At 34.5% G+C, this 288,358-nt stretch overlaps 1 long non-coding RNA gene and 1 pseudogene across 4 annotated transcripts; both read left to right on the forward strand.

Annotated features, from left to right (window-relative positions):
- Nucleotides 1-28,755: 28,755 nt before the first annotated feature.
- Nucleotides 28,756-192,861, forward strand: LOC140609551 (uncharacterized). 4 transcript variants are annotated; one of them, XR_012011358.1, is made up of 7 exons: nucleotides 28,756-29,034; nucleotides 165,506-165,566; nucleotides 171,835-171,944; nucleotides 186,640-186,688; nucleotides 187,664-187,745; nucleotides 192,301-192,354; nucleotides 192,468-192,861. It is a non-coding gene; the product is annotated as an uncharacterized lncRNA (long non-coding RNA). The 4 variants fall into 4 exon arrangements; XR_012011356.1 differs by lacking the exon at nucleotides 186,640-186,688; XR_012011357.1 differs by lacking the exons at nucleotides 165,506-165,566; nucleotides 186,640-186,688.
- Nucleotides 192,862-231,705: 38,844 nt separating this feature from the next.
- LOC140609377 (microtubule-associated protein RP/EB family member 1 pseudogene) lies at nucleotides 231,706-236,008 on the forward strand (annotated as a pseudogene).
- Nucleotides 236,009-288,358: the final 52,350 nt, after the last annotated feature.

A 288,358-nucleotide genomic window follows, 5' to 3' on the forward strand; every position in this document is an offset into this window, starting at 1 on the left:
CTTTTTTTAAGGTTTTATTTACTTATTCATGAGAGACACAGAGAGAGAGGCAAAGACACAGGCAGAGGGAGAAGAAGGCTCCCAGTGAGGAGCCCTATGCGGGACAGGATCCCAGGACCCCAGGATCATGACCTGAACCAAAGGCAGACACTCAACCACTGAGCCACCCAGGTGCCCCTGAGCAACATATTTTATAAAAACTATATAAGCTACTAATAAACACACTGAGTAAGCAAAAATGCCTTCATTTCAATTAGATATCTTTTTAGGGGGAGGCTTGGAATATGAGATACCTATGCCATGATGATGCCATGATGTTTTATACATTGGTATTGTTAGTGCTGCCTGTTTTTGTCAACTTTGCCTGCCTCAAGGTACATATTGAATATATATATGAATTTATGCATGAATTTCAGGTGCAGTAAAGTAAAAGTTAAGAAAATAAATTTTACTGAAGTAAATTTTATTTCTTAGTTTATGACATGTCACTCTTATTTTATCAATTTATTTGGTTATGTTTCTCCTTAATTTTGTAAAATTTTTGAGATTATGTAGTATCTTCTCACTGAGAGAAAATCTACAACAAAAGGAAGGATTTTCACTGTCACTGAACTTCACAAAGGCCCCTTATATACAGTGTTTTCCTCAAAACTAAAACCAATAATGCAACAAATTACAAATATCACTACTTTCAAATGTTTTGCATTTACTACTTTAAGGCAAAAGAAAAAGCTAACATGTAAATTCTGTTTTCCAGAAATAACTATTCAAAAAGGATTTTTCCCACAAGGTTGGCATTACTGGTTGACATTTCTTCCCAGTCTGCATTACAGTCTATAAACTCTTATTTGTTTAAATGACAATATAGATGTGTGGAACTTTACTATGAGCGATGGAGATCTGAGTCAGAATTACAAGATTTTAAGAGGCACAGGAAAACATGACCATTAGTGATTTACTACAACTGTCTCCATAAACCTTGAATATGAATACAGTAGAGATTACACAGAAGATGGAGAGGGACACAGAGTGAGAAATAAAGATACTCTTCTATATTGATTATAAATTGATGGTTCAAAAATAATGGAGGCCCTCTTTTCCATTTTTTGACAGAATGTGAAAGTGTGGTTTTTCTTGAGATAGCAGAAGATGGGTGGGATACGGGGGCTGGAGCTCCTACATACAAGAGCATTCACTACAAATCATGACCTTATAATCAAATGACAAATGGGATTTCTGAAACATGGGATCAGTTCTCTCTATGTAATAAACACAGCATATTGACTAGTTGGATTTATAAAAATTGAATCCTGTTTTTGCTTTTAAAACTTTTTTAAAAAATATTTTATTTATTTATTCATGAGAAACACAGAGAGAGAGAGAGGCAGAGACACAGGAAGAGCCCTAAGCGGGACTTGATTCCACGACTCCAGGATCATGCCCTGGGCCAAAGGCAGGCACCCAGCTGCTGAGCCAGGTATCCCATGATTTTAAAACTTTTTCCACATTTTTTTTAAAAGAAAATATTCTAGTGTTTTCATTAATGGTGATGGCAGTAGTGAAGGAACACTGTAACTCTGGTAAGGTAAAAGAACTGAACTAGTTAATCCAATTTCTTGATAGCAAGCATCATGCCTTGAACTTGTTTTATATTAATGATGGCTCCTTGCAAGACAGCAGGCAAACTGGAGAATAATAAGTCTCTATTATGCAATTGTTGATAACAAGATCAATTTGTTTGCTTTAGATTAGTACAACCTTCTCTTTTATATGCATAAACTCATGAGTATAACTCACAGTTATAAGATTACTTGATGAGAACTGAAGGATGGACTTAGCAAAAGTCAATTTTCACCAGGGAACAATAAAGAGACCATGCATTAAAGCTGTACTGTACTGAAATATAGGACACTAAAATGAGAAATAAAAGTAAGAAAGCTTAGGGAGTAAAGGTACAATGTAAAGGTACAATATAAATTTATAAGTATTTGCAGCCAGAGTTGTCCAAGTCCTAATGAGAGAGGCAGTAGCTGGACATTTGTCTAGTATCATAAGCAGTCCACAAGTCAGCAAAATACATGTAGTAATGGAACAGAGAAAGCAAAAAAAAAAAAAAACAAACAGTGTAACAGCTGAAGAAGAAAAAAAATCAGTGAATATTTTACAAGCCCATTAAAATATGACATTTCAAAATGGGAAAAAGGGTATATTGAAATCAAATAGACAAGATAATTTGTTATTAAATACCTATGATACTGGGGCTCTGGTGTTAAGCATCTGCCTTCTATTCAGGTCAGGATCTCAGGATCCTGAGATTGAGCCCAGAATCGGGTTCTCTGTTCAGCGAGGAGTCTGGTTCTCCCCCTCTCTCTGTGTTCTCTCTAAATAAATAATAAAGTCTCAAAAAAAAAAAAAAAAGATACCTATGATGCTAATCACCATCATCAACAACATCATCATAGCTAAAAATCATTGAGTACTTGATATGAAAGACACTATACTCATGTCTATCAACTCCTCCAGGTTTATTCTCTATAATTTACAGAATAGTAAATTAGGGCTAGAAGAGTTCCCACAACTTTACTATGAGATCAAATAATTTGCCTTAAGTCACACGGAACTAGTCTCAAATCTTAGTTTTTCCATTTCATTCATCAGCAGAATAACCTTAGGTAAATATTTTAACCTTTTTAGTCCTTAATTGTAACATATTATGTCAGTATTGTTGTTTTAAAAAATTGTACTTTATTCATTGTAGATCACTTGCATCATTGATGCAGTATAGTACTTTACTCTTAAATACTGGAACAGTTTGCTTACAAATTCTTAAATTTTACTGAATTACTCCCTTTTATTCAATTAATTCTACTTTGATATTTTATTTAGGGTTTACATGCAACAGTCATTTTTTCCTCTTTCCTAGACACTAAATATTTAACTTCAAATTTGAACTAGCACATCAGTTCTACAAAGAGATGCCTACAAACCAATCTATTGGCTTAGGTATAGGATATGGTTGTTGGGTTCCTTATAGGATGATTTCTAAAAAAATATTTTGGTGGTATATCACTAATTTGATCAGCCATCAAATTATAAAACTCTGGCAAAATCAAAGCACTATATGGTCTTATTTGTCCATATTGAAGTCCAGCACATCTACAGCAATTAAAGAAACATAGAAAATATTCATTAGGCATCTACATAGACTTACATCTCACTCCTAAAATTGAGTATATAAAATACTCTCCAATTTTACACACTTTCCAACAAAGTGTATACTCATATAGCAATTTTAAATCACAATTTAAATCTTTTATTTGAGCTGTAGAATAAATAATTTAATTTTAAAGCAGACTTACCTTCCTGAGTACACTCATCTCAGGCTAAAATTGTCTTCAAATCTTCGAAAATATAATCAATTGAATAATCAGTTCATGAAAAGATTTAAGAGTACATAGAAACAGAAAAATAATCTTACTTCACTATTCTATGAGGTAGATTTGGAGCAGAAGTCCTTAAAAATGGATATAATGTCATATATATAAAAAATGGATATATATAAAATGTCATATATGGACATTTAATGGATATATGTAAATGTCATATATATAAAAATGGATATAATTGTCATATATATACACACACATATATATATACACACACACATATATATATGTGTGTATATATGTATAAAACTTATAGGGTAGAATATAAAAAACTTGTAGAACATAGGGTTTAGATTCAGCTATTCATTCTAATAACTATTATGTAGTTCAGTTAACTTTTATTAATATTGATATTCCTTCCATTCATTTCAGACTTTTGAATATCAAAGAAATGATACATGGATGCAAACAGATTCCTCTAGCCCATTTGTTATGTACAGTTTGTTTTTCTCTTTTGCAGCTTTTACAATGAGGGGAAGACAAATTAGATCTCACATTCAATGAAATTTCTGTTTAGTAATAATTCTACTTTTTTAGCTAATTTCCCTTCCATCTAGCTTCAAAATACGTTTATCCCCAGTTTTGGATTTTGGTTCTTTGTTATTCTAATTAATAGAAGGGTGCATATTTTAGGGCTGTCATCTGGAAATGAGTCTATCTATATTCTATATATCATTGGCGAGTAGGCCAAAGAGTTTTTCTACCAAATTATATTCCAGCAGGAGTAGATGTAGACACTCTAACAAACTCTGGGCACAGTGACATCTGTATCTGTAAGGGACAAATCTGCATGCCATCTGGCACCAGAGACTTGAGCTACTTGAAGTCATATTGGAGACATTTTGGCTCTGGCAATCAGGGTTATAGCTATGTGGGGAGTTAAATGCTCCCCACAGAGCTCCTGACAGGAGTATTACAGCCCTAAAAAAGACAAACTGGGTGGTATCACTGGGCTGGATAGAATTATTGTAAAAAAAACCTGAAGCCATCTAAGTTGGCTTTTGTGAAAAATCTAGAAGGGTCTATATGTCCTAATAATTTGCAATATTTAAGTTCATCCTTCAAAAATAAGTTAGTGTTTAAAGTAAAGATATTAATCTCAGACTTACTAAAAAGAGATAAGAATGTTCTTTCCAAGGTGCAGCATACTGTGTCTGTAAGTAACAGCTTGAGAGAAAATTACAGTCATTAGGGTGCAATAGTAAAGAGTTTTTATTTCTATTTAATTCAAATTAAATCTGATTCAAAATACACAGAGAACAGGAGTGGTTACTGCCAGGGATGCTATTAAAGCTTCTGTTCAACACTTCTCTAGTCTCTTTTTTAAAATGAGACTGACAGTATCATCCCCTCTGTTATCCTTCTGTTTGCACCTTCACCATTGCCCTAAATACAATTGCTGTGGGTTGGAAGTAGAATCAGGGAGAGGAGATGAAGGGCAAAGGAAGGGAATGAGTGGAAACAATTAAAAATTATCACCTATGAGAGAATAAGCTTTAAAAATTTTACTCACCATTTTCAAGACGGGGTTTACAAAAAGAAACTCTGCATTTGGTTTGTGATGACTTCATTTTTAAAAGAATTTAGGTATGTATAGAATGTCTGTTTTTATTACCATAACTGGTTCATGATAATGTAATTTTCATATAAATGTCCACCAACTTCCAATAAAATAATTAACATATTTGTTTGAAATTATGTCCTCAACAACTCAACCTAGTTTCTGCCCATGATTATTTGCTTAATTCTATTTAGTTTTTGGCCCTACCAGCCCCAGAGAGCTTATCTGTAGTAAAGCAATCCTTCTCCTTCCTTCCTTTCTTCCTTCTTCCCTGTATTAATCTTTTTTCATTATCTTTCATTGCTGGAAGTAGATTTTATTAGCTTGCAATGGCTGTGGTAACCACAAACTTAGTGATTTAAAATAATACAAGCTTAAAATAACAAAAGTTGACCAACAGTTCTGGAGGTCAGAGGCCTTGAGAGCAACCTGTCAGCAGCACTGCGATCCTTTTGGAGGCCCTAAGGGAGAATCCATTCCACTCCTGTTCCAGCCTCTAAAAGCTATCCCACATCTCTTGGTTCATGTCCCCCATTTCCAACAGTGGCACCAGCCACCTGGGTGATTATACTGGACATACTTGGAAAATCCAGAATAATCTCTCCATCTAAAAATTCTTAATTTAATCACATCTGCAGAGTTCTCTTTCCCCAGTCAGGTAACATATCCATAGATTCTGGGGATTAGGACACAGACAACTTCATAGGAACATTGTTTTTACTTACCACATACATAAAGGGCGCCAAATGATCATATCAGAATCTGATCATATCAGAACATCAGAACAATTTCTACCAGTGTTAACTGCCATCTCAGTGTGACCGAATCGTATAATGGTATTATAATTATCAGTGTGAAAATAAAAGAAACCTCATTTAAAATGGATTTGAGAAGCCCTGAAGGGAAGTTCTCATGCAGGTACCATTGCTGCAGCCTGCATAACCAGCAGGAAGAAAGAAGATAAAAATTATCTTGACAGAGGAGAACATTTTTCACATGGAAATTTCACCTCCTGCTTTTAGGAAAAAGTAGAAAGATTATCTCAGTGCCAGCAACAACTCACTAACTACAGCTCACAGCCAGTAAGAAATTGTCACACCTCACACTCTTTTTCTTCTCTAATGAACTTTTATCCAAAACAAGTCTCCCCAATTTCCTCCTCCCTTTGTCTATCTGGATTTGCCTATGGTTCCCCATAGCTTTCATGTCCTGAACTGCGATTTTTCTGCTGTTTCCAAATAAACTCATTTTGCTAGTAAAATAACTGGCTATTTTATTTTTAAGGTTGACATCAGCAATGTTCTCTCAGATGGAAGGAAATGGAAGGAAATCACTCACCTGCCTCTAGAGAGTCATTGATTTACTTATGTATGAGTCTTATTGAACAATATCCTGAGGCAATGGAAGAAATAGTCTTTCTTCTTAAGAAGCTTAAAATCTACTGTAAGTGAAAAGGTATGCAAATAAATAATTATAAGAGAAGGCAAAGTGGTTAGTGCCTTAAGATTTGAATCAAATATATCAGCAAACAGGAGAGAACACTTCCAATTAGGGTTATTGGTGAAAGCTTTATTTATTTTTATTTAATTTTTTCAAGGATTTTACTTGAGGGACAGCATGGATACACACATGAACAGGGGGTGGGAAAGAGGGAGAGGGAAAAGTAGATACCTTGATGAGTACAAGCCCAACGGAGGGCTGATCCCAGGACCCAAAAATCATGATCTGAGCAGAAGTGAGCCACTCAACAGACAGAGCCACCCAGGTGGCCGTTTTTATTTATTTATTTATTTATTTATTTATTTATTTATTTATTTATTCAATACTCATATAATTCTTACTTTGTTCCAGACATCATTCTACATATTTTTCAAATATTACTCATTTAATTCTTATAACCACTTCCTGTGAAACATATTATTGTTCCAATATTACAGATGATAAAGCTGAGGTATAAATAGGTTAAAATGTCAAATAAAATCACATACTTAGAAACAAGTCTGAACTCAATCTTGCTCCAGATTTCCTTTCTTAACCATTACACAAAGCTACCTCCTAGAGTGAGCCATTAGAGCCAGACCCATTTATTTATTTATTTATTTATTTATTTATTTATTTATTTATTCATTTATTTATTTATTGCCAGACCCTTTTTAAATACTCTATTAAAAAGCTTGTGCTTGGAGAAGACAAGGAACATTCTGGGGATAAAAGCAGCTTAACTAAAAACAGGAAAGCAAAGAAGGACATACTGTTCAGGTGAATATCATAGCTCAGTTATCTAGACAGTATGAGATACATAGCTGTATATAATTTTGTACTCACATATTTATAGATGAGCAAAATTTCAAACTATTGGACCATGCTAGCTATCTAAGAGTATCTTAAAACTTTCATATTTCATTAGTCTGAACCTTGAGTTGAAAACAAATATGAAGCCCATAAAATCTTGGTTTGAGAAATTTTAATTTATTAGCAATTACGTCAGGTTATTTATGTTATTTCAAGTCTGAAAATTTTTCTCAGTTCTTGTAATATGTTTTTCCCATCATAAGAATTATTAAATTATATATAACTTCATGATACCAAGAGGCAAATACTATAGTGATAAATAGCTTTAGAATGGCATATACTTGAATTTGAATTCCATTTGCTATTGCTATTTGCCAGGTGTGTGTAACATATTTGCTTCCTTTGGCTTACTGGGTGTGCATTTGGTTGAGAGTTGGACTCTTGGTTTCAGCTTAGGTCATGATCTCAGGATCCTGGGATGGAGCCCCAGGTCAGGCTCCATCTGCTTGGGAGACTCTCTCCCTCTCCCACTCCTTCCCCATCAAATAAATAAATAAACATTTTTTAAAAAGCAAAATATATTTGCCTCCTTAAGACATATTTTTTTTATCTGCAAGATGTGGACAAAAACAATTACTTCTTCAAATGGTAATTATAAATATTAAATCAAATAGTGCATATCAAAACACATAGCATAGAACCTGGCACCTATTAATTGCTCTGTAAATTTTAGCTACTATTACTACTATAGCCAATAACTTAATTTTTATATTGACATTATATGGCAAGGATTGAATTTTGATGTATTAACAACAAAGCAAACTGAAAATTTCATAAGTTTAAGAAAGTTTATTTTTGAATAAAGTAAAGGAGGTAGCAGAGTTCTGCATTGGGCTTCTTGAGGGAAGCCTGCTTCTCCTTGTGCCTGTGTCTCTGTCTTTCTCTCTCTCTCTGTCTCTCGTGAATAAATAAATAAAATCTTAAAAAAAAACAAGATCTAGGAATTCTAGCTTCATGATTTACCATACTTACAGCTATGTGACTTTGAATACGTCAATTAGCTTTCTGAATCTATTCTTTGCATTCAAATAAAATAATATGAATAATATCATACAATCAATAAAGTATACATATGAAAAATTAATACATTCCAGAAACATAGTAGATAATAAATACAAATTTCATATTTAACAATTCTAATTGGACTCCTATTATTTCTTTCTAAATGTCTTTTGTGATTAAACCTTCAAAACTGGGCAGCCCCTGTGGCTTAGTGGTTTAGCACCGCCTTTGGCCGGGGCATGATCCTGGAGACCCGGGATCGAGTCCCACATCAGGCGTGGAGACTGCTTCTCCCTCTGCTTGTATCTCTCTCTCTCTCTCTCTCTCTGTGTCTCTAATAAATAAATTTTAAAAAATCTAAAAAAGGTACTTTAAAAAAATCTTCAAAACTAATAAACAGAAAGGTAGAAGAATAACAAATTATTGGTACATCAATGTTTGATTAAGAATTTGCTAATGATTTCAAGATAACATATTATTTAGTTATTTTACATTGGGCCACAACAGTTTTTGACAAAGATAAATTATATCGTATGATCCTTTTTTTTTTTCACTATATAGGCTTATGCCTAGATTAACTTATTTGGTTTTGATAAAAGCAGTCAAATAGATCATTGTTTGAGGACAGTTGTGTTTCCAAAAAATACAAACTAGAACTAGTATAGTATCCAATTTTGTTGAAATTAGAATTTAGAGTTTATTTACATAGTCTAATTAATAGTAGCTGATTGAATCAAAGAAATCAGTTTAGAAAATTTAGTACATTCCCTGACATCTGTTCCTGGGTCATTATTTACTGAATCTGCACTTTTACAGCAGGAAGGGCAATTATTATAATGTTAATTGATAAACTAAGCATTTCCATCAGCAGGAAAGAGCTGATTTTAGAATGCAAATGGGTCTGAAAAATTTAAAGAACATATTCAAACAGTCTCACATTCATACAGAGAACTCCCTCAACTTATGATGGGGTTACATCTCAATAACCCAATATTTTCAACTGAAAATATTGTAAATCAAAAATGCATTTAAGACACCTAACCTAGCAGCCTAGTATATCTTTTTTTTTTTTAAGATTTTATTTATTTATTCATGAGAGACACAGAAAGAGAGAGAGACAGAGGCACAGGCAAAAGGAGAAGCAGGCTTCCCTCAAGAAGCCCGATGCAGGACTTGATCCCAGATCCCAGGATCACACCCTGAGCCAAAGACAGATGCTTAACCACCAAGCCACCCAGGTGTCCCTAGCCTAGCCTAGCTTAAACTCAGAACACTTACATTAACCTACTAATTGGCAAAATCATCTAACACCTATTTTATAATGAAGTGTTGAATATTTTACGTAATTTATTGAATACTGTGCTGAAAGTGAAAAACAAAATGGTTCTAAGAGTACAGAATGGTTTTAAGTGTAACTGCTATTTACCCTCTTGATCATGCAGCTGACTGGGACCTGTGGTTGCTGCTGTTTAGTATCAAAGGAGAGGACCATCCCACATATCACTAGCACAGGAAAAGTTCAAAACTCAAAGTACAGTTTACAATGAATGTTATTGCTTTTGAACCATCACAAAGACAAAACAAGTTATAAGTTGAACTATCATAAGTTCAACATACAGCCTCCCTAATATCAATAATTTCAGCTTGCAAAAAAAAATTGCTTAGCACTGAGAATTTTTAGTGCCAAGCACTTTACAATACCACATTTAACTGACAAATTAAAACTTATGTGCAGATAGTTAACTCCTATTTTCCAGATGAGTAAACTGAGGTTAATCTGAGTTAAAATTTTTTGCTCAAGTCTTTTCATTAATAAGTGGCAGATTTGGGACTTGAATTCAGGTATGGCCACCTATAAATCTCATATTTCTAACTATTCTATTTTAATATCTTTACAGATAATCACAGAAAATGGTAACTCTAAAGATAATCACAGGAAATATCTGCTTTGGTATGCTGTCAATAGATGTTACTTTTCTCTTCCAAAGCATATCATACAATGTTCTTTACTTCTATCCTTGCCACCTTCTTCATCATTAGGATTCCCTCTTCATTGTTGTAGGCTGGGTTCCTGTACTCCTCTCAATTCCCCAGACACTCAATCATGACAGACTCATTCAATTATCCACTTGCCTGACTCTGTTCACTTTGACTGCTTCTCTGCTATCCAGAATGTCTGGAGAAAGGTGTCCTGGAGAGAAAATTAGAGTAGGTAATTCCCACTTTCTCCTTTTCAGGTCCCAAAACACTAAACTTTCTCAATTTATTTCATATGTTTACATGAAGTTTAATTCCAAGAGGTAACTATAGTAGAATCAAAGGAGGAAGATTTTAAAATTCTATTCAGAGTCTCAAATATTGAATAAAATATATTTTAACATATGGATGGAGAGGCTTCAGTGTCCAGCTAGCATCAACAAATGAATTAATCTTTTTGGATTTCTATATCCTTATCAATAGAGTGAGGTATTTTTGCAAGAGAAAAATTTTGTAGTCTTCCATTTCCTACATTTGGTATATTTAGAAAAATTCAATTTCAAGATGGAGCAGAAAAAATCTCTCAGGGGGGAAAAAATCAAAACTACAGCAAGATAGAACAAAGAAAACATTTGCATATAAAAATCAGAAAGACAAAATAAAAATGCTTAGATTCAGGTCATGGCTGTACCACAAATAATCTCCAAAGTTTATGAAAGATAAAACTTACCAGATTCAGACAAATATTCAAAACTCATTGAATATGGTGACTGGGCAATTAGGCATGCAGAACAATTGATTAGACCAGCGGTTCTCAACTGGGGGCTATTTAAGCCTCTAGCGACATTTGATAATGTCTTAAGGCATTTTTGGGGTGTCATTACTGAAAGTGAGAGTACTAACAGACTCTAGTGTATAGAGGCCAGGGTGTTGTTAACATTTGACAATACACAGGACCGTCCTTCCCCACTAAAGAGGAATTATATAGCCCCAAATAACAATAGTGCCAAGGTTGACAAATCTTGAACTACTTCAAGGTAAAACACACAAACCAATAAACAGTTTACAAAAAACAGTTGAACTTCCGCCAGCCAATGCAATGTAATAAAACCAAGCAAAGGCTACAAAAAGGTAAAACAGCTATTATTATTTTTAAATTACTTTCCCCTTAGATTTATATATTTAGGCTCCCTATATATTTTTTATTTTTTTTAATTTTTATTTATTTATGATAGTCACAGAGAGAGAGAGAGAGAGAGGCAGAGACACAGGCAGAGGGAGAAGCAGGCTCCATGCACCGGGAGCCCGACGTGGGATTCGATCCCCAGTCTCCAGGATCACGCCCTGGGCCAAAGGCAGGCGCTAAACCCCTGCGCCACCCAGAGATCCCTACCTATATATTTTTAAATAAAACTGGATTTATAAAACACTCCCATCTCTCCATCTACGTCTCCATCAACTATTTATTTATTTATTTATTTAAAAGGTTTTATTTATTTATTCATGAGAGACACGGGGCGGGGAGGCAGCAGAGATACAGGCAGAAGGAGAAGCAGGTTCCATGCAGGGAGCCCGACATGGGACTCAATCCCAGGTCTCCAGGATCAGGCCCTGGGCTTAAGGCAGTGCTAAACTGCTGAGCCACCTGGGCTGCCCTCCATCAACTATTTATAAGGAGGTTTTCAATCTATATTTTGTCATGAGAGATCAGAGATTAAATGGTGCTGGCAGGATGAGTGATCAACTGAGGTAAGTGATATGAGAAGCACTGAGATTTCAAACCAAAAGAACATAGAATCTCCTACTTTGGTTCTTATATAAGTTTGTTATTATTACGTTGCTACTACTTATCTAAATAAATATTTAGATGTATCTCTAGGCCAAGAGTAAGTTATTTTTATTATGACTATAAACTTTAAGGAATGATAGCATGAGCTTCAAGTAGAACTAGTTTTAATACTGCAAGCACTATTCATTATTATTAGGTCTTATGTTTTTGTGTCAAATTCTTAATTTTCTTACCTGTAACATGGTGCTAATATTATGTACTTCATAGGGTTTTGAGGATTTAAATTACATAATATTCAAAAGGCATTTATTATAATACTTATTCTTTTTCTTCACTAAATATTATGCATTTTAAGTTTAGACAATGATGATAATGTCCTATGTGTTTGTGGTGGAAATGACACTAAAGTAAATAGAAATGGTCACAAGAAAGAATGAGTCAAATCTGGCCTGGAAAAGCATGATACATGAAGCAGAAAGTGGACTAGTCTAGAGAATGGATGGTTATGACAAGATCGATATGATATCAAAATCACAGCAAGTCCAGGAATCTTCCAAGAAAGATTATTAGTTGCTTACCAAAGGACTAAGACCTCAGAAATTACACAACTACAAATTTCACGAGAAAGAAACTCAAAGTCAAGTGTAAAGAAAAAAAGAAAGTTTCCTTTATCTTTCCATTGCAACCTCTGCAAACCTATGTATGAGGGGATTAAAACACAACTGGTTTACCTTGTTCCTGATTAAAGAATCATTAAGGGAGCCAATGCATACCCACAGTGTGATGATCCTTGGAGCCAGAAGAAACATTATTGGATCCTACCTGCAGGCTAAAGATGCTCACCCTCATCTAGAATTACTAGTGGCAAAGTAATATTGAGTCTTGGGGTGCTAGAGAAAGAACAGGGCCCTAGGTTATAAAAGAAAGCTAAACTAAATTTTCTATAATTATTTCAATATTTTTCTATTATGTGATTTAGAAAAGGAATTCATGTATGTATTGGCAAGGGGTATGTGGGAACTGTGTACTTTCTGTTCAATTTTATTTATTTATTTATTTATTTATTTATTTATTTATTTATAATTTTATTTTTTAAAGTAATCTGTACACCCAACAAGAGGCTTCAGTCCACAACTTTGAGATTGCATGTTTCACCAACTGAGCCAGTCAGGTGCTCCAGAAATTATTTTTTTTTAATCTAGAAGAAAAATTATCTGTCTCATTCATGACTGAAAATTATCATTGTATTGTAAGTCTACTATGTGACATAAATCCTACATATCTTATCTTTAACTTTCACAAAAAACTTGAAATATTGCTGGAATTTTCATTTTACAGATGAAAAACTGGGTTAAATAGGTTATGTTGTCAAAGTTCACATTACTAATATTTGTCAGAGCTATAATTAGAACCCAGGGCTCCAAATGCTTTTCTTTAATACTTTCTGCTAGACTGTGTTACCTTAATTGGATCCAATCAATACATCATTTTCTTCATAAAATGGCAGCAACAGATTCATATAGAAATGGAAGACTTGTTTTCATCTTTTTTCAATATCCAAAGAACAGACAATAGCAAAAGCTCTCTAAGTTTAATAGGGTTGAAATCATATTAGTATTTTTAATGGAATTTTATATTCTTTATTTTTCATCCATTTAAAAATGTAAAAGCCTTTCTTAGCTCAAAGGCTGTGCAAAAACAGGTGGTGAGCTTGATTTGGCACAAGTGATGTAGTTTTCCCACTCCTGAATTAAAATATGATGCCAGTACTGGCAGTTATTTAATCATTCTTATTTGTTTTCAAATAATTTACTGAGTTGAAATTATACAACATAAAATTATCACTTTAAAGTGGACAATTCAGTGGCACTTAGTATATACATGATGCTGTGTAACTACCACCTCTATCTAATTCCCAAAAATTTCCATTATTCCAAAGTGAAACCCCTAACTCATCAAGTAATTTCTCCCAATTTCCCCTTGTCCCCAGTTCTTGCCAACCACCAATCTGTGTTTTATCTCTATGAATTATTCTATTCTGGATAGTGCATTATAAGTAGAATCATATAATATGTGATATTTGTGTCTGGCTTCTTTCGCTTTGCAAAATGTTTTCAAGGTTCATTCATGTTGTAGAATGTATCTGAATTTCAGGTTTTTATGGCTGATGAATATTCATTTGTATATGTATACCCTATATTATTTATCCATTCATCAGTTGATGAACACTGGCTATTTTTACCTTTTGGCTATTGTGAATATTACTGCTATGAACATGCATTTGCATTTACTTGTTTGAGTACCTGTTTTCAACTATCTAGGAATGGAATTGCAGGGTGAAGTGGTAGTTCTAAGTTTCACTTTTGGGGAAATTGTTAAACTTTTTCAAAACAGCTGAGCCATTTTCAATTCTGACCAGTAACATACAAAGGCTCTAATTTCTTCACATGCTCATCAACAGTTATTATTTTCCATTTTTATAATTATTGTATACTAGAGAGTGTGAAGTCATACCTCTTTGTGGTTTTGATTTGCATTTCTCTAATAAACAATTACATTGACCATGTTTTCATGTACTTGTTGGTCACTTAAATAATTTAAATGGAAAAATGTCTATTCAAGTCTTTTGCCTGTTTTTTAATTGGGCAGTTTGTCTCTGTTGTTCTAAGTGTTCTTTATATATTTGGAATACTTGTCCTTTTACAGATATGTGAATTGATAGTATTTTCTCTTATTCTGCAGACTATCTTTTCACTTGCTTGATAATGTTACTTGATGTACAAAGGTTTTAATGTTGATAAAGTCTAAAGTATCTATTTTATCTTCCATTGTTCATACCTTTGGTGTTCTAGCTAAGAATCCATTGTCAAGTCTAAGATCATGAAAATGTACTCCTATATTTTCTTTAAAGAGTTTTATGGATTTGGCTTTTATATTTAGGTCTCTGATCAACTTGAATTAATTTTTGTGTATGGTATGAAGTAGGAATTTAACTTCATTCTTATGCGTGTGAATATCCAGCTGTCCCAGAAGCACGGTTGAAGAGACTATCTTTCCCCATCAAGTAGTCTTCTCATCCCTGTCAAAAAAATTGGCCACGGATGTATTGGTTTATACCTGTAATCTAATTCTATTCCATTGGTCTACATGTCTATAATTAGCCAGTATCACATTGTTTTGATTACTGTAAATTTGTAGTGAGTTTTGAAACTGAAAAGAGTAACATGTTTATTGTTCTTGGTCAAGTTTGTTTTGGCTATTAAGGGCTCCAAGAAAATCAAAAGAATTTGAAGACTAGTTTTTCTGTATCTGGAAAAAAGGGCTATTGTAACTTTGATAAATACTGCACTGAATCTGTAGATAACTTTAGGAAGTATTGACATCTTAAAAATATTGTCTTGCAATTCACGAATAGAGAATGGATTCCCATTTATTTAAGTCTTTAATTTCTTGCAATAATATTTTCTGGCTTTCATTGAATAAATCTTTCACCTACTTAGTAAATTTTTTCCTAAATATTTTATTCTTTGGATGTATCATAAATTAAATTTTCTTAATTTCCTTTTGGATTATTCATTGCTGGTCTTTAAAAACAATTGATTTTGCATGTTGATCTTGCATGCTTCAATTTTTCTGTATTTATTATTAGCTCTAGTTGCTTTCTTTGTGAATTTCTTAGGATTTTCTACATAGAGAATCATGGAATCTGTGGATAGAGGTAATTTTATTAATTCAAGTATGGATGCATTATACTTCTTTTTATTGCCTAACCATTCTAAATGGGATTTCCACTGCTAATATTGAATAGCAGTGCTGAAAGTGGGCATCTTTGTCTTCTTTCTAGTATTAGGAGAAGAGCTACTTTGCTCCTACACAGTTCTGTACCCTCCTTATGTTGTTGTCACAAATTTTATCTGTATAGATTGGGTGCACAATAACAGATTATTTTTATAAATTTATTTTTTAATCATGTAGAAAATATAAAGTGGATTCAACAAACAAAAATATTGTCAGTAGTAATGGGTTTTATATATGCCCATATAGTTGCCTTTAGTAGAGATTTTTATAACCTCGTTTAGCTTCCAGTTATTGTCTGGTGTCCTTTTCTTATCAACCTAAAGTACTCCCTTTGGCATTTCAGGTAGGAATGTACTGCTGGTAATGAATTATACCAGATATTATCTGGAAATACCTTATTTTTTCTTGATTTTTAAAAATTTATCTTTGGGGCACCTGAGTAGCTCAGTCAGTTGAGTGTCCCAACTCTGGATTTTGGCTCAGGTCATGGTCTCAGAGTCGCTAGATTGAGTGCTGCATCAGGCTCTGCATTCAGCAAGAAGTCTGACTCTTTTTCTCTCCCTCTCTCTTTGCCCTTCTTCCTGCTCGTGCACTTCTTCTCTCTCTCTCTCTCAAATTAATTAATTAAAACATTTATCCTTGAGTTTTGAAGGACATTCTTTCTAGACATAGAATTTTTGGTTGAGAGTTATTTTTTTTTTCAGCACTTTAAATATGTCATCCCAGTGCCTTTTGTTCTCCATCATTTCTAATAAGAAATCAGCTGTTTACCTTACTGAGGATCCTTCTGCACAATAAATTTTTACTTGTTTTCAGGATTATTTTCCTTGGCTTTCTACATTTTATAAGTATCTTGGTGTGAATCTCTGAATCTATTCAGAGTTTACTGAGCTTCTTAGATGTGTATACTCATGCCTTTCATCAAATTGGAAAGTTTTCAGCCATTGTTTCTTCATATATTCTTTCATTTTCTTTCTTCTGAGACACCACAATGCATATGTGGATTGGTTTAATAGTGTTCCACAGTTCTCTTAGGCTCTGTTCATTTTTTTTCACTGTTTTTCTCCCTAGACCTAATAATTCCAATTGTTGTTTTTCTAAAAAAATTATTTTAGAGAGAGAGAGAAACAATGTGTATTGATGAAAGGAGCAGAGGGAAAGGAAGAGATAAACCCAAGCTGACTGCTGAGCCTGACAACGGGCTGGATCCCATGACCCATGAGATCACAACCTCAGTTGAAACCAAGAGTAGGATGTCTAGCCAACTAACTGTGCCACCCAGGTGCCCCAATTGTCTTCTTTTCTTTTTTCTTTTTTCTCGTTTCTTTTCTTTTCTTTTTTTCTTTTCTTTCTTTCTTTCTTTCATTCCTTTTCTTTTCTTTTTTCTTTTTTTTAAAGATTTTGTCTATTCATAAGAGACAGAGAGAGAAGCAGAGACATAGGCAGAGGGAGAAGCAGACTCCATGCAGGGAGCCAGATGTGGGACTCGATCCTAGGACCATGGGATCACATCTGGAGCCAAAGGCAGATGCTCAACCACTGAGCCACCCAGGCATCCCCAATTATCTTTTTTTCAAAATGACTAATTCTTTCTTTTTCTGTTCAAATCTGCTGTTGAATACCATTAGTGACTTTTTCTTTTCAGTTATATTTTCATCTTTAGAATTTTTATTTAGTTCTTTTATATTTTTTATCCCCTTATGACATTTTAATTTTTTTCTTTATGATATTTTCACATCACTTTTCCCTGGTTACCTTTTTTTTTTATGCATGGTTTCCTCTAGATTTTTTAGTATATTTAAGCCAGTTGATAAATCTTTGTCCAGTAATTTCAATAGTGGGCTTCCTCAGGGGTGGTTTTTTTGTTAATTTTTTTTTTTCGTGAGTGGGTCATACTTTCCTGTTTGTATGCCATACGATTTTGTTGTTGAAAATTAGATATTTAAATATTATAATATTATAACTCTGAAAATAAGATTTACCTTTCCAGGATTTGCTTTTTGTTAATGTTGTTTAAGCTAAAATCATGTAGAATAGTTACTAAATATATTCCAAATTGTTGCAAAGAATTTATTTGTTACCATGCGTGGTCTCTTTTTTGTTGTTGTTGTTTGTTTGTTTGCTTGCTTTGTTTTGTTTTGTTTTAGCTTGTGCCGGCTATTATTTTTACAGACAATTCCTTGAATGTTGAGAGATATAAACAAACACACACACAAAAACAAAATGACCTCTACCAGTCTGCAGAACAGCTTTATGTTGGGGCAGTCCTTTAACACACAGGCAGACTGTTTATAACTCTGCTTAGCTTTCACTTCTTACCTGCACTGGAACTATAGATAAGCCAGAGGTGAAAGTTTAGGGTATTCTCAGGCCTTTTATAAAAATGTACCCTGGGCATGCACAGATATTTCTAAATTCTTTAGTATATATACATGGGTGATTTTTGAATGATGTAATTTTCCAAAGAATCTAATTTTTCCTTCTAGGCTTGAGATATCTTTTGCCCCAGAGGGTGTAGGATTTTTGTGAACCTGAAATTTTTTTCAAGCAATGTCTGCTGCTTTTATACCTGAGTAAATTCCATATCAGGTTGAACAGAGATGAGTGTCTTACATTAGTCTTTCAGATACCCTAGCTGGTAGATTAAAATGGAAAAATACAATAGTTTGTGAATCTCTTTTCTGCTTATTCCAAAACCAGGTACCAGGGTCCAAAACTGGGAATGTAGGCCATGGTTTTTAAGATCACTGATGAGCCATTCAGAGGATGGAATATTGGCAAGTAAAAATACCACAAACTTCCATGCCATTTTCAAAGTTATCTTTTCTTGTCCACTATTAGCTTGGATGATATAAATCTTTGACGGCTCTCCAGAGTTCTGAAAAACTTGATTTTGACAATTTCTGCTTAGTTTTCTGTGTTTCTGTGGAAGGCAGTAGTTTTAAGGAGCTGCTTATTCTGCCATTTTTCTGGCACAATTCTCCTAGACTTAGTGTTTTGAAAATAACTTCTCATATATTTTAAGCAGGGCAAGATCACATCATTTCTTTTTTTTATTATTGTCTTCAACTTTGTAAAGAAAGTTGGAAGCATTGTAATATATAATTATCAATATTGATTCTTTATCATATTTACTGATATACATGAACATTAACATAATTATGTTTTAATCAACAATAATAAAATAATATTACCATGACCCAATTTCAGTATAATTCTGTTTATGAAATAACTTTTTGGTTCTAAACTTTGAATAAATTCCTATCATTTTAGTGCTCAGCCTGTCTTTTCTATGTTCTTCAATTATAGTGCAAAGAACATACCAGAAAATAATATTATTTAATTATTTTTCCAAGCATGATCATCTCTGACCTTTGTTTATAAATTTTTACAAATTTTACAAATTTACAAATCTGACATTTGTTTACAAAGATTAGTAAGAAGCCTTTCTTAACTATTTCTCCTAAGAATAGAAGCTGCTTTAAGTGAAACAAACAAAAAGATACATTGAAAAATATATGATGATGGGGATCCCTGGGTGGCTCAGTGGTTTAGCACCTGCCTTTGGCCCAGGGAGTGATGCTGGAGTCCCAGGATGGAGTCCCACATCAGGCTCCCTGCATGGAGACTGCTTCTGCCTCTGCCTGTGTCTCTGCTTCTCTCTCTCTCTCTGCATCTCTCATGAATAAATAAATAAATAAAATCTAAAAAATATCTATATGATGTTTAAGTGTTAATCCAGATATGATGTAATGCATTTGAATGTTTATAAGTTACATGATCTTTCCTAAACATCTACATGTCCCTATAGCAAAAGTTCTAATCAGATATTTGAATGACTGATCTGCTACAGCTCACATCAATTCTTCTAAAAAGTACGGGGGAGGGGAGGAGCAAGATGGCAGAGGAGTAGGGTCCCCAAGTCACCTGTCTCCACCGAGTTACCCATATAACTTTCAAATCATCCTGAAAACCTATGAATTCGACTTGAGATTTAAAGAGAGAACAGCCGGAGCACTACAGAGAGGAGTTTGCGCTTCTAACAAGGTAGGAAGGGGGGGAAAAAAATAAAAAAGAATCCAGTGGGGGAGGGGCCCTGAGGAGCTGGGCTAAAGCCCGGCGGTGAAAGCCTCCAGGGTAGGAAAACCCAGCCCCGGAGGAGCGGAATATTAAAAATCGCGCCGGATTCTTCCCGGATGGAAAGGTGCTCAGCAGGGAACTCGGGCAGAACCACAGGAGGGGCAGTGGGGCCTCCAGGTTCCCAGAGTCACTAACAGAGGGAGCGCACCCGGGGAGAGGCCCCACAGACCACAGGCTTATCTCAGTGAAGGTGCCCCCGGCGGGGCTCCAGGCAGAGGGGCTGCACCTGCTGCCTTCAGAGCCGCGGCCCGGAGCGCTCCGGGGGACACAGCTGGGATCCTACATTCCCCGGGTACAAGCGGAGGCGGGGAAGGCCCAGGGCAGCGAGGATGCTCCTGCCACCAGGTGGCCCCAAGCTGTTCAGGTCAGCACCCTTACCCCTGGAGCATCCAAGCCAGTGCGGACTCGGAGACTGCGGTAATTACTGGGGGAGCTGACTCTAGCGCTGGGGACCTGGACACTGCCAGTGCTGTCGTTCCTCCTTGTGTCACCCTGTGTGTGGGACGGAGCAGGGCCGCCAGGGAACAAGGGCCTCACAGGATAAAGAGCTCCCACAGAGCCATGCAATTGGCAGGGGGTGGGGAAGCTCCCCCAGGTGCACACACCAGAAAATCAGCACAGCAGGCCCCTCCCCCAGAAGACCAGCTTGAAGGACGGGGGAAGAGCAAGTTCTGGGCAGAGCAGCACTGGAAAGTTCCAGGGGAAGTCAAGGGATTTACAGTATATAGAACTAGAGGAACTCCTCCTTTATTTTTCTTCCTTTTTCCAGTACAACTTGTTTTTAGCCTCTCTACACTGAGCAAAATGACTAGAAAGAATCAGAAACAGTAGTCTCTGCCACAGAGTTACAGAATTTGGATTACAATTCAATATCAGAAAGCCAATTCAGAAGCACAATTATAAAGCTACTGGTGGCTCTGTAAAAAAGCATAGAGGAATGAAGAGATTTCATGACTGCAGAACTTAGATCTAATCAGGCCAAAATTAAAAATCAATTAAATGAGATGCAATCCAAACTGGAGGCCCCAACGACGACGGTTAATGAGGTAGAAGAAAAAGTGAGTGACATAGAAGATAAGTTGAAGGCAAGGAAGGAAGCTGAGGAAAAAAGAGAAAACCAATTAAAAGACCATGAGGAAAGGTTAAAAGAAATAAATGACAGCCTCAGAAGGAAAAAAAAATCTATGTTTAATTGGGGTTCCAGAGGGCACCGAAAGGGACAGAGGACCAGAAAGTGTATTTGAACAAATCATAGCTGAACTTCCCTAACTTGGGGAGGGAAACAGGCATTCAGATCCGGGAGATAGAGAGATTCCCCCCTAAAATCAATAAAAAACATTCAACACTTTGACAATTAATAGTGAAACTTGCAAATTCCAAAGATAAAGAGAAAATCCTTAAAGCAGCAAGAGATAAGAGATTCTTAACTTATATGGGGAGAAATATGAGATTAACAGCAGACCTCTCCACAGACACCTGGCAGGTCAGGAAGGGCTGGCAAGATATATTCAGGGTACAAGGAGAAGAACATGCAGCCAAGAATACTCTATCCAGCAACACTCTCATTCAGAATAGAAGGAGAGATAAAGAGCTTCCAAGATAGGCAGAAACTGAAAGAATATGTGACCACCAAACCAGCTCTGCAAGAACCAAAGAAATAATCCACAAAACAGGGACTGAATAGGTATTATATGACACTAAATTCATATCTTTCAATAGTTACTCTGAATGTGAATGAGCTTAACGATCCCACCAAAAGACACAGGGTTTCAGACTGGATAAAAAAAGCAAGACCCATCTATATGCTGTCTACAAGAGACTCATTTTAGACCTAAGGACACCCACAGCCTGAAAATGAAAGTTGGAGAACCATTTACCATTCAAATGGTCCTCAAAAGAAAGTAGGGGTAGCAATCCTCATATCAGATAAATTAAAGTTTATCCCAAAGACTGTAGTAAGAGATGAAGAGGGACACTCTATCATACTTAAAGTATCTATCCAACAAGAGGACCTGACAATCATGAATATTTATGGCCCTATATGGGAGCTGCCAAGTATATCAATTGATTAATAACCAAAGTAAAGATATACTTGGACAATAATACACTAATACTGGGAGACTTCAACATGGCACTTTCTGCAAATGACAGATCTTCTAAGCACAATATCAAGAGCTTTAAATGATACACTGGACCAGATGGATTTTACAGATATTTATAGAACTTTACATCCAAACGCAAGTGAATACACATTCTACTCAATGCACATGGAACTTTCTCCAGAATAGACCACATACTGGGCCACAAATCAGGTCTCAACCGATATCAAAAGATTGGGATTGTCCCCCGCATATTTTCAGACCATAATGCTTTGAAACTTGAACTCAATCACAAGAAGACATCTGGAAGAAATTCAAACATATGGAGGTTAAGGAGCATCCTGCTAAGAGATGAAAGGGTCAACCAGGAAATTAGAGAAGAATTAAAAAGTTTCATGGAAACTAATGAGAATGAAGATAAAACTGTTCAAAATCTTTGGGATACAGCAAAAGCAGTCCTAAGAGGGAAATACATCGCAATACAAGCATCCCTCAAAAAACTGGAAAAAAACTCAATACACAAACTAACCTTGCACCTAAGGGAACTGGAGAAAGAATAGCACATAAAACCTACACCAAGCAGAAGAAGAGAGTTAATAAAGATTTGAGCAGAACTCAATGAAATAGAGACAAGAACTGTAGAACAGATCAATAAAACCACAAGTTGGTTCTTTGAATTGATATTGGGAAAATTTCAATACTACCCAGGGCAATTTACACATTTAATGCAATCGCTATCAAAATACCATGGACTTTCTTCAGAGAGTTAGAACAAATTATTTTAAGATTTGTGTGGAATCAGAAAAGACCCCGAGTAGCCAGTGAAATATTGAAGAAGAACACCATAGCTGGGGGCATCACAATGCCAGATTTCAAGTTGTACTACAAAGCTGTGGTCATCAAGACAGTGTATTGGCACAAAACCAGACACATAGATCAGTGGAACAGAATAGAGAACCCAGAAATTGACCCTCAACTCTGTGGTCTACTAATATTCTACAAAGCAGGAAGGACTATCCACTAGAAAAAGGATAGTCTCTTCAATAAATGGTGCTGGGAAAATTAGACAGCCACGTGCATAAGAAGGAAACTAGACCATTCTCTTACACCATACACAAAGATAAACTCAAAATGGATGAAAGATCTAAATGTGAGACAAGAATCCATCAAAATCCTAGAGGAGAACACAGGCAACACCCTTTTTGAACTTGGCCACAGCAACTTCTTCCAAGATACATCTATGAAGGCAAGAGAAACAAAAGCAAAAATGAATTATTGGGACTTAATCAACATAAAAAGCTTCTGCACAGCAAAAGAAACAGTCAACAAAACTAAAAGACAACCTACAGAATGGGAGAAGATATTTGCAAATGACATATCAGATAACGGGCTATTATCCAAGATCTATAAAGAACTTATTAAACTCAACAGCAAAGAAACAAACAATCCAATCATGAAATTGGCAAAAGACATGAACAGAAAGTTCACTAAAGAAGACATAGACATGGCCAAAAAGCACATGAGAAAATGCTGCGCATCCCTTACCATCAGGGAAATACAAATCAAAACCACAATAAGATACCACCTCACACCAGTGAGAATGGGGAAATTAACAGGACAGGAAACAAAAAATGTTGGAGAGGATGTGGAGAAAGGGGAACCCTCTTACGCTGTTGGTGGGAATGTGAGCTGGTACAGCCACTCTGGAAAACTGTGTGGGGGTTCCTCAAAGAGTTAAAAATAGATCTGCCCTATGACCCAGCAATTGCACTGTTGGGGATTTACCCCACAGATACAGGTGTAATGAAATACTGGGACACCTGTACCCCGATGTTTATAGCAGCAATGTCCACAATAGCCAAACTGTGGAAGGAGTCTCGGTGTCCATCGAAAGATGAATGGATAAAGAAGATGTGGTCTATGTATACAATGGAATATTACTCAGCCATTAGAAACAACAAATACCCACCATTTGTTCAACGTGGATGGAACTGGAGGTTATTATGCTGAGTGAAGTAAGTCAATCAGAGAAGGCAAACATTATATGGTCTCATTCATTTGGGGAATATAAAAAATAGTGAAAGGGAATAAAAGAGAAAGGAGGGAAAATGAGTGAAAAAATCAGTGAGGGTGACAGAACATGAGAGACTCCTAACTCTGGGAAACAAACAAGGGGTGGTGGAAAGGGAGGTGGTCGGGGGGTTGGGGGACTGGGTGACATCACTGAGGGGGGCACTTGATGGGATGAGCACTGGGTGTTATGCTATATGTTGGCAAATCGAACTCTAATAAAAATATATATATAATAAATATAAAATAAAAAGTACTGGTGCAGTGCCTATGGCCATGTTAAGTCAGCACATCTTGGGACAAGTGGTTGAGAGGTGGACTAATAAACTCCTTTCTCATAGAGTTAAATTTATCAGCATGAACAAAGAATAGCAAAGTCATTTGTTTCTCTAAGCAATTAGGAGAATAAAATGTTGTGAGATTTCAAGTTTACTAAGTTAGAATATTCAATATTGAGTTTGGTAGAATTACAGCTTCAAAATTTTATTTTTAGTTTTGGGTCAAAATTAGAATAAAGTTCTAAGAGCTCATTTGTATGCAGATGAATGGCCCTTAAAAAGTGTATTACACTTACAAATATTTTATCCTTATATTTTGATATTGCGTTTTTGATTTCACATTTTCAAGAAATTTTCTGAGAAATTTTGCAATAGTAAAAAGCCACTGATTGTTAGAGGGGTTATTAACACTTTCTTTTGCCTTGTGTTTTTGATCTTCCTAATTGTTTAAACAAGAAATATATTTTCATATATCTGTATATATTTATACATATATGTTGAAATTATCTATGGTTAATAGTTTGAATAAAATTTTTAAAAAATTTTATAAAGTTTAAAAAAAAATTTTATAAAGTTTGAGAAGATCTCAAGGCTATTATTTCAGTTCTCATTTACAACAGTGTGAATTTTCTCTAAGACCTTACAAAATATGCATACTGTGAATACACGTGTGACCCATGTTAAGAGGGAGGCAAGTGATAGAATATCTGTCAAAGGCTGCTGTTGTGCTTCATGATGGGAAATATCATGTTCTGTAATATTGGAGGAAACTTTTTAACAGACTGATAATTAAACTATTTTGAAAAGTCCAAAGTGGTCTCTTTGGCCTTTCATTCTTAAATATGTGAGACTCTCAGAGATGGATGCAGGTATATGTTATTTGATCATAACTGGTAGTTACATATCCAGTGTAGAAAGTAAACTGTCCTTAGGATTTAGTAGCTTCAAAAGTGTGAATCAAGGATAACAGAATCTCATTAAATCCTTGTCCCTACAGCTGTTTTTTCTGTTTTAAAAGAAATAACTCCATTGTCTGTACAAAGGTTTTGAGATACCCTGAAGTACAATATGAATTATATTTACATTTAATATAAAGATATAAGTATTTATATATAAAATATTTATGGTATCTATCTATATAACTTATTTATATGTAAAATACAAAAAATTCCTCAAAAAAGCACAACCCAAGCTTTGGATAAGTTTAGTAAATTGCTCTGGCAAAGAGTTGGAAAAGAAAATGATAGTACATAAGGCTTCCTTTTATCTTGGATGACAAGTTTAACATAAATAGTATTTTTAAAAAGTAGAACTTAGAAACAAGAAAAGTAGTGAGCAAAGGTATGAAGAGAAAGAGCATACTGCAGAAAAATAACTGTAGCATAAAAACAAAACATGAGAACTTAAAAAGTTTTAAAATTCAAAATCCATAGACAAACAAACACTCTCCCCTTCCCCAATTCTCTGAATTTTCCTCCTTCCACTAACTGCTCCTCTAATTGTTGGGTATTAAAAAATATTGACTTCTGCATTCACTTTCAAATTCCAACACAGTTTATGATGCAAACACAAGCAAACACAAACAAAACTTTTGTTTGCAGCTGATTTTAATTTGTATAGGCAGCACACTGCTATTTTAAGTAATAGGGATGGAATATGGAGACAATGAAATAGAATTAATACATTCATAAGAATGAATCAAATTGCTCCCTAAATAAAGTCCAACAATATAAATCTTCATTTATCGTTTCATGATTGGTAGTTTCATGAGCATCAAGTGGATTCACATAAAATATCAATTTAATCTTACTCTTCTTTCTTGCTAATCATAAAATAATACATTGTAGTCTATATTTCTCATGTAACATATAGTTAAGTCTTAGCTGTGATGATACTTCATGTCCATTGTAAGAACCAAAAGCTATAATTTTAAAAAAAATACAGGACTCTAGAAACAATGAAATTCTAATACTCACTCCTTTACTAAATAGCTCTGATGCTTTGTTCAATTAATTTAATCCACTAAAAAAAAAAAAATTTAATCCACTAATTCCAAAATACTTTTTTTGTAGTCCCTGTCCTTTCATAGATTTCATGGGCCCACAGTGAACTGAATAACATGAGGGCAATACAGTAATATATTCATGAACTGCTATCAAATATTGATTTTTATCTTTCTGATATTTGTTTTGAGTCAGCCTCTATCTTCTGAAATATTAGTGATAATAATAGTTGGTAGGATTGTTTTTGCTCTTATTCTACTTTCTTGATACAATTTTTTAAATGCCAGTATTATGTTAGTTTCTCTTTTACATTCACAAATATAAATATCTGTTCATCTTTATATATATACAAGCATTTTGTATAAATATATGCACATACATACATCTATATGTTTAAGTATATATATTTTGTTACATATGTTTTTTGTTATATATATATATTTTAAAATTATTTATTTATTTGTTTATTTTGTCAACATCAAGTTCTTCCCACAAATATCTTGGGATGTCTTTTCACTCTCATTTTGCAAATAAGGAAATTTCTGCTTGGCTTATTAACTCATTTTGGATTTCACTACTTCTACTTTAAATTCAAGTTCCTTATATCAGACTACATCTATCCCTGACTTAAAGCAAAAAGCTTTAGTGAAACTATGATGATTTCTATGTTTTTAAGCATAATGCGTTTAAAACTTTGAAAAATCTACGGAAATATTTATGAGAATAATAGATTGTATTCTCAACCACCAATTATCATGGTGGTTTATTTTCATGGACAATAACATGATGGTTCTAGAAATAACTTAATGATTGATCCCTTCTAGCATATCAATTCCCCTACTAACAACATGAATGTTAAAAGGTCAACACCATTCTTGTGAAACAACAGAAGTGCCAGGTGCAGCATATAAATATAGTGGATCATAACAAAAGTTTTCAGTCTCAAGTTCCCAAGGTTTTTCCATTATTTGGTTTAATTCTGCTCATATATTTGCATCTCCTTAAAGTTTTAGTTGGTAGAATAAATTCTGTAAACCCAACAGGAGAATGACCAGGTCAACTGCATCCAGAGATGTCTGTCCCTTATTTCTTCTGTGTCCAAACTCAGGCAATGAATAATCACAATATAAGTTGGAGGACCATATTGTGCAAAACTGCAGCCCTAGTATGGTGTCGGTATATCCAGGAATTTCTGCAGTTACTTCAGGAACACCAATAACCATGAAATATAAATATTTGAGCAAACCCAAATGACCAGAAAATACCTATGGCATGTATTGCATTGTGTTATGTCATCAAGTAAGAGATGCACAAAAAACAAAACAAAACAAAACAAAACAAAACACCACAATTCGTAGAAAATTCAGCTATATCTTTGAAGGTTAAGCAGTGACCACAGAGGATATTATTATTTGAAGAATATTCTTCTTGATATTTGATATGCTTCTCTTCTCATATATTTCAAAACACAGCTATTTACAATCCTTCTAATCTGATGGAGTGCAATAAAGTGTAACGTTGAAATATTGTCTGTTTCAACAAATGCATAAACAGATAAGTTAATATTTAGTGATACTGAGAGCATCAGTAGCTTGCTGTGGGTGTGCACATATTTCCACGTTATAAAAGAGAGCAAAAAGGTCATATATATAATCAAAAACATTCCATACACATTACTCACTCGTATTATTGTTGAACATCTCTATGTCATGCTACTTCACTACTTTTTTTTTTTTTGTTTTAACTGTTTTGCATGGCACTCTTTTTTTTTTAAGATTTTTTTATTTATTCATGAGAGAGAGAGAGAGAGAAAGATTGAGAGAGAGAGAGAGAGAGAGAGAGAGAGGCAGAGACACAGGCAGAGCAAGAAGCAGGCTCCATGCAGGGAGCCTGATGTGGGACTTGATCCCGGGTCTCCAGGATCACACCCTGGGCCGAAGGCGGTGCTAAACCACTTAGCCACCCAGGCTGCCCTGCCTGGCACTCTTAAGAATAAAATAAATGATTTCAACTCAGGACTTCCAGACTCCTGAGAAATAAAATAACTGAAAAATATAACAGAGATAGAAAAAACAATGGCACTGTTGGAATTCGCCTTGTTGGTAGATTAATAATGACCATAAATTCTTTGTTATTCTTCCATATGAGAGGTGTAGTTTAATTCCAAACTGGTCTCGATAGCTTGCTCGGCCAATACAGTCAGACAATGTGATGATGTAATAATATGATGTTCTCAGACTTGATTAGGTTACAAAAAGCCTTGTATCTGAATCTCTTGGAGCACTTGTTCTGGAGAAAACTAACAACCATGTAGGAAGACTGAAAACTTTACTTTTGAGAAGCCAAAGCACATGAAAAGAGGCCATGAATAGTGTGATGCCAGAGTAAGAGAAAAAGAAGATGAGAAGGGGTCAGATCTTTAAAGTGCTGGGTATATGAGTGAAGAAGTCCTCTTTGAAGTGAAAACTCCAGCCCTATCTACTTCATATGGTCCTATAGATCAGTGATCAAACCACCAGGTGAGTTCTGAATCAAATTCAAATTCTGAATCCATAAATTTGTTAGCAAGACAAAAAGATTATTTTAAGACACTAGCAGTTTGTTTTGCAGCAATAGGTAACTGGGACAGGCTTCATAATTCCAAATCCCTACTTGGGTTTCACCTTGGTCTTGCAAATCTGCCAACCCTATGGGAATCATATAAAGTTAGAGCAAAATAGTTTTAATGTTCATGTTGTTCAACACTTTATTGATAATAAGAATGAGGTAAACACAAGTGAAATGACTTGAACACGTCCACATAAATATTTGGTGACTACCAGAGCTGGAACTAAAAACCACAGATTCCTGGGTCTGGCAGACCTATTTCCATTCACTTTACAGAATATCAAATTATTTCTTTTAAAAAATCCAGAATTTTAATGTCTTTTTCCTCCTAAGGAATTCCTGAGAAAGTATATGCAGATCTGAAAAATTACTTTTATTTAATGATGGGAATTGAACTGGTAAAATTATATCAACCAGGATAAAAGTATAAAGTTTTCATAGTACTTTATTTTTATTTTAGAGTCACTAGATCTATATTGAAATATTTGGTTATTTTGAAGGAAATTATATGCAGGATAATTTTGATAATCAGTGATTAATAATGCATCAGGTGATATTTAAGATGTCAATGTAGAATAAAGAGGGAAACAGCAAATTATCTGTATGGAGGCACAGATGACTTTTTGGAGTAAGAAATATAACTAGGTTTAGTAAAGTATCACCAGAAGATAGATGAGAATGGGCTTGGGGCATTCCTGGTTGACAGAATGGCATAAAGAAGGCAGTCACAAGTCAACTAGACTGGCGTATTCAGAAAATCATAAGGGATTTAATATAATTATCTCATATGGTTTAAATGAAGAGAATGACAAGATGGGAAGAAGATGGACAGTAGTAGTTGAGCAGCCTGAAATGTTTTTAAGAAGAGGACATATATGGTTGGGCTACACTGAGAGACCACCTTGGTGTTTAGGTGGAGAAACTGGTAGGAAAAAGGAAAGGCTGGAGAAAGGTCTTCAACTAGGTAGCTCTCAACAGACTACATTCAAGAGATAATGAAGACCTGAAATCAGTGGTAGTGGTAGTGGGCTAGAGAAAGAGAATATCTGAAAAAATAAAAGGGAGAAATTACAAGGTAATGGTGATCAGCCAAATGGATAACTGGGATCAGGGAAAAGAGTAAGTTTAAGATGATGCCCAGACTTCTGGTTTAGAAGCTTTACTGGATGACTGGTTCCATGAATATACCTAGGGATTATAGGAAAGAAGGAAGTAAGCCAGGAAGGAAGGAATACATAAATAAATATTTAGAATTAAAAATAATTCAGTTTGAGATCCAATTTTAATCTATGGAATAATCATATAGCTATGTTTATCACTCCACTATGAAGCCTTTTCTCAACTCTCATTCCCGAAATGGAGCCAAATGCTTCCTCCCTTATACCAGCTCTATTTCTCTGCACATTTCTGCTTGTATCCATTAACAATTTCCATGATATATTTTAATTACATTCATACATCAATATTTCCTTCTATATTACCAGTTATTGAAGATTACAGATTATATGTCTCATAACAGGTAATTTTTCAAATCTCTCAGCCTGGGACTAAAGTCATGTCACAAAATAATAGCAAAGTAATTTTTTTCCTGATTTATCCTCCTACCACTTATGTAGCTCCAATTAGAGACCTTTAGCTTCAAAAATGGGTTTCTGAAACATCTCATAAAAGGCACCTTTTTCCCATATCCATATGGCCCAGTATGCTCCCGGCATATTTCCATATGCTCCAGTATTTTGCCAGTCACTCTGTTTTCTGCCAAGTATACCATTCATCTTTACAGCTGCTACATAGCAACATTATCTGGGGGTACTGGGAAAGATCCACAAGAGTAGCTCATCTGATTTTCTCTCCACATAAATCTCCTGCATTCCTACTCTGCTATGTCAGAGTTAAGCCTTCTCCTGGGATTGAAATTCCTTGAATGTGGAGAGCATTATTAGGCTATAGTATATTACACTTTTGGAATATCTTGGTTTTTTAGTTTGATCCTATCACCACAGTGCAAATAAAGTCCTACAGACAAGCTGTAGAATGTGTAAAATGTGTAAAAGTATCACACATTCTTGCCCCTCAGGGTCAAGTTATTGAAGACTTTTTATTTTTATTATTTTGAGAAGAGAGAGACGCAGAGAGAGACAGAGAATGAATAGGGAGGAGGAGAAGGAGAGAGAGAATATTAAGCAGATTCCACACCCAGCTCAGAGCCCAATGCAGGGCTTGAGCTCATGGCCCTGAGATCATGACCCAAGCTAAAATCAAGAGTCAGACACTTACCAACTGAGCCACCCAAGTGCTTCAGGCTTTTAAAATATCTTATCTCAAGAGAAAGTCATTTCAATTCCTATCTAATTAGGTCTATACCTTTAACAGCTATTTCCCATTTCCTGAGCCTGTGTGGATATAGGCAAAATCAGCAGAAGCTGCTTATTACAGAGCAGCAAGGATATAAGGAGGCTTTGCCCATGTAGTATCTACAAACTCAGAGAATTTCTCCAGGGTCTATTACTTCACATATGCATTAAACTCTTTTCAGTCCTATTATACACCCTCGTTTATATCTCACTTGGTTTCTCTCTGCTTATTCCATTTACACTTATGACTTGGCCTACCACAATTAGTTCCTATTTCATTGCATGATGCTGCCTTTCATACCAATGCCCGCAATTTCACATTTGATGACAACTCACAGACCAGCTCCATCACAATGATTATTTCTAATTTACTTTAAAAAGGGGTTAATCATTTTACCAACCATTCCAAACCATTGGCCATCCCTCCCTTACTTCCTTGCACTCGCTCATTTCCCACCTTCAGAAGGTTGCAGGCATCTTTCTGACTTTCATCACCCATCAGTAACAAAAGAGAATATACAGGTATATTTTACAGTTTTCCTATTATTCATTGTTGCAGACTTAGTGCTATTGTGTCCTCACAAAGCCCGATTAAATGGTTCATCATCAAGTCAGCCCAACTGGTGGGCGGGTCTGGCTGGACTAGATTCTAAAACTGAGCCATTTTCCTTGCCATGTGCCTGAAGGGCTCCTGTTAAAACCTTTGTTTTAAATGCTTTCTCTATTTTTTCTGTATCTCTGGATATAGGTATTCAAATACTAAGTTCTCTTCTATAAAGCAGGAAATCTGTTGCGGAATTTACCTATCTTGACTGGGTTTCTTCTGTGTGACCCAATCTGAATATCTGTTTCTATTTCTTCCGACTGTAAACAACCAGAAGTCATAATTCGTCACACTTGCAAAACCTGTTATTCGTCAGTGAATTTTCCTTTAAATGCATTAAATATGGGTTCATCTTTCTGCCTACTGTATGATGCCAGAATCTGGTGATTATGTTTCACTTGCCACTCAAAGCCTTCCTATTACCAGGTAGTTGAATGCTTTCTATGTGGGTATCCCACCACAGGAAAGCTGTCATTGTTTTGGACTTTTGTTATTTCTTCCCCATACCGTGTCCTGCCTCAATTTATACCATTTTTTTTAAAGATTTTATTTATTTATTCATGAGAGACACACAGAGAAAGGCAGAGACATAGGCAGAGGGAGAAGTAGGCTCCCTGTGGGGAGCCTGATGCAGGACTTGATCCCAGGGCCCAGGGATCATAACCTGAGCTGAAGGCAGAGGCTCCACCACTGAGCCACCCAGGTGCCCCTATACCAAGCTATCTAACAACGCAGACTCTTACACTCTAATTTTGAAAATCATATTTTTATACAAAAGTCTTATAATTAAGCAACAATAATTTCAGAATAAAATTATGGACAATATTTTGGGAGATATTGTTCAATTTCCTTTGGATACAATGGCTTAGAGTTCAACTTTCTTTTAACTTTTCTATCTCCCAGCTTTTGTAAGGTTAATTCATGGATACACACACAAACTCACACACACTGACATCATACATACATACTTTACTTCAAAGTGGTGACAACAAATCAGTCCGATTAAGTCAATGGATCCTGACTTTGAAAAACACTGTCAATTTTCAGGGTCAAAGGGATGATCTGGCTTCCTTGGGCAGTGCTGACTCAAGATAAAAGATAGATATGAACTTATACGAGCTCTGAAATTTGAACAAAACAAATTTATCAGTGGTAAACCTTATGAAATGTTCCTCAACGAACATTGGGAGCACACAGCAGGTGGATTTAGAGACTTCAGTCTATATTGCATTCGATTTCGACTGTTTCCTTTGTGTTGTTCCCCATTTAGATATTCTTTTCCACAAACTGAAATTAAACAGAATTATTTGGTTATCACATAAGGAATCAATTTTTAATGAAGTGTGAATTTGGGTAAATCACGTAGTAAATGAAGACTTTATTTCCTCGCCCGTAGAATTAGGGAGTGATTAAAAAAAAAAAGAAGAATTAGGGAGTGATACCGCCCAAGGTGCAGAGGAGGAGGAAAGACACTGAGCGGCTCTACTACTGGAAGTTGGGCAGAGAACCCGAGTTGTCGGAGGAAGTGCCCGAGGGTGCATCGCACCTGGTAAACAGCTTAGTCACTTAGGCTAATGCTTTCTTCTATATTGTCATTTTTAAAAAATTTGTGTTGGGTTCATAACTTCAAAAATTGTAGGGAGAGGTAAGATTGAGGTGTAGCAGGCCCCCCGAGGACCGCCTCAGGAAAATCAGTTCTTGTTTGCTGTCTGTGCCCCGCGACCACCCACAGCCACGTTGCTGCCAGAGCGGAGGGCGGGACAGGTGGGCGGCGCCGAGCTCTGGGCCCCGCGACGGTGAGCGCAGCTGGGGGGGGCGGGGGGGGGCGCAGGGCCGCGATCCCCGATCCTCCGCGGACAGCCCCGCAGACGCGCACCGCGCGGAGCCCCAGGCCCCGTTGGGTGCAGGAGGGACCTGACTGGAAGCGGAGACACAGGCCAGAAGAGACTGCAACGAAACAAGGCCAGAGTCCGGATAAAGCCCCACATTGGCAAATCTGAGACAATCTGAGACCAAGGGCCTACCTTCCCAGACCAGCGCGGGAGGGGGAGGGGGTGTCGCGGGGGGGCGGGGACCCCGGGGCCGAGGGGGGGGCCCGCTGGGGGCGCCGTAGGGGGTGTACCGCGGGGCCCCGCCCTGCCTCCGCCACGTGACTGGCACGTGAGCCGCGCTTCTGGACGAGCAGAGCGCTGGGGGGGTGGGGAGTGTCGGATCCCGCGCCCGCACGGCTGAGCTTCGGGTGGAGGCAGAGCGACGGCAGCGGGCGCCTGCGGCTGGGGCTGCGGCTGGGGCTGGGGCTGGGGCTGGGGCTGGGCAGGAGGACGGAGCTCCGCTGCTGAGCTGCCCTGCTGAGCTCTGACCTTCAGTTGCCTCGGGGCACCTCTCATGGCCATTTGGTTGAGCCCCCATTCCAGGTCTCCCGGGTTGCAATTCAGGCTGTGAAGAAAATGATTTGTTTTCTGGCGAACGGGTCTTTTCTCAAATTTTGGCGTCCGCATTTTTGAACATCATGATGTAAGCCCCATGTCCCCTATCCTGCCAGCGCAGTGTCATGCATGAAGAGGTTTTGAATGTGACCATGGATTAAAATTAAATTTGTGAAATTGCAGCCCACCCTTGAGGTAACCGGAGATAGCTGGGATTTTCCTGAACTGCGATTAGGAGCTTTTGTTCCATTTTGGCAGAATGCTCCTTCAGAGAATCAGGGAGTTTCTGAGGCCCTCAAGCCTGAGATCCCTTTTTAGCCTTAATGGAACTATTCTGTGCCTGGCACTGCCCTGGGCACTGCCACGGAATCCAGACACTCGGATGTTTATTACAGTCTCTTTTTCCAATAAAGTAAAGGGGCCTAGGGAAAAAAAAAATGACCTACAGGTCTTCTCTTTGCATATAAAGAACACAAAAATTATTGTAATTTGATAGCATTCACATAGTGACTCCATATGCTTGTGGAGAAAGAAAAATGTTTTGTTTTGAATTTTAGTATAAGTTATTTTTGTGCAAAGTTCACAAGGAAGTATACTTCTTTTGGATGGTTGCATATTTTTAAATGAATTATATCGCTTATTGAAAATGGAGGACAGTGTTATATTTTTAGATGTCAAACTTTCTTTTGAGTATATTTATGACGGTAAAAGAAGTATAATTTGATGTGGAATAGTGTTCTAGATCCGATTTTAACTAAATGTGAAGTTTCTGGAAGTATTACCAAGAAACAAGTACCCAACATTCAGTAGTAAACAACATATGGAACTTTAGCCAAATTAAAAACAAAAAAAAACTTTGGTTATGTGTTAATCTATTTTTGTTTTAACTCTAATATTAGTTAACAGTCATATTCTGAGTATGACAAACCATATGAATCAGCATGAGGCAGTCTGATCAATAGCTTGGTTACTGATCTTAATTAATCTGAGAAGAAATGTGTTTTATACCAAAAGGGTGCTTTAGGTATGCCAATGAAACTATAAGCTGGTAGGTAAATGTTTATTCCAGCTGCAGTTCCTTGATGGATACATGATCTACTCAAGAACCATTCTAGAAAATAAACTGAAAAACATTATTATAAAAAATTAAATTTTTTACTTCTCAATATATGATCTGGTTACTATGGAAACTCACAATCTGGCCTGGAAGCAATTAATTTTTCAGAAACACATTCCCCAGTCTGGTGGTACAGTATCTTCAACAATCATAAAACTAAGCGCCCTAATATTTAGTCACTCATTTAAAATGATGTTTTAAAAATTACTATTTCATAGTATACCTTTTCTAATGTAGTATTGATATGCTGGGTATATAATATAATTCAGAATCCAGATGAGCTAGATAGTTAAGTGAGAAAACAAACCTTTCCTCAACATAATTAGGGGTAAGCAAAACTTAGGTAAATTAAGGAAAAATTAAGCTTTACGGTTACAAAGAGATGCCCTTCAGCATTATATATTACCTCAAAATTAGACTTGGAATGGGATATTGGAAAACTGGCCATTCCCTTCTGGTAAATTATTTTTTAATATTACTAATCAATAACAGCAATATAAAAATGCACACATTATGTCTGTAATTTCATATGAGCTACATAACAACCTTGTCACAGAGTTGTGAAATATGATGATGATGAGCTTCATTTTAAAAGTAATAAAACACATTAAAATAATTTAAGGCATTTTGCTCCAAAGGGCACCAGTGTTCAACAACTTCTAAGTAGCAGAGTAGGTATAGTACCATTTCCAAGGCTATGCTGTGTCAGCTGTGAACTCAGTGGTAGAAGTGCATATAAAGAAGCCTCTTCTATTTGCGGACATGGAGCTATGTTATGTGACACACAATTAAAACCAGGGTATGGGATGAAGCCTAATTATAACAGTGCCACTAAGATAAATTCAATATGCTTTCTCCTTCCTCATTTACAACTTCAGTGTATTTATTCAAGAGTGAAGGAAACACATTTACTGAACACATTCTATGTGCCTGGCATGGTTTCTGACATTTTTATCTATTGGACTTCATCTTGGGCAAAAAAAACTTTTAAGATAGATTTAATTTTAATTAAATTTGAAATATAAAAGATGTGCAGGTAGTTTTCACTATTTTCAGATAATTGGTACTAGAAAGGGGCAAAATAAAAAGGGATGAAATGCCATAGTAATTAGCAACAATAAGCTTGAATTGGGACTTTACATTAAATATTTGAAAAATTAAAAGTAACACTTAACCTTACATACAATGAAATATAGGTTATAACTTTAGTTTTTGCCTTATATTTATTAAACTGTGTATAATAAGATATATTTAATAAAATAGGTATATTTATGTGTTTAACTTGGGGCATAATTGTTATGAAGAAATATTTCATGCTATGATATATTTGATGTCATGTTTGATTTGTAAAATAACATAAAGAGAACCTGTTCGCAAAAATACACTTTGGGAAGTTTTCACTTTTCTCGAAGTCCTTTCTTAATCCTGTGATTTTAAAATAATTTTGTTTTGAAGCACTTTTACTATTTTTAGATGTTTCTTTTTCAGACTTTATCATATCTAATACTGAAATATCCTTTGTTTAACACCTTTGGGTTTAATTTGAGTGGTTTTTAGCTTAATTTTAATCAAGTTTATCATATTGTATAATTTTTGGATCATTAGAAGATTTTCTTTGCAGATAATTTGAATTGATTTTTTTTTATTTCAAGTCACCCAATGATTAGTTATTGAGTCCTGACTGTAAACTATGTGTCTGGCACTGTTTTAGGTTCAGGGATGAAAATTAGTGTCCTTTAACCAGGTGGAGCATATATTTCATTTGGGGAAAGCAAATACGCAATATATGAATTAATCAGCTTATAAGACAAACTCAGGTAATGATAATTGCTATGCAAATGTATTATGGTAATATGATAGAAATTGACTAGGGGTTAGTGGGGTTGCTGGTGTGGCTGACGTATTCAGGAAAGATTTATTGAGCTTACACTAAAATGATGTGAAGGGATCATTTGAGGCTATTAAGAAGAGTATTCTAAATATAGAAACTAGCAGGTAGAAAACTGTTGGATGGGAACAGAGCCACTGTATTCTATGAGCAGGGTAAGGATGTGTGTAGATAGAGTGTGCAGAAGGGAAGTTAGAGAGGTTAGAGTTAGGCACTCTGTTAGGTAGAATATGATTGGCCATAATAATGAGTTAGATTTTATGCTGATTGAAATAAATGTTTTGGGGGGTTTTATAGGGAAAGAATACAGTCTATTTTTTAAACAATTAAAAGGATTTTAAAAGGATTACTTTGGCTGATATATGGGAGAAAATAATGGTAGCAGAAATAGTAATTAGAAGACTGTTGTATTAAATTAGGAGTGAAATTATAATAAAATGGGTAAGTATGGTAGCAAGATACACATGATTTGTTTGTAATCAGAACATAGTTGGAAACTAAAGCAAATAGGATATAATAATAGATAGATTAGTGACGCCTGGGTGGCACAGCGGTTGAGTGTCTGCTTTCTACGCTCAGGGTGTGATCCTCAGTCCTGGGATCGAATCCCACATGGGGCTCCCTGCATGGAGCCTGCTTCTCCTCCCTCTGCCTGTGTCTCTGCCTCTCTCTGTCTCTCATGAATAAATAAATAAAATCCTTTAAAAAATAATAGATTATATAAAAGATAGATTATGTGAGAAGCAGAAGAATCAAAGAGTATTCCTAAGTTTATGGGAAAAGGAACTCACTGCCTGATATTTGCATTTACTGAAGTGAGAAGACTTGGTTAAATCCAAGACCTAATGTTTCTCTTTGACAAAGTTATACCTCCAAGCAGAGAAGGTTTGTAGATAGTTGGGTATAAATGAAGATGGCTAAAGCTATAAATATGAAATCAGTCATCAGCATGCAGATAACCTTTAGAAACATGTAGATATTGGGAACAAATGATAAGAAATTATCTTCAATGACTGCTAAAATGACTGGGTGAAAAAGTTGAAAGAAAACCTTATAATGTTTGGATATGATCTGAAATTGATCAACTTTAACTGTCTAAAAAGATAGACATGATATTCTCTTTATTTGAAATGCATAGCAACTAAAAATAAATAGCACCACATATGAAATGTTCCTTTCTAAAAATTTAACATGAATCTCATTATATCTCTTGGTCTAGTTGAGTTTACAGAAAGAATTGGGGATGCAATTAGCCAAATAGAAGATGTTAGAAATTCTATAGGACTAAAAACTAGTTTCCTTAAGAAGAGAATTGGGGAAAAAAGGAGAAAGAGCTATTCTAGATTAAAAATCTAAAAGACATGTAAATAAAGCTCAATCCATAGGATTTATTATGATCTTGATTTTTTAAAAAAGCAAATATAAAAAAATAGTTATTGAAATTGGATAATCAGAGATTTTAACACTGACAAGATATAAGAAAAATAACTTTTATGGCAATACTTCAAACAAAAACCTCTGAATTATTGAAGGGAGAAATGACATATGCCTGGTTTAAAATGGTCCAGCTTTGTGTGGGTAGATAATAGGCATGATAAATGAACCAAGATTCATCCTTTATTGGCCATTATGAATCTGGATTATAAAAAAAGATTTATGAATCTTTTATCTATGCTTGAAAATTGCCATGATAATCATATTTATGCATAAACAAAAGAGTAAATACATAAAATATTAAAATATAAAGCTATGGAAAACCTAAGAAGAACATAGAGGAAAGGGTTGAAGAGAAAACCTTGGAGGAGCTCAAGCATTTAAGAATTGAAGAGTCACGAAGTAGCTGAGAAGGACTGTTAGGTATGTTGGAGGGAAGCCAGATAAATGTCATGTCATTGCATCGAGAGGGATGTGTGCGTGCATGTGTGTGTTTTAAAGATAATGAAGGGAGTAGTCAGGAGTGCAAAATGCTTCTGAGATGAGGACTGAAAATTCACCATTAGACAAAACACGATATTGGTAAAGTGTCATTTTTAAGACCAGTTTCATTGTGTTGCAGAAAAAAGAATATGAATGGAGTGGTTTAGAAGAGAATAGGAGATGGAAAAGGGCAGACAGCAATATGGACAACTTTTTAAGGGAATTGAACTGAGACATGAGGAGGCAACCGAATTCTGCTATGTGATAAATAATGTGTGTTTTTAAAAAATTGGATGATATCTAAGCAAGTCTGTATACCCACAAAGTACTGCAGTAGAATAAAAGGAAAGTGCTAATATACTAAAGATGGAGAGAATTACACGGAATAGTTTCTTTTGATGGAAAGGATAGGATTCTGCATATAAATAATGATACGAACATAAATACTTTTTGTGATCACAGAACAGAAAGGAAGACCAGCACAGGTAGATACAGATTTGGTGGTAGAAATAATAAAATCACTTGTATCTAATAACATCTTTTTGTCCATAAAGTATGATTGAGCTATAGATTGGACCTTTCAGGAGAAAGATTGGGAAATTGCTATATCAAAAAATGAAAAAAAGCAATTTCCGTGTAGCAGTGTGATTGTCAGTCTTTAATGCTTATTTGAGATTGGTGGCTACAAATTTGAAGCAAGCTAGTATGGTCAGTGTAGTTTGATATTCTCCAGAAGTACTCAGTTGCTTGATTATAAACATGGGGTAAGCCTACAGTTTGGATCAAAGAGGTTTGACATTTTTTTGCTGGTCAACACAATAGTAGAAGAAAGACCAAGGAAGTTAGGGATGTTTGCAAGGATGTATAACCATGTGGTAATGGTTTGACAGTGTGAGAGAGGTTGGTTAGCTGTTGGCATGAGCGTACTGGAGTAAGTGAACTGGAAAGATGAGAGTGGTGGTCAGAAAATGGGGTGTTGAAAAGTGCAATTTGAGGGGTAGCAGGGTGGCTCCATTGGTTAAGCATCTGACACTTGTTTTTTGCTCATGTCATGATCTCATGATCGTGGGATTGAGCCCCGCACCAGGCTCTGTGTTCAGTAGGGGAGTCTACTTGAAATTCTGTCTCCATCTTTCTCTGTCTCCCCGCCCCATACTCTCTCTCCCAAAATAAATAAATCTTTTAAAAAAGTATTGTTTGAGGGATAGTGCTGCTATTAATATTAACAATTTATATTAATATAACTATACAGCATTTAAATGTAATTTATAATGTATTAATAATATATTGATTATTGATATATTGAAGATAAACTCAACCTAATAAAGATATGAATGGGTGATTGAAATTAGATTAAGGAAAATTTGCTTGAGGAATAGGAAACCAAGAAACTAAGAAACTGAAAAACAAGTTTTCAATTTATCATTTACATGGTTACTGATATAACCAAAAAAAGATACCAAAAGTGGTGGTCAAAGAGAAGACGTTTTAGTTGAAGACAGCAACATATTTTCAAAGATCTGACCTTTATGAAGGAGGAAGAAGATAAAAAAGAAAAAGTCACAGTAGGAAAAAGTAGGGGAACAAGAGTATCATGTAACATATAAAAAACTTCTGTAGATTCTGATGTATGTGAAGGGGAAAAAGTGGTTTCCTTTAGCCTAAATTTGAGTGGACTACAAGGGAACATTATGTCCTTGTTATATGGCTAGATATTACTTGTAATGACAAGATATAAAGAAAACAAAAGTAGAGAACATTATGTCCTTGTTATATGGCTAGATATTACTTGTAATGACAAGATATAAAGAAAACAAAAGTAGAGATTTTTGAGAATATCGTGTGGGGGGTTTGATGAAGACAGATTTTGAATCCTAGAAGCATGTTGCAAGAGACCGAGATTGATAAAATGTTAAGTGTGACAACTGGGATCAGATAGAGATATATGTAGTGAACAATATGGGGATGGCCATCCTAGAAATTGAATCACCAGGATGAATATTCTTTTTATGGTTAATGAATGGAGACCAACAGAACAGTAAGATGGAATGGGGGCAACAGTTTTTTAAGGAGAAAGAGAAATAGCCAAATATGGTTGATATGGGTTTTGATAATTTTAAGGAAGAAATGAGAAAATAGTTCTCAGGCAGCTGGTAAGTTTTGCATAGTTGTTTTTTCATTTCAGATCAGAAATGAAAGTAAATCTTGATTTCTATATTCTTTTTGACATACTACTGATCTCAGCATAGCATTTTATTTGTTTGAAACCAATAAATATCTTGTTGTCTGTTACTTAATTTCCTCCCTTTTTAAATTCACTTCTATTTATTGTATTTCGTAGCACTGAACCTTGCTTACCTATTGCTTTACCTTATTTGTCCTATTATTGCCAGCAAAGTTTTATCACAACAGACACAGTGATAAACACTGATGTCTGTTAAAAAATAGGATCAAATAAAGCATCATTCCTATGCTGTTACCTCAGGAGAGCTGTGAGATATTCAGTATAAAGGACAAAAGTGTCAAGATGGTGGACCGGGGAGTGTGGTAGGCAGATGTTTTCTTTTTTCTTTTTTTAAGATTTTATTTATTTATTCATGAGAGACACAAAAAGAGAGGCAGAGACACAGGCAGAGGGAGGAGAAGCAGGCTCCATGCAGGGAGCCAGATGTGGGACTCCATCCCACACTCTGAGCCAAAGGCAGACGCTCAACCACTGAGCCACCCAGGCATCCCAGCAGATGTTTTCTAACTTCTGATTTGGTACTAATTCTGGAAGGGGCCGGATAAGTTTGTGCTTTTGATATAAAAAACAATAGTAGAATATCTATATGTTTGCTTATTCGCCACATAATTCCAAAAAAAGAAAAATCTTTAGGTGACTTCCAACAGCATTTACTATATAATAAGATAAAAACGAAATTTGGATTCAATAATGCATGGCTATTAAATACGGATAAATGAAAAAAAATAAAAAATAAATACAGATAAATGTTTAGATCTACACTTTAAAACATTATAAAATAGATGTATTTATCCATAGTAAGCACTATAATAAATTTTTACCCTAATGGCTCTTTCTTCTGAAGAGAACATAAAATAAAATAATAATTAAATGAAAGCAAAAATATCTTAAGTCCCAATAGTTCATTTGTGCTTTGGTTTCCCTTGCCTTCATAGACGTATCTTGCAAGAAGTTGCTGTGGCCAAGTTCAAAAAGGGTGTTGCCTGTGTTCTCCTCTAGGATTTTGATGGATTCTTGTCTCACATTTAGATCTTTCATCCATGTTGAGTTTATCTTTGTGTATGGTGTAAAAAAATGGTCCAGTTTCATTCTTCTGCATGTGGCTGTCTAATTTTCCCAGCACCATTTATTGAAGAGACTATCCTTTTTCTAGTGGATAGTCTTTCCTGCTTTGTCGAATATTAGTTGACCATAGAGTTGAGAGCCCATTTCTGGGTTCTCTATTCTGTTCCACTGATCTATGTGTCTGTTTTTGTGCCAGTATCACATTGTCTTGATGACCACAGCTTTGTAGTACAACTTGAAATCCAGCATTGTGATGCCTTCGGCTGTGATTTTCTTTTTCAATATTCCTCTGGCTATTTGGTTTTTTTTCTGAATCCACACAAATCTTAAGACTATTTGTTCCAACTCTCTGAAAAAAGTCCATGGTATTTTGATAGGGATTACATTGAACATGTAAATTGCCCAGGATAAAAAGCTGCTCAGCAAAAGAAACAACAAAACTAAAAGACAACCAACAGAATGGGAGAAGATATTTGCAAATGACATATGAGATAAAGGGCTAGTATCTAAGATCTATAAAGAACTTACTAAACTCAACAGCAAAGAAACAAATAATCCAATAACGAAATGGGCAAAAGACATGAACAGAAATTTCACCAAAGAAGACTTACACATGGCCAACAAGCACGTGAGAAAATGCTCTGCATCACTTGCCAAAAGGGAAATACAAATCAAAACCACAATGAGATACGACCTCACACCAGTGAGAATGGTGAAATTAACAAGACAGGAAACAACAAAGGTTGGAGAGGATGTGGAGAAAGGGGAACCCTCTTGCACTGTTGGTGGGAATGTGAGCTGGTACAGCCACTCTGGAAAACTGTGTGGAGATTCCTCAAAGAGTTAAAAATACAGCTACCCTATGACCCTGAAATTGCACTGCTGGGGATTTACCCCAAAGATACAGGTGCAATGAAAAGCCGAGACACCTGCACCCCAATGTTTATAGCAGCAATGTCCACAATAGCCAAACAGTGGATGGAGCCTTGGTGTCCATCGAAAGATGAATGAGTGAAGAAGATGTGGTCTATACATACAATGGAATATTACTCAGCCATTAGAAATAACAAATACCCACCATTTGCTTCGACGTGGATGGAACTGGAGGGTATAATGCTGAGTGAAGTAAGTCGATCGGAGAAGGACAATTATTATATGGGTTCACTCATATGGGGAATATAAAAAATAGTGAAAGGGATTATAGAGGAAAGGAGAGAAAATGAGTGGGAAAAATCAGAAAGGATGACAAAACATGAGAGACTCCTAATTCTGGAAAATGAAGAAGGCATTGTGAAAAGGGAAGTTGGCAGGGGGATGGGGTGACTGGGTGACAGACACTGAGGGGGGCACTTGATGGAATGAGCACTGGTGTTATACTATATATTGGCAAATCGAACTCCAGTAAAAAAATATACATTAAAAAAAAGAAAGAAAGCAAAAATAATGAGGTTCAAATATACGTATTTTTGATGGCTTCATATAATTTATCAGTAAATCCTAGATTGTATGAACACACGTGTTTTGTATATTACTTCTTTTTAAAAAAATATTTATTTATTTATTCATTAGAAGAGAGAGGCAGAGACATAGGCAGAGAGAGAAGCAGACTTCTTGCAGGAACCCTGATGTGGGACTCAATCCCCAGACCTGGGATCATGCTCTGAGCCAAAGTCAGATGCTCAATCGCTGAGCTACCCAGGCATCCCTGTATATTACTTCTATATGAAATATAGGTCTTTATATCAATTTGTAATATATCTATTTTAACCCTTGATAAGATTAAACTTGTCAAGATGATTTCTTGACTAAAATACACATAAAACTATAATTTTGTGTAGTTGGTTCTTTATATCAAAATAACTCTTTGTAGTAACAAGCAATTATCTTACTTTGTATATCACTAAATTCATTAAAATACACTATTGTCAAACATACATTTTGAGTTGTTTTTCTCTCCATATTCTTATATTCAACTCACTATGGTATAAATAATTTGTGTTGTAAAATGAATAAAGGTCGGAAGTTTATTTAAGTTATAAAAAGGGATTATGTCATCTATTCAAAAATAAAGTTTATATTTGATTAAAACTATAATCCAGACTTCTTGCTTCATTTTATCCCCAATGCAGCTGCTATAATCAGACAAGTTTAATGTCACATCAGTAAGGAAAAGTTGCTTAATATATATTATGAATTAGGTAAATAAAATATTTTACATAAATCCATTATGTTTAGAACTCAAATAAAGTATCTTTTATTGCATTCTAGGTGAAAATAATTGTATCAGTCCAAACTAAAAAATTGATATGTTTTTTAGTCTCTATAAATTGAGAGAAATGTATTTTATGTGAGCTATAAATATCTGTAGTCATAGCATGATAATAAAAATTATTTCTTTCTTTGAATTTTAGGGATGTTTGCTACAGTACAGAAACAATGTAAAATACCAAAATTTATTCATATGTTATCATAGTATTTCAATTGCTTTTTGAATATTCCTTATAAGAAAATTAATGCCTCTAACATTTTACTTTACAGAAATATTTTATTAAATATGACTCATTTTCAAATGTAGCGATTTGATAGATGTTTTAAAATAATCCCTAATATCTCTTAACTACATACGAAAATTCTATTGCAAGTAATTTTAAATATTTAAAAATACAGTGAGAATATATTAAAAGTTCAGATTTTCTTAAAATCAATAGCATTAAGATTTTGCTTTAAGATTGTAAGCAGACTTTAGAAATCTAAATGGCCCCTAAATTTCATTTCCCCAGAATCGTATGAGCATTACAAATAATTACAAATTATTTTTTTCTGGGATGCCTGGGTGGCTCAGCAGTTGAGCATCTGACTTTGGCTCAGGGTGTGATCCCGGAGTCCTGGGATTGAGTCCCACATCGGGCTCCCTGCATGGAGCCTGCTCTTCCCTCTGCCTGTGTCTCTGCTTCTCTCCCTCTCTGTGTGTCTCATGAATAAATAAGTAAAAATTAAAAAAAAAGATTATATTTTTCTTTCTAATATTTTTATCTGTAACCTTTTTTCTGAATGCTATTTTTCCTTTGTATACCAAAGTGTTTATTCATATTGCAGTTCAGATAAACGTAGGTCAGAGAGTTCACATATGTATTCATAAAATGCCTTTGAATTCTTGACAGCAGAAAATATGAATGAATACATGAAGTCACAGAGTGCCTAACTTTTCTACTAGGTTATTTAAATTAATTGTTTGGGTTATTCCTTATTTCTTAATAGTTCCTGTAGCAACTTCTATTCAGAAGATTTACACAAATATATCCTGCATGAATTATGTAATTCATTACACCAATTTTTTCTAGATCACCTTCAGGAACACATTTTAGCTTTGGAATAGAAATCATATAGAAGTCAGATGGTCTCTTAACATACTACCTGGAGCTACTTGCTAGTGAAAAAAAAAAAAAAAAGATCAGTTAAAATGTGTAAATACTGCTTATTTCAACCACTGAATTCCACTATTTGAGATAGGGTTTCTGGACAAGGTATGACCTGTGTTGAATCAACATGTTCTAGATAGCCTGAAAATTTGATCTTAGGGTTCAACCAAAATTAAAATGTTTTGAGTTTATACAAACTAGTTGGATTTGCTAACCATTCTTGTTAGAAAATAGAAGCCAAAAGCTTACCTTTAAGCCAGCAAAACTGTGGCTGGTTTTATTCCTTACTAACTTACATGAATTTGACTCTTGACATATAATAATTCTGAGCTTATTTTACTAAAGCTACCTACACGTTTTTCTTTACTTGTCATTATGAAGGAATTGTACATTAATGATTTAGCTAGCACCTTTACTAAATCAAAAGTGAAAGGGCACATCACATCTAACAGTTTCTCTCTAAAATCAAGTCTTTGTTTCTCTCTCTCTCCCTCTCTCTCTCTCTAATTTTAGTAGAAGCAATGAATTCAGTTTATCCCATAATAGAGCTCTTTTCACCCTTAAAGGCTGACTTCAAATGCTTTTTTTCTCATTGAATCCTTCCTTAGCATCTTATTAACACTTTAATCAATTTGTGTTTGTGCTTTTTAAATAGATTGGTTATATCCTTTTAAGTACTCTTTTTTTATACTCTATTAATGCAAGTTAAATTTTCTGAAGCTAGGGTTCACGTCATAATCATATTTTATTGTGTGTATATTTGGAATTAAAATATTTTCATTAATATTCTCACTTTCAATCCCATTAAATCACACACTCATAAAAGCTTATGTTATAACCCTCCATTTAAGAAGTAATTATTGAAGGAAAAAATATTTGAGAGTCAGTGGTGAAATTCAGAAACTTAGACAAATAGTTAGAGAGTTATTTTAGGATAATGATTAGGGAGACATTTCCATGCGATCATGCAATAGTTTTACATAAGTGGTCTCCTTTGGTTCTTCACTCACAAATATAGGTACTATTAATATATCTTATTAGGCTCTGTTTCAGAGTGTCCTTTAAGTTAGCTTTCTTATCAACTTCCTTAGGGCTTTCCCACAATATTTTCTCCCCAACACCCCCCCGCCCCCCCCACTACCTATTTTACTGTTGTCCTCTATTAATATTTTTGTAACATGACATTTAGGCATGAAAGTCGTTCAAACTTTCCATATCTCAATTGGAAAAAGGAAGAAGGGGAATAGGAGCATGTGGCAAATGAAAAAAGGATTATTAGTGACTTAAATGTGAAGTCAGAATGGGCAACACATGACCATCTTATGAAAGGCCTTCTAAACATAGTATAACTTACTTTGAGTGGTGAAAGAAACTACATGATAAGCATGAGACTATATTAACTAAAAGAATACTCAAATTTCCAGCGATTTGAAGGACCATCAGTAAAATTAAACTGGAGTGTTAAGGAATCAATGATAAAAGAAGTAGTAGCAAGAAAGGGGAAGTAAGCATGAGAGAATTAGCATGACTATTGCTGCATTATAATATTCTGGAAACTTATGTACTCTAAATTCTCTCTCCATGACTATGTAAATCTTAATGAGTAAGTGGCTTTTGGCTTTTCTAATTCCTAATTGAAAAGAGCAAAAGCAAAATCAGAATATGAATTTATGGTATCACTTTCCCCTTCCTTGGTAAGACTCCTCTGATTACCTAACTGAACTATATGTATATTGCATAACTAAACATAATCATACATTTGGAGTACCTCAACAAATCCATTAATTTATGGTCATGGCTTATAGTCTAAACTAATATTTTGTGGGAGATATAGGTGCAATACTTTGATAAAACCCACCACCTAATTAAAGAAATAACTATGTCAGAAGTAAACACCTTTAGAATTTTACTCAGGCTTTTCAGAAACCCCCAAATGTATGTGTGTGGGTATTTGTATGTGGGATAGTGGTTACCAAAATATTTCTTAGAATCAATGATTAGCATATCCCTCTCATACTTTCTTTCAGAGAAGATTATCTGAACCTTAATACCAACTCTAAATTTCCAATTTAATAGTCTTCTGAAATTTCTCAATTCTTGGCTCACAAGTCCTGCCCCCTCCTATATTATACATCATCTTTCTTTTCTATTTGAAAAATGCTTTCTCCTACTCCAGTTACCATTGGTTTAGCATTTTGTGTTTTTGCTAAGCCACCAGATTGATTAGGTGAATAAAATGCTCAGCAAAGGGGCTGATTTCTTTCTGAAGGATGGCACAGGAAGAGGGCACATGCCTGGAAATAATTATCTTTTTCTTTTACACACATCAGTTTAGAAGTGTAAATTGCTATTCTGTGCTCAAGTTCTAAGTCATTTTAATTATTAAGAATTTTATACCAAGAAATCTTGAAAATGTAAGCTAAATAAACTTCAGTTTAACAGCATTGTGACTTAAAAAATACGAATTTAAAATGTTAAAGTAATATCAAAACTGTCAAAATCATAATTTGTGGGTTACATTTTTCCTTTGTAGATGTTAACCAACTTCTGCCTTTTTTTTTTTACTTTGATAAAATACCTTGAAACCAAAATACTTGAGTATAAAGTTAGAAGTTTTCTTTAATTTTTTTACATGAAAACATAAACTATGAACTCCCTTCTGTCACTGCAACATATCCCAAGCTTGTAGTGTATTTGCCCTACCAAAGCTCTGTAATTAACCACTTCTTCAATGAACTCTGGCTCCTTTCTCTAGTAAATGAAATATAGAAACCAAGATCTGAGTATTAGAAGTGCCACAGGAGTGCTTGCAGGCCCCCCTAATGGAGAGAACTAAGAAACCTATGTATATTAAACCATGCATGCACTCACATTTATGTTTATTTCAGTGTCTGTATATGTATCAACACTTTCTAGTAACACCATATGGGTTCATGTTGATGCCTGTGACTCAAATCTAGAACCAGAAGACCGACTTTAATGTATAATGTTAATTTTACTGCCTATAATATATATAGATACAGACATACATATTTAAGAATAATTACTGAAGCAACACAAGTAAAAGTTATAGTTTAAAAAATGAATGGGGGAAAAAAGTACAGTGAAAGAGAGTAAAAGGTATAAAACTTTACCAGTTCAAATGAAGGGGAGATTATGGAAAATTGAGGGACAAATACATTTTTTAAATACCCAATTTATTTTCCATTTTTAATGAAGGTTAGATATAATACCTGAATAAAACAATATCCACTGATAGAATTGAAATTTTACTTTGTCAATTCTTCCTTTCTTCACAAAAAAGGAATGTATAAGAAGCTCAGATATTCATGAGAGTGATTTTATTAAAATTTGAAGAGCAGATGGAACTACAGGACTTCAAAATGTATCTTTTGTAAATAGGAAAAATTCAGTCATTTCATTAGAATAATATAATTGACAACTAATCAACATAAACAATGTAAATTAAATAAATAGCTGCATAAATCAACCTTACGTGGAAGATTTACCACTTCCAAGTGTAAAAGAAAAAAATAAAATAGTATTAAAAAAGTGAATCCTTACTTAAAATTCAACATTCTTTTTATGGTGGAGTAATATTCCATTGTGTATATGTAACACATCTTCTTTATCCATTCATCAGTTATTGGATATTTGGGCTCTTTCCATAATTTGATTATTGTTGATAATGCTACTATAAACATCAGGGTGGTTGCTGCAGGGGAGCCTGGTGTAGGAGGGGCTGTTAAGGAGGGCAATTGTGATGAATGCTGGGTGTTATCTGTATGTGATGAATCACTAAATTCTCTTGAAACCAATGTTACAGTGTATGTTAATGAGAATTTATTTTTGTTAATGATTATTTTATTTTTTTTTAAGATTTTATTTATTTATTCATAGAGACACAGAGAGAGAGAGAGAGAGGCAGAGACACAGGCAGAGGGAGAAGCAGTCTCCATGCAGAGGGCCCAAGGTGGGACTCGATCCCGGGTCTCCAGGATCACGCCCTGGGCTGCAGGCAGCGCTAAACCGCTGCGCCACGGGGGCTGCCCTGTTAATGAGAATTTAAATAAAAACTGGAAACAGGGATCCCTGGGTGGCGCAGCGGTTTAGCGCCTGCCTTTGGCCCAGGGCGCGATCCTGGAGACCCGGGATCGAATCCCACGTCAGGCTCCCGGTGCATGGAGCCTGCTTCTCCCTCTGCCTGTGTCTCTGCGCCTCTCTCTCTCTCTGTGTGTGTAACTATCATAAATAAATAAAAATTAAAAAAAAAAACTGGAAACAAAGATAAAATTCAATACTTTTCATTAAAACAAAGAAGCACTCAGTAAACAAATAAGAAATTAGAATTTGCCCAAAGTTGTACAAAGTATTTAAACTAAATCTACAGCTCTAGTCAGAGAACTGTCATGTGAAGCAAGAATGGGATAGAGAAAATGTGTTCAAATTATATGAGAGCAGAAAACAGTATACAAAATAAAAACATTTTACAAATGTCAGATTAATTTTTTTGAAAAAATATTTGGAAGAAGAGATGAAATATATAAATAGAGCTCAATGATAATACCATTCTGTCAGACATAAAAGATATATGAAAACCTTAGTGATCCTATTGATCCTATTGATCCTAGCAATAACCAATTGGAAGATATAATTTGAAAAATATTCTGCCTGAAAGCAAAACAGATCTATAAGATAGATGTATAGAAACAAATCTATGAAAGAATGTGCATTATTTCTAGGTAAGAAATTACAAAATATTGTTAAATATCATAAAAGAAGATCTGAATAAATAATGAAATAAAGTCTGTAGATGTGAGTGTACAGTATCACAAAGATATCATTTATGAAATCTATAAATACAAAGAAATTACATTTATAACCATATCACAATTTTTGTGAGTGCAAATTGAGAAGCTGACTCCAAATTCATATTGGGCATGTTATGATGTGTGTTTGTGCAAAAAGCAAAACAAATAGACACATTATCAATATTTCTTTCTTAATTCGAGCAATTAAAACAGTGGTGTATAACTATTTTATATTTGCCCCACCAAATCTACTCTTGACATTCTTCTGCATTTCTTAAATTTATGAACTGCATCAATACCTTCCTTGACTCAGTTTCCAATTGAGTTTAATCTACTCAAGGGATGAGAGAGAAGTGACAGGGTGAGGTAGGGGTAGAGATATTTATTTCTCTTTACTTTCTTGCTAGATCGCCAAAGATTGGCTATGTCCCTCTACCAAAAGGTGACTGCTCCTATAACAATTATTATTTTCTGTAGCCACAAAAGCCCCAGCATGCAAATGACTGCATGGTACAAGTCCTCACTGTTTCTGCCCTCTGCTAGTGCACATTGACTTTCTGCATGTATGAGAAGTAAACTTTTGTGTTACCCCACTGAGATGGAGTTGTATGTTATCTCAGTTAATCTGTGAAAATTCACATCTTGTTTAATTGAACTTTCAGAACAATTGACACTGCTGATCACTCTCTTATTCTTAAAAGAGTTTTGTGTCTTGGATTCACTGCTAGGGATCAATGCTGCCTTTGATTCTTTTTTTTCTCTTTCTGTTTTAGAAATTCTGTAATGTTCCAGGAATCCATGTGCCCTTCTTAATACCCTTCACCCATTCAGCCCATCCCCCACTTACTGCCACTGCCTCAACCCTCAGTTTGTCTGTTGTGGTTTACCTCCCTTTTTTTCCTCCTTTCCCCTATGTTCAACTGTTTTGTTTCTTAAATTCCATGAGTGAAATTGCATGGTATTTGTCTTTCTCTGACTGACTTGTTTCACTTAGCATAGTATACTCTAGTTACATCCACGTCATTGCAAAAGACAAGATTTCATTCTTTTTGATGACTAATATTTCAGTGTGTGTGTGTGTGTGTGTGTGTGTGTACACACAACATTTTCTTTATCCATTCATCAATTGATGGACATTTAGGCTCTTTCCATAATTTAGCTATTGTTGATAATGCTGCTATAAATGTCAGGGTGCCTGTAGCACTTTTAATCAGTATTTTTGTATCCTTTGGATAGATACCTAGTAGTGTAATTGCTGTCATAGGTTAGTTCCATTTTATAACTTTGAGAAACCTCCATACTGTTTTCCAGAGTAGCTGCACCAGTTTGTGTTCTCACCAACAGTGTAAGAGTGTTCCCCTTTCTTCACATCCTCAGCAACATCTTCTGTTTCCCAGAATTGTTAATTTTAGCCATTCTGACATATGTTGAGGTAATATCTCATTGTAGTCTTGATTTGTATTTGCCTGATGATGAGTGATGCTGAGCATCTTTTCACAGCTATTAGCCAGCAGTATGTCTTTGGAGAAATATCTGTTCATGTCTTTTGCCCATTTCTTGACTGGATTTTTTATTTTTTGAGTGTTAAATTTGACAAATTCTTTATAGTATTTGGATACTGGCCCTTTATTTGATAAGTCATTTGCAAATTATCTTCTCCCATTCCATAGGTTACCTTTTAGTTTTGTTGGGACCTAACATATCCAAGTCCAAACTCATGATTCTCATGTCCTCTCCAGGATTTTTTTTTTTAATTACACGGTCTTTTCTAAGTGTATGGGACTACCCATCCATGGATTGCTCAGATGGAAGATATTGTAATCACTTTTGACTCTTCTCAAATACTATATCTAACACATAAATTCTTTATAATTTATTTTGAATTATTCACCAGATTGGATATACTTATTTCAGCTGTATTCACTAACATTCTAAGCTGAGCCAGCCATTTTATCTTTTATTTGAACTAATCCAGGACTCTCTCACCTAGTCTCTATAATTCTTTTCTTTGCAACTCTTCTCTACAGCTAGACTATTTCTTTAAGAAATAGCTATCATTCTTCTGCTCAGAATCTCTGCATGGCTTTCCAATCATGTTTAGAACAACACTAAGGTCCCTATAAAGCCCTAGTTGACCCTGGTCCCTGGATAACTCAGACTTCATGTCTGACTGTTCATACTTTTGTTCAAAAATTCTGAACATTTTTTTTTTTTTTTGCCTATCACATTTTTCTGAGATTTTACAACTGAGTTCCCCTCAGGTTACAAAGCTCATGTCTAGTCATGTCCAGAAATTCATATGGCTATACTTTCACTTCATTTATTTCTCTGCTCAGGTATCATCTTCATACAGGCCTTCCCTGACAACCATATCCAGAAAAGGTATCCTTACTTTTCTAATACTCTCTCCTTACATTGTTAGTGTTTTACTACTAAACATCATATAGTGCAATTAGCTTTTTACTTTTTTTTTTTTTTTTTTTGTCACTTTCACTTAGATACAAAGTTCTGTAGTCAGGTGCTTTTTCTGTTTCATTCACTATTCAATACTGAGTTCCCTAACAGAACAATGCCTAGGGACATAAAGCACTAAAAGTAAAACAAATAAAAAAAATTCAACTTTAACAAAATAAGGAAAAGGAAAAGTTTCCTCAATTTAATATGTGATGCACAATAGTAACTTGGGCCACTCTAATTGAAGAGCTGCATCAACTATCTAGGTAGTAATTAAATAATGAAATCTTCTGCATCCATTCTGCTTTACTTGACAGTGCTATATTTTTTAAGTTCCTCCAAGTTGAAAGTTTTACAGATTTAGAAACCATTTTAGTTCATGAGGAGATTCAGGTTATTTGTGGTGACAGCCAGCCTCTCTAATTCCATTCCCTCTATTACCAGGCCATGAGTTGAGCATACATTGTCTTTCACCAGAATCAATATCTTATCTATTCAGCTCCCTGAAATGAGCTTTCATTATCCAGGTAGTTTTAGATAGATGACTTGCAACTTTTATTACCTTTAGTATTGCCTGCTAGGATATATTGGCAACTTTGTATAACAGGTATAGGCATACATCAGACTGGGTCACCTTGAGATTAAAAAATCGATGAGGAAGAAAATAACAGTTGAGTACTTCTGAGTTTAGCACTCATTATCAAAGCAACATACTATATAACTGGTGACAAAAGCAAACACATGGTGAACTCTTTAAAGCACAGTCCTGAGGTGTTGAGCAATTAAACTATGCTGTGAGAACCCTAACTGGGTTAAATTCATTTATGACACCCTTTATTGTATTTCTGCATCCTTGAAGCTAGTTGGAGTCTTGATGCTCACTTCCACAGTTGGGTGTAAAACTACAGAAACATATGAATTCTTAAAATCTTGAGTCTAAATTTAGATTCATTAACATAAGAAATCCTTAGTATAAAATTATGTGAATATTTATATTAGTTACCCAGAAAAGGCAAATTAGAAAGGTAGAAAGTAGATTAGTGTTTGTGTGGGCCTGGAGATAAAAACACTAATTGAATGGAAATCTCTGTAAATTTACAAACAATAATCATTGAATTAAAATGGGTAAATTTTATTGCATCTAAATTGTACTTAAGTAAAATTGTTTAAAAATTATATAAATAAATAAAGGATTTTTTGATAAAGGATCATGTGTAAAGTAAAAGAAATAATAAAATATTTTATCGAGATTATAAAATATTCTTCAAAAAATGGGACACTAAACTGGATATATTTAGAATCCTGTTAGTTTCTGATCTGTTGAGGGAAAGCTGTTATAGAAGGAAAGACCAAAGAATTTCCCTGCATCCTCCTAGTCACTCTCCAGTCCAAGATAGTGAAGTATCAAGGCTACCATATACCAGGAAGAATTACAGAAGTTAGTGATACCCTAAAATTCAGAGTTGTTTTGTTTTTTTTTCTGTGATACCTTCATTCAGTCCATCTGTATGGCCCTTTCAAAACACAGGTAAACTATGGTGGATAATAGTGGATTACTATAAACCTAAATAGTGATACTGCATTTGAAACTCTTTTTGCCAGATATGTTTCTAGAAAAGAAGAACATAAATTCTGGTACTTGGATGTTAGCATTAATGCAAAAGATGCATTCTTTTCAGTAGCTATCAAAAAAGTAGCAAAGCAACATCTTTTATTAAGGGAAAAGAACCAGTATTCATTCATAGTTTTGTACTAGGGCTACTGTAACTCTCTTGCTCCTAAAACACGAAATTCTTTTGATATTCTGGACGTCTCTTATAATTTTATGGAGCATCACAACAGTTCACCATATAGATTTTATTATGCTAATTGTACCTAGTGTTCAGCAAGTATTCTAGATACCCTCTAAGTCTTATGCATCCCAGGAATGGTGAATGAAATCCTGGAAAGTTAAATAGGCTTGACACTTCAATGAGGATTCACTTTCTGAAGTAAAAGACAAGTTATTATTCCTCATACATCTTACCACTAAGATAGAGTCACAGGACTTGGTGGGTTTCTCACACTTGGAACCATCGTAAAAGAGTGCCAACTGATTGACTTGCTTGGATCACATGAGTCTTAAATTGAGTGGTGTCATAGGTATCCAGGTTGGCTAAACTTCTTGCATGTATCTCAGGGTCATGTCATTTGCAGCAGAGGACTACATGCTCTCTCAAAACAGATCCTTATCTGCTGCAGAACCCAGTAGAAATTGAATGCCTACATGCAGAACATCTGTTGACTATGCAACCAGAGCAGGTCTCTACAATGAGGTTAAGTGTGCGCAGTATAATTTAGTGTATGCTTGAAGTGGTGCATTTACATTTGGACCTTAGTATGTCCAGAAGGAAGAGTATTTTATATGAAGATATATTATTGCTTTACATAGGCCCTGGAAGAAGTGATTCTCCCTTAGTCCATATGTATGGCTTTGTGGGAGTTTCCATAAATGAGGAAACTAACCTGATGTGTTGCTGCAAATCGAACTAAACTTGTGCTTTCCTAGCTCAAAGATGGCCCTAAAGACATTGGTTAGAAGAAATTCTTCCAGTCTAAATAGCTGTGAACAACACGTAGGTAGGTGGGATCTACTTTAATATACACAGATGCTTGAGCAGTCACAAATGGCTGGACCGTTGGTCAGGAGTCTGCAAAGAACCAGATTGAGATGCAGTGAAGAAATAATAAGAACTGTATAGAAGAGGCACCTGGATGGATCATTGGTGTAGGAAAAAAGCATGAGAATTTGGGTCTTACATTAACTATGTCAGCACATCGAACCTAGAGGAACCTCTTAATGACAGGAGAGTAAGAGGACTTTTCTTAAGGATATTAGCCAGAATTTCTTCTTACTCCTTCCCTCTTCTCACACCTGTGCTTGAATATTGGACCCATGAAGAGGATGGTCCAACAGCAGGGTTACCCTTTCTCTGTGTCAGGTCTATTTATTGCTACTGCTGCATGCTCAATCTGGCAATATTGGAGATGAACATGGAGCACTCCGTAGAGCAAAGTCACTAATGGGACCAGTTAACCACTTGGTCCTATGATTACAACAATTTTGTCCAAACTTTTTGGGGATAGTAGTAGTCTATCCTTATTGGAATTATCTTCTAGTCCATAAATGGGTTTACCTTTCCTGATTCAATGCTTTTGCCAGTACTACCACCATACCAGGGCTTATATAATATCAGATTTATACCATGGAATGCTGTATAACATTTCCTTAAACCAAAGTATCCATATTCTGATGACAACTACATGAATATCCTTATTATTTTAATTGTACATATTCAGATAATATACTCATTTTATGTATAATACATATTTGATGATATATGAGTGAACAATACATTTCAATATAAAAAATCAAAATGGATAAAATTATGTGTCTTTATATGAGTATGTGTAATTCATTTCATTCATTCATTCATTCATTCATTCATTCACTTTAAAATGTGTATTAACTCCTTGTAAACTATTCTGTGTTAAGCCCTTGGAAATACAAAGATGAATAAACACAGTCTGTGCATTTGAGGGATCTCTAGTAAAATACAGAGCTACATATTCTAAAATGAAAATACAACATAACATTGTTATTGCATGAGTATTTAGTATATTTTTGTGATTATACAATATTGAATAATGATATCAAGGGAGGTAAATAAAGGAAAGTTTGAGAGGAAATTATAGTTTTGTTAGTATTGATTCTTCAAGTGGAAATGGTATTCCAGAGAAATGAATAACATGAAGAGGCAAGGAGTTAGAAGTCATAGTAGGTTCAAACAATGATGTTTTGTTGCTAATTAGAGTGGGATTTGTAGGAGATAAAGTATGTAAGGTAATTTAGAGTTGGATTTTAATAGGCCATGAAGGCAATGTCACCTAGTTTGGATTTTATCCCATAGACGACATGGTGCCACTAAAAGCTTTTAAGCTGGAAAGTTATAGAACCCAATCTATATTTTAGAAACATCAGTCGGCCAGCAGTGTTGATAACACATTAAAGGGATATGAGATTAAGTTTTGGTGGTCACTTAAGAGGATATTGACACAGACTTGCTGAGAGAAAGGTTGCTTTTAAGAGATTTAGAAGTTAGGTTTTATAAAAATTGGTACAAAAAGCACTCTTAATGAAAATTACTATGTATCTTTACATATGCACTATTTGTTCAGATATCTTAACATTTTCCTCAAATGAATACAAGGTCCTTGGGATTAGGAATTGTATTTTACTAGTCTTTTTATTCTACATGTAGTAGGGGCATTGGGAATTGAAAGACATTTATAACAAGTTGAATTAAAAAATTTTACAAGATGCTGCAGGAATACTTATTCCAGTCAAGAGATGTTATCATGGAACACCTTTTTCCTTATATTCAAGGAGCCAACTAAGTGAAAAGGGAATAAGATGATTCTACATAAGGAAAGTCACAGAGATGTTAAAAAATATGATGAATTCAGGAAAATTTAATAAATTTAGCATGTCTGAAACATGAGGCACATTTGATGTTGAAAGAAAGAAAGGCACATTTTGAGTGGGTTTTGAATGCCATGATAAGGAGTTTGAATTTTATCCTAAGAGCAGTAAAGAATTATTTAAAAGGAATGAAATAATCCATTTGATATTTTAAAAAAGATTATTCTGGTGGAAGTGTGATACATATATTGATGGGGCTACAACCTAGAGCAAGACATAATGAAAATCTAAATGAAATGAAATGAAGTGGAGTCAGTGCAAATGGAGAGACATATTTATATGTATATATATTCAGGAATTCAATATATATATTGAATATATATATATATAATACTAAACTGGGAAGTCCAGATACCTACAATAACTGTTTGGTAGTCCTGACACTGTTTTTCCCAAACATTCTGTGTTCCTTAACGCCCGCTCCCCAAGACAGCGAATGACACTACTTATTGAGTTCTATGCATCAACATTTTTATCTAATATATCTATCTATATATACATAGTTTTCAAAATTGACATGTGAACTGTACATCCAAGCTCCAAAACAATTTTTAAACCTCCTTATAACATTTCCCATAAGTGCTACATTGCAAAATAGTTTTCTTGGTGTTTTGATAGAAATATAGAAAATGAAGGATTTTATCTATAGATCCCCAGTTGATAGAGGTGGACTGTGCTAGCCAGCAACCTGTTTCTAGAGCAGGAGGAGGGGTTTCTATGGTTCAGTGGAATGAATTTTTGGTTTCTTACCTACAAGTTGTAGCAATACCAGATTTGAGGACTTTGGTCTATTTCATTCTTCTGTTGTTCACTGTGGAGTACCAGTAATCTTTCTACTGCTGAAACCCAGGGACCTTTCTCAGGTCTATTAAGACCTTAACAAAATTACAATTATATGCAGTTACATCTTCTCATGGATACTGGATTCATGGTTGATTTTGGAGGCTTTTATGAAATTTGATCTGGAGCAACAATTTTATTAGCGTTGCAGAGAAATTTATGGAACGTATTTTGTTATGGGCCTAATTACATTTTGGAATACTCAACTGGCATCATAAGTACAAATTTTGTGTACATTTCTGGACATAATGACTATTATTATAATAATAGAATTCAAATATTGAGTGTTATTGATGCATGTTTCATTGAGTGATATTTTAGAGACATCATTAATAACATTATTAAAATATTATTATTAAAAGATTATTTAAAATAGTTTGCTTTGTGTATGCCTATTAAATACTTTCTGGAGGGAGGCAGGCAGCAGAAAGGTAGGCAGGGGAACAGGAAGGAAGGAAGAAAGGAATGAAGGAAGGAAAGAAGATGGCTGGCATCTTCTCCCTCCCTTGCTCTTCCTTTCTCAATCCCCTTTCCCCCCTTCCTACCTTACTTCCTTGACAAGGAATCTGGCCAATATCATAGCTTCACTGGTAATATAACAGATTAGTGTTTGGAGCACATGGAGACCCCTGTGCTTTCAGAGAGGTTAACATAATGGTATCAGCTTAGAATCTGAAATTAAAACCTGTGTAATATGCTACACATTAAGGCTGGCTACTAATTAACTGTTACAGCTTGAAACCGGAGTGTTTAAGAACACCAGCAAATATGCAGTGAAGAACAGTAAGAAATGAAATCTAAACACACTACAAGTGCTCAATCAGACAACCCTTCACTGCTCATCCCAATCAGCAGAGAAGGCACAAGTGGAGAAGGAGCAGTGGGAAACGTAGATGAGACATTAGGTTGCCCAGCTTTCCACCACCTGTGACTCCTGTTTCAAGCAAGCAAGTCTAGGCTTGAGATTTGTTCCATTGTTTTTGTCTCCATTAGCAAGCCGTCAGCGTGTTTAGGGTGACACAATAACTCAGCTCTACACACTTGTACTCAGAAGTGGCTCAAGACTTCACACACAAATTTAAGAGCTCTCTTTTTCTATTTCCCTTCTCTTCTCAGGATTCCTCAGATTCTTTGGTACCTAAGACCCTTCTCCTGGTTCTCTGGCTAAAAGTATGGTGTTTTCACCTCCCCTTGTTGTGAAACATTCCTTTAAAGGGATCTGCTTTGGTTGTCAAGCAAAAAGAGAAAGGTAACAGGAATTCCCTACACCAACTTTACATCATAAGGGCATCCATTTTCTAGTTCCTTTGGCCAAATAGAAGTATTTTCTCTTATAATTTTAGGTACCTTTTTTGGCCTGTTTGTCCCATATTTCATGGATATTCTGTTCTGGTGTGTGCATGTGAGACAGGGTGTTTATTTCTTTTTTTTTTTTTGCTTTTCAGTTTGAGAAGTTTCAGGCTCATAGATTTTTTTTTTTTTTTTTTTTTTTACTTCCATGTCCAGTCTGCTGAGGCAGACTCTTTTCATTTCTGTCACAGGGTTTATTATGTCTAACTTTTAATTCTTAGTTTCTATCTCTCTGCTTACATTGCCTGCCTATTTTTATGTGGCAATTGATTCTTTTCCCATTGTAGTCTACAACATATTAATCACAGTTACTTTAAATCTCCAATATCTGTGTTATATCTGAGTCAAATTTTAATACTTGCTTTGCGTCTTTAGACTTTGGCATGCCTTATAACTTTTTAAAAAAAATATTTTATTTATTTATTAGAGACACAGAGAGAGAGAGAGAGAGAGACAGAGACACAGGCAGAGGGAGAAGCAGGCTCCATGCAGGGAACCTGATGTGGGACTTGATCCTGAAACTCCGGGATCACACCCTGAGCCAAAGGCAAATGCTCAATCCCTGAGCCACCCAGGCATCTCAGAAAAAATAATTTTTAATTATTTGTAATTCTCATACGATTCTGGGGAAATGAAATTTGGGGGCCATTTAGATTTCTACAGGCTGCTTATAATCTTAAAGCAAAATCTTAATGCTTTGATTTTAAGAAAATCTGAACTTTTAATATATTTTCACTATATTTTTAAATATTTAAAAATGTGGTATTGGATAACGTTAATCTGACTAGAAGTTGACCGTGTTTACTGTGTATTCTAGGTGTAGATACCAGAGGCTACAAATGCATCTAATGTCTTTGTTTATGTCTCCTCTCTTAAATTTGGGCCTTTCTAAGTAAGTGTGAGGGGAGGGAAACATTCTATAATATCTTATGATTTAATTTCAGTCATTTAGTGAGTAAAAGACTTAGGGCAATGGCCTTCACAATATTTCCCCGTGGTTTAGCATCCTCCCTACACACAGCTTAGCTGAGACAAGAATGCTAGAAGGCGCTGGAGTGTGGTAAATGCCCTGGCTGGATAAAGCTCTGCTAAAATCTCTTTTTCCCTGGAGAGCAGCCTTTGTTTTGAGGTGTATTTCACATATTTGAAATAAATATTTCGTGTATTTCATGTATTTGAGTGATCACTGTCCTCTTCCCTCTGCTGGAGCCATGTGGGGATCTTGCTTGAATTTTCACCTTCAAAACCTAATAGGAACCTGGGAGGTAAAACCCATGAACATTTTTCTCAAGTTTACCCCTAATACTGTGCCCCCAGAAGTTTCACATTCTCACACTAGTGCACACTCAGCCTCCCACAATGTATCAGTATTACCTTTGAGATATTTTTACCGGTTTGTGGCTGCAGTAGTTTCTTTTTCAGGTAAGTAAATCTCAGATGTGACTCTCTGGATTTGTCCGTCTTTCCAGGTGTCAGGGTGCCAATTTGCTCCACAATCTTAGTTCTCTGCTGTATCTAAGAAAAGTTATTGATTTTTAGTTCTTTGAGCATTCTCTTGCTCTAAGAATGGGAGTGACAACTTCTAAGCTCTCCAGATGTCAAAGCTGAAATTGCAAGTCCCAAATGTTATTTTATTGGTATTTATTCTTTATGTTTTCTGAGCTTTTTGGACATGTGTTTGCTGTTTCTAATTTAAAAGATTTTAAGCTACTATTTCTTAAAATACTTCTTTCACTACATTCTTTCAGTCTTCTGGGATTTCAATTACACTTATAGTAGACTCTCTGATATTGTACAATAGCTCTTAGATACTCTGCTCTGTTTTATTAGCATTTTTCTCTCTTCATGTTTTAGTCTGAGTAATTTCTATTAACCTATATGAAATTTGCTGATTCTACTCACAGATGTATTAAAATTGCTGGTGAGCCTTTCAAAGGCATTCTTCATTTATGTTATTTTGCTTTGTGTTTCTAGCAGTTGATTGTACTTGATAGTTTTATATTTCTGCTAAAATTGCTCATCTAATGTTGCATGTTTTCAACCTATTCCAATAGTCTTTTGCATACTAATCATCGTTACTTTCAATCCCTTGTGGGGTAGATCTAGCCTTCATGTCATATTTCATCCTGGCTCTGTTATGTATTTGTTCCTTGGCAGTGTGTTGTTTTTTTTTTTTTTTCCTTGCTTCTAAGATAACTCATACTTTCTTTGGTTGAAAGCCATACGTGTTATGTAAAACAAAGGAGAATGGTAGAATTGATGCCTAGAAATGGGCCTATCTCTTCTGCTGGGCCTTTGGTGTGGGGTTTAAATTAATGTTATCAGAAGTTAGGCTGAGCTTAAATTTATAGTTGCAGTGGTTGCGTTAAGTGCACCAGAGATTTCAAATTCCTTTACAGTACTTTGTTTTTGTGGCCTGAGTGGTGTGATAGGGGGTTTGTATCTGTGTCGGCTCTCCTGTCAGTGTAGGCCTTCCCTTCATGCTTTGCCTCAGTTGGGGTCAGTCTCTACACTCTTGCAACTCTCTCAGCAATTTTTTGCTGTTGAGTTGTCACAGACACTTGCCAGTCTGGTGGTGGCTGAACAGAGGAGCATTCTCCATTGTGTCTGTGAAGCTTCAGTCTTAGATAGGCACTGTCTCTCTGTGTCCCGGAGGAGCAGCCTTCTTGCTGGCCCTGCATCTTTTCACTTCTGGTTGCACACCCAGAATATATTCCTGCCTCTCCTGCAGGGATTTTTCTTCTCTGATACCTCATCTGCAGTGAGTTTTCTCTAATATCCTAAGGGTGGCAGTATTTGTTGCCCTTCCTTTTATAGAATAAGGCTTTAGTTTTCTAATGGAGATAAGGAGGTTTCAGGTCAAGTCTCCTGCCTCTCATACACAGATTGTTCTCCTCCCCAAGTCACATATCACGAGAGATACTTTCTCAGAGCTCTCACCAGTGACCTTGTCTTCATCTTTGTCTTCTTCTTTTCCTCTTCATCCTTTCCCTCCCTTTCTCCTTCCTCCTCCCCCTCCTTCTTCCTCATTTTCTTCTTCCTTTATGGTTGTATAGTGTGAATAATGGAGAAGAGCCTACACAAGGATGTAAAGTCTTCCTATCTCTGTGACCTCCAGAGACTCCACACACTCACGCCAGTCCTCACTCAGTGTCCACTCAGTTATTAACTTTTATAGCTAATTTAGTTTATTTCAGGTTAGCAAATGCTTCTGTTCCATCTTTCCATCTTTCCCTGCAGGAGTCCGTCTCATTAGATTTATAGGTAGTTGCTTGCCCTGTGACTTCAGCTCTCTGATGCACTCAAGAGGAGTCAAAAACTTTGGTTTAAGTTTTGGTGTTAAAAAAATAATAAATTAAAAAAAAGTTTTGGTGTTACTGTAAGTTGAGAAGGAATGTTTTTTCTAGTTCTCTACATCCTGGGCAGAATCCAAAAGCTGATCTCTTTATTTTTGATTACATTATCTCATTTATTGAGTCTGAGTTCTCTTACATAAGAGCCTACTGTTTATTTACTTTAATGGCATTTTTATTTTTAAAAATCCACAAAGCCTTTGTGGAATTCAACATTTTATTTTTGTTGTGAAGCTGAGCTAAAACATTTTTAAAAGCAAAGCAAGAGCAAAGAAGAATGAAAAGATAAGAGAAGAGAGTTTTGTGTTCACATGAGATTTACAAACAGTTGGAAACTAGATGAGGCTGAAAGATAGAGAAAGAATTACCTTTAATCAAAGGGTTTCCCTTTTGGTTGTATTCTAAGTCCCATGATGAATGTTATGGCAGTTTCTCTATTACCAAAATCTAGTTTACAGGTTCACATATCACAGTTTGCCGTGTTTTCACTAGACACTACTTAAATAACTCTCATATTTGTTCTCAGATTTCCACATAGATCATTTTCCTTTGTCTTTCAAGATACTTTAGCTACTAAAATTACTTTCTATGTGAGTTAAAAGCTCAATTCATAACCGCCTTTACTTTCAATGCTGATTAAACTGAATATACTATCTTCCCTTTTCAATAATTGGATATTTTTTTGCCCCATAGTGCTTCTCTTTAGAAAATCTAGTCTCTTTTGCTTCATCACAGCAAATTATTTTAATTCAAGCTGATCCAGTGTCTTTCTTCTGTATTCATTTTAACCTATATGATGTTTGCATTATAGCTAGCTTTTCCATGCACATGTTTTAAAAGATTTTATTTATTTACTTAAGAGGCATAATGAGTAAGAGAGAGAGCATATGAGCAGGGACAGAGGGAAGACAATAAGCAGGTTCCATGCTGAGCAGGGAGCCCGATGCAGGGCTTGATTCCAGGACCCTGAGATCATGATCTGAACTGAAGGCAGAAGCTTAACCAACTGAGCCACCTAGGCAACCCCTATGTACATTTTTATTAAATAAAAATCTAGTTAATCTATTGAATGCTTGGTACATATTGGTTGGTTGAGTAACCCAGGCTGGGTCCTCAACTTTTATAAATTCCCTTGAATACTTTACCCCTTGTTTTATAGCTCTCCTTACTTTGGACTGACTGATCAATCTAAATATACAGTTATAATTGTATATCTTAACAAAGAAAATATCAACTGGTTTGGTGATTTGCTCACGACTCAATTTATATATGTTTAATTTATTTTGTTTTTATAAATGTGACCAGAAACTCCCTGTTCCATTCTTTTGTAAGAGGAAAATTGACTCATCCTGAAAGAACTAGTAATACTTTGCTCCTTCCATTCCAGAGTATGCTTTGTGTTTTTAATTTCAAGGGCATTATTAATATTAGTGAAGGAAGGTAAACTGTAATATGAACAGCACTTTCCTGATGGGACAAACATTCCTATTTTATATAAGCAAACAAAATGAGCTTTACTTTATTAATTGAAGGAATAAAAGAAGGGGTCATAACTCAGAAGAAATTATGAGAAAAAAAATTACTTGGAATTACGAATTCCAATGCTTTAGATGGTCCTCTTGATTTGAGGCAACTTGCTTTTACATTCTGATGTTTGTGGCCCCAGAAGCACTGAAGCTAGTACTTAGGGCAAGGGACTATTTTGCATAGACTTGAAGGCTTATCCCATACTTCAGGTCAACAATGACCTTTCAGGGAAGGCCAGCCCCTTGTTCTACCATCCAAGAACTCCCAAATAACTCTTAGATTCAAGGACTTTTGGACATCTAATGGATGGAGGACCTCAGGTGCCTATGTTCCAGGGAATAGAGAAGATGTCTCTGTACACATTGAATATATATATATATATATATATATATATATATATATGTATATATATATATATTTAGTAGAATGCATGACAGCTGTCAATCTAGTCAAGCATATTTTAGATATATGATAAAATTATGTAACTACATATAGATATTTATGTATATACATGCTCACAAAAATTAACTAATTAAAAACAAATATATAAATCTTTTCAAAATGTTGAAAGGGTTTTAATATTGTTTTTAAAATGTGACGTAAACTACCCTAAAATTGTATATATAGCCCAGTTCTTAAACAGAGGCAGTTATGAATAAATAAAAAGATTTCAAAATAGCATTATTAGTCTAGGATTAGAACATCATGGAGCTCTTTCCTTAATTTTATTTTTTACTACTGAGGAACAGTTGGATTACAATGACCTATGCAAAATAGTTTAGACTTATCATGCATTCTCTTACAAATTCTAGTGTTACCACATATAACTCAGCTGTCTTCTTTTTGCCACTTGTTTTCTTATGATTAGTTATTTTTTTGCCTTAATTTTAGGAAGACTTTATGTTGATGGGGATTTGAATTTATGGTGTAAAATAATTGTCCCTTTATTTAGAAAGTTATGAGGTCCTGAATCTACCATATTCTTAATTTACACATGCATTACAAATATCTGAACAGAATCCTTTCATTAATTAGGTAAAGTGAAGTGGGTAGATGGCATGCTGAAGATGTGTATGTTCAATTTTGGATTTAATAAGAATTAATTGCACCCTTCTGGCTGAACATGAAGTAGTGTATGTGACAGATTTATTTTCTATACCAAACCTTTGATAGGTTAGCCTGTTTTATTTTGTTTTGTTTTTTCCTTGGTATCTTGCCTGTGGCCTATGTCTCTGGAATATTTATAAAATCCTTCAATTCGTGATCAGGGAATGACCTTCACGAAGAGAGATTTGCTGATGTTTTGGAGAAGAGTATCATGTGAATATAAATCTTTGTAAATATGTCTTTAATAGATTTTAAAACCAGAGGCCAGAATAAACAAAACAAACTTAGTGTCTTCCAAGAAAAAACAAAAAAGTAGATCAAGCCTTGCCCAGGTACTATAGTAATTATCTGTCTACGGGAGTTCTTATTGTACCTTCTTTGGGAAGCAAGTAAGTTTAACTTAGACCAAAGAATGACAACATTAATTGGTTTTTTAAAGGAAGAGAATTCCTAGGGAAAGTAATGAAACTGCCAATCTACATTTTTTGCAGCTGAACAATGGGACATGTTGCCTTTTAAGAGATGAATCATTCTGACTCTATTAACCCTGATGTTTTGCATTGTAAGCCTAGCACTTTCACATCAGCACCCATTTAAAAAGCATCCAAATTATCATATTACATGTAGATTTAGAATGCATGAATCAGAGGGAAAAAATAGCCAGCATTTTGATTCTAGTGGAATAGATGGAGGGATTTTGGGATTGATCTCACTTCTATGAGCTCAAAGGGATCCTTCAGTAAGGCTTTACGGGAAAGGCAATAAGATAGGCCATGATCAGTATGAGACTTGCACACATCTTGCACCCCACAATTTAATTCAGATTAGTCTGTTAATGTTATTTCATTATCTCATTCTAATTCCAGTACCACAGATGTTATAGTACAATATATGAATCTTTTTTTTGAGTACTTTCCATATAATAACATTATGAGCCTTTATGTGTGTGTTATGTGTTTCTCCATTCTCACAATGAAGTAAAGGAATCTCGATTTCTCTGTGACAGAATTATACATAGATTCCTAAAACTGCTGTCAACAGAATATATTTCACTGTCAGTTTAAATGATAAAGTAAGGGACCAGAGTATGAACTCTTCCTGTGTTTGCCACTATCTGATTTAATGTCTTTATGACTTTCCTTCGCTTTGCTGTATACCCATGCTGTGTTCTCAATGTGCATCTTCCAAATTTATATGTGAAAATCCCAACTCTCAAAGGTGATCATATTAGGATGTGGGGCTTTGGGGAGGTGCTATATTATAAGTGTAGAACCTCATAAATAGGATTAGTGCCTTATAAAAGAAGCTTTAGAGAGATCTGTAGTTCCTTGTGCCACATGAGGGTACAATGAAAAGTCTGTAAAACCCAAAAAATTCCTCACACAACCATGCTGGCACCCTGATATCAGACTTCAATCTTTCGAAACTCTGAACAATAAGTTTCTCTTCTTTATAATAAGTTACCCAGTGGTATTTAGTTATAGCAATCCAAATAGATTAAGAAAACCCATTTATGAAAGTGCAGGTAGTCAATCTGACATCCTATGAAATTCACAAGATGTGTCAATTAGAATGTGCTTAATTTTGCGTCTAATAAAAAATGAATTCCATATAACAAAATGTAATAAAATTGAATTCCATTAATTCTATCTCTGTTATAAAGCCTGTATAACAGATTCTGCGGTAGGCCTCTCTTAGTCTTATGGAGAAGAAATTACTTTTGAATCATCAGGTAAATTGTTTTATTATTTGGAGTAAAAAACTAGGTTTAGGGACAGACTCTTAAGAGGTTTTGGAGAGTGACTATAATCCTGTTCAGCTTCTACATTGGTACATAGATTTGGGTAACCAACCTCAAAGGAGAGACAAAAACAAATGGTTGTATTTAATAGCGCATTACAATTACAGGGCTTTTCCTATTTATTTGATGTAGTGTTTAATTCCTGATAACAAACATTTTATGAATCTTAGAGAGAATGGCTGTTTGGCAATAGGTCAGTTAATTTAGAGACTAGATAGGGCCATGACTAGAGGAAAGTCATGTACTTCCACAGTGGAGGTCTTCTGCTACACTATCGTATTTTCTGTTGTATGCAGGAGTAGATATAATCCCATAAGACTTTACTGAAAGAAACCAGACTTATTATTGATAATCAGGTAATAACCAGATTTCCTTTGCTAGACTTAAAACTGTTTGCAGTGCACAACACATTTTCAGAATATTTGAATAACTAAAATCACTAAATTTACATAAATTCACACACCAAGGATGGCATTTCCATGCATCTGTCCATTTATCTATTTTGGGGGTTTTAACATAACTATCATTTAACAACATTTGATCGGAAAAAAATAATCCAAAGAGACTTGAGTGGTTTTAATGAAGAGTCCATAATCTATCTTTTTCAATTGACATAGAGAGAATACCCTCAACTTTGCCATATAAAATAATAGATAATCCAGATATTATATAATATGAAAGTTTTAGGTTTTTAAAATATTCTATTAATATAGTTCTTACATGAAGTGATCCATAGGGGTGTGTCTTTTAATACTGAATAATTGAAAATAATGATTCATCTTTTTATTATTTCTTTCAGTTGTTTCAGCGATACCATATATGGTGTTTGATATAAAATGAATCTATTATTATTTAATTATTTTAGCTTATATTTTTCTGTAGTAAATAAGAGATTTATAGCTTTTCCCCCTCCCAGAGAAGACTTCGAGGTTAAGAAGAAGAGCTCTGCCCCAAAACAATTTTATCAATGTTATCTATGTTGCAACAGCGACTTGGAATTGAAAGATATTGCCTCTTTAGATATTGAATCTCTTTCTCGCTCTCTCTTTCTTTCCATGAAGTGAAAAGTGTTGATCCAGGTTACTGTGACAACATCCAAAGAGAAAAAGGAAAAGGAAAGAAAACCATGTCATCCGTGACAAATCCTGCAGGTTTACAGAATAATCTCAAACAAGAAAGGATAGTCTAGAGAAAATTGGTTCTATTTCAAAAGGGCCCCTTAGTTAGAAGCATAATAGATCTATTATCATTAGAAAACAGACAAGCAGGCTGTCTATATGGTGTTACCTAAGAAAAATCTAAAGACCTCCATGTTCTCAAGTAACTTGAAGAATAGTTTAATGAGCCTAATTCATCTTTGGGATAGGGCAATAAATTCCACTATTCAAATTCCAATAGTCTTCTAGGAAAGTTAATTAATTCACTCTCCAATATATACAAATATATATTTTTAATTTGCTTTGTTGTAAAATATTTCCACTTCATAGGAAATACAGGTTTAAAAATTTATATATGTTATATGGACAAATACTAATATTTAGCAACTGATTATCTGGTACATGTTATGTACCAGGCAGTTTGTTAGCAATTGAACTTTAGGATTTAAAGAGGTACAGAAGAGTTTTTGCCTTCATTGGCCATATGCTAAGGGATAATTATACACACAATACTATAGGAAAATGAAAATATGTAATAATGTGAGAAGAAGGGGAAGAAGACTTTAAGTCCAAATCTGCTGAGATGATTGTGTAACACTAGTGAGTAGAAGAGGGTTGAATAGAGGTTATGAGAGGGGTGACTGAGTGCATTTACAGTTTTGCCCTTACATGTGTCAGGTATTGTCTATTGGGGAAAGTATGAGGAAAGACGAGTGCTATCAACTACAAATAAATTAGATGGAAGAAATTCTAGCAGTAAAGGAGAAGGTGCTATTTATATAGAGTGGTCAGATAAAACCTGTCTGATAATATTACATATGAGGAGAAAGCTAATGGAAGGAAAAGAGTGAGCTCTGTGAATAGCTGTATGGAGATGGAGGGTGGGTTTTGAATCTTCCTGTCAAAGAGGAAAGCAGTACAAAGGTTCAGTCTGGGGCATAACTGCTGAATTACAGGAATGGGGAAGTGATTGGGATGGCTGGAGCAGGGAGAGTAAAGCTATGGAGTGTGGGTAGTAAGACAGGTGAGCTCAGAGGTAGATGATTTGTGCTGAAAATTAAGGATCGCTCCACAGACTTTCTAGAGTACTCAGAAGAGGACAACACTGGCAAATGGTTTTGATTTATTTACCTAATAAATCTTTAAATGATTAAGATTAGAAAGATGGCTTTTTTTTTCTATACACTTTAACCCCTGATTAATTATTTCTCTTTTCCTCCCTTAAATTGACTTCCCCATAACTACATTTGAAGCATGGATCATTTGATAAATAATAGAAGACTTTAGTTCTTTAATTCTGAGACTTGAAAATTATTTTACAAAATGGACTAAGGTTTGTATCTTATAATATTCTGACTTAGGTGGTATTACCAATTAACTGCTGAGTGGAAATAACCCCCAGAAATTCCATTAAGAAAAAGATGATACTTTTCTGTCTTTTTCCTTTTTCTACCTTTGGACATTGTATCAGGACCCTTGTCCAACACTTTTCTCTCTATAGAAAGAAAGAGAGGGAGACCATAAAAGGTTCAGTATCTGAAGAGGTAATATCTTTTTTTTCAGTTACAAGGCAGTGTTACAATATAGATAATACTAATAAAATTTCTTTTGGGGCAGAAGGTTTTTTCTTAACCCTGAAGTTTTCTCCAGGAAGTGAGGAGAAATCTATAAATCACTGTTTACTCCAGGAAACAAAAGCTAAAAGAATAAAATAGATAACAAAAGATATGTTTTATCATAAACTTATTTTATCATAAACTTATTTTATCATAAACTTCAAAGAAACTGTATCTTTAATTTCAGTGGACTTGCTGGATATTTGGATGTCTACAGCTTACCCTGAGAAAGGTAAAAAGAGCAATGAAGATAATTAGAAAACTGTGATCTTATTATTTTATAGTAAGACAGGGAGGAGAGTCTAAGGGCAAATATACATTAAAAATAAGAAGCTTAATTCTCCCTGTTAAAAATAAGAGAAAATATTTTCTCCCTTCACTTTTCTTAAAGCATTTACTTTAGAAAACTTGTAATGTTAAGTTCAATCTCTTTGAAATGTATATACATTTGTGAAAAAGCAAAATAGTTTCTTGGCCAGCTTTAAAGGTCCAGGAATGTCTGTTTCAAGGTGTTGGGAACAGTGTCTGGTGTGGAATCAAGGAAGATAGCCAGCCATTCTATCTCCCAGTTTCTGTAGAACTAATGAATGGTAGGAGCCTAACTTAGATGAGCACTTCCTTCCAAGTTGCAAAATTACCTCTTGTTCTAAAGATATGAGTTTATTTTTCTTTTGGATAAAGCCAATTATCAAACTCAGGTGATCACTCTAAGTGCTGAGAATGAAGGATATATGACAAATGGTGCTGTCAAATCCTCTTACTTGAGATCCAGTTATTGTTTTTTTCTTGAAAACATGTGTGTAATGGGTTGTATTTGTATCCCCAGTATCTAGAATACTACCTGGCATGTAGAGATAACTTATAATTATCACAAATAAATAAATGTATCAATCAATATAATAAACTAGAACTAGAATTCATCATGTGCTTTTTGTCACCAAATATTTCCTTGATATAATGTCATTTCTACCTTCTGGTGAAACCAAAGCCTAATTCCATGTTATAAACTAGTGTCTAAAGCATATAAACTTTAAATTGGGAGTAATGGAATCACCAGTTACTCAGATATCTTTAGATCTCATTGAGGACAGTAAGGATGTGGGGATAAAACAGTTGTCTTAGTCACCGTTCTTGTCTGGTGCTCTTTTCTTTACATAAGGAAGGTAACCAGTCATTAAATCCTGATATTAGAACTTCTTTTGTTCTGGTATCAAAATTGTAATGCATATGGATATTTAGCCACAATGTCCTTTTGCAAGTCATAAAAGACTTTTTCTCTGACTTACATATCATTAAGAATGTCAGGTAGGAGTGTTCTCTTGGAATAGTAACATAAATATTGTTCCCTTATACAAGAAGACACTTCAAAGCTTTTCTAAAAGATGCATATATGGCTATGTTCAGAAGAACCTGAGACTTGAAATATACCAAGATTCCAGTTTGTCTGAAGGAAAAAGGATTTGTAACAGATGCTATCCACAGGTCTCTGCATCAGTGATACTGAAAAAATAGAGGAAGGTTGCAGAATTTAAATTAGACATAATAGATACATTTTAGAGGATGTTATACAGGGCAATCCAGCATTAGTTAAGATAATATACATGAATCCTTAATGGTTTATCCTGCAGAATGATTTTTGTGTATTTTGTGCCAAGGAAAACAATGCTTGGGTACTCAAAAATAAGCTCCCACAAGATTTCCCCATAAACTCCATGGCTCTAAGAATTATTTATTATTGCTTCTCTATTGCAGATTAAGAATATGGGAAGAAAAGTAGGAGAATGTGATAATTTTAATACGCTGATGATAGCTTTAGTTTCAGGATATTCTTCTGAAAATGAAAATACTTAAAGCCTTCACTGAGCCTTCAGGCAATTCAGCAGCTCTTTTCTCCTGCTGCTTCAAATCCATTTATACCACGAAGCCTATTGGACTTCTTAACACTCCCCCTTCCAGAAATCCACATTCAAATTTGATTGTACCTTAGAGGTGATGGATGCCTCAGGCCTAAATTCCACTTGGGCAAACATTCAAAAGACCCACTGAAGCCATGAAATGTCATTTGCATAGTTATGTCTGCATAGCCAAAGCTTCTACCAATTCCAAAAATAAAAGGAAGAATTATGATAGGAGAAGGACTCCAAGTATTACAAGAAGTTTTCCCTACTGTATTTGTTCTCATGAATTATTATGCCAACATATTAAACATATGGTTTCTTGTAGTAATCAAGTAGACATTTTTACAAAAGAATTATCAGCTTGCATGTAAGAAAGGAAAGTTATTCCATTAGAATTAACTTATGTCTGAAATTATGCTTAGATTTCTCAGATCATTTGGTGATGGCACTTCTTGCAGCTGGAGTATAATTTCATTTGGTAAGGATGTAATTTTTTTAGCATAATGTTTCTCATAGAAGCAGGTTTGCTTAACAATCCACTGACTTACAGGAAGACTTTAGAAGAAATGAATCCATTTGCTGGGGGAGAAAATCTGTTGCTAATACTGAGTGCCAGAAAGAGGCTGAATTTACTCTTAATCTAAAGAGCTTTATTATCACAACTAAACAGACATGTGCCATTAACATAAATAACTCCGTATATTTTATGTCATTTATGTTGGTATGGACTGAAATGTGCCCTCTGCCCCCCCCCCCCCATTAATATGTTTAAACCCTAGAACCCATCAAGGCTATCTCTGGAGATTAGGAATTTAAGGAGATAGTTGAGGTTAAATGAAGTCAAAAGGGTGGGGCCCTGATCCAGCAGGCCTGGTGGCCACGTGCAAACAGGAAGAGACACAAGGAGTGCATGTACTCAGAGGGAAGGTTATGTGAGGATATAGTAAGAAGGTGCTACCTGCAAGCCACAAAGAGAGTTCTCATCAGAAACCAATCCAGTTGGCAACTTGATCTTGGACATCCAGAATCCAGAACTGTAAGAAAATGAATTTATTTTTTTGAGCCACTCAGTCTGTGCTTCTGTTATGACAGCCCAAGCATACTAATACACATGCTAATGCCAGTTTCTTTTAAATATGTAATTCCAGAGATGGGAAAATTAATTCAATTAAAGTTGTTGCTGTGCCTTTTCTTGAGGTGATAAATATGGTTATATATTATGAGTTTGGGACATATCAAAACCAGCCTCTAACTATAGGAACAGATAGGGTTGGCCTGAATAAAATGATTGAATGTTACTAGTAAGTCTTTATTATTGTTAAGCATAGGGCATTTAATTCAGTAATTGTCAATTGCAATGATGGACTGAATGATTGCTGATATACTTTATTTTCATTTCAATATAAAACTATACTCCTGGATTAATGTGTCTCTGTAGGCTTTGATCCAATAACAAATCTCTGTCAGACAAACTTTCAGAAGCAGACTTAACAATTTTTTCATACCCTAAGTTTATAACTGGCTGATTTTGACAGGGCAGATCATAGAAATGGCCAATTTGGTCATACAAATCTCCTTGGGGGCTTCAGCTCAAAACACTTTATATTGATTTCTAGGTAAATAATATAGTGACTTGAAGGGTCTTTTCTCAACTGATTCTTTCAGCTCACTTATTTTGTATTTTTCTCCTCCAATTTTCCATTAATTTCTTATTGTTCCTTCCCAGCCAATTCACTCTCCCCCAAATTTAGCAACTACTTTTTCTGGTCACCTTCTATCTATATGCTGAATTTGCTGTTTTAGATTGCTGCTTCTTTTCTGTCTAGCATTTTTTGGTGCATTTCTCTCAATTGGTTCTCCTCTTAAATAATCTCATCTTCCCAATATATCACTTCCACAGTAGTCTCACTGAAACTTACTGCAAAATTCACCTTCTGTCCAGTTTCTTTTCTGCTTTTGTGTTTAGATTTATTGATTATGTACCATTTATTTACTTTTTGTATATCTATATTTTCTATTCTGTCTACTTAACATATACTATCAAAATACCTTATCAAAGAAAGTCACAAGTTCTAATAAGTATTCTCAAGAATATTATCTCTAGGGCACCTGAATGGCTCAGTTTGTTTAAGAGTCTGACTCTTGGTTTTGGCTCTGGTCATGATCTCATGGGTCAATTAGATCAATCCCCACATGGGGCTCCATGCTCAGTGGGGAATCTGCTTGAGGTTCTCTCCCTCTACCCTTCCCCTCACTCATATGCATTCACATTCTCTAGCTAAAAAATAAATATTCTTTAAAGAAAAGAGTATTACCTCTATTAATTTGAAATCAGAAGCTTTTTTTGATAATGGCTTATTTTGTGATTAAAATCTATTCCAAATAGTGGCTACCACTTATTAATTTATTATTTATATAAATAGATAGATAATAGCAAATGTCAGTCTGGTCAGATCATGGTTACTTTGACAACCATGACATATTGGCAACACAAAGAGTACAGTAGAGATGGGATAAAATAAATAGGTATTTTATTTTATGGCATGGTCATTAGGATGATTAATTTTATGTGTTGACTTGGCTAGACTATATATAGTACCCAGTTATTTAATCAAACACTAATCTAGTCATTGCTGTGAAGGCATTTTGTAGATGTACTTACCATGTATAGTCAGCTGGCCTCATATATGCGGCTTTGGAATTGAGTAATGAGTAGAATCTTGAAGATATTTTATGCACATGATAGAAGAAGCTTATATTATCTTAAAGAGAAATATGAATGTTAGAGATGATTCCTTTGAAGAGTTAGAAGGAAGTGAAAAGGGTGATAGACAAAGCTTCTGTTGTCCTGGATAAAACACATATTGTCATGAACAGAATGTTGGGAGAAATGTAAAATTAAAGGAAATAAGAAGTGATTGTTTATCATGCTATTGGACAATGGAGGGAAGGTGATTCTTGTTATAAGGTGACAAAAATCCTGGCTGAATTGTGTTCAGTTGTATGTAATGTAGAACTTGCCAGCATTGAACTTGGATATTTAGCTGAAGAGATTTCAAGCAAAATATGGAAGGTGCAGTCTAGGTTCTCTTTGATGCTTATAGTAAAAGGTGAGAGGAAAGAAGTGAATGGAAGAAGGAATTGTAATGCATAAAGGAACCAGCACTTGATGATTTGGGAAATTCTCAGGCTTTCCAGATAGTGTGTACACTGGAATCAGGGCCAAGGTTTTGATTGGAAAATCATATGCTAAAGAGATTAGTTCTCTGTTTCATGGAGTCAATCAACCATCTCTGGATAAGCAAGGATAGAGATGGGGTTACCTAGGAAGGATCTGTGGAACATTTTCTTGTGTAATAGCATCTATCCCCTTGAAATCCACAGAAGACTAATGTGATTTTTTGAGAATGTTGTATCAGCAGACACATTTGTACTTTGGACTGAAGGGGGCCCAGAGAGGGCAAAATGAAAGAAAAGTGTGAGACTTCTGGGATTCCATACACAGGAAATTGACTTACAGAATTCCTCAGCTACAAACATGCACTAGTCAAGAAAAGAAAATAATGATTTCTGTGTCACAGTGCCAGATAAAGATTCAGAGGGCACAGTCGGGGTCAACACAGCTAGGAGGTTGGGCCTGTAGGACTATTGGTGCAGACTATGCCACAGAGAATTATACTCAGATCTTGAAACCCATTGGAAATTGTCCTGCTTCATTGTAAACTTGTTTTATACTAGGGAACTATTTATTTCTCTGCAGAGCCTTCAGAGAGAGCATGGCCTTGCCCTCACCTCCTTTGCAAACTTCTGGCCTCTAGAAGCATGAGAGAATCTATTTCTGTTATTTAAGCATTTGTGATACTTTGTTATGATATCACTACAAGACCAGTAGAACTTGTGGAACAGTTAACAACTAGAGACATTTAATTATATTATTTATAACATATCCTTCCTCTACTGCTTATGTAAGTCAAGGTGTATGTAGACTTCAAACACTGGCTTGCTCAGTATACCAGGTTCTAAACAAAGTGAGCCATGCCTGGAAGTTGTAATCTCTTTTTTCCTCACCTCACTTCCCCCCTCCTCTTCCTCCTCTTGTTTCTTCTCCTTTCATTACTCCCAATTTGATACTTCTAATATATCAGTAAGTTATCAAAAATTTTCTTAAAAGTAGGTGAAATGTATTTAAAGTCTCTTTAATGAATGAAATGAAAAAAAAAATTCTAGTTCTGGACCAAAGAGAGCTTGATTTCAGTTGGTTAGGGTTTACAATTCCATATTATTATATATGTATGGAATTGTTATTTATATATTTGGGGAAATTTATAATGTGAGCATATAGAATAGAAAAATTCTAATCTCATTTAGATTTTTAACAGCCCATTGGTAAAAATAATTATAGTTGTTTGAAAAAATTCACAGGATTTACTTAGGATATTGTAATAGTTTTAATGAGGTGTTTACATGACATTTGAAAATGTATTATAAGTTTAGTCAACCAGAACAATTGTCTTAATCTATAAGTTACAAACATATTCACTGTTTAAATGAAAAAAAAAATCATCCATTAATTACTTACCATGCACTTTTTATCCTTATGAAAAATTCATAGGATAAAAGCTCCACTGCAGGTAATTAGAGCACATTATGTATAATCACTTGCCAAATTCCATGTTTTAAATCAATCATTTTTTGTGTTCATGTGTTTGAAGTAATTTCAGAAGTAAATAATCACAGAGCCCAACAAATGAGATAAAATGGTAAAACAAATATAGCAAAGTATATTAACAAAGCAATGGAATGAAGTAGAATCTCCTCTGTGAGCATCCAGGCATCTTTATAGTAGCTGGAGATATTGGGAAAACAGCACTTTAACAATGAGGATCCTGGAAAATAATAATTTTTTTAAATAATTTTATTAAGATTATTTATTTATTTATTCCTGAGAAACATAGAGAGAGAGAGAGAGAGAGAGAGGCAGAGACATAGGCAGAGGGAGAAAAGCAGGCTCCATGCAGGGAGCCCTTTGTGGGACTCGATCCTGGGTCTCCAGGATCACACCCTGGGCTGAAGGTGGCGCTAAACCGCTGAGCCACCTGGGCTGCCCAAAAAATAATAATTTTTAAAAAAAATCTTACATTCATTGCCTTTCTTAAAAACAAGTTTGATCTTTTGTTTCACTGGATCGTTGTCCCTAGTTAATTGCATTGCAGTTTGATTATACCTTCACTTTTTCCTGTTGTATTTGCATAAACTATTAGATAACATTTATATCAATATTCATCTGTTCATGTATGACTTTATGATATTTCTTCAGACATGAGTAGTGCATTCCACTGAGTAGATTATAAGCTACAGAACAACCAGTTTCTCCAGTTCACCTAGTATATTCTACACGTAGTCAGAGTATAATAAACATGTATTTTTAAAGTAGATGCCAGGAGAACGTCAATCATAAGTCAATCAGAGAGCATAGAGACATTCTTTTTAAAGCTTAATTGAAGGGTAGAGTATAGCAATAAGAGCTTCTTCAATGTAAATGCTAAATCACCCTCTACAAGAATAATAACCACTGGGAGTTCGAATATCAGGCTTTATACAAACTAAGCAGATCTGGGCTGTAAAGAAACACTTTCCTATAGATGACTGCACCTCATTGGGAGGGTATGTGTGGAAAATCAGCCTTTCTGCAAAGATCTCAATAAGTAAATATGTTTCTTCTTTTGTTCATAGAAAAGAATAATAGAATCCTCTGAGAATGTGTAATCAGTGAACTGTTCTTGCTGATTTTGCTGGTTTATTTTCTTTAAAGAAAAAACCCAGGCCGAAACATTAATGTGATTCAAGGCTGGTGTTGCCCTTTGGTGCTTAGAAGTTGCAAATAAAAATTTTCTCTGGATATATCATCCTAAGTCCATTTTCCTCAGAATTCCAGAGTTTTAATTTAGCCAAATATGAGCCAGCCCTCAGATGATCAAAACCACACAGAAATAAGGCAGGTCTTTTGCAGGACCCCTAATAATGTCTTCAACTTTCCTCAATAGTGTTCTTGCACATCTTTTGTTAGATTTTTTTTCCTTAAAGTCCATCTGTGGGTTTATCACAAATTTGACCTTAATTCTTCATTTTATCCTGTAGTCATGATATTTGTGTAATACCAGAAATCAGGAGGGTTGGGCGCCTGGGTGGCTCAGTCTGTTAAGCCTCTGACTTCAGCTCAGGTCATGATTTCAGGGTCCTGGGATTGAGTCCTGCTTTGGGACTCCTGCTTAGCAGGGAGCCTGCTTCTCTCTCTCCTGCTTCCCCTGCTTGTGTGCTCTTTCTCTATGTCAAATAAATAAATAAAATCTTTTAAAAAAATGCCAGAAGTCAGGAGAAAAATCAAATTATCAAATACTTTAATTATTGGAACTTTTATGATCAAGAACAAGGTAAATATGCCATTATTAATTCTGATCAATAATCATAAAATGTATTTTATATGCTGTCTTATAAAATAAGACAAAAAATAAGAGTTAAAGGGATTAGAAAAGTTATAGTACAATCATTTTCACCAGTGAAATGCTCAAATACATAGGAAAGCACAATAATTTTTAAGTAATTTAGCAATTTGGCTGGATATAGAATCAGTATACAAGAAACAATTTCATTGGTAGAACATCAGTTTAAAAATGATTATTTACTCTGCTGTACTATTTATAGTAAAGTCTAGGTCAAAACCTAAGTCCAGGTAAAAAACTTAACCAGAAATATGTGGGAAGCTTTGATTAGAAAAAAAACAAAACAAAAAAAACCAAAATAACTTTTTATCGTCACATGTCTGGAGTGAGGCATGGGAATCTGTATTTTATAACACTTTTAAGCAGTTGTAAGAATACACACCCCCAAGGATAATGTGTAAATTATTCAACTTGACATTTAAGTCCTTTCACACTGCACCTTACCCACATTTCTCCCATTTCCTGTCATTTATAGCCTTGCTTGCTAGGTGTTAGTTAGACTAGATTTCTCACCATTCCCTGAGCACAATACTTCCTTTTTTAAATTTAAGATTTATTTTATAGTGGAGCAGGGAGGGCAAGGGGGGAGAATCTCAAGAAGACTCCCCACTGACTGGGAGCCCAGCATGGGGCTAGATTCCATGACCTGAGATCATGACCTGAGCCAAAATGAAGAGTCAGACACTTTACTGACTGAGCCAACCAGGTGCCCTGCACACAGACTTTCTTAACAAATTTTAGCTCTTTCTGCCATGGGAAATTCTCTCCTGACTGAAAAGACATGGCTTAATGGCTAGAATTCAGATGAAGTCAAACGTATACATTGTGACTAGTTTATAGAGAAGTTTATTTCAGGTTATTTAAGTGGCTTACAGGATTATTTGAAAACCTAAATAAACCTAACGGAGCTTTTCAGAATTCTCAAAGATGAACCTCAAATGTGGCCACCAGAGAGTTATTCCCTCTTTTGAAACTGGAAAGTCATCTTCTACAGTGGAAAGCTTTGATAAATTCTGTTTCCACACTGCTGTTGTTGCAGTAACAAGAAGCCACACCTTCAGGAAATTGTGCAACAGAACCCTACTTGTACTGCTCCAAGTTCCAAAACCTTGCCATGTCAGCTCTGATCACATGAATGATCACATAAATGCAATGGAGTCCCTCAAAACTGAGGCTCTTGGTAGTCAAAATGGTCAAGATCAAGTATTACGTTTTTTAATAAATTTCTCCAGATTTCAGAAGAATTAGTCCCACTTAGTATCTTCATTGAATTCTATATATAACACCAAATTAGCATGCATTATAATCCCCTGCAATTACTTGTTTGTGCATCTGTTTCCACTGCTAATTTCCAATTTCCTTTAGAACAGTAGTTTTAAACTTTTTGCTCTAAAGTTGCCTTTCCAGTCTTAAAATTATCAAGTCCTTCAAAGAAGTTTTGTTCATATAGTAATACCTGTTTGTATTTATCATATTAGAAATTAAAACTGAAAGAGAATTTAAGGCATGAGAATTCACAAGCATGTATTACATTAGCCATCAAAACAATAATGTTATTAAATGTTATGTAGCCTCTGTCGATACTCATGTGAGAATAAGAGTAAAAAAGGCAAAACTATCTTAATAATATGAAAATAGTTTTGACCACACTGATCTCATGAATGTCCCCAGAACTCCCAGGGGTCCCAAAATTATTCTGAGTACCACTGTTTCAGGAAGTAGTAGTTTGGAGGAATTTGAACTCTCCTTGCACTGTCATAGTCTCAGACCATGAAATGTTATGTGAGTGAGAAACATAGTCATTAGTGTTTGGGGAACCAAGCTGGGGATCAATGTGGAAGCTTTGTATTTAAGACTTTATTTTCAAGAGAATATAAACTGTTTACATATTTCAATACATATATAAAAAAGAACATTATGAAGCTATTACTTTCAGATCTGAAATATTGAACACTAGAAATTGGTCCTAACTAAATAGACTACACTTTAATAAAAATGAAAAAGTGAGGATTTAATAATAGACACAATTTTACTTATAGTACATTTAAATTTTACATAAGTTGGATACACCATGGATTACGTGTTGCATTCAAATCTATTTCTACCATGATGAAAATCTATGTATCATGCTTATTTCTAAGTAAGATGTTTGTCTTATTTCCACACTAATATTATAAATAAATTTACGTTTGTTTTGGAGTTTTCAAAGCTAACAAATACCTCTAGTCAAATATGGGAAAAGTTTTGCCAACATTCTGTCTTGGAACTCATGGACAGTGAGTTCTAATCCCGATTTTGCCAGTGACTAATTCTGTGGCATTGAACGCGTCATTTTACTTTTCTGTCTCAGTTCTGTCATCTGTGAAGCAGAGATAATATTGTTTAGTTGAACACATTGTTCTAGCTTATATCCTCTGAATGACTTCACAAAAGAAATTCTGCATATGAATTTGAATATATGCCAAGAAAATTAGAACAAGTTATCTACTTCAAAAACATGCTAGAAACAGCCAATGGAAATAATTTTAGAAATGCACCATATACATTTTAAAATTGGAATAGATAATCATCCTAGGAAATCCACCACATTTGTAAAAAATCAAGAGATAATTGTTTTCTTCTCTTATTCTAGAAGAAAGATATCAAAGTACAACTTGTCTCTTTAGAAAGGTTATAATCTCATCACAATCGTTTAATTGTATCTTTTAATCATAGTTGGTGCTAGCTGATTTACTGGAAAAACTGTTCAATGACAGAAAGTGGAGAAGAGTAAATCTTTATTAATACATGTCTTTACATATGTAACAGTGAATTATTTCTAGTTTACTTTTAGCCATCCCTGACATTTTACATTGTTTGTAAAATGCGGCATATTGTTTGCTGTTATTCCAAGAATCATGCATAGTATCTACCAGGTACTCTTTAATTAAAGTATAACATTAATGATTATGATCACAGGATCTGGAATCAAAGAGATAAAGAGATTTGGGTTTCAATCCATTTTTCCATTTATAAGGTATAGAGCTTTTTAAATTTATAATTTCAAAAGTTACTTATTATAATGAATATATAATTGTACTGAACATTAAACTATGTGCTTGGTTACAAATGGATAAACATTTGCTTTAGAAAATTAAAAATTAAAAAAATCCATTATATAAGAAATATTCTTTGAATAGCATGAATTCTGATTTATATTATAAATGTTAAGAGTTATGTTATCTTACAGATACATAAATTCAGTAGAACTACATTTTAAAAAGTTTGGAGGAAAACAATAGTGACCATATTTACTCCTGGGCACAGAACTGATATGTTAAATATTATCTTTTTAGAACATTCTGTATTTTCTAAATGTTCTGTGATTAAAATATCTAACTTCTATAGTGTTTTCCACTTATCTTGTTGGCAAGTTTTGTTCCATTCTTGGGTTTGGTTTCCTTATCATTGAAATGAAATTAATAATATTACTTTTCTGGACTCATAAAACAATGAAATATAAACACAGAATTGTGGGAAAAATACCACTTTTGAGATCCATTGAGACCACTGTATCTCCAATACATCTTATTCCATTTTTCAGATTTGTATCTTTAATTCGTAACTATGAGAACAGAATCCACCAACTTTAAAACAAATCTAGATATTTTAGTGATACAGGACTGAAGCTGATTAGATTACTTGGGTGGAACACAGTAATAGAGCATAAAGGCTATGGGTTCAGTTCACCTGTTGTCGATTCCCATTGTTTCAGATGAGAAGTCATTATTATTTTTCTTTTTTCAAGATTTTATCTATTTATTCATGAGAGACATAGAAAGAAAGGCAGAGACATAGGCAGAGGAGGAAGCAGGCTCCCCAGGGGGAATCTGATGCAGAACTCCATCCCAAGACCCAGGGATCACGTACTGAACCAAAGGCAGATGCTCAACCACTGAGCCACCCAGGTGCCCTGAGAAGACATTAGTCTTGTCTTTGTTACTCTGTTTGTAATGAAATTTTCTTACCAAGCTGCTTTTAATTTTTTCTTTATTATTAGGTTTTCAGCAATTTGATTGTAATGTGCCTTGGTATGGTTTGCGTTTTCTCTTTGGGCTTCACTGAGCTTGAATATTTCATTATTTAATGATTTTGTGATACACCATTCAGGAATATGGATATAAAACTCAGGATCATGATGCCTGAGTGGCTCAGCTTAAAAATCTGACTTGTGGGAGAGAACAAAACCTTATTGGGACAGAGAGAAATACACTCTTAGGAAGAGCAAATCCTACCTATTGAAAAAAAGGCTAAGCCCTGAGATCAAAAAAGAACTTTGGGTGGGATGATAATGTTAGAAATTCATGGCTTATGGAGCAAAAGGAATTTTGGAAGTGTTCCACAGATGGCTGGTGGTGAATGTAAAGGAGGGAAGCAAGAGGAAAATAAGTCTTTTAGAGAAGAATAAGGTGGAAGAAAGAGAAGAAAAAGAAGCACAGAAGTAAAAGACACAGTGATTTTACCCCCAAAATAAAACTGCTATTATGGAAACTACACTTCTCTGTAACAACAGAAGAAGGGAACTTAAAGTAAATAATCTAATTGGCAACCCAAACTAATCCTTATTTGATATTTTGCTAATTTTGTAAAATAAGAGATCTTGCCCAATGGACAGAAAACTGCTTGCAAAACACATAAGCCACCAGAAGAAGAAAACATAAAATGATAATGACAAGATTTTAGCTAATGACTTACTCTTAAACACACACACACACACACACACACACACACACTGAAAAACCTGGGGAACATATTAGTCTGAATTAAACATCCTTAAACAATCATGTGGATGAATATATTAAAAGAAACTTCTTCAAGTAAGACATTCAAAAACTCAGACCAGAAATGGATAACAAAGTAAAATAGGAAATAAGAGTTGACAGACGCATGAAAGACATTGGAAAAATACAAAATCATTTCACAAATGAAGAATAAATTATAGGGTACACACACAAATAGTCTTTATTCAACTGAAATCATAAAGTTATTTAGTAAAGGCAAGAACATAAATAAGAGAAGAAATAAAAAGAAGCAAATACCATTAGAAGAAAGGGAGTAGTAAATATAGCAGATAGACACAGAATGTCCAAACATACATGCATTGGTCCCTACAAAGAAAAAGACAAAATAATGAAATAAATAATATTGAGAAGTATACATCAAGAGACCATTTCAGAAATAAAAGACCTACTACATTTTCATTTTGAAAAAGCTGGTCATATAAGTTAGGAGATTGACCTACAGTGGCCACCTTGGAGATTTATCCTGATAAAATTAGTAGACTTTAAAGAGAGATTAAAAAAAATACTCCAAGTCTCCAGGGGAAAAAATGTTACTAAGGAATAAAACAGAAAACAATCATAAATATTTTCTACTTCTTGCTGTCACCAGTTCCTTCAGTCTCAAACAATTTCCTTTTTTTTTTTTAAGATTTTATTTAGGGGATCCCTGGGTGGCTCAACAGTTTAGCGCCTGCCTTCAGCCCAGGGCGTGATCCTGGGTCCTGGGATCGAGTCCCGGGTCGGGCTCCTTGCGTGGAGCCTGCTTCTCCCTCTGCCTGTCTCTCTGCCTCTCTCTCTATGTCTCTCACGAATAAATTAATAAAATCTTAAAAAAAATAAAATAAAATAAATTGAAGGTAGAATATGTAAGGAAAGATAAACATATTACTTCATAATAATAAAATTGCAAGTTTATAAAGAAGACATAACAGTAGTAAATTTATAAAGCCCTTAAATGTCATATGAATTAATTTGATATAGTTTGTGAGATTGACAAAAGCCTTGAAAAATACACCTGAAACTGAAAAAAGAACAAAAGTACTGAATTTCCTATATCTATAAAATAAGTTAATCTGAAAGAAAATTCTTATGAATACTCTAGTTCTAAATAGCTCTGTTGTTCAAATTTTCCATGTATAAGAAAATACAACTCATACGAAAATAATGTAGGGAATAGAAAAAAATGGAACATTACCAAACTAGTTTTATGAATGCAGCATAATTTTAATAGCAAATCCTGAAAAGAAAAACAAGCAAAAAAAAAAAAGCAAGATTGTATTTATGTATTTATCTTTCATAAATATAGATGCAAAAGTAAATTGAAGTCATCAGTATATAAAAACAATTTTACATTATGACAAAGTGAGGTTTCTTTTAGGAAAGCCTGTTTCATTTAACATTAGAAATTAATAAATACATTTTATTCACAGCCCAGGATAATAAAAAGAAAAATATATTTTCAATAGGGGACGATTTTTTGACAAAATTCAACACATACTCTTTCTTAAAAACTACATAAGCTAAAAAAAATTGTAAAAACTATAAACAAATGAGGAACAGTACAAAACTTATTTTTCAGTTGATAAAGTGTATCTGGGAAAAACCTACATATAATGATAAATGTTAAGCTTGTCCCACTGAATTAAGGAAAAAGTAAAAAAAAATAAAAATTAAAAAAATAAAAGGAAAAAGTCAACATTTTCTACTATTCTATTCAATATTTTATTGGAAATCCTAGCTAGTGAATCAAGGCAAGTTAAAAAGGACAACTATTATAAAGATTACAGAAAAAATGAAGCTACCATTATACACAAATTTCAGAACACTCAACAGATATTAAAAATCATCAGGGAGTATAATAGCATAGTTGTTGGATAAGTAATTGATCTAAAAATAACAGATGTTTTATATATGAGGAAAAACCAAATTTAAATACATCTTATTTATAATTGCAAAATGTACATAATACCTAGATAGAAATTTAGGCAGAATCTTTCTTGTGGACACCTTTATTGCAGCATTATTGGCAAATAAATTTCACCTTTGAAAGTATGGAAATTGATTACTTTTGACATACCTATATACTATAAAACCCTCACAAAAATAAAAAGTCTTTCCCTATTAAAAATGCCTTTAAAATGTTTATAGTAAAATTAATGTCTAAAAAATCACTTTGAAAACCTTAAAAAATAGCATGATATGTACTGTAAATAAAAGAATGATAGACTGTTGATAATTGTTGTTACTCTTGATAGATACACAAAAATTTATTATGTCACTTTTCTCTATTCCTGTGTGTCATTGAACATTTTTTAAGGGAAGAAAGGCAGAGGAAGGAGGTTGACAATGATCAAACCAAATAATCAGTAAAACATTCAAACATAGAGAGTGTATAATAAGTAAGATTTTAATAATAAGTGCCTAGATAGAAACTGACAGTTTTCAAAATTTATTATTTCAACTAACCATTCTAGCTCTCACAAATTTCAACTCGCAAATTTGAGAATATCATGTTTTAAAATTCAAAATTTTTAAAATTCAAAACTGCATCTCAGAGCTAGATTTCCTTCTTCAGCATATCCAGATTCTGAAGCCTTGGGCATCTTTGTGATCAAAAGACATTCAAATGACCTGACTAATCACTGGTAATCTTTTAATTTCTATTGGCTTTCTTATTGCAGCCTGACTTTTCTTTATATTATATGGCTCTGTGTTACCATGCTGGCTGTCTTCTGAATGTCATAAAGAAAAACTGCCAAGATGAAGCTAAAGATCTATTTCCTCTATTTTCTAGCTATATCTTCTCCCTCTTCCTATGTTGTCTTACACCAATTTCTATGTGTAAGAAGTACAAAGCTATACAACTGTTTTCCAATTAAAACAAATAATTCTTTTCTTTGAAAAACTAAGCATATTTCCTGTAATATATATTTCCAGATACTGGCTCTCCACTTGTTATCAAATTGTTAATGCACTGATTACTATGGTCTTGGTATTTAAAATTGCCTCTAGTGGGATCCCTGGGTGGCGCAGCGGTTTGGCGCCTGCCTTTGGCCCAGGGCGCGATCCTGGAGACCCGGGATCGAATCCCACGTCGGGCTCCCAGTGCATGGAGCCTGCTTATCCCTCTGTCTGTGTCTCTGCCTCTCTCTCTCTTTCTCTGTGACTATCATAAATAAATAAAAAAAAATTGCCTCTAGCAATAATTTTTTGAAATATATATTTGTGCTACAAAATATTAAATTTTCAATATATTAAAGCAAGACTGAATGTTTAAACTATTCTAGCACTCGGTAATTAATATATTACCGAGTTTTGTTTATTAACAAAAGAAGTAAATAAAATTGATACTTATGTAGACATGAGTATGATAAGAGTGATAAAGCAATATAAAATATTAATTAAATATATTTTTGTTGGATATATTTACTTGACAGTTGTACAAAATATATAATATTGATGATAAAAAACAAACAGAAGAAAACAGGAAAATAGCAGAGAACAGAAGGAAAGGAAAAACAAAATAGAGCCCAAGAATGCATGAAACTCCTGGAAGCTAGGAGTGAGGCCTGGAACAGATTTTTCACTAGAGTCTTTAGAGCGAGTATGTCTCCCAACATTTTTAGGATTCTGTTCTCCAGAACTGTGAAACAATAAATACATAGTTTTAAGCCATGTAGGTTGTGGTATTTCATTACTGCCGCTCTACCTAGGAAACTGATAAAGGTAGGGAAAAATTGGATATTTGTTTTCAGTAATTTCTAGCTCAAATTTAAAATTTTCTTTCATAAAGAATATAGGTAACGCCCAATCATGTTATTTGCAATGTCTGAGATTTGCCAATAGAAAACATCAGTGTGTTTATATCGTTAGTGCTGTTGGAGATGTCTCTAGATAATATTGATGCTCATCGTTATTTTATTTAGTTACTAGAACCACAGCTAGATTTTGTTAAATTGTATAATAAAGAACATTATTTATACAGAATATATGGGGATCCCTGGGTGGCGCAGCGGTTTGGTGCCTGCCTTTGGCCCAGGGCGCGATCCTGGAGACCCGGGATCGAATCCCACATCGGGCTCCCGGTGCATGGAGCCTGCTTCTCCCTCTGCCTGTGTCTCTGCCTCTCTCTCTCTCTCTCTCTGTGACTATCATAAATAAATAAAAATTAAAAAAAAAAAATTTTATACAGAATATATGAGTATATCATAATTTTGATAATATGTTGATAATTATTTCAGTGTAATTAATACCCTCTATAATGATGTAATTTGTAATGTACATTTTAAAAGATTAATCTGAGAAAAGCTTTAGAGATTCCTAAGAGTGTCAAGGGTGTCTCTGTCACAAAAAGTATTAAGAGTCTTGTTCCAGAGGAAATTCAAAATGATAAGAGCTGAGATTTTCTGAATCCAACGAATGACATCAAACTGCAGATTTAAGAATTACAAGAACACAAGGAATCTGATCTGCAAAAGCACACCTAGACAATTCTTGATTTAACTTCTGATTAAGACAAAGGAGTATCTTAAAAGTACAAAGAACAAAGGCAGATTATCTTCAAAAGAACAACCAACTTCTCAGCAGTATCAGTGGAAGTATAAAAACCAAGGATCTACCAGAAAGAATAGGGAAAATACATGCTGTTCTCAGAGGGGTAAGGATAGTTACATTTTCTACCAGCCAGGATGGAAATCCACATATTCATAAGCATCAGGCGGAGTACTCAGAAAAGTTTTGCCTAAGTTGAACTTGGCAACTTAGGCAACTTGATTCAATGATATACTGCTCCATAAAGTAAAGTCTGAAAGAAACAAACCTGAAGAAATAAAACTGTTCATAACTAACTAAACTATTTCTCAGAACAAATCTCAAAAATATTTATAAGAAAACAAAAATAACTAGCACCAAACTAAGTAAAGCCTTAATGTGTAGGATTCATTCAATAATTGTCATTCATTCAATAATTGTCATGCATGCAAAGAAACAAAATAATTTGAACCATAATAAGAATAATTAATCAAAACCAGAAATTTCACAGATAGTAGAATTGGTAGGAGAAAATTGAAACAGTTGTTACAACAATATTTCGCATGTTCAAGGATCTAAAGCAGGGATCAGCAAACTTTTTCCTGTCAAGAGCCTGATAAAATAATTAACCTTTGTAGGCCATAGTGTTTCTGTCACAGCCATTCACATTTGCTGTTGTAGCATGAAAGCAACTATTGGTAATATATAAACAAATAAATATGGCTGTGTTCCAACACAACTTTCTTTGAAAAAGAGGCTACAGACTGTGTTCATTCTATGAACTGTAGTTTCCTGAACGCTGATCTAGGAAAAGGATTTGGTAGTTGAAGATTAATGGAAGATAAAAAAAAGCCACGCCCTCTGGAGATCAGATACAGTGCTTAAAATACAAAATATACTGTATGAAATTAATACCAGATTAGACATTGCAGAAGAAAATATTAGTGAATTGAAAACACGTCTAGAGCAATTATGAAAATGAATCACACAAATGAAAACATACTGGAAAAAACCCCCAGTAAAGTGTGCGACAATTTTAGGCAATTTGGTATACATGTAATTGGAGTGCCCAGATTTTTTTGAGGAGGCAAACAAATATTATTTGAAGTAATAGCCATTACAAATTATCCAAATTTGATGAAAACTGTAAATATACAGTTTCCAAGAAATTCTAAGAACTTTAAGCAAAAGAAACAAGTTTAGTAAGAGATGAAACTTAAAAGCTCTTGAGAGAAAAGATAAAAGAATGTGTTTGTGACTGAGGGTGGGGCAAAGATTTGTAGACTGAAAGAAAGTAGATTACTTAAGACATAAAATAAAATAAATGATGACCTAGGCTTCATAAAATTTAGAAGTTTCTGTTCCTCAAAAGATAGTGCTTAAAATGAGAAATCAAGTCATAGACTGGGAGATAATGTTCACAATATATTTGAAAAAATATTCAAATTCAGAGTATAAAAATATACCTACAAATCAATATAAAAATAAAAATGGTTCAGTTAAAATGGAAAAAAGACTTGAACGTGCAGTGTCTACAAGGACCTATGGATATACAACAATGTGAGATGATATTCAATATTATTAGCCATCAGAAAAAATGCAGATTAAAATGGAAATGAAATACTACCATGGACTGCCTTAGAGTGGCTAAAATTAGAAAGCCCAATAACTCTAAATATTAGGGTGCAAAGTAAATATTTGTGTCATATGCTGCAACTGAAAGTATAAAATATACTTTATTATTTACTATTATGTTGCGTAGATTCACAGTTTTGTTTTTAATAATGGTAGACCTACTACTTCCTTTAGATAAGAAATTCCACTGATAGTTGCTGACCCACGCTCAGAATAGATCTTCACAAAAGACCTACATAGTAGTGTCCACTCATATTTTATTTGTGATGCAATAGACAGTAGATAGGCACATAGATAAATAATCCACCTTATTGGAAAATGAATAAATATATTTTGTTACATTCATACAATGGGATGCTATTTAGCGATAGAATAGAGTGAACAATTAATGTGTACAACATGTGACACCATTTAAAAATTATGCTAGATAAAAGTCAGCAGATACGAGTATATATATTATTATTTTATTTATATAATGATAAAGAATAGAGAAGATGGATCAATGGAATAAAAATCAAAATAGTGAATACTTCTGTTTGGTGTATGGAATATTGTCATGAAAAATCACAAAGAAACTCTCTCTAAAATCTCTGCACTTTACTGAATATATATTCACTCAATAAAAATTAAATTAATATAAAACCAACTAAAAGACCAATCTCATTTTAAAATTTAGATTAAAAAACCTTAAATTACTTTTTGGTAAATTGTACCTTCCTCTATGTGGGATGAATAATTACTATCAAGTTGGTTTTTATTCCAGGAGTAGAAGGTTCATTTAATATTTGGAAGGTTCATTTAATATTTGGAAGGTTCATTTAATATTTGGAAATAAATCAAATTAATTCACTTTATTAAATGATAAAAGGGATGGCCATTTTAGGAAAACAATAAAACTGTTGTATCAAATTAAGGACTATTTGAGATAAAAGTCTTTAGTAAATCTGGAGTAGAAGAAATTTGTTAATCTGATAAAAGATGCAATTATAAGAAATCATAGTGAATTTTAAAATGTTGAAATGTTGAGATAGGGAACAAAATATAGGGTATCTTCTGTCACTAGAATATTTAACGCTGTACACTTCCTAGCCAGTGCAATAAAGCAAGAAAAATATGTAATGACAATTACTAAATAGAAAGGAGATAGACTTGCCATCATCCCAAGATGATATGGCTATGGATTTGGAAAAGTACAAAATAGTCTTCAGATAAACTATTAAGTTGATTAAACAGATTGCCACATTAAGTTTTATTTCTATATACAAAAAAAATCTAATTTTCTAATTATAAAAAATTATAATTAAAATATCTAAGAATAAATCTAACATAAGATACACATATACACACACAAAATTAAATAAGTTGAGTGAAATCAAAGATAAGTAAAGGCTGGAATATCATGTTCATTAATTAGAAAGTTCAAGTTTGTAAACATGTCAGTTCTCTCCAAACTGATCGCTATTTTTAGAGTTCTTAATTAAAATTCAAAAGTTTGATAAAATATGAACACTTGCTATTGGATTTTAAAAGCTATATGAAAATGGCAAAAGTCCAGATATACCCAAAACAAGGTTCAATAGGTTTGGAGGAATTATTCTATTAGCTATCAAAGTTGTGTTCATTTTCCATTTATTGTCTCTCAGCACCAAATCCACCCATCTTTTCCCTAATTTGCGATACTGGAGCTGGAGCTTGTAAATGTTTCTCCTTTGCCAGCTGACTCCATATTAGAATTCGATAATATTGGGTGCTGAAGGGACACTGCAGGTCAGCACAGGAGAAGGTGTTTCCCTGACTGGCGGTGGTAGTGAGTTCTTGTGTTTTGTTCTTTTTCCCTACAGGCCAGTTAACTAACCAGAGTGCAGCAGAATCATTGGCACACACTCCAGCAGCCCCCCAGGACCAGCAATGATCAATTCATATCCTACCACTTTTTCCCACTGCCTTCTTTTTTTCTCTCTTCTTAATTACAAACTGCTTTTGGCAGTTGATATTTTCTGGACCCCTTGGAATCCTGTTCACCCCTTAATTTGTTAACAATGCTTCATAATAAATTTTTCTGTTTTTTGAATGGATCTATATAGAAACAAATTCAATCATAAATGTACAGTAATTAAGAGTATTCGTAGTTCGAATATAAGCAGATAAAATCATTGAAAATCCTCTATGCTTTTACCTAGATATAGGGACACCAGTTTAAAGCAGATGTGACATTTCTGAGTAGTGGAAAACACAGTCTTTTAAATAATTTGTGTGGAGGTTGTTTGGAAAGAAACATTAAATTTGACCCTTACCTAAAACTGTTCTCAAAAATCAACTTGAAGAGGATTGTTGATCAAAATGTGAAAGCAAATCAATAGATCCTCTAAAGGATAATACAGGACAATATTCCTGTGAGCTCAGGAAAAGATTTCTTAAACAGGACCCAAAATACACATTCTAAAATTAACTACAAAAGGAACTAATGAAATTAGCTAAAAATCAAATTGATGACATAACTAAATAATAGCAAGACAAAAATAATTTCTTCAAATAAACTTTTGAACATAGTACCCTAACTACACATAATCATAGGATTTTTTTTAAACATAGATGTGAATATAAATGGTCTTTAATAATTTAAGCAGAACACATAAAAAATTAACACTTAATATTTTTCTAATGTATACTGCTAGATCATAATTAGAAATTTGCTTCTAAAGGAGTATATACACTAATACTAATATTCTGGAATTTTTGTGTAATATTTTAGTTCATTCATGTATTTAACAATACCTAAAAGTGCAAGCTAGGTATTAAGATATTAGCTACTCAGGTAATAAACAGAAATATTGGGAAGGCAGTATATTGGGTACACATTGCTACATTAATGCCCCACTGTGAACTCAGTCACATTAATTCATTCGGTTTACGAGTTTGTGGATCAGCAAAGGCCAGTTGGATATGACTACATTCCTGTGATTCAAGGGATGGATCTGGGTGGACTTTTTCTGAGTCTGGGGCACACATGTCCTCTGCATGTGTTGTATGTGTATTCATTCTCTGGCCCTAGCTGAAGAGCAGAAACTATCCAGAAAAAGTCTTATCATAAAGATGTCAGAATTGCAAGGGTCTAGCCCAATTGCATGCTTTTGCTACCCAATAACGTTCCTTTGGACACCCAAGTCACATTGTTGAACCCAAGGTCAAGGTGTGGGGCATCAAATACCACTCACTTAGTGGGAAGGACTAAAATCACATGAGAAAATATATAGATAAATATATAGATAAAGGGATGATTAAAGTTTTGAGGCCATCTAGGCAATCTACTACAGGCAGTTTGACCACATATTATGTACATTTGCATAATTGTAACACTAACCACTGTATGGCAGCATGACTTCAGTGTATGTGTAGTCAAACATATGTTTAACTGTTTATAGTAATCAGGATTTATTAGGCAATGAATTAGGACACTAGTACCTTTTTTATTTTAAAGATTATAATATAGTTTGACAGAATTTTATCTATCCTTTGAAAACTCATGGATAAATTGTATGTGTAGTACTTCTCACAATTCTATTTAAAACTGTTTAATATTTGACATTGGTGACTCCAATTTATCCTTTTCTTTCCTGCTATTTTTGATGACTTACAATATCTTTTTTAAGCTGTTACATGATTTTACTTCAAAACCAGATAGTAACCTGATTGTATTCAGAATTGTGTTCTTTGTTTAAGTGTATTTATCCTTTTCATCCTACCTATTTCTAGCACCAGTGACTAAAAACCAATACAAGTAATATTTACCAAGATCATAAAATAATCAAAACAATCAAATTGGCATATGGCATTTACAGGAATGCCAAGATCTCAGTAGTCTTTCCTTAGGGCTTTTGAAACAGATTAAATATCCAACAGATCTTGGTGTGCCTCTTTTTTTTTTTTTTTTTTTTTTTAATATAATCCTGCCTGAAGGCTGGAGAATGGATTAGATGAAGTCCATGGCTAGAGTGGTTCATGATAATACAGTGATGGATGAGAACTGATAGTTTACAACTTTTTTTTTTCAGTTATCATAAAAATATAACTGGAAGTCAGTGTCTAGCATGGCTGCCAAGCCAGTAAAAGCAGCAGGCAAAACAGTAACAAAAACAGATGACAAATTCTCTGTGGAAATGTGCTTGCTTGGCAGCCACGGTAGGTAATGTCAATGAACAGGCAAAGTGGGAATAGGAGCCTGCAGGAAGGGGGATATATGGGAGTGGTTTCCCTCACGTAATCTGATATGTCTATTCAATCATAATATAGATAGTTTAGTCATATATTATATCATAAATCAATAATAAATTAGTAGCAAACTACTGTAATTTAGATAAAATGTCTCAAAATAAAATGTTTAGTTGTTTATTTTTACTTAGAAAGAAGCAGGTTTAAATACTTCCTTTGCCTCCCCTTCCCCTAGGCTATGTCAATTCCATCTTTACCACATTCTGTTAAATGTCATTTACTGACAATAAAAGAACATGATATGTTATATTAAATTGAAAACAAGCTTTGTCATTAGGAATGAAGGAGATAGTTAAAATACACAATTACTGTATAAACAAATTATATACTTCTGACCCTATTGCTTTAAAAGTAAGAATTTTAAATTAACACCTTTTAGTTTGGGCTAAGGGTTAGATATATTAATAGCTTTTCAGAAATAAAATGAGCAGCTCTACAAACATATTGTAATAATTAAATTGTCATCGATATCCAAGGACATTCAAAATTTAAGTGAATTTGACTTTAGGCAAGTTATTGTGCTTCAGTTCCTTCTTTTGTAAAGGTCACTAATAGTACCTACCTCAAACATTTGTGAAGAGAAGTAAATGAGATAACATATGAACACCACTGTCATGAAGTATGTGCTCAGAATTTTTTTTAAATGCTATTATTAGTACTATTATTATTGTATATATTATCACATACTATAATAAATATAATGTCCCTTTTTTAGATTCAAAACTTTAGTATTGTTGTAATCAAATTTCACAGTGCATTAATCAACACTGGGTACTAGCTGCTTCTGTGAACATATCTAAAAATCAGAAAATATGACTAATGATTATACCTTTTAAGAAAATGCTGTCACATGTGCCTCCTGCCTTGTCAAATTTCTTTTTTTTTTTTTCAAATTTCAATTAAAGCTATGTATGGGTTGTACAGATATGCTTTTGCTATTTTATATATTCTTAAAATTTATTTCAGTCTTAATTTGTTAGTAATCTTTAGTATTCTTTTGGTGTTTCTCACCTCTCTACCATTTATAAGTAAATAAAGGAATTCATGGAGTTGGAGGAGCTTCATGGTCCCAGAAAAATATGATTCTTTGAGATGTCAGAGACTGGGGAGATAGGGAAGTAGGAAGATATTAAATGTTATGAAGTATGCATGTGATTACAATAGGGAAAAAGGAGAAGAAAGCTTAGAAAGTAATCACCAAGTGCTCAATGCTCCTATACGTCTGTAATCATGACTTGCTGTAACACATTACTACAAACTTGTGGCATAAAACAATGTAAATTTATTATGGTTATGGAGGTCAGAAGTCTAAAATGGGTCATGACTGTATTCTTTCTGGAAGCTCTAGGGGAGAATCTGTTTCCTGATCTTTCCCAGCTTCTAGAAGGCCATCATACATTTCTTGGCTTGTGATCCCTTCCTCCATCTTCAAAGCCGGTACTATAGCATTTTCCCACGTCACTGACATTTCCTTCTATCCCTACATCTTCTTTCTCTGATTTTTATTCTCCTGCCTTACTCTTAAAATAACAGTTGTGATTACATAGGACCTATGCATATCATCCAGGATTATCTTCCCATCTCAAGATCCTTAAGTTAACCACATCTACAAAGTCCCTTTACCATGTAAGGTAACATATTCACAGGTTTGGGAATTTAAGATGTGCACAACTTTGGGGGGGTATCATTCCTGTTATCACAGTATTACATGCTTTATGGGCTACAGTGAAAAGCAAAAACTTAACAACATTCTGTTTATTCAAGCTCAGACTTAGTGAGGATGGTCTGGAAAATAAACTGAGTAAAGCCAGTTTCTTTCAAGAAAGAAAGAAAAGAAGGGATGAAGGAAAGGGAAGAAATATTAAAAATCTCTGCTGTTCAGAAATAGCAAGACAAATTGAGAAAAATTGTAGTATGTGATGAATGTTGGAGAATTTGAGCAATTTTCTGAGAACTTGCTATAGATATTCAGTTTAGAGAATGTAGGCAATGTTAGAGAATTTGTTATGGAATATCTACTTGTAGTGTTAACTGTGTTTTTCCTTGTATAATATACATACAAATATGACAATATAAGGGCCTAGTACCTTTCTTTTATAGAAAGTTTGCCACTCCCAAAATGAGCAGTTTGCAGACCTGGAGTGAATTAGTTAATGCTGTAATTCTCTTGTGTTATACCATCACCCCAAAGCAATATGTCAAGGTAGAATGTGAAAATGATGTACTAGGAGTATGGATGCACATGTGTGCACACATGTAGCCACAACTTTGATGTTCAAAATGAAATGTAGATAGCTAACATGAAGTTTTATGAAGGAGCCATTATTGAACATAATGGCTTATATTGCCAATCTAAAAGTAAATGTCCAATGTAAATATGGCAATGCAATTCAGTTTTCTGAAATTGATATATTTAAGTGAATGGTATTTACTAAGAGGTTTTAAATAAATCCGGTGCCATATGGAGGTTAAAGGGAGCCAAATACTGTTCTTTGACAGAATATTATGACAAGAGAAATGACTTTATTAATGAGGATAAGTTAGCTTATTTTCTAAAAAAATAATTGAAATCCAATATGGGTTATGTTTGCTAAATTGTATTAGAGCAAATTAAACACAACTCAGGAAATTCTAATCATGTAAAAACAAAATACTGTACCCCCATCTTAGGAGATGCTCCACATGTTTGAGAAAAAGTGACCACATATCATGATTTACTCATGTTTAATCTTTTCAAGAAACTGCTGAATTTTATGCTATTGTGCATGTTCCTGAATAAAATAGAGTTTTAAAACTGTTTTTATCACTATATCACTATGCCCATACCCTGCCCCTAAAACCAAACAAATGTAGTTCAGTAATCATTGGATATACTTAGGACCATGGATTTCATGAAAAGTTAGAACACCCTAGTTTTTCCCTAGATCTAATTTGTCATCTGAAATAAAGTTGGGTCTCATGAATCAGAGAAGATTCATTATGAAACAAATCATTTCACTAGAAAACCCTGAAAAGTCACTACATAAACACCTTGTCTATGTAACATTTCTCTTTACAGGGCATCCTGATGGATTCATGATCTAAGGTACTGCTTTCTTTTGATCAATAGAAGCAAACCTCATTCATGTAGTTTCCCAGGGATTCAGGAAGAGAAAGTAGTAATGTTTGTACACTCAGTGTTCCTTTTACATTCTAGTCATTTCTTAAGGGCTTCATGTATATTAACTCATGTAATCTCCATGACAAACCTATTAGGTAAGCCTATCACTATCTTCATTTTGCATTTGAGAAAAATAAAGTCAATAGAAAATAAGTAACTTACTCAAAGTCATCTGAGTAGTTGAACTTAGTCTGCCACTAGAAGCCATGCAATTAACTATCATTGTACAGAGCCTGTCCAGTATAGTACACAGCTGCATGTATGAAAAATGTTTTTAGTCTACCTGTTATTATTATTATAGTAATTCAATAGCAGTAACCAGTGGAAAATGTTTTTAGTCTACCTGTTATTATTATTATAGTAATTCAATAGCAGTTACTTTTGGATAAAAGGTAAGAATATGTGAAGATGTAAGAATTACCTAATGTCAATGCTGCCTGTACCAATGTTATCTGAATAGGGAAGCTGTAGAGAATTTTCTAGTCAGACATTCAGCATATCGTCTTATGTATCACACATTTCTCTTTTCCATTTCTGCTTTTCCGATCTTGGAATCTGTCAGGTCAGTTGTGGCATTTAAGCAATTTCAAGGTGTAGTGAACCATGAACTAAATTTCCATAAATATTCTAGATGGAAGACAGGTAAAATAAAGATGTCTACAAAAGTGAATGCATGTGAACATATTCATTTTAAAACCTCTCTCTGTAACTGTGATTCCTTTTGGGTATAAACTGTATCTTAGTTATCAGGCTATCATAGCATAGTATTTTCATCAGCTTTTGCTAACAATATACCACATAGTAATAAGTACTGTGGTAGGAATAAAATATTATAGTTCTGATGTATACCTAGATTTGGGCTTCTAATTTGTTTTTCACCATAAACCATATTCTATTTTCCTCCATTTTCTTCAGTGGTGAAAGGAAATAATCATTCGCTATTCTAATATTTTTAGCAGAAACCTTCCTCTCTATAGACATCTGAGATGTATGTACTGAAGCAATTTAACATTCTGGGATTACCCATGATGAAAAAAACACTTTTTATGAAAAAAAAATCTTTTATTTAAGATTTATTTATTTATTTATTTATTTATTTATTTATTTATTTAGGGAGAGGGGAGAGAAAAGAGGAATGGGCAGAGGAAGAGATAGAGAGAATATTAAGCAGGCTCCACAACCAACATAGAGCCTGATGTAGAGTTTGACCTCATAACCCTTAGATCATGACCTGAGCCGAAATCAAGAGTCAAGAACTTTAACCAACTGAGCCACCCAGGTGTCCCCCAATAAAATTCTTAATATTGATTTTTTAATATTCTTGATTGGAAAGAGTATTTCAAGTTGTGACACGTGCTTTACAGTCAGTTTACATTTGGAAAAAATATGTTGTATTTGCAGGTACTATTAAGACAGAACCACTAGGGGTGCCTAGATGGCTCAGTCCATTAAGCATCTACCTTCAGCTCAGGTCATCATCTCAGGGTCCTGGGTTTGAGTCCCATAGTGGGCTCCCCCTTCAGAGAGGAGCATGCTTCTCCCTCTTCCACTGCTTATGCATGCTGTGTCAAATAAATAAGTAAAATCTCTTTTTTTAAAGCTATTTTAAAAAATATTTTATTTATTTATTCATGAAAGAGAGAGAGAGAGAGGCAGAGACATGGCTGAGGGAGAAAAAGGCTCCATGCAGGGAGCCTGATGTGGGACTCGATCCCGGGTCTCCAGGATCACGCCCTGGGCTGAAGATGTTGCTAAACCACTGAGTGACTCGGGCTGCCCAAAATCTTTTTTTTTTTTTTTTTAAAGAAGGAACCATCAATTTTAAAAGTCGAAATGGCTTCTTTAAGTATCCAGCACACATTGTGATACTTTATGAATGATGCCTCATATAATACATAAGATTTTCTGTATAAGGGTAGATAGATATAAAATGCTTCTCATTTTCCCCTAAAACCTTGAATTTATTTACAGAGCTCTATCACATCCTGTTGACTTGAGGAAGTGAATTAAAGTGTTTTCTAATGCCATTAATGAAAATGAGGTCATGATAAATGGAGATGCTTGTGACATGGATCATTGTGCTAATGATCAATATCCGTAGGTTTGTAGAAGTTACAGCTCTTACAAAAGAAAATTAGCTAATGCCGATTACAATTTATCAAGGTGCCATTGCTAGCTAGTGTGCTGTAAATGCATTAATAATAGCTTACAACACGTTTGAATGTAAAAAGGTCCAAATAGCCAATTTTGCAAATGGTATGCTAAATTGGAATTTAAAGTAGTATGCAAATAACTGAGACATGGAAAATAGGAGTTTGAGATGAATAGTTTATTTTTTTCCTTTCCATTAGTTAGCTAACACCAGTTTTCTTCAGAATGATTTTGTCAGAGAGTCAATTTTGTAAGTTATTTTTTAGAGTTAAACTCCCAATTCTGGGAGTTTTTTTTTTTTTTTTTTTTTTTAGAGTTAAACATAAACTGATAATTGGGATTAGACATTTATAAAGAAGAAACCTATCTGAAAAGTAAATATGTTTTCCAATGGAATTCCACAGAAAAAAAATTTTGAGTCATTGCTTTATGAGACACATAAAAATCTATAAAATCTTGAAATATTATCAGGAAGCCCACTTCAAAAAGTTTTTCTAATAAATAAGCCTGTGTAATATTCCGACAAATAGATTTAAAAAAAATCTAAGCTCAGTGACAGTTCAGATAATTGGGATTATTGATGGATAGACTTCTATGTCCCTTGCTTGGCTTCTCAATGTTTCCATAATATATACAACCAATTCCCTATGTTAAAGTGAGTTTATTTTAATACTCAAGTAGTTTATGTTCTCCAGTTATACCCTGAATTCCTATCAAGTTCTTCGTTTCAAAAATAATCCCAAAGAACAGTACTCATGCTGAGATTTTTAAAAACATTTTTGAAGATTTATTTATTTATTTGTTTGTTTATTTATTTATTAATTATTGTGAGTGTAGTCTTTAATCTCCATTAGATAATGGAGAAATAGATATTTCACCCGCCCCTTACCTGCTTTCCTTCTGGTAACCATCAATTTATTCTCTATAGTTAAGAGTCTGTTTCTTGGTTTGTCTCTCTTTTTTTCCTTTACTTGTTTTGTTTCTTAAGTTTCATATCTGAATGAGATCAAACGGTATTTTTCCTTTTCTGATTAACTTATGTTGCTCAGTATTATACTTTAGTTCTATGTTATTGCAAATGACAAGATTTCATTCTTCTTTACCGCTGAATAATACTCTCTTTTATATATGTATATGTATACACAGACACCCCACACACACACGCACACACCCCACATCTTCTTTATCCATTTATCTATCAATGGACACTTAGGCTGCTTCCATAGTTTGGCTATTGTAAATAATGCTGCAAAAAACAGGAGTGCATGAATACCTTCGAATTAGTATTTTTGGACTTTTGGGGTAAATACCCAGTAGTCTTATTCTTGGATCATCAATTAGTTCTATTTTTAATTTTTTGAGGAACCTCCATGCTTTCTTCCACAGTGGCGGCACCAGCTAATTCTACTAACAGTGCATGAGTTTCTCTTTTTCTCCACATCTCACCAACGCTTGTTTCTGGTGTTGTTGATTTTAGCCATTCTGACAGGTGTGAGGTGATATCTCATTATAGTTTTAATTTGCATTTCCCTGATGATGACTGATGTTGAATATCTTTTCATGTCTGTTGGCCATGTATGTCTTCTTTGAAGAAATGTCTGTTCATGTCTTCTGACTATTTTAAATTGGGTTTTTTGGTTTTGGGGTCTTGAATTGCATCATTTCTTCATATATTTCGGGCACTAACTCTTTATCATATATGTCTTATGTAAATATCTTCTCCCATTCTGTAGGTTGTCTTTTAGTTTTGTTTATTGTTTCTTTTGCTATGCAGAAACTTTTTATTTTGATATAGTTTCAATAGTTCATTTTTGCTTTTATTTCCCTTGTATCAGGAGATGTATCTAGAAAAATATTACTATGACTGATGTCAGAAAAATTACCTTTTCTAGGTTTTTAGTTTCAGGCATCACATTTAAGTCTTCAATCCATTTTGAGTTTATTTTTGTATATAGTTAAAGAAAGTCATACAATTTCATTCTTTTTCATGTAGCTGTTCAGTTTTCCCAACATCATTTGTTAAAGAGACTATCTTTTTTCCCATTATATATTCATTCCTCCTTTGATGAATATTAATTGTCCATATAATTATGGGTTTATTTCTGAGTTTTATATTCTATTCCATCAGTGTTATCTGTTTTTATTCCAGTACTGTGCTGTTTTAATTACTACTACTTTGTAATATAACTTGAAGTTGAATTGTGATACCTCCACTTTTGTTTTTCTTTTTCGAGATTACTTGGGCTAGTTGAGGTCTCATGCTGGGGTTCTTATGTTGGATTGCTATAATAGGTAAAAAACACGATGACGGCCTCCTGATAAGTGAAAAAAAGACATGGACCTTTGTTACCATCTTCCATAATACTTACTCCTGCTGTATTTTTCTCCATTCTTCAGTCTATATGTTATTGTAAGATTGACAGAGAAAGATAGGTTAAACCTGATTTATAGTAGGTATGCATGATATGTTAGCATCAGGCAAAAGAGAAATACTGCCATAATTTAGATCCATTCAGAATGTGGCTCTGAAGGAGCAAGAATCTTCTAATGCCCAGGACTTCAGGCAGTATACCTAACTGGGGAGGAGAGATAGCCAGACAGACCTACACTGATTAATTGGCAGAAGTTTGACATGTGGCATCAGGACTTGAGGAATGACTGGTAGAAAACTAGTGAGAGGGGCTCATGTAAGCATCACTTAAAGTATTCCCTGCTAGCTTTTCTTCATAATCCAGGGCTGGTGGTAGCAGAGGCCATGACCTAACTGGGCTCACTGAAAGTAATGAGAATAGTAGAACTTGAAATCTTCAGAGTCCAGGAGTCCATGTTTAATTAACTAAAGTCCATGTTTAATTAACTAAAGCTTTATGGACAAATTATATAGAGAAAGAAAGGTTCAAAGTGCTAGCCGAGAGGGCAGGCTCATAGAAAGTTATGAAGATTATTGATAGAACACAGTAGTCAAGGGAAAAAAGAGATGGCCAATCAACAGGGGTATACCTAATCTTATACTATAGGGCAATATCAATGACAGGATATCAGGAGCCTGAGGGTAGTTACTCCAATAAAGTATTACTATCTCTTTCCAGTTTCCTTTCCTGAGATAGTTTTCACACTTGGAACTCAATGAATGAGGAAGAAGCCTCATCTCCAAGAAAAAGGAACCTGTAATACCACATTAATTGTAAATGGTAATGATTCCCTGTTTTTTTTTTTTTTTTTCCTGAAGGTATTAACAGACATTAAGTTGGACAACTGTATACTGGAAAAAGAGAAATACTCATACATTTCAGGGACATTTTAGACACAGATGTGTCTAAATTGAAACCCAGAGAATCAGGGAGCCTGGCTGGATCAGTTGGTTAAGCGTCTGCCTTCAGTTCAGGTTATGATCCCAGGGTCCTGGGATTGAGCCCTGCATTGGGCAGCCTGCTTCTCCCTCCCCACCTATTGTGCACGCTCCTCTCTGTCTTCTGTCTCTCTCAAAAAAATAAAATCTTAAAAAAACCCACCCCAAAACAAAATCAAAAACAGAGAACCAGATGTCATAATGACTACCTAATACAATGAAAGCTTGTGAGTTTCAGTTAATAGATTGAATCCTGGCCTATGTTAAGCTTATGGAGCATCCAAAAGGTATATATACCCACATGGTAGTATTTATGCAGTCCCAGAATGTATACTTGTGATTGATACACTTGGTACCTAGAATAACGCTAAGTTGTGGAGATGGGCTATCATGATTGGGAAGGCCATGCAGGAACCTCTAAAACTATCCCTCTTCCCTGGCCAAGATAATAAATAAAAAAATAATATTGTAGAGAGGAACATAGAGGAGATTAGTGACATACTTAAGGATCTAAAAGATATAGGGTGGTAGTCCCCATCAAACCTCCAATTATATCTCCATTTAATACATAAGTCTGGTCCCTGTAGAAATAAGATAGCTCTGGGAGGACAAAGTAGCTACTATGTACTCTATCAAGTAGTAGCCTCAATTGCACTGCCATGCCAGATATGATATCTTTGTTAGAGCAACTTGACATATTTGGCAAATGGTATGTAGTTACTGATTGGGGAATGCTGATCAGAAAAGAGAATCAGAAACAGTTCATATTCAGGAAAAAAAATTATAGGTTTATTATTTTGCACCAGGACTGTATTGACTTTTTTGCCTGTTGTCATAGTATATTTGAAAGAGATCTAGTTCAGAGGACAGCCAACTATCGCCTGACACCTTTTTTTGTAGCATATGTGTGTGAAGAGTAATCTTTACATTTTTATTTTTTTATTTTTTTATTGGAGTTCAATTTTCCAACATCTAGCATAACACACAGTACTCATCCCATCAAGTGCTCCCCTCAGTGCCTGTCACCCAGTCACCCCCACCCCCCACCCACCTCCCTTTCCATCACCCCTTGTTAATTTCCCAGAGTTAGGTGTCTCTCATGTTCTGTCTCCCTCTCTGATATTTTCCACTCATTTTCTCTCCTTTCCCCTTTATTCCCTTTCACTATTTTTTATATTCCCCAAATGAATGAAACCATATAATGTTTGCCTTCTCTGATTGACTTATTTCACTCAGCATAATACCCTCCAGGTCCATCCACGTCGAAGCAAATGGTGGGTATTTGTCATTTCTAATGGCTGAGTAATACTCTATTATATACATAAACACATCTTTTTTAAAATTTTTATTTATTTATGATAGTCACGCACAGAGAGAGAGAGGCAGAGACATAGGCAGAGGGAGAAGCAGGCTCCATGCACCGGGAGCCCGACGTGGGATTCGATCCCGGGTCTCCAGGATCGCGCCCTGGGCCAAAGGCAGGCGCTAAACTGCAGCGCCACCCAGGAATCCCTAAACACATCTTCTTTATCCATTCATCTTATGATGGACACCGAGGCTCCTTCCACAGTTTGGCTATTGTGGACATTGCTGCTGTAAACGTCGGGGTGCAGGTGTCCCGGCATTTCACTGCATCTGTGTCTTAGGGGTAAATCCCCAGCCGTGCAATTTCTGGGTCATAGGGCAGATCTATTTTTAACTCTTTGAGGAACCTCCACACAGTTTTCCAGAGTGGCTGCACCAGTTCACATTCCCACCAACAGTGCAAGAGGGTTCCCCTTTCTCCACATGCTCTCCAACATTTGTTGTTTCCTGCCTTGTTAATTTTCCCCATTCTCACTGGTGTGAGGTGGTATCTCATTGTCATTTTGATTTGTATTTCTCTGATGGCAAGTGATGCGGAGCATTTTCTCATGTGCTTGTTGGCCTCTGTGAGATCTCTGTTCATTCTTTTGCCCATTTCATGATTGGATTATTTCTTTCTGTTGAGTTTAATAAGTTAAAGATCATGGATACTAGGCCTTTATCTGATATGTCATTTGCAAATATCTTCTCCCATTCTGTAGATTGTCTTTTAGGTTTGTTGACTGTTTCTTTTGCTGTGCAAAAGCTTCTTATCTTGATGAAGTCCCAATAGTTCATTTTTGCTTTTGTTTCCCTTGCCTTCATAGATGTATCTTGCAAGAAGTGGCTGTGGCCAAGTTCAAAAAGGGTGTTGCCTGTGTTCTCCTCCAGGATTTTGATGGAATCTTGTCTCACATTTAGATCTTTCATCCATTTTGAGTTTATCTTTGTGTATGGTGTAAGAGAATGGTACCGTTTCATTTGTCTGCATGTGGAAGTCCAAGTTTTCCAGCACCATTTATTGAAGACACTGTTTCCCCCCCCCCCCCCCCAGTGGATAGTCTTTCCTGCTTTGTCGAATATTAGTTGACCATAAAGTTGAGGGTCAATTTCTGGGTTCTCTATTCTGTTCCACTGATCTATGTGTCTAGTTCTGTGATAGTACCACAATGTCTTGATGATCACAGCTTTGTAGTACAACCTGAAATCTGGCATTTTGATGCCCCCAGCTCCGGTTTTCTTTTTTAATATTCCCCTGGCCTTTCGGGGTCTTTTCTGATTCCACGCAAATCTTAAGATCATCTGTTCCAACTCTCTGAAGAAAGTCTATGGTATTTTGATATAGATTGCATTAAATGTGTAAATTGCCCTGGGTAGCATTGACATTTTCACAATATTAATTCTGCCAATCCATGAGCATGGAATATTTTTCCTTCTCTTTGTGTTTTCCTCAATTTCTTTCAGAAGTGTTCTGTAGTTTTTAGGGTATAGATCCTTTACCTCTTTGGTTAGATTTGTTCCTAGGTATCTTATACTTTTGGGGGCAATTATAAATGGGATTGGCTCCTTAATTTCTCTTTCTTCAGTCTCATTGTTAGTGTATATATATGCCACTGATTTCTCGGCATTGATTTTGTATCCTGCCACACTGCCAAATTGCTGTATGAGTTCTAGCTATCTTGGGGTGGAGTCTTTTGGGTTTTCTATGTAAGGTATCATGTCATGGGCGAAGAGGGAGAGTTTGACTTCTTCTTTGCCAATTTGAATGCCTTTTATTTCTTTTTCTTCCCTGATTGCTGAGGCTAGGACTTCTAGTACTATGTTGAATAGCAGTGGTGAGAGTGGACATCCCTGTCTTGTTCCTGATCTTAGGGGAAAGGCTCCCAGTGTTTCCCTATTGAGAATGATATTTGCTGTGGGCTTTTCGTAGATGGCTTTTAAGATGCTGAGGAATGTTCCCTGTATCCCTACACTCTGAAGAGTTTGGATCAGGAATGGATGCTGTATTTTGTCAAGTACTTTATCTGCACCTATTGAGAGGATTATATGGTTCTTGTTTTTTCTCTTGTGGATAGAATCTGTCATGTTGATTAACACTTTAAGTTCAACACTTTACGAGTGTTGAACCAGCCTTGCACCCCAGGGATAAATCCCACTTGGTCATGGTGAATAATCTTTAATGCATTGTTGGATCCTATTGGCTAGTATCTTGTTGAGAAGTTTTGCATCCATGTTCATCAGGTATATTGATCTATAATTCTCCTTTTTGTTGGGGACTTTGTCTGGTTTTGGAATTAAGGTGATGCTGGCCTCATAGAATGACTTTGGAACTATTCCATCTCTTTCTATCTTTCTGAACAGCTTTAGTAGAATAGGTATGGTTTCTTCTTTAAACGTTTGATGGAATTCCACTGGGAAATCATCTGGCCCTGGACTTTGGTGTCTTGGGAGGTTTTTGATGACTGCTTCAATTTCCTCCCTGGTTATTGACCTATTCAGGTTTTCTATTCCTTCCTGTTCCAGTTTTGGTAATTTGTGGTTTTCCAGAAATGCATCCATTTCTTCTAGATTGCCTAATTTATTGACGAATAGCTGCTCATAATAAGTATGAAGATATTTCCTTGGTATTGGTGGGGATCTCTCCTTTCTCATTCATGATTTTATAAATTTGAGTCTTTTCTTTCTTCTCTTTAATAAGGCTGGCTAATGGTTTATCTATCTTATTAATTCTTTCAAACAACCAACTCTTGGTTTTGTTAATCTGTTCCCCAGTTCTTCTGGTCTCTATTTCATTGAGTTCTGCTCGAATCTTTATTAACTCTCTTCTTCTGCTGGGTGTAGGATATGTTTGCTGTTTTTTCTCCAGCTCCTTTAGGTGCTAGATTAGCTTTTGTATTTGAGTTCTTTCCAGTTTTTTGATGGCGGCTTTTATTGCGATGCATTTCCCCCTCAGGACTGCTTTTGCTGTATCCCAAAAATTTTGAACGGTTGTATCTTCATTCACATTAGTTTCCGTGAATCTTTTTCATTCTTCCCTAATTTCCTGGTTGACCTTTTCATCTTTTAGCAGGATTGTCCTTAACCTCCATGTGTTTGAAATCCTTCCAAACTTCTTGTGATTTGGTTCTAATTTCAAAGCCTTATGGTCTGAAAATATGCAGGGGATGATCCCAATCTTTTGGCATCGGTTAAGACCTGATTTGTGATCCAGTATGTGGTCTATTCTTGAGAAAGTTCCATGTGCATTTGAGAAGAAAGTGTAGTCAGTTGCATTTGGATGTAAAGTTCTGTAAATATCTGTGAAATCCATCTGGTCCAGTGTATCATTTAAAGCTCTTGTTTCTTTGGAGTTGTTGTGCTTATAAGACCTGTCGATTGTAGAAAGCTTACATTCAAGTCTCCCAGTATTAGTGTATTATTATCCAAGTATGTCTTAACTTTGGTTATTTGATTGATATACTTGGCAGCTCCCACATTCGGGGCATAAATATTCATGATTGTTAGGTCCTCTTGTTGGATAGATCCTTTAAGTATGATAGAGTGTCCCTCTTCATCTCTTACTACAGTCTTTGGATAAACTTTAATTTATCTGATATAAGGATGGCTATCCCTGCTTTCTTTTGAGGACCATCTGAATGGTAAATGGTTCTCCAACCTTTTATTTTTAGGCTGTAGGTGTCCTTATGTCTAGAATGAGTCTCTTGTAGATAGCAAATAGATGGGTCTTGCTTTTTTATCCAGTCTGTAACCCTGTGCCTTTTGATGGGGTCTTTAAACCCGTTCACGTTCAGAGTTAACTATTGAGAGATATGAATTTAGTGCCATCATGATACCTATTCAGTCCCTGTTTTTTTGGATTGTTCCCTTGGACCTCCTCTTTATATTACAGATTCCCCTTAGTATTTCTTGCAGAGCTGGCTTGGTGGTTACATATTCTTTCAGTTTCTGCCTATCTTGGAAGCTCTTTATCTCTCCTTCTATTCTGAATGAGAGCCTTGCTGGATAAAGTATTCTTGGCTGCATGTTCTTCTCCTTTAGGACCCTGAATATATCTTGCCAGCCCTTCCTGACCTGCCAGTTCTCTGTGGAGAGGTCTGCTGTTAATCTAATATTTCTCCCTATAAAAGTCAGTGATTTCTTGTCTTTTGCTGCGTTAAGGATCTTCTCTTTATCTTTGGAATTTGCAAGTTTCATTATTAAATGTCGAGGTGTTGAGCATTTTTTTAAATTGATTTTAGGGGGGGAGTCTCTCTATTTCCTGGATCTGGATGCCTGTTTCCCTTCCCAGGTTAGGAAAGTTCTCAGCTATGATTTGTTCAGATACATATTCTGGACCTCTGTCCTTTTCAGTGCCCTTGGGAACCCCAATTAACTGTAGATTTTTCCTTCTGAGGCTGTCATTTATTTCCCTTAACCTATCCTCATGATCTTTTAATTCTTTTTCTTTTTTCCACAGTTTCCCTCCTTGCCATCAACTTGTCTTCTATGTCACTCACTCATTCTTCTACCTCGTTAACCCTCGTTGTTAGGACCTCTAGCTTGGATTGCATCTTCATTTAATTGATTTTTAATTTCTGCCTGATTAGATCTAAATTCTGCAGTCATGAAGTCTCTTGAATCCTTTATGCTTTTTCTAGAGCCACCTGTAGCTTTATATTTGTGCTTCTGAATTGGCTTTCTGAAATTGAATTGTAATCCAAATTTTGTAACTCTGTGGGAGAGAGGACTATTTCTGATTCTTTCTTTTGAGGTGAGGTTTTCCTTCTAGTCATTTTGCTCAGTGCAGAGTGGCCAAAACCAAGTTGTACTTGATAGAAGCGTGAACTCTTCTCACTGTAACATTCCAGCTGTTCTCTCTTTAAATCTCAGGCCGAATTCGTAGGTATTCGGTATGATTTGAAAGTTATAATTTGGTGGGGACAGGTGACTTGGGGACCCTACTATTCCGCCATCTTGCCCCCTCCCCCAATCTTTACATTTTTAAAAACACTGTCAGCTTTTGATAGAGAATAGTTACTCATTTTTCTGTTTTTGCCTACAAAGCCTAAAATATTTACTGTTTGGCTTTTATCAGAAAATGCCAACCAACCCCTGATCTAAACAATCTTAGCAACCTGCAAAGTAGTACATGGATCAACTACATCAAAGATATGCTAATTGAGTCAGATGGATAAGATGTTATACTTTATACAAAAATAACATTAAAAAGTGTGCAAAAATTAACCGTTATGAAAATCTATGGGGGGCAAAGTTAACTAGCCATAATATTTCATCTTGGTTTGAAAGTTTTATTTACTCAAGAGGTAGATAGTAACTTTCTGACAATACTAGTTCTGGTTCAAAAAGACTGTAAAAACTTGTATGTTTGAAAGCCCAATATATAATATTGGGCAAAATAATTGAATAATAATATAAAATTGGGCAAAATAATTGAAAACAGCTTTACTGTGTTCTCTGGAAATGATCAATCAAACGAATTGAGTGGCATGCATTTATAGAAACTGTCAGCAGTTTTGGAAAAGCACCAAAGTCTGTGCTATTCTTTCCTGTTACTGCTGCAATCAACTCCACCCATCTGAGGCAATAATTATGTGAATAAGTCATGAAAATCAGCAATCATGTTGGTAAAGAGAGTATTCTATTTAGAACAATAAGTGGAACTTCTATTGGTGACATTATCAGTAAAATTTACCGGCTTATGGGAAACAGAGTAGAAACATTATGTTAGCCATAGGTGCAATCACAGTTGGAGCAAGTGGCAGGCCTCCCAGAAGTTTAATGGGAACATTGTTGAATTGCGTGGTCCATACATAAGCCATCCAAACCTACCTGGGATAGAAAACTGGCTGACCACTAAAATATAAAATAGAATAATGTAAAATAAGTGGCCAGTACTAAGAAAAAAAGGCAATAGACAATTACCTTGAGTAAGCTGAATTTTGGATTAGGCAGACAATGATACCAAAGCAATCGTAAATATACTTAAAGTACTGAGTGACACTGTGTTTGAAAATTTAAAGAAAAAAATGTTTAGTGTGGCTTAGCAAATAGGGAAGCTCAAGGGAGATTTAGAAATGAAAAATGGAAATCCCAGAGTTGAAAAGTACTGAATTGGAGTTGAAATGAGGGGCACCTGAGTGGCTCAGCAGTTGGGCATCTGCCTTTGGCTCAGGGCATGATCCTGGGGGTCCTGGGATGGAGTCCCACATCAGGTTCCCTGCAGGGAGCCTGCTTCTCCCTCTGCTTATGTCTCTGCCTCTCTTTCTGTGTCTTTCATGAATGAATGAATGAATGAATAAATAAGTCTTTAAGAAAAAGAAAAGAAATGAAAATCTGCTAAATGGATTCAGTGATAGACTTGAAATAACAGAAAAAATAACAAATGACCAAAAACATATAGATTAGTAGAAATTCTTCAACATAAAGAAGAGTAAAACATTTGAAGAAAAATATGCAGAAATGGGTAGAAACACTAGCTATTTCATGTTTAGAACAAATCTGAGGGCCATTCTAGACATTCTCCCAGAGTTCCCAAGGATTGAGCTTCTTGATGATTATTTATTGCCTACCTTTTCTTCCCTAACTCAATTCCCCAATCACATACTGATGTTCCTGGGCTCATTCCCCAGATAAACTAACTGTCCTCAAATACTTTTATTAATAAGTTTTTAAAGGATCCTGAGCCTATATAATAGTATATAAGGTGATCTATAATTATACTTAAGTTATTTGACTACATATGTATTGCCTTGTTTTTCCAGTAGAATATAAAGTAGATGAGAGAAGAGATCTATTTCTCTAAGTTCTTTGCTTTCTTCCAAGCAATTAGAGAAATTCTTGCCATTATATAATAAATGCTTCACTAAATTCTTGTTGTATCAGTGAATGAACACACAGTGTTCTGTATTTTTAGTGTGCTTTCTCTTATTTTTTACTTCCTCTAGTCCTTTTTCTTCTTTAAAATAAGGAAAGGTGGAATTCATAGTAAGCTGGTAAAGGGCCTATAAGGCATGAACAGCTCACTGGCCTTTGTTTCCTTTAGGTTTTAATGGTTTCTTTCAGTAGCCCTCCACCCCCCACCAATCTTCTATTGCAGAGTTAGAGGATTCTTTTACCTTAAAGAATAATTAATACTTGATAAAGTTTTTTCAACTTTAACCTAAGAAAAAAAATCACAGCTACAAAGGAAAGATTTTCCTCCAAAGGCAACTCAGCACTTGTGAAAAATATTATTTTATCTCATTAAATACTGATCATCTCTATGTAATAAAAGCTGTGTAATTAAAACTCATCATGTCTTCTGTAAAAGGCAAAACTATAGGGATGACAAACAGAAGAATATTTTCTGGACTGAGAGTAAGGGGGCAGGTGTAGTACAAAGGAACAACATGAGGGAATTTTATATCTTGATGGTAGCAGTAGAAAATACGACTGCACTTGTCAAAATTCATACAACCGTACATCAAAAAAAAGTGAATTTTATTCAATTTACATAAAAAAATCATGGCCTATATTATTTTTGTCTTCCTAACTGTTGAAGTCTCCTGACCAGTTTGAAAAAAACTGTGGAACTTATTAACTAAGGTTAGCTCAATGACATTTCTCAGATTCGGACAATAGCCAAAAGCCTTGTTACACAGTGAAAGGAATTTTGAATATCTTCAAAATGTATTTATATCTTCTGTATTTAGTGCCATCATTTATAGGAATATTTTAAAGTCGACTAAATATATTCTCCCTTCACTTACTTGGGTGTTCTGTCCTTCACCATGGCTATCATGGAGAATCATAGAGTTGGGGCGGCAAAAAGGAATAGGTACCTTCCCTCAGTTCTACAGCTGCATTCACTTTTATCTCAGCCTCATTCCTCTTTTAGGAATAACTGTTTTTCCCCAATTATATTCCAGGAAGATTTTGAAACCAGTCTTTAGTGATTTATGTCTGTCTCTGTCTCTATTGCATCTCTTTCAGTCTCTGTTTCTCTTTGTGTTTTCTTGGGTTTATAAAGACCAAACAATCACTAAATTCATAAATTATAACTTCAAGCAAAACTCAGAGGAAGTCACTTAAAAAAAAACATGCTGTTAAACTAAGATCTGCTTATAAGCACCTTACAAGTTTTAAATGGAATTATAATAGATCCCAAAGGGACACATTGGTATTTAGCTGTCAAGGCCAATAAGGATTGCAATTTTGGTGACACTGTTACACATGCAATGACTTATAATAAGAGGTATCATAAAGGCATAAATCTTTAGATATAAAGCTTTTTTTTAACTTTTTAGTCCTATGATAATCTTTTTTTATTTCATAGTTACAAGATTTTCATAAGGTAGGGTTTTCTAACCATGGATATAAAATGCTTGGGCAACTACTGCTGAAAAATGATTCAGCCAAAGATGCTGCACATTCTGATTTACTTAGATCCTCTCATGAGAAAACGTTCTCAATTTTATTTTTTAATTTATTATTTTTTTTTTTAAGATTTTATTTATTAGAGAGAGAGAGAGAGTGCATGAGAGGAGGGAGGGATGGGGAGAGGGAGAAGCAGACTCCCCGATGAGCAGGGAGCCCAATGCTGGCTCAGCCCCAGGCCCCTAGGATCATGATCTGAGTCCAAGGCAAACACTTACCCACTGAGCCATCCAGGCATCCCTTAATTTTCTTAGATTAATCAATAGTGATTCGATTACTTAATAAAAACTTAATAAACTTGCTTAATAAAAATTGTCTCACATTTTAGTGGTTCACAATGTCTTTCAATGTATTCGTTTGATTAAATCAACAGATGTGTTTTAGGCATTATTACTTTTAAATGTATTAAAATGTATTTCTAAATGTAGTTTCTCTGTGCTGAGATTACTAATACTCTTTGCTAATCTGACTTAAATGCTATTTTGTGTCAGATACTAAGCATGGAGAACACACTAATGGCCCTGAGAGATAACACAATTACTCCTGTTTCACAGATTAAGAAACTGAGGATTAGAGGTGTTAACATCTCCACATGGGCGTAGAGGTCATTCTGTTTTTCAGGTCCATGCATTACAAAATAATACAATAATATACTTCCACTTCATTAATGAGAATATTGTTTTCACAAATTGATTTATCATCAGTCTCCAACTTCATAGTCAAGATCACTATTATTACAAAACTTATCTTAATGTTGAAACATCTCTTTATTATGCATGCTACATGTTACTACTCAAAATTAAGTAGTAACCCATTAAAATGAATGGTGGTACGGGAAAAGCTAATTCCATATGAACATGAATTTTTCCAATATGGTGGTTAAGAAGAACACTTCTTGTGAAGGATCCCTGAAAACCAGACAAAGCATTAGCAGAGACAGAGTCAAAAGACTTCTCCAATTTAGAAGCCACGGAGAAGATAGAAGAACATAGTTGAAAGGAAGAGAACCAAAAGAGAAGCCAACTCAAGCCAAAGGCCTTGGAAGACTGGAACAAAGGGAAACATATTTTCTTTGAAGAAGAGCTAGGTATTAAGGTAGTTTGTGGAATTCCTAAAAAAAAAAAAAAAAAAGGTATTTAAGACAGAGACTGAGTCACAGCAAGGAAACAAGATGGGGGACGCCTGGCTGGCTCAGTGGTTGAGTGTCTGCCTTTGGCTCAGGGTGTGATCCTGGAGTTCCAGGATCGAGTCCCACCCACATCAGGTTCCCTGTGAGGAGCCTGCTTCTCCCTCTGCCTGTGTCTCTGCCTCTCTCTATGTGTCTCATGAACAAATAAATAAATAAAATCTTAAAAAAAAGAAAAAGGAAACAAGATGGGCTAGTGGCTTCTATAAAAGTTGAAGTCTCTTTGGGGATATAAGTACTCTTCAATATTACCATTCTTAAATAGGACACTCCCTTCTATACAAGAAGACAGAGACATTATTACAACTAAAATTTAGTTGCATACTTTGTTTTATTTGTGTGTTTTGTGTGAAGAATCATGCATTGCTTCAAGAATAGGTACTGACAAAAAAAAAAAAAAAAGAGAGAGAATAGGTACTGACAAAGAAAATTAAAGAATTCTAGAAGGACTCAACAACTGTATGGTTGACCCAGCTTAGAAAGGCTCTTAGGAGAAGCTTGGTTGATCTGAAGCCTTATGATACTTTTCAAGAAAGGACAGCATTGGTTGCTCATTGAGGGTCTTTTGAAGCTGATTTTGGCAGTAAATACTGTTTTTTATGGATCATGAATCTAACTCAGTAATGGTGTTCCTTTACCAAGTATAGAGTCTGCCGGCCAACTAATTGATGAGCTCTTGATAGAAAATAAATGACCCAGAAAAGATATTCTTACCATTGAAAATCAAATAAGAGACATATGTTGATAATGGGTGGCTACATAGACTGGAAAATAAGTAATATGCTCAGTGGATATTGGTCACTATGATTTGGTCATAGAAATCTTATGCAGGTGGGCCAGGATGTGTGTCATACTTTCCTAACAATTCAGGTAGAACTAATTTGAGACTTTACTTTCCTACATTTAATGTAGTGGGAAATGAAGGAAAGTGTATGACTTGGAGTTATTCATATTCCTTTTTTCAGACTGTAGTGTTGTTTTATTTTCTTTAGATTGTATATTTGAGTTTTGTTAAACCATCCTTTAACATATATGTAAAAAATGTGTTAGAAAATTGGATTTTGTTATGTTTTAAGTTCCCACACTTGGCTGGAAGGGCAATGTGAGGGTGCACATATTTTGGTGTCTGCTTCTTTGGGAAGTGAAGGAAGTACAAGACCATTTTCTCATCTTTAGTCAGATGTTTGTGATTTCAGAAGCATAGTACTGAAGCATATGTAACCTGAGGTTGTGACATTCTCATATACTTGGCATATACCAATATATTACATGTATCAATATATTGCATATATTGCATATGTCTGTAATGGATCTATATAACTGTATGTCCCCTATGTTTATCAGCAACTGAAAGCAAAGCCCTCAACCTTTTTGAACTTGGCCACAGTAACTTCTTGCAAGATATATCTATGAAAGCAAGGGAAACAAAAGCAAAAATGAACTATTGGGACTTAAGATAAAAAGTTTCTGTACAGCTAAAGAAACAGTCAACAAAACTAAAAGACAACCCACAGAATGGGAGAAGATATTTGCAAATGACATATCAGATAAAGGGCTAGTATCTAAGATCTATAAAAAACTTATCAAATTCAACACCCAAGAAACAAAAAATCCAATCATGAAATGGGCAGAAAATTTCTCCAAAGTAGACGTACACATGGCCAACAAGCACATGAGAAAATGCTCTGAATCACTTGCCAAAAGGGAAATACAAATCAAAACCACAATGAGATACCACTTCACATGAGTGAGAATGGTGAACATTAACAAGACAGGAAACAACAAATGTTGGAGAGGATGTGGAGAAAGGGGAACCCTCTTGCACTGTTGGTGGGAATGTGAGCTGGTACAGCCACTCTGGAAAACTGTGTGGAGGTTCCTAAAAGAGTTAAAAATAGAGCTACCCTATGACCCAGCAATTGCACTACGAGGGATTTACCCCAAAGATACTGATGTAATGAAACACCGGGACTCCTGCACCCCAAAGTTCATAGCAGCAATGTCTACAATAGCCAAACTGTGGAAGGAGCCTCGATGTCCTTCAACAGATGACTGGGGAAAGAAGATGTAGTCTGTATATACAATGGAATATTACTCAGCCATCAGAAGAGACGAATACCCACCATTTATTTCAACATGGATGGAACTGGAGGATATTATGCTGAATGAAGTAAATCAGAGGACAATCATCATATGGTTTCACTCATATGGGGAATATAAGAAATAGTGAAAGGGATTATAAGGGAAAGGAGGGGAACTTAGTGGGAAAATTAGAGAGGGAAACAAATCATGAGAGACTCCTAATTCTGGGAAACAAACAAAGGGTTGCGGAAGTGGAAATGGGTGCAGGGATGAGGTAACTGGGTGACAGGCAATGAGGAGGGCTCTTGATGGGATAAGCACTAGGTGTTATACTATATGTTGGCAAATTGAATTTAAATTTTAGAAAATGTAAAAAAAAAATTAAAAAAAGAAACCAAAGCCCCAATGTGACTTCGGGAAAAAAAAAATCATGAGGAATGTGGGAAAACTAATTTCTCCTGGTTTTCTGATGATTGCATCCTCAGCAGTGCTTCCTTGGGATAGGAGATTGAAATCTAGGAAAGATCATTGGAAGCATCAATGGGTATCAATGCAACCTGAATCTCAGGAAAGCAGTCAGGGCTCCCACTTCACTAAGCAAAGGTTAACCCCTTTCAACTTGCTCTGGGTGGTTTCTGAATGAGACTTCAGGTCACAAGAATTCTAAGGTATTCTGAATTTACTTCCTATCACCTGGGCTAATAATTCTTTCTCAGAAGACAGAGCCCCCTAGGCTAGCTAAGAACAAGCTGAGTTGTGTGTCAAAACAAAGTGACACTGTTCTTCACACAACCCTGCCTTCTTCTTCCTTCATCAAATCAGACCAGCACTTTTATGTTAGAGTAAAAATGTCTTTTTAACCCATGGGAGTATTTAAACACTAGGCAGGTGCATAAATTAATATATAAAACTGCTAGGTGTAAATTTTTAGGAGTGGTAACCAACTCCTGTTGCAAACTGAAGTATATGTAACTCTTAAGTCCTGTGGTGTCTTTTTTTTTTTTTTTTAGCTCATATGCAGGTTTTGTTATGTTCCTGTTTTGTTATTTATTAAGAAAGTAAAAAAAAAATAACTTACAGCAGGCTGTTACTGCATGTGGGTCATTTAGAAACCCATCTCTAATTGATTGTAAAAGAGTGTCAAAAATAAAATTTATTCAAATAAGTGATTCATGAAAGTATCAACAAATGATATTCTGTGGGATACTGTAATACCTATGATTCTAAGCTAAATTTTAAGACTAAATCTTGAAACAATTCTTCATCCATAAATGTATTATTTCATCAGATATCTATGTTATGAGAGAAGGCTGTAGGAAAATAATGATTCTTTGTGTTTATCTTCCACTGTGAAATAATCCTTTTATTTCCTATTCAGGTTTATTTTAGGGAGAATTTGTAAGCATTTCCCTTAAGTTCTCATTCTACTTTTTCATTTCTCTCATGGCTCCAGACCCTGTTCACACTGTTTATATATACAATGTTTTCAGCTTCCAGTCTTTTCAATGGAACAAGAGGGATCATTTTACTCTTTCATTTTAGAAGGCATTATACCTCTACTTTCTACTGTAGAAAGGAAATACTAATAGCATTTACCTTTCAGGATTAGGTTATATATTTAAAGAGAGCCTGCATAACATACTTAAAGTATCTGACATATACATAGTTTGAGTTCAAAATTGTTGGTTATCATTGCTATCATCTCAGAATCTATTCACATACAAAAAACCATCTAGACAGTTTTGGAGGGATGTCGTTTCCTCACTTTGGAATACTGACTGCCTGGTTGTTAATTCTGTAAGAACTTTGCTCACTTTTGTCAGGCTTACTAGCTTACATTTATCAACCCTGAGACAGAAATTCTGAGATAGGGCCATTAGTTATACTTCTGTCAATGGTGTGTGATGCCTTCCATTTCTCTAGTACCTCCAACTGGATCTAAAAGGCAGTACCATCCCTAATGAAATCTAAACTGAGAAAATGTATTCATACAGTCAACCTTGCAAAGGATATAAAGAAACACAAGCAGTTCTATTTAAAGAAAACCCATAAAAGTGCCTGGTCCTTTTAGAATTAGGTAAATATCTTAAAACCCAAAGAGTCATCTAATATTAACCCCATGAAGGGAGTGTGTGTGTATATAAGAGTAAAGGTGGGGTGGAACTCAGAGGTAAGCCTAAGCACATGGGGCTTTTACTGATGAGTTCAGACCATCCTAGAGGAGACAGTCCATCTTGCCATGCCTCCTGCCATGCTTCCTTTTATGCTTAAAGCATAGCATAATGGGCAGCTAGTGATTTTCTTGCTACATTCTGTTCCCAGGAACCATTCAATCTCGGGGGATAAATTCACTCATATGCTTTCTATTTTTGTTAAATCTGTTAAGATTTTTTTTTTTCTTGAAAAAAAAAATTGCCTGCAGCAGAGCTGTATTTCACAGCTGGCATATTGATTTTAGTGTGAAGTTCCTAAGGATACCTACTCTATAAACGGTTATTGTGTTCTATTATAAAATAGTGCCCCTGGCTACAGATACCTCTCTTCCAAACTCTCTCATTCTTCCTTGCTGAGTTCTCTCTGTCTTTTTTTCAACTCATGATCAATTCTGTTAGCCCAGTTAGATACTGTCATCTCCCAGACCCCAATGTCACATGTGCAAAGATACAATAGCGTGGGTAGGACAGACCAGGCAAAAGTGCAGAACTCTGTTGCTTCTAGGTGCTTCTAGGTGGGCAGGGAAGGGAAATAGAAACATGTTAGAGAAGATATCTTATCAGTAAAGACATAAGAAGAATTTTTAATTTATGTTCATTAATTTTTCCTTTCATCATTTTTCTAGCTATAGCTTCAATATCATTCAACCTTAAGCAATGGAAACAAAAGCCAATTTATTTGCTCACCATATCCCGGACTACAAATGGTCTTTAAAACCAACGTCATTGCAACACAATTAAGTAGCATAATTCTTTTGTTGTGTATTATTTTTTCTGTTGTTCTCAGGTCATATATATTTTTTCAAGACAACAGTCTTACTTCTGCTTAGTTTATTGTATGTCATGTTTTATATCTTGAGGGCTGGTCATAAAATTAATTGATTATATGGGTATTGTCAATCTGTTGTCAGAGCATAAGTAATTTTTTCTAACAAATGGATACTGCCTTCCTGTGAAGTGTGGAGCATATCAAACAGTGTTTGTAAAACATGGCTAAGCAATTGTGTTTATTTATTAATAGTAAGTGCAATGTATTAAATATATGTATATATATGTATACATATATATTTATAAATATATATAACCTTTTGATAGTTTAATAGTATTTCTTAATATTGTTTCAATAGAAAGTGAGACTATCGACCAGGTAAATAGAAAAAGCTATTTTTAAAGATTTTATTTATTCATGAGAAACTTGGCAGAGAGAGAGAGAGAGGCAGAGACACAGGCAGAGGGAGAAGCAGGCTCCATGCAGGAAGCCCGAAGTGGGACTCGATCCCAGGAGTCCAGGATCTTGCCCTGGGCTGAAGGTGGCCCTAAACTGCTGAGCCACCCGGACTGCCTGAAAAAGCTATTTTTAATGTGCCTAGACATTGTAGGAGATAGACAACCAGATAAAAAAGGAACATATCACCTAAGCATTTTTCATGTGATAGTCACCACGTTAGATATCTTACATTCAGTATCTACATTTCATTATTTATGATCTTGTCTTCAATATATCATTTCCTTGTATTACAGATAAATTAACTGTGACACAGAAAAATTAAATGCAGCCCAGAAACTCCGGCGCTAATTAGATATGTAATACGATGGCATTGGTGGGCAAATAGAGCAAGGCTCTAGGCTCTAGGACTAATCAAAGGCCACATGGTAACAAAGTAATGGATCTACAACCAGATCTCAGGCGTTCTGTCCCACAGTCCAATTATTTCTTTATGTTAACATACTGTATCTTAATTTGCACTATTTTTTAGCATTTCTGCCAACAAGAGATTTATAATAAATTTGGTATTGAGATAGAGATGTATGAAATAATTGAGTAAAATTTACAGTATAATAAAATCTGTCAGTGTAATGTTAGACTGTTAAAAGTTTCAGTACTAGGTACAAAGGCATTTGGTTTAGTTTTATTAGTGGGAAGAATAGTTTAAGTAAATAAGAGCAGTTTATCTAATGGCTAGTCATAACTGGGCATTTGCTGTAACATATTTGTTGGATATTAAATGATAGAGTTCACATGCATAAATGATAGAGTACATGGTCATGCCTTGATAAATGTGCAGTGATGTGTTATGTTCATATTCTAATGAAGCACACTGAGGAAGTACATGAAGAGTGGTGTAATACAGCAGTGGCATAGAAACTGTAGAAATGCCTCATGGGATTGTATAAAGGATTAAATAACATGATAACTGAGAATACATATAAAGACATTTTGTAAACTACGATATGTAACACAAACCACAGGTACTATTTCATTGCTTCTATAAACTTATACCTTAATTGCTGAGGCTCAAAGAAGTAAAATAAATTTTCAGAAATCAAATAATATAGAAGCCAGGACAGAGAGATGTAGATATATAGATCTCTGTCTCATTCCAAGCTGTACTCATTCTAATTGAAATAACCTATTTTAAAACCGTTGGGATAGGCTCCTCCTCTCAACCTTTCTAATGATCAATAGATTCAGGGGCTTGGGGATAAGTACATGGACTAAGTAATGTCTGGACTAACTTTAAGCCCCAAAATTACATAATTCAGAGTTTACTTTTGGAGAAAATATAAGCCTGTGTTATTTGCCTTGAATGCTTTTTCTCTATTTTTTTATTGAGTTGTAATTGACAGATAACTTTATATTGTATGCTTTTAATAGAAATTAGACACTGAATATCCATAATTAATATTATAAACAAATAAAAAGAATGGATTCTATAAGCTAAAAATATTCATATTCAGTTTCCATGAACATTAAGTATTTACTGTGTACTTATCTATTCAATAAGGATTTTTTTTCCTGTTAATTTGGGACTTTCCTATTGTCTTCACCTTGAATTCTATGGCTCAAAGCTAAGTATGAAGAAAACTGTTAACCAATATGTACAGACTCCTTATCTCAGAGATAAAAGAGATGTATCTCAGAGATAGAAGAATTAGTGATAGCAAAATCTATAATTGTGCCTTCCAGTTTCCTCCCTGTCGGTGTAAGCAAATGACTGGTAGAGGAGTAGGAAGGGATTTATGGGTATCTTTAGCTATGGGAGGAGTTGCATTCTTGTGGTGAGAGATCACACCTGTTTTTCTTCCTTTATATAAAAAAAAAAAAAAGGAAAGGGGTTCTTTCCATACTTTTAACCCTTGATCTAGTGAACAGAGGAGTTATAAAGTATTTTAAAATTGTGAGTATCTTCACCAAAGGGAGTTTTTGAGATCCCAAGTGAGATTCCAGGTGAACCTATTAAGTAAAAATTTGAGAGGAATAAACAAAGAAAGAAGTTTCATCATTGCTTAGTTTGCACTCCACTGTTTGCAGTGGCAAGGGGATGTGAATATCCCAGGGATCAAGTGGACAAAGCGAAAAAAAGTGAATTTGAATTCTTTTGCTGTTTTTCCCATTTTAGAGGACTGAGTGAGAAGACCTCAGTAGTCAAAGGTTGGAATGTGTACTTCAAGGGTAAGAAGCCAAGCAAGGTGTGCAAAAGGTAGAGTTAAAGCAGGTTTCCCAGATCAAGAAAGAAAATGTGAGGAAGTCCCACTGAGGCTTCACTGGTAGTTCATAAGAGGACTTTGTAACTAGAGAAGGCACCCCTCTGAGTAGGTACAGCCCAAACACTTGTTGACCAGAACACAGACTGGATATCAATCTCCCTCTACTCCCATGAAATACTGAGTGTATTTTCTGCATATCATAGCCTGCACAACTTTATGTAGCCTCTTGGTGGATGAACTCCTAAAAGTGTTGACATCAGTGACCTGAAATTTTTGGCTCTAACACAGACATCCAACAGAGAAAGGTCAACATTTATATCAGTCAACTTAACCCTCTTCTTCTTCCCTTACCCTGCACATCACATTGGAGAAGATATTCCTGGGGGGAGGGAATAGAGGATGTTTTAAGGGTAGTTCATGCTATGATATCCTAACTCTGTATTCTAAAGATTTGGGGGCCGAGTACACGTGAACTGAATAAGAGGAGAATGAAAAGCAAATAGAAGTCACAATATAAATCAAAATTATGGAATCTACCTGAGATGTTAAGGTGAAAGGGACATATACCACACTATGCTTTTATACTTTCCTTTTGGGAATTTTCAATAAACTTCTTTTTCTAGGGCGCCTGGGTGGCATAGTCAGTTAAGCATCTGACTCTTGTTTATGTTCAGGTCATGATCTCAGGGAGAATCAGTCTAACCACTGAGCAGGGAGCCCAATGTGGGGCTCAATCCCAGGGTCCTGGGATCATGACCTGAACCAAAGGCAGATCCTTAACTGATTGAGCCACCCAGGCACCCTTTGAAGTCCATTTATAAAAACAATCCTTCAAGTAGTCCTCTCATTCTCTCCCAGAGTTTGACAATGAGCACCAAGCCTTGTCAGAAAAGTCCATGTCTTTTTTACTGTTTTGAGATATTAACCTGAAGGTTTTATGGAAATATGTACTTGAAATTCCTGTCTAATTTTTGCCTTTGACTGATCATACTGAAGCTTTTACATTGTAATGAACATCCATCTGCCACACTAGTAAGATTTAGACCCTCACAATTTTTAAGTAATGTAGTCCTAAATCATGAAGGGCTGACTCATAATTAAAGAGTGCCAAGTGGGTTATAACCCATGAGCATTAATTAATGCCTATGTATTATACCAGAAACTCTTTGAACAAACAGAAGTAATTGTCAGTGCATAGAGAGAATATAGTCTTTGCTTATGGACTACTAATGTCTAGAGTCATTTTCTTTTTTTCAATTGGCACATCGACATCTGAAATACTTTCCCATATTAGAGGAATCTTCCATCTTTTATTGCCAGTCTCCTTCCTCACTGTAGAAGCTGAAATATCTACATTCATTTTTTTTCCCAGTTTCCCTAGAAGTTTTAGCCTGAGCATTACATATATGCTTCAGTGGTCAGACAGATCTGCTCTGGATGATGAATCTGGATCTAAAGACACAAGGAAGGCTGGATCACACAGCATTTGATTTTGCTATTGAGTCATAATAGCTCTACCAGTTTCTAGCACCATTGGCAGCATTTCTCAAGAAGTAGAATTTAGTGCCCAGTGTAGGGTACAGGTGAAAGTATCTGATTTCTATGGCTCAAGGCTCTGGTATTTTCACTTGGTTAGATTTTTGTATGATATTGATAATATTGCCTCTGAAACTTGATTTTCTGGCTCTTGTGGATAGGCTGTGGGCCAATGATACCCCTAAAATAAATACTTAAATTACATAATCAGAAGCCTAGCTAATGAAAGTTTAATTATGGAATGGATAGGAAAATATAGGTTTTTCAGCATCCATCATGCTTCGTATGTACCTCAGTTTCTTCATTGATACAGGATTGAGATGAAGAAAACATCTTTCTAAAATTGATTGCCAAAATGAATATTATATTCAGAAAGAATTTATTTTTATATACAATTTTTTATTTAGAGAGAAATGATGCATTTTCAAATGAAATACGTAAAATATTCCAAACTAATTTTAAATGTTTTGATGTAGATACTTAAATTCTGGATATATTAAAGACTTAAAAGCACCTATGGATTTGAAGTGTATTTGTACACTAAACTGTTTTAGGTATTTAGGTATCTCTATGGTTTGTGTCAAGTTTTTATTTAAATTCTAGTTAGTTAACATGTGGTGTAATATTGGTTTCAGGAATAGAATTTAGTATTCATTGCTTACATATAACATCCAGGGCTCATCAAACAAGTGCCCTCCTCAATACCCAACACCTATTTAGCCCAAATCCTGAACAACCCCCACTCCATCAACCCTCAATTTGTTTCATATGGTTTTCCCTCCTCCCTTTTTTCACCCCTTTCTCCTATGATCTCTGTTTTATTTCTTAAATTCCTCATTTCAGGGAAATAATATGGTATTTGTCTTTCTCTAACTTGTTTCACTTAGCGTAATACTTGCTAGCTCCATCCATGTTGTTGCAAATGACAAGATTGCATTCTTTTTGATGGCTGAGTAATATTTCATGATATATCTACACATATATATGTATTATGGAATTATATATATGAATATATACATATATATACGTATATAAAACATCTTCCTTATCCAGTCATCAGCCAGTATACATTTGGGCTCTTTCCATAATTTGGCTATTGTTGATAATGCTACTATAGACATCAGAGTGCATGTACCCCTTTGAATCAGTAGTTTTGTATCCTTTGGGTAAATACCTAGTAGAGCAATTGCTGGGTTGTAGGTTAGTTCCATTTTTAACCTTTAGGAACCTCCATAATGTTTTCTAGAGAGGCTGCATCAGTTTATGTTCTTACCAAAGTATAAGAGTGTTCCCCTTTCATTTCCATCCTCACCAACATCTGTTGTTTCCTGTGTTGTTAATTTTATCCATTCTGACAGGTGTGAGGTGATATCTCATTGTAGTTTTGTTTTGTATTTCTCTGATGATGAGTGATGTTGACCATCTTTTCATGTGTCTGTTAGCCTCTGTATGTCTTCTTTGGAAAAATGTCTATTCATGTCTTCTGCCCACTTCTTAACTGGATTATTTGGTTTTTGAGTATTGAGTTTGATAAATTCTTTATGGATTTTGAATACTAATCCTTAATCAGATAAGTCATTTACAAATATCTTTTTCTATCCATAGGTTGTCTCTTAGTTTTGCTGATTGTTTACTTGGTTGTGCAGAAGCTTTTTATCTTGATAAAGTTCCAATAGTTCATTTTTGCTTTTGTTTCCTTTGCCTTCAGAGACTTGTCTAGAAAGAAGCTACTGTGGCGGAGGCAAAGAGGTTGCTATCTGTGTTCTCCTCTAGAAGTTTGATGATTTCATTTTTAATATGTAGGTCTTTAATCCATTTTGAATTTATTTTTGTGTATAGTGTAAGAAAGTTGCCAAGTTTCATTCTTCTGCATGTTGCTATACAGTTTTCCCAATACCATTTGTTGAAGAGACTGTCTTTTTTCCATTAGATGGTCTTTCCTGCTTTGTCAAATTAGTTGACCATCGAGTTGTGGGTCCATTTCAGGAGTTTTCTATTATTTTCCACTGATCAGTGAGTCTGTTTTTGTGCCAGTACTACTCTGTCTTGATGACTACAGCTTTGTAATTTAGCTTGAAATCCAGAATTGTGATGCCTCCAGCTTTGCTTTCCTTTTTTCAAGATTGCTTTGGTTATTAGGGGTCTTTTGCGATTCCATACACATTCTATGATTATTTATTCTAGCTCTGTGAAAATTTTTGGTGGTATTTTAATAGAGATTGTGTTAAATGTGTAGATTGCTTTGGATAGTATAGACATTTTAACAATGTTCCTCCAATTTGTGAGCATGACCTGTTTTTTCCATTTCTTTGTGTTGTCTTCAATTTCTTTCATAACTGTTCTGTGGTTTTCAGAGTTATAGACCTTTTATCTCTTTGGGTAGGTTTATTTCTATGTTATCTTATGGGTTTGGTGCACTTGTAAATGGAATCAATTCTTGATTTCTCTTTTGGCTGCTTAATTATTAGTGTAAGGAAATGCAGCAGATTTCTGTACATTGATTTTGTAAGCTGCAACTTTACTGAATTTGGATATCAGTTCTAGAAATGTTTTGGTGGAGTCTTTTGGGTTTTCTACACAGAGCATCTTAGTGTCTGTGAATAGTGAAATTTTGACTTCTTCATTGCTGATTTGGATGCCTATTTCTTTTTGTTGTCTGATTGCAGAGACTAGGACTTCCAGTACTATGTTAACTAACAATGGTGAGAGTGTACATCACTGTCATGTTCCTGACTATACAGGGAAAGCTTTCTGTTTTTTTGTTTTTGGTTTTGTTTTGTTTTTTTTACATTGAGGACAATATTGACTGTGGGTCTTTCATATGTGGACTTTGTAATGTTGAAGTATGTTCCCTCTATCCCTACTTTATTGAGAGTTTTTATCATATGGTTAAAAACTGTTTTATCAATATATATTGTATTTTGTCAAATGCTTTTTCTGCATCTATTGAGAGGATCATGTGGTTCTTATCCTTTCTTTTATTAACGTTGTGTATCATATTTATTGATTTGTGAATATTGAATCACCCCTACAGCCCTGGAATAAATCCCACTTGATCAGGGTGAATAATTCTTTTAATGTATTGTTGGATTCAATTTATTAGTATCATGTTGAGAATTTTTGCAATCATGTTCATCAGGGAAATTGGCCTGTAATTCTCCCTTGCAGTGGCATCTTTGTCTGGTTTTGGAATCAGGGTTATGTTGGCCTCATATAGTGAGTTTGGAAGTTTTCCTTCCATTTCTATTTTATGGAACAGTTGGAGAAGAGTAAGTATTAAGTCTTCTTTAAATATTTGGTAGAATTCTTCTGAGAAGCCATCTGGCCCTGGACTTTTATTTGTTAGGAGATTTTTGATTACTGATTCAATTTCTCTGCTGGTTATGGGTCTGTTTAAATCTTTTATTTCTTCCTGTTTCACTTTTGGTAATTTATGTGTTTCTAGGAATGTATCCATTTCTTCCAGATTGCCCAATTTGTTGGCACATAATTTTTCTTTTTTTTAAAAATTTTTTTGGCACATAATTTTTCATGACATTCTCTTATAAATGTTTGTATTTCTGTGGTATTGGTTGTGAATCTCCTCTCTCACTCATGAATTTATTTATTTGAGATCTTTCTCTCTCTCTCTCTCTTTCGATAAGTTTAACTAGGAGTCTAGCAATCTTATTAATTCTTTCAAAGAACCAGCTGCTATTTTCATTGATCTGGTTGTTTGTTTGTTTCTATATCATTTATTTCTGCTCTAATCTTTATTCTTCTTCTTCTGGCTTTAGGCTTTATTTGCTGTTCCTTTTCTACCTCGTTTTGGTGTAAGGTTAGGTTGAATATTTAAGACTTTTCTTGCTTCTTTAGGTAGGCCTATATTGCTATATACTTCCCCCTTAATGACAGATTTTTATATATCTCAAATATTTTGGACTTTCATATTTTCTTTTTTTGTTGTTGTTTCCATGGTTTTTTTTTTTTAATTTCTTCTTTAATTTCCTGGTTTAAACCATTCATTCTTTTGTAGGATATTCTTTAACCTCCATGTATTTGTGCTCTTTCCAAATTTTTTTCTTGTGGTTCCCTTCATGTTTCATAGGATTGTGGTCTGAAAATATGTATGGTATAATCTCAATCTTTTTGTACTTGTTGAGGCCTGATTTGTGACCTAGTATGTGATCTATTCTGGAGAATGCTCCATGTGAACTCAAAACAAATGTGTATTCTGTTTAGGATGAAAAGTTCTGAATATATGTGCTAAGTCCATCTGGTCAATGTGTCATTCAAAAACCATTGCTTTCTTGTTGATTGCATGCTTAGATGATGTGTTTATTGATGTAAATGGAGTGTTAAAGTCCTGCCCTATTTTATTGTATTATCATCAATGAGTTTCTTTATGTTGTTATTAATTGATTTATATATTTGGGTGCTCCCAGTTGGAACCATAAATATATATAATTGTTAGATCTTCTTTTTGAATAGACCCCTTTATTATGATATAGTGCCCTTCTTCATCTTTTGTTATAATCTTTGGTTTAAAATCTACTTTGGCAGATATAAGTACAGCTGCTCCAGCTTTCTTTTGATGCCCATTAGCATGATAAATGGTTCTCCATCCTCTCATTTTCAATTCTCAGGTATCTTTAGGTAAAATGAGTCTCTTATAGGCAGTATATAGATGGGTCTCATTTTTTTAAATCTATTCTGATACCTTGTGTCTTTTGATGGGATTAGGTGTTTGATTATAACTATCAGTTAAATTAAAATTTTCAAAGTACCTAAGGATATCTATGTAAAATTGTTGCTCTAGTATTATTAAGGTTATTCTTCCTCTTAAAGTGATAACCCTAGCAAACAGTTCGAGTTGTTTCATAACACATGTTGTTAGATATGAGCTTACCTAATTCATAGTCAGACTGCTAATCGCCCTAGACTGTCTATAAATTCCAACCAATACCAAGAATAGGAAAAAGCTAAAACACATCCATGGCACATGGATGCAGTTGCCAAAGCACTAATTTCCCACTTCTAATTTTAAAGTAGTGGATTGTGACCGTTTCCATGTCCATCTTTAGTCATCAGTGTGAATATGGGTGATGGAAACAAAACAAAGCAAAGCAAAAGAAAATGAAACAACAACAAAAGGCTCTAGGGCCAGAGCCCTAATGTTATCTAGCATTCATTTTTTATGTGCATTGCTTCCTATTATGGGGGATGTATTGAGACATGATGTCCTAAATCACTTCAGTCTTAGAAGAAGCACAGCTGGGGATCCCTGGGTGGCGCAGCGGTTTGGCGCCTGCCTTTGGCCCAGGGCCCGATCCTGGAGACCCGGGATCGAATCCCACGTCGGGCTCCCGGTGCATGGAGCCTGCTTCTCCTTCTGCCTATGTCTCTGCCTCTCTCTCTCTCTCTCTCTGTGTGACTATCATAAATAAATAAAAAAAAAAAAAAAAAAGAAGAAGCACAGCTGTGCACAGTGACTGCCTCACTTCTTCATGTTGTGCACATGGTTCTTGTCAGTCAGAATAAGGCTAGAATTTCATTGGTTCCTCTCCACTTAAGGCTTTTCTAGCATAAGTGAGATTATTACTATTTACTGCATTAAAATAAGAAAACTTGCCAATAAAATAAACTCAAATATTTTATCCTGGTTTGTCTAATATGATATTATATATGATCAATGATATGTGTACCACATAGTTTTATACTGTAATTTTGGCATAGGCTCTGTGCTTTTCTTTTTTCCTCTTGGTATATGTATGAGGATGGTGGTGTGAAAGTGTGCTTTGTCCATGTCCTAATGTATAAACTGACATTTGTAACTTCTCATGGCAAATACAAATACACATACTATGCAATGACAAATATTTAAAGTACCCTTAACAGTCTTTTCCCTTACAGTTAATTTTAACTTTTAGAAAAATAGATAGTTTTCAAGTTAGAAAATAGCTTAGTTACTGCAAATTATATTTTATAGGACAAAATACTGAGTATAATAATGATACTTAACTGTGCTTTGGAAATGTTAACATATATGATTGCATTCATGTAATCACAAGTTAAATGTTTGTTTCTTTGAAATAGGTTTTTATAGTCATCACAACAAAAGGTGTTTATTTGGGAATTGACTAAGGATGAAGAGATAAATCTTTGAATTAGGTCAATTGTCTTAAGTTTTAGAAAAGTTACTAATTTTGTTTCTTTAGTCGATTACTTCAGTCATTACAGATAATCACTCTGATTTAACTTTTAGCACATTTTTTTAAGATTTTATTTATTTATTCATGAGACACAGAGAGAGAGAGAGAGAGAGGCAGAGACACAGGCAGAGGAAGAAGCAGGCTCCCTGCAGGGAGCCCGATGTGGGACTACATCTCGCCACTCTGGGATCACACCCTGAGCCGAAGGCAGGCGCTCAACCGCTAAGCCACCCAGGCATCCCTAGTACAATCTTTCAATTCAGATTAAAACTACCTCTATAGTGTTTAACTGAAAGATTTTTCAGTTTCCATTATAACTTGCATATCTATAGCATTTGATTTTCTTGACTCACAACTTCCTTGGTTGTCTAATGGTATCAAGGTGTAGCTTACCTAATATAAATTCACCATGTAATCTCCACTGTAATCAAGATATGGAATATTTCCATAATTCTAAAAAGATTCCTTCTGACCCTTTGCAGTCAGTTTTCCTTTTTTTTCTCCTCCTGCTTAGAGCTCCAGAGAAGCATTAATATTCTTTATTTCATTATCATTTTCTCTTTTTCTGGAGTTTAGTATTTTGTCACTGCCTTCTTTTATTTAGCAACCATACCTTTCATTTTTATCCATATTATTGCATACATATATCATTAGTTTCTTACTTTTTATTGCTAAGTGGTATTTCATGATGTGTTTAACCTTTCACTAATTGATGGTCATTAGGGTGGGTTCTAGTTTTTGACTATGATGTTGCCATGAACATTTGTATACTAGTTTTTATTTATTCATGAGGGGCACAGAGAGAGGCGGAGACATGTGCAGAGGAGAAGCAGGCTTTCTGTGGGGAGCCTGACGTGGGACTTGATCCCAGAATTCCAGGATTATGACCTGAGTCAAAGGCAGATGCGCAACTACTGAGCCACCCAAGTGTCCCTAGTTTTTGTTTAGATACATGCTTTCGTTTCTCTTGGTCAGCTTGTCTCTTTTGAAATACTCTTTCTTTTGTCTATTATGATATGATTCTCTGATTTTGTTTCTATTTATTTCTGGCTTTGTTTTCTTTCTTTTTTTAAGATTTTATTTATTCTTGAGAGAGAGAGAGAGAGAGAGAGAGAGAGGAGAGAAAGTCAGAGACACAGGCAGAAGGAGAAGCAGGCTCCATGCTGGGAGCCCGATGTGAGACTCGATCCCGGGTCTCTAGGATCACACCCTGGGCTGAAGGTGGTGCTAAACTGTTGAGCCACCCAGGTTGCCCAGTTTTGTTTTCTAATTTCATTGTTCTCTTCCCAGACATTGTGTGCTAAAGGTTATCGCATCCCAAAATTAGGTCTCCTTTCATACTTGAGCAAATTAATCTGCATCTTGGTTTTAATTATCTCTTGTTTACAGTTAACTCATATTTATATCTCCAGCCCAGAATTTTTAAGCACAGAACTATATATATGACTATTTGACATCAGCTGTTGGCCTTCTCTGAGGCCTCTTAAAATCAATATGTCTAGAAGTTTTATGACTGTTCACCCTATTAAACCTTGTCCTTTCCCATTTTTCCCCAAGCTATACAATTAGATCTTTATTTATATTTAACACCATTTTTGTGTGTTTGTGTCAGAGAGATCATCTCTTCTCAGTAACATCTGAAATGGCTACTCCTTTCTAGTCTTTACACAGCTAAGTGATTACCTTTCAGGTCACAAACCTGATCGTATTAGTTCCTTATTTTCCATTTTCTGCTTAAAGCAAATTATTGGTTTTAAATATCTTATGCTAAAATCGGATTTCTTAATATGTCTTACAAAGTTTGACATAGAAAAGTCCCTACTAAACTTTTTAAGATTCATTTTGAAAGTTTCTGATCTCAAGGCGCCTGGGTGGCTGAGTTGGTTGAACTTGTGTCTTCGACTCAGTTCGTGATCCCAGGGTCCTGGGGTTGAGCCCTGCATCAGGCTCCCTGCTCAGTGAGGATTCTACTTTCCCTCCTTCTCCTTCTGTCCCTCCCTCTGCTTGTGTTCTGCCTCCCTCTCATTCATTCTCTCTCTCTCAAATAAGCAAATAAAATATTTCTTTAAAAAGTTGGCAATCTCAGTTTTCATACCAGTTTGCCAGCCAAAACTCTGCCTTCTCATGCTATCTCAAACCTAAAGCATCCCTTTGACCACTAAACCTTTTGCATATGTTCTTCCCTCTCCTGATATACTCCAAACCTTCTTCATCTGCTCATGCATTATTATCCCTTAAGTTTGGGGAACAATGAAACACTTCCTAAGTGGAGTTTTATTAAGTGCACTTAGAACATTAAGGACCTCTCCTTCATATACTTGTCATATAACTTCAATTATTTTTTGAGATTACTTTTTAAAAAAGATTTATTTATTTATTCATTGAGAGAGAGAGAGAGAGAGAGAGAGAGAGAGGGAGAAGCGGGCTCCATGCAGGAAGCCCGACGCGGGACTCGATCCCGGTCTCCAGGATCACGCCCTGGGCTGCAGGCGGCGCTAAACCGCTGAGCCACCGGGGCTGCCCGGGATTACTTGATTAATGTCTGCCTGTCTCTCAAACTAGACCATATGATCCAGATGTCAGGGATTATGCATATTTATCTTATTCTTCCACCTCATCATATATCAAAGTCTAGTATGTGTCAGGTACTTAAAAATTGTCCAAATGAGTAAATACAACAGATTTAATAGGTTAGATGAATGTGTGAACTTGAGAAGGTGATCTTGAGGACCATGTCAAGTTATTCTTGTTTAGGATAGGAAGAATAAGGAATAGCCAATGGAGACAAGTAATAGAGGAGAAATAATAGGTTTAGACAAATAGAAAATGAGTTACTATTACCTTGTCTCACATCTTAAATGGTACAATATTATTTGGAATATATTTTCCATAAAATAATGAAATGCATACAGTATATGAAGAAACTATATTATATGGCAAAGGTTTGGAGTATGCTTCCCAGAAATACTTTAAACTGTTTTCATATATTTTTTCATCACTCTCTTCTACCTCTACTATTCATTTTTTTTGTACATCAAAAAAACTGTACATCAAGCACATGAAACCTCTCAGAAGCAGGTCACGATTACATAAAGAAATAATTAATGCATATTACAAATAACTGACAAGTAAGGCATTAAAGCTAAGTGAAACGTCAATGATACGACAGAATTTAGAGGCCTTTGAGAAGTCAGTAAGCATTATCAATCATATTACTGTCACCATAGGTGAAAAATAAGAAGGGGGCATTCAACAGAGAACAATTTTGCAGGAATACGGAGACCTGATGTTGAAAAGTGTAAGTGTCCTATGTATGCTTTGAAACATTTAAGGCAGTAGTTCCCAGTGGAGATTTCCTTACTCAGGTGCAATATAGTTTGAAGAGACTGTGCTGCTTGTCGAAGCATCACAAATGGCATGCTTTGACAGCTGGGGTACCTGTTGAATAATTTCTCTGTCAAACATTCAAAACAAAATGGCACAGATGTTAAGGTGCATGCATATGAAGTGAAAATATCCTACTGAAAGGCAACAAAAATCTCTTAATGTTCAAAAGTTTGAACAATTTGAATGCTTTGTTCTGAAATATAACAGTTGTTCTATTTAAAAATCTTGCTTATCTGCAGTTCTGTTAACTCTTCTAGAGCAAATATCTTGTAAACTTGAAAGGCCTGATGACGTTAAATAAATAATGAAATGAAACTAGAAGCTTTGCTACATCTCTATTTTTAACTAAAATTTAACAAAAAATTAACTTATTTATTTATTAATTAAAAATTAATACAAAATATATTAAGTATATTAAATGTTCTATCTTAAAAATGGGGAGGATGGTGAATCAGACATAACACCTTCTTTAAGCATCTTTTAAAGTGTTTTCTATCAGAAAGAGAAAGAGAAGAACAGGAAATTTTAATTCAGGTTCATAATAACTCTGGTAGGGATAAACACTCACTTGGTGGTACACAGGAGGAACACTCAGCACAACTTTGATCGATCAAGAAAGGATTGATTCTTAAATGAAGTAATGTTTAAACTATACCCTAAAGGGGAATTAGGCGTTAAAAAATCTTGGATAAAGAAGAAAGGCTGAGAGAATATCATTTAAAGACCCAAATGTTAAAAAACACAAAACACTAGAAGGCTTTAAGCAATGAAATATTGTTGTATTTAAAAATAAAGGGAGAATTGCCTCCAAAAATGGTGCCAGATGACAGATCAGTTTCCAGATTAAAAAATGTTCTCTATATCATTAGATGTTTGGATTCTAATCTAATGGTAATTAGAAGCCTTTTAGAGATTCTAATAGGAAGAGTGGCATGGTGAGATTATTCTAGTCTATCATATGGCATATAGAGTTTAATGGATATAGTGATTAATATTTAGTACAGCATATGTAACAGGGACCAGACCACAGTGGCCTATATCACATGTATTGTTTTATTTATTGTATTTAATTTTTTTAAATTATTTATTTGAGAGAGAGCGCACAAGCAGTGTGAAGGGCAGAGGGAGAAGCAGGCTTCCTGCTGATCATGGAGCCCAATGCGGGGCCCGATCACAGGACTTCAGAATCATGACCTGAGTCAACGGTAGACAGACACTTAACTGACTGAGCTAGCCAGGCAACCCTGAAGATTGTTTTATTTTAAAACATTTTATAACAGAGGTTTTATGGGAATTTTATTAAAACAGCAGATACCCAGTCTACAACTTCCTGGTCTGGCATGCTGCAGTATGGTTCTTTTTTTTTTTTTTAATAATGAAGACTTTTTAAAAAGATATATTTATTTATTTGAGAGAGAGAGAGGAGTGGTGGAGGGACAGAGGGAAATGGAGAGAGAGAATTTCAAGCAGACTTCCTGCTGAGCATAGAGCCGAGACGGGACCCTGAGATCACAACCTGAGCTGAAATTGAGAGTTAGATGCTTAACTGACTGAGCCACCCAGGTTCTTGATGTCCTAATCCAAGATGGTTATTGAAATTCTTGCCATTATAACCTCCTTTGAAGCATCATGGAAGAAGAAGAGTGAACTCATCAGCAAGACTTCCTAGAAGCTTTCCTACAACTTTTTCTTACCTCACTTTGGCCAGAAATTTGTCACATGACATCTCAAGCTGAATGGAAGAGCAGACAAATTGCCAAACTGAGATAAAGTGAGGATATGTCATAAAATAGGAAGTGGGGAATATATTTTTGAGTAGGCACCTAGACTCTTTTTCCAGAGATATCTTGGAAGAAAGAAGACTAGTTAAGTTACTTTTTAAAAAATGTAATATGAACTAGAGAACATAGTATAAAGTAAAATAATTATAAGGAAATTGGAAGATATTTCTGAGGTATGATTATGATGCTTAACTGATTTTTTCTTAACATGGGGAAGGAATGATTAGGAAAAGAGATGCTACGATAATTTGGGTTTCAATTTTGAATACTTGAGTTAGGGTGTGGCTGTGGGAACTAGTTTGGATAAAAATGATTAATTCAATTTAAACAAGATTATGGCTGAAGTACCTTGGAACTAATTGTATGTTTAGTAAATAATTACAAATACAGGTCAGGAGGGGTAAGCAGAGGTAAGAGAGTAATATTGATGTCATTTTGAAGAAATCTGAATGCTATTGGCAAGAAAATATAGCAAATATCTGAAGGGAAACAAATTGAAATAGTTCCCTTATTCTTGTTTATGAAATATTGAGGAAGAGATAATTGAAGATTTTTAGATGTTAGAAGATCACCAGAAACCAGAAGAAAGAAAACCATTGAAGTAGAATGAATAACCAAAAGAGTCAGTCTTGAGAAAAGGAAGGGTATGCGAATTTGGACTGTATAAGGGAAACCCCTCATTGTAGTGGAAAGTAGGAGTAAAGGCAGTAAAAAACAAAACAAAACATGTATTTGTAGTCATGGAGAATAGAGTACACTAATTCATTGTTCTTGGCTTCTATTTTCTCAGTGAAGTAGAATATGTGATTACTTGATGATAGAGATATATGGATCAGAAAGAATTTTAGAATAATAGATTTAAGAGTTGGTCATTCTAAATGGTATGAAATTGAATGCTCTACTCTTGATGTCAGCAACAAGGCAAAGATAGTTATCTTATCACCTCTATTCTACATTGTATTGGGGGTTCTAGCCATTGTAGTAAGGCAAGAAAAATAAAGGTCATAAAGATTAGAAAGAAAGAACTAAAGCATTTCTAATTAAAGCATAATTGTTGGGATGCCTGGGTGGCTCAGCAGTTGAGCACCTGCCTTCAACCCAGGGCGTGATCCTGGAGTCCCAGGATCGAATCCCACATTGGGCTCCCTAAATGGACCGACGCTGTTTCTCTGCCTGTCTTTCTGTGTCTCTCATGAATAAATAAATAAAATCTTTAAAAAAATAGATAAAGCATAATTGTCTAATAGAAAATTTTAAGTGCTATGGATTAAATTATATATATATCCTAAAATTTATGCATTGAAGCCTTAATCCTCAACATGATGTATTTGATGATGGGACCTTTGGGAAGTAATAAGGTTTAGATGAAGTTATGAGGGTGAGATTAGTGTTCTTGTAAGAGATATCAGAGAATTTGCTTTCTTTGTCTCTTTTATAGCCTCAAAACCCATGAGAAATAAATTCCTTTTTTTTAAGCCACAGGAATTTTGTTTATTTGGTGTGGCATCCCATGCAAACTAACAAACTAAACTACTTGAAAATAAATATCCAGGACTAATTAGGTAAAAAATATTTTATTTTTACATTTTAGCAGCAAATATAAAAACAAAATTTAAATAAATATAAATAAAATTTAAGTAGTGTAGTATCAAAAAAGCCCACTTAGCAATAAATCTTATAGAATGCAAGAACTCTACACGGAAATTATAACACCTTGCTCAGAGAACTTATAAATCTCTAATGCAGAGCTTTATAATTTTTATCAATTGGGAGATTTGATATTTCTAAGGCTATCAGTTGCCCCCACATTTTCCTATGGATTCAACATAATGCAAATTATGATCACATAAGGCTTCTTTTTTGGAAGAAATTGACAAAATAATTCTGAATTTATATGGATGTGCAGAGGACTAAGAAGTGTCTAAATAATTTTGGAAAAGAAGACCAAAAGTTGGAGGACTTATGTTACTTGATTTCAAGAACTACTACAAATAAACAATAATAAAGCCATTCCCATTCTAACTTTGAGGTTCCCATTCTTTCCCAGTTAACACCCTGTGAGTCTGGGAATTCAGTTTTTATTGCAGTTCAGACACTCACAGGATGATATTCTGAGTTTGAATTCATCCATCTCAGCTCTTTGGCCATAGGAGATAAAATATCTCTTTGAACGCAGATATAGACACTGTAAGGTCATTTGTGTAGTGCTTGTGCTGGGAGTTTGGAGTGTTTTTGTTCCCCACTTTGTCCAGTGACATTAGGGAAAACTAGCCAACCTTATGCTATCCATTGGTTTACCAAAAAATACTCCTGAAGTATCACATGGATGATCACTCAGATCCTTGCCTCTTTTAAGTGTTTGATTAGGAATATATAGTGGATATATTTTGTATATTTTTATTGCCAGATCATGCCACAGACTCTCATTGTTCTGTTAGAAATAGAGTCAGTTGTTGTCTTTACGTGTAGTCAGATTAGAAAGCCAGTTAAACATATGCTTATTTTTTGACCAAGCCATTGCACTTGTACATATTTACCCACCCGCTGAAAATGAATGCACATGTCCAAAAGATTTGTACAAGAATGCTCATAGCAGCTTTATTTATAATAGCTGTGCATTGGAAACAACTTAAATGCCATCAACTGAGGAATGTATATACAAATTATAGTATATTTATTAAATGAAACATATATAATAAGAGGGAATGAACATAAAGACAATAATATGGATGACTCTAACAGTTATAATGCTAATTGAAAGATACTAGTCTTTCATTAGAAAACTAGTGCTGATCTGATCTAATCTATGTAAAACTAATGGTGGGAGAAAAAAATTCAGAATAGTTACCTCTGTAGAGAGGGGATTGAGTGGAAGGGACATGAGAGAACATTCTGTTTTGAAAGAAATATTTTATATCTTGATAGGGGTGTGGATTACAGGGGTATCCATTTATCAAAATTGAATTGTTAAGATTCGTGTTTTTTAATATAAGGAAATTTCATTTACAGAACTGGGTGGCTAAGCGGTTTAGTGCAGCCTGGGTGGCTAAGCGGTTTAGTGCAGCCTTCGGCCCAGGGAATGATCCTGGAGATCCAGGATCGAATCCCACATCAGGCTCCCTGCATGGAGTCTGCTTCTCCCTCTACCTGTGTCTCTGCCTCTCTCTCTCTCTCTCTCTCTCTGTGTTTGTGTGTCTCTCATGAATAAATAAAATCTTAAAAAAAAAAAAAAGAACTGAGAAATGGGGGCCTGCTGAGTGCAAAGTTTAGAAGAAACAGCGTGGCAGATCATTGATGTTTGTTAATGGGGATAATAGGTGTATTGGGGTTCATCATGATATTTGGTTTACTTTGAATATATTTGGAATTTTCCATGATATGAATTTAAAACAATTCTTAGAGCACTGTGAGAGTGAAATGCCAATGGGGCCTTGAAAGTGCCATTGGGGTTCAAAGGAGTTGGTTCCAGGGTTGCAGAATATTTCTGATCTGCTTAAATGGAGGTTTGGTTGAAAGTAACAGTGGAATTCAACCAAGGCTCAAGTTTTTGCCTGGTGATTGACTAAAGAATAATAGATCATGGAATACAGACTGGGGAGGAAGAAAATTAGCTTCAATGGGGCTGATAGGTGGAGAAAAAATATTAAGGTGTTTGTGAGACTAAAAAACTCATTTATGGGGAGAAGCTGAGTGAGAGGGATGGAATTAAATGATACTGTAGTTAGAAAGTGAGATAACTGATTTTATTATTTCAGGTAAATGAGGTGCGATAAATTAAGGTATATATTTGACTATAAATACAAAATTGCATTCCAAATTTATATATGGATTTTTTTTTTAAAAAATACCCTGTTTCAACCACTCCCTCCTTAAATATAAAAAGGGAATCACTAAATAGGTTTATGAAGAAAATCTAAGAGGAAGTTCTTGTCTGACAACTACTATTAGGAATTCTTAGAATATAGTTGTAAAGAAACAGTTTTATGGAAGATGGAGTATTGGCAGATCATGAATCATGTAAAAATGCTGCTGTCAGTTTGTGGAAAGTTTAACTTATTCTCCTTTTCAGAGCTAAGCTTCAGTGCATATCAGATGGCAGAATTTGGCCCCTAGTACTATTCAGTCCTTTTCTGTGTGGTCAGTAATTCAGATTGTCACACAGAAAGTGCCCTTGGCAGAGATGGTAAATCACATGGGTATGGAAAAAAGAAATGAGGCACAGGAGTTCTATTTGACTTTCATTTTTTAGGTACCATATGAGATGAGATGGCAACAGTTAAACCAGCTCTAATTAATTCCAACTTGCAGAAGAAAAACTACCAATCCTTGTGAAATGGCTATATACAGAAATCCCAAGTATATTATCTCATTTAACCCTTAAAATGACTTTGTGAGATTATCTTTATCATTCTTATTCTAAGATGAGTATTTAATAATTCAGAAATGTTAAGTGATTTTATAAAGGTCAAACTATTAGTAAGAGGGCTGGGATATAAATCTAAGTTTTTCATATTCCAAAATCCTTATATATTCCTTTATGGGATGATTAAAATGGATGTCCTAAATATTATTGATAAAAGCAAATCTGAGTAATTTTCATCTGGAAAATTTCAAAAGTTCTTTTGACTTAGAATGATTTTTACAGGTCTCTTTTGGTGTGAGGCTAATAATTAGGAATTTAAAACTGGGAAGATTTACCTTTACCCAGTTTGTTCCACGGGATGCCAAGCAAATGGCAGGCCATGATTTGGGGATATATATTTTTTTTAAAGTGATTTAGCAAATAACATGCAAAAGTTAGAGAGCATAGGCTAGAACTGTGAAAGCAGAAGTTCTGCAGCAGCTGGAAGCATGTGTTCACTAGGTGTTTCAGCATCTTCTAGTAACATGTACTTGGCTTGGAGTGAGGCTAAGACTTCATGGTTTGAGATCTCACTCTCTGCCATTCTTCACATATATGGATTTTCCATAAAAGTAGTCTTCAAAGTAGAGGAGAAGTCTGAGTAAGAATGTTGCGTAGGAAAGTTGAGAAGTATTTGGTTCTGACTTGTTCATTGGCAATCGACCAGAGAGCTCCTGGAGTAATTCAGTGGACAATTCTATTTGTCTTTCCAAAAATGTATTTATGTAATTTTGGCACCTGACTTATGTATGAGGCTTGGATACCGGGTGTTGGGAAGAATGCCTATTAATATAAGCAATATATCATTGGTGTCAAAAATTGGAGAGCAAATTTTCACAATTAATGTGTGAATGGAGGTGGTCTACCAGAAGAATAAAAGGGCAATAGGTGATATAAAGAGAAACATCAAAATATTCCTTTTTAAAATCGTCTCATTATAAAGAAATATATTGCTTTTAACAGGATGTAATTGAAAAGTGGATAATCTACAATTTGATAGGGAAATATGTTTCTATGTAGAGAGTGGTTTTGCTTAGCTTAACATTTTATAAATGATTACTTCTTTAAATGATTTGTTGTGTTATGATATTATGATACATTTATTATGATACTGGCTGAAATGTATCATGAGGTTAATTAAGTTTCTTATTTTAGTTACCAGCAAGTATGGCAATAATTTTTTTTGGGAGACAAGATGAAATATCCATGTAGTCCCACTGTAGGTAAGGATGGTTCTAATCAAGCAGACTCTGACTTTATTTTGCTAATTGATCTTACAATTGATGTGTAATTTATGTGTACAGTGTGAAATCTGAGTGCTAACCAGGTATTTGACTATAGAGGTCAAAATTACATGGCATATACGAAAGAATATTAGTGATAGTGATGATCATTTGGGACACTTTGAAATAGATGAGGTTCAGATAGGAACATTACACTAAAAGGAAATGAATCAGAGAATGAGAAGGAGAGATACATGGAGTTTATTTATGATATACTTACTTTAATTTAATGACTTAGATTTCATTACTTATGTTACTTTAGTCCTAGCTTACAAATCATTTTGTAAGGCAAATAAAAAGGTACAGGAAAAAAAGCCAGAGTTCTATTAGTCACTTGCTCTTTCTCCATTGAAATTTGATCAATAGCACTGAAATCTGTTTGATCAGTAGACTGTTGATGTTCTCTTTTTGGGCTAATTTGGCACTACTGTGGTTCTGAATGATTCATTTTCTATACCAGTGGAATTAGAATAAGAAACCATTGTCTCTTTATAGTTAATCTGTCTGAAACAATAGTAAATTAAGAACATACAAACTGTAGTTTTAATTGTATTACTGATTTACAAAGGATAGGTTTTGATTGCTTCACTGAAAAACAAGGAAAATTTTATTGTCCTAAAAAATGCAAAGATCGGGGAGGCCCAGGTGGCTCAGTGGTTTAGTGCCGCCTTCGGCCCTGGGCGTGATTCTGGAGACTAGGGATCGAGTCCCACATCGGGCTTCCTGCCTGGAGCCTGCTTCTCCCTCTGCCTATGTCTCTGCTTCTCTCTTTTTCTGCGTCTCTCATGAATAAATAAATAAAATGTTTTAAAAATGCAAATATAGGTTTTATATTTATTATATTTTCCATCTCTAATACTGGTTAATAGGACTAATCAAAGATGGATAATGGCTCCAAAAGTAGTGATGGGTGAAGATAGTTACTTCCAATACATACCTCTAAAACACATACACACACAAACACACACACACTCAAATCGTATCTCAAAATATACAGTTTAGTGTATTGTATTGACATGACAAAGATTATACCTTTTCAATAAAAAAGGATAGATAAAATAAAATGATTTTAAAATCATTGAATATTAACCTCACTTGTTACTTATAGAGTCTTAGATCTTTATTCCTAAAATATAAAATTCTTGTACCTAAGAATAATATATTGCATCTATATTGTGATATGGTGGTAAGAATATAACATGTGATAAGCATATTAACATTTGGAGTTTTAGACTTAAAAAATAATTTAAAATGTCTCCTAATCCAGTTAGCCAGAATAAATACAGTCAAAGATACTTTTGACCAACACAGGAGAAACTGTCATAAATATATTGTATACCTTTATAATACGATACAATACAATACATTGTATACCTTTATACTTTTACCTACATTCACATATATGGATTCTTGAGCATAGTAAACATTATTTCTGTTTTAAAATTTCATAATTAGTTTAAGTTTTTACATATTTTGGCAAATGTTTTACCCAATATTGTATTTCTATGTTTTGTTAAAATAGATATGCATGTATCTAACATATTAATTTTAACCATAACCATTCCATACATGAGCCTTTTGTTTCCAAAGAGGACTATAAAAAGAATTTTTATAAAATATCTCCCTTTTAAAACATAGAATATATTCCAGCAGCATGTATATACATTGCAGAATTGCTTAGTCTAGATTTTGGGTACAGATATGAATTTTGCTAGCTGCTAATGTACACTTGTGCTAACATTTTATATGACCAATGGTAGTATGTGAGTTATCACTTCTCGGGACACTTGTCAATACTTGATATCATAAGACTATAGTTTTCTTGCAAATTTGATGTTTATGAAATAAGGTTTTATTATCAATTTAATATAACTATCTTTAATTATTAGTAAAGTTAATATTTATTTCATGTTTGTTACATTTATGAAAAATTGGAATCCAGAGCAGTGTATCAGTAACATAATTTTATTCTTTTCTTTCAAAACACTCTCACATCAGTACTTAAGCTTCATAATAGAGGAAGGAAAATAAGAAATACAGTTCATGCAAATACAACTTCATGGATTTGGTGGTTGTTTAAATCTGTCTCGTGATGTGCCTTCTGGTTTCCTGAGAGACATATTGCTGCTGCTAAGCATCTCTCATCTTCAGTTATCCTTGATAATATTTCCTTTGATGGGCAGCTTATGACTTGACTCAGCTCTTAATTCTGGGTGGCACATCTAATGTAGTCTCTTTGTTGGTGTACAGTGTTCCTCTCAGTGACCATCTCAGTTCCAACACTTAAATTCATGTTTTCACCCTAACAAAATTTGGAATTTCAGGCTCTCCCTGAAGCAATTCCCATTTTGGCAACAGCTGTCAAAACAGCTAGCCAGACACTCTTTCTCCTTCCTAGGGATTGGTTTTCCTCAATTATGAAAGTGCTCTGTAGGCTTAAATCCCACGGCACCACTTTCAGCAAATCAGTGCTAATTTCCCCTTTCCCTTTTTTCAAGGTCTTTCTAACCTTGTTGTGAGTGATAGTGTAAAGGGCACGAGTGCCTGTTTTCCTTCACACTTATTTTCAAGACATCATTTTCATAACTTCACACTTATTTAGTATGTATGTATGTATGTATTTATTTTTACAATGTAGTTTCTTTTTTTAAGAGGTTATTTAAATTCTGGTTAACGTACAGTGTAATATTAGTTTCAGGAGTGCAATTTATGGATTCAGCACTTCCACACAATACCCAGTGCTCATCACAAGTGCACTCCTCAATCCGTTTCACCTGTTAAAATGCTTTAGATGGTGAATTTGGCATCTATGGCCTGGGAGCCTTGTTTAAAACCATGGGTGCTTTGGGGTGCCTGGGTGGTGCAGTTGGTTGAACAACTGACTCTTGGTTTAGGCTCAGGTTGTGATATCAAGGTCATGAAATGGAGTCCCATGTTGGGCTCTGTGCCCACCACAGGTTCTGCTTGAGATTCTCTCTCCCTCTGCCCCTCTTACTCATTCTTTTTCTCTCACAAATAAATAAATCTTTAAACACACTCACACAAACACACACACACACACACAAACAGTAACAACTAAAAAAAAAAACAGTAACAACTATGGGTGGGTAAAAGAGTTTATTAAAAACTGTTAGAAGATTCAGATTTCTTCTATGAACTATCTATTCATTGGGTTGCTTGTACTTTTTATTGGATTTGTAAGAGTCATTGTTTATTCTTCAAGAAATTCTCACATTTATTGCAAATAGGTTTCTCAGAGTTTGCAGCTTAAATGTTGTCTTTTGTATTACAGAGTTGTCTTATTTAGATATCATCAAATCTATCAAATTTTTCATTTATGAGTTTTCCTAAGATTTCAAATCCTTTCTTATTTTGTTATGTGAAAGAACCTCTACTTTGGAAGAAATCAAGGAATTTTAATTCATTTTTTTCAGTACTAATTATAACCATATCATTGTGAGAAAAATATTTATACCTTCATATTTTCTGAGTTTCTTCCAAATGATTAATTTTAAAGACTGCTACATTCCTATCAGGAAATAAAAAACAATTATAAGAAATTAAGGATTCACTAAACACAGAGATTGATCAGATTGAGATATTTTACCCCTGGAAACTATGTTAATTAATTTATATATTTTTTGTCTATCAGGTCATAAACATTGCGAGACCTATTCTCAGTGGTGCCAAAGTTTTAAAATACATAGAGTGGTTCATTTTTTTAATTGTTTAAATAAAGTTTATTGAAAACTTCCAACCATAAACTTTAAAAAGTTTAATCACTATTTAAATATTGACTTCACTAAATTAGGGACTTGATATGGGATGGAAACCCACATAAGTATGTCTTTATTATTTACATTAGGAGAAATGTTAGGATATAATATCTTAAAGGTTGTCTTGACTGATTATTAGGCTGTCATTCAATTTTTTCATCCAGCTTTTAGTCATTTCATAACAGCCCATTTAAGTCTTCAGTTTGTCTATGTGGCATCTCAAAGTGAAGGCTGTGCTCTAGTAGAGGGGCAAACTGAAGAGAGAAGCAATTTCATGTATTTTTCTTAAGATTTTTGGCTTCATTCACAACTGAGTAATAGTCTTCTCGGTATTTTTGGTGTTATCTTAACTGCATTGATAATAATCTACATGATTTTTTTCAGAGGTCAATCTCTGCTCAGTTGCCAGGACTTTTTATTTGTTAATTGTATAAAAATCTTTGACTTGTGTGTGTGTGTGTGTGTGTGTGTGTGTGTGTGATGGGGGCAAGTTGGATGGAATATTTGTGTAATATCCATTTGGAGTCAGAGAGGCAGTTTTCAAAATTAGAGTGTATTTCCTGAAAATATAGAGATTGGTATCCTTTTCAAGTATTAGAATGTTTAGTTGTCATATTTTCTATTATTTTTCCTGTCAGTACCACTTCTGTGTTAATGTGACATCGTGGGTTCCAAATAGCAGTGTAGACATCATTAGCCATTCTCTGCTCAGCTGCCTAGCAAGATACCTAGGACTGCATGATCTTTTGGTTGAAATGAATTATTCTACCTTAAAAAGATAAATGATAACAACTTGTAACAGAGATGGCTGTAGTCTTTTTTTTAAGATTTTATTTGAGAGAGACAGAGTGAGAAAAAGAATAGGAGCAGGATTGTGGGTGAGAGAGGAAGAGCAGAGGGAGAAGCAGACTTCCTGCTGAGCCGGGAGCCTGATGGGTTGAGATACAGGGCTTGATCTCAGGACCCTGAGATCATGACCTGAGCTGAAGCAGACCCTTAAGCAACTGAGCCACCCAGGCACCTTAGAAATGCCTGTGGTCTTAAATATAAAAGATCTGTGTGGGCATTAAAAGGAGAAAGAGGAGTGAGAATAAAAAAGTTAGATGTTGAACTACAACTTTTTAAGTATAGAATTTTGTGTACCAAGTACTATTGTGAAATGCCATTTGTCAGAATCACCTAGGTCTGCTGTTTTAAAACATAGCTTATTTTGCATTAAAAAATCAAATATTATAAAAATAAATAACTCTCAAAGCACACTTGACATTGATAGTAAAGTATAAAAGTGTAAGTAGAGATGGGTGAAGAATACATGTTTGGGTGAAAAAAGAAGACAGAATTGAAACAGAGGAACAGGGGAGCTCTCTCTGATACTTGTTGCACCTGTAATATCATCTTTTCAGATGACCATTACTTAAAATTTCAGAGTCTGCTCCTTCAGAATGAAGCTGTATAATGTACTCTGTGTTGCATATTTATTTATTTATTTATTTATTTATTTTTAATATTTTATTTATTTATGACAGATAGAGAGGCAGAGACACAGGCAGAGGGAGAAGCAGGCTCCATGCACCGGGAGCCCGATGTGGGATTCGATCCCGGGTCTCCAGGATCACGCCCTGGGCTAAAGGCAGGCGCCAAACCGCTGCACCACCCAGGGATCCCCTGTGTTGCATATTTATTAATGAATAAATGATTGTAGAATCATCATATATTTCCTGGGTGTGAAATTAGAAGAAAAGCTCTGGAGAAAATGAGAGAGTAGAACACTGGATAATAAGCAAAAGCAAAAGTGTAAGAGGGATTGGTTGTTAGATAGGGTGGAAAGAATTAAAAGGCCACAGACACATTTGCCTAAGGTAAAGTTATATCCCAAGGTAGTGACATTAATACTGGAAAACTATTCCTTTCTCTGTCTCTCCACTCCCTCCTTCCTTTTTCCCTCTTTACCTGAAATATTGTATCATTGAAGTGAAAATTGGCCAACGTCCTAGGTGAAATATCCAACCAGGGAGACCCCAAGGAGATTTAAGAGAAAGAATGGGAGAGACAGTGAGACTCATTTTTGTTCTATTTTTTACTAGTGATAAATAATGAAGAAGACACAGAAATTGTGGTGTCATTCTTTTATCAGGTGGTTCCTTGGGGAGAACATGGCTATAGGCAGGATAACTCTAGCTTTTGAAGACTAATATGTATTGCATAAAACAAATGCCCATTTTGCAAATGGCATTTTGTGTGGATTTATTTTTTGGTAAATCAAGCATATTTATTTATTTGGTTAATTTCATGTTTTTCCCATTGTTGTTAGAAATAATATACAAGTAAATTATTTTTTAATTTTTTATTCAAGTGTTTGTGCTTGTGTTCATAATTGACCCAGGACACACAAGTAGAATTTAAACTCAACTAACTGAATGCTCTGAGATGTGATTTCCAAAATTCTACTAGTATTAATTAAAACACTACAGCTAATGTATCATACATCAAAGTTAAATTAGACTCCATGTTGTATAATTTTGGCAAAGAATAAACATAAGATATTTCTTAAAGATTTGAAATTATGTTTACTGGTGATTATACTTGAGAGGAAAACAATAGATAGATGATAGATAGATAGATAGATAGATAATGATAATAAACTTATTTAATGACTGAATGCTTGAAATCTGGATGCCAGGGAAATACCTCTGGGTATTACAAACCATGAGAATAGCATGTGAAAAAAAATATTCAACTCAAGGCTGAATATAATCAGTAATTAGTTTTCACATGCAAACACAGCACTTTAAAATCACAAAACTAATTATCCACTTTATGATCCAATAATATTTTGTGTGTTTATTAAGCCCATAGGATTCTTTTTTATTAGAAATGAATAGCTATAAAACAGAACCTATTCAATGGCTCCCATTTTTCGGAATATATTTTATGTACAGATTCTGTTTTATTGCATGTATTAAATCCTGAACTGAAGTTAATATATTCAGAATAATTTTTTACATGAAAAATCCAAGTACTTTTTATCACCTCATTATCTAAAATTTCTAGAATTTATAATATAAAAACAATTCTTAAACATCTTATGGGTAGATTAACTTGATATTGAATCAACTGTGCACTCAGGTTTGGGCTTCCTCTGGTCAAGATGAAAGTAGAATTGAGTAAAGACTGTATGTGTGCACATCACATACATGGTTAATGTGTGTATGTGGGGGGTTGTGTGAGAAAGAGATAAAGAATGAAGAGATGATAGAGGAAGGGGAGAATAGGGAAAGGAGAAGAAAAGTGGTAGAAGAGAGGTGAAAGAAGACCTGAGTGGTTTGTAACAAGTAACTTAATATTTTTAGCTTTGTGTATGTAGGCTAGGCTAGTTAATCTCTAAGGTCCTAAATAAATTAGAATACTTTCAGCTTAATTAACAGAAAACCCAACAAAAACAGTTAAATCAGTAAGTAATTTATTTTTCTTATGACTAGAAACATAGGGAAAGGATGATTTTATGGCTGGTTAATTTGATGACTCAGTGATATTACCAAAGACAACCTAGGTTTTTCCATCTGTTTTATTTGCATCTTGAGGTGTTTCTTGTTGTTTGCTTGTTTTTCTTTTAAGATAGATTTCCTCATAATTCAGTATAATGTCATATTTCTGGGCACCACTTCCTTACTCTGAAGAGTTAGAAAGGGGAGATTTTCCTAATGTTTCTGACTGAAAACCTAAGAGATTCTTCCCTAGAAGCTTTTCGGTAATCTTCGTCTTATTAACTAAAATTACATGACATGTGTACCCAAAATAGTAACAGGTAAGGAGAACAGGATTTCCAGGATGGCTTACATCATTCCATAGCCACCCACTTGTTACATGGATAGATGATTAAGTGGTAAGAAAACCACAGAACAAATAAAGGGAAACTCTCCAAGCCACCAAGAAGAGTAGCTTTTGAGTTAGCAGCCAAGTTTTTGATGTCAGTCCTTTCTAATTTTTAAGAATCTGTATTTCTAAATTTTTATTAAAATGGTTAACACTGTGGTGCCTACGTAGCTCAGTCAGTTGAGTATTCAGCTCTTGATTTTGTCTCAGGTCATGATCTCAGGTCATGAGATTGAACCCCACATTGCTTTGGGCTCTGTGTTCAGCAGGGAGTCTGCTGGAGTTTCCCTCCCTCTCTCTGCCCCTCCCCCTGCTCACTCTCTCTCTAAAATAAATAAATCTTTTTAAAAATAAAATAGTTAACACTGACTTTCTTTAGGCAAATGGCATGTCTTTTTTTTCTTCTTTGTCTCTTTTATATTTACTTATTTCAATGAACCCATTATGAGAAAAGATTATATGAAAGTTTAGCGTGTGTGTATGTGTATGTGTGTGTTACAGAAGGAGGGAGAAGGAGAAAGTGAGAGAAGCATATTCCTTATTACATGCTTAGAGAGAAAGTTACTGAGTATTAGTAGTTTGCTAGTATCTTGTTCGTAATTCCCTACTGACTTTATGTAACAATAGATCCAATGCACCATGTAGACTTTGAACCTACAATTTCTGTGCATTCATCTGTAAGGGATAAACATCGGCAAAAATGACTGTCACCAAAACTTAAGCAAAACTCTAGTAGTATAGTATGTGTTCAAGTAGCAACAAAGAGAAAAAAGTTATAGTTTTGACAATTTCGATGGGAAGTGATGGAATATACTGACTGATAGGGCACATGTTTGAGATCGGGAATTCAATGTTCCTTAGGCTTGTTCAGTTTAATATGCTTTTATACAAGTTGGGATTTTAAATAGGCAATTGGATTTGTGAATCTAGATTTCAAGATAGTTATCATGTCTAGAATAATATATTTGTGCTTAATTGGTATTTACCTAGTCTTTCAGGCTGTGAGACTGAATGTGTTCACTCTGTTATAGTGAAGAAAAGAGAGCCCAGGGCCAAGCCCTAGACAGTTTGACATTTAGAGTAAAGATAGAAAAGTCAGAGTCAGGAAAAACAAACAAACAAACAAAAACCAAAAACCAAACACAAGACTGAATAAGGCAGTGAGTAGCAAAAAGTTCTGTAGACTGTGTTGTCATGGAAGACAGGATATGCTTAGTTGTATTTTTTTGGCAAAGGCATAATAGAATAAAAATAGAATAAATCATCTTTTCATAGGACAATAAGAGATAATTTGTTATATTTCCTTATACCTGTACAATTTATAGCTATGTGGAGATTAAAAAAAAAACACACAGATTTTTTAGCATTTCTCTCATTAAGTGGTATGCCCATGTCCCGTCCTTTGTATCTGGGAAGCTTAGGTACTTCATTTGTAACCAAAACAATTCAAGAGAAGTTATGTTTCATGGCTTCCAAAACTAGGATATAAAACTTAATGGACCTTTATTCTTCTGCTTGGGTTGCTTGTGCCTGGAGCCACCATATATGAAGTTCAACTGCTCTGAGGCTGCCATGCTGTGAGGAAGCTCAGGCCACATGGAATGGCCACTTAGAAGTGCTTTAGTAAATAGCCTCAACTGAAATTCCAGCTGAGGTCTAGAATCATGGGCAATCCATGTGAATAAACCAAAATGGCAATTATCTGGGAATTAGCTTGAGCAAACTATAGCACCTGCATGTAGTCTGAGCTTCCTCAGACCATGGTGGCCTCAGGATAGAATTTTTTACATGGAGTTTCAGGACTCCAAAGGACTATCACAGCAAACAAGGTAAAATATTTAGATAATTACAGTCCCAGCCACTAGCTGATTACAGCCACAGAGAGACCCCCAAGCAAGAACTTCCATCTGAACCTTTTTATAATTAATTCCTAACCCACAGAATCTGTAGCCTAGTAAAATGAATTTGTATGCCAGCAAATTTTGTGGTGGCTTGTTATTCAGCAATAGCAACTAGAATAAGGCACTTCGCTAAGGCACTCTCTATCCCCTTCCTGTCACATCTAGCATAACAATGTGGATGACTAAAGCTCTAGGAAGAAAAAGGCCAGAAATCTGAGTTGTAGGCACTTTCTTCTTTGGGCTATGTAACAAAATACTACTTGAAGTAGAGTGTAACAACTCTGCTGTATTTCTGACGTTAAAGAGGAAAAAGTAAATGGGCAGACATTTAGTATCTCAAGGAAGGTGATTATGGACATTTCTTTTGATATTATGGGATACACATTGAATTCAACATATACGCCACTTCTTGGATTTATATATTTTTCATTGAAATAAAGATAGTTTAGAACCCTGTGTGCCTGAATGTTCTTTTTTTGTATAATAGGGTAGATTCTCCTAACACTGACCTGGCAATGCTTTCTAAAAGCATCTTCCCTAATTCTATAGGTGTACATGTTTGGAAAGAAGAGTTGGATATTATTTTTCCACCAAGCATTCAGTAGCCCTCTCTATGCAAGCGTAGTACTCCCGATTTCTTTGGCAGACTTCTTTAGCAGTGTAACTTTCCTTGGCCAATGGTGTGAACAGATAGGACACCCCACTTTTGAGAGAAGCTTAAAGAGTCAATTTGTGATGCCGTTTTGTTCTTTTCCTTCTAATGCAGCCTAATATTGTCCCAGATAGGGGCTGCTTCTTAAGACTCCATTCTAGAGTGAAGAGGAACAGGGTGCTTGACTGAACTCTGGCTGAACAGGGTTGCAGCCAAACCATAGTTGGCATGTGACATGGGTAAAAGCATGTGTTGTTAGCCATTGTTCTTCTGTGTTTGTTTTATTATATGACATGATTTAGCTTACTTGGTTGGTACAGAATTCCTGTAGTTAAGAAATCAAAGGAACCTTAATGATGGTTTATTCTTGCATTTGGTATTAACAATATATGATAAACATGCAGGAAGCACAAAAATCTGACCCATAAAAATAACATTATTTTTATATTAAACAAATTTATCATCCCCAAAAGATCTCTGAACCAATATTTAATTGGTGTTTGGGAGATGATATAATAGAAGTCTTTATATCTCTTTCTTATTTTCACTCACTCTTACTGAGACTTGATGCTTTGGAAGAACGATGATGGAATATCCTGGTTATGAGACTTTCAAATATATTGTGCTGGAGTCATTCTATCAGAAATATGTCAGATCACTAGAGAATTGAGGGATGATTTATTTTTGAGTAATGCCTTTGATTTGGTAAACTTTGACAGAGAGACAGCTCTTCCCTGAGATAGTAGTGGATAGAACCTGGAAGGGATGGATGGCCAGGAGTCATGCAGAACATAGAGTGGCTTATATCAATGGTCATGTTCTGCTTCTTTTCATTCCTGATTAAGAACAGGAAGAACAGCCAGTCAGAACACTATAAAGATTACCTGAAAGATAAAAATCAGTAGAACAAACATTCTCTAGATGGTCTGCTTGGATGGAATACCACTGGATCACTTATATTTTCTCCTTCAGTTTTTATTTTTCTTTTATATTTAGGATTGATGAAATTGGGAGCTAACCGTTATTGACTTTCTGTATGTAAGCATGGGATAGAAGTTAAGATTATGGGCTAAGATTATGGAAATGTGCTATTTATACTTAGATCTAAACGCCACAACTGTATAGTTCTGCAACACTTGTATATTTGTTTGCCACTATATAGAGCAGTGTCTTCATCTGTGAAATAGGGATAACACTGTCTTTCGGGGATTATGATAAAGGTTAGTAGCAAATGAGTCAACATATGGAAAGTGCATAGAATAATAGTTCCTGGTATGCTGTAGCTTATATATGTGTTACATATTTATTTTTCATTAAAATCTCTTAAAATCCCTGTGAATTAGGTGGTGGTATGCAGTTTTACAACTGAGAAAACTGAAGCACAGAATGTTTAAACAATTTTCTTAGGGTCATTCATTAGCAAATTGTTAATTCCAGAGTACCAATGTGTCTGTCCTACAACATATATGAATGTGTTCAATGAGATGGGCCATGAATGGCTTACTTAAATAAAAGGGAGAATAGAACATTGACTAGAGGTGTGATAAATGTGCTAAAATGAATTGTGGGACAACAAATGTTCAAGATGCTGATTCAAATAAAAAATAAAGAAAATGAGGAAAAAAATCAGTGAGCCAAGGCAAAAAACAAAGTTTTTCCATTAGTCCCCCAAGTGTTTGTTAATTTGTTTCTTTGTTGTGTTTGTTTTAATAAAAAATGAGAGGTGCATAAGGAGTTATCCCAAAGTTCATTATGTGGTGCTTCCAATCTCCCAGGCTACCTAGAACCTTTCACTAACTTTATTGGAGCTACTACCCTTTAGAAGCCACCAATTTTCAAGTGAGGTCTAGCATGTCTGGCCTCCTTTTGCACTAGTCCATGACACTCATGAGAACTCTGTTTGATTTTTAATTTCTTGTATATTCATTGTAAGATTGAGTAAGTGCAACAGCTTAACTCCTGAACTTGTACAAGTGACCAGGTATCTCCAGGGATGATCCAGACTGAACCTGTGAAACTTGCCCAACTTGCACATCAAGGCAATACGGAAAAACATCAAAGGAGCTTTAATGCTTTGAAATACAAGATGATTATTATCGTTACAGGGAATACTGTGTTATAATCAGTTGGGGGTATACAGCCGAAATGAAGGGACAATTTAGATAAACATCCCATGTTTTGTATTGACTTGTCTTATACTTCCCGGGAACCATGTTGTGGGGGGTTTAATTATAAAAACTCACAGCTAGTACTTCTTCCATGCCAGTTGGCAGTTTACAGAGATGCAAAAATAATTTGAGACCTTCTTTCTTTTTCTTGTTCACATTCATTCTTTCATATGTTGGATTTGTGTTAAACCTCCAATGTTGCAATCAGATTCTTTCTAGCACAGTCTTCTGTACAATTAAGTATTCAGTAGGTGAGATTTCATTAAGAGGAGTAACTTCAAGGAAGGATTGTATTTGATGCATCTCAGTGCCCTCTCTGGAACTGCACCCAGCATTTATTCTGACAGCTCTCTTACAATTTTCACACTTGGGTTCTTGACAATGTTAAGAATTTTACTTATGTTCATACTAAGGAATGGCTTCCATCTCAGCATTTTGTAATTATTTTACTTTACCTCCTGTGTCCTGGGGTCATTTGTGTTGTGTTCTCTCAGTCTACTCAGAAATATTGCATTTATTGACCATACGGTTAGCTCCCAATTTCATATGTACTCTGGAATACACATGGATACTTATTGACCCTCAGAATCTAAGGAGTTGAGTGATAACTAAAATCCAAGCTGCCAGTAGGAAAGGCCAAATAAGAGGCTGGGCAAGTTAGAACAGTCTGAGAGAGAGGTTGGTTTTTTCTCCTGGTCTATGGAATGACGGGGATCATTCAGCAAAACTGCATTATGCTGCAGTTTCTTCCTCCTCAACAAAGGCTAATAAATGTGCCTTCTCTCTCTAGGGAGGAAAAAAAAAAGTAGTAGTGTTTAATTAGATAAAGCTTATGAAACTCTAGTGACTTGGAGAAATTCCTGATGCATGTGAATGAATGGCATATCGGAATGTTTTTTTCTCTACAACTTTGAAGAGTAATTAGAACCTTTGAGACATGTTTTGCCATAAATGTAATTTTTTAAAACATGAGTCTAATGACAGTTATTGCAGAATACTGAATAAAATAGTGTTTTGCATGCCTGATACAAAGGAAATATCTTTCCATTGACATTATCTGTTGTTTATGTAATATATGGTAGGGAATTCCTGAGACAGTAAAATGCATACTATATAAAATGTAAAACTTTTGAGTTACTAAAAGGGAACCCATTAAAATAAAGACAAATAACAAAGTTGGAGGAGGTATAATCTAAGATGATAAAGTATTAATACTTTTATTTAAAAAATATCTTTACATGGGGATCCCTGGGTGGCTCAGCAGTTTAGCGCCTGCCTTTGAAGCTTTGTAATCCTGGAGTCCCAGGATGGAGTCCCACATCTGGCTCCCTGCACAGAGCCTGCTTCTCCCTCTGCCTGTGTCTCTGCCTCTCTCTCTCTCTTTCTCTTTCTCTTTCTGTGTCTATCATGAATAAATAAATAAAATCTTTAAAAAATATATCTTTATGCATCAGTAAGAAAGCCCCCAAAGTACTGTAGATAAAATAGCTTAGACAAAATTTGAAAAAGAAGTAGATGCTAGACATGATATGAAAAATATACTCACAGATACTAGTAATCAAAAAATGCAAAGAAAAACAATAATCTGATGTAGTTTTTTCCTATCTTTTCACTTGATAAGTTTAAAGTAACTAATTACAAATATCATTATGCCTGTATGCAATACACCGCAAAATTTTGTCATTAGGTACCAAAACCCTAAAAAAAAATAATAATAATAAGTTCTTGATCCAGAATTCTATATTTGAAGTTTATTCTAAGAGAATATAAGTTGACTAAAAAATATGAAAGAGCATGTAAATTACAATATTTTTTATTATATTAATGTCCTTTAATGCAGATTTAAACAAATTATGCTGAGCCACAAAAAAAAGTAGCAGGCAGCCACCAAATACAGAAAGGTCAATATATAGGTAAAGAGAGATATAGGATATTCATGGTAAACTGAGTTATACACATACACATGCACACACATGTATATAAACATAAATATACTAATTTGTAAACAAATATACTTCATGTTAAATCAAAAGAGAAATAAAAGCTTTGGCAGTCAACAAATAAAAGTTAAGTGAACATTAATATCAAAATCCAAAATCATGAGCAATACAAGATATCTATCATGGTTATGATTTTAAGAGTTGGACCAAAATTCAGAAAATCTCTCTTTCTTACCTTGAATCAAAGCTATCATCAAATTTTATAACTTCTAAAATGACCAAAACCTGTGAGAAGATGACATATAAGGTAATCAGTAACTGATCTTACCAAATGGATGAAGGAAGATATTAATGAATATTTGCTCATTTTGTATGTGAGGGCAGTGCTGATTGATGCCAAATTGCAAAATAGTTATCACTGGCTTTCCAGTTATAAACTTTTATTCTCACTTGAGTCATATTTTATACCTTTGCAAAACTGCTCTCAAGGAAAGCTCTGAAACCCATTAGTAGGAAAATATAAATTGCAACCTGGCCCAAGAATATTTGTACTTCATCTTTAGAATTATCTTCAGCAACATTGTTGGATTTAAGGAGCCTGGAGAGTGGTATTAGGAAATATTCCTTTCTGCCAAAACACACTGGGTTAGTGGTTTCCTCCTCTATCTCTGTCCCCTGCAGGGGCCCTGGCATGCACTGATACCTAGGGAAGTGGCCAGACTGCTGACAGGCCTTGAGCAAAGAGTTAGTTTCAAATTATCCTATCAGTCTGGGGACAATAAGAAAGAAGTCAGCTTGCCTTGCAAGTCCAGAATGACTGAGAAAACTTAGCAGAGAAGATTCTTTTGTAAAACTGAGTTCACCTATCTTTCTGACTTTCAAATGTGCTGGGGTTTCCAGGGACTTTAGATGTGGCTAAAATGCCCTGTGGTCTGCTTGGTTTAAGTTTTGAGTGAGACAATAATACCAGCCAAGAGCTCTGAAGATCTTATGTTTCTCTAGTCTTTGAAATTATTCGCATATGTTAATTCATAAATCCTCACAATAACCTTATGAATCATTACTTTCATCTTCATTTTACAGATTTCAAAAAAGGAAGAGAGGAGAATGTTCTTATGGCTTTGTGGCTTTTTATGGAAAGACCAGAATTTCAGTCCAAGCAGTTTAACGCCAAGAGTCTGCATTCTCAAACAAATTTTATATATATATATATATATATATAATTATAATATATTATATTATTATATTAATATTATAATATTATATATAAATATTATATTATATTAGACTCACAGCGGCTAAGATCTGCTAGCCTTACTTGCTTTTCATATGTAGTGTGTAGTTCTTTTGAATTAATCTATGAGAAAGTTTAATAATGAATAAAATAAAATATTCAGAAAGAATAGAAAGAAATAAAAACTGCCTTTCTTGTACCCCATCCCATTCCTCTGATGTAAACATTAATCAATGTCTGCTGTTATGCTTATGTATCTTCTTCAAGTTCATACACGCATCAACTCATTTAAAATATTTTAGATTATTTCATGGTACATAGCTATTTTTTGTCTTTTAAAAATGGAATTACATTGTACATATTACTCTGCCATTTCTGTTTTTTTTTCTAAGATACACTCATATATGTATATGCCTATATATGTGCATGTATGTATATATGTATATGCACATACACACGCACAGGGGACATCTCACTGTCAGGGAGTTTGTCTTACTATTTCTATATTTATTATATCATAAGCTAATGATTTTCTCCTTCTAGATCACCTGTCTTCTTTGATTATGTTTTCTCTAATCTTTTTTATTCTTAATTTCCAACTCATTATGTGTTGATTATGTCTTCATTAGCAAACGTTTCCTAAGCCCCTTTCCATGTGCTGGGTACTGTTTTAGGTGCTTAACGTAATGAGAGGTACTTAGATGGGTACCTGCCATCTTGGAATTTAGTGATCTTGTTATTGTCAGAGAATATTTCCACTTGCTCTTTCAGAACATTAATTTAGGTTTCAGCAGTTGCATTCTATTTTTTTTTTTTTTTTAGTTTTTTAATTTAATCTTTTCATGTAAAAAGCCATTTTTCTTTTTTTTCAATACTGGAAAGTTTTTTGCACTGTAATTTTATGTTACTGGGAGTTTTTATTATAATATGCTTAAAAAGTTACCATTTTATCCATTCTGTACAAGCCACTGATTTTATGATATCAGCTGGATCTCCCTCCTTCGGGCTACTGATCCTCCTTTAGTGAACTGATAGGTGTTACTTTTTAAATTACACTCTATTTTTTGTTCTTTCATTAGCTGTATGATAGGATTATTTGAGAAATGGCAGACCAGTACTACTGGATGCTGTGGTAATATCTGCCTGAGTTAAAACTAGCTGAGGTAAAGTATTACCCCACAGTTGAGATGAACAGAGAAGCTCACTAACCTTAGGGCTTAAGGGTTGTATACATGACCTTCTGCTGCTCTGATACCATTTTCCCAGCTTTTGTCTGATGCCCAGAGGTGGATCTCTTCACTTGCCCTCTCCTTTAGACGTCACTTTGAATTCATGGCTTTGAGGGTTGTTGACTCTAGGTTTTGAGAGGGTGTTACAATTGTTCTTTTAACATAGAGAGACAGGATGACACAATAATATTTCAGGGAAGTAAGTTCATTCTCATAATTCTATTTGTTGGATATTTCTTTATGTCCACCCCCATCCTGCTCTTTTTTTTCCCCTGTACGAGAGAAATATTAAAGCAAAATGATCAGAGCTAGTGAAATAATCGGATATCACAGTGATTTAAAATATATGATCCGATAAGTATTACTAATTTTCATCTAACATGTCCACTAATTATGGTTTAATATGTTGCCCCTTTTGTATATATATTTAAGTCTTTATTTTTAAAATGTATACAAATACATCAGAGAACAAAGTCAGGCTTACTAGCTGATGCCCAGGGGCCACATCTTTAATAACATCATTTGTGAAAGTGTATCTCTGCATATTTGTGAGAGCAGCCTTGCATGTGTACTGCTTAGGGGAGAGATGCCATCTGATACTTCAGTGTATTCTTTTCACATTAACACAGATCACAGCTGGCAGAAATGTATTGGCTTTTTAGAATTTTTTTGAGGTCCTTACACCAGTTAGATAATAAAATGGGCAGATATTAAAGTATCAGCTTGGGTTATAGGAAATGAAAGCAAAATGTCACTTCATGATGAATGAGAAAATTCAGCTGAATCTTTCTTCTAGTAAGTTCTTTTTTCTAGTAAGAAGAGCACAAATAAATGGTGTTTGTTCCTTAAAGGAATATTTTCATATATGGTGGGCAGGATCATTCTTCCTGCTTGTATTGCTTGTATTTTCAATGACCATTGCATTTTACATCACCTCAATATTAAAACAAAATACATTAAAATTTGCTCTAAACTTAGAGACCAAGATTCCGTTTTCTATTTGTATTTATGTATGTATGTATGTATTCATTTATTTATCTTGATGAGCTGAAATCTGTATGCCCTTTATTTAAAGTGGAAGTAAGCACACAACAAGAGTTTTATAGTTGTATAATTCATAACACCAATTTTGAACAAAATTGATAATTTTATATGCATATGGAATGTATTTTGCATCCTAGTGTGAGGCTTCTGTCTTCAAATACAAGTATATATGTCAATTTATGGTTTTAAAGGCTAGAAAAAAACAATAGAACTTTTAAAAATTAACTATCTAAACTAAGCAAGGTAATGTAAATAATGATATCTCAAAAACAGTTAATACTTTGTTTCAAATTGGAATGCCTATGCACATCAAGAGAGGGACTGTAGAGAAATGTACCAAATATTTCATTCATTCACCTTGTATGTACCTGAAGGAACTGGTTTTACATGTAGACATTTACCTTTAATACTTGCAATCGGTGGTAATTATAGACTTGCTGTGTAGTTTTGTAACATCCATTCCTTATATGTTATATTGTAAACAATCAATTATAACTACTGGGTTTTTAAATTTCCTATGAAATATTTATATAAAATGAATATATTACTACAGATGGTGATTAATTTTCTACTTTTATTTATATGTTTTGTATTATTTTGCATATTTATATTTTTTATTTGATTGAAGATGCAAATGATTGTGAAAACCTGCCACTTTGCCTTCAGAGTCTGATCAGTTAAACATTTACACATGCACAATGCAGAGGCACACACACACACACAATCATACAAAATAAACTAAAAATACAAAAAATAATATTGAAATCTAAATCTCACCCTGCTTCCTATTGTTTATCCACACATCTTTGAGCTTTTTGGTTCATCTGCCAAATGGAAAATTATTTACTTCCTATACATGCTGCAAGAAACACAAACTATTTCACACACCATAAAATACATTTGCAACAAATGTTTTTCACGGTCTCCTGAGAGCTACCTGTCTTTAAACATAGTAATTGAATTATACTCAACTGAACTAATTTTACTGGGGCAGATGAGTATGATCATACTGGCCTAAAGCTATAAATGAACCACAAATCTTTCCTAACATTTTAACTTTTGATTTAAAAACTGTGCTCTATCAGTTATATTAGTTTTCCTTCATTTTAGAAACCACACAATCATTTGAGTTTATGACTGTAACTGTTCCCAGCTGTGTTGTAGGAATGCATTAAATGAGAATGTGAAATATAAAAACAAATCTCATCTCATTCAGTGCTATCAAATAAACCAATACTAAAATGAAACCATATTACTGTTGAGGGTATGGAAAACAAAGACATATATATATATATATATATATATATATATATATATATATATATATATATTTACTGGAGTTCAATTTGCCAACACATAATATATCACCCAGTGCTCATTCCGTCAAGTGCCCCCCTTAGTGCTCGTCACCCAGCACCCCATCCCCCCGCCCACCTCCCCTTCCACTACCTTTTGTTCATTTCCCAGAGTTAGGAGTCTCTCATGTTTTGTCATCCTCTCTATTTTTTCCCACTAATTTTCCCTCCTTTCCCTTATAATTCCTTTTACTATTTCTTATATTCCACATATGAGTGAAACCATATGAGGATTGTCCTTCTCTGATTGACTTACTTCACTCAGCATAATACCTTCCAATTCCATCCACGTTGAAGCAAATGGTAGGTATTTGTTATTTCTAATGGCTCAGTAATATTCCATTGTATATACAGACCACATCTTCTTTATACATTCATCTGTCAAAGGACATCGAGGTTCCTTCCACAGTTTGTCTATTGTGGACATTGCTGCTATGAACATCGGGGTGCAGGTGTCTCAGCTTTTCACTGCATCTGTATCTTTGGGGTAAATCCGCAGCAGTGCAATTTCTGGGCCATACGGTAGCTCTATTTTTAACTCTGAGGAACCTCCACACAGGTTTACAGAGTGACTATACCAGCTCACATTCCCACCAACAGTGCAAGAGGGTTCCCCTTTCTCCACATCCTCTCCAACATTTGTTGTTTCTTGTCTTGTTAATGTTCCCCATTCTCACTGGTGTGAGGTGGTATCTCATTGTGGTTTTGATTTGTATTTCCCTGATGGCAAGTGATGTGGAGCATTTTCTCATGTACTTGTTGGCCATGTTTATGTCTTCTTTGGTGAAATTATTATTCATGTCTTTTGCCCATTTCATGACTGGATTGTTTCTTTGTTGTTGAGTTTAATAAGTTCTTTATAGATCTTGGATACTAGCCCTTGGAAAACAAAGACTTTCAATGTGAAGAGAGTCATTGTAAATCTGGACTACCATAATTTCAATTATTTCAATTAAAATGCGAGATTATTGTAGACAGTGCATAACCTATTCTTGTTAAAGACACCTAAACTTTACCTACTATGCAATAGGTATGCACAGTGACAGATTTTATAGACATATATAGTATAATATGATATTATCATCTCAGAACAGCATATTGTGATATGGTATAATATTGTATACATGACTAAGTCCTATGGAGGAAAGAATTAAGTAATATTTTTTGAGATAAAATACAGAAAAGGCTAATCAATTGCCACTCAGCTGTTTGTAATAAACAATTCTCTACAGAAGCTGAAGTGCAAGACATAGGTCTTAAATGTTTTAGTGTTTGAGGGATCAACTAAGAATTGCATAACTCTCATAATGATTAAAATGAATAGAAAAAAACATTTTGGGGTCTAGATAAATAGAGAAAACATTGACTTGACATAAAGGCTTACACTTAAAATTATGTATAGTAGAAAACCTATATATCATGTAGTACTTCAATGTTCAGTTTAATTTGACATGCCTAAATTGTGAATCCCATATTTTCATCCATTATATTACATGGATAACAAAAGATACAGTTATGTTAGAAATCAATTTGACAAAAGTAATAAAACAATGCTTTGCCAATATGTATTTTTCGTATACATATAACTTAAAACTTATAACTTTAAGTGTGTAACTTAAAATTTTTCTCATTTACCTAATTACAGATATTAATGTAATGTTCAATGCAAAAATATAACTGAGTGTGCTCTTTTGCATAGTGTGTGTGTTTAGAGGAATGGAAGAAGAGAGAATTAGCTCTTATTGATTTCCTACTATGTGCCATACACCAAAGTTATAAACTAAATGTGTTCGTAAAAAGGTACCTCAAATTATTATAACAAACATAAAATTGATATTTATTCTTTTAAATAAAATTGCTGAAAAAAATGAAGTTTATTTATCCATTGAGTCAGTCAGTCAACATTTATTGAGCTTCTACTAAATGCCAAGTAATAGTCTTGTTACTGATAGCACAATTGTGAAAATGGCAGGTAAGGTCTCTGTTTTTACAGTGTGTATTTAAATAAGTGAAGGCTGACAAAAACTACTAATTAAACGAAATGAACTGATAAATGCTTCCATTATAGTAAAAAATAAACTCTTCATTGAGGTGAATAGAAATGAACTGATAATGCTTCCATTATGTAAAAAATAAACTCTTCATTGAGGTGAATATAAAAATTTTCTGTTTCAAAATCCAGTTTCATATATTTGACTTTCTGCATTAAATCTGGATATGTCCATAAGTACTAAAATTATATGGTACTATGATCAGTTGTTACTCATTCAATGACTTCTGATAATGTACCCTTAGTGTTAATGTATATAATGAACTGTGCCCTCTCAAGCTAGTCAAAATTTTTACTCTGTCTTCCTTATATATTCTTAGAAGTATGCAGTGTTCTGTGTGATAATTATCAAGGTAATAATAAGTATGTCTCTGATGTAAATACCTTACTGTGTCTAGACCATTTCTTTGTTTTTCTAGGTAACATCAGCTCTACTTTATTCTTTAAGTTTTTATTTAAATTCTAGTTAATTAATATATAGTATAGTATTAGTTTCAGATGTACAATATAGTTTAAACTTGCATGATGGCAATGTCACATTTAAATACTGCATTTACCCCTCAGCTTGTTAAGTTAATTTTTGCATTTATGTACTGTACATATGAATGCTCATCTAAGCCAGAACTGTGACATTCATTTTTCTCTTATTGGCAAACCTGTCCTTTTTGTTGAGCTTTCCTTTAGATGTTTTGGCTCAAATCTGACTGGCACTGTTCTAGAGCATGCTAAACTTTGACTTGGGAACCCAGATCCTAGAACCAGTGAAAGCATTTTTACTAATGGCATTTTCCTTTATTCTAACAAATCTATAATAAAAGCCTATGTTATACAAATTGGAAACTAATATGTGTTCTGGTAATATTAACAGATCTAGCTAAATAAGGTACCTAATTAAACATCTATTTATTCTTCTTCTTTAATATTAATGATATGTAAAATACTACTTGGTTCTTAGTGTTCCAACCAAGGGACCCTTGTTTGGCTGGCTTAGAAGTGAAGTCAACTCCTATGTCATTCTTTATTTAAGCTGAATTTTCAGCACAGCTGCCCCAAGGCATTTGACTTGATATACCTCACTATCAATTCAAAGATCACATGTTAAAAACCAATTTCATAATGTCACCCAATTCTTTTTCCCTCTTAACCTCTTTGGGTATAGATTATCACCAATCTCCCTTTTTCTCCAGCTTAGAAATATGGAATCACAGAAGCCATCTTCAGCAGTACATCCATTACACAGAAGTACATACTGTGGCCCTGAGTGATTTACTTAAATCCAATCAGGCATGAAAAGCAAATCCTCATGACCCAACCCTTTCTTTAGTTCAGGATTCTTTCTGCTTGACTCACTTACCTCTTTCATCCACCACATGTATTTCTTAAATCCTAAAGGTTCTTCCTTACAGTTTTTTGGTTTTGTTTTGTTTTTGTTCATCCTGCTTAATACCATTTATCTGATAGAGGCCTGAGTGTCACATGTTAAATGTGTCAGTCATTTTGTGTCACACTTCTTATATAGTTCTTTTTAAATATACACCTTGATAAAAAACTTAGCATTTTTGGCTCCCCTATATCTAAAATACACTTCCTAGTTTGGAGTAATTTTCTATCACACAGGTGATTGTGCGTGGTAAAATCCACATCCCCATCCAGAAGTTAAACTTACTAACCTAAACTTTACTAATGTCTCTGAAAATTAAGACAGAGATAAGTGACCTAACAGCGCTTTTTTTTTTCCCTTCTGAGCAAGGAGCCTGATGTGAGGCAGGGCTTGATCCCAAGACCCTGGGATATGACCTGGGTGGAAGGCAGATATTTAAACTGACTGAACCACCCAGGCGCCCCCAGCCAAACACTTTGAAGTGAAGGCTAGTTGTCCCACTTTTTCCCTAGCAATACAGTAAGTTAATTGTCCAGAAAGCATCCCACTGACTCGAGAATAGGTGCTTTTTGCCAAACTGCATCCCCACTTTTTAGTTGTAGCTGAAAATTTTATACTTATCCACCCACAATATTTATCACGGTGAAGCTTTTTTTTTTTTATTTTTTTTTATTTTTTTTATTATTTTTTTTATTTTTTTATTTTTTTTTAAATTTATTTTTTATTGGTGTTCAATTTACTAACATACAGAATAACCCCCAGTGCCCGTCACCCATTCACTCCCACCTTCCGCCCTCCTCCCCTTCTACCACCCCTAGTTCGTTTCCCAGAGTTAGCAGTCTTTACGTTCTGTCTCCCCTTCTGATATTTCCCACACATTTCTTCTCTCTTCCCTTATATTCCCTTTCACTATTATTTATATTCCCCAAATGAATGAGAACATATAATGTTTGTCCTTCTCCGACTGACTTACTTCACTCAGCATAATACCCTCCAGTTCCATCCACGTTAAAGCAAATGGTGGGTATTTGTCATTTCTAATAGCTGAGTAATATTCCATTGTATACATAAACCACATCTTCTTTATCCATTCATCTTTCGTTGGACACCGAGGCTCCTTCCACAGTTTGGCTATCGTGGCCATTGCTGCTATAAACATCGGGGTGCAGGTGTCCCGGCGTTTCATTGCATTTGTATTAGCTTGCATACAGAATATTTGGCCAGTGGTGTATATTGTGGAACAGAGAAAGTATGATAAACACAGATGAGGTAAAAAGCCAAACTTTATTGGCAGCTGAGCTAAAAAAGCAGTAATAGTTATTAATGTTTATAATAAATCCTTGATTCTGAGCACGGCCTAAGAGACTTTCAACACTGTCTCTGTAACTCCTGGGCCTCATCTCATATCTCCCTCTACTTTCAGACCAATGTCCTTTCTTACAGTCCTGCAGCGTCACACAACAGAACTCTTAAGAACTCTTAATTTTTCTTAGAACATGTCAAGCTTAAAAAAAAAAAAAAAAGAACATGTCAAGCTTGTCCCAGTTTTATATATTTGTTATTGCATCAATATATGTACATACTTTCCATTGGCAACTTACCAGTTATACTAGATGGGTATGATATAATTTGAATCTGTGCATAGTGAAATGGCATTCTTTTGCCCACACTCATGAATAGTATTTTGGCAGGCTAAAGAAAAATATGATGCAATTATAATTCATTATTTTTTTAAAGTTTTTTTAAAATTTTTATTTACTTATGATAGTCACACACAGAGAGAGAGAGAGAGGCAGAGACGTAGGCAGAGGGAGAAGCTGGCTCCATGCACTGGGAGCCCAACGTGGAATTCGATACCGGGTCTCCAGGATCGTGCCCTGGGCCAAAGAGAGGCACTAAACCGCTGTGCCACCCAGGGATCCCTATAATTCATTATTTTTATTTATAAATAAACTCTTCTCTCTGAATATTTGTATAATATTCTCTTCATTCAAAAGGTTAAAATATTTAAGGAGGAAATAGGTTTGGGATACACCTTTATTTTGAAAAATAATTGCTTAGCATACAGAGAAATCTTTTGGGGGAAAGTGTACAATTGTAGCTTCTTTTGATTTAGAGAAATAATTTCCAAATATTATATATATGTATATATGTCAAATCCATTATTCCCTTTTTGTAGATGCTGTAATTTGAATATTGATATCCTGGATCTATTTCAAGTATATCTTACTTTAATAATTTTTACTTTTTTTTCTTTTCAAGTTTTACTTATAGTTTTCTACAGTATTTATCTTATGACTTGTGATAAAACATAGTTTTAAATTTATTTTTAATGTATAACTTTCTAGTTTTATATTACCCTTTTCAAAAACTGCTCAGTGTTTAAATTTTCACTTAAAATTGAATTTTTAAAAGTCTTCTTTCATTTATTAAGTGTTTAAGTTGGAACTGTTAGGGTTTATTTTGATCTATCACTACTTTAAATTGATTCTATTGGAAAGGCTCAGTGTAAATTCATTTTTTATTTGCCCCCCAAATATACATGACCAGATCAATGATGATTGTTAGCATCGTGTATTTTCTCAGGTACCAAATCCAGGGTGACTGACTGGCAGACGAAGTAGCAAAAAGAACAGTCTCTTTCACAGTAAGTTGGTATCTGAAAAGTGATGGAAGCTTTTATTTTAATAGTGGAAGAGGGAATACTGAGTTCTCTGAGTTGTTGCATTTTGAGAGCAGATAGACCATTCCCTTCCATTTGAAAACAGTTGACATTAGGAGGCTAGTTTGAGGATAGTCTGCATTAGAAGACAAATGGGGTGGGGAAACATCCAAGAAGAATTAAAATCTTCCTAGACAGGGATCCCTGGGTGGCGCAGCGGTTTGGCGCCTGCCTTTGGCCCAGGGCGCGATCCTGGAGACCTGGGATGGAATCTCACATCGGGCTCCCGGTGCATGGAGCCTCCCTTCTCCCTCTGCCTGTGTCTCTGCCTCTGTGTGTGTGTGTGTGTGTGACTATCATAAATAAATAAAAAATTAAAAAAATTCTCAAAAAAAATAAAAAAATAAAATCTTCCTAGACAAACTGAAGAAATTTCCTAAACTCAGTGTAATTTACTGGACTATTCAGAGAGTACTAGGAATATCTCATTTCATGCATAAAGTAGCCCTTTCCGCTGGATTCTTGAGTTTACTACTACCATGTCAAGCCCCATCATACAGTGATACATGGCAGCTGTCTTCCTTTGCAATCTTAATTTGCATTTCTCAGGAGATAGGCTTTCTTTACTGTGTCAAATATAGCCTTTAAATATGGTCTTTAGTTGAATAGTTGAATTGTCATTGGAAGGAATTGGGAATACTGATAATCTTCAGCATGTTATTAAGCTTCCATTTCTCAGAAAGAGAGCTCTAAGAAAAATTTTACATAGCACATCCTTGGTTTCAGAACCAAACCTAACCAAGAATTGGTATATTTTGCTCCTTTACAAAAATCAGAGATAAATAAATAGAAAAGTAATCTCTCTCTTCCTTTCCATTAGAGTAGATTGTCAAACACACTCCAACCTAGACCTCCTCTGGAACTCTAGTCTGGAAGTTATGTAAGTAATTACTGATAAATTTATGAACACAGATGAAAGTTAACAATCCCCAAGTTAATTTCCTGCATGATGATTGGGAATGGTCTTTCTCTACTCAAAGTAGCTCTGAACTAAGAGTTCAGTTCTTCCCTCCTCCATCAGTAATGATGCCTCAAGTATTCGCTATAAGATCCATCTGATGTTTACAATTAAAGTCTTCAGAAATATTAAAAATCTCTTTGAAGTATTTGGAGTGTTGATTATACTGTTCCTGGTTTCAACTATAGTAGAAATATAAGATCAAGTTGAATATAATATAAAAATCAATTTGAGGGGAGAAGTGGGATTCAAAGAAATACATATGGATAACTGAAATTGAGAGAAAACAGATATACATAGATATAGCTATATAGAGAGGCACTGTTTGTAATTAGGAAAGACTTGGAGTCACTAATGAAAAAGTTGCTTTCCAGCAGAGAGATTGCTTGACATAGAAGAAAATGTGTTAATTAAACTCAGTCAGAGCAAACAATACACTATCAAATTTTTAAATAGCCTTAAAAGTCACGAGATTAAAACAGTTTTGCAAAGTGGAGAGAAAATATATTATTTTTTTAAGTTTGCCAAACCAAAAAGTAGCTTAATAAGAAGGGCAATGTTATGAAAGTCTTCTTTTTTTCCCTCAGTCTAAAATAAATTTGTAAATTACTTTAAAATGTACTGCAGAGGACAGCCTGGGTGGTTCAGTGGTTCAGTGCCACCTTCAGCCCAGGGTGTGATCCTGGAAACCAGGGATGGAGTCCCACGTCAGGTTCCAGCATTAAGCCTGCTTCTCCTTCTGCCTGTGTCTCTGCCACTCTCTCTCTCTCTGCCTCTCATGAATAAATAAATAAAAATAAAAATAAATGTATGGCAAAAATGGAAACTCTTCACTTAATACCATGTCCCTAAAATAGGTGGTGTGTTTAAGCAATAGAATCATATAAATGCTGTTTCAGTTCTTTGTACCTTGGTATTTAGAGAGATGAGCACATTTTAAAAGATTTGATATGATGGAAATAATAAATTAAGGTTTTGTTTTAAGATGCTATGGAAAATAAATAATTAAGCATACACAAATTTTCTCAAACAAGAAAGGAAAAAGAAAAAAAAAACCTGAAAATCTTGAAAAACTCACAAAGCTGGATTTAGCTACCTGTAGAGGCACCTTGCAGGTGACTAAAAGCCACCACATTTCCTTGGAATTGTTCCATATCTTCTTCCATCTTACCTGTTCGGCTTTCTTGGCTCACATGCTATTGGTTTTGTGGTCACTCTTTCAGTTTCATAATTTGACTCCTCTACTTTTTTCCATTGGCTCTTTACCCCAGATTTAGAGTTACTCTTTTCAATTGTCATTCCCACATACAATTACTAATTTTATGCCCTTTAAATAAGATTGAGAGAAACATATGCAGCTTAGGACCTCCAATAGGCAGGAGATGCAGCTCAAAGTATCAGAACATAGACATTTTGGGTAATCTGTACACTTTATTCTATTAATACTTCTTAACAGACTGTGTAGTTTAGATGAATCCCCTATACTTGGATGTTAAATAGGAGAGTACAACTTGACAGATTCCTGGAAGAGCCAGGTCAACTGGGGTGGGGTGGGGGGGGCGACATCAAATTTTCCAGAGTTCAAATAGGAGGTGCTAAACTATTTGCATTAGTTTTTGCATTGTTTTGTTTCAAAAACAAATCAAAGACACTTCTTCAACCAATAGTTAGCCTATATCTTTGAAAAACATGAAGTTGATAAGAGAGATTGAGTGAGAATCCCTTGGAGAATTGTCAGAATGATGTATGCATCATTATACCTCTGTGGGAAAGGCAGGTGAGGTGCTTCAAGGGAGTATTTACCAGTAGTGCAGAATAATATCTTAACCCTGGAAACAATTATTGCTGATCTGTAAAATAGCTTAATTCCACTTGCATTGCTACAAAAGTGGAATGGGTAAGAAAATTCTTGAAATAGGGATCCCTGGGTGGCTCAGTGGTTTAGCACCTGCCTTCGCCCAGGGTGTGATCCTGGGAGACCCGGGATCGAGTCCCACATTAGACTCCCTGCATGGAACCTGCTTCTCCCTGTGCCTGTGTTTCTGCCTCTCTCTCTCTCTCTCTCTCTCTCTCTCTCTCATGAATAAATAAATAAAATCTTAAAAAAAAAGAAAATTCTTGAAATAAATTGTTCCAAGTCTCTTAGACTTAAAGGAATACAGACCCCACTTTTCAGTTTTATCTGGAAAAGACAAAAAAGGGAGTCTGGCTAAAGGTGTTTAGCAGAGAAAGGTTAGAGACCTAGTAGGAGCATCCTCAAATTCTAGAAATGGGGCAAGAGATGAGTAAAGTCAGAAAAGCTAGAGTCACTTTCAAATACTGTTTCAGAAAGAGGCACCCATTGAGGTAGAGAGACCCCAACAGTAGAAGCCATTGGATGGTGAACTATAAGAACTGAAAGAGCCAACAGACACCTCTCTGTCTCCTTACTTCATCTCCTTCATCAGCCAAGTGTGGAGGAGTTTGTAACAACATAATGAGTAGAAGAGTAAAGCACAAAACAACTTGAAAACAGGAAAAGGGCAGACTGCATCCAGCTTCTCTATTGCAGATGTCCCTGACTGGTCTGAGCTGAATAGGGGGAAGTGGGAGAAACTTTAAATTGAAATTTGGATTTACATCACTGGGATTATTAATACATAATGAAGGAACAGTCCTAATGCTCAGTTCTGCCTGGGAAACTATAGGATTTACCTTCCATATCATCCAGTTATGGAAAGGGATATTTCACAATGTAGTCTTAAAAGTAGTAATAAGAATGAATGAAGCTTGTTGTGCATATAACTGAAGGAGGCCCACCCATTTGATAATCTATGTACACTTGATCTTTTTAGTTCAGGGAGTTTTTATTAACCTCAAGAAATCTCATAGGTAGATCAAAATTCTAGTATCAAAAACTAAAATCAACTGAAAAAATCTATAAGTTTATAAAAAGTTTTCAAAATTTAAAAGAATATAGGACCTTAAAAATACTGTTTAACTCCTACTAACAAAAAAGTAGCATTTCTCAAAGTATAATGTGTGATACACCAGGATTAGAATCATAGAGGTAGAGGAGGAATGAAAGTTAGAGATGTAAATACTTGTATCACATTCTAGATCTATTATTCTTTCAGAATGTCTGTGTGTTCGTTTAATACAATCCCTATCAAAATACCATGGACTTTCTTCAGAGAGTTAGAACAAATTATTTTAAGATTTGTGTGGAATCAGAAAAGACCCCGAAGAGCCAGGGGAATATTAAAAAAGCAAACCATAGCTGGGGGCATCTCAATGCCAGATTTCAGGTTGTACTACAAAGCTGTGGTCATCAAGACAGTGTGGTACTGGCACAAAAACAGACACATAGATCAATGGAACAGAATAGAGAACCCAGAAGTGGACCCTCAACTTTATGCTCAACTAATATTCGATAAAGGAGGAAAAACTATCCACTGGAAAAAAGACGGTCTCTTCAATAAATGGTGCTGGGAAAATTGGACATCCATATGCAGAAGAATGAAACTAGACCACTCTCTTGTACCATACACAAAGGTCAACTCAAAATGGATGAAAGATCTAAATGTGAGACAAGATTCCATCAAAATCCTAGAAGAGAACACAGGCAACACCCTTTTTGAACTTGGCCACAGTAACTTCTTGCAAGATAGATCCATGAAGGCAAGAGAAACAAAAGCAAAAATGAACTATTGGGACTTCATCAAGATAAGAAGCTTTTGCACAGCAAAGGATACAGTCAACAAAACTAAAAGACAACCTACAAAATGGGAGAAGATATTTGCAAATGACGTATCAGATAAAGGGCTAGTTTCCAAGATCTATAAAGAACTTCTTAAGCTCAACACCAAAGAAACAAACAATCCAATCATGAAATGGGCAAAAGACATGAACAGAACTCTCACAGAAGACATAGACATGGCCAACATGCACATGAGAAAATGCTCCGCATCCCTTGCCATCAGGGAAATACAAATCAAAACCACAATGAGATACCACCTCACACCAGTGAGAATGGGGGAAATTAACAAGGCAGGAAACCACAAATGTTGGAGAGGATGTGGAGAAAGGGGAACCCTCTTGCACTGTTGGTGGGAATGTGAACTGGTGCAGCCACTCTGGAAAACTGTGTGGAGGTTCCTCAAAGAGTTAAAAATAGATCTGCCCAAGACCCAGCAATTGCACTGCTGGGGATTTACCCCAAAGACACAGATGCAGTGAAATGCCGCGACACCTGCACCCCGATATTTATAGCAGCAATGTCCACAATAGGCAAACTGTGGAAGGAGCCTCGGTATCCATCAAAAGATGAATGGATAAAGACGATGTGGTCTATGTGTCCATGGAATATTACTCAGCCATTAGAAACAACAAATACTCACCATTTGCTTCGATGTGGATGGACCTGGAGGGTATTATGCTGAGTGAAATTAGTCAATTGGAAAAGGACAAACACTATATGGTCTCATTCATTTGGGGAATATAAAAAATAGTGAAAGGGTATAAAGGGGAAAGGAGAAAAAATGAGTGGGAAATATCAGAAAGGGAGACAGAACATGAGAGACTCCTAACTCTGGGAAACGAACAAGGGGTGGTAGAAAGGGAGGTGGGCAAGGGGTGGGGGTGTCTGGGTGATGGGCACTGAGGGGTGCACTTGATGGGTAGCACTGGGTGTTATGCTATATATTGGCAAATTGAACACCAATAAAAAATAAATTTATAAAAAAAAAAGAATCTCTGTGTGTTGAACCCAGAAATTTCACAATATACTTATGTGGTACTTACCAACAGAAATTTGAGACCCATCTAGACAAAAGAATAAAGGGAAAAGGGAAGGTAAAGAGAATAAAATCAAGTTGAGATTCATAAAAGTCAAATACTGTTTTGCTGAATTATCTTTAACCAGGTACTTCTTTTTAATATCTTTGATTTATATACTTTATGGACAACATAGTTATAATAATTTTACACTAATAGGCTACAGAATGGCAAATGTTCAGGATACCTGGAGTGTCTCTTTGCTCTGTTTTCAACATGAAGTTTTAGTTCTATCTAATTACTAAAACTGCAGTAATTTATTAATCTGCAATCCTTGATCACATTGTATGGTAAAGATAGTAAACTAAAAGGGTTCCAATTTAGCTTAGCTATTTGAGACAGTGCAAGATTTTGAGATTCTACTGTTTGGTAATTTTGGTTTTACATAATTAATTGTATTTCCTGTGATTTATTTTTAAGTAGGCTTCATGCCCCATGTGGAATCCAAGGCAGGGCCTGAATTCAGAACCCTAAAATCAAGACCTGTGCTGAGATGAAGAGTTGGACCCTCAACCAACTGATCTAGCCAGGTACACCATGTCATTTTTGAGATTACTAAAATATTATACAGTTTTTTTTCTTTTTAAAAAATATTTTATTTATGTATTCATAAGAGACCCAAAGAGAGAAAGGCAGAGACATAGGCAGAGAGAGAAGCAGGCTCCATTTAAGGAACCCGATGCAGGACTCGATCCCAGGTCTCCAGGATCACACCCTGGGCTGAAGGCAGCGCTAACCCCTTGAACCACCCAGGCTGCCCACAGTTTTTCCTTGTGTTATGAGTTGAATTATGCTCCTATACCTCTAGCCGCCAGCCCCATACATTGAAGCCTAACTCTCAGGACTTCAGAATGTGACCTTGTTTGGAAATAGAGTTATTGCAAATGTAATTAGTTGAGATGAATTTATCTTAAGAATGGGTCCTTAGGGGCGCCTGGCTAGCTTAGAAGTGGAGTGTATGATTCTTGATCTCAGAGTGGAGATTGAGCCCCACATTGAGTGTAGACATTGCTTAAAAATAAAATCTTTTAAAAAAAATGAGTCCTTAATCTAGTATGACCTCCACATTTATAAGAGAAGAGACACAGACACAGAGACACAAAAAGAAAATATGCCGCTATGACAATGAGAGGCAGAGATTAGAATGATCCATCTACAAACCATGGAATGCCAAGGACTGTTGACAAAAACCAGAGCTAGCTGAGGAAAGGCATTCTTTCCCATAGGTTTCATGGCTCTGATGACACTTTGATTTTGAACTTTTAGAATCCAAGGCTGTAAAACAATGAATTTTTGTTGTTTTAAGCAACCCACTTTGTGGTATTTGTTATGACAGCTCTAGGAAATGAATATGTCTACTAGAAGTACAAATAGTAATTAGTAAGTACAATCTTTCCTAAAAAAAGGAAATTTATAAATTTGTTTTCATAAAATGAAAATGTGTTTTTGATATTTTAACTCATAAATGTTTAATTATTATAAACATGTTAAGACAATAAGTAACAGAGATCTCTCGATGTTTTGACAATTTGTGTAAGCTTATTAAATATAATTTTGAACTTTTGCAAGCCCAATATGGCAATATTAGGGAACTAATATAAAATTTTTGTAGTATTTGAAATAATATTTACAGATATATTGATGAAGGTAATAGAAGCTATCTTAGAGACTGAAATGGCTTACTTGAATAGTATCTGATATGTGAGCATGTGTTTCTCTAAGTTATTTATGTATTGGATATTTTTATTTCATTTGTTCTCATTTTAAAGTATCTTCTTTCTTTTTTAAAGATTTTTTTTATCCTTCTTTCTTTTTAATTTAAATATTTTATTTATTTATTCATGAAAGACACAGAAAGAGAGAGAAAGGCAGAGACACAAGCAGAGGGAGAAGTAGGTTGCATGCAGGGAGCCCAGCATGGGACTAAGGTGGCGCTAAACTGCTGAGCCACCTGGGCTGCCCTTAAAGTACCTTCTTGAGGAGGAAATTAACTCATATCTTTTCTATAATTCAATTAAAATAATTGTAAAAAAAAAAAAGAGTGTAAAGCAGTATGCATCCATAATAGTCCCAAGTAAGAGCTTATTAGGTGTTTATTATGATACCATAGGTTTTTTTTTAATTGAAGTTTGATTTGCCAGCATATAGTATAACACCCAGTGCTCATCCCACCAAGTGCCCTCCTCATTGCCCATCACCCAGTTCCCCCATGCCCCCATCCACTTCCCCTTCCACTACTCTTTGTTCATTTCTCATAGTTTTAATGAAATGACAAAATAAATGAATATTGAACAAAGCTGAAAACAAACCCTTAAGATTTTAAAAAGCTTCTTTTTCTATATTTAATATAATTTATGAAACAAGAGTCTCTCCTAGGTATAACCATATACAATACAGTAAAAATAATGAATTAGGAAAAGAGAAGATCATAACATCTGGAGAGGAAAAGAGAGATCTAAATTCATGGGGAAAAATGTCAGAAATTATAACATTTTAACTTCGAGACAAAAATTATGCTAAACACATAGATTAATGTAACAGAACAGAAAGCCCAGAAATAAACCCACAATTATATGGTCAACTAATCTTCAACAAAGGAAACAAGTATATGCAATGAGAAAAAGACAATCTCTTCAACAAATGGTGTTGGGAAATTAAAAAATGGGCAGAAGACATGAACAGATATTTCTCCAAAGAAGATATACAAATGGCCAACAAACACATGAAAAGATGCCTAACATATATAAATAGGCCTGATATATATATACGTATGATATATATATCATGCACGTATGTACACAAAGAGATGCACAATGTCTTTTTAGCCATAAAAAGAATGAAATCTTGACATTTGCAAGATATGGATAGATCTACAGAGTATACTGCTAAGCAGAACAACCCAGTCAGAAAAAGACCAGTACCATGTGATTTCAGTCATATGTGGAATTTAAGAAAATAAACAAAATGAACAAAGGGGAAAAAATGAGAGAAACACAAACCAAAATTCAGACTCTTAACTTTAGAGAAGTAAATGTTATGAGAAGGGAGGTGGGTAGAGGAATGGGTGAAATAGGTAAAGGGAAAAGTACACTCATCTTTTTTTTTTAAGATTGATTTTATTTATTTATTTATTTATTTATTTATTTATTTATTTATTTATTTATGAGAGAGCACAGAGAGGAGCAGAGGGAGAGGGACAAGCAGGCTCCATGCTGAGCACAGAGCCCGATGTAGTACTCAATCTCAGGACCCTGAAATCATGACCTGATCAAACTTAAGAGTCAGATGCTTAACCAACTAAGCCACCCAGGCACTGAAGTACACTTATCTTGATGAGCACTGAGTAATTCATGGAACTGTTGGATCACTATATTGTATACCTGAAAATAATATGACTCTATTCTAACTACACTATAATTAAAATTGTTTAAAAATGGTGTTGAAACTTGAATCCTGTATCCTAATAACTTGCCAATTATATGTTAGGAAGTTCAAGATATTTTAGGAGTAGGAAATCTTATTTCCTCATCCTGTTTTGTGATATGATAGGACTACTCTTTACATTTATAAAATTACTACAGCAAATAAACAAAAATCACACAAAAGAGAAAAGTACAAATTTCAGGAAAAGGTAGAACTAACCTAAGGTGGAAAAATAAAAAATAAGCGTAAGGTGAAGCTATACATTTGACCCAAAAAGCAACCAATCAAAATTTTAGAATGGCAGTCAGTAGACATCTAAAGCAAGTAAGGCTGCATACACACAAACGGGAATTTCAGTCAAGAAATATTTGGTTAAGGACTAAGAAAACTTTAATGATAAGATTTTTAAATATTTAAATTTTTTTTTACAAATTACAAGAAATTATCAATAAAAACTAAAAGTCACAACAAAAATTGGTACGATTTTGAAAATTATGTGGATTATAAGAATAAAGTCAACTTGATTTTAATGTTTGAACCATTCTTTCTTAAACATCAGAAATTTTAAATCAATATGATTAATAAAATCCAATATATTATTTTATATTTTATAATTATGTTTATGAGGTCATTACTAATTTCATAGTATTAAAGGCATCTAAGAATTACCAAGGCAGTGAGAATATTATGGGCAAAGATCTTATTAAGAAAAGATAATCTCTGTGGTAAGCCTCACATATTTTTTAAAGAGTTTATTATTTATTTATTTATTTATTCATTCATTCATTCATTCATTCATTCATTCATGAGACACAGAGAGATAGAGGCAGAAACACAGGCAGAGGGAGAAGCAGGCTCCTTGAGCCCGATGTGAGACTAGATCCCAGGATGCTGAGACCACGACCTGAGCAGAAGGCACATGCTCAACCACTGAGCCCCCCAGGCGTCCCAGTAAGCCTGACATCTTAGCTGTATTTCCTATAAAACTATTTGCCAGTTCTCAAAGAATATGTAGCACATGGCTGAGAAGTTGAGAAGACAGTTACAGAGAGTAGGAGTTGGGAAATATTTTGATAATCTCCTAAGACTGAAGAGAGAACAGTTTTGAGTTCTGAGATGGCAAGGTAACCATGCCTTAAAGAATCAGGATCCTTAAGAGAAATGAAGCATAGAGAAGTAAGCCTCATACACTGCACTCCTATCTTTGAGTCACTTGCACATACATAGACGCTACAGGATGAAAGGTTAAAAAGCATGCAGACAGATTAAGGTAAGCACAGTTTCTGGCAGGCACATATTTCTAGAGATAAAAATATATTTCAGGACCTCCTCAGGATATAGAGCACTTGTCAACATTCCAGACCCTCACCTTGTTGTACAAGTGAAGGGATAGAGCCTAGAAATAAAAGCAAATCAGAAAAAGACCTAAAAACGCAGCTTTGTTTCAGTTTCTGATTTAATTTAAGGTAGTCTACATCAAAACTTATTGATAGTCATTAACTAAAATAAACTTTCCAAATGTGGATAAGATTATCTAGAGATTTTTAAATTGTGCAAACAAAATATTTGGCATTTAATGAAAAATCACTATGCATAAAAGAAACAGAATCAACAAAAAATAGAAAGAGATCTACATTGTTAGTCACATGTAACCTATAAAAATTCAAACTTAAAAACCCCTGTAGTTATTATTATATTTAGCAAAATACATGATTCCAGAAAACTAGAGTTCCAGAGAACTGGGCTCTATAAAAAATACAGTGATAATTCTAGAGTTGAACAATAAAATACCTATAATTAAGAGCTCAATAGATGAATTTAACACCAGAAATAATAGAGCTAAGATGAATAGTGAATTGGAAAATGGACCAATAGAAAACACCTATTGTGGAACAAAGAAAGTCAAACATGGAAAATACAGAAAGTAAAACAACAGACAGTTGATGGTTGAAAGAATTTTAGAGGGCAGCCCGGGTGGCTCAGTGGTTTAGTGCTGCCTTCAGCCCAGGGTGTGATCCTGGAGTCCCGGGATTGAGTCCCACGTCAGGCTCCCTGCATGGAGCCTGCTTCTGTCTCTGCCTGTGTCTCTGCCTCTCTCTTTCGCTCTCTGTCTCTCTGTCTCTCATGAATAAATTTTTTAAAAAAGAAAGAATTTTAGATTAAGTAAAATCAGAGGTCTATGGAGCGAATGAGGCATTCAGCCAGAATCAGGAAAAACTAAAAATTCCAATAATGTAAAGAAAACCTACCTGAGTTATGACTATCATAGTTTATATAAATAATACTGATACTGGATTGTGTATTTTTGTTTTTGTCTGCTGTCTGTCATTTTTTTTTTAAGATTTCATTTATTTATTCATGAGAGTCACAGAGAGAGAGGGAGAGACAGGCAGAGGGAGAAGCAGGCTCCCTGCGGAGAGCCCGACCCCAAGACCCCTCAGAACATGATCTGAGCCAAAGGCAGCTCAACCACCTAGCCACCCAGGTGCCCCTCTCTGGTGTCATGTTGAATTCTACTTTCTTTCCTTCCTAAAATTTTCCAAATTGGGAAAATACATTTACAGTTCAATGAATAATAGTCATAATAGTCAACCTAATGAAAACATTATCTCTGATTAGGGACAATAAAGCTTACTGTGGACTTCTCAAAAGAGACAAAGGGAGCCAAAAGAAAATGGGCTGACATCTTTGAAAGTCTGAAAATAACTACTAGTCTTCAAATTTAAACCTAGGAAACCATGTTTCAAAAATAAGAACAAAGTAAAGATCTTTTCAGATAGTGAAAAACAGAATATTCATCAACTTGGGTTTTTTTCTGGAATAGATTAATGAGAGCATAGAAAGCCCAGAAAAAGAATTATGACCATGTGGTTGTAGTTGATGACACAGATGAAACTACAAAGCAGTGAAGAAAAAAATTATAAATGATACTGGATGAGTTGAATACCTGAAAAAAAAAATCTTGAGTTGTAAAATTAAAAATGCTAGATGCAAAAAAAAAAAAATGCTATATGCTTTAAAGATTTAAAAACAAAACAGACATAAACCAAAACAGCACCCTCTAGAAGATAAACACAGGAGAACAATTTGTTGACCTTATGATAGGCCAAAGATTTCTTAAAGAAGGTATAAAGAATATTAACCATAAAAGAAATATATGATTAAAATGGCTACATAAAATAGTTCTGTTTATTTAAAGACATTAAAACTTTTGATGGCAAGTGAAATATGGTAGTGTGTAATATATTCAGATAGCAAATGATGTATATTTCCAATTATATTAATAACTATTATAATCAGTAAGAAAAAGACAAGTGAAACAATAAAAACATGGCTAACACTGATGGACAAGGGTGCCATACAAAAGGGAGTAGAATTCATCAAAAAAGCATTTGAAAAAAATGCCCAGTCTCATACTCAGCAGAAGAAGGAGATTTAAAGCTCCATCACTACAGACAAAGTAGAATGGCTGGAATGAAGAAAAGGCTAGAACAAAGACTGATATTACCTAGTTTTAGCATGCGTATAAAGCAAAAGGAGATCTCATATGTGGCTATATTTTCTTGGCCTTTGGAAAACTGGTTGGCAATATCTACTAAAGCTGAACATACACATGCCTTGTGACTCATGTCTAGTTAATAGAGTGTTCTTTACCTTGGGAGGTAGGTAGTGATCAGAGGAAGAATAAGAGTGGATTCTGAGTGTTAATGATCCGATTCCTGATGTCAGAGTGGCTACCCAGGTCCAGGCCTTTTGAGAAAATTCATGAGTCTGTACAATTATGGTATTGTACTTTTATGGCATTAAGTCATATTTCAAAAAGGTTTACTTACAAAGAACAAATGACAAACTAGAAAATATATTTCCAGCATGCATTGAGGAAAAAGGTGACTAACACCTGTATTAGAATTCCAGGGCTATCATTAAAAAGTACCACAGACAGGGTGGCTTAAACAACAAAATTTATTTTCTCACAATTCTGGAGAGGAAGTCCAAAACCAGGGTGTTTTCAGGGTTAGTTTCTTCTAAGGCTTCTCTCTTTGGCTTCTAGATGTTCATCTTCTCTCTGTATCTTCACATGCTTTTACCTCTGTTCATGTTTATGTCTTCCTTTCAATACCAGTTATGTTGGATTAAGGCCCACTCTAATGACTGCATTTTAACTTAATCACCTCTTTCAAAAAGACCCTATCTCCAGATATAATCACACGCTAATGGCCTGGAGATTAAGTTTTCAACATATAAGTTTGAAGTGGGGAAGACAGTATTCAGTCCAAACAGTATCATTAAAGAAAATTGAAATAAAACCATATGAAGCTACTAATTTGATATAAAGTAGGATATAAATGCTTTTCACAAAATTAAAAAAAAATTACAAATAGCTGAAAACTTGATAATTTTAAGTTACAGTTTTAAAAATATAGTTTAATGTGATTTATGTTATTCTCTTTTTAGTTAAAATGAGAGAGAAACAGGGAGGAGAAAAAAGGAGAAGAGAGAAGAGTGAGAAAATAATGAGAGTGAAATGAATATGGCCATTTTTATAGTTTTTTGAGCATGTAAAATGGTACATTTATTTTAGAGAGTAAATTTACAATATTAGGGTGTTTATCTTCATGCCTACGTAGTGTTTATATGTATGCATATACACATGTAGATTTAAAAATAGAAATGCAGGGATCCCTGGGTGACTCAGCGGTTCAGCGCCTGCCTTTGGCCCAGGGCGTGATCCTGGAGTCCCCGGATCGAGTCCCACATCGGGCTCCTGGCATGGAGCCTGCTTCTCCCTCTGCCTGTCTCTGCCTCTCTCTTTCTGTGTCTATCATGAATAAATAATAAATAAAATCTTTAACAAAAAAATAGAAATGCAAACACATAAGATATATATGTACACATATATATTTATAAATGTTTGTGTATATACATACATATACATATATAGTAAGGATAATGCACAGGGATATGTAAAAATCTTAAGATAATATACATGTTTATTGTTGTACAATTTATATTTTTAAATGGTATTTTGAGTGTTCTTTATTTCTATCTTTGTGTTTTTACCCCAGAGTTTTCAATAATTATTTGTTATTCTTATAATAAGAAACAAAAACTATCTTCCAAAACATTTACATTACTTTCCTCTTAGTTCTCTTGAGATTACTGAAATAAAACAAATGATTTTCAGTCATGACAAGGATTTAGTAAAGGAATTTACATGCTGATTAAAGTAGAAATATCATGGATTTCTTGAGGGGAAAACACTAAGTGAATCTATGAGAGCTTCAAAATTTCATTGAGGATATTGCTGGTTTTGATAGCTATGGGTCTATATTCTTAAAAGAAGTGCCACCCACGGCTGTGGAGCAAATGAGGAGCAGGCTGCCTGGGAAGTTGAGAAGGAAAGCCCCAAGGAATAAAACTCTCAGATGTTAGAGTTGGACCTTTGGGGCAGTAAAGGAATCATAAATCAACCTCACCAGTGGTCCATAGAAGATGTGAAAAATAATATATCTGTAATCACTTCTGGGTGGGAAGTAATGAATGGAATTAACAGAATAATTGTTCCTAAGGAAAAGGAAATAAGCAACAGCTAGGTAAATACATGTATCTGTATGATATATAGAAACATTATATACAGATACATACATTTTTATAGTTATTTTTACCTGAACAACACAGAAATAGGTAAAATATGTCTTTTACCACCAGGCCCCCCAATTAACTAATATACATAATTTAGTAAATAAATTTTCAATGATATTTCTAGTCTTTATATGGCAATAAAACAACAGAAAAAATATAATAACTAACATTCTAGCACTTCCTGTATGCCAAGCACTGTTGAAAATTTTTCTTGATATCTTCCTTTGTGATAAATATGACTGTTTTCTTAATCTTATAGATAAATGAATTAAACCACAGAGAAGTTTAATAAGTTTCCCTATATCACACAGCTACAAATTGGCTGAACAAAGATTTGAACCCAAATGTCTGGCACCAGGTGGTTCATTCTTAACCATTAGGACAGATGATGAGTTAATTTGCTTATTTAATTGTTGAACAGGACTGTGTTCTAGTAACAGTTTTAGAACTGTGGGAATAAAAAAAAAAAAAAAAAAGAATTGTGGGAATATAGCAGTGAATTATCTGCCTTCATGGAATTCATGAATTAGTAGGAATTAAATTAGTAAATAAGGCAACTAAAAACCTTGTAGGCTTTATCTTGGGAAATATAAAGTAACAAATAGTAAAGGGGAGATGATTAGGGTTAGGTACACATAAAGATAGGATAACCATAATCAAATTCATTAAGAAAGTGAAATTTTAATGAAGACCTCTAAGAATTGAGGAAGTGAAGCAAGATGTTATGATGGGAAAGATTATTCCAGGTAGTGGAAATAACAAATGTGAATGCCCTGAGATGGGACTATTACTGGCATTAGTAATGTCAAAATGGTCAGTTGTGTTTTTGACAGAAGGAATGCTATGGCCTATAGTAGAAGACAATGAAAGGCTAAATAATAGGTCCCAAAGACCCATAATATGAATCTGGTCTTTGCTGTGTTGGAGTGGGAAATGATGGGAAACTTTTTGGAAACTTCTGGGAAAGATACGAAAATACTATGAATCCTATGAATTCCATTTCTAATAGGTAAACTGATAAATCAGTTTTAGTAGGTTTTCAGTTTTCCCATGGTATTTGGCATACTAAGATTTTCTCAAATAAATTGAGTGCATGTATTTTCCTAGAAAATCATTATGGGATGAGAGTGCCATGTATTTTTGTTTTGTAGAGCTTTTATTTCCAACTGATTTTTTTGGTTGTCAGAGTTCAGGGTAAAATAGGATATAGTTCTATATGTTCCATCTGCTGTCTTGATTGCATCTTATATTTAATAGCATATTCATTATCTTAAGTTGTAAATTTTTTTATTAAATTATGATATGACATTATTTTTCATAATTTTTCTTTTAAGAAAGGTTAAAGTTGAAAAAGAGCAAAAGAATTGCTAATATGTATCAGTTTATATGCTTTAAGCTTCTAGCAATATGACGTGTCAGTGGAAGTTATGTTAACAATAAGAACATTTAATTATTTCATTTAACATAAAGTCTAGAAACAGACCACACAGAGTAGCTAAATTCTGTAGGCCTCTGTCAATTATTCTGTCTCTCATGGCTATCTAGTGACAAAAAAACAAAACACAAAACAAAACAGCAGCAGCAGCAGCTACAAAAGCCTCCTTACTGTGTATCATGTCTTCAAGTTTTAGCATACAAGTCAGAATACAAGGACCCTATCTTTTTATCAAGGAGAAATACTTTATATAGGAGACTCTCAAAAGGCTTCTCATATGTCTCATTGTCAACAATTCATCCCAAGCCCACTTGTAATGCAAGTTGCATAAGTGAATAAATTAATACCATTGGGCTAGACCAAAGTTCTCTATTGAGTCAGGTAAATCTTTTTCCTGGTCTTTCTAAAGAAACACATAACCTTTACCAAAGTGTTTGCACACTAAGAACGTGGACATATGTAGACTTTGTGGCGGTGATTGGGCTCTTACTCTGAATTTACACTAATCTTATATGCAACACCTGTTCGCCTTTCAGAATGGGAGCTTATAAAGTTGAATTGATCAATTGAAATTTGACTATATTTACTCACAATATAGTCATGTGACTTTTGTACCCCCTATTGTTTCCTCAGTTTCTGACTGCTTAGGTAGAATGGACATACTCCACTCAACCTCCCCCCCAAAAAAACCACTTCACTCTCACTACCTGGAATAACAACCATTAATATAGGAAATGTTAAACAAAACTTTTATATTGGCCCTCCTATTAAAATAGCATTATATACATGCTTATATGGCAATTCATTTTTACATGACTAGGGTGAAGCTTTCAGGCTGCCTCACCATTAACTATTTTTGAGAAGAAAGGGAGAATTTCTTTTTGTATTTAGTAACTGTATCACCCATTATAGTAGTTTTTTTTTTTGATGGTGCAATTATTTCCTTTTTAAAATAATGGGAATATAGTACTGAGAGAAATTGAAAATATATCAAAATATTTCTAATGCAATTAACTCAGTACTGAGAAGGATATTTATAGGACTATATGTTTACAATAGGTCTCAAGTCAATAATCTAAGTTCCTACTTAAGAAAGCAGAAAAAGAAGAGCAAAATAAACCCAAAGTAGGCAGAATGAAGAATATAATAGAGTAACAACTCAGTAAAATTGAAAACAAGAAAACAGTAGAGAAAATGAATAAAACCAAAAGATACTTCTTTGAAATAATAAATAAAATTAATAATGAACCTCTAGCCAGTCTTCTCCATAGATCTCTCTGTCTTTATCTCTCTCTCTTTCTCTCTCTCTCTCCCTCTCTCTCTCTCACACACCTAATATCAGAAACGAAAGAGATTACTGCTATTAATCCTACAGACATTAAAATTAAAATAAAATGAGAAACTCTATGCCCAGAAATTTCATAATTTAAATTAAATAGGCCAATTCCTTAAAGATACGAAATGGTCTACCAAAATTCATGCAATGAGAAATGGATAATATTAATTCGTCTAAATATATTAATAAACAATCATTAATAATCTTCCAAAAAAGAAAATACTAAGCCCCGGATGGTCTCAGTAGTGAGTTTTACTAACATTTGAGGAGGAAATTATCAATTCTCCATATTACTTTTCAGAAGAAATTGTAAATCATTTGATGAGGCTAGGATTACCCTAAAACTAAAATGAGATTAATTATGAGAACAGAAAATTAAAAACCAATTATTTCTCATGAACACAGAGGAAAAATTGTCAACAATATAATTAGCAAATCAAATCCTACAATACATAAAAAGAATTATATAATATAACCAAGTGGGATTTATTAATAGTCTAAAAAATTATTTGGTAAAATTAGTAGATGTAGAAAAAAAGTATTTGACCAAATTCAATACCCATTCATGACTAAAAACTCTGGGTACTAGGAATTGAAGGGGACTTTCTCGACTTGGAAAACAGCACATGTAAAAACCTTCAGCAACAGCATGCTTAATTCTGAAAAATTGAATGCTTTCCCTTTAAGATTGGGAACAAGACAATACTTGCATTCACCATACTTATTCAAAATGGTTCCAGAAATTCTAACCAGCACAATAAGCAAGGCAAGAAAAAGCATAAAAGATATACAAATTGCAAAGGTGAAATAAAACTATTCTCGTTTGCAAAGGATGTGATAGTCTACATAGAAAACCCCGAGTAATATACAGAGGAACTCCTACAACCAAGTAAATTCAGCAGGCTCCCAGGATACAAGATTAACACAAAATCAATCTCATTTCTGTACACTAACGATGAATATATGGATACCAAAATTAAGAAGAAAATACCATTTACGATTGATCCCATGAAAATGAAATGCTTGGATATAAATCTAATAAAACATTTAGGATCTATATGTTGAAGATTACAAAATCCTTATGAAAGAAATCAAAGAGGACCTAAATAAATGGAAGGAAATATGTTCATGGATTAGAAGACTCAACATTAGCAAACTATCCATTCTTTCCAAATGGATCTATAGGCTTAATGCAATTTTTATTAAAATCTCAGCACATGTGTTCTTTGTTAAAGTATATTCTATAGTTAGAGTAATTAAGGTATTTTGGTATCAGAAGAGGCACATATAGATCATTGGGTTAGATCAACAGAAAAAAATGGAAAACCCAGAAGTAGTTCTGCACAAATATGCTCTACTGATTTTTTACTAAGATGAAATAGCAGTCCATTCAATGGAGGAAAAATAGCACTTTCAACCAAAGGTATTGGAATAATTAGACATCCATAGAATGTATTCCATTCCCTAAAAAAGAACCTCAGACTAAACCGCACACTTTATAACAAAATTAACTCAAAATTGATCATGGACTTAAAGGTAAGCATGAAAATATAGAACATTTACAAAAAGCGAAAAAAGAAAATTTAAGCCTAGACAATGAGTTCTTAGACCCAACCTCAAATACATGATTTTTACAAATGAAAAATTGATAAATTTCCCTTTTTGAAATTCACAACTTTCACTCTATGAAAAACTCTCTTAAAGGGATTAATAGACAAACTACAGTCTTGGAGAAAATGTTTGCAAACCACATTTCTGACAAAGGACTAGTATCTAGAATATATGAAGAATTCCTAAAACTCAATAGAAAAATGTGAAAAAATCCAATTAAAAATGAGCAAAATACATGAATAAATATTTAACTGTGAAGTATACAGATAGTAAATATATAGATGAAAGGATGTTAAACATCATATACCATTAGGGAAAAACAAATTAAAAACATAGATATCACTACCTGTCAGAATGGCTAAAAATAAAGAATAATAATACTGAATTCTGATGAAGTTTCAGAGAAATTGGATCACTTATATATACTACTGGTGAGAATGGTAAAATAGCATATCTACTCTGGAAGATTATAATAGTTTCTTAAACAATTAAACATATAATGGGACCCCTCGGTGTTTCAGTTGGTTAAGCATCTGCCTTCAGCTCAGGTCATGGTTCTGGGTTCCTGGGATCCAATGGAAGCCTACTTCTCCTCCCTCTGCTCATTCTCCTGCTTGTGTTTTCTCTCTCTCTCATGAATAAATAAAGTCTTTAAACAAACAAACATATAATGACCATGTGGCCTAGTGAATTTAATACTGGGCATTTATCCCAGACACCTAAGAACTTACATTTATACAAAACCTATAAACACATGCTCATAGTAGCTCTATTTATAATATCCCCAAAATGAAAGCAACCCAAATGTCCTTCATTAGGTGAATGGTTAAATGATCTGCTATAAATCCATACTATAGAATTCTACTTGGAAAAAAAAGTATTGGTAACACAAAACTTGTTTGAATTTCAAGAGAACTAAGCTGAGTAAAATAGGCCAATCTCAAAATACTGTATATAATTATGTGATTAAATTTATATAACATTCTTGAAATTATAGGATTATAGAGCTGTAGAACAAAATTAGTAATTGGTAGGGGTTAGGGAGAAGAAGGAGAGAGGTGGATGTGGCTCTAAAAGGGTAGCACAAGGTATCTTTGTGATGAAGCTGTTCTTATATTGAATGTGGTGGCAGTCATATGATTCTATATGTAAAATAAAATGGCACATAACTGAATACAAAAACACACATATGTACACATAAATTAAAATTGGTGAATGCAAACATGGATGGTAGATTGTATCAGTGCAGTTTCCTGGTTGCATTATCTTATTCTAGCTAAGCAGGATGTATCTTTTCTGTATTACTTCTTAGAACTGAATATGAATCTATAATTATCTCAAATTAAATAGCCTTAAAAGTACCTAACAAACATTAAAAGAATCGTTTTTATAATTTAAAAGTTGTAATTTTTTAAAAACAAAATGAAGACTATCAAATAATGTAGATTATAGCATAGATAATTATATATTATTCAAATTTACACTAAACTTCAATTTTAAATAACTTAATTACTAAACTATTATGTAAGCTGTGTTTTATAAAGTCAATGAAGCAAAAGAACTGAAGACAATTTTTATAGGTCTGATACTTTTAAATATCTACCATAAAATGATCAAAATGTGACATTTTTGTTCCTAAGAGGGCCATCTAGTTGTACCTCAAGTGAATTGTAAACATGTGAAACTCGTCCTAATTGAATTGGTTTATTAGGGTATTTGTGAAAGTTTAATTCATGCAAGTGACATTTAGTAAAATATATGTTTTCCCATTTGCTAGCTTGTTTATCCTTACTCAACAACATATCACAACAAATTTACCGCAAAGAGTAAGTTGGAACAATTGCTTGTTTTTGAAAGATATTTTATTTGCTATTTTTATATTCATAAATGTCTTGATGCTGGCTCTAGCAATTTTTCATTAGAAAATATATCTCTTACATAACCGATTAAACACAACAGTCTAGTTTCTTTAATGTAATTGCTAGCTATATGTAGTTCTGTTTATTTTGCAAGCATCTTGCATATAACCACATTCAGTTATCTTACCAATTGTAATAAAAATGCACTTGGGATGTATATGCTAAATACTGCCTCTTTTATCTTTTGGTTCGGAATCAGAAGAGTAAGGACCAAAAGTCATTGAAATTTATTTCAAACCATTCAAAATAGAAAATAATTTTTAGAATACTAATATAAATGTATTTGTTGGTAAAATCATGACAAAAGTAGTATCTTTGGGATAAAACATTATAGATAATTAGAGTTCCAAATAGTCAATTAATTTTCATCCTATTTCTAAACACCTCACATCGAATCTCTGCAGCAAAGTATGTTCATGTACATCATCCATCTCATGCTTCAGTGGTCCCTTGAGTCCTAGGAGAGTGAAATAAGAAGCATGGATACAGAGACTATTCAGCATGTAGCGTCACTGTGTGTGTATATATATATCGGAGGTATCTTAATTCAGAATATCAGTAACATCCCAAGTAGTCTTCTGGTATTTTCAGTATTTCCACCTCTCCTTCCCAACAATAGCTTTTAAACACCAACATCTATTTGACAGTATGGGTTCTTTTATCTGATTTAATATATCATCCAACAGATCTATTAAAAAGCCAAAGCCACGGTGGAGGACAGATACCTAAGGGAGACTGAAATGAAAGGCAGAGAGATATGACAAATCATTACTTTGTGAAAATTTGATAATGAAAATTTGAAAACTTAGAAAATTGTTTTTATTGGTAAAGTTTTCACTTGCCTTTCACTTAACGCTATTCTCTGCCATTTTCCTTTCATAGCCTTCTTTTCTTCTACATCTGCTCTCCCCAACCTTCTGAGGATGCTTCTACCTTGTATACTGTTTTCCTTAACTTTGGTTCGGTAAGTCCTTCTCTAGATAAGCATGCATACTGTATAGCTGTATTTCAAAATACATTCAACAAAACCAATTCTATTTCATAAAAGCTATAGGATGAGTAGTACTTGTTTCTTTCCATTTATTTTCGGTAATTTTGTGTTTACAGAAATCTGCATTATAATAGTGATAGAATAAAATATAATAATCTATGTGTTTTAGATAGGAAGCACTCCTAAATTCATCTGTCTTTTTGTTGGTATATCCCACCTCTGGGAAAGTCCAGATGATTAGGGAAAAAATTTCAAATAACTTTTTATATCTTAAGAATATAAGTCCCTTCATGTAGTAGTTGTTTTAACTTTACCAATAAACAGAACTGAGTGCCCCTTTAATGCCAAATACTCTAAGAGGTGTTGCAGGAACCCATTAAAGGAAATACTGGGACTTTAAATAACTTCTGGAAATGAAAACACAGAACTATTTTACTCTAAACAAAATGAAACATAATTAATTGAGGGAAATTAATATTAACAAAATGGTAATTGACAAAGGATCCTGGAGAGTACTAGTGTAGTGGTTAAACTTAAAACATATTGAAAAGATAAAATAATATGAATGTATTATTTCTTTACTACAATATAGGATATTAATATTGGAGGTACCTAATAAAGTATGAATTCTAAAGATTTAAGCCAATTTGTATAAAATAGACTGTCTTCTAAACTTCTGTAATTGTGTCTAATATGTCAAGGGTATAATACCTTTGATATATCCATGTGGAATGACTTGTGAGGACCATGTGTATCAACCCATAGTCTTTCCCCCTAAATTTTCCTTCTTATTTTGTTGGGAAGGTCAGGACCTCAGGTCACCATTGAATCTCTAGTGGCTCTCACTGAGTTCTGATGTCAAGCTGTGAAGGCAGTTTTTCTAGCTGTAGCATTTTCCTATTGGCAGGGTCCCCAGGAAGCTATGCTGGAAGAATTTAAATTGCCCTTGGGCTTCTCATACAATGTATCTATCTTCCAGAAGCCCCGATTGAATGGCTTTTCTTTTTTCTTTCACTCACTTTCTTTTTATTCTTTATTATTCCCCCTAAATTTTATTCTATTTATGTAGAAGAAAATGCAAATCATATTCAATGGCAAAGACCTTTTTTATTGCCATCCTTGAACTTTTAATTTGGCTTTCTAATGAAGGTGAGCTCTCCTTCCTCAAATCACCCATTCTTCCTTTGAAATGTAGTTAAAAATAAGGAAAATTACAATATTCTCATGGAATTCATTTAATTTTTCCTAGTTTTTCAAAATATTTTAGTGTATAACTTAGAGAAAATAATTTGTGCCAGTGCTACTGTTGATTCACTTCTGGAATGTTTTTGGGACCTAAGTGAATTTCCACATCACTGTGTTTACTTCACAGAGGTTAAATACACTTGAAATTGTGATAATCTTTTCATAAGGGATGTTATCTGTGGTTAGGAAAAATATATTAGTTATCCAAATTGTAATAATTATACATAAATGCTAAAAAAATTATTTTGTATGAAGTGGAATACTTTACTAAAGTGGGAACATGTGAAATTTAATATTAAGTTTAATCAATAACCTTTAAAAGAGTGTAAATATTATTGGATTAGTTTCCATACATTTAGTTTTTAAATTATAAAACTGTATTTCACAAGTTTATATATGAAAATGGAAGTACTTTGAAGAAACTTTGATGGTCAATATATTTTTGTTTTAGTTGCTTTACTGTATTTAACATTTCATATTGTTTTGAGCTTGAGATACCTTTTTTTCTCATACTAGCAGCCCCAGACTATTCTTTAGCAAGTTTTGTGTACTAGAGGAATTCATCATTAGAGAGAGATAGCTTCTGATCATTCATCTTCTCTTAAACTGTAACTTTTTACAAGCCTTAGATATAGTGTTATTTTTTTCATTTAGAAGATTTTAAGTTTTCTCTTGTATATCTAAACAATCACAAACTTAAAAAAACAAGAGGTAGAGTATAGAAAAATTATTCCCAAATTATTTGATAGTAAATCACTAACCTTATGCTCACCATTCCTGAATACTTCAGGGTATATTTTCTACAAATAAAAGGACATTCTCCTACATCACCACAGTGGGACCAATATAATAAGGAAATTTACATCGATAACACTGCTATCACCCGATCTTTACAACCTGTTCCATTTTATCAATTGCCTCACTAATGTTTGTTAGTAGGAAAACTGTACACTTAAGAATCACATCCTGAATTTAAATGCCATATTTCTTTAATCTTTATTTTGTAACAGTTTCTCAGGCTTTCCTTGACTTTCAGTAGCTTAATACTTTTGAAAATCGCAGCCTAATTATTTTAAAGAATGTCTCTAAATTTGAATTTGCTTGATATTCCCTTACGATTATATGCAGGCGAGAATGTCACATATATGTGCTATGTAGTTTTCATTGTATCCTATCAAGTGGCACAAGATTTCCATTTGTACCATGATTGATGATGTTCACTTTGATCATTTGATTAATGTAGGGTCTGCTAGACTTCTACAATGAAAACTTATTTTTGCTCCTTTGTAAATGTAGAGAGAGGCACTTTGAAAATACATTACTCATCAAACTTTCATCTTTATTTTATTTATTTACTGTGATAGCTATATTATGGGTGACAAAAACAAATCCCAGTTTGCCCAGGATTGGGAATTTCTTAGCACTCAGGTCCTTCATTACTAAAAGTGGAACAGTTTTAGGCATATGTACATGTCTTTATGTTGAAAAATATTTCTATTTATTTTGAATAAACACATAGAGGTAAAAGCCTGGAAATTATGGCAAACATATGCTTAATATATTATGAGACTTCCAAATATTTTTCCAAAGTGGTTGTACCATTTTAAGTTCCTACCAGCAATGCGTTACATTTCAGCAGCATCACACCTACTACAAAACTTTGACAAATATACTTATCATTTTAGCCATTCTTATAAATGTGTAATGGTGTGGAGTCCCTTATGATTTTGGTTTATATCCCCCTGATGAAAGTGATGTTAAACACATTTTCATGTGTTTATTGGCCAACTTACCTGTCAAAATATTTATACTTTTTAAGAAAGTTTGTTTACCTTCATATAATTCATAAGATTTCTTGATATATCTGGCTACAGATATGTCACATATATGTACTGAAACTGCTCCCATTTGGTGGCTTGCATTTTTGTTTCCATAATAGCATCTTTTGAAGATAAAATATTCCTATTTTAAGAGACTCCAATTTCTCAGTTTTTCAATTATGACTTGCATTTCTGTCTCTTTCCTAAGAAATCTTTGTCTACCCAATGTCACAAAGATGTTCTTTTATGTTTTCTTCAGGAAGTTTTTTAGGATTTTAGCTTTCAAATTTAGGGTCTGATCCATTTTAAGTTAATTTTTCTATATGTTCGTTTTCTCCTAGATGTATAACCAAATGGTTCTAGCAAAATTTTTTGAAAAGCTTTTTCTTTTGCCATTGAATTGCCTTGACAACTTTGTTGAAAATTAATTGAAAATATATTGTTGGGCCTAGTCTATTTCTGAATTCTCTTCTGTTCCATTAATCTGTATGTCTATTCTTTCACCAATATCATACTGTTTGCTAATTGTACTTTAATATTATGCCTTGAAATTGGGTAGTGTAATCAGACCACTGGGTACTTCTTTTTCACAACCACTTTGGCTCTACTGGGTATTTATATATCTATAAAATTTTAGAATTATCATTAATTTCTCCAAAAATATCTGTAGTAATTTTGACAGTTATTACCTTTAATCGATACAATTGATTTTCCCCAAATATAACAAGATATGTTCAATTTTAATGTTCTTTGAGTTGGCAGTGTTCTGTAGATTTCACTGTAGAGATATTGCATGGCTTTAGTGAATTATTCCTGAGTATTTTATTTCATTTTTCTATTGTAAATGAAACTTTTAAATTTTATTTTTCAGTTGTTTTCTGCTAGTTTAAAAAGCATACATTCCTTTTCTTACAAATGGAATATAGATATTCTAACTTTAAATATCCTTTTCTATTAATTATATCAGCTGTATCATACTAAGGTCAATTCTTGTTATTTTCTTTTTATAATAATGAGTCCTATTGTCTGTTTCTTTGCCTACTTGATGGTTTTTAGCAGGATACCAGACAATGTAGATTTTCCTTATGGGTGCTAGATATATCTACATGCTATAAACATTCTTGAGTTTGTCCTGGGATGCTGTTAACTTCCTCAAAAGCAACTTAAAGCTTTTAGGTCTTGCTTGTAAGCTTCTCAGTGGGACCAGTGGATTATTTTATCTAAGATTTATTTGCCCTCCCATCTGAGACAAAACCCATCTGAGTATGCCAGTATCCGATGGAATGCAAGGTTTTCTAATCTGGCTGTTATGAACAGACATTATTCTTGGTAGTTTGTGAGCTGGGGTTGTTTCCCCCTTTAATCCTTTCAAGTAACTCTTAATTTATTATTTTTATTATTTTTCAAGAATATCACTGAATACAGAATTCTGCATTGACACACTTATTATCTTTTTATTTCAGGACTGCAAACATATTATTTCACTATCTTTCAACCTATGTGACATTTGATAAGAAGTAAGTTATCATCCCTATTATGTTTCATGTTTATGTAATTTATAATTTTTATATGAAATTTTTTATTATTCCCCCTTTCCTAAAATCTTTCTGCTTTTGTTCATTTTCCTTAGCTCTCACTTAAGATTCTCTCCAAGATTTTATAACTATTTTTTGCTGCAAAACCAGCTTATGAAGAATGTGCATCCCATTGGAGATACATCCTTAGGCAAGGAGATAACAGAAGGCCGGGAGATGACATATTTAAAGTATTGTTTTAAAACATAAAATAAAATAATAAAAATAAGTAAATAAAGAGAACTATCAACCAAGAAATCTATTCCATTAAAACTACTATTCAAAAATAAAAGAATGATAAAGATATTAACTGACAAATAAAAACTAAGAGAATCCAGTGTTAGCAGATCTGCCCCCCTAGAAATACTAATGGGAGTTTTTCAGGCTGAACTGAATGGACAATAGATGATGACTCACATCTGCATGGAGAAATAAAGAGAGTGGTAAAGATGATGGCACAAGTAAGTATTAATGATAGAATATATATAGTATTCTTTGAAACTCTTAGCTTCTCTATTCTCATTGAAAAGATAACTGTATAAAGCAGTAACTATAAGTCTATATTGATGGGCTATGATGTATAAAGATGTAATTAGTGTGACAAATAGTTTTACAAAGGAGGGTGGAAGGAAAGGAACTGTATTGGAAGAAGATTCTGTGTACTAATAAAAGTAAGTTGGTATTAATTAAATGATGTTGTTTTAAATGTTGGAAGCTAATTGGGATCCCAAGGGCAATTACTAAGAAAGAAAGTCTAAAAAATGTAGAGAAGAAATAACACAGGAATTGGAATGATATACTAGACAATGTCTGCTTAAAATAAGCATCTACATAAAGCCAGAGATTGGTAGAATTGGTTTTTAAAAATCTTATTCACTGTATCTTATGTATAAGAAATAGCTTTAGATTCATAGAGGGCTGGAGTGGTTATCCTAACATCAGATGAAATAGATATTAAGAAAATATTAATACTAGGGAAAGAAAGGACATTTCATAAAGGCAAATGGTGTAAACCATTAAGAAAATGTAACAATTAATTTAAAGAATATGTAACAATTATAGCCATATATGTATATAGGGACAGACCACAACATACATGAAGCAAAATTGAGAATTGAAAAATATGTAACTAAACAACATCCCCATATTATAAAAGGGAAAAAGATTTTAAATCAATGATCTAAACTTCCACATGAAGAAAACAGAAAGGAAAAGAGTAAATTATACACAAAGCAAACATAGGAAAGGAAATGAGAAAAACTAGAATGGAAGTAAATAAAACAAAGAGGAAAATAATGATAGAGAAAATAATGAAAATCAAAGAGAGCTCTTCAAAATATTAACAGATTTGCAATAAAAACTATACTGATTAAAGAAATATTAGCAGATTTGACAAATCTTTAGACTGACCAAGAAAAAAAGATTTACTAAATAGAAAAAATACTAATAGAAAAATTATTAAAATAGAAAATGAAAGACAGAACATTGGTCCTGGCATTACAGAAATAGAAAGATTATAAGGGAAAGGGAGCAGTGTCAACAACAGTATATTAATAAATTAGACAAGTTAGATGTCACAGAGTTTTTTTTTGGTTTGTTTTTGTTTTTTGTTTTTTGTTTTTTTGTTTTTTTGTTTTTTTTTTGATGGTGTTTGAGATGAGGAAAATAGCTATCATTGAAAAGTTTGTTTTTTTTTTTTTATTTTGGTAGATGCCCCTTTATCTTATCCTTCGCCTAACTATAACACAGATTTTATGTTCTTGTTTTGGGTCTATACTCAGTTGATATTTCCAGATTGCCACCTTCTTCAGCTCCAAGAGATAAAAGGAAACCCCAGGGAACTCACTACTGTGCTGTTTCTTGTGTACTGATGTCCTTAGCTGGTCTTTCTTCTCTTCACACTTCAGATTTTTTTTTATATATGTAATCCTCAGGATTCTTTATTGTTACTAATAAATTAAGTATTAAAATGGGTTAAATAAGTGATGTGGATTAAGGAGTACACTCACTGGGATGAGCACTGGATATTGTATGGAAGTGTTGAATCTCTATGCAGTACACCTGAAACTAATATTCCACTATATATATATATATATATATATAGTGGAATGATAATAAAGATTTTATTTATTTATTCATAAGAGACAGAGTGAGAGGCAGAGACACAGGCAGAGGGAGAAGCAGGTTCCATGCAGGGAGCCCGATGTGAGACTTGATCCCGGGACTCCAGGATCACGCCCTGAGCCAAGGCAGATGCTCAACCACTGAGCCACCCAGGCATCCCTATTCTATTGTATATTAACTAACTGGAATTTAGATCGAAGCATAAACCTCCCTGAGGTTGTTTTTTTTTTTTTTTTTTAAGATTTTATTCATTTAATCATGAGACACAGAGAGACAGAGAGAGAGAGAGAGAGAGAGAGAGGCACTGGCAGGCTCCCTGCAGTGAGCCTGACGTGGGACTGATCCTGGGTCTCCAGGATCACGCCCTGGGCTAAAGGCAGCACTAAACCGCTGAGCCACCCAGGCTGCCCCCTCCCTGAGTTTTAAATGTAGTGTTAAAACCATCTATTTATTTTTATTACTTCTGATTTGTTATTATTAGAAAACTTTACTAATGGTATTACTATATGGAAATGCTAAAGACTTTCTGGCCTTAAACATACTCATTTTTTTGTAAAAGATTCGTGTGCTATTGACAATTGATCACTGTTATGTTTAGGGTAGCTCTCTAAATGTGTATAGATAAAAGTTATTAACTTGTTTGTTGAAATCTTATATATTCTTATGATTTTTAAATTTATTTTTTAATCTCATGATCACTGTGTTATATTACAATGTCACTGTTAAATTATGGGTGAGTTTGTTTCTCCTTGATATTCTTCTTAAATTTTTGTTATAGAGTTCAAGCTTTGTTATTAGGTTAATGTAACATCTTAGTTTTTATCTTTAATTTTGAAAACTTGTTTCTTTTTTCATTATATAGTAAACCATGACTTTGCTTTCATTAATACTTTTACTTTTTCTCTATCTCTTCTGATAGCAGTACTTCTTTTAGAGATTTCTTTTTTTTAGTGTTTATCTGTTATGTTCTTGGAGTTTTGAGTCACATAATTTTAGTGTGTCCTTGCACTTTTTTATTTTATTTGATTTTATACATTTTGGGTAAATTTAATCCATGTTAGGGAAAATTGATATATTTAAACTGTATTGCACCATGCTTGTGTTTTCTATTTGTTATAAGTTGTCTTAACTTTATACTTTCTCATTTCTGACCTTCCATTCATGTCATAATGTATTTTTCATTTGATAAATTAATTTTCTTTGTAGTGGTTAACTTTACGTTCTAACATTGTATATCACTCCTAAAATAATTAAAGTTGTTCAGCATATCTGTCTTCCTCACAAAAAAAAAAAAAACAAAAAAACAATGACCTTGGCATGCTTAAACTACTCACTAAAATACTACCTCCCATATTCCTTGTTACTGCCTATAGTTTTCTATTAGTTAAACATAAAATAATTTTACGCAGTCTCTGTTTTACATAAAATATTGATTAATTGATTGATTTTTTTAAAGATTTATTTATCTGAGAGAGAGAGTGTGTGTGTGTATGCTCATGCGTGGGTGAGGTACAGGGAGAGAGAGAATCTCAAGCAGACTCCCACTGAGTGTACAGCCCCATGTGGAGCTCCATCACATGACTCTGAGATCATGACCTGAGCCAAAAACAAGAATTTGAGGCTTAACCTACTGACTCATCCAGGTGCCCCTACAGGAAATATTGACTTATATATGTTAAATGCATATTTTATTTTACAAATTTATTTTTCAGACTCCATTTAGACAGCCAAAGCATCATTTTCTTCTGAAATCTAGTTCAGGCGCTTTGTTACACATGAAGTGACATAGGCCTTGTTCACCTAAACAGTGAACCTCTAATCTCTACTGGGTTTAGAATTGTAACTTTATACCACCATCCATGTCACCTCTCCAAACGTGTATTCTACTTCTGCTTCAGCCTTTTCATTTGTTCCTTGTTTATCAGTTTGGTTTTATGTTTTTATTATGTTTACAATATTTTTTTTTCTGTTGCTGGCCTGTAGTTGATAAGATTTCTTCCTGAAATCATAGGATCATAAAAGCGAATTTGAGAATTTTATAATTATTCTGTCATTTTCCTTTTAACTAATGCTTCTTTAGTTATCTGGAGATATTGTTAAAATTTAGTAGCTCTGTGAGAAGCCTAGGATTCTGCACTTTTTGTTTTTGCCCATGCTGCTGGTCCATGAGCTACACTTTGAGTAATAAAGCTTTAAATATCTGTACCATTTTTTCACAGTGATAAGACTGATGATTACAACATTCTGCTTACTTTGATCAGGTTTGACCAAGAGCTCATTATGAGCTCTTCATTCTTTGAGAGTAGTCAAGTTTATCCCTGCCTTGGAATTAGCCCCCTTAGGAAATAGAGTAGGCTTTCAATCATTTAAATTTAATTTTGAGACAGTTGATGATGGATGTATTTCCATCTCTGTACTCTTAAAGTTTACATCAAATTAACCTCACAAAATGACAAAATGTGCCAGTTTACTACTTGTAACTGATCTATACAAATAATCTTGGATAATCAACTGGAAAGTAGGATTTGTGGGTAAAATATATGTAGTAGTTCATGACCAGCACATGCTCTTTAAGAAAGGATTTATTTTTTAGTTCTTGACTTCTCCAATATCTTTAATGTTAGTAAAGCCCTGAATGAGGAAAATAGCATCTTTCTATTTCTATCGGTTTACAACAAAAATTTGTGTATAAAAGCACAACTAATTTTAAGATTTGTGAGACTTTGAGTAATATATTTTTACTAACTCTACAATAATACGATAGTGAAACCAATGCCTGACATTCATATAAAACCCTTAAAAACCATTTATGTTTCAAAGCAAAAGTCGCCCTTGTCTTCTGAATGCCAAGAGGATGATTTTCTCAATTTGTGGACATGTGCTGATACTCTTTCCATTCCTCAAATAACCCAAGGCTGTTCTGCATTCTTGTTTGTCTTATGTGGCACCCTACCACATAAATATGTAACTCCATAACAGTGGAGTTCTTATTAAAGCAACTATATTTTAATTGCTAAAATGAATGCTGAATAGAATGGAATCAGTAAAGTTGTGACTACTTACATTTTGTGCACATTGTACTCTGGAAAAAATGCTGTCAGGTGGCTAGTAAATGGTGAGTTTACATCTTAAATTTATGATAGAAGCTAAAATATATTAATTCATGAATAAGAGTAACAGTTTTTAGCCTATTCTCTTTTCTTACTAGGAAAAGTCCAGTTCTTCCTAAGTAGTACTATTTTACATAATAAAATGGCCTTGAGGAATTCTGCCAATGTCATTTATAGACAAAAACAAGTCTTCCTTCAGCATTAGTCATACAGTGACATTGAAAACTCTTTGGCTTATATAAACATATTCATTGTATTCATTAAAGTAAAATTCCATTCCCTTTTGCTTTCAGTTCCATATGTCTCTACTCCACTCCCCAGTCAGTGATGCAGCACAAGAATCTTGCCCCAAACACACATTTGCTTATTTTGGATCCTTTCTTGCACTGTGTCATAGAACAGCTGGTCAAGTATAGCTACCTTCTGTGACTGTAATTCTAGTGCTGCGGAATAGTTCCTTCTATTTTTATATAAGAAATAAATATCATTTTCTTATAGACTCCTAGAATAATCTTATATCATCAAATTGTTACTATAAAATAATTAGGGAGATTATGAGAATTAGGATAGCATTACTAGAACAGACTGTAGAACAGATAATGTCATGACAGCATTGAAAATGGACTTGCTTTCTCTGCTCAGAATTAATATTTGTCAGCTATCATTTTAAAATACCAAGCTGAAAATTCCACTTACTACTTTTTTAAATAATTAGGATTATTTAATTATAAGTACTACATATGCTATTGATTCAGAAATAATGTATTATAATTTCAGTGTTTGTGCATAAGAAAAATAGTGACAGCCTGGAGGTGAAGAATAAAAGAAAGACAAAAATGTTATTTGTACATAGCTGGGCCTATTTAAATATTTAATAGAGACTATTTTAGAATTTTTCTATTGTGTTTCTTAGCTAAATAGAATTGCTAGTTGCATAATTTGCTAGAGATAATTTGAGTTTGTTGTGCATGGACCAAAATAAATATTTCTAATACTAGTTTGGAAGCTAATTTCTTTGAATTTCACACTTCTGTTGCCTAAATACAGGAAATTTTATTTACACTAAAATTGTGATTTTTTTTCAAAAGCCAACTATAAAATGCAAATTTTAGAGGAGCAAAAAACAGAATGAAATCAGATAACATTAGCCTAAAATCAATAACATTGAGATTAAATGCCAAACAAAATTCGTATTTCTTTCAAAGCTTTGGTACTTCAAAATATGTGCTATTTTAGTATTCTACTTACTGTTTACGGGACTATAACAACAGATACTTGCTACGGTTTATGTTAAGTAGGCCAACTGAAATGATGGTTACCATCCTTTTAAACTTCAGGGCGTTTAAAAATGCCTACAGTTTTGCCTTTTAATATTTTTGAAAAACTGGGCCGTTTTGAAGAGAGATACGTAATCCTTCTCTCTGCTTGGCACAGCTTGCTAAACCTAATTTAATGAACAGAGAAAGGAGAGAGGCAGGGACAGTGAAAAGCCCAAATTCTGTAAAACTCTGTATGATGCCCCTGGAATAAATCTAGTGTGGGAAACCAATGCTCAAACACCCTGAGGAAACAGCCTTTGTTGATTTATGACCATACAGTATACACATAAAAATAACTGAAATATCGTTATAGGACACAAATAAATAAGAGTAGGGATTGTTACACACCAATATTTCTTGGGAAGAAGCATGATTAGAGCACTGCGAACAATCCAACATGTTGAACTATAAATAATTAAAGTTGAATCAAAAGCATCAGAGTAGGCAGCATGACGAACTCATTCTTTTTGTTTGAAGGTATAAGTTTGGGCAACTTTTGTGAATAAGAGAGTTCTAAAAGTGTGTTTCTGGGTACAATGTGTCAAACAATAGTTATAATGTCAACAAACTTGTCATAGAAGTTATGAAGGAAAAAGTCTTTCAGTGAAGAATGATTTCTCTCTAGGCATAAAAAGTGAAAATCAGAAATGCAATAATTAAATCTCCGAAATCAAGAGTTCCTCATTCTCTTTTCATTTAACTACTTTGGAAGAAATAAAGAAGAAGAATAATTTGAAAACATGAAGAAAGAAAAAGATAGCAGAGGAAGGCATCAAAGGATAGTAGTTTTCCCCTCTAGAAATGGAAAAGTGGTATCAAAGCCACCAGAAGAGGGCTGTAATTCCACTTCAAGCAATCAGTCTCAGAAAAATGAGTTCTAGGTTTCCAATAATATAATTCAAATTTTGGAAAAATTTTATAGATTTATTTGCTTAAATAAATGTTTTAGTGATCTTTCTACTAAAGTGAACACAATTACTTAAATATCCTCCCTTTCACTATAGAGCTCTACTATTCAATATGATAGCCATTAGCCATATATTGCTTTTAAGTACTTTAAATGTATCTGGTTTGAATTGATATGTGTCATTGTAAAATGCTCCATTTCGAAGACTTAGTATAAAAAATGTAAAATATCTTAACATTTTATATTGATTACATGGCAAAATTATAATATTTCATAATCAGTTTAAATAGAATACATCAAAATTAATTTTACCTGTTTCTTTAAGTTTCTTAGTGTGGTAATAGAAAGTTTAAAATTACACACATGGCTAACATTTGTGGCACCAGTTATATTTGTATTGGACAGTGCTGGCATTCTGACCAAGATTGTCAGATACAAAAGTGGGTTCCATACCCCTAATCTGATAAAATTCAGTTCCTTTTTAGAGACTTAAGACACAGTCATGCATGTGCACTTTCCTCTCAGGGACAGGGACAATTCTTTTTTCAAACCAATCAAAATTTTAACAGATAATTATTTACTTTCTCAGTATGAAAAACGTGCTGCTAAGCAGTTGGGATAATAGAGGGAAAAAGAAACACACAGACCTTCCAGTCATGAAGTATGTATTTTAGAGAAGGAGATAGAAAATAAACAATATTAGTTACAGAAATCAGCTGATTTGGGTGCTAGAGAGAAGCGCAATGTCTTTTGCTCTGGATATGAGGGGTATCTAACCTAGTCAACATGTATCTCCTGGTACCATGTACACCACTCTGAACATAAAAGATGCTTTGTTTTTAATGGAAATAAAGAGGTTTTTTTTATTTTTAATATTATCAGAAAGCTGTGTGTGGTTAGCCAGTGAGTTAGTTACATTTTAATTTAATATATCATATTTCAGGAATTTTAACAGCATAAAGAATAAAAAACAAATACTTGAAAAATATGGTATCTCGAAGGCAACTGTATATAGTGAAGAAGGCTTTATAGATTCTGTGAATAGTGACCATACAATATAGAAAATAAATGATCTCATTATATTTCTTTATAGATTAAGTACTCTCATTATGCCTTTTAGAGTATGCTAAAGTTGAACTTCTTTTCAAGTAAAAATTAGAGACATTTTGTCTAAGGAAATATATCATGGATTCATTTGCTGAGATTTACAGAACTGCTGTGTTAATGTACTACATTCATTCCAGTTTTGCAAAGCATATTGAAGAAATGAGGGACAACACATCGGAAAGATGTGTTCAAGGAAAGATCATGTATTGTGATTTAATATCAATAAACCATGTACCATGTCTGTGTGTTTTCAAATGTTGTATATTGGCATATGTTTCCAAATGTTATAATCTTCTTACCTCTATCCAACTAATGTATTCACTAGTCTTCAGAAACCCATAAGGCTTTTATCTATATAGATAGATTTTTTTATAGGTGTGCTTTTTACCATATACTGTATTCGTATATTTGTTTACCCATTCATACTGCACTCTAATATGCAGGAACTAACAGTTTATGAGCTTCATAATAGATCAGTGTCTTCATATATATCATTATAGTATAGAAGCTTGGTTTTCAGTACATGGTCATTGCATAAGTCATTGAAGATTCATTCATTTAAAAATATTGAAAATTTACTTTTTTAGCAAGTATTTTTATGGGCTTCTAGAAAGTAATTCTAAAAGTAAAATAAGAAACAAAAGTATAAATTTCAGTGATGTAAACAGGTTTATGTAGTCAGTGTATATGAAAGCATAAAATCTCAATTACATAAAAAATATATATATTTTTTATTATATTGGCTATTATATAGCCATTGTATATGAAGTAATAAATATAGGGCAGCCCCGTGGCCCAGTGGTTTAGCGCCTTCTTCAGCCTCGGGAGTGATCCGGGAGACCAAGGATCAGTCCAGCATCAGGCTCCCTGCATGGAGCCTGCTTCTCCCTCTGCCTGTGTCTCTGCCTCTCTCTCTCTCTCTCTCTCTCTCTCTGTGTATGTGTGCCTGTCATGAATGAATAAATAAAATCTTTTAAAAATATAAAGAAATAATAAATATAGATATATTTAATACATAATATATATTCATCTCAGAACTTCTAGGAAAACAAGGAGCGAAGTGTTCTCTTGGTTAATAGGCTGATTCTTTGTCTTCTAGAGAAGAGGAAGTATTTAACAACTATTGATCTGGTTATAGCAAATAACTTATAAAACATATTGTAGGACAGCACCTTTATTAAAGGTGTGTGCATAAATCAGAACTTTATTTGTTGCTGAAATAATGTTATTCTGGGCATATATGTGTTTTTATAGAGCACAATAGAAATAGTCTTTAAGAAGTCAATGAAGTAACCAAAAATTTATTGAAAGAATTTGCTGCTTATAATTGATTAATTGGGTTCTAGTTTTCAGAAAAATGGAATAAATTGAGCCATTTCTCTTGGAAGAGTAAGAGAAGTCAGTAATTATTAGGAAATAATGACATGAATTGAGAAGTTGGAAAAGTTTTGAAAAGACTTTTAACTCATAGTATTTTTACTCTATTTATTAATAGTAAGGAAAGCATGTGAAGAGATGGAGAGTGAAAGTTTCGAATTGGAAAGAGATAGAAATCAAGAAGGGAAAATCAAGAAAGGTAATAGTTTGCAAAAAGTATTCTTTCTTAGTGAAGTTACCCTTCTTCCAGTTTTTTATTTTCTTAGTTTTTATTAAAGTATACTTCTCTAAAAAAAAATGTATACTTCTCTAGTTTTATTTCTATTCTGCTCCAGTTTACTTCTTTAGCAAATACATGAGTAGCTAGTTCAGTAACTAACATGGGCACTTGAGATGTGTCAGACACAAGATAAAATATCAGTTAATAGTCAAACGTGGTGTAAGTACAGATACCCCCACCCCCCTTACATAGTTTGGGATGCTGAATTCAAGAGAGATTGAATAACTTGCATGTGGTCACATGATAGTGGTAGAAATGAGGCTAAAATAAATCCTTTTACGCCAAAGCTTTCATTCTCAGGTGTTACGAAGAGATTATAACTTCCCAGCTTTGAACTGTCTTTATCTATTCATTTATTTTTTGCTCCCTTCACCCAAAGGTAAATTCTAGATTCCCAATCCTTAAAATAATGACTGGTAATGTAGAAAATGTGAAGTAGATACTTGTTGAATAAAAGAAAAGAGAGAAGGGGGAAAGAAGGAAGGAGGGAAGGGAGGAGAGAAGGAAGGAGGAAAGGAGACAAGAAAAGAAAAGTTCTGAATGAGATGTGTCTGTAAGTTCCCTCTTTTACACTTACTCTACTCTCTATACTGTCATAGGCCTCTCAAGGGAATTCTTAATTATTTTGTCTTATTTTGTTTTATGCACCTGTGAGATGCACAACTTGAGCACTTTGAAATTTTTATCTGATCTTTTCATTCTCACTTAGAAATGGACTCTCAGTACTTAGAAGACATAATCCTAGTGTTAACAGTGACTTGTAGATAAATCACATAACAATTTGGTTCTAATTATGTCATTCCTCTCAACCCCTATTAGTGGTTTCATAAATTCAAGATTCTGAACTCTCATAGCTGACTATTACAAAATGGTGACACACACTTTGACATCCATATATGATATTACTCTGCTTTGAATGTCATTTGCTGTCCTTTCTGCATGAAAAGCTTCTGCTCACCCTTCTCTACCCAGTCAGTTATCACCTTCCTCGGAAACCTCATAGCAGTATGCTGCATACTCAGCTGTCAGCTCTAGAAGCCCTTACATAGCTGTCATCCTTACATGTTTATCCTTTAACACATTGTATTGTCATAATTGTTTACATCTACTAGATGAAAAGTCTAAAATGTTGAGGATCATGTTCTTCATCTTTAAAAATGCCATAGTTGAGTGCTTAACGCATAATGTGGGTTCAATATATTTTTGTCAATTATATGAATAAATTGTCTACAGGATTTCAAAATGGGCATAATAAGATGAAATATAAAAGACCTGGTAGCGTTATACTTATCAAATCATCGTTCATCATGAAATCCAGATGACAGGGAAAAATGGGCCTATCTTTTTTCAAAAGAGAAAAAATTTACTGTAATGAATATTAAATCATACTATCAGTATTATTCAACAAAGGCCTATTGCAAAAAATTTTGTTTTCTAACATTGTCCAAAAGAATTTTTTATAGTCTCTTATATATACTATATAATATATAGTTTTTACACCAGGGATGTTGTGCTCATTTATTTATTCATTCATCAATTTATTAAACAATGTTATTGGGTGACAGTGTGTTAGTTGTGAAATATAAACTATGTCAGATACTGCTCTTCTGTGTGAGAAGGCCTTGAAGCTGGTATGAGTGGAGTAGAAGACGTGTGGCTGTAATAGGGTGAGCAAAAAAGGTGTGAATAAGAAGAGTGTGAAAATTACTGAGAGTAGATTTTAAGCATTGTCAAAATGACAATAAAGGAGTTAACTATATGAGGGAATGGAAGTGTTTATTATATTGATCTTGGAATAACCATGTACAATGTATATGTATATTAAATCTTCAAGATGTACATTTTAAATATATGTAATTATATTTGTCAGTTTTTCCTCAATAAAGTTTGGAAGAAAAAATATCTTCAGAAAAAAATCCTGGACATTGGAAAATAAACTAGTAATAAAGCATTTAAAAAGTATAGAGATGTCTGCAGAACTAAACCATGAATGATCATTTTATGAGTATGTAAATGATTCTGGTTTTAATCCCTAATAATGGCAAAATTAAGAGGTATTTTAAGCATGTTCATGGCAGCCCACTTTTTAAAATATGTATTTATTTGGATAACAAGTGTGAATGAATGAACGTTAAAACATTGAGGACAGTTATCTACTATAATAATCTAGACAAGCAATGAAGAAGGAAAGAAAAATTTAAGGGATAAAGTTGTGAGAACTTACTGATAAATTGGATGCAAAGTATATAAAGTTCAGTGGTTTAAGAAGAATATCATAGTTAATATGGTATTAAAGAGGAGAGAGAATATCAATTGCACTAAATTTTAAACTAAATTAACTTTATATCATGTTTAAATCTATTAAAAATTATAGCAGCAAGTAGAAATTTCAAAAATATTTTTGCCAGTGCATATAGTAATAAGCATCAATTTGGTGTTTATCAATTGATCCGCTTTTGATAAAGGGCATGTATTATTATGTTCTTAAATTTTGTAAAGACCAATTCCACCATATCCTAATTAGAGCTATCTACAGTTAATATATACATATTCCTTGCCTTGGAATTGACTTTAGTTGGCTGTTTTGTTCCCCAACAAGCAGTGGAGTTGGAAAAATATTCTTCTGCTGCCTTGAGATAGAAGGCTAAAATGCCTGAAAAATCACGAGACCTCTTGATGTTTGTCACTTTTCCATGGCATAACCTCAGTAAATTGTGTAAGGAAAGTATCTCCGGGACAGTCATTAAAACTCACGACTGCTTATGAACGTCAGCCATCCAATTGAGCTGTGCCATATTCACGTAACAATGTGCAGTTTTTAAGTCTGTACCTACGATTTCTCTTGCCTCAAGTTAAACCACTGTACCCAGTTTATAAGTAAGTCTGACCCTCATCTTCACCATATGCACCTTTTGACATTGCCACTGTGGTGCCCTTAAATAACATGTTTGGATTAGGCAGCTCCCTCAACCCTCAGCTCACACTAGCAGCCAATCAGTTATTGAAATGTGGATGCCAGAAATCAGAAAAAAAGCTAGCTTAATTCATGGACTCACTTATTTTATTTTTCCTATTTTTTCCATTGTGTCAAAATATACCTAAAGTTGACCATCTTAACTATTTTTAGGTGTATAGTTAAGTGGCACTAAATGTGTTTATAATGTTGTGGGACAGTAACTACCATCAATCTCTGTAACTCTTCCATGTTGTAAAACTTGCAACTAGGAAGTTTCAACATCTAGAAATATCTTGAAACTATACACCCATTAAAGTACCTCCCCATCTCTCCCTCCCCCATGTCCCTGGCAACTACCATGCTGCTTCCTGGCCTCTATAATTTTGACTCTGCTAAGTAGCTCATGTACAAATGGAATCCTACACTATTTGTCTTTTTTTGATGGTGGTTTATTTCACTTACTATAATTGGATGTGCTTATTTCAGACTGTTGTATGATGCAGAAGAAAAAGCTGCCACTATAGTGCCTAGTTGTCACATTAAAATTCTGTCTGTCCTCTGTCCCTTCAATCACACCCTTTGAAGTAGCAGACTTTGGACTGTCCACACTTTTCCCAGGAAACTTAAATAAAGGAAAATTATCCTTCAGCTCCAAGGTCTTCAGCTGTATAGTATGCTTCTTTTCCAATACTCCTTTTATGTCAACAAGGGAAGATTGGAATTACTTAGGAGCTTTGTCATGATTACAGTATGCCACATAAAATTTTAGTTTTTTGGTGCCTTTCACAATTAATGTTTCTGCTTGTTTTCTTTTTTTAACGTAATTTAAGATTAGTCAAGAAGCAACATTCTAGATTGAAATGTTGTTTCAGAAAACAAAATTACATGTGTCTGATGATATTATAAATGTTAATTCCAGTTTTACATCACATACCAAAACGTTTGATAGATTTCTCTTGTTCTTTATCTTTTTCTGCCTGGATTGCGGAGTGTAGATCTCTGTAGCAGAGCATTTAAAACTCAAGAGACCTGATTGTAGATTGAAAGGATTAACCCCAAAGTAATGCTGCTATTATGTTTACCTGGCATTTTTAGTAAGATCATTTCAGATTCTGAAATGTTTTGAACTCCCTCTAAGACTGATTGCATTTGAATGAAGTGACCCTGAAATTATTGTACAGTAATTAGAAACTTATTCAGTGGTCTAAACTGGCAAATCACTGTGTATTATTAACTGCTGCTCTGTTTGTTATGTAAATACTTCAGGTTGCTGCATTGTGCAATGCATGAATTGCTAAAGGGATAAATAATTTACTTTCAAGGCAGATGGCTGCCATTATCCAAGCTAACCCCATGTTCCATATAAAAGTATTGATATATCTTAACTAATTCTTTGAATTCTCTGATCTTTCTTAAGTAAGTATTTTGGTTAATTCTTATCATAATCTGTGTCTACAAAAGTTCAGAAAATTATTCTCCCTGAACAAAAGAAAAGTGTGCATGGAATTGGGAGTCCAAGGGAGGAAATAAAAGGCCTAGTTCTCTGCCTGTGTTCACATGATATTTTATTATATATTCTTTTATTTGTATGTATTTTTTACTATGTGTAAAGCTTTTATTTCCGTTATTTTATTCATGAGCTAATTTGACTTATGGGGTCACATTAAGATACGACATTATGAAGATACTTCCTCAACAATTTGACTAATGCATCTCTGTTCTGCCAACTTATTCTTCCTTCTACTATTGAACTGATATTTTTTAATCCATTCTGATACCTGTGTCTTTTGATTAGAGCATTTAATCCATTTATATTCAGAGTAATTATTGATAGATATGAATTTAGTGCCATTTTATTATTTTGTCATTAGTTCTGTAGATTTTCTCTGTTCCTTTGTCACTTTTGGTCTTTCTTTCCTACTCAAAGAGTTAATATTTCTTGTAGGCTGGTTTAGTGGTCATGAACTCCTTTAGTTTCTGTTTGTCTGGGAAACTCTTTATCTTTCCTTCTAATCTGAATGACAGCTTTGCTGGATAGAGTATTCTTGGCTGCATATTTTTCCCATATAGCATGTTGGATATATCATGCCACTGATTTCTTGCCTACTAAATTTCTGTGGAGAGATCTGCTGCTAATCTTATTTGTCTTCTCTTGTAAGTTAGGGATTTCTTTTGCCCAACTACTTTTAGGATTCCTTCCTTATTTGTGTTGTCTGCAAATTTTGCTACAATATGCCTTGATGTCAGCCTGCTTTTGTTGATTTTGGTGAGAGTTCTCTGTGCCTACAGGAATTGGATGTCTCTTTCCTTCCTTTGAATCTCAGTTATTGTATTATTCATTTTAGCTTGACTAGTTTTTAGGTCTCTTTTCTTTGCTGTAAAGGGCTTTCTGGTATCCTCTGAGCTTTTTCTCAAGCCAGATGATTGTTGCTTTAAATTCTGAATCATTCATATTACTTCTATCTGTTTTGATACACCCCTGGTCATGACCTTTTCTTGTCCATTCTTTTGGGATGAATGTTTCCATCTTGGCATTTTGTCTAGGTTTTTGTTTTCTTCTCTGTGTTAAGAAAGGCTGTTACATTTCCTGCCCCTGAGAGTAATGTCTTTATTAAGAAAAGGTCATATATTGTCCAGGACCCTGTGCTTCAAGAAGTGTCTCTGATATATGCTGTGTGCACTCTGCTGCTGTGATTTGGCTGATCTTTTCCTCAGGTCAGTTCTCTGCAGAGTGTCTCCTTGCCTGCAGTGGGGAGTGTTTGGACCTTGACCAGAGTGTGGCAAGTTTTAACTAGGGGTGTTCCGGTCTGCTTGTTGAAAGAGACCTGATGGTATTTACAGTGGAGATGAAGCTTTGCAGAGCTCATGGTTAATAGACATGGCATGGGGTTTTCTGCTGGTCTTTTGGGAAAGGGGTCCCCTGCTCTGGTTCTCAGGCACACCTGCCCTAGAAAAGTAGCACCTGCAGAATACAGGAGGGCAGGGTTTGATGTAAGTGGTCTAGCCTGCCACTGCTCACTCTGTGCTGCTTACCGAGTGTGCTTATTGTATTCTAAGGGCGGGGTGGGGGGGTTGGTGCCAGCCAGCTCCCTCATCCCTGGAGAGGGGAGTTCCTCACATCTTTCCTGAAAGCCCTCACAGAAAGGTGAACAGTGTCCCTTCGTGTGTCCCAGGTGTCCCTCAGCTCACTGCCTTCACCTTGTTTGTCTGATACATTCACCTTCCTGGCAGCACAGTCCACCTTGGGCTCTATCCCAGGCAGGCTGGCTGAATTTTAAAACTCCAAATGTTAAGTACCTGGGATGGCAAGGACCCATGCTCGTCCTCTGGGGATGGGTCTTGCCTCACTGGGACTGGTATAGGTTTGTCCTAGAAGGGCAATTGCACCAAAGCACATGGAAGTGGAGTTTGGAGTAAAGCATAGCAAAGAGCCAGTGTCCAGGTTAATCACCCTCAACCAGTTTCTCTGCACTTATGCTAGGAGGTGGGGGAGAAAATAGTGCCCAAGGCTCTTTTGTCCCCTGAGAGAGAATGCCACCTCTCTTAGATGTGCTTCAAGAATAGGGAAGCACCTCTTGAAATGCATCCCAGGGGATATGCAGATAGCACTGTCTGCCCTCTGGGTTATCTGCCCTCCTTTTCCACAGGAGCACTGCAGTGCCCTCAGAGCTCTACACCAGCTACACTGCAGACTTCTAAAACTCCAGTCTATCATACCCACTGTTCATAAAAACTCCCAAAAGTCAGCCCCTCTCATTTCCCAGTCAGTGGTTTTAAGGAAATGTTTTCCTTGTGCAATCCCCTGTGTGTTCCTCTGTCTCATGTTCTCTCTCTCTCTCTCTATCATTTCTCTCTATGACCAAGGCTCCCTCTCCTCTCGAGGACCCATGATCCATTTCTCCCCCAAGCCACAGCTCCACACCTCCTACATTCCATAATGTGGCCTCTTCTCTCCCTCAAGTTGTACAATTTGTTCTGTCAGTCCTCAGATCGAAAAATCCTCAACAGAAGATTTAGAGAGAACATATTGCAACATCATAAAGGCCATATATGAAAGACCACAGTTAGTACCATCCTCAATGGGGAAAAACTGAGAGTTTTTATTCTATGGTTGGGAATAAGACAGGATGTTCACTCTCACCACTTTTATAATGTACTTGGAAGTACTTGGAAGTCCTAGCATCAGCAATCAGACAATAAAAGAAATAAAAGGCATCCAAATTGTCAAGGAAGAAGTGAAACTTTCACAATTTGCAGATGACTTGGCACTCTATGTAGAAAACCCAAGAGTCCACCAAAAAATTGCTAGAGCTGATACAAAAATTCAGTAGTGTCATACGATACAAAATCAATGTACAGAAATCTGTTTCATTTCTATATACCAATAATGAAGCAACAGAAAGAGAAATCAAGGAATCAACCCCATTTACAATTGCACCAAAAACCATAAGACACCTAAGAATAAACCTAACCAAATATATACTCTGAAATGTATAAAATATTTATGAAAGACATTGAGGTGACAAAGAAATGCTCATGGACTAGAAGAAAAAATATTGTTAAAATGTCTGTGCTAACCAAAAACAATCTACACATTTAATGCAATCTCTATCATAATATCAGCAGCATTTTCACAAAGCTAGAACAAACAATCCTAAAATTTGTATGGAACCACAAAAGATCTTAAATAGCCAAAGCAATCTTGAAAAAGAAAAACAGAGCTGGAGATATCACAGTTCTGGACTTTAAGTTGTATTACAAAGCTGTAGTCATTAGGACAGTATGATACTGGCACAAAAATAGACACATAGACCAATGGAACAGAATAGAAAATGGACTCACAACTATATGGTCAGCTAATCTTCAACAAAGGAGGAAAGAATGTCAAATCGAAAAAAAGTCTCTTTAACAAATGGTGGCAAGAAAACTGGACAGAGGAATGAAACTGGACCACTTTCTTACACCATACACAAACTTTAATTCAAAATGGATGAAAAACCTAAATGTGAGACAGGAAACCATCAAAATCCTGGAGAAGAACATAGAGAGTAGCCTCTTTGATGTTAGCAATGTCTTACTAGGTAGGAGTCGTGAGGCAAGGGAAACAAAAGCAAAAATGAACTATTGGGACTTCATCAAGATAAAAATCTTCTGCACAGCAAAGTAAACAATCAGCAAAACTAAAAAGCAACTTTTGGAATGGGAAAAGACATATGATAGAGGGTTAGTATCCAAAATCCATAAAGAAGTTATCAAACTTAACACCTAAAACACTCAAATAACCTAATTAAAAATGGGCAGAAGACACGAATAGACATTTTTCCAAAGAAGACATACAAATCACTAAAAGACATATGGAAAGATGCCCAGTATCACTGATCATCAGGGAAATACAAATAAAAACTACAATGATATATAACCAGAATGGCTAAAATAAACATCACAGGAAACAACAGGTGGTGAAGATAGGGTAGGAATGCAAACTGATGGCAACCCTCTGGAAAACAATATGGAGGTTCCTTAAAAAGTTAAAAATAGCACTGCCTTATGATTCAGCAACTATACTATTAGACATTTACCTAAAGGATACAAAAACACTGATTTCAAGGGGTACAAAAACCCCAATGTCTATAACAGCACTATCAACAATAGCCAAATTATGGAAAGAATCCATATGTCCATTGACTGATGCATGGATAAAAAAAAAGTAATATGCTTATACAATGGAATACTACTCAGCTATAAAAAAGAATGAAATCTTACCATTTGCCATAATATAGGAGATAGAGACTATCATGGGAAGTGAAATAAGTCAGAGAAAGACAAATGCTATATGATTCACTCATATGTGGAATTTAAGAAACCAAACAAATGAATACAGGGGAGAAAAAAAAAGGGGCAAATCATAAGAGACTTTTAACTATAGAGACAAACTGAGCATAGCTGGAGGGGTGGGGTATGGGTTAAATGGTTGATGGGTATTAAGGGGGGCACTTGTTGTGATGAGCACTGGGTTGTTGTATGTAAGTGATTAATCACTAAGTTCTACTCCTGAAACTAATCCTACATTGTATGCTAATTAGAATTTAAATAAAAACTTGAAACTACAAAAAAAAAAAAAAAGGAACGTGAACAAACTAAAACTGCATACAACAAATTATATGAACCTCATACACGGAGTGTTAAGCAAAAGATACCAGGAACAGATCAATATATACCTTATTGTTTCATTTATAGGAAGTTCAATAACACAAAAACCTATCTTTGGTGACCAAAGGTAGACACTGTGCACCTTGAATAGGTAGGAGTTAAATGGTTTGAAATGAGTATGAGAAGAGTTTTTGGTGTGCTGGTAATAATACTATTTATTGATCAGAGTGCTTAGTACACAGGTGTGTTCACTTTAGGAAAATTCATTTGACTATATATGTACAATTTGTTTTTGGGTATTTTGACTGAATTCAAAGATTCATCACTTCTTCCTGAAAAAGAGAAAATTGACATATCAGAGAGTAATAAGAGTCACTGTGGGAGGCTCTAACAACTCCAGCCTCTCTTGAGATAATTTAGTAAGACAGAAACTTGTTAATATTTTAAAAATGTGAATAATTTGACATAATTTATCTATCTTCCTTTTGTCCTTTTTCTCCCCTCTATCTACATTATTTGGGTTTTCTAGAAAAACAAAACCAATAGGTTATTTATATACACATACATAGTATGTGCATATATGCATACATACATAAACACACATATACACAAAGATATTTATTATAAGGAATTGGCTCATGCTGTTATGGAGTCCTAGAGGCCCCACAGTCCACTGTTGACAAGCTGGAGAATCAAGAAAGCCAGTGGTCTAAGTTCCATACCAAGTCTGAAGTCTTGAGAACCAAAGAACCAATGCTGTAAGATCCAGTCTGAGGACGGAAGAAGAGTTAACAGATGAGTCAGGCAGAGAGAACATATTATTATATGTAATATAATATATAGTATATATATTTTCACTTTACCCAGTAATGACGTTTAGTCCTGGCATTTTTTGGAGACATTTTTTTATTCAGTAATTCACAATTCAGCAATATCAAATCTGTTACTTCTTTCCCCATTTTGGGTTTCTAATTTATTATATATTAAAATCGTAGACATTTTGTCTTCAAAAAAATCATCTTGTTCAATTTTTATAAAATCATTACTTTTCATTATGATTCCAATATCTCTTTAAAATTTTAAGAATATTATTAAGAAACTGATATTCTGTAACTAATAATTATCATCACTATTATTTTTAGCATTCTGGCTCATTAATATGTTTAATGATTTTTTAAAATATGTCATATTGTTTAATTTTTAATTGGTTGGAGTTTCTGGAGGTTTTCATTTGAGGATCTTTTCCTCAGTATATTTGTTTCTATCAGGCACCTATGAGCACTGCCAAATTGGTGCTACACTAAAATAAAATATTAACTAGTGTGCTTTGAACCACACAGATAGCATGAATTCATGGACCAGATTCAGGTTCATATGTGCATATGTTTAGATAGTCTTAAGGGATGCTTATTTTATTTTGCCTGTTCTGTTGTAAGTAGAATTTGAGAAAGGCATATATTCTCACTCTGTAAAGGGTGATTTTTCTCTGCAAAATGTTATTCTTTGGGGTTCCAAGTTTCATGAGAGGTAGAAGTGGAGTGTCTCTCTAATATGACCCTAAAATATTGACAATATTAAAGCTGTCTCTCTTGTACTCTAAGCCAGACCCCTTTTATTTTTTATTTTATTTTTATTTTTTTTTTAGTTTTTATTTATTTATGATAGTCACACAGAGAGAGAGAGAGAGAGAGGCAGAGACAAAGGCAGAGGGAGAAGCAGGCTCCATGCACCGGGAGCCCGACATGGGATTTGATCCCGGGTCTCCAGGATCGCGCCCTGGGCCAAAGGCAGGCTCTAAACCGCTGTGCCACCCAGGGATCCCAGCCAGACCCCTTTTAAAACCCAGGCTTTATCCTACCAAATATCCCCAAGAAAAATGCCAGGGTCAGAGCCCCCTTTTTTTTTTTTTTTTTTTTTTTTTTTTTTTTTTTTTTTGTTACACAGCTTTCTTAACATTTGTGTAATTGGTTTCCCTGCCATTCCAACCATGGAATAAAAAAATTGTAACATATTTTATGGAGAAATTATTTAGTGTGTTGGACTGAGAGGATTTCCTCAGGAAATTCAGTCAGCATTTGCTGCAAATTTAAGCAAGCAATCTTTCTAAATTTTCAAAAATGTGATTATTTGACCTATATGAGTAAAATCTTTCAGTGGATCACTTTGATTTTAAGATAAATTAAGAAGTACTGAACCTAGTGTCTAAACCTATTTCTTCTACTTAATCTCATTACATCCCAACTCATGCCCTTGATATCAGCAAGTTTGACTTATGCACTTGCATTGCTCTAAGTATGCCCTCATCTCTCGGGCCTCCATGACTGTGCTTTGATAATGCTGCATAATAAAAGACCCTCAAATGGTAGCTAAAGAAAGTTCATATTTATTTTTTTATGCATGGATATGGATATCTGCTTCAGTTTGGGCAGATTTTGAAGCTGGTTGAGATAAACTCAGCCTGACTTCAGGCTTTAGATTCAGGGCGCTCTATTTGTGTTCATTCTGGGCCTTACACTAAAGGAGAAATGGCTCCTGAAACATACCTTTTTCTTGCTGGTATTCAGAAACTCAATATAACAGAACAGGAACACAAGAAGCCTTGGCTCAGAACTGGAATGCTGTTATTTCTCTTCTCTTGTCTTCTCTTGTCTTCTTTCCTCTCTTCTTTCTTTTCTTTTCCTTTTTTTCTTTTCTTTCTTCTCTCCTCTCCTCTCCTCTCCTCTCCTCTCCTCTCCTCTCCTCTCCTCTCCTCTCCTCTCCTCTCCTCTCCTCTCCTCTCTTCTCTTCTTTCTCTTCTCTTCTCTTCTCTTCTCTTCTCTTCTCTTCTCTTCTCTTCTCTTCTCTTCTCTTCTCTTTCTCTTCTCTTTCTTCTCCTCTTCTTTTCTTTTCTTTTTTCTCTTATTTCTGCCTGCAAAGAAAGACATGGTGAAGTGGGGTGGGGAAGAGTCCTGCCTATAATGAATTATGTCAGGGGAGGGGAAGTTATATTGTAAGAAAATGATACAATCTAACAAATCTCTAAAAAATGACATTATCGCCTAACAATATCCATTAAAAAAGATATAGAAATAAAAAGGACAGTTTTTACCACGAACGTTAGAACTTATGTTTATATTACTCATTATCTTATCTGCAGAGGTGGTTATGTCTAACTTAATTGATTTTATTATATAGTATATAACAGTATATTTTGAAGTTTTAGAAATTAGTTGATTTACTTCAATTTTTTTACAAAGTTTGCAATCTAAATGTGTCATATACAACATGATGATAATCAGCAATGTGTTATTTCCCATTATCCTTGCTCTAAAGTCATTTTTTCTGAAATTCCATATCATTTGTAAAATTTTCATCTCTTATTTTCTGTTTTTCTAAACCTGAAAATTAACCTACCATGAGATTTCTCCTAAATGCTGCTTCTTATTTTTTAGCTTCTGGTAAAATGTTTTATTAAATATAATTATTGGGATAGACCAAATTTAAAAAGTAATATAACACAGTATATATCAAGGTCTGGATATTTATTAAAGCAACTTCAATACTATATAAAGAGTACTTCATTGTATTTCATAGGTACCAGTATATAATTGCCTTGGCAATGTTAGACTAATATATGTCAATTTATGTCAGTTAAAAAAGTTATTTGCTATAGAGTGAATGTTTATGTCTCCTCAAAATTCGTATGTTGAAGCCCTAATGGTACTTGGTGATGGTATTTGGAGGTGGGGCCTCTGGGAAGTAATTAGGTCATGAATACAGAGACTTCCTGAATAGGATTAGTGCCTTTATAAGAAACATGACAGAGATATCTCTCTTTGCCATGTATGTCTACAATAATAAGATAGCTATCTGCAAACTAAGCTTTCACCAGAACCCAAACATGCTCATATCTTGGCTTTGGACTTTTCAGCCTCCAGAATTGTGAGACATAAATTTTTGTTGTTTAAGCCACCTGGTCTGTAGTATTTAGTTAAAGCAGCCTGAAATATGTTGTTGTTTCATTACAACAGAAAACTAAAATTTATTTTAAGACAAGCAAAGGAGTGGCCAGAATTAAATACATTAAATACATATAAGACACATGAGGATTAATTGTTCATTTTTCAGTATTTAATTAGTCAATTTAGGCAACTACTATTATAACCAATTAGTTGCTTAATTTGAACTAATTAGTTATGCAACTAAAACTGCCATTTAACTCGAATGAAATAAGTGAAACAATCTCTGTATAGATATAATCTAAGAGATATCTTGTCTTCTTACTGAGAGACTTACATGATACACTGATTTTTTAAAGTATAAATTATCCACTTTTAAACATGAATAGCTACATCTGAGGCTCTCCTCAGGTCTATTAATTTTATCTGAGAAAACTATTTTCTTAAAAATACTACTGAATTATCATGTAAATAGTATGATGAAAAAATGTGAGCTATAATCTGCTAAAATATTTGGACATTTTTTCATCAAACCTCAGCCTGCATTAAGCTCCAGAACAAAACAAAACAAAAGAGATCCTTGTTTAATAGAAATTAATTATAAAGTCAGCTTCAATGACAGTAATACAACTTCAATGACAGTAATATAATTCCTACATAAGATAGGGTCATTTTATATGCAGAATAGTATAAATATTGTGCCTGTAGCCTAGTGGCAGTTTTTTATATCTGTGATGTAGTATTTCCTCTTTCACAGAATTGAAGCTGATCTTACCCTAAAATCTTTCTTGTGTTCTTTAAATGCAGTTAAAGGGGAATATGAATAAATATTCCTGCAAAATTCTGAAAGGAAATAAAGAAAATCAGGACATTTTCCCCCAGTTTTTCTTTACAAAGGTACCAACATGCACCACAAAAAAAACATTAAATTCTCATGTCCATTTACTGAAATCATCAAAAACCTGTCAGTAGGGGTTTGGTGGTCTGATCTCAACAGATTGTGCCTCCTCAAAACTAGTAAGATAAAATAAATAATAATTACACAAGTTTTTACTATCTATCCAGAGTAATAGTTACACCCAGCATGCTATCTTTCAAATAGAGATAACCATAATGGTTATCCCTGGTTTTAGCCCTGACATCACTGCAAAATATATATATATATACATACACACAGAGAGACACACACACGGACACACACACAGACACACACATATATTTAATGTGTTTTTCATAAAAATTTGAATGATTATTTTCCAAAATGAAGATTTTCAAATAACCCAGTATCTAAGGAAATGTCTTCAGTAGTTACAAATTTTTCTTCTGAATTTAAGAGTTTTAACTATCCTTCTCAATTGCCTGTTGATTAAATACATACTAATTTTTAGCATTGCTGAAATGAGTTCTTAAGTAATAATAATGTTCATAGTTTTACAAAAGAATCTGTTAGCTGCCTGAATAGCTTCAAGTTTAAGCGGTAATGAGAAAACAAATTAAATATTAAGAATAAGGGATAATGAAGCTTCAGGGTTCAGAAAGTATCTAATTTTCTCTTCAAATAATATCCTATTTAATATATCTCTTAAAAAGATTTTTAAGTATGAATTTTCCTCAACATCTTGTATATTTTCTTCAGTATCTATTTACAAAATATTCACTAATCACCTAAGGAATACTAGTTACATTTCTTTTTATTTATTTATTTATTTTTTATTGGTGTTCAATTTGCCAACATATAGAATAACACCCAGTGCTCATCCCATCGAGTGCCCCCGTCAGTGCCCATCACCCAGTCACCCCCACTCCCCACCCATCTCCCTTTCTACCAACCCTTGTTCATTTCCCAGAGTTAGGAGTCTCTCATGTTCTGTCTCCCTTTCTGATATTTCCCACACATTTCTTCTCCTTTCCCCTTTATTCCCTTTCACTATTTTTTATATTCCCCAAATAAATGAGACCATATAACGTTTGTCCTTCTCTGATTGACTTATTTCACTCAGCATAATACCCTCCAGGTCCATCCATGTCGAAGCAAATGGTGAGTATTTGTCATTTCTAATGGCTGAGTAATATTCCATTGTATACATAGACCACATCTTCTTTATCCATTCATCTTTCGATGGACACCGAGGCTCCTTCCACAGTTTGGCTATTGTGGACATTGCTGCTAGAAACATCGGTGTGCAGATGTCCCGGCGTTTCACTGCATCTGTGTCTTTGGGGTAAATCCCCAGCAGTGCAATTGCTGGGTCATAGGGCAGATCTATTTTTAACTCTTTGAGGAACCTCCACACAGTTTTCCAGAGTGGCTGCACCAGTTCACATTCCCACCAACAGTGCAAGAGGGTTCCCCTTTCTCCACATCCTCTCCAACATTTGTGGTTTCCTGCCTTGTTAATTTCCCCCATTCTCACTGGTGTGAGGTGGTATCTCATTGTGGTTTTGATTTGTATTTCCCTGATGGCAAAGGATGCGGAGCATTTTCTCATGTGCATGTTGGCCATGTCTGTGTCTTCCTCTGTGAGATTTCTGCACACCATGAGCTGAAGGCACACACTCAAACACTGAGCCATGCAGGTGTCCCCCATAAGAGACCACATCACTACAAATGGCAAGATTTCATTCTTTTTGATGGCTCAGTAGTGTATATTACCACATCTTCTTTATCCATTCATCTGTCAATGGACATTTGGGCTCTTTCCATAGGTTGGCTATTGTGGACATAGTTGCTATAAACGTTGGGGTGCAGGTGTCCCTTTGGATCACTACATTTGTATCTTTGGGGTAAATCTCCAGTAGTGTAATTGCTGGGTCATAGGGTAGCTCAATTTCTATCTTTTTGAGGAACCTCCATACTGTTTTCCAGATTGGCTGTGCCAGTTTGCATTCCCACCAACAGTGTAAGAGGGTTCCACTTTCTCTGCATCCTCACCAACATCTTTTGTTTCCTGAGTAGTTAATTTTAGCCATTCTGAGCCGTGTGAGGTGGTATCACATTTGTGGTTTTGATTTGTATTTCCCTGATACCAAGTGATGTTGAGCATTTTTTCATGTATATGTTGGCCATTTGTATGCCTTTTTTTGGAGAAATGTCTGTTCATGTCTTCTGCTCATTTCTTGATTGGATTATGTGTTTTTTGGTTGTTGAGTTTGATAAGTTCTTTATAAATTTTGTATACTAGCCAATTATCTGATAAAACACTTGCAAATCTCTTCTCCCATTCTGTTGGTTGTCTTTTGGTTTTGTCAGCTGTTTCCTTTACTGTGCAAAAACTTTTTATCTGAATGAAGTCCCGATTGCTCATTTTTGCCTTTGTTTCCCTTGCCTTTGGAGAGGTGCCTTTGGAGAGATCTAAGACCTTGCAGTCTTGGTCTTAGATGTTGCTGTCTGTGTTCTTCTCTGGGATTTTGATGGATTCCTGTCTCACATTTAGGTCTTTCATCCATTTTGGGTCTGTATTTTCCTTGTTATGTAAAGAAATGGTCCGTTTTCATTCTTCTGCATGTAGCTGTCCAATTTTCCTAACACCATTTGTTGAAGAGACTGTCTCTTTTCCATTGCGTATTCTTTCCTGCTTTGTCAAAGATTAGTTGATCATAGAATTGAAGGTCTGTTTCTGGGTTCTCTATTCTCTTCCATTGATCTACATGTCTCTTTCTGTGCCAGTACCATACTGTCTTGATAATTACATAATGCTCTGTAATAGATCTTGAAGTCTAATAGATCTTGAAGTCTGGGATTGTAATGCCACCAGTTTTGGTTTTCATTTTCAAATTCCGTGGCTATTAAGATCTTTTTTGGTTCCATACAAATATTAGGATTATTTGTCAGCTCTGTGAAAAAAGTTGATGGCATTTTGATGGCCAATGATAGGGATGACATTGAATGTACAAATTGCTCTAGGTAGCACACACATTTTAACAATATTTGTTCTTCCAATCCATAAGTATGGAACATTTTTCCATTTATTTATATCTTCCCCAATTTCTTTCGTGGGTGTTCTGTAGTTTTCTAAGTACATATCCTTGGCCTCTTTAGTTAGGTTTATTCCTAGGGATCTTACATTTTTTTTTTTGGTGCAATTGTAAGTGGTATCAATTTCTTAATTTTTCTTTCTTCTGTCTCATTGTTAGTGTATAAAATGCAACTGACTTCTGTGCATTGATTTTATATCCTGCTACTTTATGAAATTCCTGTATGATTTCTAGCAATTTGGGGATGGCATCTTTTGGCTTTTTCACATAGAGTATCTTGTTATCTGGAAAGAGTGAGTGTTCAATTTCTTTGCTGGCTCAGATGCATTTTATTTCTTTTTGTTGTCTGATTGCTGAGGCTAGGATTTCTAGTAATATGTTGAAAAACAGTAGAGATAGTGAACATCCCTTGCCACGTTCCTGACCTTATGGGAAAAGTTCTCAGTTTTTCCCCATTGATAATGATATTCACGTGGACTTTCTGTAAATGGCTTTTTTGATATTGAGGTATGTTCCCTGTGTCCCTATACTGTAAAGAGCTTTAATCAAGGAAGAATGCTCTACTTTGTCAAATGTTTTTTATGCATCTATTGAGAGGATCATGTGGTTCTTATCCTTTCTTTTATTAATGTAGTGTATCACATTGATTGATTTGCAGATATTGAATGACCTTGCAGGCCAGGAATAAATCCTATTTGGTTGTGGTGAATAATCCTTTTAATGTACTGTTGGATCCTTTTGGCTACTATCTTGGTGAGAATTTTGGTGTCCATGTTCATCAGGGATATTGGCCTGTAATTCTTCTTTTTGGTGGGGTCATTGTCTGGTTTTGGGATCAAGGTAATGCTGGCCTTATAGAAAGAGTTTGGAACTTTTCCTTTCATTTATATTTTGAAACAGCTTCAGAATAGGTGTTAATTCTTTTTTAAATGTTTGGTAAAATGTTTAAACATTTTTTAAATGTTTTAAATGTTTCCCCTTGGAAGCCATTCAACCCTGAACTCTTGTGTTTTTTTGAGAAATTTTTGATTATTACTCCAATTTCCTTGCTTGTTATGTGTCTGTTTAGGTTTTCTATTTCTTCATGTTTCAGTTTTGGTAGTTTATATGTCTCTAAGAATGAATTTATTTCTTCCAGATTGCCTAATTTGTTGGCATATAGTTGCTCATAATATGTTCTTATAATTGTATTTCTGCGTTGTTGGTTGTGATCTCTCCTCTTTCATTCATGATTTTATTTACTTGGGTCCTTTCTTTTTGATTGATCTGGCCAGGGGGTTATCAATCTTATTAATTCTTTCAAAGAGCCAGCTGCTAGTTTTGTTCATCCATTCTACTATTCTTTTGATTCCTATTTCATTGATTTTTGCTCTAATCTTCATTAATTCTCTTCTGATTGTTTTAGGCTTTACTTGTTCTTCTTTCTCTACCTCCTTTAGGTATAAAGTTTGGTTGTGTATTTGAGACCCTTGAGAAAGATTTGTATTAGTATATACTTCCCTCTTAGGACTGCCTTTGCTGCATTCCAACAGTTTTAACAGTTGTGTTATCATTTTCATTTGTTTCCATGATTTTTTTTTAATTCTTTAATTTCCTGGTTGACCCATTCATCCTTTTGTAGGATGCTCTTTAGCCTCCATATATTTGAGATTTTTTCAAATTTCTTCTTGTGATTGAGTTCAAGTATCATAAAATTGTGGTCTGAAAATATGTGGGCAGTGATCACAATATTTTGGTACCAGATGAGACATGATTCATGACCCAATATGTGCTCTATTTTGGAGAATCTCCATGTGCATTTAAAAAGAATGTGTATTCTGTTGCTTTAGGATGGAATGCTCTGAATATATTTGTGAAGTCCATCTCATCCAGTGTGTCATTCAAAGCTTTTGTTTCCTTATTGATCTTCTACTTAGATAATTTGTCCATTGCAATGAGTGGGGTATTAAAGTCCCTTACTCTTATTGTATTATTATCAATGTGTTTCTTTAATTTTATTATTAATTGGTTAGTATAATTGGCTGTTCCCATATTAAGGGCATGAATGTTTATAATTGTTAGTTCTTGTTGTATAGAGCCTTTAATTATGATATAGTGTTTTTCCTCATCTTTTATTACACTCTGGTTTAAAATCTAATTTATCTGATATAATGCAACAAAACCAGCATGTAGTAAAAAATTATAATAAACATACAAAAAATCAGGAAAATGTGGACCATAGTCAAGAGTAGCAATGATCATTACAAACAGATATTAAGATATCCTAGATGTTGGGATTATCACACCAAATTTAAAATTATTGTAATAAAAATGAAAAAGAAACTTTGTGGGAAAGCTAGAAAGAATAAAGCTATGGGAATTTTAGCAGAGATATGGAAACTACATTAAAGAACAAATAGAAACTTTTAAATTACACATACACACACATACACACATGTACACAAATACATCAGAAAATAGGAATTCAATGAAGGTGCTTAACTTAAGACTCTATACAATAGGGTAAAGGATTATTGAAGAGAAAATATACAAACTGAAATATAAATATAAAAGGGGAAGAAGAAATAGGGCATCATCCAGGATATGAGAGAAAATATCAAGTGGTCTACTATATATGTATTTGGAGTTGCAAAAGGACAGAAGTAAGACAAGGAGAAAAAATAAATATTTAGAGAGAATGACTAAAAGAGCCTTTGATAAACTGATTTTAAAAAATCAACCCAGACCCCAAAGAAGTTCAGTGAATTCCCCCAAAAAATGTAAACAGATAAATATAAAATATATAGGCTCATTCTTACATGCAAACACACACACACACACACACACACACACACACAGCTAAATTGCTTAAATTTCAAGATAAAATCAAAAGAAAAAAAACCTTCTTATATATAGGAGAAAAATGACACAATAAAGACTGACTCATGCCAGAAATAATGAATAATATTTGAATGTTTTAAGTACCAAAAAAGAAAATATAACTCTAAAAATAGAATTCTAACTGTAGTGAAATAATCTTCACAAAATCGTCCTCTGACTGATGAAAGCTATGTGATTTTCTCCTTAATAGATCTTTACTATGAGGAATGTGGAAAGAAGTACTTCTTGCTGAAGTAAAATTATGAAATACTGGATATGTAAGAAAGAATGAAGAGCACAGGAAATGGAAAATAACTGGTATTATGCAAACATAGTTACTTTTCATAGTTTCTTTAAAAGATTAATAAGTGATTAAAAAATCGTGTTAACATTATAATATAGCATTTATGGCATACATAAAAACAACTAATAAAATAACATAAGCATAAAAGTTTGAATAAGTTTTTTACACCATGGATGTAGTAGCATGTTGTTTGAAGCAACAGTGTTGTAACATAAAAAATGCATATACTCACATGGGGTTAGTATCCAACATATATAAAGAACTTATACAATACAACACACACTCACACAAAACCAAAAAGTAAAAAAAAAAAAAAAAAAAAAAAAAAAAAAATGGGTAGAAGACATGAACAGACATCTTCTTCTCCAAAGAAGATATACAGATGGCCCACAGACAAATGAAAAGATGCTCAACCTCACCACTAATTACAGGGAAATGCAAATCAAAACCACAGTCAGTTATTACCTCACTACCTGTCAAATGGCTAAAATCAAAAATACAAGAAACAGCAAGTATAGGTAAGGATGTGTAGAAAAAAGAACCCTCTTGCACTGTTGGTGAGAATGCAAACTGGTTCAACCACTATGGAAGACAATATGGAGGTCCCTAAACAGTTAAAAATAGAAAATCCTATGATCCAGTAATGGTATTACTGGGTATTTAATTAAAGAATACAAAAACACTAATTGGAAGGGATATGTGCACCCCTATATTTATTGCAGCATTATTTAAAATAGCCAAATTATGAAAGCAAACCAAGTATTCATTGATAGATAAAAGGAGAGAGTAGAAGTGGTGTGTGTGTGTGTGTGTGTGTGTGTGTACATATACAATGGAATATATATATATGCAAGGGAATATTATTAGTCATAAAAAGAATTAAATCTTGCAATTACTAATGACATTGATAGAGCTGGAGAGTATAATGGTAAGTGAAATAAGTCAGAGAGAAAAATACCATATTTCACTCATATGTGAAATTTAAGAAATAAAATGAATGAGCAAAGTTTAAAAAAGTAAAATCAAGAAACAGAACCTTAACTATAGAGAACAAAGTGACACTTACAAAAGGGGGGAAATGGGTGAGAGGATGTGTTAAATAGGTGATGGGGATTAAACAGATACTTCCCATGATGAGCACTGAGTTAATGTATAGAATTGTTGATCAGTATGTTATACCTCTAAAAGTAATAAAATCCTGTTTGTTAATTATACTGGAATTAAAACAAAAATATATTAAAAATACATATGGAAATCACTAAAAACAGCCAAAAAAAAAGACAGCTAAAATATCAAGATAGGAGATGAAATAGAATACTTCACTCATGAGAAGGTAAAAAGAAAGAACAAAGAACAAATTGCTAAATATCAAACAAATGTAAAAATGGGAAATTCATGTTATGGGCTGTTGGTGTTCCCACAAAGTTCATGTGCTAAAATCCTAACCACCAGCAAATATTAGGAGATTGGGCCTTTGGGAGGGCATGTCATGAGGGTGGAGCCTTCACAAATGGAATTGGTGTTCTTAGAAAAGCGCTCCCACAGAGTTCCATAACCCCTTCCAACATGAGAGGACACAGTGACAGTCCACACTCTGGCAGCCTGTAAAAGTGCCCTCATTTGACCATGGTGTCATGTGATCTTGGATTTATAATTTCCAGAATTGTGAGAAATATATTTCTGTTATTCACAAGTAATCTCATCTGTGGTGTTTTGCTATAGGAGCCTGAATAGACTAAGGTAGGCCAGCATAATTCATATCTCAAAACATGAAAAGTAATACAAGAAAAACATTAGAAAACACTATTCCACTTGGATATAGATACAAAATTTCTTAAAATACTAGCAAATAAAAATCAACAATAATAAAATAAATAAGCAGTGTTATCCCAGAAATTTAAGTTTGGTTTAGTTATAGAAAATTAAATGTAATAAATAGATCAAATTAGAATAAATGAGAAATTATGTAATTATCTCAATAACTGCCTCCAAAAACCTTGAAAAATTCACTTTTTATGTACTGTTATGTAAAAAATAATACAATAACAAAACTGTCAGCAAGCCTGACAGTCTGATAATGGATATTTATAAAAAATCTACACTTAACAACACTATAAAGTTGGGACATAAACACTTTCCTCCTAAGTTCAAGGAGATGGCTAGGATACTTTCTCTTGCCATCTCTATTAAACATTTTCTATAGATTTTAACCCATATACTAAGGAAAGATAAAGAAAGTTGTAAATATTAGAAAACATGAGGCAAATCTTTTCATTCACAGAAGACATTATTGTCAATGTTTAAGATAAAAATTTTCTTTATACAAACTACTAAAATGTATAAGGGAGTTTAATAAGGTCAGAAGACAGTACACAGCAATCCATTTTGTTTCTATATTATTGGAATGAAATTTTTAATGTAAAATATGTTAGCATAAAAATCAAATGTCTAGGAATAAATCTTTTTAATGTGAAATGACTTTAACTTAGAACCTACAAATCTTTACTGAGAGAAATTAATAAAGACCTAAATTAATGAATCAAGTATCAAATGTATCAAGTTTAGGAATTGGAAGAATTGATATTGTTAAGGTGACTTTTCTCCCAAATTGATATGTAGTTCTGGTCACTTGTTTTGAAGAAACAGACATGGTAATTCTGTAACTTATGTGGAAAAAATGAGGATATAGAATAACTAATTCAGCTTTCTTTTAACTTATCAGCTTTCTTTAAACTTAAAAAAAAATCTAAGGATATAATTACTTGATTTCAAGAATTATGAAACTATTAAAAAAAGAGAGTGATATATTGGTATATGGAATTACAGAAGTATAATTAAGTAGAATGTCCAAAAATAGACATTCTTATTCAAATTCAATAAACTTATATTCACATATTCAATAAACTGATTTTGACAAAGATTCTAAATCCAATATGGAAAGAAAAATCTTTTTAACAAATGTTGAAATACTGGATATCCATATTAGAAATAAATGAAGCTCTCCTATAACCCTTCAAAACATCAAAATACCATAAGATTTTAGAGGAAACAAGGAGTATATTTTATTGGACAGGAAACAAAAATCATAAACTATAAAACAAAATGAAATAAAAAATTAGTCAACAACAAAAAATTAGATATCTATTCACCAAAAAAAAATTAATAAAATTAATACAAAACCAGAATACTGGGCAGCCCTGGTGGCTCAGTGGTTTAGTGCCACCTTCAGCCCAGGACCTGATCCTGGAGACCTGGGATCGAGTCCCACATCGGGCTCCCTGCATGGAGCCAGCTTCTCCCTCTGCCTGTGTCTCTGCCTCTCTCTCTCTCTCTCTCTCTCTCTCTCTGTGTGTGTGTCTCTCATGAATAAATAAATAAAATCTTAAAAAAAAAAAAAAAAACAGAATACTGAGGGACATATCCCAAAATGTATTCTGACTGAGCATTTATCCAAATATGTAACATATACAAATCAATAATAAAATGATTAATAACTGAATATAAAATGGATAAAAGGTATGGATACACACTTCAAAAGTTACAAATAACTTATAATCACATGAAAAGATGCTCAAGACAGTCAATATGCATATTAAATCAATCATGAATTAATTTAATTAAATTAATTACATTAATGATGAAATACCACTTTAATGAACCAGAAGGACTGGACCAAAAAAAATTAAGATTTATTTATTTATGAATTTATTTGAGATATTAATGATATTAATCTTAAAAAATTTATAAGAGAAAAAAAGCCAGAAAAAATAAGTATATATTGCATGGATCCAAAGTCAAAATTTATCCATGGTATTTCAAATTAGATAATATCATGGGAAGGAAAGAGGCACAGAGGATCTTTCTGTTGGAAAGAATGGAAAAAAAAGAAAAAAATTTAAAAAAAAAAGAAAAAAAAAGAAAAAAGAAAAAAAAAGAATGGAAATGTACTGCATCTTGTTTGAGTGATAGCTTCATAGATCTTTTAAAAACTAATCTAAAACACTGCTTAAAATCCATGCATTTCTTTTAGCAGTAATTAAGAAGCAAATCTTGAATTTCTAAATCCATAGGATCTGAAACAATATAAAGGCATATGCTGCTGTAGCAAAGTTTCATACTTCTTGGTCACTGCTGATTTGTCAGATGGAATGTCGACAAAAATAATGAAATATCTGCTTTGAAGAATCAGTTTTCTTATCTGATATGGTAAAACAATACCACAGGATACTGAAATATTTTGTTTAAGAACAATAAGACTGAGTGTCCAGTGACTTGCCCCTGGTAAAAATATTTTTCAACATCTGTTTAAATAAAACCTGTTAAAAAGTAAATGTATTTTATATATTATTAAGTTAATAAGGTTAGTTAACCTCCTAAGTCAATAGAGATGTTTTCAACTGAAAACTTAATAGAGTGTGGAGGATAAAACTCCTCTGGTTATTAATCGCACCACAATGTGGTTTTCCCAACAGGGTGTCTCTTCTAAGTAGCACTCTACCATCTGCAACCCCTAGGCAATAAATTCTGAAGATGGATGTAATAGCAACTTGGAAACAGGACTTTTCAAACTGAAAGATGTTATTATTCTTTCCAGTATGCTACTATTTGTGCGGTAAGGCTACGTATCTATCATGCCTTAATTCCTAAGTAATTATACCTTAGATCTGAGGCTTGAAATCATAATCAACCAAAAACTGGAGTTCCTGATAAAATTGGAGTCCAAACTATTGTGCTAACAAGTAGCTCAGTGGTTTTAATCTATAGCTGCCTATTATAATCAGCAAAGATTTAAAAATAAGTAAATAAAGAGCCTGAGTTTCATCCCAAAGGAATTTAATTGTGATCTAGGAAGTCATGCTAAGGCATCAGCAATTTTTAAAACCTTATCAGTTGATTTTATTGTGCTACAAGGGTTTAGATTTGCTGATAACAAACACTAAATATTGATACCTGAACACATCAGAGGATACAAGTGGGGAGCAGACAGGTGGGCATAAAAGCCCAATTATTGGGGCAGCCTGGGTGGCTCAGCGGTTTAGCGCTGCCTTCAGCCCAGGGCCTGATCCTGGAGTCCAAGGATCGAGTCCCACGTCAGGCTCCCAGCATGGAGCCTGCTTTTCCCTCTGCCTGTGTCTCTGCTCTCTCTCTCTCTCTCTCATTCTCTCTTTGTCTCTCATGAATAAATAAATAAAGTCTTAAAAAAATCCCAATTATTACTAAAACGAGCACACTAGGAGCAATATAATCAGCTGACAGACAGCCATGATTGGCAGCCCTGGGGAAAAAAAAATATATGGATTACCTTGAGCTACTGAAGGATGAAAACAAAAGAAAGTTATATTGGTCAGTAATTTTATGTTCAAACCTTTCTTATTAATGATTTTGCTCTTCTGCACAAAGTGAGATTTCGAGTATGAGGAATGCTGCAAGTGGTGGTTCTCATGTGCATAAAAATCACCTCTTATATAAATTGTAAATGAGGTCTTACTCTAGAAGTTCTTTCAAATCGTTCTTTGGTAGGACTCCTGAATCCTTTTTTTTTTTTTTTAATCCTTTTTTTTTTTTTAAGAAAAAATTCATGAAAGACACACACACACAGAGAGAGAGAGAGGCAGAGACACAGGCAGGAGAAGCAGACCCCATGCCCGGAACCTGATGTGGGACTCGTTCCTAAGTCTCCAGGATCATGCCCTGGGCTGAAGGCATCGCTAAACCACTGAGCCCCTGGAGCTGCCCTGAATATGCTTTTTAAATCCTATTTATTCCGATGCAGTTTGTCCACAGTTTGCATTTGGATAAATAGTGTCTTAAAGGATGGAGATGTCCTAGACAGAATAAATTATGTGGTGTAAAAACGAAATGAAAGCAATATTTAGGAAAAGAAAATGTAACAAAGAAGAAAGAAAATAAATTCTATCATTTGATCATGTTTTTTCATAGAAAAAAACAGAATTATCTTTATTACAGAAAAATACAGATAACTCACAGCCCATGTCAGCTATAATCAGTAAGAAAATAAAATCACATCTAACATCAGGTATAACATTAACATTCTATGATTCAGTTATAGTTAGGTGAAGTGTAGGATTAGCCATGTATTTGGAAAAGCATTTCCTGTTTATAGGTAAGGATTGATTCTGACTCCGTGTGATTTACTTCTTGATTCAAGTGAGTGTTTTGTCTAGTGTCTGTTAACAGTGATCAAATGTGATTGCAATTGGAATCATTTGGGGGATATTTCTAAAAACACTCATATTTGGATCTCATGTCTACGGACACACCAGGGCAAAGCTTGGGCATTGAAGTTTTCGAAGTTCTTCAGATGATTATTAACATGCAGATTTTGAGAATGACTGCCTTAGGTAAAAGCTGGCTTACTAACATTACTGGTGGGGGAAGAGAGGACTAGCTGAGGACAAAGCATATTAACAAGTCCTTGAAACAGGCAGAGTGACCTTCCTCTAGGAACTCAACTACTGCCTCGATGTTCATACTTTACTAAGGGCAAAAGGGAATCTTAGCCCAACTCCCAGGATCTTGTGAGTCTACTTTAATAAATAAAAATTCCTTTAGAAACTTCCTTTATCTCTAAACCCTCAAGTTACGTTTTGGCATTCATCCCCTAAGCAGGTTGCCCACTGATAAACATCTGAAGGGTCTCATGACTCAGGTTTTATCAGATGGTAATAAGTGACCTTTTCCCAACAATAGCTAGCCCTCAGGGTCCTGGAAACCTTGCTTCTGAAATTCCTTAGAGAGTACGCTATCCTCAAACCCCTCCCAACTCCCAGTTATATAATCAACCACGCCTCACAGACCTGGGCAGCCACTCACCCTGCCCACTGGTCCATTCCTCATACTTTAATAAAACCACCATTTTGCACTAAAGACATCTCAGGAATTCTTTCTTTGTCGTTGGCTCTGGACCTCATCTATATTCCAAAACTTTATCAACCAAAACTCAACTAACTGAGAATTATGCGTTAAGAATTGTTTTAAAGGATCTGAACTCCTAAGTGAGCCTCAGCTTTATAATATTGTCAAATCACTGTATTATGGACAAACTGAATCTTTTTTTTTTGTTTGTTTTTGATGGCATCATTTTATTTTTATATTTGTATTTAAATTCAATTAATTAACATATCCTATATTATTAGTTTCAGAGGTAGAGATCAATGATTCATCAGTCTTATATAATGCCCAGTGCTCATTACATTACCCAGTTACCCCATCCCCCAGCCTCGCCCCCCTCCAGCAACCCTCAGTTTGTTTCCTATGATTAAGAGTCTCTATGGTTTGTCTGAATCTTTCTTAGAGAAAAAAAAAATGAGGTAATTGAAATCAGTGCAGAATTATAGTTGGAATTTTGCACAATTTACCCTGCTTCCCTGTTTTTCCTCTGGCTAGCCAAATGAGTTTCCCTGAAGCCAATACCAGAGCATATGTTTGTTCCATTTTTCAACAAAAATAATTATATTGACCTACCTAACACTTCTTTATAAGAAGTTTAAAATAAAATATTTCAAAGGCATTCACAGATCTAAAGTTATATGTCAGTGATAAATAATCATTGCCTTTTGTGTTTGACTCCCTCTTCATTGATCATACTGCAGGTCTGTTAAGATCTTTGACTCCAGAACCTATTCACTTGCCAAATATTTTAATAAAAGGTATTTCTAAGGAAGCACAACTGCACATAATCATGCTATTTCATTTTATGGCTGTAGCCATAAAAAATATTTTGCTCCTGCAAAGTGACGGAAATAATAGTACTATTAATCCAGATAGGTAAATATTTTTTGTTTTTGTCATGTTTTAAAAATAATAACTAGAATTTATTTCTTTTAAATTTAGTCACTTTATAAAAATTTTTTATGTGACTCTATATCTTTGATATGAGATGGATACTCTGTATAGTTTGGGTTTATTAACTATTTTCTTACATTTTGAAGATTGGTATCATATTTTTTGTAAAACAGTGCTGTTATTACATCAAAAAATCAAAATAAAATGCAAGTAAGATCCCAATAAAAACCCCAAACTTCCTATCCATTAATAAATTTACCTACTAGTAATAAAAGCTCATGATAGGCAAAATTCTAAATAGAAGAGTATAGAGTAATTGTCAGTTTTTAGTTATTAAAAGTGTAGATTTTACATTTATATCTGTTCTTAACTAAAATATTTTAAATGATGCACAGCATACATGTAAAACAATATAGTAAACTATATTATAAACTTGTAACACAGCCAGAAATGTGTTATTTTACATATATGTCACAAGAAATACATTTAGTAAAGGATGATAATGTTGATAACCAAGGAAATCAGAACTTTAAAAGTCAAGTTTTTTTCCCCAAAATTTTTCTAGTGCAAACATTACTCATAAACAGGACATATTTACTTCACACACTTATCTTCTTCCCAATGTGCATCTTTGATAAATATCCAGGTATCCTAAAGCATCCAGGTAAAACATAGTTGAGATGAAAAATAGATAAAATACTGATATTGTTTTAAGAAGAACTTACATTTTTGAGTGTCCAAATAAGCAAAATAAAAATAAAATGTCACAATATAAACTATACTTAAAATAAATACTATAAATTTAAACAAATGAAATAAATAAGTAATACATTGAGCCAAAGCCTCTTAATAGCATGTCATACATATTTAAGTAATACACCATTTAAGGAAATAATTTGATTCAAATACAAGAAAGGAGTAAAATTATCTACTACTTTAAGATACTCAATTTTAATGCCATTCATTGAAGTAAAAACATCGTTTTAATAATCTGTGAAATGTTGGTCGGGTGGTTTGAACCAGACGAAGACAGAACCGAAGCCAGGCACAGGCAGTGGACGTGGTCCCGCCAGGAGCCGAAGATGGCAGTGAACGTATACTCAACGTCCGTCACCAGTGATAACCTAAGTCGACATGATACGCTGGCCTGGATCAATGAGTCTTTGCAGCTGAATCTGATAAAGATTGAACAGTTGTGCTCAGGGGCTGCCTATTGTCAGTTTATGGACATGCTATTCCCTGGCTCCATCGCCTTGAAGAAAGTGAAATTCCAGGCTAAACTAGAGCATGAATACATCCAGAATTTCAAAATACTACAAGCAGGTTTTAAGAGAATGGATGTTGACAAAATAATTCCTGTGGACCAATTAGTAAAAGGAAAGTTTCAGGACAATTTCGAATTTGTTCAGTGGTTCAAGAAGTTTTTTGATGCAAACTATGATGGAAAAGACTATGACCCTGTAGCTGCCAGACAAGGTCAAGAAACTGCAGTGGCTCCCTCCCTTGTTGCTCCAGCTCTGAACAAACCGAAGAAACCTCTCAGCTCTAGCAGTGCAGTTCCACACAGGCCCATTGCAACGCACAGAACTACTGCAACCCCTAAGGCTGGCCTGAGTGTGGTGCGAAAAAATCCTGGTGTGGGCAACAGGGATGATAAAGCAGCTGAATTGATGCAGCAGGTCAATGTATTGAAACACCATTGAAGACTTGGAGAAAGAGAGAGAGATTTCTACTTTGGAAAGCTAAGAAACATTGAATTGATTTGCCAGGAGAAGAAGGGGAAAACAACCCTATATTGCAGAAGATTGTGGACATTCTCTATGCCACAGATGAAGGCTCTGTGATATCTGATGAAGGGGGCCCACAGGAGGAACAAGAACAGTATTTTTCTTTTTTTTTTTTAATTTTTATTTATTTATTATAGTCACACACAGAGAGAGAGAGAGAGGCAGAAGTATAGGCAGAGGGAGGAGCAGGCTCCATGCACCGGGAGCCCGACGTGGGACTCGATCCCGGGTCTCCAGGATCGTGCCCTGGGCCAAAGGCAGGGGCCAAACCGCTGCGCCACCCAGGGGTCCCGGAACAAGAAGAGTATTATTAACAGCCTGGACCAGCAGAGCAACATCCGAATTCTTCACTCCAAATCATGTGCTTAACTGTAAAATATCCCCTTTTATTATTCTTAGAGGACTCACTGGTTTCTTTTCATGAGCAAACAGTACCTCTGCTTAAAGTGCACTTTGCAGAAGTTTCACCCCTTTTCCAATGAGTTTGAGTTAGGAGCTTTTACCCTGTAGCAGAGCAGTATTAGCATTTAGTTGGGTCACCTGGGGAACAGAGAGGCTGACCATGGGGCTCACTGTGTGGATGCTGATAACACTCACTGCTGGAGAAGGTGCTTTTATGTCCTACACTGAGGTGGAGTCCTCAGTAGAGATATGTAAAGACTGATTTGAGTTTTAAGCTAATGTGAAATCTTGGCAGAGAACGTTTTAATAAATAAATGCCTTAAGAGTATTTAAAATATGCTTCCATATTTCAAAATATAAAATGTACCATGACAGGAGATTTTACATGTTTGATATGGTGTCTGGGAAGGAGGACCCAGACCTCTGGACCTTTGGAATCTGCTGTTCACAGGCCTTGCAGGGCTGCTTGAATCCTTGAAGTGTCTAGACCTTGGCTCAAAAGGGAAGTTTAAAAAGTTGCTCTGTAAAGCCATTTGGTGTCCTTGACCAATCGTATCTCTCCTCTAAGAAGCAAGAGGCATTGTTGCCTGGATGAATAGAGGGCATGTTTCAGCCCTGAGATGTTTGCGTTGAAGAGCTTGAATTTCATTGAACATTTCTCTGACGATTTTTCCAGTTACCCCTAAAATTTCTATGTATTGTGTTTTTGGGAAATGAGGTATGTCCAGTTTCTAAATCTAACAACTACTTTTGGGGACTTGCCCAGATCTCTGGAATTTGAATGGGGGTCATGTCCCATTTTACTGTCTTTTAAGTTTACGTTGAACATGTTTCTCTTCTCTGCTCCCCATGCCCACTGGGGACTCCTCTTTGGCTCCTTAAAGTTTGCTGCTTAGAGTGTAAGTTCAGCAGGCAGGTAGTCACGCCGCAAGTTCTTTCCAGACCTCTGGCAAAGGGAGTGACCAGTGAAGGCCATTGCTACCTTAGGATCTGCAAGGCTGGCTGTTTTCGGTACCTGCTGTCCACCGCCCTCCACTGTTATCGGAATACTTTGCCAGTGCACTAATCTCTTTGGAGATAAAATTCGTTAGCATGTTACTAAATGTTAATTTTCTTTTGCAGAAGATAAGTACCGTGTCTGAATTAATTATTAATATTTAAAATATTTAATTCCTTAACTCTTCCTCATTGCTTTGCCCCTAGCCTATTCAGTTCCTTTGTTTGGCAGAATTCTGCAAAATGTGTGTCACCCACTACTGAGATTGTTCAGCCCCTGATGTATTTGTATTGATTTGTTCCTGGTGGTAGCTGGTCCTAAAATGTATGTAGAAAGCAGATATTTTATGATAAAATTGTTGTATAGTGCATGCTCTGTGTGGAATTCAAAGGAAAACCCAGATTCAGTGATTAACAATGCCAAAAAATGCAAGTAACTAGCTATTGTTCAAATAACAGTGGTGCTATTTCTCTTTTGTGGCCTTTTAGACTTTTGTTGCCCTAAAATTCCATTTTATTGGGAACCCATTTTCCGCCTGGTCTTTCTTGACAGGGTTTTTTTCTACTTTAAACAGTTTCTAAATAAAATTCTTTATTTCAAGAAAAAAATAATAATAATTTGTGGAATGTTGTAAATATTATGCTCTTATTTTTATGAAGGCATGACAACGAATAAAATTTTGGGGTTACATACGGTTTATGTTTTTTTCTCTTCTTTCAATTCCAGACATATTCACTATAACACCAAGTTTTAGTTTTTGGTATATTCTCTTCAATAAACACAAAAGCTTTGGGGCACTGGGTGTCTCAGTGGTTCAGCATTTGCCTTCAGCTCTGGTCATGATCCCTTGGGTCTTGTGATTGAGGCCCGCATCAGGCTCCTTGCAGCCTGCAAGGAGCCTGCTTCTCCTTCTGCCTATGTCTCTGCCTCTCAGTGTGTGTCTATCCTGGATAAATAAATAAAATCTCAAAAAAAAAAAAAGACAAAAGCTTTAAAAGTAATGTATAGCATTGAGGCAATGAGAGGAAGAGACTGGAAAAGAGAAAGGAAGAACAGTTTTGAACTTCACATACCTCAGTTGGTGACAAATTTCTAGGAACTGTTTGTTCTTCTTAATGTTTGTTCTCCTTTTAAATGAATTTTTAGCTGCCTTGCACCTTGCTGGCACAGACACTTACTTGTCCTTTATCAGCTGTGAAAATAAGTTTAAAAAAAAAAAAGTTCTCCGGGAGGCAGTTGTGGTGTCTATTTCAAAGTGGCCAACTCCTGCCCACTGGCCTTGGCGGCACTCATAGGAGGATCATTAGGGAAGCGCAACTGGCTAATTGATCATGGTGTTTCTAGAAGTGAAGCAGATAAGCCCAATAAATTCTTACTTGATCTGTATAAGCAGAGAAGTTTTAGGTCGGGGTCAAGTGAACAGAAGCCTAACTTGAACCATAAAAACAAAGTCAGAATCACTCAATCAGTTACTGATTTGAATCCATTTATAGACATAAAAGCCCTTGTATGAAGGAGAAGCCAGGTCTCCTTGAGGAAGGACACCAGTAGACTACAAATAATTTATATTGTTAATCATTCTCCTAACTTTTCCCAAAGTGACCTATGACCTTTTACTGGGGTAAAAGTACATGGGAAAGAGAAAATAATCAGGAATTTCAGTGACTCCTGGGCACTGGCTCTGCACTAACACTAATTATAGGAGACCCAAAACATCACTGTGATCTACCAATTAAAGTAGGCATTATGGAGGTCAGGTGATCAATGTAATTTTAGCTTAGGCCTATGTCACAGTGGGCCCAGTGGTTCCACAATCCTTTTTGAGGATTTCTCTTCTGCATTTCAGAATGGATAATTAGAATAGATATACTCAGCAGCCGTCAGACTCCCCACATTGGTCTGACTTGTGCAGTTAGGACTCTTATGGTGATCTGAGTGGACATCCTTAGGACAGCCTCTATCTTGGAATATGGTAAATGAAAGTAATTCCATTTTCCTGGAAGGATTACAGTGAGTAGTGACACTTCACTTCAAGGGGCTTTGAAGTTTACGGGGTTGATGATTTCCACCACATCCGCATTCGACTTGCCTATTTGGTCTGTACAGAAGACAAATGGATCTTGGAGAGTTACAGTGGATTATCATAGCCTGAACCAGGTGGTAACTCCAATTGCAGCAGCTATGACAGATGTGGTTTAATTGTTTGAGCAAATTAACACACCCCCTGATTACCTGGTATGTAGCTATCGAGCTGGCAAGTGCCTTTTTTTCCATCCCTGTCAATAAGGTCCATCAGAAACAGTTTGTTTTTAGGTGGCAAGGCCAACAAAACACCTTTACTGTCCTATTTCATTTATACATCAGCTCTTGTGCCGTATGTCATAATTTAGTTTGCACAGATCTTTATCACTTTGCCTTTGCATAAGTTATCACATGGGTCCATTCCATTGATGATATTATACTTACTGGACCTAGTGAGCAAGTAGTAACTACTCTAGACTTACTGGTAAACATTTGAGAGCCAGATGGTAGGAAATAAATGCAAGAAAAATTAAGGGGACTTCTGCCTCAGTGAAATTTCTGGGGGTCCAAAGGTATGGGGCATGCTGAAATATCCCTTCTAAGGTAAAGGGTAAATTGTTGTATCTGGCTCCTCCTACAACTAAAAAAGAGGTGCAAAGCCTCTTGGGCATCTGTATTTTATATAGAGCATATTCTTCATTTGGATGTGTTACTCCAGTACATTTACTGAGTGATTCAAAAAGCTGCTAGTTTTGATTAGAGCTCAGAATCGGACAAGGCTCTGAAACAAGTCCAGGATTCTGTACAAATTGCTGTGCCACTTGTGCCATATGATCTAGCAGAGCCAGTGGTGCTTAACGTGTCAGTGGCAGATAAGGATACTATTTGGAGCCTTCGGTAGGGCCCTTTCAGTGAATCACAGCACAGGTTCACAGGATTTGGGAGCAAAGCCCTGAAATCATCCTCAGATAACTATTCTCCATTTGCAAGGCAGCTTTAGGCTGCTACTGGGCCTTGGTTGAGACTAGACATTTCACCATTGACCAGTAAGTTACTATGTGGCCTGAGCTACCCATTATACATTCTTATTTGACCCATTAAGCCATGAGTTGGGTGTGCACAGCCAAACTCCATCATGAGTTGAAGTGAAATGTAAGTGATTGGACCCAAACACACCCTCAAGGCATAAATAGGATGATGTGAGGAAGTGGCTCAAATGCCCATTTTCCAACTCCTGCTATGCTGCCTTCTCTCTCCCACGCTGCATCTGTGGCTTCATGGTGAGTTCCTTGTGAGGAAGGCTAGGCCTTGGACTGGTTTGCCGATTATTCTGTACAATATGTGGCACCAATCAAAAGTGGACAGCTGCAGCACCACCCCACTCTTTCCTGAAATATCCCTGAAGCATAAGTGGTGAAAGTAAATCCTCCCAACAGGCAGGACTTCAAGTAGCGTTCCTGGTTGTTCACTCCACTTGGAGGGAGAAACAGCCATACATGTGCTTATGTACCAACTTATTGGCTATGGCTGGTGGTTTGTCTGGAAGGTCAGGGACTTGGAAGGAATGTTATTGGAATATTGGTTACAAGAAAACCTAGAAAATAAGTATGTGGATATACCTAATATATGGAAGGGAAAAAATGAAGAATTTGTTTTATATGTGAATGCTTACCAAAGTGTGATCTCAGCAGAGGAAGAATTGTAATTAAGTGGATAGGATGACATAGTCTGTGGATACCACTCAGCTCATGAATAAAGTCATGGTGGCAGGGATGGAGGTCAAGCATGGGCTCAGCAATATGGACTTCCACTCATCAAGGCCGCATGGCTATGATCGTCCCTGAATGCCCACTCTGCCAGCAGCAGAGACCAACACTGAGTCCCCAGAAAGGCACCATTTCCTAGTGTGATCAGTCAGCTACCTTATGATAGGTTCATTATGTTGGACTGCTTCCACCGTGGAAGTGGCAGGGTTTTTCTTACTGGAATAGAGACTTACTGTGGATATGGACTTGCATTCTCTGAATGCAATGCTTCTGCCAGAACTGACATTCATGGACTTACAGAATGCATTATTCATTGTCATGGTATTCCACCTAGGATTGCTCCTACACAGCAAAAGAGGTGTGGTAGTTGGCTTTTCTCTTGGAATTCACTGGTCTTACCATGTTCCTCACTGTCCTGAAGCAGCTGGCTTGATAGAACAGTGGAAAAGTCTTTTGAAGACTTATTACAACACCAGGTAGATGCAATACCTTGCAAGGCTGGGCAGTGTTCTCCAGAAAGGTTTGTGTATTCTGAATTAGCAACAAGTATATGGTACTGTTTCTTCCATAGCCAGGATTAACAGGTTCACTAGAAAAATTTTTACTCTCTATTCCTGTGAACATATGCTTTCCTGCTCTAAAGATTCCAGAGCGAAGAATAATTCCACCAGGAGATATAACAGTGACTCCACTAAACTGGAAGTTAGGACTGCTGCCCAGCTGCTTTGGACTTCTCATCTTCTGAATTAACAGGCAAAGAAGAGAGTTGCTTTGCTGACTAGGGTGATTTATCCTGACTACCAAGGAGAAATTGGACTACTACTCCGCAATAGATACTGTGAGGAACAGTATGACTGGAGTACAGGAGATCCCTTAGGCTGTCTCAGTATTACCTTGCCATGGGAACAAGGTCAGTAGAAATTACAACCCAGTACCTGTGGGAATACCATTGACTCAGACTTGTCAAGAATGAAGGTTTGGGTCACCTCACCAGGAAAAAACCATGAACAGCTGAGGTGCTTTCTGAAGGCAAAGGGAATATGGAATGTGTACTGGAAGAATGTTAAAATACTAGCTACAACCATATGACCAGTTATAGAAATGAGGGTTGTAATTATCATGGGTATTTCTCTTTATTTTGTTCTGAACACATTTGAATAGATAGTTATAAAATATCCTTTTTTTCTTGCTCTTATCCCTTTATATAACATAAGATGTATTGAATTTTATATCATAGTATTTAAGCATTATTAATACTGTATCCTAATATTTAAGTTATAAGATATCAAGAAGGATAAACCACTCAGATTTTTCGTCTTTTTCTAGGGAAGGTTTAGGGCATTTTAGTTGTATGCAGAATAGTTGCATTATGGAACTATGGTGGAACTATGACCTCATTATTGCCATTATTTAGAGATTAAATATAGTTTAAAGAGATGTTCCAGCGTGACAAGGTATAGACTTGTGATGGAGAATTTTATATGTCACTTGAGGGGGCTAAAGGATGGCCAGGTATCTGGCTAAATATTATGTCTGAGTATATTTGTAAGAATATTTTCGAAGAGATTAGAATTTGAATTGGCAGTCTGAGTAAAGTGGATTGACCTCCCCATTTCAATTTATTGAGGGCCTGAATAGAAAAAAAAAAAAATGGTGGGGAAAGAGAGAATTTGCTCCCTCTGTGTCTCCCTCCCTCTCTATCTCTCTCCATCTCCCCCTTTCTCTATGTTTCCCTCTGACTATATGAGATGGGGAATCACTCTTCTTCTGCCCTCTCTGCTCCTTCTTCTCAGGCCTTCAGACTCAGACTGAAATTTATACCGTTGGCTCCTGGTTCTCAGGTCTTTGAACCATACCACCAGCTTTCCTGGGTCTCCAGATTGTAGAAGGGAGACCATGGCACTTTGCAGCCACCATAGTCATATATACCAGTTCCTTATAATAAACTTTATTTTAGATATATATCCTATTGGTCTCTTTTTCTGGAGAACTCTAATACAAGTGCATAATCATTCTTAACTCTTTGATTCTTTGAGTTATTTTTCTTATTAAACAGAGCAATCCTAGCACCCTTTTCCCACTAGCTCTTGTCTTGAAGGAAGAACCTCTACACCATGCTACTATAATCATGTTGCTTGCCTTAGAGCTAAGAGTGACTCCCACTGAGAAATGGGTGAAAGAGATGTGCTCTCCTTTTGCATTTTCTCCTAATGCATTGTCTCTGAATGCAGTGTCAAAGTAGTTATCTGAATCTTTCTGTGTTTTTTTTAATTTTTTGCTTGTTTAATTTTTATAAACAAACTTGCAATATTTCTGGACATTTTCTTTATAGCATGTTTTCATGAACAGAGCATACTGAACATTCTAATTATTTATTTAAAATTTTGCTTTAACTTTTATATGCATTTTGCTTATGAAAATATCATAGTTTTCTAAGGAAATAAAATACTAAAATATAGAATAAATTTATCACCTCTCATTTCAGAGAGTTTGCTGCTGGGCTGCAACTTAAAGTTGATATCCCTCACATTGATGGGATGCAGACTCAATAGAACCCTTATAAATGATGTAACTCTTTCAAATAGTCTTTAAACACAACTGTTGTTAGGAAATTAGAGAAGAAGCCAGGGACAATTTTAAAAATGTAGGAGCATGGGACAGAAAAGTGTCAGTCAAGAATGCCACCAAGACTTATCTTTTAACCAGGAAACTGATGTCATTTATTTTCTCATTTGTATATCAGTCTTCTACTGAACCAAGAAGATTTTTATGACCTTCTCAAAACTAGTTTCCTTCATAAATCCAAATCTTATTTCAAAGTTTCACTTTATTACTTCATTTCCTTTTCTTTTTCTGGCAAGTGAACCAAATCCACAGAACTGCCAATGGAACTTTCTGAGGTCTTATGTGAAGTGTGATGAATTTAGTTCAACTCCTCTAGCAACAAAAGAAAGATCTGAAAAAATGTAATTTATTGATAAAATAAAACCTAGCACTCCCAAAAATATAGTGTAGATGCAAAAAATAATTTAATAATCAAAGTAATTCTCCTATCTTGCTTGGCACATAACATTTCACCAAATTTCTGTATGTGGACATGAAGGCAGGAGTTTAGGAAATAATACCAATTATTTAAAATATATAACCAAGTTCAATAAAGCATTGGAGTATAAATGAATTTTACTGAAAATAATGAAAGTGGTTGACAGACTGGTAGATGTGTTCTTTCTCCTTTCTCTTTTTGTGGAGTTAGCATGAGGACACATGTTTTGAGCTTTATACAAGAAGTCAGGAATGGAATTTCTGATTAATTCCCTTGATTAAGGAATGGAAGGAGAAGAAGGGGGAAGAGTCAGGGACATTGTATATTTTATTTTTCAAACCAAATCTCTACACTGAATCTGAATCACTTAGAGGCCTTATTAGACCACAGATTGTTGGGCCCACCACCAAAATTTCTGATTTAGTAGGTTTTGGAAGAGGCCAGATACACTGAATATCAAGCAAGTTTTCAGGTAATGCTATTCTGGAGATCACATTTTGAGAACCACTGCAACAGAGTATAATGGAAGATAAGTAGAAGTTTCCAAGGAGATGAGATGGTCCAAATGTCAAATATAATTGAGTATTCAGGAATAATAAGTACTGAGCACTGACAACTTGATTTCCTGTTTTAGCATATTTGATTTCCTTAATTATCCTACAAATGATTTAGAATTTAGTAAGTTCAATTAATGACATTAATAGCATAAAAAATTGCAAGTATATGTGTATGGCTAAGAAATTAATGCAGTAAATATAAATTGATTAAAGGGTTGATGATAAAGAAGGCTTTGAAAGGATAGGTAAGGGTTTTTAGGGTCTTTCATTCTGAGTCTCTTAAGATAATAAACAAAATGATCATTTTTTCCCATGCTTCAGTGATAATATGAAGAAAATGTTATCTTCTTAGTGCTGGTAGGAATTCCATTGTAAAAAGGGATGAGCTTTATAGGACTGGCCAGAAGCTTTATAGGACTGGCCAGAAGTGTGGCTCCCACACTTTATGCAGAGGAACTTACTGTAATAAAGGAGAAAGGAGGAAAAAAGAATAAAGAATTTATAAAACTCAACACCCAAAAACCAAATAATTCAGTTAAAAAATGGGCAGATGACATGAACAGACATTTTTCCAAAGACATACTGATGTCTAGCAGACACATAAAAGATGCTCAATTCATCATCAGGGAAATACAAATCAAAATTACAATGAGATATCACCTCACACCTGTCATGATGACTAAAGTTAACAACAAAAGAAACAACAGATGTTGGCGAGGATGCAGAGAAATGGATATCCTCTTATACTGTTCATGGGGATGCAAACTGGTTCAGCTACTCTGGAAAACAGTATGGAAGTTCCTCAAAAAGTTAAAAATAGAACTAGTCTATAATCCAGCAATTGCACTACTAGGTATTTACCCAAAGGATATAAAAATACAGATTCAAAGGGTTACATGCACCCTGATGTTTTTTTTTTTTTTTTTTAAAGATTTTATTCATTTAATCATGAGAGACACCAGAGAGAGGCAGAAGACACAGGCAGAGGGAGAAGCAGGCTCCATTCAGGGAGCCTGATGTGGGACTTGATCCCGGGACTCCAGGACCACATCCTGGGCCAAAGGCAGGTGCTAAACCACTGAGCCACCCAGGGATCCCCCTCACCCTGATGTTTATAGCAGCATTATCAAATTATGGAAAGAGCCCATATGTCCATTGACTGATAAAGAGAAAGAAGTGATATATGTATATATATTATATGTATAATATATATATATGAATTCATATATATATATATATATGAATATTGCCTAGCTATCGAAAAGAATGAAATCTTGCAGGCACTCCGGGTGGCTCAGCGGTTATCGCCGCCTTCAGCCCAGGGCGATCCCGGAGCCCCGGAATCTAGTTCCACGTCGGGCTCCCTGAATGGAGCCTGCTTCTCCCTCTGCCTGTGTCTCTGCCTCTCTCTCTCTATGTCTATCATGAATCAATCAATCAATCAATCAATCTTAAAAAAAAAAAAAAAGGAATGAAATCTTGCCATTTGCAATGATGTGAATAGAGCCAGAGTGTATTATGCTAAATGAAACTCAGCCAGAGAAAGACAGATACCACATGATTTCATTCATATGTGGAATTTAAGAAATCAAACAGATGGACATGGGGGGAAAAAGGCAAGCCAGAAAACAGACTCTTAGAACAAACTGAAGGTTACAAGAGGGGAGGTAAGTGGAGGATGGGCTAAAAGGGTGATGAGTATTAAGGAGGGTATTTGCTGTGATGAGCCATGGGTGTTGTGAGAAATCACTGAATTCAACACTTGAGGGATGCCTGGGTGGCTTAGCGGTTGAGTGTTTGCCTTTGGCTGAGGGTGTGATCCCAGATTCCCGGTTTTGAGTCCCATATCAGGCTCCTTGCATGGAGCCTGCTTCTCCCTCTGCCTGTGTCTCTGCCTCTCTCTCTCTCTCTCTCTCTCTCTCTGTGTGTGTGTGTGTGTGTGTGTGTGTGTGCCTCATGAATAAATAAATGAAAGCTTTAAAAAAAATTTTTTAAAAGCTTGAAGAAAAGGAGGAAAAAAGAGACTGGAAAGGATTGTATGGAGTGATCCAGTGGCCTGGGGCCAGGAAAAGAATCACCTCTACTAGAGAGCTTCCAGTGAAATTCTATGCAATGTAATCATACTTCTCTCTGGTACCTCTTCATCATAGAGCAGATATAACTGGGCCTCTTGTGGAGGCCAGTGAAAAAGCTAGCCTGTGCATATAGATTTTCACACAGATCCAAGACACTTAGAGCTGATGTACATTGATGTGTTAATTCAGTAAATTAGCACATAAAATAACCTCTTTGTTCTCCTAATTTATATGTGATAATTTAAATATAAGACTGAAAGATTCTTCATAGTGATCAAAAAGTTTAATCATCACTATTTTAGCATCTTACATAAAAAATAAAATTTCTAGTATCTTCAGAAAAATCAGGATATTTTCACCGAAGGGAATATAATGGAAAACTCTAATTCATGGTAAAAAGATTTCTTTATGTTGTATCCAAATCCATTCCTTCCTAACTTCAAACCACTGGCTTTGATCTGTTAGTTCTTCCTTCTGAGTTAACATACATACAATGTAAATATCTTCTCCCTAATGTTCTTACAAATATTTTAGATATTATGTTTATTTGTGGTTCTGTTTTCATTTCATCTACTCTTTTAGCACATCATGTTTATTCATCCATTCTTTGTTAGGGTTGGCTTTCATTTCATGTAATAAAGATACTCATCTAAGCTCACTGAAGTTTGTCACTGTTCCTCTTCTGTTACTATGGTGTTGAGAGCCAGATGTATTTCAGACAATTCTAGGTTGTAATCAGCATTTGGGGTTGTCTTTTTTTTTCCCTTACCATTATCTATTCCCTCTTCCAATAACAGAATTTTCTTGGGGCATCCCCTTTCCCAATACCTTTTTATATGGTTTAGGGGCACTTAGAACCAACTCTGATCACACAGGAGCTTATCTGACCCTGTCATAACCAAACAGAGCATCATATCATCTGGTAATGGTAGTTGGTCCAGGATAGACAGTTGTTGCAGGCTGATCAGGCAACTTAATCCTGGGGCTCTTTGGAAATATTGAGAGGAGAGAGTCTCTCTTTCCATGAACTTGGAGCTGTCTTGATTTAAGCCTGTGTTGCTGGGGGGAAACCATGTGGAGAAAATCTGCCTGAAAATGAAACCCACAACAAAGGAAATCAGAATCAAAAGAGACTAGTTAATGATGACATCCTTTGAGTCTTTGGAGCTCAAGAGGGCAAGAAAGCAGCTCAGCTCTAGGAAATCATAGATTTTCTGTTTCTACTTAAGCCAATTTTGGTTGAATATTTTTTAGTTCTAATTTAAACACGAGTTAGTAGAATCAGCATAGGGTGAAGAATGCTGGAGGCATAAAGGTTGGGAGTCCTACTTCTAAAATTTTCAGGATTGTAAACTCTCAGTGGAGTTCATTAATAATTGCATTCTCTCTGTTTATAGACTGGTTGTTACTCAGAGTCTGGGCAGTGGAGCAATAGCACCAGCCCCCTTATCTTGAAGCTTATTAGAAATGCCCTCTCCCAATACCTACTGAATCAGAATCTGCATTTTAAAAAGATATCCTGTGACTTTCTCCTTCCATGAGAATGTGAATTCCTTGAAGCAAAGAGCTTTTGGCTGCTTTCTTTTGTGATATCACCCAAACATCTAAGGCAGGTGCCTGGTACAAGGTGGTTAATAGATATTTGTTGGAATGATCAAATTCTGATACCTATAAGAGCCACATGGTTGACATCCACTTATATCTCAGATATCACCTTATATTACTCTCCCCCTTTTTTGTTCTGGTTTAGATATACTGCTTTCTTTTTTTTTCCTTTAAATATGCCAGGGCCTTTCACTTTGTCTTAATTACTTCTGCACATTTTTTCTTTTATACATTCTTTACCCAGATCTTCACATATTTATCTCCTGTTCATCATTCAGGTTGCAGATCGAATTTCATCTCCCCAGAAATATCTTCTCTGACAGACGTCAAAGTTACCATCTTCCCACAAAACCATCCCTCTGTATAATAGCTCTGTCCAACAGAGAGTCAATGTATCTATTTAAATGTTTCATTTTACTAACAGCTTTATTGAGATATAATTCACATGCATAAAATTCATTCCTTTAAATAAAATGTAAAATTCAGTATGGTCTTTGGTATAATCACAGAACTGTACAATGATCACCATCAATTTTAGAACATTTTTCATTACTCCGAAAAAACACCTGTTCCCATTAGCAGCCTTTCTCTAATTTCCCCTTTCCCCAGCCCCTGGCAAACTATTTTCTATTTTTACTTGTCTTTTGTGAATATTTTGTTTAAATGGAACCATACAATATGTGGCCTCTTGTGACTGGCTTCTTTTATTTAACAAACGTTTTTAAGGTTCATCCGTGTTGTAGTGCATATCAGTATATCATGTTTTTATGGCTAAATAATATTCCATTGTATGATACTCTACATTTTATTTATCCATTCATCAGTTGATGGACATATTTACTATTTTTCCTTTTTCAATATTAAGACTGATACAGAACATTTTAATGTTCTTTAATAAGAAAATTTTTGCACAATTTTTTGTGTGAACATAGGTTTTCAGGTCTCGGGGGTATATACCTAAGGGTAGAATTGCTGGGTCATGTGGTAACTTTAAGTTTAACAATTTGAGAAACTATCAGACTATTTTCCACATTCCTCAAGCAATGTATTAGAGTTCCAATTATCATTATTCTATGTCTTTTTAATTTTGGCTTTCCTAGTTTGTGTGAGATGGTTTCTCATTTAGTTTTCACTTATATTTCCCTAACGACTAGTGATGTTCAACATTGTCTCATGTGATTATTGGCCATTTGTGTATCTTCCATGGAGAAGTGTCAATTTACAATTTGATAATTTTTCAATTGGGTTGTCTTTATATTAAGAATTCTTTTTATATTCTTATCAGATATATAATTTGAAAATATTTTTTGTCATTGTGTGCACTGTCTTTAACATTCTTGACAGTGTCCTTTGAAACACAAAAGTTTTTACTTTTGATGAAATCCAATTTATTTATTTTTGTTAATTCCAAGGTCATGAAGATCTACCCCTTTGTTTTCTTTTAATAATTTTATACTTTAGATTCTCACAATTAAGTCTATGACTGATTTTAAGTTGATATTTCTGTATTGTATAAGTTAGGGATCCAACTTCATTTTTGAATTGTGCCAATATAATTAGTTATGCCAGTTGTGGACTCAATTATGCCAGCATAATTTTTCGAAGAGACTAATCTTTTCCTATTGATTTGTCTTATCCTATTCAAAATTCAATTGACTATAAATGTAAACTTCTTTCTGGACTCTCAACTCTATTCGTCTATGTGTCATTCCTTTTGCCATGTTGTCTTTTGATTATTTTTGCTTTGTAATATTTTTGAAATTGGAATGCATGATTGCCCCAACTTATTCCATTTTTTAAGATTGTTTTTGCTGTTCTGGGTCCCTGTATCTGCATATTAATTCTAGCATCAATTTGTCAATTTCCATGCACACACATAATATACCTAGGATTTTGACAGGGATTATGTTGATTCTAGATCAATTTTGGAATTATGGCCATTTTAACATTATTAAGTATTCCAATCCATGGGCATGGAATTTCCTTCCATTTATTTAGACTTTCTTTACTTTCCTTAATTTCGGAAGATTTGTATGTAAAAATCTTGGGCTTCCTTTCCTCTTTATTGTTATGTATATATTTTTTTCTTATTGACGCTATTATAAATTGGAATATCATTTTTTGATTGTTCATTGCTGATGTGTAGAATTACAAGTGATACTTATATATGAATCTTGCATCCTGAAACTTTGATGGATTGATTTATTAGTTATGATAGCTTATTGTGGATGTATATAGTGCACTGTGGTTTGAAAATATACTTTGCAGGGTATCCCTGGGTGACTCAGCGGTTTGGCGCCTGCCTTCCACCCAGGGCGTGATCCTGGAGTCCCAGGATCAAGTCCCGCATCGGGCTCCCTGCGTGGAGCCTGCTTCTCCGTCTGTCTGTGTCTCTGCCTCTCTCTGTGTGTCTCTCCTGAATAAATAAATAAAATCTTTATATAAATATATAATATATATAAATATATGTTATATATATATATAATGCTTTGCAGTTATTTTATTGAGGATTCCTTTCATATGATCTATCACTTTCTCTGTTTTTAATAGTCATTGTTTTAAGCTTTGAACAGTTTTACTCTGATGCATCCAAGTGTATTTCTTTTTGAATTTTTCTTACATGAAATTTGTTGAGCATGTTGGATATGTAGATTAATGCTATCCATTAGAATTGGGACTTATTCAGCTATTTTTAATTCAAATATCTTTTCTGCCTCCCCCCTCCTTTCTGGAACTCACATTGTGTGCCTAGTGGTACACTTGATTATGTCCCATATTTTTCTAAGATTCTGTTCATTTTTTCTCTTCTTTTTTAAGGGAGTGAGGACATTGGGTATGGGTATTCAGTCAGAGTAATGGCAATTGACCTTTCTTCAGGTTCACTGATTCCTTCTTCAATCAGCTGATATCTGTTCTTGCAACTCTCTAGTGAATTTTTCATTTCAGTTATTGTATTTTTTCACTCTACAATTTTTGTTTTTTTTCTTTTTATTGATATTCTCTACATAATTCCCATATGTTCCTTTAATTATTTAAATATGGCTTCCGTCAGTGCTTTGAACATATTTCTTTTTTGTGTGTATCTCCCACACTTTCCTGTCTTTTTTATAAGTATAGTAATTTTAAAATTTAAGTAATATAACATGGCATCTCTGAAAATCAAATTCTCCCTCTCTTCAGAGTTTATTGTCATTACTATTTGCTTCTCTTGATGTTTGTTTAGTGACCTTCCAGTACTAATTTCCTAAAGCTTATATTCTTTAAATTGTGTGTCAGCTGAAGTCTCAAATCAGTTATCTTAGAGATCTGTTAATAACTGGACAGAAATTTTTCTTAAATGACTAAACCAATTGTTATTTGAGACTGACAGGACTTCCTCTGTGTGTTATAATACAATTTTAATGTTTTATCAAACAGTTTGTAACTCTGCCTTAGCTTTTACTTCCTGCTTACACAGGGCTCACAGTCAGCCTGAGGTAAAAGATTAGGTTTTCTGAGACCTCACCTATGCATGAAATCTGTGAATATGTTTGTGCCTTCCAGGTTCCCAGGAACATATTGAAATTTTCAAAAGCTCCTACAGACATCTAATTCCCTAGTTTTTTAAGTTTTCTTTTTTTTTTATCAATTTATTCTTAGCCCCAACTGGTATTTTTACCTCAGTCTAATGCAATATTAAAACAATTGTTGCTGATTGTTTACACCAAGCTTTCTGGGGATATGGCTGTTTGCTCAGTATGAACCCTCAGTCAAATAAAAAAAAAAAAAAAGCGAACCCTGCTTTACTAAGGAGCTGCCAGAGAGATTAAACAGTGAACTTTCTGGGGATGGGCTTTGTGGGATATCAAACATATTCTGACTTCTTTGTTGCAGCTATACTTTATTTTTACAGTTATTATGGGTTTGATGTTGATGTTGTTTTTCCTAGCTACCTCAGAGCTGAGGAGAGGGGATGGTAATATTTCAAATTAAAATACAGCACAATTCATTGATCTGACATTTAGCTAAGTTTCTTAAGTAAATACTCATGTGATTGTTGCAACTTCAGTTAATTAACAGAGTTCTGAAAAATATCGATTGTGACTTTTTTGCCCCTTGTTGTTATTTTATGGAGAAGTGGTTTTTCACATTTCTTTCCTCTGCCATTCTAGAAATATATCCCTGTCTATTTAATTTATATTGAAGTTAAATATAATTAAAATTTCAGTTTCCGAAGTTACACTACTTATTTTTAAAAAGTTTAATAGTGGCTACCTTATTAGGTAGATAGGTTATTTTCATTGACACAGAATCTTTTATTAGACAGGCCTATTCAAAAATATTACTTTATTGCCCATCAAGTAATTGTTTGGATAATAAACTGTTAGTTCCTTATGGGTAGTTATTTATTCCTCTGGACTGTCAGGTCCACTAATATCTGAGTTTCTCAGTTGCGGGTCAGGGTAGTCACACAATTAACTTTGTTTCTGACGAACAAAAGGCTTAGGTTGTAATTTGGCACTCTTGAGCATTCACATTATTGTAGTCTTGAAATAAAATTAGAAAAATAAATTGACTCTTAATTTTAGGAGGCCTTGAATGCAAAAATTAGGAGTTCAGGCATATAATTCCCATTTGCCAATTTATAATGTTAGGTACCAATTAGTGGTTGCTTATTGTGTTTTGTTCAAAGAGAGTCTCAGGCTACATTAAGGTTTTGTAGAATATTCCCAGTTCCATAAATGTGTTCTTTGTTCACAAGAAGTACAAGTGGTGCTGTATTTTCTACTTGTTAGTTTTATTCAAACATGCATTACACAGATGGGAGAAATCATGGGGTTCTCTTAAATTTTCAGAGGCCCTTCGTATTAATGATCTCATTTTATCTTCATAGCAACTTTGATACTGGTTGTATTATCCATATTTTTAGAGTGTGGACACTGACAAAGAGGTTAATTAGCTAACCCATAAACACTGAATTACACATGGGAGGAGTTGTTTTGTAGCATATGTTGGCTAGTTTCCAGTCTTTTAAATATAAAAGATAGTACACTGCATACTTTACTATATGCATATCAGAATATGTCTCTTGATTCTAGGTTGTATAATCAAATACCCAACATTTTATTTTATTTTATTTTTAAGATAACCCATTTTATTTATTTTTTTTTAAGATTTTATTTATTTATTCATGATAGTCACACACAGAGAGAGAGAGGCAGAGACACAGGCAGAGGGAGAAGCAAGCTCCATGCAGGGAACCCGACGTGGGATTTGATCCCGGGTCTCCAGGATCACGCCCTGGGCCAAAGGCAGGTGCCAAACCGCTGCGCCACCCAGGGATCCCAATACCCACCATTTTAAATAACAATTTGTATCAGTTTATTTTTTAAAAACTTGTAATCCTTATTCACATTACTTGTAACATCCAGAACTCAGAAACAAAAAATAATGTGAAAATATAAAGTGCCAGCAATTTGCAAAGTGGAAGATAATAGATACTTTGTTTCTGATTGTGATCAAAATTGTATATTCATGTTTTGCCAGTTGAATTCTTTGGGAAATAGACAGGAACACTTTTTAGGAGTTCAAACTTTTATTGGATGTAACACCTATGAAATAAAAAGGAGGAAATACACTTGGGCAGAGTCATTGTGCCATTACACAGACACATTGAACTCTGTGTCAGCTCATTGAGGAGCTCTAAAGAAAAAAAAAAGGTCTATTAGAGAAGTCTTGCTTTGGGTGGAAATGACTAGGCCTTTGTGGCTCCACCTTGCTTAGTCATTAGCTGGGAGTTATCCTTGGAAGAATCTAACCTTAGCTCAAAAATGAGGCCAAATATAAAAGAGCTAACAGCTAGAAACTGCCTACTACCCACGTTCCTAGAAAATGGACAGTAAAGGAGAATCTTGAAGGACAGTCGGATTGATGTACGTTCATGTCTGCCACACACAATCTATCACAAAATCAATATTTTTAAGCATAATAAATCATTACACTGTGGAATTTGTATATTTGGTATAGTCACAAATATCCAAGCAGTTCATCATATATGTACTCTTATGACTACAGATAACAAAAATGATCATTTTCTGGGCAGGGGTTTTCAGCAAACTCAAAATTAAATAGATAGGTGTTTATGCATTTACAATCTGATGTTAATTACCTCAATGTTTGGATCTTCTCTATTTTGGTCACAGAACTTTATATTCAGTAGGCTATCTTCCCTAATAAAAATTGGAGACAAAGTAGCAAAAATTAACATATTTCAATGAATCTTAGCCATTCCTAATTGTAAGATGTAGCACTATGTGCTGCTAAATGAAATGACCAAGTAGGCAATGATACAGTTGTATTTTATGACATTTATTGTAAGACATAATGAGATTTCAGAAGTATCAACATGAGAAAAAATGAATTAATTGCAGAATCATAGACATTTGATTTTTTTTGTTGTTGTTATATTCCCACTGGTGGTTTTGCCTCAGAAAGAACCAGTAATCATTTATTCCTCTGCCTAGAAGAAAGCCAATGATATATTGGAGTTTCTGGCTCATATATAATTCAGAACTGTACACTCTTGCCTCCTTTCCCCCCTATTACACTTGCCCTGGCCCTTCTCTTATTTTCTTGCTTTCCATTGTGTACAGTCTTGACCACTAAAGATTCCTACTCTGTTATTAGTCAGTATAAGCTAACATTTCATAGTCTTATAAATAAATATTTATTTTTTACTCATGGTAAACATCTGTGACATAAATGGGACTGTGTTCAAGATGTTATTTAGGGACCCAGATTGATAGAACACTACCATCTTGTGATGGAGACATCTTAACATGTACTTCCAGACGAGGATGAGCTTCTTGTTACCAAAGTGGTAGGTTCTTTTTCTACACAGTACCATTCGCCAAACATCCAGATAACAAACCAGTATTTGATGTCAAGCAGGTAATTCAATGGCCAGAGAATGGAGAAGCAGAGCTCAGGCTCTAAAGGTACCTTCCCCCAGATTAGATCTCATTTAGGTATTTATGGGATTAGGGTAATTAAGGGGCCAGCAATAAAACTGATCTCAGAGATTTTGGGGGGAAGGAGGGCCTTCTTAGAATTAGAGTCTCACTTCTTTTCTTCCCTTAAATGGATGCAGTTGGATCTGTTATGGAACTGGTAGGTTTGTTTTCTGTTATGACAATTATATGATAATGATCTCAAGGTCATCTGGAGGGCTGGCAGGGTGTCTGAACTGGATGGAACAAGTCAAAAACTGGGTCTCAGGGGCTTGTTTGGAGCTTGTGACTTCTGGCATCCGGCCTTAGTTTTTGATGGTACGTAGCACCTGCAAGCAGGGTAGAAAACTGGGTTATTGTGGCTTGTTAGCAAGTCCATAGTGACATTTTGTCTCAGTCAAGAAGACCAGAAGACAAACATTACTTTATCTTCCACTTAGTTCACAAAACTAGTCAGATGGCTTCACCTGAATGCAAAGGGACTGAAAGTCATACTTTTTGCATAAAAAGTAAGGGAAGAATTGTGTGTCAGTTAATTGGAAGAATATACCTACATTCTAACACAACTAGTAAGTTTGTTATAACTCACTTACATCTCATTATAATTACTGAATAGTGTCTTCTAGAGACTTCATGCCTTAGAATATAGGGATGACATTGATTCCACACAGCAGGTCTCCTTATGAAACTATGGCTAATTCATCAATTTGAAACACATCATTGAAATCTACTCTTATGTTGCTATTTTCTTGATCAGTACTTTCTGTTCTTGGTACATTTCCTATCCTCTTAGAACTATCCCACTCTTAATTCCATCAGCCCAGAAAAGATAAAAACACATTTATAATTTCTAAACAAAATGTTTATTAATAAATGTCTAACATACCTAATTATTAAAATATTAAAGTAAGTTATTAAAGTTAAAAATAATTTCCCATCTTTTTGTGAAATTTAAAATATTGTCTTTTTACATTTTTCTATTCATCTTGTTTTTTATGCACTTCCTTGTATTTTGCCATTCTCATATTTGATAATACTATGTCTACCGGTATTTCTTCTACATCTAATTTTATCTTTTTTAATAGTCTCCTTGTTAAGACTGGATCTAATGTATAGTCATATTTTTATTTCAAAAAAACTTAAATTAAGCTCTTTTATGTCTCTACTGAATCCCTACTTGCTAATTGAGATAATTACATTTGGTGTTGACCAAATTCTGAGTGTAATACTTAAAGAATTCAAGTTGTTCAATACAAAATATACCACTTTGATCATACTATGATATATAACAGAATTCTTCTTCTGATGTATTAATTTATAAGTAATTAAAATTTGGTTTTAACTCAATGGCTATAATGATTTACTACCCTTATCACTAATTCCATGACCTATAAATTCTAATTGTGGTGAACAGAAATATTTTCTCCTATTATTTATTCATCAGTGTTTTTTATTGTAACTATTAGTTCTAAAATGTAATTTTATATCTTTAAGTCTTAATGGATAGGTGAGCAGGAAAACTGACAATATATTAATGGGGACTTTCTGTAATACTTATTGACATGAACAATGGATTAGATTCTACCTTAATGCATTATATTTTGTAACCTGGTTGACTTATGGCTTCCTCTTCTGCACTGCTAAAATTCTTCTTTATTTAAATAAAAAAAAAAAGTTTTATTCTTTTCCTATGGCCCTGGCATTCACTGGAAATTATCTGTTTTTCCTCCAGAGAGGTATCTGAGATCCCCTAGCCTAGGTGACTCTACTTAGCAACAAGTCTATCTTTCACAGCATTTAGCAGACCTGAAGTAGCAACGTGGCTTTGTCCCCTTGAATCAATTTGCTTTAGTGACAAGAGAGGATTGTGATTAGATAGTAAAAGTAATTAATTCATCTTATAGTATTTAACTTCATGCTAGAATGTCAAGAACTCCAGCAGTCAGAATTTCCCTTCCTTGCCTCATGAGTATTAACTCAGCAAATTACATATTATGAGTCTGAAATTCTAGATCCAAGGGAAGAGTTTCTAATTAGATGTCTTCCTGAAATATATGGAAAGGAAGGAGGGATTTGAATAAATAGGATGAAGACGACTGCTACTAAGTCTTAATTCTATGAGTTGTTATAATGCATTTCATGCTATAGATGATAAATAACTTCTGTGGTTATAAAATATCTTAAGTCCTAATTCCAGATATTGGTGAATGTTTTAGTTATGTAGATGAGTGCAATTCAGCTTCAGTGTGACATTAATAAGTTTGGGAAGCTGTGTTTTGAATGAATAAATGAAACATTAAATATTTGGAAAGCTATTAACAAGCAAATACATGTTGTACTCCCATAATAGAAGCATGAAATTCATGAACAAAAAATGTACTGTAGACAATCTCTACACAGAATATTACTTGTGAAATATTACAAAATAGCAATTTCCTACAGAGGGACATCTCCCACTTTTTAAGTAATAATAATTATTATTAGAATATTAATACTTGTCCATTATGTAAGGATCAAAAAGTGAAAAGAGATCTCATGCTTTAAAAAATGTACTAGAATAATAAGATTTCTCAATTTCTGTTTAATTCATCTAAGATAATAATGTTGCCTACCACAGATAAGTCTTCTGAAGGCTAAGGAAAAATGATCTCATGCAAGCTATGATGGCTATTTTTGAGAATGAAAAATATGTTAGATGTCACAATTATGTTTAAAAGAAGAAGTATTTGCTTAGGTGAATAATATTAAGGGAGATTTTAAAAAGATAGGCAACTTTGAACACTTACAGCAAAATCTTTGAAAAGACATGATTTTTCAATTATGAAAATAACTATTTAGTAGTGCTGTGCATAAGAAAAATAAAAAATGAAAGATCTGGATAGGTTTATTTTACACTAATTCTGTTATGCTGTTTACTCATCTGCAAATATTAGTGATCACGATAATTTTGAACCAATGCAAGTTTTTATCCTTCCTTACATTTTGAATGGCACTGCCATTTCACGAATCAAAAGATAGAGTGCGTAAATAGTCAAAAGCCAAAGAAAAAGGCCATCATGGAGGAATTTCCAAATAGTACTACCAAAGATCATGAAGCAAGTATGATTTGAAAGTGAGTCCAAATTAAATTAGTATAGGATGGGTATAAAAAGCTATGGGTTCCTTGAAAACTTGAAACCTTCCTCAGGATCACAAATGCAATTGGTTAACACAGAGACAATAGGACTAACTAAATTGTGGAAGGTATTAATAATGCCATGTTTCATGCTGGTAGCATGGAAGTATGTATATTGTAATTTGACAAGTCTGGATTTTGAAATAGCCTTTTACAAAAGTTTTTACAAACCAATTCACTCTTTTACACTTTAATATATTTTATAATTCTCAAATCAGTTTTCCCTCTTCCATAAGAACTCTGATAAGGAAGTTATACTGAAAAAGAACATGCATTGAATGTTTGTTGTCAAGGGTGTCATCAGGAGACCTATCAACAGGAGAGTGTTCATCTCCTGAACCTTTCTATGCACCCATTTAACACATCTAAGAGGGTACCTCAGAAGGCTGAAGGAAATAGATCCTGCTAAGTATCTATCTATTAATGGTGGGTCAAATATCAGTTTTACAAAAATCCTACATAGCAAATATATGTGTAAGGTAAAGATTTCCCATTTGAGCTATCTCACTAAAGGTATGCCCTAAATGAAAATGAAATGTTAATATTCCTAGGAACAGAAGAAGTCAAATTACATAAGGAAGCGCCATAATTAAAGAAATATTGGCAGCGATAATATAAAAGGCATTATACCGAGAAAATCACATAAGAAAGAAATATAGGCCAAGATAGTGAGCTTCATGTGTGTTTTCCATTTTGTCTAGGCCATCAGATAGTTTACTCTAATTCTCTTTAGAAGATACCTTCTTAAATCTCCCCAACAAATTTGCTCTTTAAATATTTCTCATGATGAAAAGTCAATTAGTTCTAGCAATGTCTATAGGGCAAAAAGTATCTTAAACATTAAAACATTTTAGAGACACAGTTATTTGCTTTGCTCTCCAAAGAGAAAGTAATGACAGTCCCACTATGAAATTGTTGAAACATTAATGATTCCTATATAGAGGCATAATTAACTAATACTAGATTTACAACCAATAAAAACACCTGTGGTATCTTAGACCAGTTGTTATTATAAATTTATCTGACGATCTAGAAGTAGACAAGTAGATAAATTACTAGGAATAAGGGACACTTGCTTAAGATGCTTGAAAGCATTCCAAGGAGAAACTATATAACTGTTGTAAATTGTGTAATATGTTAGCATATCATGTGGCATATATGGTAGACTGATTGCCTGTATGATTTCCTATGAAAAATATTAGATTCCAGGATCTATCAAACTAATAATTTCCCTTCCATACTTAGAAACCTCGTATCACCATGATGTAGTATAGAGTCCCTAAGTGCAGGAGCTTTATGGGAGGGGTTGAGGTTTGGAAGAGTATCTATTCAGGGAGGTCATCTGTGACTGTCATTCTATGAAGAATATATTAGGATTATAGGAGGAAATGGTAAATATTGATCTGCTTCTTGAAAAAAATTTATGAGACAAAGTTTTTTTAAAAATTACAAATTCATGAATTAGAGGAACTTCCGTTTTCCATATTTAGTCTTAGAATCAAGAAACTTATGGTATGAGTTCATTTAATCGTTTACTAAACATGCTACTATGTCTCTGCCATTGTGGTAGACACAGAATATACAAATAGGACTTAAGTTCTTACCCTCAATAACCTCACAGTTTGTAAGGAAAGGAAATATGAAAAAAATAGAGTATGTCAAGTAGCACAATTGTGATATATACAAAGTTACCAGGGGAGTATGGAACTGTTTTTTTTCTCATAACCTGTTCTAGACAAGGAACAGCTTCATAGAAATGGTGGAATTGGGAAGACATATAACATTCTTCAGATAGGAAAATAAAAAGAGAATGGGAATTAAAAGCAGAGAAAAATATACACACAAAATATATAAAGTGTTTAGAAAAAGTTTAATGTATATAGTATCAGGATATAATTAAGTTGGGAAGAGTATAGGATAGAATCTATAGAAATCAGAAGTCAAAGTTCTTTAAAAAAAAGATTTTATTTATTTATCCATGAGACACACACACATACACACACACACAGAGGCAGAGATATAGGCAAAAGGAGAATCAGGCTCCATGCAGGAAGCCTGATGCGGGACTCAATTCCAGGACCTGGGGTTCATGACCTGAGCTGAAGGCTGATGCTTAACCACTGAGCCATCCAGGTGCCCCCGAAGTCAAAGTTCTTAAATGCCATGCTACAATGTTTGTTTGTTTGTTTGATTGATTGATTGATTGATTGATTTTAGCAATCAGTGACAGAGCCTTTGAAAATTTTAAATGTTTGAAGTAATATGATTAGATTGGAAAAATAATTAGAAGGATAAATCTTGAATGATATAAAGTGTAGACCAGAGTCAGGGTCAAGAGTGTAGACCTGTTAAATGGAAGTGAAGAGACTAGCAACTGTTTGAATGTGAAGGAAAAGAAAGGCAGGGATCAAGAACCCCATTTTATTTTATTTTATTTTATTTTATTTTATTTTATTTTATATTTATTTTATTACTTTTTTATTTTTAAGATTGATTGATTGATTGATTCATGACAGACACAGAGAGAGGGGGGCACAGACATAGTCAGAGGGAGAAGCAGGCTCCCCACAGGGAGCCCAATGTGAGACTCAATTCTGGATTCTGGAATCAGGCCCTGAGCTGAGGCAGAAGCTCAACAGCTGAGCCACCCAGGAGTCCCAAGAACAGGGTGGTGTTAGTGAGTAGGTGGATGATGATAATGGTTATAAGATATTACAGAATCTGGGAACAGTAAAAATGGTTCTGAGAGTCTCATATGTGTCTGCTTAATCCCACAGCACTAAAGGTGATGTGGGATTAAAGGTGATACATTTGATTGTTAATAAATTGACAAGAAATAAAATAATAAATATTTTTGTATACATGTTAATAAATTAAAAGTACTACACATATCTGGTGATCAGGAATAAGTTCTGGCAGAAGATAGGAATTAAATAATTGACTTATTAAAATCCGTTGAATAAGTAAGCTCATTTTAAAAATGTCTGTGGAGGGCAACCTGGGTGGCTCAGCAGTTTAACGCTGCCTTCAGCCCAGGGCCTGATCCTGGAGTCCCGGGATCGAGTCCCACATTGGGCTCCCTGCATGGATCCTGCTTCTCTCTCTACTTGTGTCTCTGCCTCTCTCTCTCTTTCTGTCTCTCATGAATGAAATAATTAAAAATCTTTAAAAAAAAAAAAAGTCTGTGGAGACAACTCAGACCAATTAAATGACAAGGAAATTTGTCTTGCATAACAAGTCAGAGAGTGATGCTACAGATTCTGGTACATTGGACATCTAATTCCATTTTGCTATGATTGTCTTGCCTCAGTTTTTAAAGAGGCTGTTTTATATTCGGCTAGCTCTCTTCCTCATATATAGCCACTGGCAGCAGCTGAGGCGTCATACTTCCTTATTCAAATCTGGGATAGAAAGAGTGGGAGCAAAGGAGAAAAATGTTATCTCAAAGCATGGAATGAAAGTTCTTTGATTCAATTATAATGAGCCATGTTAGTTTACATGCTCGCTTCTGAGCCAATAGGGTGGCAGCAGTTTGCCATGTGTGGAGTCACTTAATAATGAAATAACCATAGATCTAGGGATTGGGCTTGTTTTGCCTGACTTAAGTAGAGAAGTTAAGAAGAGTTAAGTAGAAGTTCATTAACCTGAACAAAATCAGATCTGTTAGGTAGGTAAAGAATTTCAAGCTTTGCCGAGAGCAGCCTCAGCAGTACAAAATGAAAGGATAATCAGAGGAAAAGGAGTTTCTTAGGCAATACTGAGAAGACAAAGTTAGAAATGTGTGTGTAGGGGAGGAGGGAGAACCAAGAGAGGTAATCTGGAATCTAATGGAGAAGAGATATTTTATGAGGAGACTGAGATGCAAAAATTTTGGAGACTTTGGGTATGAAGTTGAGATCATACTTAATCAATGTTTCAAAACACCTACCTAAAGGTAAATATCAATATTTATAATTGAGATTTTGTTTTTCATCACAGAATTTTCCAATGTTCATAGAAACCAAGGAAACATGGGACACTTGGGTGACTCTTCGGTTGAGTGCCTGCCTTCAGCCCAGGAAGTGATCCTGGAGTCCCGGGATCCAGTCCCACATTGGGCTCCCTGCATGGAGCCTGTCTCTCTCTCTGCCTGTGTTTCTGCCTCTCTCTCTTTGTGTCTCTCATGAATAAATAAATAAAATCTTAAAAAAAAAAACAAGGAAACATAAATCTTTATTGACCTTCAATATCACAGTCTCCTCCAAAATTCAGTGTCTCCAAAACATAGCTGATAACTAAAACCATATGAAACATTTGTTCTAGTATTGATCCTTTATCTCTAGAGGTTGTGTTTCAGCAGTTCTGAGTAAGACTCAGGAATCTGTAGGTCTAATCCACCCACAGATTTTTAATTAGTCAAGTTTTGAAAACTCTGTCTTACATTATAGAAACATATGTTTATTCAATAGTGACCTATAAATCTTTTTGAGCACATGAATAAAGTAAGGATGAACACAATATTGACCAGCATAATCAGGGAATATTTTTAGAAAAATAATATTTCTATGTTTGTAATACACAAACTGCATAATCTTGTTTTTCTTTTCTTTCTTTTGGCCTTTTCTTTTCTTTCTTATGGCCTGGCAAAAGGTAAGTAGGTTGAAAATACTACCCACCAGTTCAATGTACTACTATATTTAGAAAGAAAAAAGAAAGCCACAGATACTGACCATCATCAAAAGTTTACTGAAAATAGGCACAATGCTTTTTTTTTTTTTTTAACTTTGCACAATACCCAGATAAAGCTGCATCTAACATTCTGCTTAGACCTTATCAATCAAAGCATGCAGAATGGATCTGGAAAGTATGTGTAAGTGATAAATTAAAATCAAGAAAAGCATAGAAAAACATGCAAAGGAGATGATTGTTCAGTGAGTACAGGGTGAAATGTTCGGACTCTAGTGTCTTCAAATAGTGCAATTGAAATGTGGTTCGATCATATAAAAGAATTGAGATAGGACCTTAAAACATGAAAAAGCTTAATAAAGTTAAAACCTCAAATTGTAAGCAGTATGTTGCACACCAGGTAGTAAACTCTAGAACACCCTTTGCTTAGGAGAATGGTATGCATTGAAGTTATATTTACAGGATGGAAGATTTAGAGAGCTTTGAGGGTGAAAGATCTAGTGTGAATTCACGCTCATATAGAAAAAAAATACTCTTTCTGGCCTAAAGCCAAGCCCTCTAATTGTCCCACACCCCCATTTCTTTGTTCCCTCAGGTCATGGCATTCTAGTATTTCTCCTTCTTTCTCCTGCATCATTTTTTTCCCATAATATATTTCATTTCTATCAATATGTGCCCATGTTATTTTGCTTATGTTAAAAAAAACCACTTTTCTGGGATCCCTGGGTGGCGCAGCGGTTTGGCGCCTGCCTTTGGCCCAGGGCACGATCCTGGAGACCCGGGATCGAATCCCACGTCGGGCTCCCGGTGCATGGAGCCTGCTTCTCCCTCTGCCTGTGTCTCTGCCTCTCTCTCTCTCTCTGTGAGACTATCATAAATAAATTTAAAAAAAATAAAAAAAAAAAACACTTTTCTAAAAATTAGCCTCCTTTAGACCATTGTTCCATTTTTCTTTGTCCCTTAACAGAAAAATTTTAGATAGATAAAGAAGGCAGGAAGGAACTTTGGGAGGTGATATATGTATTTATGGCATAGATTATGGTGGTTCCAAGGTTGGATACTTCCCTCCAATCCATCGAGTTATATTCATTAAATATGCAGCTCTTTGTATGCCATACATACTTCAATAAAGTAGTTTTAAAAAAAGGAAAAAGGAGTGCCTGTGTGGCTCAGTTGGTTGGGCACCAGACTCTTGATTTCAGCTCAGGTCATGATCTCAGGGTCATGAGATACAACCCTGTGTCTGGCTCTTCACTGGACGCGGAGCCTGCTTAAGATTCTCTATCTCCATCTGCTAAAAAAAACAAAACAAAAAAAAAACCAAACCTGTCTAATACTGTCATTCCTTATCTTTATATTCTCTCCATTTTTAAAATAAAGATTTTAATTAAAATATAACATAAATGTGGAAAACTGGATGCATTATGAATGTTCAGCCCAATCAGAAATTTTTACAAAATGAACACGGAAACATAACCACCACCCAGGTTAGGTAGAACAAAACAAAAAAACCCTACCTCTGCCTGCAAAAACCCCACTTCTGCAGTCATAATTCACCCTCCCATCCTTGAAGTAACTACATATTCCGTGAATAATCTTTTCTGTTTATAAACATTATATAAACATGGAATATTATACCAATTAGTTTGGTTTTTTGCTTTTTTTTTTTTACTTTAGTCATTCTATAAATGTGTGGTGATGCCTCATTGAGATTGTTCTTTATATCTTCATATGACTGAGATCTAGAAACTTTTCATAATTGGCCATTTGAATAGCTTCTCTTTTAAGTACTTACTTAACTATAAGTATGTATTACTCATTTGTAATGGCAGCTATGTTTCTTTTATTGATCTTTTATATTGTTTCTATATATTCTACATACAAATTTCTATATATTCTATGTTTGGTTGCGGGTATCTTCTCTAATATGTATGTGTTTGCCTTTTTAACTCTATTAATAGTATCTTTGAATAAATAAAGTTCTTAAATTTAATTAGACCCATGTTCCAAATATTTAGGATCCTCTTTTTAAAAAGCTTTTACTACTCAGTGATTATAAAGATATTTCCTTATGTTATCTTTCATAACCTTTACCGTTTTACTTGCACATATAAATCCATACCGGGAACTGGTATTTTGCTGGATATTGGAAGGAGGGGTTCAAAACTATTTTTTTAGTGGCTGTTTAACTTGGTTTTATTTATTGAAATGACTGCCATTCTCCTACTGCTCTATAAGACCAACTGTGGCAGAAATCTTGTGTGCATATATGTGTAGGTGTGTTTCTGAACTCCAAGCTAGTTATAACTGTTTGTATAGCCTTGTGACTTTACTGAAATTACATCTAAACTTCTGGAAGACATCTTTCTTGATATCCATTTGGAAAAGTTCTCTAGTTTTGTTCTTTTTCTTCAATATCTTACTGTGTAGACTTGGCCTGTTGCATTTGCGTATAAATTTTAGATTTGACGTGTCAATTTCTTTAAAAAAAACCTTCAAATTTTCAACTTCTTTAAAAAATTCTGAAATTGAGGTTAAGATTATGTTAATCTATAGATTAATTTGAGGAGAATTGACATCTTTATATAATTGAGTCTTCAGTGCATAAACATGAACCATTTAGACCTTAAGTTTTACTCAGTAGTGTGATACACTTATCTAAGTAGAGATGTATACAATTTTTACTCTATCCTTTTCTACAAAATTTATGGGGTTTTGATGGTATATTTTTATGTGAAATAAATTTTATTCCTTCATTGCTTGTTGCTAGCAAATGGAAGTACAAATTTTTTTTGTATTATTATCTGTACTGACATAAAGCTCTTAGTGAAGTTTTTATGAGCTGAGAGTAGTATATGTCTGTGGGAGGGAAAAGTATCTTGGAGGAGACCAATTCCATCCAGAGACACCAGGACACTTGTTTCATCATTTTCTCCTCTGATTCTTTTTTCAGTTACCCTTTTCTCCAGAAGTCATTTTACTACATTGTAAAACATTAAGAACATTTCTGAGTTTGGCCTACATAGCAAACCCCCTTACAGACACCAGCAGCACAGAAAGCTGTTACTATATTTGATGTTGCCACTGATTAATCTTTCTGAATTGCTAGTGCTTTTTTTTCATGGACACACAATAGAGATTCAATGTCTATGCAAACTGTGAAAACAGTTTCGGTTACAATGAAATAATATTATGAATGAAGATTCCTGACAAGGAAGACTCTTTGATGTGGAATTCAAAGAGGCCTGCTGAAAATTGCTCTTTGTGTGAGATGCATACTTAAAAACACAAATTGTGCTATTGTGTTTTAGTTACACATGGTATTATTTCATGCAGACTTAAAAGTGGCAAATAAAATTTATGAAGTGATACATAAAATGAGAGAAAAATCTAATTTCTCTGGGCAACAAAAACAGATCAGCCTATGGAGTCACTGCTCTTGTTATTAAAATAGCCTGAAAAGACCCCTGCCACTCTAGCAAGACATGAGCAGGCAGCTATTAAAAATTGAGTGTAAACCCCTCCAAGATGAAACAGTCTGATTCAGTCTCTAGTGGCCTCTCTGGAAGAGAAGCCAGATAATTACAAAGAAACCAGAAAGGAAAACGAAAGAACCGTGGAAGAATTAAAATATTTTGGAGAAACACATAGAAAAACAATGCCCTATTCCTGCTTTGAAGAAATAAAGTAATATATGAAAAACCTTTTATAGATATTTAGATATAGTTTTAACAAACTGTGTCAATCACTTTCAATCTCTAATACTTGTTTATAGTGTGTACATATTTGCTTATTCTAAATCACAAAAATATAATAAATGTTATGTTTGGATAGAGAGATACATTTGGCACCTTATAGAAGAAAGATGAACATTTAGAGTAGAACAAAAACAACGGGATTTTGTTAATTTAGTTTCATCATTATATACTTAGCATGTGTCTGGCTCTTAGATAGGTCCTCATTTAATCTCTACAAAAATCCTTTGAGTATTTTCACCCCCAGTCTACATATGATCGTACTGATATTCAGTGATGTTAAGTGATAAGTGAAGGGTCATGTACATTAGGTGATGAAGATCAAATTCAACCCACATTTCTGAGTTCATATGTTCTTTTTCCATAATACAGAAGAATGTTGTATTGTTCTCCTTTCTTCAAAAGGTAAATGTTAGTATATAAACATAGGCCTCATAATATAAATGCTTTTATAAACCTAGAACAGGATTTGGAGGAGAGTCTTTTACCATAAGTAATACTAATAGTAAAGTCCTAATCCATTTAGTCCTTTTATTCAGTGCACATGAAGAGTTACATGTGTTGGAAAATGCAATAAATCAGGAATGAAATATGTCCTCAAGTCACTTCTGGAATTACACTGGCACTAGGATAAAATATTTCATAAATGAAAACAGATGCAATTTTCAGGATATGCTTTATAGTAAAATTCTTAGGTTGATATACAAAAACATGTGGCATTTCCCTTTGTACCTATTTTCCTACAACTCCTGTGCCCTCCTGTCAAAACATTTTATTATTCACCTTTGCAAATTATGTCACAAATGATGTAAACAAATGTCTGAGACATAAGGTGAGTGTTGAATACTGAAACAAATTTTCTTATACAATCATTGTTTCCATATCAAACAATAGTGGTCAGGAAACTATGTAAAATCATGACCATTAGAAAATTTGATATGAATAGGTTTTTATTCCTTAATTTTAAAATCACGTAACCACTCTGTTATATAGCCCTTAAGTAATAGAAAGTGCCAGTGTGATTGCTGTTAATACTCACTGCCTTACTATTTTTCCTTTAATATTGAAAAAAGAGGAGGGAGAATTTAAACAGAGCTGATTACCTGTGATTGTTTACTAAAACCTCTGTATTTTTCCTGTTCTGATATTTTAAAAAAACTATGATCCATTATAAGGAATAATATGGAAAATACAGTAATTATTGGAACATTCTTAATGTCCCAGATGTAATAAGTGAGTTGGTGACTGGCCTCAACTCAGAGCCTATATATATATATATATATATATATATATATATTCTATATTCTTATCTCCTCTCTTTTGAAACATCAGCAAAAGTTATGAGTTTTAGCCCTTATAATTTCCTGAATGTCTAATGGGTTACTTCAAACCTGAGCCTCAATTCTGTGATGTTAGTGAAATCATTTAATAATCTTAGAAATAAATACAAAAGGAAAGTGTGGTAAGTATGACAACAAAGACAAAAATGTTCAGGATCTACTGTATACCAGTAGTCTAGGTTCTTCAGCAGTCACTAAATGATAAAACAATGACAGTGTTTTTCTCTTCTAATAGAACTAGACAGTACAAATATCCCATCATAGGGTTTTAAGATGTGGAAATTCATCATCCTCAGAGCATGCCTGGGTTGACTTAATGTTATATTACATTGAAGACAATGAATTAACAATGGAAGACTACAGAAAGAGTGTAAAATAATCTAGTTGGAAGCCTACTCCACTTTTTGTAATGTTAAGTTCTTTCTAAAAGTAGCAAAATAGCAGAGACTCTCAAGTTATAGTAGCAATGTTTTTTAGTATCCCTTATGGATACAGTATATACACATAGTTTGTTTTGCATATGCCTCACTATTTGGACTGTATTGATCTAATCCAGTCCATTAAGAAAAATGAAGCAAATTCATAGTGTCAGTTGCATAGCTAGTCAATGGTAGCATTTGAGCTGGAATATTTATTTTTCAAACCTTTTTCTCATGTTGTTTTATGTTTATTTTGTAGATTGGATGTGACACAACATGCCGAATGTTAACATGTTATAAATTTTAAAGCAGTATAATAGTTAGCTATAGTTTTTTATGCACTAACATGTAAGGATAAAGATGGGAATAAAGCAAGACTAATCTTATAATTCATGATAAATATGATGATGTCTTAAGTAGGGGTGTGGCAGTGGGGAACAATTCTTGGGTTTAACAATGCTCAATATATTAGATATGGGCAGCAGTTATGGGGATAAAGAAACCATATGGGTGTTCAAGTTTCCAACTTGGGCAATTAGGAAGATGCTAGCATGATAATTATAAATTTAGAATACAGGAGGAAGTTTGGTAAGAAATGATTCATTTTGTATATACATTTGAGATATATATGTGAGTAACCAAGTATATTTGCAAGTCTGTATCTGAAGTTCAAGGAGAGAGATGTGGGCCTGAGATTTAAATTCAGAGTTGATTGGTACATGGATTAAAATTAAACCCAGAGGTTGGGAGGAGATGATCATCTGAGATATATCCATTATGAAGTTGAGTGAGAAGCAGATATCAACAGAGTATCACAATATTTAAAGGACAAAAGCAATGAAATGAAAATGGAAAAAAAATATTTCAAGACAAGATTGCATTCAACAGTTTGAATGCAGCTTAGAGACCTCGTAAAAGAATTGAAAAGTATGCATTGGGTTAACCACAAAGATATATTGATGAATTTCATGAGAACATTTTCTGTGACATGGAAGCAAGGGTGAAGAAGGCTGAGATAATGGTATGAAATAAAGAAATAGAGAACAGAGAAACTTGTTCAAGGAATGTGGGTCTGAAGATGAAGAAAGAAAGCGATGGCTGACTGGTAATGCAGAATCGAGCATGGCACCCATGAGAATGCAACTCTCGGTATGCTTGAGTGGCTCAGTTGGTTAAGCGTCTGCCTTCAGCTCAGACCATGATCTCAGGGTCCTGGAAAGGAGTCCCACATTGGGCTCCAGGCTCAGCAAGGAGTCTGCTTCTCCATCTCCTCCTGTTCCTCCCCTTTGCATGTTCTCTCTGTGTAAAATAAATAAATAATTTTTTTTAAAAAAAGAGAAAGAGAATGTAATAATTAACAAAGAACCCCAGCTACTGTGCTTTAAAATCCATTACAGCATTTACACGATGCTTCCTATAAGCTTCATCTCATCAACATGAGTGTGTCATAAATACTAAAGTAGAGCATTTCTGGGAGACAGGACAGACATGGGCTTAAGGACTCCTTGATGACTTTGTGGAATGTTTCTTAAATTGTACAACTCCCACTCTACCTTCTCTCCATCTCTTCTTCACTTAAGATCATATTGCATCACTGTCTGACTAGTTCTCTCAGCCTTCACTGGCTCTTTTCCTATTTACTTTCACATAGGCCTTTCCCCTAAAAAAATCTTTGTATGCCTACTTCCTTGTGTCTACAACTCAGAGGACCTGACAAACACATCAGGCAAAGGGCTGCAGGTGCTCTAGTTTTCAAATTCATTTGTAGGTAGAGAGACTATTTAGGGGGAAAAATTAGAACATAAGGAATCTCTGTATTAACAACCAGAGTTCCAGAAAACAAAGTTGCAGGCTTTTTTTTTTTTAAGATTTTATTTATTTATTCATGAGAGACACACACAGGGAGAGACAGAGACACAGGTAGAGAGAGAAGTAGGCTCCATGCAGGGAGCCTGATGTGGGACTCAATCCTGAGTCTCCAGGATCACGCCCTGGGCCAAAGGCGGCGCTAAACCGTGGAGCCACCTGGGCTCCCCCAAAGTTGCTAGTTTTGAGAAAGTAAGGAGCTAGGGCACGTGAGGAGTTGTGTTTGAAAGAGTCATTGCAGTTCACATGGTGAGAAATTTCTGGGGAAGAGTAAGCAGGAGGCTTTACATACTAGGCTGTGATGAAGGAGTTAAAGCTCAGGGTTTATGTTTTCATTAGATATTATTATTATTATTATTATTGTTGTTGTTGTTGTAAGAATGCTTGACATGGGTTCTTCCCTCTTAACAAATTTTTAATTGCACAGTACTTAATTGTAGACACAATGTTGTACAGTACATCTTTAGAATTTATTCATCTTGTGTATTTGAAAGTATATAGCTGAATAGGAATTTTCTATTTTTCTCCTCCCTCTAGCCTCTAGGAACCATCATTCTACTCTCTGTTTCTGTAAGCTTGAATATTTTAGATACCTAATATAAGGGGAATCGTGCAGTATTTATTTTTCTATGGCTGGTTCATTTCATCTGAGCTCATTCATGCTGTCACAGAGAGCATTATGTTTGATAGAACTACTTCCAGCCATCTCCTAGTGGATGTAGGTTTGTAGGAATCAGAGCACCAACTGTCAAATGCTTGCTATCTTGCCATTCTGGCAAAGATCCTGGTCATCGGTTTCCTTTAAGTATAAAACAAAGACTTCTGTGGTCAAATGTCTCGGTGAGAATCTGATAATGGGATGGAAATAGCCATGCTAGACTCTGGGCATGAGGTGGAAATGGGGGCAAAGTCTTAGTGATGGAGAGCCTAATGTGTAGGCTAACACAGAAATCTCACTGATCAGAAGTGGTACAAATACAGGCCTGTTTCTGTAGTTTTATTTAATACTTTAACCCATTATCATTAATGTCAGTAAAATGTAATAAATAATTCAAAATATATAAAAGGAGATTTTGTCTTATTTGTGTGGATTTGGAAGAAAGGAAAATATTTTAACTTGAGTTAAAATATATCTTAAATAATCTTCCAAATAAATGATATTTATATTTTTGAGGAAATTTTAGGCTTCCTTCTTCAGAGAGTGGGTACTTGAGAATCAAAGCTCTTGTAGAAAATTCTGTTGCTATCAGATTGTGATGAATCAGCTGCTTACAATTACTAGCCCTAGAAAGTGATCCATGTTTAGAAAAATCAATATATAAAAACTCCAGACTTAGCCATTTTAAAGCAAATATTTATGTTGAATTTTGTGCCTAGAGTTTTGTCAGGATGCAACATGCATTACAGAAGCATGTGAATCAGCAGTCTGCTGATTCTAGATCTTGAATTAGGAAATGATAAAAAAATTAAGTAGTAAAAATAAAGCATAACTTCATATCATAAATGACTATTTAAATTGTCAACTCTGAAATAGTATCTCTTGGTGACAGAAAGTAGTGACTGTGCATTTGAGATGAGGGGAAAATTCAAATAAATAATTACCATCCAGCTCTCTGATTTGAAGGGATTCAGTGACTTCTCTTTATTTACTTACAGTTATCTCGAATTTCTAGCATTCTCTGACTTCAAAGTTGCCAAAGTCATGGTTTCTGTGTAGTTGGATTTTTAAATTGTCTTTAGAAGAGGTAATTAGATGGGAAAGCAAGTAGCCACATTGTCTTCAACATGGTTGTTTTGCTTCTCAAAATAATACAGGTTTGACCATTTATGTAGAGGTGATTCAGAAGTAAACAACTGAACTTCAGGCTGAGCTTCCCTTTGATAGATAAACTTCAATTGACAAATCAATAACATTTTATTTCTAAGTTTATTTCCTTTTTCACAGGCTTTAATTGTTTGAATTTTTGTGTTCCCCCCAAAAGTGACATATTTTTATTATATATCCTGCCATCCTTTAATTGGGATATATTGACCAAACCTGTTACCATTATTAAAAACATATGTGTCTTATCATTGTCCTGTTATAATTCATAAGTGATCAATAGTATTCATTTTCTGGGATATGGGAAATCAGTCATGGACTTCTTTTGGATATATCTGGCCAATTTATCACCATGATACTTAGTGATGAATCTTTTGCTGGGTCATTAAGTGTGACACTGAGCTGATTACTCTTCTTATTCATAGTACTTTTACTTTTCTTTTATTTCCTAGGATAAATTGACCTACTCATATTTCCCTTTTTAAAATATTTTCCCAACTTATGCACATGGTAGGTGCTGATGAAACTTGTTTCAGAAAATCGAAAGATGGAAATAGTAAATATTTAATTAAAAAAGTCATCTATAATTTCTTGGAAGACACCTATTCATTTTAATGAACTTGTACTCTAAGGGAGAAAATACGTGAACAGTACGTTAACATTGTGATTTTGTTATTTTTTCTGATGCATCTAGCGTGGTGCTACAAGAGAGATGGGCTGTTTGCAAGCAGAGAAAACAGGGATAGAGAGATTTCAGAAATGTGGGAAATTACCAGGTACAAACAAGCACTGTTTCTTAACTGAAAAAAAGGAAAGAAAATGATGAAAGTGACAAATTTATATAAAAGTGATGAAGTAAACACCGATTTAAACAATCATAAGATGAAACAGTGATTAAATAATATAGAAAGGGTAATGGTCAGAAGATGGAGGGAGAGAGTTTATGGAGAGTTGTGGAGGTTTTGTTTGAGTCAGGCCTTGAAGTAGGTCACCTCGTGGCCATCCACCTTTCGTCATTCAGAACTCAGTTCCCTTGTCATGAAAACCTCACGGAAGTTGTGAAATAGAGTACAGTCCTTTGACCAACAGGAATAGAAAAGGGGTTTGGTGACCATACAGCAATAGCTATCACACTATCCTTTTCTTACTTTTTGCCTAATTCAAAATTCTTTCTGAAGGGGACCTATTAACACCTCCATATAACATTATAGATTTTTTCAGTTTCTCTTTGCATTTCATTCAATATTCCCAAATGTATTTTAAAACAGTGATGTGATTTATCACTGTTATAGTTTTCACGGTGGACTTTATTCATTTCAAGTATTAAATGTTTTCCCAATTGTGCTTATTTTTAAACTTAAATTTATTTAAAAATCACTTACCCTGATTTCTGTTTTATATACCTAGTATATATTACTCTATCCCTTTTTTCATCATCCTCTGTCATTTTGCCTTGATTGAATTTACTTTATAGAGTACAGAATTGGATTTTTAATTTTTTTTTATCCCAACCAAGATCATCTGATATTAATGATGTAAAACATTAACACTAAATGTGGTTTTTATTTAGCGATATGTTTGACCTTATTGCTACCACTTTATTTCTGTGTAACTTCTTTATTTTTCTTCATTAGTTCCAAATTTATATTTTTCCTCTTTCATAGTTTAGGACATGCCCAGTGCTTTACATTTCAGAATTAAAGGATGCCTACAACACCTAATACCAATTATTTAATTAATATTAGATATTATATCATGATATTTCTTACCATTTTGGGTACTGGCACCTGGGCATGAAAGAGATAGTTCTAAAGGTCTGAGTTACTCAAATCCTGTATGTACATTCCCAAGAAATGCTTGTCTCAAGACTGGCCTTTGGCTGGCTCTTAGATGATGAACTCTGAAACTTTGGAATATTTTGCCTTATGAAAATATTTTTGTATGCCTGAGACTTTGGCCCATGCTGTTCAATTTGACCAAATAATTTATGCTAACAATGTAATCTATGATAAGTGCTTCTTTTTATATGCCTGAGGACATGGGCCATGCTGTACCAGTTTGATCAGACAGTCTGTGTTAACAATGTAATTTATGGAGAACACCTGTTTTTGCTCCGAGTGGGCTGGAGTCTGAGTAGCTGAGGTGAGTCATACAGATGCTGTGTTCCCGCATGACTGACCCCAGTAAAATAAAAAAAAACCCTGGACACAAGGCTCGGGTGAGCTCTGTGGTTGGCAACAGTTCACACAGGTTGTTACATATTGCTGATATAGATTGTGTGCATGTGACACCACTGGGAAAGGATACCTAGAAGCTTGTGCCTCCTTTCTCCTGGACCCTTTGCTCACATGTCCTTCCCTTTGCTGATTTTCATCTGTAGTAAACTCTGAGTTTAACAGCTTTTGAGTCTTATGAGTCTCTATGAACATTGAGCCTGAGGTGGTCTAGGAGATCTTTAGAGATCACTTAGTCATTACCGTTATTACTCAAAAAGCCATCTTGAGTCCTTATCTTGAGGGTTTCTTTTTCCAGTTTATAGTTTTTCATTCTATTTACAACTCTTCCTACTATATATGTCAGTCCTTCACCAGGGTGCCCTTAACATTCCCTTGTTTTCTTTTTCCTAATCACCATGCTGTTCTTCTGTTCTTTGTTTTCAGCACATACCTTTCTGTCCTCATCCAAGCGCTATGTCCTTTCTTAAATTGAATCCAATAACATTGGATTAAGGTTTCTCCTCTAGACCTTCAAAAATAGGAAAGAAAATCCCAGGTATCTTAGGTTCCTGAGACTTTACATCATTCATTTCCCACCAGAGGTGTGATACTTATTTACAAATCACTCACTTACCAAACAAATGTTTGCTGAACCCCTACTACATGTTTTCTTTGATCATTACCCTATACTAGATAAATCAAGCATAGGTTTTAACTTCTAGGAGCTTAAAATGTAGTAGAAATTTAAATAGCATCAAATGAATGATAAGAAAAGTTCTAAGAAAGGTGCAAAGGGAGACCTTCGGGATACTTAGAGTAAAGGCGCTTTTTTCATTCAATGTTAACTCAGGGTTTTTGTTGATTTTTTTTTTATTTTAATATATCTCCATATTTGTATTTCCAATACATTTATTTATCTTCAAAAGTGGTAAAGGAACAATTGCTTATTGAATGGAGAAACTTTAACATTCAGTATCTTGATTCAGTTATCCTTGTTTGCTCATTTATATTTTCTAGTTACCTTATAAAATCATAGACAAGTTTATGACCCACTAGCTAGTGCTTGAGGTTTATGTCATTTAGTTAAATGTTAAGTATTTATATCTTACCTGCTATCCCTTGTTCCTAATTGATTACCTATATTGTGAATTATACAAGTCACATTCTAAACTCTATTTTTTTAAAACTGTGTGTGATATTTGTGAGCTCACATGCATATTATAGAAACTTAAAAATTTATGCATCTGTGTGAACTTGAGCCTCAGCTCAGAATGAAAAGTGCCAATCTCAAGATCATAAAGTAGTTGGTGATATAGCTGATATAGCACTGCAATGTTTTAACTTGCAGAATAAAAAAGTAAAACAAAAATCTAATGTCCTCCTGTATTATATCTAATGGATTTGACATCATTAATATCCATAATGGCAAAATAAAAACAGAGCACGCCATAATCAACAAAAAGTGTAAGCCACAGGCCTTAGGAAAATTGTTTATTATCTTGATTTCTTGATCCTGTTTCAAATATCATTGAAAGACATTATTGAATTAATCTGAAGAAGAGCTGTAATTTGTAACCTGCAAATTGTAGGAAATTAAAAATAGACTTTTGCTTTGCCATAGATGCTAGTAGCTTTCTTAATATTAAAATATTATTACAGAAATTCATTAATTATTTTATCAAATCTCTACTAAATGCCAAGCACAATACTAAGTTTTAGGGAATGCACAGGCTATCCAAAATGTTGTTAAAATCATTTTAAAGATTTTGTTTTTGCTTTTGTTTTTTGTTATGAATGAGATCTGCCTGGCTCTGTGGAGTGCATTTGTGAAGAAGACAAAAGAATTGGAAATTAATCTGATTAAAAGGTTTACCTCACCCAAAAGCATAGTTAGATCTCTCATGCAAAGTGTTCAGAAATTTATAGGGAATTTTGGGGATGCCTGGGTGGCTCAGCAGTTGAGCATCTGCCTTTGGCCCTGATAGTGGGGCCAGGAATCAAGTCCTGCATCAGCTCTCTGCAAGAAGCCTGCTTCTCCCTCTATGTCTCTGCCTCTCTGCGTGTGTCTTTCATGAATAATTTTTTTTAATCTTAAAAAAAAAAGAAATTTATAGAGAATTTTGGACTCATGTGAGGGCTGTATTCATACCACTGTGGAGTCTGAGAAAATGTGATCCATAGAGTTGAATGTGGAAAAGAAATGCTTAGATGAACCTGGAGACAGACAACTAGGATACATTGATCTGGCTAATTGTGTCAGAAAGTTATTGTTACGTGTGAAAGTAAGAGAAATAGATCCATTTACCAAGAGACAGAGCTCCAGGGACTATTTCAAATATGCCTAAGGGCAACAGGGGAACAAAATACAAGACAGAAATTCAGTTACAAAGAGTCTAGAACAAATATAGCAGGCAATCAAAGAAAGCTGCCATCTAAAAAGGTGTCCAAATTCTACCCCATACATCAGTTTTGAATTAGTGCTAAGATGTTAATATAACGGTACAGTTTTCCTCTGCTCTGCCATTCTGCCCTAATGCTGTATTGACTAAGGACATGAAAGTGAAGGGCCAGTGATTACAGCTCATCAGTTGTGTCCAAATGTAAAGGCTATCATTTTAATTAAGTAGTTTTCCGACTATATTATTGTCCTATTGACACTATCGGAAACAAAAGGTGTATCTTAATGAATTCAGGAAAAAATTAAGTTGCCTTTTACCTATTTGAGTACTATTCCAATTAAAAACTTCCCCTAGAGCAGTAAATATTTCACTAAAATATGTCTTACTTCAAGAAAAATGTTCTGAATTACTTCTACTTGGAGCAATTTTAATTTCTTTTTTTTTTCTTTGCTATCTCTGCAGTGAAACATTTTAAATGATGTGCTTTAGTTATTAGTTTTAAAGCTAGATATACATATTTGTGGGTACTATTACAATAAAACCTGTGCAGAGCAACTAACCCTTTGGCACTATTTCTTTCCATTACTTATCATATCTAAGACTCCTTCCTGAAAAGCAAGAAAAAATTAAACCAAATTGATTCGTAATGGTGACAGATGCCTTTTTATTTTTTCAAAATTTTAATGCTAATATTTGAAAGAAAGAGGCATGTGAAGCCTGGAGAGATGATGTTCTCATGAATTTCTTCTGAATGCAGGGAAATAGTACTGTTATTCGCCATTAGATCGAATGAATTAGGTCAGCATCTACATGTCCTTTACAATCTCTACACCTAGATTATGGCCTGGATATGTGGGTATCATGAATCCTGAATACATTTAACATTCCCAAGTACACACATTTATTTGATTATTATAAGCATCTTGAGACCTAGGTTTGCACCCAGAAATACTGCTATGCGTATAACAAAACAGAATTTGCCTCTACATCGTGAGACAGAATTTATTCAGGGTCGGGTTGTTCTATTTAAGGGTATATACTGATTCACAGATTCATTTCACTGACTTCCTGCTGCAGCTGTTGCATACTACTAATACGAAATTTTCTGAATATAGAAATAACTAGCTAAAAACTAGATTAATTCTGTTGTTAGCCCCAAACTTTTGATTTTTATTTAGACCATATCATTTTTTATTTATTCATTCAGCAAGAATTTTTAAATGCATACCGTATTCCAGGAATGGTTAGATGGAGAAGTGCTACAACAAAAAGCAAATATAACATGATTCTTTCTCTTCAAACATTTTAGATAATAAGAAGGAAAAAGATGAATTAAAATGAAAGGAGTAAATTCTTGCAGACACTATGATAGAAGTTTTTGTGGTACACAGTGGGTGGGTCTCCAAAAGGGCTATTGTGATTTACATTTTCAGTTAATAAAAGCATTCCTAGAGGATGTATCCTTAATTGCAAATTATTTTTTTTCTGAAACTGTGGCATACATGTTTTTCTGTTGTTGTTGTTCCGAAAACTGTGGCATGCATGTTTTAATGTTTTAATTTTAATATCATGGCCATTTATACTTGCCAGATTTTTTATTTTTCTTCTTAAACTACACTATATTTAAGAGTTTGAATAGTTAACAGTTATATTTACAAAAGCCTGTAGTTTGTTTGTCTCTTTTACTTACTCTACCTTCTCCCCTCTACCATCCCAAGAATACTGACACAGCCTTCATCAAGAAGCTGTTTGGCTTTTCTGATGGAGTCCACTATTGGGAGACATCTGCAGAAGAATGAGAGGACATAGGTGGAGAGTAGATCTGGAAGGGCAAGCAGAAAAAAATAAGAACTCTTGAATGAAAAAAATCCCATAAATGTATGCTTTTTAATACATGGTAATGTGTTTATTTACTGCTTTCTTATTTCAACTCAGTGCCCACTATACTAATTTGTTAGGGACATGCTTCCTTAGGAACAATAGAGAAAACACAGAATAGTCTATGAGGTTCCAGAAACAGTGTTTTCTCTCTATGATGACTATGACACTTTTTTGCCAACCTACCAGGTGCTGAGCAAATACTTAACTTTTTTTTCCTGTTCTCCCTTTGTTGGTGGGGGCTTGGTTTGAAAGAGGAAATTTTGTGTATACCATTTTTTTGAATGTGCTAATTTCCACTGCTATAGATTTATATATTTGTTTCATAAAGCAATTGAGCTTTGTTCTTTTGTCCTAAGGCAAATCTATCAAAGTGTATATAACATTACAAATGAAAACAAACAAAATATCTTGGAGCACTTTTTATGATAATCCATATACCAACTCACATATTGAGATTAACAACAACAACAACAAAAATCAGAAGCTAAATGCTGAAGTTTTTCAGGAGCATTGTTAATAAATGTGAGTATTATATAACTATATGGCAATTACATATATAGAATGAAGTCCCCCCTAAAATTTAACTCTTTTGTAAAAGAATTCTAAGAATTCTCTATAGCACCTGACCCAATAAACCATCTGTTTGATTCCTACTTGGCCAGATATATTAACTGAATTGATAATATGTAGGAAGCTCTTTGTTAGGCTGTGCACATCTAGTAATGAATCACTTCCAGGTAGGTAGAGGAGTGAAAAGGCATTTTCAAAACATAGTGTAATGGAGTTATAAAGTACAGGATGCTATGGCATAAAGGATAGTTATATAGTCCAGCATTGGGGGCATGAAAAGGTGAGTGATATATCAAACTTGAGTTATGATAGAGAAAAGGAATTATCCAAGGCAAAGGGAACAATTTGAGGGGAGAGATGTCTAGGCATAAGTGGAGATCCGGGAGTTGGGAAGGAGCTCTCTTCCTGCATTTAAGCATAAGTAGAAGAAGCTTGGTATTTCTGGAAATTGGGCATACTACCGAAGAGGCTGAAAGGGGAATAGAGAAAGAGGTGGTGACGTGCTCATGAAGAGTTCAATTTAAGATTAAATTAGGATTTATCTGCAAAGATGGGCTGTCATAAAAAGAATTTTAAGTGGAAATGATAAGGATTACGTTTTTTAATAGCTGTTCTAGAAGCTATGTGAAAACGTTCAACACGAGGGAATTTATACCACCTTTTGTTGCCTGATGTCATTATGCTTTTTTCTAGCTATTTGTGTCATTCTCATCAAAATCTTTACTTAGTCATAATGCATAACTTCCTTCCACTTCCTTTACTGGCATGGAAGTATTTTTACTTTGCATGTTTCTGTATGGAGGGTGACTCTTAGTAATGAGACAGTTAGATATATACATACTCTTTTTACCCTTTGTGCCATTTTATCATTCCGTTTTGCTAAATCAAATTACAATGGCAGAATAGTAAGGCAGTCTTTTTATCTGTTTTTACGTGATTATTGTAAAGTATTGTTTATTCTCCTGTGGACAATGTTTTCATATTTTTGAGATTAAATGATTTTAAGAAACTCTTTCCAGATGTGCCTCACTGCTTGTTCTGTATTCTGTATTGGTTGTCCACAAAAACTAGAATGATATTACATAAACGTGACAGTGTGCTAAAGTTTTAATCAGACTTTATACAAATTCTATATGGCTTTGCTCCTAGCTTGTGCCAGGAGTCTGTTTATAGAATGAGAAGCAGACAGTCCCAAGTTCTTGCAAAGGAAATACAATTTGGATTTTTAAGGACTCTACCAAGCCAATGAATGCAAAATGCAGTGGAAAAAGTCAAAAGCTCAGTTGAGCAAAATTGAAAAGTAGAGGGGTTTGTTGGGTGCAACTGAAGAAGGAAAATGAATTTATACCCGACCTAGAAGAGAGTTGACCAATCTATAATGTGTCCAAATCTGTAAGCTATTTTGCCTATCTCCAATATCTTGAAGTGGAAGATCAAAGTTTTCAAGTCAATAGGTTAGGCACTGCAGTGGAAAAGTCGAAGGATTCTAGCTGAAATACACACCGACTCCTTGATGATAACAGGGGATTCAGCAACAGTTAAAATGTTTGAATTGGTCCAAGATACCCATCATTGTGCAATCTCATCTGCTGCCTTTTCCCCAAAATGTTCTCAAACTTGCACTATTCTTGCTATCTACAGGAAAAATATCTCACCCTTGTAACAAAAGAGCAGGGAGTCTATACTGTTTGGAGTTGTTCCAACATTGTTCTTAAATTGAGCTTTCTTTTTAAACATCTTTAACCTATTGGATAAATATGTATATGAACTTCTTTCCTGGAGCAAATGTCTCTTTGTCTTTTGAATTCAAGGATTACTGACAAAAACAAGTCACTTTCGTCTTAGATTTTTGCTCAGCAGTTCCTGTTTCAGGAGGTTTGTTTCTGTTAACAGTCTTTTGCATTTCAACTTTGTTCCAATTATAAAGCTCTTTGAATTCTAGAGCCCCTCCTTATTAGCATGCCATCAAGTTCCAATGTATGTGTTAGTAATATTAAACAAGAGCTTAAGGTATGCATTCCACAGCCTATTAAGCTGAAACAAGATAAACAGTTAATAAGGGCTAAACTGTTTTTGGAGACAAACTTCTATATGAATTGAAATCTAACCAAAAAAAAAAAAAAAAACAACAACAACAAATAATTACTAACAGGACTAATCACTCAAGTTATTATGAATTCATAATCCACTGTTTAACTATATGCATTGTGTGTAGAAAAAATATTTTTTTCTTATTTCTACCTAGCGTGATGGTAGAAATTCCACAAAGATGTTGAGCACACACAAACATACACACACACACACACATACACGCACACGAATTAATAATAAAAGGTCCAAAATTTGAGTTAAACCTGTTAACTTTACTCCAGTAAAATCCCTTCAGTAATTTAATTCATATTTGGAAATTAGTTCTAGGTTGAATGCTCTGAAACTGAATTTCAGAAGAGCTGGTAATATTTTCCTTTTAAAATTTGATTATTTTTTCTGTGGTGATACCCCTTTGAATTATCTGATTGCTTCTCTTCCATTTTCTTCCTATTATTTCTCTCCCTTTTAAGTAAGGACAAATAACTAAACATACCTCCACAACTTCACCCCCAATACAAAGAATGTTTAACTTCTGATTTTGTTTCATCTGATTTTGTTTGCATGTCAAATCAATATTTTGGGTCCTGATCATTTTATGTATTCTCCTGTGAGTTACTCCCACTTTCTCTTCATCTTGTATGTGTGTGGGTATGTGTGTGTGCTCAGTGAGGCTTAGAATTAAAGACTCTATTCTACACAATGCATCCACTCTATCAAGAGCCAAATTCTTATCTTGCTTTGAACCCTCAGGGATCATTGACTTCAAAAGAATATATTATGTTCCAAAGTGGCTCCATACAGCTGTAGAGGAAGGCATAAAATTGGTCCCGAGAGACTAGTTCCTCAATTCAATGTGATGTTATTCTGCTGCATACATAAGTAGCTCTGTCTTTCTCTCTGGTGCATGAATGTCTGTGTGTTTGTGATCAGGCATACTTGGGCAAAACGGAATTCTGGTATTCTTTCTCTTATTATTCTCAGGTAATAGTAGAGACAATATTATCAAAATAAAAACTCATTAATATTTTAAACTGAAGGTTTTTTGTGATTTCTGTAATCTTTGAAATGCAAATAAGCAGTAAGTCAGATTAAAAACAACAGATCCATTGTGTATAAATGGCCAATTCTCTAGGTGCCTTCCAAACCCAAAGGTTTCCAGAGTATCAGTTTACTTGTTTAAATGCAGTAATTATGATGGAGACCTTAGATAAAAATTAAAAATCACATTATAGAAAATGAAAGAAAAGTATATGATCACTGTGTGTGTATGAATGACACACACACACACACACACACACGAATGTATAATATTAATTTGTTTTTATGTAGTTTGATGGTTCAGCCTGTTTTCAAATAAATCTGAATTCCTAGTCATGGATGTATCTCTTTTAAACTTTCCCCTGCACAATCTAACTGTGCAAAATCATTTGGGATTTACATTTTTCTGTAGCACTTTTTTTCATAAAGTGTATTTTATGTTAAAATGTTAAGCAAAAAGATAAGACAAGATTCTAAGGTCAGATACATTTGGGAGCTTTGAGGATAAAAAAATGCTAACCAAATTTCTTTAGTTTCTTCACTGTGCCACATTATTCTGCAAAAATAGGATATGGAATATTCATCATTCTCAAAGTGTATTTGACCACAGAACCAAGGCCACCCCATTATCCCAGTCCTGCTTCAGTATTAGTTTGCCATTTTGCAGGAATTGTTGAACTTCTGGTGTACATTTATATTTAGTAAGAAGAATTTCATTTGACTCTTTTAAATTTCCCCTTCCATGTTTTTGAATATTTTTGTTAATTGCTCAACAATGGGCACTACTAATTACTGTCAAATACACCCACAATTTTGCATTATTTGACAGTTTGGATTTGTGCTGATATGTCAAGTTGATATTTTAGCCAATGGATAAAAATGGAAGGCTTTCCAGCTCTAGATAGTCAAGCTTTTCTGGAATATCATGTATGGGCATAGTTAATGAAGCTAAACGTTGGCAGCCTCAGTTGTAAATACAAGAGCAATATTTTCTGGATGTTTTGAAAGACATTGGTATTTTTATTTCTGCCCTTATAATTAGATGATTTTAACTATCATTACCTGTTCTTACCTCAGTTGGCAGTAAATATTGCTGTTAGGTGGATTATAATGTTATTACCTAACCATGTTGGAAATTTATGGTGCACAAATCGTAATTTGGCACAGGTTGGATTGAGATATAGAAAGCATATTACAATAAGACAAAAATAATTATTAGTTCCAACTTTCTTCAGCCTAAATAATTAGGCATTAGTTGTACTGCCATTGCTCTTTACCAGTCTCTCTCTCTCTCTTTTTTTTTTTTTAATTTTTTATTTATTTATGATAGTCACACACAGAGAGAAAGAGAGAGAGGCAGAGACACAGGCAGAGGGAGAAGCAGGCTCCATGCACCGGGAGCCCGACGTGGATTCGATCCCGGGTCTCCAGGATCGCGCCCTGGGCCAAAGGCAGGCGCTAAACCGCTGCGCCACCCAGGGATCCCATCTTTTTTTTTTTTTTTTTTTTTTTAAGATTTATGTATTTGTTCACAAGAGACACAGACTGAGAGAGAGAGGCAGAGACCCAGGCAGAGGGAGAAGCAGGCTCCTCACAGGGAGCCCCATGTAGGACTCAATTCCGGGATCACGACCTGAGTTGAAGGCAGGCACCCAACCACTGAGCCCCCAGGCATCCCTCTTTACCAGCGTTTTTCTAAAGAACTCAAGAAACAATAGGATAGCAGAACCAATAAAGTTATTTTAGTAGGTCAAGTATGTTCGTAATTACAAGACTTCTGCATCTAATTTCTGAATGTATACTTCATAATTTTCTGGATTTGAAGTGAGGAGGAAAGCCGTTTAATGCTTCTTTCCTAGAAAAAAAATAAGTGTAGTATGAAACATCATATGAAAATGACTTGCATAGTACTTTTCCTAACTTATGACTGTGATTCATAAAGTTACATAAGTACTAATTTTTGATAGAAAGAATAGATTCCTATTTATTGGAATATAATAACTGTGAGAGATATGGAAAATATGTAATTCTGAATCTCAGATGTTTTTTGAATGGCATGGGCAGAAATTTTATATATAAGATATCCAGTGCAGGGATCCCTGGGTGGCTCAGCGGTTTGGCGCCTGCCTTTGGCCCAGGGCGCGATCCTGGAGACCCAGGATCGAATCCCACATCGGGCTCCCGGTGCATGGAGCCTGCTTCTCCCTCTGCCTGTGTCTCTGCATCTCTCTCTCTCTCTCTCTGTGACTATCATAAATAAATAAAAAAAATTAAAAAAAAAAGATATCCAGTGCAAATATTTCTCCATGTTATTGAATTATTCTTCATTAATAGTGTTTCGGGTCTATAAATTTTGTTAAATTATATATATTTTCACTGAAAGAATATTCATACCAGAAAAGTAAAATATATTAATTAAAGGAAGTCTATTTTTTTTTGTCTCTACACTTGTATGGTTCTCTACCACTATAAATATATAATTACACAATTTTTGTAATTTCGGTCAATACAGTAATAATCAAGTATGTTAATGGTGCCTGGAAACCCATAAATTAAAGATAAAGACACAAATAGCATGTTGTAGTGACCTGTAGACACAACTCAAGAGTAAGAGAGATGGTTTCAAAATATGTGATGCTTTTCCTGTTTTTTTGCTAATTCCACAGTATATTTCTGGAAAAAAAATGAGCTTTTGCTTGAATTTTATAGTTTCTGTTTTACATTTTCTTTAGGAAAATAATGGCAGCACATGAAAATGTACTTTTAAATTTGTTGAAAGAAACTTAGAGATTACAGGCAAATTACCTAAATTAGAAATTGGTGAAATGAAATTTAAAAAAGCCTTTAGCAGAGCATATCAAGTAAGTGCTGCTGCGTTACTGTGAATGTCTGCATATATGATTTGAAGACTAAGATGAATATTTTATACTGATGTCTGTGCTTGGAATTTTCTGCAAAGTAATTGTCATTTTTGTTACCATCATTGTAATTCACTACTAGTAGTATAGTAATAGTACTGTAGGAACAGTAGAAGTAGTAGTAGTAGTAGTAATAGTAGTAGTGATATCACCAACATTGCCATAAAACTTATGTGAGATCTTTTTTGAAGATCAGGAGGTTGTCTTTTAATATTCGAGCCCAATTATCCAAATTAAGAGATATTTCAATGACCATATATGGAGTCCAGATACATTGTGACTTAACTACATAAATAATCTCACATTTTAATATCTCTTTTAGCCATAGGTCTGTCATTGATGCATAAATCTATTACAAAACAAATCAGGCAAAAAATTTTTCAAAGATAGCAAGATCTTCTCATTAATTGTCCCTCCAAAGGTGTTATGAACCTACTTAGAATCGAAGAATAAGTTCTTCTATATTGTATGATTGTTAAAGAGAAGACCTCAATAAATCATATTCTATGTAATATATACTGTAGTTATATTACCATTTTAAGGACCAGTGCTTTTCCTTTAAAGACCTTCACACCCCAAGGAATATGCCAATAGCATTTTTCATTATCGTCTGTTTTGAAGTGCAAATGTATGTTTAAACTATCATTAATTTCCATAAACTCACAGGTGAAATCAGTTAGCATTTTATTTTAGAAATATATAACTATCATACTTTATTTAAAGGGGGTAACTGCAGTCTATAGAGCACCCAAAGTGTACTGTTTTCCCAGTATTCTTAAGAACATGATTAAAAGGGGCATCTGGATGGCTCAGTGGTTGAGCATCTGTCTTTAGCTCAGGTCATGATCCTGGGGTCTTGGGATCAAGTGCAGCATTGAGATCCCTATAGGAAGCCTGCTTCTCCTTCTCCCTATGTCCCTACCTCTCTATCTGTGTCTCTCATGAATAAATAAATAAAATCTTTAAAAAAAGAACATGATAAAAATAAGAAGGGACATTACACTCTCTTTATGGATATCTATATTTTTGTAATAGCATCAAGGAGATAACTTTTAAAATTTAGAGTATTTTCTTATGAGAGAAATTTCTTCTAGTACATTACTTTTAATAACAACCCAAATATAGTATTTGAAAAATAATTACATTAATAAAATATTGATTTATAACAATTATTATGAGAGCATACCTAAGGTATTGATAGATATATATCTGTAAATTATCTTTTTACCTAATTCAAATTGCTAGCTTAAAATAGGATCTATAAACATGTAATCACTATACATTTTTTACAAAATAAATTAGAAAGTTTTTCTTTAAGATATCATGACTACATCCAGTAACTATAAACAACTCATCCACTTGATATTTGAAAACAACCCACTAGGAAAAAAAAATATATATGAAGAAAAAAGGAATGGGACCAGACGTTAAGCAAAAATTCTCAGCCAAGAAAAAATTGCATTTTTGACATTTTATACCTTCTCATTAAGTTAGGATGGAGAAAATATAGAGACACCCATCCCACAGTCTATAATATTATCTCCTTCACTGAGCTAGAACCTCAAGGCGATCTTACAAAATAAAGTGCAAAATGTTCCTAAACAAATGGACTTTTCTTTGAACTGTGAGATGCACACACACACACACACACAGAAATTCTTGTGTAAACTTTATCCATATTATTTCAGTTGTGGAAGCTGGTGAAAGTCAATATCCCTTTCATTATGGATACTTGCTACAATATTATAAAGGAAACAACTAGAGTTCATTTTCTTTATTATTTAACTGTGTCTGAATGCCCTTAGGTTCAAAAGATATGTGAACTTGATAAATTGTATTCAAAAAAAGGTGTGTAATGCATTTTCCTGGTTTGTCCATAAAATTTTTAAACACCCATAGCTATGTAATCTCAAAATTAAGCACCTCTTTTCAGGCCACATAATCTTATCGCATTGATAACATCAGCGATATGGCTTCATTACCTACAGAACAGTGTGGGACAAGGTGGTAACAGGCCAGAGTAAATTGAAGTCTTGGCCTTCTTCAGCATGGAGTTTGACCTGAACTTCCTAGATTTCCTAAACTATGGATTTATTTTTCTTCATAAGATTTATCACCCCCAACATATTATATTTTATGTTTGTTTATTATCTCCACCTCAATCAAATTTCCAAGATAAACATATTTTTTTTCTTTAGTTGCACTATCTCCAGTATCTAGAAGAGTTCTTGATACATGATGGGTATGCAGTAAATCCTTGTTTAGTGAGTGGAGGAAGCTGTGTTCAGGAAAGTTTACTGGAGAACACAATATGGTATTTAATTCATGATCACAAATACCTTGTAACAACATGATGTTGTAAAACTTCTTTAAAATAAAGGTATTTAAGAACATATAGCAACATTAAGAACATTAAAACCAGTAATAACTACAAGCCCATTAACCACAGAGGAAATAAGATATAAGGGAAATTATGACTGTGATATATCTTCAAACAAGTCTTTAATACATCAATTCTTTTTTTAATTATTTTTATATATGGATGTGTGAGCATTCCGCCTCCAGAGCTGGAGTCGCTTCTACCCCACCTTGAATCCAGAATGTATTTTGATTGACTGGTAGAATGGGTGAGAATGATGTCCTGGGACTTCTGAGGCTGGATAATTAGAATCCTTGCATCTTTTACCTAGACTGATTGGAACACTTGCTCTGGAGAAAGTCAAACCAATGTGTAAGAAATCCCACTACCCTCAAACCACCAAATGGTGAGAAGCACAAGCCACATGAACAGACCCAAGATATTAAGATGCCATGTGGAGAGAAAGAGAGACCAAGAAGTATTGAGACACCAGACATTTGAATGAAGAGGTCATTTTGGAATTGTGTCCTGGATGCCCAGCTGATGCTGTCATGGATCAAAAACAGACTACTCAGTCAAGATCTTTCTGAATTCCAGACCCACATATCAAAAGCAAATAAAATACTTGTCTTGAAAATGTTGGGGTAGTGTGTTACCCATAAAGAGATATATGGAGCAAGTTCCACTAACTTTACTAGACAGTGGAGAAACCAGCAGTCTGAGCTTCCAACACAGAAGAGAAGGGTGTATTTCATTCAGGTTAAATTATGTAGCATGTGCTAACCATATTGAAGTTTTTGACACAGATTTAACTGAGACTATCCTGGTTCAAAGGGCAAACTACAAAGAAATGACTGAAATAGTTTGATTATTGGGTCAGAGAATGCATCAGAGACGCAAATATTGCTTTGACATATATTTTTATCTTGTCTTTTTTTCTTGCATCATTTAGGTATAATATTCATAAAAGTGGCCCATTGCCCTGTACTCACACTGCTAATGTTTTATTTATGATACAAAGGTCTTTCTTTGCCTTTTAGCGAGGCTCTACAGGGATATTTCAATGAATTTTTAATCTTCGTTTTTACCCTCCCTTAAAGCAGAGCTACAAGCGTGTCTCACAGACAGCTATGCTGAGCAGCCAGGTATTTGTCAGACCTCCACATGAGTCATTTTTTCAATGACAAAGCAGGTGGCTGCCCTGGAGGGGAACATAAAAGGAATCTCAGTAATCATGTCCTACTTGAGTTGCCTACACACTGCTGACTCAACAGCTGGTTCTATCCAGAAGAAAACAAGGCAGGAAATAAAATATAAACTAAAAACAAACGAAAAGAAATGTAATAAAATCACCACTGAAACAATAAGTGCTTTTTTTCCTTTCAAGGAATGATTTCTTAGCATGCATGCTTTAAATGAAAATGTATAAAACAAATTACAAACTGAAATCTTCACACTTTACAGGACATTGGATCTGGTGTTTCATCAACAAAAGCTGCTAGGAAAATTGCAATCACATAGTCCTTAACTCCTTTCTTACTTGCTGAATGGAATATCGAATCCCAAATAGTTCTACAAGTTTTGATTTGGGTGTTGGGCCAAGATCTGAGTCCGGAGTTTCCAGGCCACATACTCACCTTGTGATTTGCTTATAACATCATTGCATAAAAAGAAATGTAACTTCTGAAAATACCCACAATTAGATACTAAGTAGACACCTTCCATTCTCTTCCTTAATCCAATGGTAGATAAGAAAAGTACCTCTAATGGCATGTGGGGCGTTTTTAAAAATCACCAGTACCTGTGGATGTGTATAATGGGCTTCTTTGACAGGATTGTTTTCTGTTTCTGATAAGATGAGATGCACATTCTTTTTTTATTAAAAAAAAAAAAAAGCTGTGAAATTATATGAAAAGTTTGGAATTTCTGAATAGGTAGTAAAATATGGAACTATTCAGAGATCTCTTTCCCTAGACCACCTTAAAGCAAGGGAAAAATAACCATTGTGTTGGAAGGATAACATCCCCACCTGAGACTAGGGAATATATCTGTGACGGTGCTTAAGACCTATATGGAAGTGATCACCTGAATGTCTTTGACAGTATGAGACAAGGAGACTAATAACAAGTGCTAGGAGGGAAGAGTGAGGACGAATTTGAAAAGGAACACAGGTATGTCAGTTTGAAAGGGTACCAGAACCATGACGCAGAATGAGAGTTCAGCTTTCCCACCATTGATGGCCTAAAAACAAATGGACAGAAAATATAGCTACAAGATAATAAAATAAATTTAGTGTTCCATATTCCGCTGAGAAAGTGGTTTTGCAGACCTGATGATAAATTCTGAATCTTTACATTATTCCATTTTTATTGTATAAATTTAAGGTATACAACTTGATATATGTATACATTGTAAAATAATAAGCACCATCGAGCTAGTTAAGGTGTATATCACCTCACGTGGTGACCTTTTTGGGGTAGAGGGGTGAGAACACTTGGGATCTATTCTTTCAGCAAATTTCAAGTATATAGTACAGTATTGTTAAGTGCACTCACCATGTTACACTTTAGATCTCTAGAAGGTACTCATCTTGCATAACTGAAACTTTGTACCCTTTGACCAGCATCTCCTCATTTTTTACCTCTCTCCTACCAGCCCCTGGTAACCACCATTCTAGTCTCTGCTTCTTTGAGTTTGATGGTTTGTCATTACTTTTGAAACAAAATCAATCCTTACTGCTGAGATAAGAGTTTGCTTTTCTGTGTACAAACCTCTACTATTGTTTCTACAAACAAGCCATACTGGCCACCTCAACACCCGCTGATTTATGCATATATATATATATATATATATACATTTACTATTCATTACACCTACAACACCTGTCCAGGGTCCCATTGCTGCTTCCTTTTGTCAGTGCCCAACAAACAACTTTACCAGTATAAATTTGTCCTTTTTTTGGTTTTCAAAGTATCAAGTAGTCATTCTCTCAAGGAAAACTTCATGAACCCTCTCAGGATGGGTTAACAACCTATTCAAATATTTATATGTAAATTCTTGACTGTGTGTTAGTTTTCTCACATTGTGGGCCAGCTCATTCCCACATACTGCTAGGTTACCTCATTTTGGGGCAAATGTCTGAACATAGCAGTCTCGGTACTTCTGTGTATATATTTAAGCTTTGTCAACATACAATTGATTATGGACGATTGTAGCTCTGCATTAGGGCTTATTAAAATTCAGTACAGCACATGTCTGCTCATGTAAAAATGTAGAAGTAATATCCATATACAGAACCCGAATGCCATGCTCAATTAAATGCCAAGCACAATCCCAGCGCATCTGCTTGGTACATGCTCTGGTCACAGCCTAATAGTCAATTGTACAATGACAAATAAATGCATAACATATCCTGTCAAGATAATTTTGTATTTTAGAAAATCTTAGCAGTTTCAAATTTTGATCCTTTGTGCTTGAATTTTTTTATCATGGAAAGTAAGCAGCAGTTACTTGGATACTGTTAGTGATCTAACTTGAAACAAACAAAGAAAAACTTCTTATTCCTTTAAGCTGCTTTATCAGTTTAATTGAAGAGGACAAACATGAGCCATTAAAAATGCGACTTCTTACCCTATGAATCAGAATTTCTCCATAGTCTACAAGCCAAAAGGACAAATTAATTATATTACTTTTCCCATCATCTGTAAGTCTGCTTCTACATTTTTATGTATAGCTAAAGAATCTCATTTCTCTTGACAAACTCCTTTGTGTATAAATGTTGTGCCTGTAAATTTATAAACCAGATTTATAAAATTTCACTATAAATGTATAAACCATATTCATTACAGCAAAATACCACTTTAATATTTAGCAATTCCAGTTTGTGGTGAATACAAACTCTCCCCTCCAACCTGGAATATAAAAATATAAATATTTTCTTTAAAATTAAACTTTAAAAAAGTGGGCACCTGGGTGGCT

This window comes from Canis lupus, chromosome 18 (assembly GCF_048164855.1).
Source record: "Canis lupus baileyi chromosome 18, mCanLup2.hap1, whole genome shotgun sequence".
In the NCBI taxonomy this organism is placed as follows: Eukaryota; Metazoa; Chordata; class Mammalia; order Carnivora; family Canidae; genus Canis; species Canis lupus.